This window comes from Vulpes vulpes, chromosome 4, assembly GCF_048418805.1.
Source record: "Vulpes vulpes isolate BD-2025 chromosome 4, VulVul3, whole genome shotgun sequence".
Taxonomy (NCBI): Eukaryota; Metazoa; Chordata; class Mammalia; order Carnivora; family Canidae; genus Vulpes; species Vulpes vulpes.
Window position 1 is genome coordinate 71,419,916 of NC_132783.1, and position 268,517 is coordinate 71,688,432.

The following is a 268,517-nucleotide window of genomic DNA, read 5'->3' on the forward strand; positions in this document are numbered from 1 at the left end:
GGCCTTTGGCCCGGGGCGCGATCCTGGAGACCCGGGATCGAATCCCACATCGGGCTCCCGGTGCATGGAGCCTGCTTCTCCTTCTGCCTATGTCTCTGCCTCTCTCTCTGTGTGTGTGACTATCATAAAAAAAAAAAAAAAAAAAAAAAACACTGTCAACCAGTTGGTACAACCAACAAACTGTCAACCACTTATCTCTTATGGCAAAATTGCCTTATAGCCAATTAGTTATGCCATAAAATGTTTGCAGCAAAGAGGCTTGTGGTTAAAATACCAGATACAGTGGAAATGCTCTTGACATGGGAATTAGGGACCCTACACTCTTTCAGAGCTTAAGGCAGTTTGACTTTTAATAATAATACAACAAAATATAATTTCCTTTAAAACATCAGTATTTGGAATGTCCATCCTTGCCAAATACTTACTGATACTAAAGTATCTTAAAGCAGGCAAGAACAATTTTTCTCATATTTCTCCTGGTTAACTTATATATTATGATCCAACCTTTTTTTTTAACAAATGCGTGGAGGACCTCAATCATATTCATAAAATTTTAGACATCTGTTCAAATAACAAAATGTCCCCAAGCTAGAACCTCAGAACTTCTCTGGTTTCATAGCAGATCTCATTCCTTATATATGCTACTGCCAACCTAGTTGAGCAGACTCTTCCCAACAATTCGTATCCTCCTTAGTCAAAGTAAAACTTGAATTCATTCCAAATAACTGTGTCAATATAAGAACACTTATTAGCTGTATGCCTTGATATAACTACCTCTCAGCAAGAGCATAGTGTGATGAAAATAGCCAAGGAAGCACATACTGACATGTCTTCAGTTTGTTTTTGTCTTTGGCTTATATCTGGACAAACAAGTTATGAGCTTTAAAAATGCCAATCCGTGACTTTATCTTGCAATTAATGTTGCTGTGTCCACATTCTTTTTTTTTTTTTAGGTTTTAATTTAAATTCCAGTTAGTACACAGTGTAATATTAGTTTCAAGTGTGCAATATAGTGACTCAACGCTTCCAACCTGGTGTTCGTCACACCAAGTGCATTCCTTAATCCCCGTCACCTATTTCACCCAACCCCCCATCCACTTCCCCTCTGGTAACCATCAGTTTATTCTCTATAGTTAAGAGTTTGTTTCTTGGTTTGCTTCTCTCTTTTTTTCCCCCTTTGCTCATTTGTTTTGTTTCTTAAATTCCACATGTAAGTGAAATCATATGGTATTTGTTTTACTCTGACTTTTTCACTTAGTTTAATACACTCTAGCTCTATCCATGTTGTTGCAACTGGCAAGATTTCATTCTTTTTATGGCTAAATGATATTCCATGGTATGTATAGAGATAGATGATAGATAGATAGATAGATAACTTATACCACATCTTCTTTATCCATTCATCAATTGATGGATACTTGGGCTGTTGCCATAATTTGGCTATTTTAAGTAATGCTGCAATAAACATTAGGGTGCCTCTATCCCTTTGAATCAGTATTTTCATATACTTGGGGTAAATACCTAGTAGTGCAATTGCTGGATCATAGGGTAGCTCTATTTTTAACTTTTGAGGAACCTCTATGCTGTTTTTCACAGTAGCTATACCAGTTTGCGTTTCCACCAAAGTGCAAGAGGTTTCCCCATTCTCCATATCCTCACCAATATTTGTTGTTTCCCATCTTGTTAATTTTAGCCATTTTGACTGGTGTAAGGTGGTATTTCATTGTAGTTTTGATTTGTGTTTCCCTGATGATGAGTGATGTTGGGCATCTTTTCATGTGTCTGTTGGCCATCTGTATGTCTTCTCTGGAAAAATGTCTATTCATGTCTTCTGCCCATTTTTAATTGGTTATTTATTTTTGGGGTGTTGATTCATTTTATATATTTTGGGTACTTTATAAAATATGTCATTTGCAATATCTTCTCCCATTCTATAGGTGGCCTTTTAGTTTTGTTGATTGTTTCCTTCACGGATACAGAAGCTTTTTTATTTTGATATAGTTCCAATAGTTTATTTTTGCTTTTGTGTTCCTTGCTTCGGGAGACCTATCTAGAAAAAAAGTTGCTACAGAGACGTCAGAGAAAATACTGCATGTGCTTTCTTCAAGGACTTTTACGGTTTCTGGTGCTGTGTTCATGTTCCAATACATATGTGACTGATACTATTTTCTCTCTTGAATGTTGAATCAACTTGTTGCAATGTCAGGGAAAAACATTGCAATGTGGAGGCCCCTATCTCCAATACATCTTGTTTGTGATTTTAAATCAGGTAATTTTTAAAAAGATTTTATTTATTTATTTGAGAGAGAGAAAGAGAGAGAGGGAGGGAGAGTGCACGCAAGCAGGGGGAGCAGCAGAGGGAGAGGGAGAAGTAGGTTCCCTGTTGAGCAGGGAACCCAACATGGGGATCAATCCCAGGACCCCGGAATCACAACCTGAGCTGAAGGTAGACACTTAACCCACTGAGCTACCCAGGCAGCCCCAAGTCAAGTAGGTTTAAAAGAACTTTGGAAAAACATATGGCCATCTTTAGCAAATACAGACAATAAAAAGAGAATCTAGTAGAACTCTCTTTGGATTATTGCTCCAAGAGAATATTTGTATTAAAATAATTTGTGGAATATGTTCTTTAAGGGGTGGCAGGCTTTGAACTTGGGCAAATACCATTTGAAATTTATGAGTAAGAGGTGGTAGTTACGAAGTGATCATTAAATTCTGAAGATCAAAATCAGATTGAAGATTATATAGAATTGTATAAATAGGCAACATTTTAAAGCTATCATCATAAAGGATATCAAACTTTTAAGTCACAATATGGGGTCTGAAGGGTCCGAAACACAATAATAACAACAAATTTTTTTTTTTTGGTGCATTGGTCAAGAATGGGTCTAAAATTTTGAAGGAGCCAATACAAAGAAAAAGCAAATAAATAACTACCCAGATGTTTCCATGCCACCAAGCCTCCAGGTAATTCAGACCTGTTTGAGATTATTACTTCCTCAATACAGGCTTCTTGGGGTTCTCAGCACTGGGACTTTATGGGGGTAAAAGACAGACATAGTTATGTTACTAGAGGAGACATTTATGTGTATAGACATTTCTGGTCATTCTTGTCTAATCTTCTCATCACTGAAATCATCATTCCTCACCCCTCTCCATGTCAAAAATAATAGCTCGGAAATAAATAATAACAGGAGATTGGGTGAAGAAGTAAAGAAATAATTGCCTGACTTTATTTCTTTTTTAAAAATTTAAGTATAGTTGACATACAACGTTACATTACTTTCAGGCGTGTAACATAGTGATTCAAACTCTCTATGCTATGCTATGCTCACCACAAGTGTACCTACTGTCTGTCACCATATGCTATTGCAATACCATTGACTCTATTCCCTATGCTACGTCTTTTATTCCCATGACTTATTCATTCCGTATCATTCCATATCATTCCAAGTCTCTCCCACTTTCCTTCACCTACTTTGCCCAAGACCCCCTTCCCTCCAGCAACCATCAGCTTGTTCTCTCTAGTTATAGATCGGATTCTGCTTTTTGACCATATATTTATTCACTTGGGTTTTTTTTTTTTACATTCCATATAAGAGTGATATCATGTGGTATTTGTCTTTCTCAGTCTGGCTTCTTTCACTTAGCATAATACCCTCTAGATCCAACCATGTTGTTGCAAATGACAAAAATCTCATTCTTTTTATGGGTGTGTAATAGTCCATTGTAAATATACCACATCTTCCTTATCCATCCATCGATTGACACCTGGGAGGCTTCCACATCTTGCCTATTGTAAATAATGCTGCAATAAACATAGGTGCATATATCTTTTCAAATTAGTGTTTTCATTTGCTTTGGGCAATTACCTAGTAGTGCAATTATTAGATCATATAGTATTTCTATTTTTAAGGTTTTGAGGAACCTCCATACTGTTTTCTACAGTGGCTACACCAAGTTATGTTCCCACCTACAGTGCACAACGGTTCCTTTTTCTCCAAACCCTCACCAACACTTGCTATTTCCTGTCTATTTTGCTTTAGCCATTTTGACAGGTGAAAGGTGATATTTTATAATGGTTTTGATATGCATTTCCCTGATTATTAGTGATGTTCAGCATATTTTCATGTGGTGTTGGCTACTTGCACATCTTCTCCAGAAAAATGTCTATTCAGGTGCTCTGCCCATTTTTAAAAATTAGATTTTCTTTTGGAATTGAATTGTATAAGTTCTTTATATATTTTGGATGTCCTGGCTTTGTTTCTTTTCCTGAAGGCCCCACAGTTGGAACTGTGCAGAAATGCCAACAGCTAAGCACAATTACACACACATCAGTGCCCAGATTCATGGTGCTGTCTATAGTATATTTCCCTTTTGCAATCCTTTAGATTTTGGCAAAGCCTTTCTCTTACCATCCCAGCTGTGTTTCACAGGGACTGTGAGAGAAAAGGGAATGGTCAATTTTCTTTCTTTCTTTCTTCTTTCTTTTTTCCTTTTTTTTTTTTTTTTGGAAGGGTCAATTTTCAATGGTGGCCTGGAATTCCAAAAAATGGTTGGAGAATAGAGATGGCAGTGGGAATTGGATATGATCCCAAGAGGGAAATAAACCTTTGGGAAGAGTTGGGGTCATGTGCTCCTGCCACCTCACCCCACTTAAAATATTTATTATCTAATCTTTATAGAAATATTTTGGGGTGCTGGGCTGGCTCAGTCACTAGAGCATACAACTCTTGATCTTGGGGTTGTGAGTTTGAGCCCCATGTTGGGTGTGGAGATTGCTTAAAAATAAAATCTTTAAAAATACATATTTTGCTGCCCCCAGTATAAATAATAAAAATAAGAAAAGAAAAAAATAACCCATTGTTTGTACTGAACTGCTTAAAACTCCTTTCATATATATAGCCCTATTGATCTATCAATATATTCTTTTTGGTTTTCCCACAATAACCCCGAAGGAGGAAAAAGCATGCTTTTTAAAAATATCCAAATAAGAACAGGGCTTTAGTACAATATATGATAATAATCTATTTACTAAAATTTTCACATATTCCATTTGCTAGGAAGAGCAAATGCCAATCATGTTATTAATTCTTGACCTTCTCAGGCCTGTGGTAAAACTAACTGCTAATAATTTAACTAGCAATTCTTCCTCTGATGCGAGGGAAGTGGCAGTGAGAGCTGGAACTAGGACCTTCACACACTGGAGTTGCTAGCCATCTTGTCATCCCCAACCTTTGAGAAAAGACACATGCAGCAGCTGCTTCAGATGGAAATCATCCATGGAAAGAGTTACAGCCTCCTATCAAATATTTTCAATGTCTTGTGCATTGAGACTTCTTTTCTTGAGAAGGCTTAAAATTTTCCTTCTTGGGGCACCTGGGTGGCTCAGTTGATTAAGCATCTGCCTTGAGCTCAGGTCATGATCCAGAGTCCTGAGATCAAGCCCCACATTGGGCTCCCTGCTCAGCAGGGGACCTGCTTCTCCCTCTTTCTCCCTCTGCCTGCTGCTCCCCCCACCTGTTCTCGCTCTGTCAAATAAGTAAATACATTCTTAAAAAAAAAAAAAGAAATTTTTCTTCTTTGAGCTTTTTCATATTTTTCAAATTTTCTAAGATAAACATATATTACCTTTGTAAGCAGGAAAAAAAACTACTTAAATATGAATTATACAAGAGCCCATTGTTTTCATGTGCACTATTTAGATTATGTATATGTCATCCCACAAGGCTACTTTTCTCAAGAAATAGCCATTAAGGGATACCTGGGTGGCTCAGTGGTTGAACATCTGCCTTCAGCTCAGGGCGTGATCCCCGGGTCCTGGGATGGAGTCTCACTTTGGGCTCCCCACAGGGAGCCTGCTTCTTCCTCTGCCTATGTCTCTGCCTCTCTCTGTGTGTCTCTCATGAATAAATAAATAAAATCTTAAAAAATAAAGAAGTAGCCATTAAAAAGTGACCATGTCAGGGTGCCTGGTGGGGCTCAGTGGGTTAGGCATCTGTGTTCAGCTCAGGTCATGATCCCAGGTCCTGGGATTGAGTCCTGCATCAGGCTCTCTGCTCAGTGAGGAACCTGCTTTTCCCTCTCCACTCTCCTCTCATTCTCTATCTCTCTCTCTCATAAATAAATATATTTTTAAAAAGTGACTATGTCACCATGCACAGTGTTCTATGGCCACCAAAGTATGTAGGATCTATTCCAGAGTAGTTGACCCACAACACATCTATAAGATCTAATACAAGATCTCCCAAATCTTGTTGGTTTTTTATTTTATTTTATTTTATTTTTAAGATTTTATTTATTCATTCATAGAGACACACACAGAGAGAGGGGCAGAGACACAGGCAGAGGGAGAAGCAGGCTCCATGCAGGGAGCCTGACGTGGGACTCGATCCCGGGTCTCCAGGATCACGCCCTGGGCCGCAGGTGGCACCAAACCACTGCGCCACTGGGGCTGCCTGGTTTTCTAAAACATAGTTTAATTTTAGAGTAACTTTATATTACAAAAAAAAATTGAGAAGATAATACAAAGTTCTCATATACTCACCCCACATACAGGTTCCTCTACTAACATCTTACATTAGGATGGTTACAGTTGATGGTTATAATTGATAAACCAACACTGATATGTTATTAACTAAAGGTAAAGTATTTCCTTTTTTTTTTTTTTTTTTTTTTAGTTTCCATCTCACGTCTTTTTCCTATTCCAGGATCTCATCCAGGATGTCATATTATATTTAGTCATTATATCTTCTTAGGCTCCCTCTGGCTGTGACAGTGTCTCAGGCTTTCCTTGTTTTGATGACTGGGATAGTCTGGAGTACTAGTCTAGTATATTGTAGGTTGTCCCAATGGGATTTGTCTGATGCTTTTCTTATGATTCCACTAGGATTATGAAATTTTTTTGGAGGAGTATCACAGGGATAAAGTAGCATTTTTTCATCACATTGTATCAAGAGTATATGCTATTAAAATGATATATAACTATTGATGTTGACCTTGATCAATTGGCTAAAGTAGAATTTGGCAGTTTTCTCCATTGTACAGTTAGTCTCTTGTCCTTCTCCCTTTACATTCGGAACTCTTTGGAAGAAAGTCACTGTGTACATCCCACAGTTAAGGAGTGGGATGTTTTGCTTCACCTCACTGAGGGTGGGGTATCTACAGAGATTATTTGGAATCTTTCTGTATAAAACATTTGTCTCTTCTGCCCCATTTATTAATTCATTCAATCATTTATCCATTTAACCATTGGATATTTATCCCATATTTGAGGCTCTATGAGAATGCACTTTTCAGAGAGCTATAAAATAGTGTTCCAGAGGAACATAGGCCCTGCCTGTGCTGCTCAAACAATTGATGCTCTGTATTGGAACAATCTATTTCCAGGTCCAGCTCTGTCCCTCTCGGGATGGTTCTCTGCTATGGAAAATAAAAAGGATTAAAAGTGAAATGCTGAGTGAAAAAAAGTGAAATGCTTTCCCATTCCAGCCACACCTGACTTGTGGCTTCTGCCTGCAACATTCATTTAAAAAGTACTTGCATAATGATTAATCAATGAAAGAGTGAAGCCCTACATCTTTTAAGAGGGCTGTTTGAGTGTCAGAGAATGGAGTAAAGGATATTTTCCCTAAGATGTACTGCATGCAGTCCAGACAGAAGCCTTGACTCTGCATAACATTCCTTCTCTTTTATTTTCCCACATGTAGCCATTGGATTATTGCCTCTTCCAGCAAAGAGGGGGAAGGCACACTTTTGCTCCTGCGATTGAACTTTGATGTTGAACTAAGAGTTTCACATCTTTCATATGAAAATTCATATATGCACATTTGGATTTTTAGTCCATTATCAAAAGACTGGGGTCTCTTGAACTCAGGGGATGGCCTTCCCAGAGAAACAAAGCACTTATCTAAGAGGGGGGTCAGGATTGTGGGCAGAAACAGCACATGCACCCCTAGTGCCCACATACAATAAAGGATAAGTAAATATGTGATGAATTAATGTATTAATTAATTAACTAGGGGAAGGAAATTAGCAGACCCCACCTCCTTGGCCTCTAGTTGGCTATCTGTCCTTGAGAAATCACATCCTTGCTCTGGGTCTCAGTTTTTCTTGGGCAGGGATCAGGAAAGACTATTTGTTCCAACTATTAAAAAGCAAAAGCATTCGATATACTTTGTACGGGAAGTTCTTAGGCTTAAAATATGTTCCAGGAACCCTACTGAGAAAATGCCTTTGCTGGGTGGAAGTAGCCAGATTGATTACAATTGTGTGACAGTCACAAAAAATGTTTAAGGCAGCCACTTCCAGCAGCTTCAACAATTGCTCCTGAGATGAAAAGGGGGATGAGAATAAATAATACAACTACTCTTCATAGCTATTTCTCTAAATTAAGCTGGATTTCAGCAAAATTGAAAATTAAACAGTTTGTGCTTTTTCATTCTCTCTCCTCTATGCGTGTTAAGATTAATAATTTTTAAACGTCTTTTTTTTTAAGATTTTATTTATTTATTCACGAGAGACACACACAGAGAGAGAGGCAGAGACACAGGCAGAGGGAGAAGCAGGCTCCATGAAGGGAGCCCGACGTGGGACTCGATCCCGGGTCTCCAGAATCATGCCCTGGGCTGAAGGCAGGCGCCAAACCACTGAGCCACCCAGGATGCCCCTTAAAAGTTTTTTAAAATAAACTGCTATTGCAGAAACAGGATATATGATAAATGCAAACAAGTAAAATCTATGATTTATTTTTTAATCAACAGTCTCTACATTATCTCTACTAATATCTAGACACTATTCAAATTTTCCCAACTGACCCCAAAATCTCCTTTAGCTTGTTTGTTCAAACTAATATCCAACCCAGGATGGTGATAAAATTGCATTTTTAATTTTTTCCCTTCAGTGTCTTTTAGCCTAGTTCACTGCCCTCCTCTGACTTATGAACTAGGTGGCCCCAAATATCCTGAAGAAGGTTCCACCTTCTGGATTTGGATTTGTTGCTCCCTGAGATCGAGCCCCACATTGGGTTCCCTACTCAACAGGGGTCTGCTTCGCTCTCTCCTCCCTGCTTGTGCTCTCTGTTGTTATTTCTGTCTCTCTCTCTCAAATAAATAAAATAAAATAAAAATAAAGTAAAGGCTTGGTGGGTTCAAGTTGTATCACATTATAATATTGGAATGCTTAGCCTGACCCCTGGCTTAGAGTGATGATGGTCTCATATTATATTGTAGTAGAAAGTGTTCACCTTGCATCTGAGCACATAACTATGTGGTATTATCCTAGCAGTGTAGGGATGTTCAGTCATCCTTCAACTATCTGCCTAATGATCTTTAACATATTAATCATGACTACTTGTGTCAATACTTTCATTGTTGTTTCCAAAATAATATTTCCCTATTTCTTTCCTTCTTTGCACATTAAGTGTCCATTCCCCCTTTGAATATCACAACTGTTCCAGTCACTTGTGGATTCTCAGGGTGCCTCATCAATGGTCCCTATCACCTCCCTGCCATGATGACCATACATGAAAGTACAAGTGTTCATATTTGTTTCATGCTGTTTAGCATGGGAAAGGCTAACCCTGGTCACATCTTCATGAAAATGTGCTTGATGTTTCTCCATTTTATAACAACACTACTTGAAATGACACCCGTGTAAAGGAAGTTGGGGTGGACCATTTCCAAAGTGGGGTCATGAAATAGATCTTGAAAATACACACACTTGAAAAGCAAAGTGCTTTGCTTTTGCATAGGAAGCATTTAAAAGTTGGGGTTTTTTTCCTTATGAGGTTTATCCTCTTCCTCTCCCTCTTCCTCATCACTTACCATCAGGCTCCTCTGTGAATTCCAGTAGGAAGAGGCCAATCCTATCCAAGCCAAGTTCACTTGCCCCCATCAGTTGTCCTGTCTGGCCCCCATGACCTCAGAATACATGACTGTTGTTGGGATGATAGGTTCCTGAAATTCTTAAGCTTTGGATGCTGGAAAGGAACGAACACAGTTTTATTGAGTTCATCTTGTGTACCAGGCACCCCACAAGGAACATAGCTTAAGCTGCTATAACAAATACCACAGTGTGGGTATCTTATAAACAATAAAAACTTATTTCACAATTCTAGAAGCTGGAAGTCTGCAAGCAGGGTGCCAACATGGTTAAGTTCTGGTGAAGGATCTCTTCTAAGCCGCAGACTGCTGACTTCTCACTGTGCCCTCACATGGTGGAAGAAGCAGGAAGCTCTCTGGGGCCTCTTCTGGGGCCTCTTCTGTATGGGCATGAATACCACTCACAAGGGCTTTGTCCTCATGACTTAATCACCTCCCAAAGCACCCTCCCCCCAATACCATCACATTGGGGATTAAGTTTCAACATATGAATTCTGAGGGAACAGAAACATTCTGTGTAGAGCAGAACATAATTCTGAAATGCCAATTTATGTCTAAAGAAACTGAGGATAGATGGGACACCTGGCTGACTCAGCAGTTGAGCATCTGCCTTTGGCTTAGGGCGTGATCCCAGGTCTGGGGTTCGAGTCTCACATCAGGCTCCCTGCATGGAGCCTATTTCTCTCTCTGCCTGTGTCTCTGCCTCTCTCTCTCTCTCTCTCTCTCATGAATAAATAAATAAATCTGAAAGAAAGAGAGAAAGAAAGAAAGAAAAAGAAAAGAAAGGAAGAAAGAAAGAAAGAAACTGAGGATAGAAATATTAAGATTCTTGCCCTGTGTTTCAGACATTTAGTTGCCTATCAGACCACACTGCCCTCACTTCATTGCTGCTGATAGTCTACCCCCATTCCATAGGCTAAAAATGTCACAACTAGGGCATGGGCATGTGACCTATCCAGGCCAGTGATACTCAAGAAGTGTTCAAGGGGCTTCTGAGATTAGTTTTCCTGCCTCATAGAAAGAAACTGCCCCTCTCCACTCTTTTCCCTTTCAGCTATAATCATGAGAGAATACCTGGAGTTACAGTGGCCATCTTGCTACCATAAGAGAATATTCCTGAGACAAAAGCTGGTATACTGATGACGGCAAAGCAGAAAGACAGACAGAACTGAGTACCTGATGGAATCAATTGAGCTACCTTACTAGCCTTGGAACTGCCCCCCGATTCCAACCTCTTGTTACATGAGATAATAAATATCATCTAAATAGCCTATTAATACACCTAGGAAAGCAAAGAGTGAGAGTTTGAAGCCCACTCTGTCTCCTATGAAGATAGAAATTTCAAGTCCCTGGTTCTCCTGGTTTGTTTCTAGGCCCGTGAAATCAGAAGAGACTCACAAACTGCTTCCATGCCAAGTTCTCCCCAGCTGCTTGCCAACATGTGGTGTGACACTCAGCTCTTCACAAGACTCTGGTCTCTTTCTGAACTAGGACTTATTTTCCAATGATTTGGTCTGCAACTTACTGCCACAGTGGGTCCCAAGTCTGCCCCTCCACTGAGGTTTGAACATGCCCTTAGGATCCAGCTCTGAGAAAAGCATCTCAAGCACTAAACCTCTTCATACCTTCAAGGGCAAACAGAGGAACTTTGCTGCTGCCTGCCAAGACAAATAAATGCTGAGCAAATACTTTCAGTCTTAAGTTTATTGGCCATGTAGCTAAGCTTTTTGCTCATAGATTTGCTATCTATTCTCCATGTTATATATATATATATATATATATATATATATGTCACTAATATATATAATTATACATATTTCATATGTGTGTGCGTGAGTGTATTGGCAAGTAAGTGCATACTACTTACCCCCCATCAAAGCTCACCTTTCACAAAGTCCATATAATGTATTTTTATACTAAGGGTTTTTTTGTTTGTTGGTTTTTTTGGTTTGTTGTTGTTTTTCTTTTATACTAAGGTTAAAGTGACAGATAAAAGCTTCAATCTACTCCCTTAGCGGGATTGTACTTTAAGGATTTCCACTGCCTTAACCCAAAGGAGAAAGTCACACAGGAAGCAGAGGTACTGAGGCCACCTGGTGGGAAGAAATTTTTAGTTCTGAGGTTCCTTTCCTGTGCCACTCACCTCCCTCCCACAGACACAGTTGTGACTGGTATGGTAGTCTGCAAGCTTTAGCAAAAAATTAAACAGTGAGCTAAGAACAGGACTCCACAGTGTTGCCTGATTAAGGAGCATTCAAAGTAGGGAGCTGTTTCTATTTTTATTTAGTATCGGAATTGCAAGTGCCATCTGACCCTATTGGATTGGAGGCTGGAGGAATATATTTTGTGGCCCTATTAATTACCACCACCATTGCTTGCCTTGGTCAGAATATGTAATTAGAATCCTATAGGCAGATGTGCGTTTCTCAACATGGAAGGATCTCCACTTGGGGTCATGGGATCCCCAGCTCACTTGTCAGACAGGAAAGGGTCAGCAAGGCACTGCTCAGCCAACTGCCGGGAGTCAGGGAAGCTTGTGTCCAGGACCTGCCGTCAACCCCTTTTTGTCCGCTCTCCTCTCAATTCCAAGCCTGCTATCTATTCAAATCTCTTACATTGTTTTTCTCCCCAGTAGTCCTCATTAAAAGATCCTCTCACCTAAATCCTGGAAAAATGTTAAGACAGGATAAGAGGGATGCCTGGGTGGCTCAGTGGTTAAGTGTCTGCTTTTGGCTTCGGGCGTGATCCTGGAGTCACAGGATCAAGTCCCACATCCTGCTCCCTGCATAGAGCCTGCTTCTCCCTCTGCCTATGTCTCTGCTTCTCTCTCTCTCTCTCTCTCTCTGTGTGTCTCTCATGAAAAAATAAATAAATAAAAAATTTTAAAATAAAATAAGACAGGATAAGAGCTTAATGTGGTGTTCTCCTGAGGTCTTCTCATGCTTATCCTAGGAACAAAGCCCTTAGGGTAAAATCCCAGAAGGTGAGCACAGCAATGATGGGATCAGGGCTGTCCAGCTGCTCCTCAGAATGCCTCCTTGACCCTCTTTTTGACACAATGACATTAACACTCTGAATAATGCTGTTATGGGCTGAAATGTTTGGGTACCCCTCTGCCCACCCAAAATTCATATATTAAATGCTAACGCCATGTGATGGCATTAGGAGGTGTGCCCTTTGGGGGATGATCAGGTCATGAGAGTGGGGCTCCATGATGGGATTAGAGTCCACATAAGAAGAGGAAGAAAGCTAGCTCTCCCTCTCTGCTCTTCCAGCAGAGGATCCAACGAGAAGTCAGCCATCTGTAAACCAGATGGTCTTCACTGGAATCCAACCATTCTGGCACCCTGATCTTGGACTTCCATCCTCCAGAACCATGAAAAATAAATTTCTGTGTTTATAAGCCACTTGGATTATGGTACTTTTGTATAGCAGCCCAAACTGACTAAGGCAAAGGCCATTTCATACCAGCTGCATCATCATCAGCATCAGCATCACCATCAGGGCAAGGATTTCAGGGAGGCCAGGGAGGCACTCATGTCAGGTTCATCTTGAACCTTCACTTAGTCCCAGCACCAATTACTGTCATCAGTAAATACTTAGGTTGCAGGCCTCTGCTTAAGGCCTGTATATGTTATTAATTTAGTGAATTAGAAGAGGAAATGGAGTCACAGAAATGGGATCAATAGACATCCTGTCTGAGCTACACAGCTAATGAAGGGTAAAGCTTAGATTTGAATTGTTGACAATAAACAGGTCCCCTAAGGTTTGTGCTTCCCTCCCCAGCTTTATTGAGATACTGACAAATTCAAGAGTGTGTATATTTAAGATGTCATGTGATGATCTGACAAGCATATGCATCATGAAATGATTACCACAATCAAGCTAAGGTTCTGATGTTGGGAAACCGGGAGCCTCAGGATATTGACTCTATCCAGCACTGACTACAAACATATCTCTGCAAAAATCTGATGACTTATTTTTAATAGGAAATTTGTGGGATGAAGCAATGATTAAGAATGGTAAGTTAATCAATAAAGTTCTCCCAGTGCCTAACAGTATGACCACAAGTGAGTCAATCAGCATTTCTGGACCAGTAAGGAAATTGCAAGCTCACATCTTTCCAACAGAAGCAACGGATAAAGAGATTAAGGAATATGGGTGCGAGATAATAGGGAAGCATGTGAGGTTATGGATATCAGTAAAGCTTCTGCTCTGTCTCCTGGTTTTCTAATGCCACTTATTTTCAACCTACGCTGCCCAAGCCAACATGTCTGCTAGTGAAATTCAGCTGCAGATTGGGTTGCAGACCCACGAAGAGAGTGCAATTTCCAGGGTGTATCGTCCACCGCCAGAAGCTAATTCCTAACTTGGAGTAACTGAAGGCATCAACTCAACATTTTACAGTAACAGCTAATGGAGATGCCAAGCTCTCTAGCTGAGCCAAGTCATCTGTGAAACGTGGACACAATTCAATTCAAATAATAGAACAGTAGCAGCCTGGATTTGTGATTCTGAGTGACTCTCTGCTTCATTCAAATTGGACCCACTACACCGCCCGATTTCTCAGCAGGCAGTTTAGCCTGTAGGAGACATTCCATGCCCAGCAACAAATCTCATTTCCTCTCAGACTGAAGAAGACAGCAAAAGCCAGATGGCCTTTCAAGGCTGTTAATTATGCTCAATGATCCCAAGATGGATGCGGCCTACTTCTGGACTTTTTCCTCCTATACCACAAGGTGGGGCTGAAGCACAGGAAATGCTTCTTAAGCCAGCAGGTGTTGCCAGCTTGGAAAAGGCAAAAAGAGAAGGCAAAGATCCTTTATCTTGGGCAGCTGAATAAGAAAGGAAATCGCAGGCCTAGGAAGGCCCCACAAGGAAGGCCTCAGTGCATAGTGAATTCCTATTTATTCTTAGTAAACCTCACAGATGCCTGAGTGTCTGGAGCTCCAGGCTGCTGGTAAATTAGGTCTGAAAATTCGAAGGAGCTTAAAAAGCAATTAAATCACACTTTGGTTCAGTAATGAAGCCAGCATTAAGCAATGGACCAGTTAATGAATATAATTGAGCTCAGAGCCGAAAAAGCCACCAAGTCTATGTTGTAAATTCTACGCCTGTTAAGGGCTGTGTGTGTTTACAGGTGAGCTAAACAGTGAAGGAACCCCCAGGAAGGCCCTGCAGGAAATTGTAAACAGCTTGTCACCTCCCGAAAACCCAAGGAGCAAAGAGAGAGTAAGGAGGCAGGCTTCCCCACAGTTTCTAGAATGGCATGGTCCACTTGTGGCCATTGGCTACTTCCTGAAGAGAGGTGGGAGGTATGTTTAAAATACACACTGGATTTCAAAACAATGTGATCTCATTAATTATATATTGATTATATGTTGAAATGATAACATTTGGGATCTACTGAGTAAAATAAAATATTAAAAGTAATTTCCCGTTTCTTATTTGGTTCCTAGAAATTCTTTATATATGTGGCTCACATTGTTTTTCTATTGGACATTGCTGTTCTAGGAGCTAGACACTGGCACAACTACATCACTTGTAAAATACTGAAATATTTTGGGGGCATCTGGGTGACTCAGTCTGTTGAGTGTCTGACTTGATTTTGGCTCAGGTCATGAGTTCAGGATCGTGACATGGAGCCCCACCTTGGGCTCCACATTGAGTATAGAACTTGCTTAAGATTCTCTCTCTCCCTCTCCCTTACCCCAAACCCCGCTACCCCAACCACATGCCCATGCATTCTCCTACTCTCTCTAAAAAAATAATAAAATAAAATAATAAAATACTGAGATATTTCCATACCAGCTGGATGATACCACTGCCCTAGTCCCCAAGCCCTTCCTGTATCTTCATTGCTGCTCAGTCCCTCAGCCCTGCAGTGCCCATCACTCCATCATTACTTTGCTCAAATTCTTCCAGGGAATATAAAATGAAAACCTTAGAGTTTCTGGGATACATAGTGGCTCAATCAGTAAGCATCTACCTTCAGCTCAGGTCATGATCTCCTGATCCTGGAATTGCTGAGCAGGGAGTCTGCATTTCTTTCTCTCTCCCTCTTCCCCTCCTCACTGCTCATTCTCTGTCTCCAAAATAAATAAAATCTTAGAAAAACTGGGAGTTTCTTATAACAAAAAAATGCATTTCCAACCTCACAACCCAGCTATTCTAAGTATTTCTCTCAAGAGGAATAAAAACATACACCCACAAAAAGACTTATACAAGAATATCCATAGGGACTTTATTCATAATAACCAAAAACAACCTAAATATCACCAAATTGTGGTACATTCATACTATTGAATACTACTCAGCATTTAAAAAAAAAGAACTATTTTTTTAAAAAGAACTATTAAAAACACGATATGGATCAAAGTTACCAGATTTAGCAAATTAAATATAAATATTGCATGGGACATACTTTTACTAAAAATTATTTGTTGTTTTTCTGAAATTCAGATTTAGCTGAGCATTGTATACTTTATCTGCAAACAACAGGGCTTAATCCAAAAAACATAATGTTAAGTAAATGAAGTCAGATGCAAAACAGTAGATCCTAAATGATTCCTTAAAAAGAAAAACTTTATTTATTCATGAGAGACACAGAGAGAGACAGAAACGGAGGCAGAAAGAGAAGTAGGCTCCCTGTGGGGAGCCCTATGCAGGACTTGATTCCCGGACCTGGGATCATGCCCTGAGTAGAAGGCAGACATTCAATGGCTGAGCCACCCCAGGCATCCCGTAAATGATTCCTTTTATATGAAGTTCACCAACAGGTAAAATTAATATTTGCTGATAGAAATTAGAATAGTGGTTGCCTCTGGGAGGTGGGAGGTGGAGATTAACCAATGGAACCTCTAGAGTACTAGAAATGTTGACTGGGCTAAGTAATTACACTGGTGCATACATTTGACAGAAGTCATCACTTTGCATATACTTCATTTTACCTCAATTAAAAAAACCCCAACAACAACTATCTTCCATGGATTCTCAATACCTAAACTCTTGACAATAGTATACAAGGTCCATCCTTCTCTTGCCATTATTTATCCATTATCCTTCCATTATTCTTCATGAGCCCTACAGGCCAAGTGTGATAAAACCTCTACTCATCATTTCACCTCTGCTTTGGCTCTGTCTCCTAGAAGCTGAAGACTTTCTAAGAGATGTAGACCAAAAGTCTTTTCTGGTACATTATATCTTACAATCTACCTCTATGATACCACTGTCCTGTTGCATTATTGTCACTGTCTACACCACAGTAAACTATAAATTCCTGTAGGGCAGGGACCTTTCTTTCCTCTCTGTATTCATGCAGGACAAAGTAAGTCACTTGGTATCAACCATGAGTGAAGGAACCAATCGTTCAGTCTAACCTCTCTCCTTAGTTCCTTACCCAGAAGCACAATTTTTTTTTCAAATACAACATTAAGCACATATGTATATATAAAAAACATTTGTATGGTCAGAAGAGAATGAAGGGCACAGTTTCCCTAATCAGAAGTAACCACTATGTTTTATTTGAAATCATTCCATAAATGTTCTATGCTAAACAAGTATATATTATTTGTGCGTATATGTACGTAGATTTACATATTCCTCCTGTTTTTACAGGTGGGAGATACTGTGTCACTTATTCCCCCTTTGACACTCCCATTCCCAACCTATTTTATGTCCCATTTTTTGTCCCCTGGAGGTGGCCCATGTATGCCTCATTATCCAGATTTCTTTGCTGGCTGGTTTCCTATTGGGTTTATCCAGTGAGAGACAATGAAGGGGGTTGGAGGGTAGGCGAGAGAAGTCTGAGTATCTCTTCTTCCTTTGCTTTGGCCCCACATCCCTGGTGGTAGCTGCACCCTTCCACATCATACCTCCTACATAAAACACCAACTCCAGGCACCAGCACCTTCAGCCCCCTCAGATCTAGGGATAGACCTTAGACCTAGGTTTCCTGGAAACACACCAAGATGGTGAAGTGAATGCAGATGGCCTATTGAGGAATGCCCTTTAGATACACACCTATAAGGAGAGGAAAGCAGGACTGACCAGAAGGAGAAGCTAACATGAAATGCAGTTCAGTGAGACCTCAGATGGTGCTACAAGGAGCTCTGGAGCTGGGATGGCCCTTCAGAATTGTCCCGAATTGAGAAGAAGGGGCTGGGCTTTTGTATGCCTATGTCATTGGCCATGGCTGCCCCCAAGAGGGAACATAACCTGAATGAGGCTCTCCCCTATAGAGGTTGAGGGCAACCAAGAGAGGAGTCATCTGTGAACCAACCACGGTTCATATTTTCAGCCCCCTGAATTGTGCATCAGCCATGAAAAAGAGACCTGCTTGGAGAACCTCAGTTTCCACTACAGGATGATAATGCCTTCCCACTGGTACTAGTTTCTAGATGCCTCTGCCCACACTTCTGTATAGCACCCACTCATTTGCTCCACATGGACAAATTCTGTTTCCTAATGGTATCCTGACTAACATATATACAACACACACACACACACACACACATATCCTTATACTCACACTTAATATGTTCTGAAACACATTCCATTTCAGTCAGTTACTGTCTAATGGCTGTAGAGTAACTCACTATATCAATATAATAGGATGCAATTATCAAGTTCCCTTGTTAGACACTGAGGTGGTTTCCAGCTTTGTTCTTACAAACAATACTGCATTGAGTATTTGTGTACATCTTTGCATACATCTACAAGATGAAGATAAATTCTTAGTTGTGAAATTGCTGGATCAAAGAGTATGTACATTTTAATTTTGATGAATACTGTCAAATTACCTATGAATATCATGGTGAGAATGTGAGTAAGACTCTATAGGCACTTGTTGACCAGATGCATGTTCACTACTTCCCAAGTAGTCTGTTTGATTCAAGGTCTCCCCAGCATGTGCAGTCCTTTTACCCTTCTCTCTCACCTCTCCCCACCCCACCACACATGCACACATCTCTTTGGATACAAACTTATTGCTGGCCTGGAAGAAGACCTCTCTTAGACTATGTGGCCTTCACCATCTTATTTCCCTCATGGTCTTCAAGAGGTCCTTCATGTAGATGGTCTTATGCTACTTGGCTCTCAGGGCTAACAGTAGCAAGTGTGATTAGTAGAGGATGTTCTTTTTTTTTTTAAGATTTTATTTATTTATTCATGAGAGACACAGAGAGGTAGAGATGCAGGCAGAGGGATAAACAGGCTCCTCACAGGGAGCCCGATGCATGACTTGATCCCCCCATCCAAGATCATGACCTGAACCAAAGGCAGACTCCCAACCGCTGAGCCACTCAGACGACCCAGTGGAGGATGTTCTATCTGTCCTCTCTCCCTCCAGAATTTGAGATGTCCTTAGTAATTCCATTAAGTGTCAAGAACCATAAAACTGGAGGTTAACCTAGAAAAATGAACCCTGTCATATGTGAATTCACCTTACTCTGTAATCAGTAATCAGACCAGTGACCCCCATTCTGCAGACATTCAGACACTCAGTATGTGTTTGCTGGTGGAGGATACTAATGATCTCATCTTGACATCTTTCTTTTTTTTTTTTTTAAGATTTTGCTTATTTATTTGAGAGAGAGAGAGAGCACTAGGGAGAGAGCAGAGAGCACAAGTTGGGGGAGAGAAGAAGGAGCAGAGGGAGAGGAAGAAGCAGATTTCCTGCTGAGCAGGGAGCCTGACATGGGGCTCAATTCCAGGACCCCAAGATCATGACCTGAGATGAAGGCAGACATTTAACTTACTGAACCACCCAGATGCCCCACCTTGACACCTTTTTAAAGCCATTACAATGTCTCAAAGGAGTACCAGCTTTCAGATAAAATTTAGCTTCATCAATTCTATCACCTCAGCTCCAAATTTCCCCTTTAATTTCCTCTCATCCAAGCCTAAAATATAGATAGATTTCATTTGTTTTGACAAAGAACATTAGTATGTGAACTACATTCTCTAAAATTAGTTCTCGAACATTCTTGGAAATGGAAGAGAAGTTATATAATCTCAAGAACACAAAATGAAGGGACACCTGTCCTTTCATCTAATGCTTTAATCTCTTGGTTTTAAAAAGAGCTACATTTGATTTTAATAGAAGTAGAGGTCATCCAGCACAATCTGCTAGGCCTGTCACCTCTCATCAAACTTTGAATCACAACTTGTGAAAAATACTGTCCAAAAGGGCCAGAGGTCAGGCTAGAGTTGACTTCCAGAAACTGAGGCAGACTGTGGTGCCTCAGATTGCAGAAGTGCCATGGTGAGGCCTACATTCTCTCCTTCTTTCCCTTCATATGACCAGGAAGACATGACCCAGGGGCAACAGACCAGCTGCTGCTCACTGAAGCCAAGTGGCAGTAGCATCTGACTGAATAGGAGATACATGGTCAGAAGTTTTAGGTGTCCACCCCAGTTCTATGCCATAAAGCAGTTCCTCAGTCACTGGAATCCTTAATTTCCTCCACTATAAAATGGGGCTAACATCATTTCCTGGCCTAAATAGTGTGGGTGTTATGAGGATCAAATGAGATACTGGATAAAAAAATCACTTTGTAAGCCAAGCAGTGCTATAGAATCAAGGGGAGTTCTTATTTCCCCACTCACTCATAGCACCTGCCATCCTATAGGCCCAATGGGAATGGGTTGTCCCAGTTTGCTCAATGCAGTAAAGATAACTTCCATAGGAAATAAAGCCAGGGAGCAGACATCTCAAGTTGTTCTTCCAGGACTGTGGATAAGCTTGTAATTATCTGTCTACACTCTCTCAGGTCATCCCCAGAAGTGATTATTCTGGATAACCAAAGTCAGGAATTCATTTTTACCCAGGAGACAAAGCAAAACAAACTGACCTTGTATTTAAACCTCACAGAGTAACAGAAGTAGTAATTTTTGGCTAATTAGCACAGCCCCAAGTCAACTAGTCAACAGAGTTAATGATATTTTCATCATACATAAGAATAAAACTGCTTAGGAGTTGTTTGTATTCATGGTTCCCTATCACGTTTCCCCATTCCCTGTTGAACCTAAACAAGACACTCATGTACTGACTGCTCCTCCATCCCACTTACCAAGCACCAGATTGTCTCCACACTGGGGAAACCAACAGTGTTTGTGGCCTTCCCTTTACCGGACCCATCCATCAGATGGTACAGGTGACTATCCCCCTTTCCTGAATCACTTTCTCCACTGGGCTTCAGAGAAGCCATTCTTTTTCCTCCTATTTATCCCCTTGCTTGCTCCTTTTTGGCCTCCTTTGTTGGTTCCATCTTATCTTCCAAATTCCTAAATGGTGGAATGCCCAGACTCAGTCTCTGCCCCTCTTCTCCCCTCTATGTACAATCACCAACAAGTGATCTCACCAGACTTGAGGTTTCACTTTCTATGGGACTAATGACTCCCAAATGCATGGACAGCAACCCTGAACTTCACTTCTGTGCATCCATAGCCTGTTCAATATCACTACTTGAATGTGGAATGAATATTTCAAACTTAACATATCCATGGCAGAACTTTTATTTTACAACCTGCAAAATTGCTCTCATTTCAGCAAATGACAAATCCATCCTTTCAGTTGCTGAAGCCAAAAGCATTGGAACCATCCTTGCCTCTCTCTTTAATACCCAACGTCAAACCTGTCAATGGATCTTCCTGGCTCTACTTACCTTCAAAGTATATCCAGAATCTGGTTACTTTCCCCTGATCAGTTCCAATTCACCCTCATTTACCAACTAAATTACCACAGTAGCTTCCTGCCTTGTTTCTCTGCTTTTTCCCTAGTCTTCCTATAGTCCATTATCACCCCAAACCCAGAATAATCCTCTTAAAACATTAATCAGATCATCCTTCCTTCCTTATTTCCTTTGTTCCTTCTTTCCTTCCTACCATCTTTCCTTCATTCCTCCCTCACTCAGCCTCTCTCCCTCTCTCACCCTCATCACCAGGTACTATCAATCCTATTTAGAGGAAAAGCCAACATCTTTACAATGGTGTATAAAGCCCCATATGAACGCTTATAAGCACCTTCAATCTGATCTCATGTCCTCATTATTCTCTCCACTGCACCCACCAGTGCCAAGCACACTCCTGAAGGGCCTTGGCACTTGCTTCCCCTCCTGGGACTCCCTAGACAGCCACATAGTTCACCCTCTTGTTTGCACCACGCCTCTACACACAAGTCACCTCACCAGCAAAATCTTTCCTAACAATATTTTAAAAATTCCTCATGCCCTCACACTCCCATCCCTCTTAACTGCCTTTCTTCCATTGCATGTATATATGTACACATATGCAGGTACATGTATACACACACACACGTGTGCATGTGCATATACTCATGTACACACATACCTACCCACACATACATACACATGAGCGCACACATGCACACATTTATGTCAATGCATGCATAGACATGCACATGTATGCACATACACACACAGTATATTTGCTTTTATCTCTCATCTTTACTTAAAAATCTTAGCTTCTAAAAAAAAAAAAAATCTTAGCTTCTAAAGAATACTATGTGCCTGGCAGATAGTAGGCATTTGGTTATTTTTATAATAAATAAGATACAAGTATATTTAAGCATTCAATTTTCTTTTTTTTCTTTTTTTTTTTTTTTAATTTTTATTTATTTATGATAGTCACACAGAGAGAGAGAGAGAGGCAGAGACACAGGCAGAGGGAGAAGCAGGCTCCATGCACCGGGAGCCCGACGTGGGATTCGATCCCGAGTCTCCAGGATCGCGCCCTGGGCCAAAGGCAGGCGCCAAACCGCTGCGCCACCCAGGGATCCCGCATTCAATTTTCAAAACAAAAATATGGCTAGCATTTCACATGACTTCTCAGCATAAGACTCATGATTTCTTAGTTATATTCCATATGTTTATCTAGGTTTCAGATGGAGAGAGAAATCACATCTCCAGCTCCCACAGTATGGACTTGGCATGTGTGAGCAATGCAGTTTCAGGTACTATCTCACAGGAGTTTATGTTAGAGTATGAACTCAAAAGACTTGATCAAAAATTCCAATGGGATCAGCAATTTTTTTTCCTTAATGTTTCCTTTTCAAAACTCTCATAAAAGAGCTGATTAAAAAGATAAAGCATTTAATAAATAGGATGTATAGCTTGTTATTTAGGAAAAAATAGTAAGTTTGATCCCTAGCTCACTGCTTATATCAACATAAATTTTAGGTGGATCAAGGATTTATATGTAAAAAAGAAAGAAATTGTAAAACTACCCACTAGTGGTTTCTTCCTTTTTTCTTGCTCACAAAATCCAAATTATGCTCAGATATGTGGTGATCATTTGTTTCAAATCCTTCCCAAGTCCCAGGGATAAATCTTCATTAGTCACTCCTGCTGATTCCATCTCCATGGCCAGGGATTACATTGGAAATGAGTGTAAGACACAGTTGGGACTTGAGATTCACCATGGGACTGCTGAGAATGATTTTCCAGAACCATAAGGAGGTATCTCCAGCGTCTATATCTGTAGTTGTTTGTCTGTGATACCTGCAACAGTGGTGGCCTTCTGAGGCCAGCCTGAGAGGTAAACTGTTATTATAGCAAAATAAAATGATAAAAAGAGCACGTGTCAATTGATGACATTCTCGAGCCACAAAATTAATGAATATTGGGATTTTTGTACCTCTAGATGTTTTTTGCTATACAAAATAATAAATATTCTTAATATAGTCACAACTTTTAGCTTGATATTCTATAGCTTATAATCAAATATATCCTGATGCATTTTTTTTATCTTCTTGGAGTTGTGAAGGCCTTCCTAAATGTGACACAAAAGTCATAAATGAAAGTATTCATGAAGTTCACCCTATAACATTAAAACTTTATATTATGATTACAGGACATTAATACAAGTTTGGGGTACTTGGTTGGCTCAATTAGTTAAGTGTCTGACTTAGGCTCAGGTCATGCTCTCAGGGTCCTGGAATGGAATGCTGCAGGGGGCTCTGTGCTCAGTGGGGAGTCTTTGCCCCCCACCCACTCCCCCCTCACCTCTCACCCGGCTCCAGTTTGTATGTGTGCTCTCTCTCTTTCAAATAAATAAATAAATAAATAAATAAATAAATAAATAAATAAATAAATCCTAAAAAAAGGAAGGTAATACAAGTTTAAAACAGGCACATAGCAAGTATCTAAAATATATAAATTTGTATTTAAAATCATCTTGAAAACATTCAATAAAAAATCTGTCAAATACAAACTAAAAATGTTTCAACATGGCAAAAGAGATCGTAAAGTACAAAGACAAATGACAAACTGGGAAAAATAATTTTAACTTTTAGTACAGGGGCAAATATCCCTAATATATAGAAGTCTCTAAAAGTAGAGAATAAAACATCAATAATTCTATAGAAAAGCAGTTTACAAGGAATAAAATGTCCCTTAAATATATGGAAAGATGTTTAAGCTCACATAATAGAAGAAATACAACTTACAAGGGTCAGGTTGGTGACTTAATTACACAGAGGGGAACTATTTCAAAGGATTAAAATATACTAATCTGAGTGCACATCCTGAATAGATTACCTTAGGATGAAAAGACCTGTAAAGTAGTATTTCAGTAATTGTGTTACCAGTAATAATAGTAATATCATTATTTTGAAAATGTTATACACATGACAGGATAAAGCAAATATTGTCATGCAAATTGGAATTTTCAACATCAAATAGTCTAAATATAAGTATAAACATAAAATCAGTGAAGTTAGGTTTAAAAAAATGTGATCCTCAATTTAAATGAGAATTATCAATATTAGGGTAGCCTGGGTGGCTCAGCGGTTTAGTTCTACCTTCAGCCCAGGGCGTGATCCTGGAGACCCAGGATCGAGTCCCGCATCGGGCTCCCTGCATGGAGCCTGCTTCTCCCTCTGCTCGTGTCTCTGCCTCTCTGCCTCTCTCTCTCTCTTTCTCTCTCTGCATGTCTTTCATGAATAAATGAATAAAATTAAAAAAAAAGAATTATCAATATTAGCACATGCTGCATTTTCTGTTGAAAAAATAAAAATATCTATTTTGTAGAAACAATCCCCAACCCACCAACAATGAGAATCCCAAGTACCTAGATTGTGGTCTAAAAATCATCCCCTTATTCTCCTTAGAGGAATGGCTAACTCCAGATATGGGGTAGAAAATATACAAGATCGGTGAGCCTAAAACATTTTGTCACATCAGGAAGTAAAGAAACTAGCAAAGACAATGATCTTGTGTTATTTGTACTTAAGAGTCAACTTAACAGGAAAATTTGGGCATGTAGTTGTGTTCTGGACCCTGTCTCTTTTCTGGCCTACTTTTCTTCTGTGAGGTCATGGGGTTGGATCAGATCATTTCCAGATGCACATTTACTTCCCCATCACCATAAATAGACAGGAGGGAGTAGGCCTGTGCCTGAGACACTGGCTGGGTGACCTTGGGCACATTGCTTGGCTCATTTGATTCTTTGGTTTCCTCATCTGTCTCATGGTGATGGTGGCTCCCTCAAGCAAAAGTTCTGCCCATGCAGACTACCTTCTGAGCAATAAAATATGCAATGAAGCATAACGCCTCTGAGTAGACATTTGCCCAGAAGCTATGACCAGTAGCACTTGGCAGTAACCTGATCAGAAGTTGTAGCATACTGGGGAGAGAACAGGGGTTGGTTAGCCACAGTGCTTTTATAAAAGGATTGTCATGAGGGCAAATACTGTCTGTGCCCAACTATGCACTGTCTAGAGGCAGTTCCTTAGAGTGACAAAGTTTAAACCAAGCTGTCTCTTCATGATGCTATTAGCACATCACTCAATGAGCTACCATGGCACTGATCCCGGGCACCTCAAATACTTTCCAATTAGTGGTATTTGGCTTCCCGTTGAACTTAAATATATGGAAACGGAGACTACCAGGTGAACTGGAAGGTCCAGTCCTCTTGGTTATTATATTGCTCATACAAATCAGTGATTGGCATTTTGGCTCCTATATATATATATATTCTTTTAGGAATTTTAGCGTGAGTCAGTGGTGACAACTCAATTGGGACAATGTTGAAGGATCATTCCAGCTCCAGAGTTTCCCATAGGAGCTGAGGCTTCTATTGCAACTAGCTCTGAGGCCCTGACATGCTCCAAGAGGACAGGAACCTTGTCTATCTTGCACACAGCTATATCTTTGGTGCCTGCGAGAGTGCCTGAACACACTGTGTGCAGGGCTTTATCCCACTGTATTGAAATTACTGGTGTTTTCTGTCAGGTTTCCTGGTGAAAAACAAACTGTGCAATGCAATTTGCATGGCAGGAAGTTTACTGGGAAGTGCTTTCCAGAAAAGCACCTGTAAAGAGGTAAGGGAAGGAAGATGGGGCAGAGGGAAAAGTTAAGCTATGAATCAATTCCAACAGAGGCCTCGGTTCTAGAGGAAGCTTTCTAGCTGGGATGGCTCTCTGGAGTAGTCCAAGTTTAGTCAAAGAAGCCATTCATCAGCCACTGAGTCTGGGGTCACTAGACACTGTCTTCCTTGAGGAGGTAGTAGGATCCTTCCAGCTGAAGGCAGTTCCCAGAGCAGGACTCCACTGTGAGCCCTCAGTAGCCAATCCCAGTCCCTAGGGAAATGAATGCCCGGGTACTGAAGGGTATCTAGGTGGCACACTATTGCACCTACTATCACAGCAAACATACATGTATACCTTTTCCTCCCCCAGGACAATCTTACAGAGAGAATTGGCCTTAAAGCACAATTACTAATTTGAGTACCATGGGATCTAACTTTTGCTACAAGAAATCATTGTGGGGGCACCTAGGTGGCAGTTGAGCGTCCACCTTCAGCTCAGGACATTATCCCAGGAACCTGGGATGAAGTCCCACATCAGGCTTCCCGCAGAGAGCCTGCTTCTCCCTCTGCCTATGTCTCTGCCTTTCTCTTTGTGTCTCTCATGAATAAATAAACGAAATCTTTAAAAAAAAAAAAAGAAAAGAAATCATTGTGAACAAAAGGACCACATTTGTCTTAACACCATTACCTTAATGCCTGTGTACCTGCCACATGGTGTGTACTAGATAAAAATTTGTTGAATGAATATATAAATTAAAAGCAAATTTTTTAAAAGTGAGTTCTGTATTTATACTTTACTGGATATCAGTTGGTCCTACTGAAACATAAAATTCTTATTTATTTATTTTTTTATTCTTGTATTTCTAGAAGCTAGAATGGCCCCTGCAAGTGATACACTCTCCTCTACCATACCACCACTATGCACACATTGTTTGCTGAATAGTTTGATAATATGCCCACATTACATAGCAGTGAGATAAGAATCCAATCTACCAGATTCACTTTATGGGAGCAGAGGTTAAAAAGGTTTTCTATGTTTTTAGAAACTACTACATACTGGACATTTTGCATCTACTATTTCTAAATCTTCCAACAATATAGTTCACCAATAACAAAAATGAAGCTAAGAGAGTTTAACAAATGAAACTGAGATTACTCACCTAGTAGATGGTAGTTGGAGGAGCTCAGAACTCATGCCTGCTCTGTTGGACTCCAGATCCCATGCTTTTCCCCCTATGCCAGGCTACTTTCTTGTTAGCATCTATCCCGGATGTTCAGCTTACCAGACCCCAGGTAGTTACAACAGCTGTTGTTGCTCCATGGATTTCTTGGGCATGATCCTAGTCACAGAACAATCCCAGCTAAGTAGGCACTAAACTTCTGTCTCCTCCACTGAGAACCCCCATCCCTCCCAAAAATTTGTCAGGGAGGGTCTCTCCCCAGTGGGCAAAGTCGCCTAAGGCAAAGCCAATATCCCACAAAGGAAGTTTATCTCCAACTCCCTGAAGAAGCCCAGCTAAAGGAGACTTCCTGTTACCTAAAAACAACCTGGGGATTTTCAATTTTCAGGTGTTTCTGGAAAGCCTGGGATGCCTCAGGTCTTGAAACAAGGTCTTCTTGAGAAGTTTCATAACTATTGCCTCAGTGGACTGCAGGCTGAAGTAATGAGGAGAATCTCTCTCAAACACCCACAGTTTTACAGCTCTTTCTCTGTCTCTCTCTGTCTCTCTCTCTGTCTCTCTCTCTCTCTTTCTCTCTCTCTCTCTCACACACACACACACACATATGCACACACTTTCAGAGTTCTTTGCAACATCCATTCCCAGTTCCATCAGAGCTGCCAGTGGGGTTTTCTTAATGCTTCTGCTGACACCTTTCCTTGGTTCACACCACTACCCAGGGCTTTGACAACGAACCAGAGAGCCAGCTCTAATCCTCACTTGTGCCTTTCAGCTAGTGACAGCTAAAATGCCACTTGGAAGCTGCAGCTGTGTTCAGTCTTGAGCAGAGGAGGGTCTGCTATGTTATCCCATTTTATCAAACTGACATTCAACAGTTCTGTCCAGGGATGTGAACTCATCCTGACTCTGTGTGCAGCATGGCAGTCTTGTTGGCTTCGGGTGATTTTCCATCAGGCCTTGTTCACACCTCACCTTCAGGGAGAATTTCCTTCAGGAGGGGATCCTGCCTAGGAATTCTCAAAATGCCACTCTCCCAGCAGCCATAGTGACTACATGAAAATGGACTGTTGAACCTGGCCCTTCATCTTTTAGAGGTTAATACAGCCAGTACCATCTGTTCTCCTTGGTTATTATGGTTCTAGAGTCATTTAGGCTATGCTGACAAATGCCCTATTAAAGCAACAGATATGGAGGAGGTTTCATATCTAAGCTGGAGGAATGACAGCTTGCCTTATCACATGAGGCATTTTTCAGGAAGGAAAAGCACTCACATCTCCGGGGCTTTATAGTTTTAAGGTGACCTACAGCAGGGCACACCTTGACCACAGTTAATTATTCATTATAGAAAATATGCTTTGGGGGCACCTGGGTGGCTCAATTAGTTATGTGTTCAACTCTTAATTCGGTTCAGGTTCACAAATCTCAGAGTTGTGAGAGCTCTCACTGGGCTGGGTGTGGAGCCTGCTTGGAATTCTCTCTCTCCTGCTCCCTCTGCCCCTCCCCCACTTAAAAAAAATCTGCTTCAAAAAAAAAAAAAAGAAAATACGCTGTTTGCCAATGTTCATAGACTATCATTTAGAAAAAAAAATAAATTCTAAATATATATTGTTTTTATTTTTGCAAGGAGAGATAATAAAAGTAAATCACTCATTAGGGAAAAGAATATATGTAGTAAGAAGCAACTAATGTGACAGACCTGATAGGAATAGAATCCCAGAAGACCTGGTAAGGAATTACACTCCCCCAAGAGTCAATCTGAAAGATGTCCCAGGAAGGGAGAGGGAGGCAAGAGCCATGAGCTGAAGCCAATTAGTGTTCAATAAACAAATGTGAGCATTTTGCTTTCTGCCTAATTTCAGGCCCACCTTCCTAACAGCTCAGATGATGAGTTCTTAAGGAAATTAAAGTTCAAATTCCCATAGCAATTCAATTTACAAAGTGAATTTTATTCGATTTGTGGAAGAACAGCTTGTGTTTTGTTTTGTGTCAGAGCCTCTCAATGGTAATTCCAGAAAAATGTGCTGAGTCATGAATCCCTAAGGGTAAAAGATTTTGACAAGAACATGCGTGGGGGAGGGCATTAGCTGTGAGAGCTGTACAAGTTTGGCATAACAGAAGACTCATTCTTCCTCTAAATGAGGCCCTTTGAGGCAAACATTTACCCCATACCTGTGCCCAGGAACACTTGACAATCTGCCTTGGATACTGAGAGGCCAACACTAAGGAATAATGATAGCAACAAAAATAATAATAGCTAATATTTACTGAACGGGTGCCAAGAATGTATATGGGTTATGTTATTTAATTCCTCTACCAGCTCTGGGGCAAGTTTGACAGAAGAGGAAACTAAGGCTTTGAGAGGCTCAGTGATATGCTCACATCACCCTAGCACAGGACCTGGGCTAGGATTTGAACCTAGAAATCAGAGCCTTAACAAGTAAGCATACTGCATCTCTGAATATTGTCCATTTATCTCTGTCAATATTGTCCAAATATCTCTGATCATTTTAACTGACTGTAGTTGAACTCCTGACTCAAAGAGGCATTTTATTAACTGGCATCCTTCAGACAATGGACTGTGGAGCAAAAGTTCCCAAGATAGTTATTCATGAAGGAGAAATTTTATGGCACTGCTAATGTAAACTGTGTACTTTATGCGTTTAAAATAATACTCCTAACTAAGAGGGGGGAAAAAGCGAGGCATTTTTTCCTTCAAAAGCGAGCTCCCCTTTATTTCCCGGAACATCTTGAGTTTAGATAATCCTGGATTGATTGCTGGAAGTTGAGGCTTTCTGAGGTCAGGAGACTTTCTGGCCCCACAACACTAGGGAAGACCGTGCGGTCATGACCTCGAAGTGCTGCAACTCCTGGTTCTTGGGAATTGGTCCTCGTGGGGCTTTTAAAAGTTGGTGGCTGAAACTTCTCTCCTGATGACAGAGTCACCCTCGAGAAAATTAGTTCAGCAACTGGCTCCCAGGAGGCTAAATGGAGAGAGAATCAGAGTAAGGCAGAAGGTTGAAGGGAAAGAGGAGAGCTAACAAAATATTCTTACTTCACATCTTTCCCCAGCTCAGCAGAAGGCACTTGGAAGGTCAAAATATACCTTTAGAGTCACAAAAGAAAGATTGTATTCTAATCAATATAATTTCATTAAGTGTGTTTTTAAAATGCTAATTCTTGGGGCATCTGGCGGGCTCAGTAGGAAGAGCAGGGGACTCTGGATCCCAGAGTCATGAGTTTAGCCCCTTTCATAAACAAATGCATAAAGTTAAAAAAATGCTAATTCTTAGGAAATGGGCACCTCTTGAATAATTATTCACATAAACATGACTTATCTATTCAATAAAGGACTGGCTTTATTGCAACCTTCCCACCTAAGCCCCATTTCCTAGCCATGTTATAAACGAAATCAAGGGATTACTAGAAGCTTTTTTCATTTTGCTTTTGGAAGTTACTTATATATGTTGCCCATATCATGACAGCTCCTCGGAAGGCAGCGGTCAAAATAATATGGCAGATCGACTTGAATAAGCTGAGGTCCACTCACCAAATTCTGGGCCTGGAGTGAACATGTGATAATTATTTTTTTTACATTCAAGAGAAATGTCACTGCAATTTGCAGGGGGAGGACGGCTAAGAAGAGAAAAAAGCAACCAAACCAATGCAAAACAAACCAAAGAAATATTTTATTGTAATGAAAAATTCATTCCCTAGACAATGGAAAATGCACACACTGGATGACATTAGTAGACAAAGTGAAGATGCATTTGGACAATTATCAACATTGATGAATGTGGGGATGTCATGAAAGTTAAACTAATTTTTCAGGTTATAGGATGTCCTGAATATAATGTTGGCACAAAGGAACTTTCAACACAAAAATATTTAGTTTAACTTTTTAAAAATGTCACTTCTTTTATTTCTTAACCTTGACAGTCACTAAAGAATGAGGTACAGAAAACATTCCAGAAGTCTGAGTACGGTGTAGAAGTCCAAGGCACTTTGGAGTCCCATTATTGCATTATTGAATAGGGTTAACTCAGTTGTGAAATTGCCCCACACTCCGGGTTTACTGCATAGAAAAGCACTATCTACCTACCTCACTGAGGTGTGGTGGGCCTTCATGCTTATAAAGTGCTTCAGGCGCCTTCCAAGAAAGGCAACATAGAAGTATAAAATCTTACATATTTCAAAAGAAATGAAAAGACAATTTTGGCACAATAAGAAAAGTGCGTCCTATTTAAAGAACCACAGTTGGCTATTTATAAAACCCTCCTCACCTCAATAAACTGCTTTTTTGTTAGTATTTAAGAGAATGATTGTTTTCCCATTGCCAGTCTTATAACTACCATTCTCCACCTGGCTGTGCTGTTAAAATACCTTCAAGAGTTCACTAAAAATACTGTTGCTTGGCCCACAGCCTAGACCTATAGAATTAAAATCTCTATGAGTAGTACTCAGGCAACTATATTTTTTTAAAGGATCCAGAAGATGCCAACATATAGCAAAGTTAAAAAAATATTTCTTTAGAAAAATGTCCATTTATTAAACATTGATTTTCTTCCAAAAAGTTTTTCTTCAGATTGAATAAAGTTGGATCAGGGTATCAGTTTCTTATTGCCATTCCTTATTCTCTTTCTATGTCTCATACAGACTTGGAGTACACACACACACACACACACACACACACACACATTTTAGTTCTGCCCTTGAATTAAAATTTAATAGTGGTAAAATCTGATAGTGGCAAATAAACACTTTGTTGAGAAGTTATGCAAGGATTTGTGACTCATCCCCACTGTGCGCAAAGCAGATGGATGTTTCCCATTTGCCAGAACGGAATGGTTCACACATTTCCAATTTGGAAACAGGTAAAATCAGCACTTTCTGAGAAACATCGGTTGAGTGGATGCTGACAGAAAAGTGAGCATGGTTATGGCAGCCAATCATGAAGCAAGGCTGTGGTGAGTGTTCCTGCTTGGAGACTGCCTCCCTCTCAGCAAACACCTTAGGAACTGAAACAATTTAAACTCAGTGGGTCCAAACATGGGGTGCTGCCTCAAGGTAAATAAAACCAAATAGTGAAAACTAGTGACTGTAATTTAAAATAGCTTTGAAAAAGAAAGATCGGCTTGCTCCACTGGAATTCTTAATGCCATTTTTGTAAATGTTTTCACATACTAGCAGGTCTACTATAGAGAAGAGACGGATTTAGGCCCACAGCGGCCTTCATATGTATCTCATCATGCTGCCTGCATCAGGTTTAAAATAGAAGAGCCCCCTCTGGGTGCCTTGCAGTGGAACTAATGGATCCTACAGAGAAATTATATCTCTTTATACAGAGATAGCCTTCCGAGGTGGGCCAAAATTTTTACGACATCAAGAACTCAGGAGTAATAGCAAAACAGAATAGTCCCACTTCTTGAAAAAAGAAAAAAGGGAAAAATATATATACAGGAAATAGAAGCCATATATACAGTACATAGAGAATAGGATTTGTTAAAAAAAAAAAAATTCATTCAGAATCAGCCACAGCAAAATTTTGCTATGAGAAAACAGTCTGTAGTGCCTTCCAATATTCCTCTAAACATTAGAGGAAACTTTGTACAGAAAGGTTGTTGGAGCTGGCTTAGGCAGCAGCTTGTTGCATGTGTCCCAGGAGGGCAAGGCGGCCAGCAACAGGATGAAGCCTCCCAGCAGGACGCAGAAGCCACTGAAATAAAACGCAGTGTCGTATGTCTGGGTCCAGTCATAAAACCAACCTGAAAAGAGAGTAAGAAAAAAGTGAATTTGATATAAATAGGATGAAGAGGAAGCCCATTCACTAATTCCCTCAATCTTAGAGACAGTAAGGATTAGGATATATATTACCCCATGCACTCTACAGCCAACTACTGGGGGTTAGCAGAGGAGAACCTCCCAAATAATTTGGACAAGGATAAACAGACATTTTGAGTTTCTCTCAAATAAAATAATGAACACAAGTCCTGGAGCAACTATACTGACCTTCTCAACTATATCAAAGTGATTCTGAATAAATCATTACCATGAGACATCTTTGCAGATTTATTTTGTGCTAATATGTGCCACTATTCAATCTGGATTTCTATATCCAGAGATGTTACAAAGAACAGTAAAATAGGTTGGCTTTAAGAAATATCTTACCAACAATTGGTGGTCCAAGGCTATTTCCAAGTCCAGCAAAGAACATTAATATCCCATAAGCATGGGCTAATTTTTCAATTCCCACAGTCTTTGTGGTCACATATGGGAAGATGGACCAATTACCAGTCAGAAACCCTAGAATCCCAGAAAGTATTGCCAATGTGACATAACTTTTGGCAAATGGAATTGCACACAAGGCCAGGCCCATGATTATTAAGGTAGCTACATAAAGATATAAGGTATTAATCCACTTGAAGTCAGCCAGTATTCCTAAAAGGAGTTTACCAACTGCTGTCATAATGCCAATAATGGAAATAAGAGGCATAATAAGCTCTTCTTCTTTCACATTTGAACTTCTTGCCACATCTTCCATAAGTAACGAAGGTGGGAATCCTCCGATGTCAAAAAGAAAGATTGCAATGAAGAGCGCTGAAAATACTTTGTTTTTAAAAAGAGCCACAGTTTCTCCACAGTAGTTTTTATATAATTGCCACTTCCTCTTGGCAAGCTGTTTGCAAAAATAGGTCTGTTCTGCAACTTTTTTTTTGTACGTTTCAGCCTCTTTTGCGTGTGCCATTATTGTTGGGTTTTTATGAAGCAGACTCTCCTGTTTCCGGCCACCACTGGCTAAGATGCTCTTGCATGTTTCCTCCGCACTGTAGCTCTTTCCAAGAATGTTTGCGTTTTCCTCCAGGTCCTTTTCTTTTTCACTGTAAATGGAGTATTGATCTGGTATACTTTCCAGAGCTGTTTTTTCAGGTAAAGGGCAATTAGAAGATTCGAGGGGTCTCATCAGGCTGCCACAGGCTAATATATTTAAAGCTAAGGCACCCACAATCAGCAGGCATCCATCCAGCCCATAGAACTCAATCAGCAACCTCTGCAGAGCAGCATATATAAAAAGTCCAACACTTGAACCTAAAAAGGAAATGGGAGCTGTTTAATCTTAATCTCTTATAATTTGGGACTCTCATAATAACCATTATTAATATAGGTCACAGAAGAATTGTAAAGATTTTTAAGCCAAGGAGCATGGTTATATTCCAATAAACCTTTGTCTATGGACATTGAAATTTTAATTTCACATAATTTTCATATGCTTTGAAATATCCTTATTTCCTTTTTTTAAATTAACTATATAAAAATGTAAAAATCATTCTTAGCTAAGGAGCTCTCCAAAAACAAGCAGTAGACCAGATCTGGCCCACAGACATTAGTTACCAACCCTTCTTCACCAGGGAACAAGATCACTTCCCCAAAACCTTTGTTTCATGCCCATGTTCCTTTTTTCAGTGAGGTCACAATATTTCACATATTTTTATTTTTGGTTTCTTTTCAATTTTTAAAAAATTCTCCTTTGAGTTTTGTTTTGCTTGTCATCTTTCACTGATGGTGGATGCTATAGGTCAAACCCCCATTCATATAGGTCTGTGCCCCCCCCCATTCATATGTTGAAATCTTAACCCCCAATTTGATGGTATTAGGAAGTGAGGCCTTTGGGAGGTGATTAGGTCATGAGTCCATGAAGCACTCATGAGTGGGAGTAGCACCCATATCCAAGAGACCCTGAGAGGTTCCCTCCCCTTCCACCATGTGAGAAAACAGCAAGAATATGGTAATACACAACCTGGAAGAGGTCTATCACAGAATCCAACACACTAGCATCTCAATGTGGGATTTCCAGCTTCCAGAACTGAGAAATAAATTTCTGTTGTAGATTAGCCACCTAGTCTATGGTACTCTGTTACCACAGACCAAAAAGACGAAGCAGATCCATGGTTCTCCTTAATTTTGTCTCCCTTAGCTCCCTGTGAGTTGAAACTAAAAACTCATTAATTCTTCCAAATCTTAACTGTGCAGTCGATCCATTTTTACTTCAGTGTGCCATGGCCAAGGTCCTTATGCCCTCCTTTCTAGACTCAGTGGAAGCATACAGCATACAATTTCTGGCATCTTCAGCACACATAAATTTGGACATTAGGGGAGACTTAGGTCATAATTATAATACTCTGTGCTTTTAGAGCCCTTGGTATGTGCCTTACACATACGCTGCTTTAATATTCCCAATAACCTGATATGATGAGTACTATTATCATCCCCGTTTTATGGTTCAGACAACTGAGGCTTAACTCAACACTTCGCTTAACAGAACAGTTAGATAACTTGTCTGTCACCAGAGAGCAAGTGAGTGATACAGGCAGGATTCAAAACCGGTTAGTGGTCTGGCTCCAGGGTCTGTGCTTGTGGTTACACTACAATGCCTGTACAAAAATATAGTGCAGGGATGCCTCGGTGGCTCAGCGGTTGAGCATCTGCCTTTGGTTCAGGGCATGATCCCAGGGTCCAGGATCAAGTCCCACATCAGGCTCCCTGCGAAGAGCCTGCTTCTCTCTCTGTGTCTCTGTCTCTCTGTGTGTCTCTCATGAATAAATGAATAAAATCTTTAAAAAACAAAATACATGGGCGGCCCGGTGGCGCAGCGACTTAGCGCCGCCTGCAGCCTGAGGTGTGATCCTGGAGACCTGGGATCAAGTCCCATGTCGAGCTCCCTGCATGGAGTCTCCTTCTCCCTCTGTCTGTGTCTCTGCCTCTCTTTCTCTCTGTGTCTCTCATGAATAAATAAATAAAATCTTTAAAAAAAAAAAAAAGAAAATACAGTGCAGGTAAGACCTATTGTCCTTCAAGCTCATGCCTACCCTTCCGCTCCCTCCCACATATGCAGGAGATCCTGGAAGGTTCTTTGAATTGTATCCCAACTGCTTTGGATTCTCTGTCTTCTGCTTTTGCTATTTCTTCTCCCAGTTCTGCTTCAAACTCACCATGTCCTCAGACTCTGGCCCTGTCTCCTCTCAGACCATGATTCACATTTCGCACCTGGCAATGCTTCCTTCAACCACCTTTGGTAAATATCCTGCTCCATTTAATTCAATCTGGAATCACTTTGTCGCCACTGGGTTGGTCTCAGGAATAAAACATTAGTGTGGATTCTGTTGCCAGAAAGATCATTGAACTTATTCAGTTATCTGGAAGTCTGACCTCCCAGGAATACGTGCTTATTAACAAGTGAGTTGCATATATAAACGTACAACTTTTATTAAACTTGGCAACTCTGTCTCCTAAGCAAACTCATAAGATATTGGCTGCAGAAAATTTTGATAAGTTCCCTAAACTGTTTAGGAAAAAAACCCATCTGAAAAGTGCAACCCTACTTTAAAACAGTGGAGGAAAAATAATAATAAAATAAAAATAAAACAGTGGAGGAAGTCCAGAAGGCCTTTATATTTACATTTCCCACCAGTGATCATCTCTTGATTATTAAGGGAAGAACAAGAGTAAACAGCCTGACATTTGGATATGCACACGGCCAGTGAGATGCATTCATAAATCAGTACTTTAGAAAAATTGTACCCTGTGCAGTAAATGGAGACAATGAGAAGTCAGCATCAGGCTTCATGACAGTGCCCACAGCTCCATTTTCCTGGCATTTCTCCTACATCTTTCAAAGAGAAGGTGACTTACATAGTCCACTCTGCTTCTTTGAGTCAAGCCCTCACCAGCTTGTGACTCTCAATTGACTAGGCCTATAAGCTTTTCGTTCCTTTATTATTTTGGTCATTAAATGCCCCAGATTTTTTGTATATGTATCCTAAGATTTTCTGGAAGCTATACCCTTATTTACAGTGGAAAATAAAATTTCCTTCTCAGCCTAGAGTAAAAAAATTGTGCTACCTAAGTGGCAGCCGGGAAGTGGTTGTTTTAGACATATCTCTGTTTGGTAACTGTTTGATTTTAATTAGAAGTCTGGATAGTAACAATGCTAACTTATTTTGAAAAGTACCTGTTGAAATCAGGCCAAGGGCAAGGCCTCGGTGGCTGTCAAAATACTGGCACGTAATGGTCACTGTTGCCGTGTATAGTAAACCACATCCGAGTCCTAAACATAAGAAGACATTACATAAATTAAGACAGACAATATTACTTCGATGCGAAGAAGAAGAAGAAGAAGAAGAAGAAGAAGAAGAAGGAGAAGAAGGAGAAGAAAAAGAGAAGAAGAAGAAGAAGAAGAAGAAGAAGAAGAAGAAGAAGAAGAAGAAGAAGAGAGAAAAATGAATAATTAGGTATCTCTAATAGGTCATTCTGTTACTGACTGGCTAAAACTCTTTAGAGTACGAATTCCCAGATCCTTTAATGTCAGTTGTGCAGCAACAATGAACATGTTTGGGTAGACTCAGTTCTCACTCCACACCCTTCCTAAGGTTGGGCTCCAGTAAAAAAAAAAGTCCAATTTCTGAAGCATGAATGAATACTATAAAATTTAAATCAAGACATTAAGGGCAGATAGAGAAAATGGTTAAGTCACCAAATAGTAAAATTTAATCATATGTGCCCATTCTATCTCTGTTCCATGTCCTTGCCCTCAGCTCAGTGTCCTTCCTCCTCAAACTGCTCTAAACAATCTGAGAAAGTTCCCTTCACCCTTCCAAGCTATTTTGTGAGAGCTTATAGTTTGTACACCCCAGTCTACAAAACAAAAGCGCCCCCTCAGGTTCTCTGGGCTTCGCAGATCATCCCATCACAGCAAAATATATATTCATAAGGTTTTTTTTTCTTTCAGAGATAAAAAACTACCCCATTTAGCAGCAAAAGGTCTTTAACTTAGTTTAAACATATCTTTACAGGGCAGCCCAGGTGGCTCAGCAGTTTAGTGCTGCCTTCAGCCCAGTGCGTGATCCTGGAGACCCAGGATCGAGTCCCACATCGGGCTCCCTGCATGGAGCCTGCTTCTCCCTCTGCCTATGTCTCTGCCTCTCTCTCTCTGTGTCTCTCATGAATAAATAAATAAAATCTTAAAAAAAAATCTTTACAAAAAAACCCAAAAAACAAAAAAAGCAAATACAATAAAATATCAGCAACTATTTAAGTGAAGTGTACTTATTTATTAAACTATTTATTTGAAGTGTACTTATTTAAGTGAAGTGTACTTTAAGTTTGCTCTATGCCTCTCTACTTTTCTGTAGATTTGAAATTCTTTTATAATTAAAAAAATACCTTACTGAATTTTCCTTTCTTGAGACCCAAGGACAATATTCATCTCCAGATTTCTCTAAGCCATTTGTTTATTAGCTTAATCTTTTCTTCTCTATATAGCACCTGATAAACACAGTTTGTTTTTCATAAAATTTTCCTCTGGCTCTTAACTCATGACTTTTTGCCTTTCTTCTGCAACAGCATCTGCTCTTGAGGATCATTCTATAAACAACACATAAGCCCTAGTTTAAAAACCAGATTTAACCATAGCCCATTAAATGAAATAAGATCATTTTCATTACTTTTAATTAGTACCTAAACTATGATTAGAAAGAATACATGGGGGGATCCCTGGGTGGCTTAGCTACCCCATTTAGGAGCAAAACGTCTTTAATTTAGTTTAAAAATCTCTTTACAGGGCAGCCCAGGTGGCTCAGCGGTTTAGCGCCGCCTTGGGCCCAGGGCCTGATCCTGGATTCCTGGGATTGAGTCCCCCTGCTTCTCCCTCTGCCTGTGTCTCTGCCTCTCTCTCTCTGTGGCTCTCATGAATAAATAAATAAAATCTTAAAAAAAAGAAAAAAGAAAGAATACATGGGCTTCACAAATATACTGCAAGTTTTAGGAAATTAACACTTTTAAACAATCTAAGACTCAGAGGATCATCTGTGATCCCATAAAAAGTCTTCTTAAATGAGATAGACTAAAACAATTACACTTTCAAGGAAACCTTTTAGAATAAAGTGCCTTTCTTATATGATTTAAGGGAAAAAATATCTCATCAACTAAAACATGAGTTGCATTGATTATACAGTTACTACATATATATAGGACACTTCAAGATATGAAATAAAACTGTTTCTAAACAATCAATTTCGAAACCAAAAAATGTCACCCTTAACTGAGACTATACTTCAGAAAGCCTTTGGAGGGGGAATGAATTTACTTTTTTTGTGATTTATTTGTCAGGGCTCTGTAAAATGTCAGGCATTAGAGACAAGGGGGAAAAAGGCATTTCTGATTGCTAAATGTCAATGTCAGAAAAGCTGAAACAGCAAATTTTAAACTTTAGCCTGAGACCCAAAAAAAGACATCTTTAAAAACTATTTCAAGGCCATGGATTTCAGTTAAGGTTATTTCACTATTTTTAAATGTAGCAGAAATTTGAAATGCTTTCTTCTTAAGCTTTTCAAAAAGGTAGCATGATGCCTTCCTACATCATATCAGGCCAACCTTAAACTGGAAGTTATTAAAGAGGATCCCTAGAATCTCCAAGATATTTCCTAGAGTGCATAAAGTCAAACTAGTTTCATAACTGGTCTCCTAGTTATGACATTAGTCTCCTGTTATCCACAGTTTTGCTTTCCATGATTTCAGTTACCTGCAGTCAACCATTCCCACAAGCAGATGATCCTCCTGACATGTGGTCAGAAGGTCAGTGGTAGCCAAATGCTATGTCACAGTGCCTACGCCATTCACCTCACTTCCTCTCATCACACAGGCATTTTGTCATCTCACGTCATCACAAGAAGTACAATACAGTACAGTACAATAAGGTATTTTGAGAAAGATACCACTTCACCTAATTTTTATTACAGCATATTGTTATAATTGTTTTATTTTATTATTAGCTATTATTGTTAATCTCTTACTCTACCTTATTTATAAATTAAACTTTATCATAGGTGTATACGTATAGGAGAAAACATAGGGTTTATTACTATTCACGTGTTCAGACATTCATTGATGATCGTGGACCGTATCTCCCATGGATAAGTGGGGACTACTGTAATACTAACATGATCTCTGCTTTTGTTAGTATTACTGGCCATCTCTTTCACTGTGTTTGCATTTACGCTGACCGAGCAAAAGAGACGGTGAGTAAAACCACAAGGGCCCTGGCACAAATCAAGGTTTTGGTACCAAACTTTGGTATCAAAATATGCTGCATAGCCATATACTCACATTAAAAACGAACAAAATTTCTAAAAAATGCTTCCTTTGGATGACAACAATTGTTAAAAGGAAAAGCCCTTAAACAATTGTTTTAGTAGCCAGCTCAAACAGCCTCTCTTCTCCTGTGTAGCCCTGTTCGTATTTGAAAGAATATCTGACAGATAAACTATGGTTACTTAGACTTGGGTATGTGGCAAAAATTTTTTTGAAAACAAACTAAGGGTGACAACTGGCAGTAATTGTTACCAATGATAAAATCCAAACATTCCAGGAAAAAAAATAGAATTTTAGGAAACTTGTATCCATGACCATGAATTTGGACAACTTCCCAATACATAAAGATTTTCTGATGAGTCTGTTGCTGATAGTAACCAAAGCGATTTTTGATGTTGTATAATGAAATTTGTCGACATTTATAAGTTCTGTCATAACTCAGTGAACCAATATTTTTCAAATAACCAATTCACGATAGTACACAATCAGGCTTGAATGACAATCCAAAGTGCAGAATGTGCCATTTGCAACATGTAGATGGAGCTAGAGAGTATTATACAAAGTAAAATAAGTCAGTCAGAGAAAGACAAATACCATATGATCTCACTCATATGTGGAATTTAAGAAAGAAAACAAATGAACATATGGGAAGGGGGAAAAGAAAAAATGGAGATTGGGAAAAAAAGCCCTAAGAGACTCTTAACTATAGAAAACAAACTGAGGATTGACGGAGGGAGGTAGATGGGGGATGGGTTACCTAAGTGATATGTATTAAGGAGGGCATGTGATGAGCACTGGTTGTAGGTAAGTGATGAATCACTGAATTCTACTCCAGAAATCAATATTGTGCCAAATGTGAACTAACTACAATTTAAGTAAAAATTTGAAAAAATAAAGGTTAAGTATTTAAGGAAGAAAGAACAAAAGAAAGAACAAAAGGAAGGAAGGAAGGAAGGAAAAAAAGAAAGAAAGAAAGAAAGAAAGAAAGAAAGAAAGAAAGAAAGAAAGAAAGAGAAAGGAAGAAAGAAAGAAAGAAAGAAAGAAAGAAAGAAAGAAAGAAAGAAAGAAAAGAATAAATAAGTGGGTTTAATATAACAGAATATGAAAAGTATATTGACATGACATCAGGTTCCATATTACAATTAACTTTGGAAAGTCATTACTCATCAAGTTTTGGTACAGCATCAAAGAAGAATATCTATAATTACCCGAAAAGGCTATTAAAAACTACTCCCTACTACATCTTCGTGTGTGATGAGATTTACTTCACACACTTCAATCAAAAAACAGATTGCAATGACTGTGTACAGAGCCAATATGAGAATCCAGAAGTCTTCTAAGAAGCCAAACATTGAAGAGATTTGCAAAACTGTAAAATAATGCAGCTCTATTCACTAACTTCTGTTTTTCCTTTGGAAAATAGAGTTATTTTCATAATAAGTACATTATTTATTTTAATGTGTACTAGGTTTGTTTATTACCTTTAAATGAATTACTAAACAAATATTTTCAAATTTCTCAGCTTTTAATATAGTTAATTTCAACAGAATAAATATCTATAAGTATAATCCATATATTCAAAAGCTCGTTGGGGTCCTACGTAAAGGGAGTGTGAAGGGTCCCAAGACTATGAAGTTTGGAAGCCACTGTTTTAAAGCATCCCTTGGTCTCCAGTCATTTTTGATCAGACTCCTATTCAGTGAAAAAGAATTTTGAGCATCAGCCTGCAGTATAATTTTTATTTATTTTATTTTTTTAAGATATTTTATTTATTTATTCATGAGAGAGAGAGAGGCAGAGACACAGGCAGAGGGAGAAGCAGGCTCCATGCAGGGAGCCCAACGTGGGACTCGATCCTGGGACTCCAGGATCACGCCCTGAGCCAAAGGCAAATGCTCAACCCCTGAGCCACCCAGGCGTCCCATGCAGTATAATTTTTAAACTGAAAACCTGTATTAATAACAATTCAAAGCACAAACATTGGTAAAATATTATTGTTTCCCTTTACTTAAATAGGTAAAAACTAAATGTATTTTCATGTTCTGACATTTCCTTTCCACACCTTACATTCCATTTCACACAGCTCCAGGCAAGACTACCACTTCAGAGGCCTCTTTTCTCTCATCTCCTCCCATCAAACCAGACGCAAGCTCTTTATCACACCCACTAAATTATTTCAACCTCCCTATGTCTCGGCACCACCACTGCCTCCACTCATCTCATCTTTTCTGAGCTGAATTCTGGCTTCCTGATCACTGTCTCAAGCCTCCAGTACTTTTCCCACCAATCTATCTTCCTTTTTCTTCCTTTTCCATCAATCTATCTTCTAAGCTGCTGTCCAACAATTCTCATTCCATCACATTCCTGCAGTAAAGTCCACATAAAAACATTTTGTCATCTTGCCTCTGGTGCATACCATGCTTTGATGTATTTGCACCTCCCCACATGACTTCTGCAGTCCTTCAACAAATACTCTTATCCGCAGTATATCACACTTCTGAGCATCTGAGCTCCTGCAGAGACCTCCTTCTACCCCCTCACTTCTTTTCCAACCCCATGCCCACCTGACCACATCCTACCTGTCTTTCCAGACCCAGCTCAAGCATAAACTTCGGCATGAAGCCGGCTTCAGCACCCCTCTCCCCCACAGGTACATATTACACCAGCACGGAATGTTGGTTTCATTTTATTATTGCACTTATTTTCCTGTGTTACGAGTTGCAAATTTACAAGTTTATTCCCCCAACTAGACAATGAACTGTTTGAGGGCAGGCTGTGTTTTATTCATCCAAGTACCCTGGTTCCAGGTCTGAGCCTGGCACAGAGTTAAGTGTTTTTAAAAGTTTGTTGGATGAACCTTCCCACAGAAGTTAGTCTAGTACCTTTTCCCATAAATCTCATTTGAGTTCTTGCATTTTTCTCTTCCTGTCTGTATCTCTATACATATAACAAATACAAAATATATGTATATATGTGTGTATATACTTTTTAAATAGTATCTTTTTTAATTTTTTTTTAATTTTTACTTATGATAGGCACACAGTGAGAGAGAGAGACAGAGACACAGGCAGAGGGAGAAGCAGGCTCCATGCACCGGGAGCCCAACGTGGGATTCGATCCGGGGTCTCCAGGATCGCCCCCTGGGCCAAAGGCAGGCGCTAAACCACTGCCCCACCCGGGGATCCCCTAAATAGTATCTTTATATATGCTCCTTGCTTCAATGATTCAACTCAATCTTAGCTTAAAAAATATTAAAGAACTTTTTTCTTTCACAGTAATTAATTTACTAGGATAGCATCATTAGAAAGACAATTAGAATTATATGGTTTGAAAATACGATAAAACTAATTTACAACCTCCATGCATTATATAGGATGATGTTTTGGGCAAATCACACTAAACTCCTTCATTTTCCCACTTTTCTCAATTTTTATCTATGAACTAAAAGAAAAAAAGAACCCTAATCAATTAAACTGATAAGCTTATGAGGAGAAAATATAACTGGGGTAAAACACTGATATGATAAAATGCTTCTAATTTGGAATAAATAAAGCAGGCATCTCTAAAGAACTAGCATGTGAATAAAAGCATGCAAAGTGAAAGTCTGGTCTATTTTAGGAAGACAAGCAATAAAACATTTGAAATCATGTACATATTTTTGAAAATGCCTACAAATTTTTTTAAATATCCTTTCATCATATACATATTTTTGTGTGTAACTGAATAGATATCTATCAAGCCCCTACATTTACATATGAAAACTTCTCCCTGAATTATTAATTTTATGAAAAGGAAACATTTTAGTAACCGTGCATTTTAACATGGCAATCTTAAAAAACAATATGAGTGAGCTACAGAATCCAGACACTGTGTGGGGTAGGGGAGAAGAGGCAGTGCCCTGGACATTCCCAGTTTGGCTACTAGAAGTCTCATATCCTGGAAAACCCGTCAGTCCTGGGCAAACCAGGACAGTGGTCACTGTAATGGAGGGACCTGTCTCTTGGTCATTTGAGAGAATTCCCATTCTGTGTGTTTCAAAGCAAGTATTTGAGCCACCTCTTAGAATAGTTGAGACAAGATGATTTACTATCCTGACCAAAGGTTAGGATAGGCAATTGCATGTGGTGTTCCAGAAATATCTACTTCCAGAAATGAAATTGTGGGAAGGTAACTTAGGGCACCATGAAAGATAAATAAGCTTAGTGTATCTAAATGCGGGTACTTTTTTTTAAGATTTTATTTATTCATGAGAGACACAGAGAGAGAGAGAGGCAAAGACACAGGCAGAGGGAGAAGCAGGCTCCATGCAGGGAGCCCGATGCGGGACTTGATCCCACAACTCCGGGATCATGCCCTGTGCCAACAGCAGACGCTCAAGTGCTGAGCCAACCAGGCGTCCCTAAATGCAGGTACTTTTATGTTGCTACCTTCAAACATCTACCTGGAAAGCTTAAAAATGCAAGTGACTGGCTAGCTTTTTTAATAAACTGGCTCTGACTTTTGTAGCTTGAACAGTGTCATGTTCATGAGTACTCTGAACATGACACTGACTAGTTAAGGTCTGGAAATAAGGCAGGCTTGGATTCAAATCCCAGCTCCATCTCTTACTGGCTGGGTGACTCTGGGGACTCTAGAGTTTACTGAAACTCTCTAATTTTAGTTTCTTTATCTTTAAAACAATCTCACAAAATAGCTGTAAAGATTAAAAGACATAAAAAATATAAAATATTTAGTATCTGTGCCTAGAATATAATAAGTACTAAAAATAACCATTGTTTTGGTATGTTTTCACTTTTCACCTGAGTATTATAGCATTATATCACTAATAGCCTTAGACTAATTAGAAAATCATAGTTCCTTATTACAATTGAACATCCATGAGAGAAAAAAAGATTATCTTTAATGATATAACCATTAAAAACTAAACTAAACAAAAAGGCTTATAAAACTCTAACTGCTAAAATGAACGTGAGGAAATGACCTTTATCTCATTTGCCATAATTGAGTAAGAGAATCAGGCTCTCTGTAAACATGGTGTTTTCTTACCCTCCCCAATCTCAAGAAGCTGTGCAGATTCAGTCTACAAGCAGATATTATCATGAAAATGAAGAAAGCGAAAATTGAATTTTTCCAAAAACCAAGAAGGAACAGTAAGAAAACACTAACCAGGTAACTAAATAACAATATACTCAGAAGAAAACAGAATGGAAGACATTGATTTTGAGTTGTGCTTTTCAGAAAAGCAAAAACAAATAACTGGAGAGATGCCTGAGCAACTCATTCAGCACATATTTTCCACCCCTACCCCCATCCTGCACCCCACTTTCTTTTTCCTGATTCAGTGAAGTAATTGAAAAAATAGAAGCCTGAATTACCAGGTTTGGCAGTGTGGCTTACAGTCAATTGACAAAGGGGAAACTGCCATTTTATGTTAGATAGAAAAACTAAACGAGATAACATCATATTTTCATGATGGTACTTTTTAAAACATCAACTAAGTGGCAAAACAGAATTATGCTCATTAGTACAATTTAGTAACCTTTTTGATATTGTGTATTATAATTAAACATACTAAAATGCTTTAATTTCTTTATCTATCTTCTTAATCTATTACGTCAATATTGTTGATTCAACAAAGCTTCCTCAGTAGCAAAACATTGCTGCTGTGGTCTTGAACTAAGTGGTCAGAACGGAATTGAAGGGGAGAGGATGTATGCAACACCTCTTGTGTCTCTGTGTATACATTATTTCACAAATAGGCATAATAGCTCTGTGAAGTCTTTTGATAAAAATAAAAATAGAAGCTCAGAGAGATTCAATAATTTTCCAAGGTCACAAAACTGATAATAATGGTTATGCTAGCTAGTATTTGGTGTTGCCTTACATCTTCAATTCACAAAACCTGAAGGTGGATGTCATTATTACATTCTGTTTTTAAAAAATGAGAAAATAGAAGTTAGGTAACTTGTCTGGAGGCACGCAGCTGGCAAGTGAATAAGATCGGGTTAACCCAGATGGTTAGACCCCAGAGCCTGCCTCTTGGCGCTCGCTCCTTCCCTCCCATATTGTTGCTCGTAAGAGACCATCTAGTTCACTCTAGCAATGAAAATGCTTAGTATAAAATTCTGCACAGAATTGGTGCTCAATGAATATTATCATTAGAATGAACCTTTCTTGTTTTTTCTAAGAAACTCAATACAAAAAGGAAAATGAGTTTAGGCCATAATAATTTCCTGTCACTTCCTTTTCAACTGGATATTCTAAATTGTGATAGAATGTAAGAATCATTGTTCACTATCACCTCATTTATTTATCCCCAAAATATTCAATGAGCCCTGGACTATGTACCTACTGATGAAAAAGAGAAAGAAAGAAAGAAAGAAGAAAGAAGAAAGAAAGAAAGAAAGAAAGAAAGAAAGAAAGAAAGAAGAAAGAAAGAAAGAAAGAAAGAAAGAAAGAAAGAAAGAAGAAAGAAAGAAAGAAAGAAAGAAAGAAAGAAAGACAAAGACATCTACCACAGTAATAAGTATTAATTATCTCTGGCTAGGAGTAGCTCACAGGGCCTCAATAATTACCAGGGGGAGTGATTTTTTATTAATTGAAATCCAACTCAGTTCTTTTATTTGTTTTATTTTTATTTATATTTCACCTGACTTTATTTAGTCCTCACAAAACCTTGTGAGGTGGGTTTCCCAATGTGCCTTCACAGATGAAGGGGGAGCTATTTGTCATCAAGCTTGCTGAGGTTCACAAAATCTCCATCTCCTGACCCTAAGGCCGGCACTCTCTCCACAAGCTTACAATTGCTTCTTAGTTGCAGGGATTAAGAACCTATTCTCACAAATCGAACTTCAATTACATATATATATATATATAATTGAAGTTCGATTTGTTATATTGAACCTATTGTCAAATCAGAGTCTTCAGACCTGAGTCTGTTTCCTGACCCAGAAACATTAAGTGAAGGACAGCCTGGGATTCAAGGAGGAAGGACATGGCAACAAATGCTATGACAAATATAGATAACAGTACCCTAAATACTTCCCCAAAGATAACTATGGTCATTTATTTAGGTAATTGTGCACCAGGGAAAGTGGGATACCCTTTGAGCATTGTTGGACACAGGACATGAGCTGGCAATGTTAACTCGGGGCCTGAAGTATTTACATGGCCTTCCCTTAGAGTGTGGTCATGTGGGGGCCAGGTAATATATAGGATCATGGCCCACTTCTGGCTCACAATGGATTCACTGAGTCCATGGACCCAACCAAATTCCTAATATTTCATTGGCTCACACATTCATGATGGTGGGTATAACCCCCTACATTGTTCCTTGGCCAATGGAGTAAGAGTTATCATAGTGGGGAAAGCCAAGTGGAGGTCCTATAATACTACCAGCAGCCAAAAGTGTCAATCAAGACCAATCTCAGATCCCATTTAATTAATTGATAATCATAGATTCATGGAGGTGGAAGGGCACAGTTAGTTCTCAAAAGGTTTCAACAACATAAGCCAAATAACTTCACATTGCTCCCTCCATTGCTACAGAAATTAAAATTTAGTTATCGGAGTTAGTTAATATTGTCTTTTTCTTTCTGTATATTATTAGATAGTCTTCCAACACAATCAAATGTACATAACTCTTATATATTGCAAGCCAATTTTTAACTCTTAAAAATTCATTTTAATCTATAAGTAATGCATGCTATGGTATCACTCACTGCATCAATTTCTAAGTTGGTAACAACTTTGTATGCCTAGATTAACCTTGAAACCATGTGAAGGAGGAAAATCCCATGAAATTTTAAATGTGTAGTCCAGAGTCTGGGGAAAATGCTCAAATCATATCAATGACATAATAATTCAATTTTCTATGTAAAAAGGGATTTGTCCTAAAAGGAATAATACAATAGTCATGCATAAACACAGATATCTACCTTTTTATTTTAATGGCTTTAGGACAACAATGCAAAATGATTATTCAATGGATACTCTCAAATTTTATGCAAGAGATTAATGTATTTTTACCCACAGTCCAAAACTGTATTAAGCACTATAGGGAATATAAAATACCAAAAATATATTGCATGTTCTCAAAGAACGAACACGGGACTTGCTTATTTAGATTCAGATCTCAGCAATATTAGAGTATGTAGTTAAATTTAAAATAGACTTTAAGTGTTCAAAAAGCACAAAAATAGTTACAAAAATGTGAACGGGGTCAGGATGTGGTGTCAGACTGAATGGATTCAACACCAAATATCCTAGTTATATATCTTCAGTTAGTAATTTCTCTGAGCTTCCCTTTCCCTCTCTGTAATTTGGGTTCTTGTGAAGATTAACTGAGGTCAGATAAAGCATCCAGCACAGAGCCAAGCACAGAGGGAGTATTCAGTGCATATTAGCTGCTATTACTTCTATTATGTTTATTTGGGAAACAGTCGCAAGTAAAAAAAAAGAGGAATATTACTAGTCAACAAAATTAGGTTCCTTCAGACACTAGGAAAAACGTTGACTGCTGGACATCTTTTTCAAGTTCCCTACCAACAGCCTCTAGGAATAGTCTGATGATGCTGAACATTGAATACAATTAGTATAATATAGGGGCGCCTTGGTAGCTCAGTTGGTTAAGCGTCTACGGTCCGCTCAGGTCATAATCTGGGGGTCCTGGGATGGAGCCCCACATCAGGCTCCTTGCTTAGCGGGTTGCCTGCTTCTCCCTCTCCTCCTGCTGCTCCCCCTGCTTGTTTTTTCTCTCTCTCTCTCTAATAAATAAATAAATAAAATATTAATAAAAACAATTAGTAAAATACATCACAAAGGCATCTGCACCAAAACTAACTGCTCTCAGGCTCCGGACCCTCTCCTGTAACCAGGATCATCATCAATTATCCCCACCACTCAGTTTTTCTTCACTTGTGCCTTATCTTTAAAAAACAATAATAATGATGTGTTTTAACATCTACTTTTTATTTCTGCTGTAACTTTGAGTTGTGCACCCTGGAAGGACAGGATGTTTAGAATACAAATAGCTCAGCAGAGCCCTGCTTAACTGGCAAATGTGACAGTGACCATTTCCTAAGTCAGTGGGAAGTGCTGTCAAGCTCACGCTCCCCCCTCTCTTTTTTCCTTTTTTGTGCTTTAGAAACCAGTGCTGAAATGAAAAATCTTGTGCCTTGCAAGAGAACATAATATGCATTGATAAAACATGTTTATCTTTTCAAACATTTTGACTCACTGAGCAGACATGTTACTAAGGCAGTAGCTTTCAGTGATTTGGTGATTGAAAGTAAATTATTTTTGATCATTTTCATGCCTTATTTTAATGGAATAATAAACCTGACATTGATAAAATGATGTTTAACTCTGAAGCTTAGAAAAAATTTAGTGACCAGCTTTCTTACCGACAACAATACCATAGGAAAAAAACAGAAAGTAGAGATTGGGAGCAAAACTGCTCAACATCAAGCCTCCAGCTACCATGAAGCCACTGAAGATTGTCACAGGTCTTGCTCCAAAAGACGAGACACAGAGGCTGCAGACAGGACCTAAAATAATAAATGAAACCTTCACTTATTTGACAATCCCATCATAAATTTAAAATGTTTTTTTCTACCACACAAGAACACTAACAATAAGCATCTACTGTGTATTTACCATATTCCAGACACTCTGCGAGATACTTCCCATAAACAATCACATTTCATTTTAATCTCACTGCAGCCCTGGTAGGTGGATACTACTGTTAACCTCATTTTTTGATAAGGAAATTAGAGTTTCCTGATGGTAAGGCCACATAGTTAAGAAATGGGCATTCTGGAGTCAGACCTTACTCAAATTTGGAGCTCTGCTACTTGCTGGTGATTCAATCTCAGGCAACTTTTTTGATCTCTCTGTGCCTCGGTTTCCACATCTGAAGATTGTATTAAAGTACCACCGCACAGTGTTACAGCAAAGACAAATGAGAGCACAGGTGTCAAACTGATCACAAGGCCTGACATGAGGAAGTCCCCAATCAATGCCAGCTCTTCAGTGATGAGAATGGCAGCAGCAGCCACCAGAGTAGTAACAGGGGAAGAAGTAAAAACACAGGCAGTCTGACTCCTGAGCCCAGCATTTTAACCATCATACTATGTTGAGGATTTTTGCCTCCTGCACATTCCATGCATTTTTCCTACCCTGCAAAAGGGTGGTCATATAATTGATGAGAAAATAAGCTTGATGACTGACTGAACACAACCAATTGTGACCCTGTAGAGAGATGGGGGTGGTGGTGGTTATTTACTCCCTAGAGACTATTCTGGCAGGTGAGGTCAAATGGAAAAGCATCCTACCCATTTGGGTATGAGTCAGTCAGTACCATGGTCCTACATTCTATGTGTGACCTGGAACTTGTGGGAGGAAGTACACCATCGAATGACAGGTAACAGTGACACTACCTGGATCTGTTCTATGGGTAAGTGGGCAACTACTCAAGTAATGGGATTTAAGTGATAGTGAAATTCTTTCCCAATAGCAGGATACCTAAAAGACACCTACAGCTACAGAGCTGAGCGTATCAGAAACGAAAGGACATTAAGGATTATTCAGCCCATTAGTCTCATTTACATGGAAGGAAACTGAAGCTCAGAGAGGTTATCCAAGCCCATGGCAGAAGAAAGAGCCCAGACTTTGAATGCAAGGAGAAATACACCTTAATTAAGTTGCCAACAACCTTTCAGGTACAAATTATCATCCCCAATTTTTAAAAAGCACAATCACCAGGATGACGAAAGGCAGACGATAGTGTTATAAGGATATGAAGCAATCAGAACTCTCATATTGTCTCCTAAAGCTGAACATAGCACATTGTATAGCCCAGAAATTCTGCTCCTATGTACACACTCAATAGAAATACCTGTTTCAGAAGTACATAAATGTTCACAGCAGAACTATTCACAGTAGCCTAAAAACCCAGATGTTCATCAGCAATAGAATGTATAAGTGAATTCTGGTATAGTCATACAATGGACTATTACGTGGCAATGAGAACGAATGATTTATAGATACACATATAGAAGTATCTCATAAATATACGTTGGGTGAAAGATGCTCAACACAAGAAAGTATACGTTGCATAATTGCAATTATAAAAAGTACAAAAACAGGAAAAATTAATCTATGATTAGAAGTCAAGATAACAGTCATCTTTAATAATGGCTAGGGAGTTATAACCAGAAGAGAGCACAGCCCACCTTCCGGGGTACTACCAATGTTCTGTTTCTTGATGTGACTGCGCTTATCACAGGTGTAACTTGGTTTGTAAAAAATTCATCAAGCTATACTCATGATATGCACACTTTTCTGTATATATCTTTCATTTAGTAACCTCAGAGAAATGAGTTTCATTGTTAGTAAGTAAGTGATAGAGCCAGGATCTTACCACTCCAAGTCCAACATTCCTGCCAATACCAGAGAATCTCTCAAGTGCATACTTAAGAACAGGATATGACCACTGAGATAGCACATAGCTCTCTCCACATGTACAGCTCTCCCACATTTCTCCCTGGTCATGAACTGGCCCCTGACATTTCAGGCCTTCTATGTGAGCTGGTATAGAAAAGCAGACTGATATATTTATATGATAAACAAAGGGGAATATTCTGTGCCAGTGTTTTAAAAGGAAAATCCACTTGAAAGACCAAACTTATTATCCAGTAGTTGAGCTGTCTATATAACCAATGGGAAATACTTAGACACTTCAAAAATAGAACTGATTTTAATGGTCAAATTTCATAAAACATCATAAAAGCATGACCCTTCTGTGTTGTTTACCAAACTGCACTGACATCGAGACTCGGTGTCAACAAATTTAACAAGCACAATGGAATTAAAACACAGAGATAATTACTGGCATACCTGAAGAGTTTCAAGTTCCAACCTCAAAAAAGGACTTTAAATGTATGCTCCTTAATGCATGATAACTCCACAAGGAGACGCAAAGTATGGGAAACTAGGGATGTAGATGAAGGGTAATAATTTTCATAGCATGTACACTTACACTAGAACTATTACATGCTAGTAAGTACATAACCATTATCAATTATGGGATAAGTTCATAAATCATTTTGGGCTAACATATGACTTTTGAGAAAAAAATTAAGCTTAGGGGAAAAATGAGCAGAAATTCTTTGATAAAAACAGTAAATTGAGAGCTCTTTTTAAAAAATTATCTACTTTCATACTGCCATCTGCTGCTTACTTAGAGAAAAAAATCTTGATGTCAGAGATTTAAAGCAGATTTTTAGAGCTAAAAGAGGCCTTGAAAAGAGTCCAAACACTTCATTTTTAAAATGATAAAACTGGAATTCAGAATGACCCTGTAATTTGACTAAGAATCCATAGCCAATCAATGACAGGGGTAAAGCCAAAGTCAGCTTAGCATTTTTCCCAACTGAGAAGTATTTCATTTGACATATTAATTATTTCCTAAAAATCAAAATACTAGTAAAGAATGCCAATATACTTTTGTTAATATCTTACAGTTTAAGTAGTTCTGTGAATTGATGGCAGATGAAAATGTAACATTCATGCTCATTTTGGTGTTTAAAATTTCAAAGCAAACTATTTTATTCTCATCTGCAGAACTAAAGTATCTCTAGATTCTATTTACATAGATTTAGACCACATCGGCTTCATATTTCATCAATAACAATTAGGGCAAAGTATAACTGGAATTGACCATTAAGTCACATCTGCAAGACGTAACACATTTACATGCTTATTAGCTCTAGCAATTTCAGGCAACTTTTCCAAGATGAGAAACCATAGAGTACTCCTCAGTACTGGATCAGTTTCAAGAGATAAATTCAATAAAAAGACGACTCTCAGAGGAGATTTCTTATAATGCTTCAGGTCTCGTACTTTGCAGAAGGGGTCTTTGGAACAAGAGTTAGTTAACTCATAATATGAGCCAGTGATTCTACTTCTTGAAAGCTGTGAAATTTTAGACAGAAAGGAAGACAGAAAGCTTCATCTGGTGCCAGTTTTTTTTTTTTTAACAAATAAAGTCTTTTTAAAAATGTAACAACCATCTATTATTGCTGCCATTTCATTCAAGAGGAAGAAGGATTTTAATTAGGAAATAATGAGAAAGATAGGACTTGAGAATAAAATAAATGTAAGATAGTAAGAAGATAATGGGAACCTTGTACACACACACAGAGTATCAGTGCCTTTATAATCATTTTACCTTCAGTGAAAATGTTTCTTGGAACTACAGTTGTATGTATATGGTGTTTGGGAGCCATTATTACCATTACTACATTCTGTTTGGGAGATTAATCCCGAAGATTGGTTGAACTGAAAGTCCTTGGCTACCTGTTAAGTAGCAGAGCTGGCAGTCAGCACAGAAGAATGGTCTAAGGATGGAGATGGCAGTGTGGGGCACTGACAGGTGAACAGCTCTAACCTTCCTCACAAATGAGAGTCAGGGCTCTTAAAGATATTCTATTCTCCTGGCAACATTATTGGCACAATGGAGACACATTCACTCAAAAAAAAGTAAGAGCCCAGGGAGTAGCCCTACAAACCAAAGTCCAGAGCAAAGAAAGAAAGGAAGATAAGGATGGGATTACCTCAATCAGTCTGATTTGCAGATGACTATTAACAAATTGTTTTATATTCTTTGCTTCATTTTGTGCTTATTGAGGTAATTTTCAGCAATGAGGGGAATAAAAAGGGAAATGAAAATGAAAATTCTAACTGAAAAATTGTTTTGTTGTTGTGATCATGGGTGAATTAAGAAAATGAGAAGAATGGGTTGTTATAAGGAAGTCAGAATGATCTCCAAGTAAGTGATGAAATTGTTTGCTTCAGCCCTCAGGGTAATTTAGGAAGAAATAACAGAGCTAAAGTTTTGCTGGCTGTTAAAATTAGCACGGAAGAAGAATCCTCTTCTTAAAATTTAGAAGTATGTTAGTAACATTATATTTAAGTCTGCATCAATCAAACAAAAGACTAAACATTTGACCACTGTCATTCCTTCACTATTTAACAAGTGTCCACTGGAGTAACACTACACATTAGAAATACAAGAAGTCACACATATGAGCCACATATGGAATTCTAAACTACCTAGTAGGCATGTTAGAAAAGTAAAAAGAGGCGAAATTAATTTTAGTAATACATTTTATCTGATCCAATACATCTAAAACATTATCATTTCAGTATCATTAATGAGACATTTATAATCTTTTGTTTTGTGGTAAGCTTTGAAATCCAGTGTGAATTTGTTACACTTATAGCACATCTCAGCCTGAACTAGTCACATTTCAAATGCTCAATAACCACATGTGGCTGGACAGCACAGCACTGGAGTCTCATATTATGATAGAAGACACAGAGAGAAATACACACAATCCAAGACCTAAACCAGAAGACAAAATAAACACACACGAGTTAAATTAAAATCCAAAGTCACAGACAAGAGGCACCCAAAGAAAGGTTTCATATGTTTTGGGATTTCAGAAAAGAGAGAGCACCTTGGGCCAAAAAAACTGAGCCTTGCACTGGGCCATAAAGTATGGTTTTATCAACAAAAGGGATGAAAATGCTAAATGGAGGAAATAGAAACACAATGTGGTTTTCCACTTTCTCATTATTATAAGATAGCTTTGGGAAAGAAATCATGCCCTTTGGGAAATAAATCAACTTCCATGCACTTAGCTTTCCTAAACAGTTTCAGAATCCTAAGAGTGGTAGGATGGCCAGGCCTACAGCACTGAAGCCATAAATAGGCTGACTCATAAATAGAGTGAGAAATAAAATAGAGCAGTAACCATGCTGTATTAACTGAAGCATAGCAAGAATTTTCTAATAGAGCAGATGACTGGGCCATGAGAGACTTATCCCTCTACCCACAATGCAGGCAGCCCAGCAAATTCTTATAGGTTTCTCACCCCTTGTTCCTGCTGAGACCAGAAATTCAAATTCATCTCCCTAAAGGAAAAGAAAGGCACTAAGGAGCCAAACCCAATCAAATCCTTGATCTCGTGCAGAGTGACTGCCTTGCTTATTGATTGGTTTGGTGATATACAGAGAGTACAGAAAGCTAATTCAAAAATCCAGTGTTATTCTCACCAATCCTGGAAATGCCTAGCATACTGGGAACTAGCCAATGCAACAGAATTCTTGTAGGAGGCAGAAATTCAGTCCTACTTGAAGGAGTTAACAGAGCTTGGGAGTAAAATCGTCCAGATAATCCTCAAATGCTACTCTGTCAGCAGTCACAACTCATTCAGCAAGCCCAAATGGCTATACTGACTTACTATATTAATCTGAGGATAGATTTACTGACTCATTATCAATCTGCAGGTCTGTGGAGGAATTAAGAAGAAAAGGGAGGAGAGACTGTTAAATCTGCTTAGAGTACAAAAATACAGAACAAAAGGTCTCCCTGCTGTTTCAGCAACTCTGTTGTCTGAAAAACGGCACCACCCTTCTTAAATTTGAAAAATGACGTCTAACCAAGAAGCACTTTAGCTCATCTGAAACCAATGCAGAGCCATGATCCCCCTTGAGTTAAGTTCATCTCTCCTCCATCAGTCACGTTTCAGGCAGAGAAACAGAACCAGAAGATACATGTTAAGAGAGATTTATTGCAAGGAACTGGCTTATGCAATTGTGAGACCTGGCTGGGCAAGTACGAAACCCCTAGGGCAGGCCATCAGGGAGGACAGGTTGGAACTCTTTGGCAAAGGTGGAAGCTATCATTCGAAGATGGTATTTCTTCTTCTGGAAAAATTCATTTCTGTTCCTAAATCTTTTTAATGGATTGAATCACATTCACCCAAATTATCTAGAATAGTCTCCCTTCCTTAAAGTCAGTTGATTATGGACTTTGAGCACATCTATAGAATACCTTTACAGAAACACACTATTGCTTGAGTAACTGGGGAAATACAGCCTGTTAACCTGGTTAAGGTTAACATTGACCATCACGTCTCCCAATGCACTGCTTCCTTCTGCAACCAGATTTATCCTACCAGAATGCATCAGAGCAGTGCAGGCTCCAAGACTCTGCATAGAGGGAATCCATATGGATGGCTTTCTCCTTCAACGGTCCACCATGTACAGCCCATCCTCCCATCTGGCCCACCTTACAACCAACCCATATAAAACTCCAGACACTGCTTTGCCCTTGCATTTCTGAAGTCTCAAATTAGTAAGCTTTTTTTCTGTCTCCTCCCTGAAACTAAAATCTCTTATAAGCACAAAAAAATGTCTTCTGTCTTGGAATCACGAGCACAGAGGAGACTCTATGGATGTATGTAATGGAAGTGAACTCACTTACTAGGTGTAACCCAAATTCCCAGCACTATTCATCCCAAGGATCACCTGGACAAGCAAATAATTCAGACAAGAGGAAGAAATATTTTCTCCTCAATTATTCAAGTTTCAAAGAGAAGGAATGAAAAATTAAGATTATGAAGAATGTAAAGAAGTACATGTCTTGCATTGTTCTAATATGCTGCTGTGAGCTACTGTCCAAGTCTAATTTTGCCAGAGAAAAGGGGTGGGCCTTAAACTTTGAGATGCTTGGGGACAATCTTACCAAATTCTAGTTCTCCCTTCAGCCCATCGCCCCAGAAATATCTTTGTCTTTCATTCTGAAGGGTCCCTTTCTTTTGCAGATTCCACAGTCTGGTTGGAACTGCTTGGGAAAGTGATTTTACTTTATTTGTGGCTGATTCTTGTTCTCAAATAGCTAATGTTTGTGGAGCATTCACCATATACAAGCACCTCCTCAATTATTCTATACAACAATCATATTAGGCAGTACTTTTATTGTCCCCAATTTAAAAATGAAGAAACAGGCTTAACAGGTTAGAAAAACTGGAGCTTGGCTGTCACTATTCCTCTTAGAGAATGGGCTTTATCTTGGGCTTCATCTTCATGTGGGCATCTTGGCCCCTAAAACTTAAGGACAATAATGCCTACTTCAGAGCATTGTTGGGAGGATCAATTAAGATCAAGTATGTGAAAGTGGCTGGTATTGAGCCAGGCACAGAAGGGGCTCTTAGTGAACTGGAGGGACAAGCAAATGTAAGCTGCTTAGCAGAGGTACTTATTCTTCTGGGTCTGCCTCAGTTATAAAGCCCCAGGAGCTGGATTGTAGAAGAGACCTACTATGTCTTCTCTGGACAAAACTGAGTAAAGAAAATAACTCATGTACTCAGAAATATTATGGCCTACCTGCATCATAATCATCTGGGTAGCTAGTTAAAATGAATACACCCATCCTCACCCCCCATCTCCACCCCACTGCACTGATAGGTAGGAAAGAGCCTTTTTAGACAAACTTGAGTAATTCATAAATACTCCTGAATTTAAGAGTAAATATACACAAACACACATATACACACATACATATATATGTGTGCATATATGTATGTATATATGTAAAGTCCATCTTTATCCCAAAAAAGTATGAATATAACTATATACACACAAATATAAATTATATTTTATCAAAAAACATGCAAAGAAGTCCATTTATGTGTGTTTTTTTCACCAAATCAGAATCAGTTGGCACTATTTTTCATGTTTTACATGGCATATGCACTGCTACAACCAAGCAGAAACCTACAGTAGCTCCCTTTACAAAGAAGTGAAGGCCAATCATACATTAGAGAATTATCGAAAAACTGCAAGATTGAAATCTAAGTTAAGAGGGCTTAAGCCAGTGGTAGTTCCCATCTGAAAATCACTTCTCAGGTTATAAAAATTCACATATGTGGGCCCTATCATAGACTGACTGAATTAGAATGTCTGAGGGTCGACTAAAGGCCTTTATATGCTAAACCATTTCTATAGATGATTCTAGCTACCTCCCTGGTTAGGAACTGCTGATAACCTTTTGGGTCACCAAAATAAGCTATACTTTTCCCATTTTCAAGGTAGTACTAATGTGTTTGTTTCTCTGTACAACAAAGTTGCTAACAAAGGGCTGACATGGTTCACATGCTGTTAGACACCTCTTGCTAATACTTCACTAGCATGGCTTCCAGGCTTGTCCTTTAATTTATGTTATGAAGAGCCAGGGGAGGCCAATATCATGCATGTTCAGTGAATATCAACTAAAGTGCTCACACCTGTGCACATACACACCTATCAGGGGTCGCTCTTCAGCCATTATATTTTTCCTACCACTCCCTCATTCAAAAACACTCTGGTCCCTTTATTCCATGTTCACTTTCAAAGGGTATGACCAGCTGGTCCAAGTGCCTCCTAATCTAGCTGATGACCCTGAGGTGAAGTGAAGTGGGACTTACACAAGGTATCTCAGCTAAGTAGTCTTAGCATCAGGATTTGAACTAGCCATTGACTTCAATCCAATGCTCCCTCCCCGCCCCAATACTTGTTCTCTCCCCTGAACTTTGGAGGGATGCTCTATTTCCACAGCTCCTACAAGCAAGCCTGGCTTTGTAGGCTTAAGCCTACTCTGGCCTCACAGAGCACAGCTCTTAGAAGGGTCATGCACTTGATTTACTGCTCTGCTGTTGCTGTCTTACAATTCTTAACAAGAGGTCTTGCATTTTATCTTGTACTGGAGCCTGCAAATTATGTAGCTGGACCTCCTAAAAGCTAAGGGGCCCACTCATGACCCTTGAAGCAGAGGGAGCTTGGTGAAAGTGTAGAGCTGCAGTTCAGAGTCTCAGCCTGAGTTCTGCCCCACCCATCCCTAAAGAGCTCTCAGCTTCTCTGAACCCTCAACTTCTACCTGGACAGACTTAGTGAAAAAATTTGTTCTCTGAGTGTGTGCTGAGACATCATTTCCATTATCCTTGACCCCTGCTGGAAGACAAAGTAATGACACTTTTGTTTTACTTAGTATTCGGTAATAGAAATGTAACTAATTGGAGAACATCAAAAAATTCTGTCCTCCTCATACCAGATCATTTTCTAGAAATCAATACTTGCAAACCCCTATATTAACATATCACCTATCATCCATTTGTACTTTGACAGCTTTGCAAACAATCCACATTTTGAAAAACTCTTTCAAAAAAATCTTGAGCAAACTCTTCCTGTTTCTCATAAGTTCATAATGATAGTATTATTTTCATTTGTTTAGTTATGTTTAGTTATCTTATCTGGCATGGCCAGATGATCCAGCATTGTTTTTCAAGTCTTGCTTTTACTTTAAACAAGGTAATACATTAGTTGGAAGCAAATCTTTTGTTTTGTTTAAAGAAATTCTCTTTAGTGATATTCAGGAGAAGGTATGGCTAATGCATTTTGTTTTCATGAAATCATTTCAAAGCTGAAAATTACTTTACAAAGCACCACATTCAATGTCCTTATTTTCTCCTTATATACCCACAGAATAGAGATTGTGATTTACTCATGAACCATGTCATAGCACACAGAAAGAGACCCCAGGGCTACTGATCCCAAACCATCTTAGCACACCTGTGCTTAAATAGTTCCAAGTAAATTAGATGACCGCTAAATATTGCTGCAGAGTTCAAACTATTACTTCAGAAACTAAAGTGCCATATGATTTTTATCCTTTAAAGGTAAACAAAAACCCTCTACTGTTCTTTCTAAAGATGACAGGAGTCACTATTATATATAAATATTTATGAAGAACATTACTTTTGGAGACATTATGAGAAGTCTTTTGGAGACAAAATACCTCACATCTGTATCATATATAATACTATATTAAAATTCTGACCAATGTCACCAGTGTGAAATGGGACTTTCTTATGAAGGTGACACAAATGATGTTCATACAATTTGATCACAGTGTACCTAATCTGAGAGGAGTAATTTTGAATCATACAGGAACTGCTTACAGGATTGCCTAACATCATACAGTCCTTTGGTCACCATCATTCACTGGACATGCTTGGATCTGTCTTCATCTCCCTGTGTCATTCTTTCTCATGTGTGTCTTTCACTAAACTGTGAGTCTCTTAAGGACGGAAACAATGTGTTTACTGTTCATCTTTTTTATATCCAGCATCTAGCACACTGCCTGGCACATAATAGCAAAAAAATGAATAAATAAATTAATGAAGATCTCATGGAACTCTGTATTTTCACACAGATTTATTATAGAGAAAGGGACCATGATCTCAACGAAGGCAGGGAAATATACTTTAAAAAATATCCTCCTATGCCTTGCACAACATTAGTTATGCAACAAATCTAATTAAATGATAAAGGGGTGAGAAGAAGCATAAATATATCCACTTACTTGCAAGCAAGCCAACTCCACTTGCAAGGGATCCGACCCAGGCTGTTTTTCCTTTCCCTTCACCAAAGGTGTCCAGCCATTCTATGTACAGGACTCCAACAGCCAATGGTGATCCATAACACAAAAACTGAGTGAAAAAGGAGACAAGCACAATCACCCAGCCCCATCCACCATCAGGTGACTTTTTAAATTCCATCGTAAGGTAAGATCGTGAGGTATTCCTCTATAGGTCCTAAGAAAAAACAAAAAGAAGAAAAGCATATTTAGAGCATGATAGGGCACAGTATTTTGGATTAAAAATATCTCCTCCTAAATTAAATCATGAAAAGCTTCTCTAAAAATACACACAGAAAAGCATTAAATATCACTGACATAACAAGTAACTTTAAAATTTTTACTGATGATTTGAGTAGGGAATACATCCACATGGTTCAAAAAAAAATTTTTTTTAATTATAAAAAGGCACAGAGTGAAAACTGTCCCCACTCACCAAGTTTGGTTTCTTGTCACATGTTGGCTTCCCCAGGAAGCAGACTCTTGTAAGAAGGAGGTTTTTTTATAACAGGCAGGAGAGGAAAAAGGTAAGCTGACATGTAGTGTCAAGAAAGAGAACTTCTGTTTAAGATTTTATTTATTTATTCATGAGAGACACAGATTGAGAGGCAGAGACAAAGGGAGAGGGAGAAGCAGACTCCTGCAGGGAGCTCAATGTGGAACTTGATCCCAGGACTCAAGAATCATGACCTGAGCCAAAAGGCAGACGCTCAACCACTGAGCCATCCAGGTGCACCTAGAAAGGGAACTTCTAAAGCTGAGATGGCCCTTCAGAGTTGCCCTGAGTTAGGCATGGAGAGCTGACCCATCATATCCCCATCATTCACCAGATTCAGGCCATCCAGGAAGAGGGCGTGACCTTAGGTGAGGGGGCTCCCTTCAAAGGAGTCAGTCATTCCCTTAGGGCTGTCAACTGAAGGCACCCTGCTGGCAGTACTCTTAGCAGCTGGGGCAAGGAATATCTCATTCACAGAGGGAGTCTGGAGAGGAATTGGCAGCATATGACAATGTCCACCAATTTGAGTATCCTTCCAGATTTTCTTCATGAATATACAAGGAAAACCAAGCAAATATTCTTAGATTTTCCTCTTTTTCAACAAAAAGTAGCATATTGTACATTCTATTCCAGACCTTGTCGCATGCACGTAACATCCCCAAGATTTTTCCCTATCAATATATAGACAGCATCCTTAGTCTTTTTTTCTTAATAAGCATAAAGTATCTCACCAGATGGCTACACACTTGTTTATTTACCGAATAGGCAAACATTACACAGCCTTTTAGTCTCTTTAGGTGTTTGGCTATTGCTATATGATATATAATATATATATCATAATATATTATATTATCTAGTTTATTAGCTATTATCTAGTTCAAAAATGAAAAAGAAGGCTGAAAGCTATACAGCCCACACCTATCTATTTCCCACCTAACTCCCATATCCTCCTCAGGAAAACAATGCTTCTGGTTTCCTTTACATTCTTCCAGAGTTTGCTTATGCATATATTGCTAACTCAAATATAGATTTCCTCTATTTTTTACACAGAAAAATAGTATGATATACATACATTATATATATATATATACACACACACACACACACACATATTTGTATATGTCTTGCTTTTTTTTCACTTGACAAATATCCTGAAGATCTTTACCATCAATGCACAGGGACCTTCCTTATTTTCTTCTTCATGCTGCACTGTGTTTCAGTATAGGACTTTCTCTTAATTCAACCAGCTCCCTGTGACTTACAATGAAAACACTGCAGTGAATAACCTTACATATACATATGTCTTTCTGCATATATGCATATCTGTTAGGTAAAATCCAAAAGGCATGTACACTGTAATTGTAACCAGCATTATGAAATTGGCTTCAAGGGATTAAACCAATTTATATTATCCCCAGCAATATGGGATGTGTCATAAAACTTTTGGGTTTTTGCTGGTGTGGTAACTGTAAAACAGTATTTGATTATAGATTTATAGTGCATTTTTCAGCATTCCTTGAATCTTGTGTTCCTTTCATAGATGAAAAGTCATTTGTAATTCCTATCTAATTCTCGGGTATATATACATAGGTGTATTTCTGAATTTTCCATTCTGGTCCATTGATCTCTCTATTCACTCACCATTTCCATATTAGTTTAATTACAAATTTAACTGTTCCATGAGTTATATTTGTAAGTGGATTTAAGGCAATTTGATCCTTTTATGATGTTGAGTCTTTCTATCAAAGAACATAGCGTGCCTTTGCATTTGTTTAAGTCTACTATTGCATTCTTAATGTTAAAATTTTCCCTAACATTTCTTTTTAAGTATTCTATTCTTTTTGCTAATATTATAATTGGGGTTATTTCTTTGTGTATGTAAAAGTTATTGATGTCTATATGTTAATTTTGTGTCCCACTACCTTACTAAATTCTCTTGTTTGCTATAGATTTTTTGATGATTCTCTTGAGTATATACAATATATAATACAATAAAGCTACACAATCATCTACAAACAGTGATAGTTTTACATTTTTATTTTGAATTTTTATACTTCAGATTTCCTTCTTTTGCCTTTGCATCAAACAGGGTATAAAGAATAATGTTAAATAATAGGTAAGGTTTATGTCTTTGGTTCCTAACTTAGTTGGAACACTATCAAATGCCAAGGTTCTGTCTCTGGGGCTTAGATCAATTTAATTTCACAAAGTTAAGAAAACATTTATATGTCTCTATTTTTGAGTATTCTTATAAAGAATGCTTACTATATTTTATCAAATGCATTTCTGGTGCAGAAGATGATTAAGATTTTTTTCCATATAACTTTTAATGTAATAAAATCTGTATTTTCTACTATTGAACCATCCTTGAATTATTGCATTAAATCATCCTTGGTTCATGCACTATTTTGATTATCTCAGCCTCTTTGGGGGAAAAGGGAAGGATTTAAATTGATAAGTTATATTTGTCTTTTTTGGTTTTAACTTTTACTAAGTTGTGGTATCAAAATGATATTTTAAAAGAATTTGAAAATACTACTTTCAAAGTTCTAAAACAGTTTACATGGCAATGGATTTGGAGGCCCAAGCCTTGATCTCCCTGCCTCCAACAAGGCTTCCCACTTAATCCATACCTCCTATGTCTCTGCACCATGTTATGTTTACAATTAGTTTCGACAGAGTCTTCTTCGACCACAGATTTTTCTAAGCCATTCCCTTGGCTGTGATTTCATCAGATAATAGCTAACAACAGTGGAAATCAACATCCATCCATTCATGCACATCCCTAATTAGATAATGGAGCATTTGGTTACCTTAAGAGAATACAGTTACACCCATCAATATATCTGGGGTTCAGTGAATTTCTTCACTTGGACATTCAAAACACTAGGCAGAAATCACTTCACCACCTGCCACAGGCCTTTGTATAAATCAACTTTCAGTATTTCATAACTGAAAACTGGAAGATGTTACAATTTGTACATAAAACTGTAGAGTCTAAAAGCCAGTCTCTTAGACCAAAAGATTGTGTTAGTAGACAGAATACTGCAAACTTCCAAATGTCTAAATCCTTTGAAATAATTAGATATGTCCCTTCATCAGAAATTAACTCCCTCTAGTACTTACTGTGCTGTAAAAGCAAGCAATGTAATTCTGGTCCTTCTAATGACAATTTGGTACTTTGTAATTTTTCTTGTTCAAAATCCCTTTTAAAGAAAATATAATCTTGATTTCCTAAACTAAATAATATATGATAGCAATGGCCAAACATCTAAAAAGACTAAAAGGCTGTATAAGAACAAATGCATATGAGACTGTCCTTCATTTAAATCTTCAAATTATAGCACTTCAAGAAAAGCACACAATTACATAGGCAAAGCACCAGAATCATGAAGAAAGTCAGTATTTTCTGGAGGGTGGGGGTTGTGAATGGGTGAGGAGTATCTCCCCTGCCAGTTTGCAGACCTAAGTAGACAGAAATGCCTCTACACATAAAATACCTTGGCCTTGATTTACTTTGCCTTGCCTTGGGTGACATTTCAACACATAGGACAAGAGCCAGAGAATTCTTCTCACAGTAAATATTTGGGAGAACAACCTTTGAAATACAAAGCTCCCGTTAATATCAACTCTGACTAGAAAGACAAGTTTTTATAGAGTTGGCTAACAGCTTCTGACCTTTAATTGTCTCATCGTTTGATATACATGTAGTCTCAACAAAACATGGTGGAAAACACCATTTTGTGATTTCTTGTTTTCTATCAGTATGAGTACCTTTCTCATAGTTTCCTTTATTCCTTACGTGCTATTTCTCTGAGATTATATATGCAAGGTGACTTCACAAATAGACTAATCTTTATTTTTCCTCCTTTTACAATGGTTTCCAGCTTCCCTTGGGGGGACTTGGGTCATCTGGGTAGACATAGGGTCATATGGATAGACAGTTGGTAGGACTATTGATCAAGATTCCTTGATCTTGACCCATAGTGTAGTACTTGACCCACACAAGGTCAGCAGGACCTCTCTCCCAGGATTCTGAATTTTAAGAAAAATGCCATAAGGAATAACAAAATAGATATTTATTGATACCAAAGGTAGTACATTTTGAAGAGACTCTCTGGCAGTTCCTACTACCTTACTACCTAGGGGATACCCAAAATTGGTTTCTCCAGCCTTTCATTTCACTCTAAGAGCAAACCCAATTAGCTGGTTAAGTTAGCTGCTATTTGTTTCTTTTCCTTGGAACAGAATTAACAAATTTGAGTGTGCAGTAATTTAAAGTTGATTATTTTAACTTTCTATACCCCACTTTGTTCCATTTGGGCTAAAGGGTAAATTTAGGATTATAATCTGTGACCACATAATATAAGAAATATAGATATGCCATATTTTTTCTCTGAAATTTCTAATTATCCTTTCTTTGTATCTTATGATCCCAATATGATAAAAAAAATCTCTTCTCTTCCATTCTTTTAAATAAAAAGTTCAAATTAACTGAAATTTCCACTAAGCACACTTATGCTAATATTTACAAAAATACAGTATTATAAAAGTTATCTTTATTCAACAAGTTTTTGGTCACTTTCAAATTAAATTATATTGCACTAGATACCAGGGGAAGTCAAAAGAAGTATAAGACATGGCCTTTGCCCACTAAGACCTTATAATCCAGTGAGGGGTGTAAGATGGCATGGAATCTTTGAGTCCCAAAAAGGTGGCTGGTTTGGGAGTCAGAGGGAAATGAAAGCAGGAATGGAAGGCATTATGAAGAAGTTTGGTCCTAAAGAACAATGGAGAGATTCAAGAAAGCGAGGGTCTGGCAGGAAAAACAACATGAATGTGGGTGTGGAATCAGGATAGGCCTACTAGGTTTGATGGAAAACAAAGAAGGTAGATCTTCGAGGGGGTCACAGAGGAAAACAAAATTAGAAAGGTAGCACTCTCATTTGAAATTTAAGAAGAAAGTGTCTCAAGAAGCTTATACTTGATAGTATTTTTTTTCATATTTACATAATATATGCTGGCACTAATAATCCATTTATGTTATCTAAGTGATGAACTATTTTGTCCTAAAAAATAATAAGATCTATAAATATCAGAGAGTGCTCTTTTATTTGGAATAGTGTTCCATAAGTATATTCATAGTTTGGGGCTCTTATTCATATAACTGTATGAAGATAAGCTTCTATAAAATACATACATTGTAGTATTTTCTAGTACATTCTTTGACAATTTGGAATCTTTTTTAACCAGAGTGTTCACAAATCCAGACTATGAATGACAAGACACCTTATAAAACTCAAAATTACAAGCCATTTTGAGAAGACCATTTGAAGAGCACTGTAATTAGGGGCAGCTTGTTGTACTACAACTTAATGGAACATCACAAAATTAACATTAACTTATACTTTAAGTGTACTTCTTGTTCTTAATTTAAATATTAAATAGGTTCTACATATTATAAACCTTGTTTGGAGTGGAGAAAGAGGGCAGTATGAAATACAACTAACCATAACATGGTATTATTAGATTATCATAGTATAAAGGACAATATATCTCAATGCTAAAATTTGTTTTGTCAAGGAGCAATTATCAGATTATCATAATAAAAGGGACAGTATGTCTCTTAATTCCAGAATTTGTTTTGTCAAGGGGCAAATTCCAAGATACTTTCTTTGGAAAATCAAAGGGACTCTTGATGAAAGTTGACATTTTACTCACGATGATTAAGCTCCAATATCTTAGATTGCATTTAGTTCTATTCAAATAATGCCAGTCCTTTGTTATTTCCTTAAGTCTACACCAGCAGAAAATGTCTGTTCTCCACGTATAGGATCCCAGAACTGCATATTTGACATTTATGAACATTCACTGTTGACACGGAAGTTTTCTATCCCTGAAGTGTGTACATATGTGCTATACTGTTATTCACCAAATTGAGAGTGATTTACAATTGATCTTACTTTCAGTCCATGGTTCCTCTTGCCTTTGTTCCCCTCACAATAAACATTCTCTAATAAGACAATAATCATTCTCTAATAACCCCCTTTTGACTATTACCTATATCTTACTAAAGAGTTCTAGATACATTTTTCACTCAAATCAAAGGATGTAAAAATAACTTTTTAAAAAAACTCCATCACTGCCAAATTAGCTGGTGTTGAAGCATGTTTTTGTTATTTAGTTTATTGATTGATTTTTGGTTTTGTTTTTATTCTAATTAGGAGCCTAAGATCATGTGATACACCCTAGGAAAAGAAGCGGTTGATTCCAGATTGATTTTGTCTTGACCTGGTCATTCATCAGGTGTGTCAAAAGTCTAAATCATCCTGGGCTTTGAGTTCCTTCAGTTACACCGGTGCTACTCTTGTTAAATGAAAGGCTCTAAAACCACAGGCCAAGATGAGACAAACTGAAACCCTGGCATGTCACTGGTGGTGATGAAAACACAGCAGTCACTCTGAAGAACAGTTTGATGGTGGGCATGAGCGCAGACTGTCAAGGGCACAAAGTTTCTTTTTGAAGTAATGAAAATCTTTTTAAATTATTTAAAAATATTTTAAAAGTAGATTATGGTACAGCTTGCACAACTCCTGAATAAAATCCATGGAAATGTACACATTCAGAAGATGAACTTTATCATAGATTAATTATATCTCCACAAAGTGGAGATGTGTTAAACGTGTTACAGCACAACATGTTCGAAAGTTACTGGATCTTATGGCTTCATTCTGACTCCAACGTCGGTAACAAGTTACAAACTACACAGCAGACCTGCTCTGCCAGAAGCAGTTCTAGCATTGATAACTACTCTTTCCTGACCATGACTTTTGGCACTCCAAGCATCCATCATGAATTCTCCACCACCTCAGTTTGGGTCCAGGGATACTGGAAATTAAGAAAAAAAAACTAGAGGGAATTCTAAAAAATATATATATAAACAAATCATTCTTTGGGTGTTTTAACAAAAATTAATATAAGCAAATAATTATTTGGAAATTCTAATAAAATATAGGTTAAAAATATCCTTTAGCATATACTGAGCTTCATAATTCAGATATAAGTTAATTAAATTCCACTTAATGGGAGGCAAGCACAAGAGAAGCAGTTCAGAAGTACAAGTAATTATGCCTGCCACTGGCGCTGGAGTCCGCCTCCACTACAGCCATGATCTCACTTCTACTTTCACTTTCCTATTTCTCAAGTAGCTTCATTCTATAATGTCTGAGAAGTAAAAAGTGCAACATGTGTAGTCATCAATTGCAAAAGAGTCAACATACTGATTTTTGATCATTTGGGAGTAGCACAGGGATTTAAAATAGTGTAAGTTCCCTCTGGGTCAATGATATAAACTTTCAAGTGAAGCTACTCCACTTGGTGATTCTATATTAGTGAACATAGTCACATTAACACCAATGTCAGTCCTTTAAAAGTCACTGAATTAATTTTGTCACTTTCCAATGACATTTCATAATTAGTACAGTTTTGATTTCTCTTCTGAAGTAAAATAAACTTAGTTATAGGTCAAGATCATTTTTAAAAGAAATGTCCTTCTAATAAACTATTAAAACTTTTAAAAATCATATTAAGATATTCTGATTTTATATAAATACACATTTCTATATCTACAATTCTGTAGTATTTTCTACAATATGACATAGCTATAAAAGGAAGTGAACTCCAAATAATAATTTTAGTATGACCATAAGTCCAATTGTGGTGGCCTTAAATGGACTATCTCAGAAGTTAAGAGAGAATTAAGCCATTTCAGACTACTGGTATATTAAATATTGAAGAAAAAGAAGCTAAAATGAGGTTAGAAAGATATCTACTTGAAGTTTACACTTTAAAAATTAATGCTATCAGCCAAAAAAGTGCAAAAACCCAAATTCATCAACTGATGACTGGATGAATAAAATGTAGTCTAGCCACACAATGGAATATTACTCAGCAATAAAAAGGAATGAAGTGCTGCTGGTACATGTTCCAACATGATGAATCTTAAAAACATTATGCTAAACACAAAAGACCAAACACAAAAAAAAGCCAAACACAAAAGACCACATATTACATGATTCTCATTTATATGAAACTTCCAGAATAGGCAATCTACAAAGACAGGAAACAGATCAGTGGTTGCCTAGGGCTAGGAGATTTGAGGAGAAACAGGAAGTGACTGCTGATGAGTATGAGGTTTCTTTCGGGCATGAGGAAAATATTTTAGAATTAATTGTGATGATGGTTGCACAAGTCTGTGAATATACTGAAAACAATCAAACAAACTTTAAACAGATGCATTATAGAGTAGTGAATTATATTTTAATAAAGCTTATTAAGTTAATGTAAACTCCAACTGTATCTATTTGTCAAAATTCGTTATATTATACACTTATAATTATTGAATTTTACTGTATATAAATTATACCTCAATAGAGCTGACTTTACAAAGGGAAAAAAATTAATTCTACAAACACACACACAGTTACAATGACCAGATATGGGGCCTGATCTTACAATCTTTGTATGAGGTCTTTCAGCCATGGGAGGCCCCTCCTCCAGGCCAATAGTACTTCTCCTCAGCCATGTCCACACACACTGCCCCAACACACACGTCCAGACTTTTAACCTAGAAACAAGTTATACTAAGGAAATGAAGTCAGGAGATGATGAGTTGCTTATTTCGATGTGTAACTCCTCAAACAAAGAATTAACAGAAAGCAAAGCTGCTTTCTATTCAGGTGCAGGAATGACCACACATCATAAGAGAAGAATCTAAGCAATGAAAATGAAACATAAATTCAGGATTTCTGAAGTACATCAGTGGTGTTTGGATGTTTTATGTATATACACCAGAAGGACGTAAAAAGAATGATGCGAAGCAAGTTAGCATTTTCAATTGTTTAATAGCTTCTTTTTATCCTTCTTAATTTTACCATAAAGATGGGGTAGAGAGGAAGAGGGAGATTTTTCTAGTAGGTGGTTCCAGAATTTTAGGAGCTTTGTTATAATATAAATAAATAAATAAATAAAATGCATATATATTTTATATATATATATTTAGCTTCCAATTCAGTCTATGCTACTTACCATTTGTTCTTGAGTCAACTACTTAATGTCTCTCAACCACATTTCTTTTGTCTTAAAATGGAACAACAGTGAATTTCAAGTGCAAAGCTCAGTGCCTAGCACACAGTAAAACATTTTAATAAATGTTAGCTATTACTTTAAAAATCATAAAGGATTTCTGGTAACTTGATAGCCTCTTTAAGGAGTAGGTAGTAGTTACTCATGCCAGAGTTTTATAGCAACTAGTTACTGAATCATATTTAAACCTATGGTTTATAAAAGACTTTTTCATCTTTAGTTACTCCTTAATATTTAGAAAATTTAAACCAAGATCTGGTTATTGCCAGATTCCAATTTGGGATAATTCAAAAATCATGTTTACTACCAGATTTGGTTTCCTTTTATTACAGGTTCAAGGCCTAAGAATTTTTAGTGCAATCTCAGAAATTATATTTTTTTTAAAAAATCACCCTGTGATTCTGATGGAGGTCATGCACAGATGCACTCTGAAAACAGCTGCCCAACCACAGTGGTTCTTGACGTTGACAACGCTGGAATCATCTGGGGAACCTAAAATATCCATGATGGAGGTCTCACTCCACACTGCTCTGGGATACAGCCTGACCCTCCTGTCAGTCTAATGTGCAGCCAGGGCTAAGAATCACTGTCCTTTAGGAGCAACAGCCTCTGACCAACTGTCACATCTCTCCCAGTGGAAAAGGGATACAGGCAAACGAGAGAAGGGGTTAAGAGTTGAGGATAAAAAGGGAGACCAGAGCATGTGAAAATTCTTACCTGAACCCATCCACCCCAGCGCAGCAGCCAGAATTTTGCTCTTCTTTTAGCTCAACCCTATTGTCTGTAATATTGTGAAGGACAAAGCTTATTTACCCCCAGATCTCTATTGATCAAAAGTAAAAATTCCTATAGAAGTGATGACCATGATGAAGTTATTTTCTTGATTTTCTATGAAATGTTTGAGAAAATGCAAAAGGAGAATACTATCTCTGATACAAATTTAAAAGATGATTACATCCATTTATCTGAAGATTTGCAAAAGCTTCTTTAATGAAAATAGGAGAAAATAGTGTCAGAAAGTGTATCAACTCAAAAAACTTCCAACATATTAATGCGTCCCAGTGAATTGGAAGGCTATAAACAAGTAAGCATCTCTCTCCAAAGAATCCTAACTTTACAAAACAAGAGAGCAGAATAATTGGACCTTCTCAGGAGAGCACAGCTTTTATTTTTCTAACCACCCCGAAGCACAGAGGGCAAACAAAGGAATGGATGGTTGCCCGCTCTCTCTTCATTTGTGACATTTGGCTCTGTCCCCACTGGTGGTGGCAATGCTATTAACCCCACACTTTGATGTGGCAACTCCCCAAAATCTGTTGGCTGGTTTCCGGCTGGAGAATGAGCAGAGTTCCACCCTTGTGGCTCCAGAGAGAGCAAGTACACATCATTGCCAGCCAGAAAAGAGAAAAGTTTTTCCTCTCTTTCCCTTTGTCCACAATGGCCAAGCCTGGACACGTTACTTCCAGAGAGTCATTCAATCACCCATAATGCTATCCTACTGCTGTACAGGAGCCCAGGAAAAACCTGAGCAGAAGCAGCTCCATAAATCTCCAGGAAGTCAGTGCAAAAATGGTCACCCCACTTCTCTGGGTCCAAGTTACATGCCCCAACAGAGAGTATCTGCAGTCCTCAGCTCTGCAGTCCCCAACAGAGCAAGCACGTTGCGGCAGGTAAAACTCTGAGCAGATTATCATGATGATGATAATGCTGCTGCTGATGGTGATAATTATAATAAAGCTGTCAACATAATGATGGAGTCACTTATTAATTTGTCCAAATTAGCCAAGCAATCTCCCAGTTGGGGAAGGTAGGTGGAAAGAAACTGAGATCTTCTAGTAACGGTGTTATGTGGTCCCAAAAAATGATTAGTAGAATTTCCATGTTTCTGTTATGTCAAAAGCTATAGCTTCATACAAGTACATACACAGATATTTATATATATAAATATGGGAAGACATATATTCTAGAAAATTTAGCATAAGGAATAAGAGTGTGGTCTTGGGTCCTAGCCAATCTGGGTGTACATCTCATGTCTGATACTAGCTAAGAGTGTGACCTTCAGCAAGTTACTGCAATATCTCTGTGCCTCAATTTTTTCATCCCTAAAGGGAAGGAATGATATAGCACTTACATCATCAGACTATTGTGATGATGAAATGAGCTCATTTATGTAGAGCACTTAGCAAAGTGCCTGGCACATTGTAATCTCAATGTAAATTATTATTTTTTTATCCTGTTAAATGCAACTGCTTGTCATAAAAATATTCTTTTTATATCTTGGCAGAGAGCCTCTCAAAATCTGCAAGTACTATCCCTACAAATACAGCTGGCCAGAACATTCATGACTGCTCTCCTTCTGTCACGACAGTGCGCATGTGCACGCATACACGCATACACACACACACACACACACACACACTACCAAATTCCTCTCTGGAAAAAAAGGGATATGGAAATGACATTCTCAACATTTCATATAATTCCTGACAGTAAAAGAAAAGGTCAGCAAATGGGGAGAGGGAAGGTTCAGTGAGGAAAGAACACAAGGACAATGACCGTCTGCTCTTAGGTCACCAACTGTCAAGAAAAGACAAAAACAAAGATGTGCTGAAGTCCAAATGAGGTTTGCTATCATCTCCTTTCTTTTGTTCTCTTTCTCCTTTTCATTTCCTTCCTTCCTTTTCTTCCCACCTCAGGAAGCCACACAGCTTTCCAGCACCTCCCTCCCCCCCCCACACACACAGTTGCGGTACAGTGAATAGGGTATTCGTGGGTAGAGTGGAGGTGAGCATTGACCACCAGAGTTGACGCAGGCTACAAGCAACTTTTATTTATTTGTTTTTTTAGGAACCCATAAACATTTAATAAGGATTAATTAACAGATTCGGATATATATTTTTCAGTATCAGCTCCAGAGTAAGTTAACACATAAACATTGTGAGACATGGTTCTCACCCACTGACCACACCAACCCTAATGACAGAGTTGATGTCTGAAACTAGATCCTGAAATAGAGAGTATTTTCCATTGATAAGATAGATTTAGCAGTGACTCATATTTTACGTCACGCTATCACTTTTGAATTCCTTTTATTTTTTTATTTTTAAAAAAAATTTTTTTTTTAATTTTTATTTATTTATGATAGTCACAGAGAGATTGAGAGAGAGAGAGGCAGAGACACAGGCAGAGGGAGAAGCAGGCTCCATGCACCGGAAGCCGGACGTGGGATTCGATCCCGGGTCTCCAGGATCGCGCCCTGGGCCAAAGGCAGGCGCCAAACCGCTGCGCCACCCAGGGATCTCCTATTTTTTTATTTTTTTAAGTTTTTTTTATAAATTTATTTTTTATTGGTGTTCAATTTGCCAACATACAAGCGACTTTTAAATCAGCTACTTTGTCTCCTAAAGCTACATGAACTCACGCTCGTCTTTGTATTCTTAATGCCCCATTTTTTTAACCTTTCCCCCTTTCTTCTTCCAAAGACTCTTAAGATCTGCCTTTCTAAACCAGTTCTCAAGAAAAGGTGGTAACTCCAATTGCATTGAATGGCAAATGAAGAACCCCATTTTGAGGCTGTATATCCACTTGAGCTTATTTCTAATCATCAAAAGCATCCTAACCTGCTTACTCAGCACATACATACCTAAGCACTTAGCACAGTAAGATGTGCAGGGGATTGCAAACCTGGCTACACCACAGAACCACCCTGGGAGCTTAAGAATGACCAGTGCCTGGGCCCACCCTGGAGCAATGAAAACAGGATCTCTGGAAAGGAGGCTCCAGGTGACTTTATCATGTGGTCACTGAGCTAAAGAAGAGACAAGAGCACTACAGGCCATCTTCAATAATTGCATGTCCTAATGTACAATCATAAAATGAAAGACTTGGCTGCTTTTATTTAAATTTATTTTCTTTCTTTTTTTTACCCATTTCAATCAATCATGGCAAAGGAGAAATATTTGAAATGTCCATTTCTTAGGAATTCCCTCAACAGCGGACTCAAGAAAATTTTCTGAGGTTTAAACGCACTACTACCTAACCGTATCATGGAATAACTTCTAATTACCATTTTCTGGGGCACGTGAGTGGCTCAGTTGGTTAAGCATCTATCTGTCTTCGACTCAGGTCATGATCCCAGTGTCCCAGGATGGAGCCCTGCTCAACGAGATGTCTGCTTCTCCTTCTCCCTCAGCCCCTTCCCTTGCTTATGCTCTGTCTTTCTCGCTCATGCTCTCTATCAAATAAATAAATAAATAAATAAATAAATAAATAAATAAATAATATTTTTTAAATTATCATTTTCTATTAACACTTTCTATTTATCAGACACAGTACCAATGACTTTTGAATGTTATCTTTAAAAAAAAAAAGATTGTATTTATTTGAGAGACAGAATGAGATGAGGCAGGGCTCCTATTCCCTGGCTCAATCCCACAGGACCGGAGCTGAAGGCAGGGCAGATACTTAACCGACTGAACCACCCAGGTTCCCTTTTAATGGGTATACTTTAATATGACTGGGCTTGCTAATATCCTCCAGGGGCTTACATGAACAAACTGATGACTAAATAATAATAGTCTTTTAACCACTTCAGGACCTTTGAGAAAAATATACAGATTATCATGGTCTTCAAATCTCCTTTGGCCTTTATTCTTAAAAGTCTTTACTAAAGACATTTCTATTAATTTCATAAAAGTTTTAATATTATCATAGCACAAAAAAACACTTATCACTACTAGTCAAATTCATATACATTTAGAGCCAGGACTGATCACTCAATGCTCCCATTATATGTTGGGAGCAGCATTCTTTTCTTTTTTTTAATTTTATTTATTTATGATAGGCACACAGTGAGAGAGAGAGAGAGAGGCAGAGACACAGGCAGAGGGAGAAGCAGGCTCCATGCACCAGGAGCCCGACGTGGGATTCGATCCCAAGTCTCCAGGATCGCGCCCTGGGCCAAAGGCAGGCGCCAAACCGCTGCGCCACCCAGGGATCCCCCAGCATTCTTTTCTTATTCCATTCTGGCATGCATTATAGTTAGTCATTTACTCATCTTCTTTCCTTTCTTTTCACTAACAAAAAATTTCCGTTGTCAGGGGACATCTTATATTCTTTACGTTCTTTCTGCATCTATGCGTACAATAGGCACTCAATAAATGTTTGTTGAATGTAACAGGAAAGAGCATTAAGCTATAGTTTGGAAAGGAATGTCAAGCAGTGGGCTAGAGTAGTGTTGTCCAAACCTTGCACTGCATCACGGGTCATGAAATCAACTGTGGATTGTGAGTAGCATGTTCTAGAACTGGAATTTAGAATAGAATAAAATAGGTAAGAATCTAAAATGTAAGAACAGCTCCTACACTGTGGTAAGCGCTCAGTACTAGTCTGTGAAACTGTGCTCCAGGATTTGTGTGTCTGCCTGTGTGTGTTTGTGCAGGGCCAGGCCCACAAACACATCTCACTAAAGGTCGCGGTCGAAACCACAAGTCCATGGGCCAGGACACGGATCCTGGCGTCATTTCTTCTGGGGTCATGGCTGAACTCTGCCATTAAGCATATGACTCTAAGCAAGTTAGTGACTTTCTGTTTCTTCAACTGTAGAATGGAAATAGTTAGAATTCCTTCCTCTTATTTTAGGAGGAATATAGGAAACAATCTCTATGAAACACGAGGCCCAGAGCTTGGCAAAGAGTGAACACTTACACTCCCCCATCAATGAATAACATTATTCAAAACTTATAAATGAAAATGAAAAATTGGTTTTACAAATCCATATTTTGTCCATATATTAGATACTTACATCTTCAAATGCCCAGCAAGTTACTAGATTCCTTTTGTTTTCCTCTAATGATTTGCAACAATCCAGCCCCTCCAGGATGTCCCTTAAACCTGTGGTCCCCAAGCAACTGTCGCAATTCAGCACTTGAGCCACGCTCCTTTCTTCCTCTAGAGAGGGGCCAGATGCATGTCTCCACTTTGCTTCGACAAACTTCTCCTTCTCCTGTCTCCTCCTGCTTGATGCCATCCTGACTCTGCAACAGTCAGCAGTTCCTCCTCTAAGATCTCACACCAGTCTGGGCAACCTTGTTATTATAACATTCATCACAATATATTGTTATGATGTGTTATTATTTTTTAACCTACAAGCCTGGCCAGTATCCCAAGTACTAAGAATTGTATTTGCCTCATACATAGTAAAAGGTCAGTAAATCTTTAGGAAATTAATGAAAGCTAGAAAACCTACTTACCTAACTCTCCTATATATCAAAAGAAGTAATCAAACACCTCTCATTCAACAAAATGAATTAAGTGCATTTAGAAGGTATTGTGCATTTATTCAGAAGAAAATGAAATGAATGCATTTAGAAGGCTCTGTGGAATGAAGACAATGTGTCCCTGCCTCCATGGAGCTTACAGCCTGCTTCTATCACTGCATCTGAAGGACTAGCCAAATACGTGGTAAAAATAAAGAAATTATGCTTTTTCTTAATTTAAATTTTTTACCAATATAACATCAAATGGTATGTCTTTACTGGTCAGAAAGTTACCTGATTCTCTCAGATTTGGTTTTAAATGTTAAACATGCTTGGCACACTCTGAAGTGCAACGGGGGCGTTGACTCATTACTGGAGCCAGGACAAGGACACACTGTGGTTTAGAGCCATCATCCAGAAATGATGTCCGTCCTCTTGAAATTAGCTCAGTCTCAAGAAGATATGTATGTGGCTTCTCTAAACATGCCATTCTTATTTTATTTACTCAAATGCTTCCTTCTTATTGTCAACATCTGCCCTGAACTTTTCAGTTAGAGTCAGATTCTCTTGTTTGTAAGAGAGCTCATTGATATAAAGTGAGGAACACATCTTAGCCAGTCAAATCTTTACAATAAACTGAGCTTTAAAAAAATCTTATATTGAAGAACTTCACTGCAGAGGAACCAGAGTTCTTAAAAATAATTTGCGATTGGAATCATACACAAATCCATTAGTTTCTGTTTTCATTTTTAATTTGAGGTCCATCTAAATATGTTTAAAAAAATAAAAATTTAAACTGCTGTATTAACACAACTCAAAAGCCAAACCTTAATTCTGTCTGCAGTTCAAGAACATTCCAAAATACTTCCAAGTTTAAAGAGAGAGACAGACCACATGGTGAAATTCTGCCAGAGTAAAGATAATGAAGATTTCTTTGAGCACCATAAGTCAGGCTACAAATGCAACTTGCCCAAGTGGGAACCAGGATCAATTTCGCAACTGGTTATTATCTCACATTGGGGTGAGAAGGGAGAGCAGAAAGGAAAATGTTTTAGAGAAATAACCCTGGGCCCTGGAATTAAATCACACTAATTGTCCCCAAAAGGTATAATTAACACAAGTAATTAACTGCTGGAGCCTCTGAGTTATGAAAATAGCATAGCCATCCAAAAAGGACATCCTTTGACTCTGTAAGACCTTATAGATCTATCATCGTTTAGCACTTAGCAAAGAGCTCCTCCAAAGCTAAGTTATCCTCCAAAGCACAACTTATATATGGTGAGTACTGGCCTATGTTTTAGCAAAATGGAAGAAATAGGTTAGAGATAACATGGTCTGAGTGTGGGATCATGGAAGCATAAAGCCAGAAGCCGGGGATCCCTGGGTGGCTCAGTGGTTCAGCGCCTGCCTTCTGCCCAGGGCGTGATCCTGGAGACCAGGGATCGAGTCCCACATCGGGTTCCCAGCATGGGGCCTGCTTCTCCCTCTGCCTCTCTCTCTCTCTGTCTCTCATAAATGAATAAATAAATAAAATCTTTTAAAAATAAATAAATAAAGCCAGAAGCCTTGGGAATCCTCTAGCAAATTGACAGCCCTCAGGCCAGATCTGATCTCTAAATCTCTTAGAGGCATTTTGTTGGCCTGCATAATATATATTTTCTTTTCTTTTTCTTTTTGTCTTATTTTTATTCATTCAGAATTGCCAAAGTTTTAAAACTGGAAAATTTCACGTAAAAATCTGAATTTTTGGATTCTCTTGAAAATCCATCAGAAGATCTGGCAACACTGGGCCCTTGTTCCCACATAACAGTTGGCTGGGACTGAATAGCTTTCACCCTCGTTGAATGAACATGTTCTCTCCAGTTCCTTCCACTCTCTAACATCTCCCTGACACAGGACCAAGGTTGACCTGCTTTTAGAGCTTCACCTGTGCTCTCTCCACTCTCCCTTCCTCATCCGCTTTGTTGGTCTCCTCAGGGTGAACCTTGTGAACTTGCTACCACTGATTTTTATCAACTCCTCAGTTGCCCCTCTGTATGAAGACACAGGTTTAGAGATGTCACGCTATAGGCAAGACCAGTACCTGGGTCCTCACTGACCAATCCAGGGAGCAGTCACCCATTTCCAGTCCTGCTCTCAGGCTCAGAAGAGAAAGTAGCAGAATTTGGAAACCACTTAGAGCCTGAGAAGAAAAGATCTAGATTTAACAGAGTTACAAAAAGGAAAAATGGGGCAGCCCGGGTGACTCAGCGGCTTAGCGCCGTCTTCAGCCCAGGGCATGATACTGGAGACCCAGGATCGAGTCCCACATCAGCCTCCCTGCATGGAGCCTGCTTCTCTCTCCGCCTCTGTCTCTGCCCCTCTCTGTGTCTCTTATGAATAAATAAATAATTTTTTTTAAAAAAAGTAGGCAAAATAAGGTAAGGGCCAGACACTTAAAGACAGTTGTTATAATCATTTCCCTGCATCTGATACTCTTATCATGTTCCCTATGCTACTGGGCTCTTGTTTCAGTTTTTCTCTTTTCCAGTAGATGATAACTACACTGATATGGCTTGTGTGATGATGATATCCACACTGGTGTGTTTTTTGCTTATTGTAGGTTTTGCATAACTTGTACATGACTATGCAGAGTCCAATCTGTTGTCTGAACATGCATTTGACTATGCCACATACAAACTAGTATATCTGCTACGTCACTTTCAGAGTAAAAACTCAAGACACAATGCAACATACACAAGATGCTGAAATACAAAAAGAGCTGGTGCATTTGAGGGGGGAGTTATTGGAAATAATGAGAAGAAGATTTGAAATGGACACTCTCCCTGAGAATCTGGCAGATCCAGTCTTTGTATTCAATGTTGTCACATTCGCTAATGTTTTTGATCTTAGGTTGATAATCTATTAAGGTCAATTATAACTCAATTTAAAAAATAAAATCAGAATGATAGGAATGAAGACGCAAATTTTAAAATAGAGAAACACTTCTATAGGTAGCAGGCTCAATTTCTAATTTCTTTTAACAAGTTATCTTGTACGTGATAGTTCAACAACTTGTCAAAGGATGGGCTTTTGACAGACATTTTTCTTGGCTTCAAATCCTGGTCCCATCATCTACTTAGCTGAATGGCCTTATTAAAATTATCAACCTAAGACCAAAATTATGCCTTCTTCAGTGAAATAAGGTATGTGGCTCACATGATATATCATGTTTAATAAACATTAATAATAATTATCATTATTACTGGCAACTGAAACAGAGAATAGACAATGGCTCTACTCTGCATATTGCCCAGGGAAGTAGAAGTGTCTTTCTATCCAGAGTTTTCATTGAACTAAGAGTTGGTATGCCATAAGACCAGATTTGGGGGAAAAACTTGAAACACATTACTCTTTTACAGTAACGTTTATAGGAAACAAATACCATTGAGATTTCATCCATTTATTTATTTTAGGGTATAAACAAAACTGAACTTCAAGGTATAAACTACAGTTAAGGATGCTAACATTGCTGGTATCAATAATAATAACAATAATGATGATGATGTTCAATAACATTTTTAAATTTCTTTGCATGGCTTGCCATATTCTCCACAGTCTAGCCCCATCCTACCTCCCAGTCTTATCATCTTAAATTTCAGGCTCTAGCCACTAACTACTCTGCTTCCTTTGAATACATTGGACTTCCAGAACTCTGTGCTGTTTGCTTGTTCCAGCAAGGCTCGTTTCAATGGAGGAAATCCTCTTCCTTCTTCAAATCCCAGCTCAAATGCTACACCTGCTATGTAACTTTTTTTAGTTCTTAACCTTGAATGAACCTTTCCTTTTCTCTGCCATTCAATAGCACACTATTGATGTTACTGCCATATGACTCCTTTTATACTATCTTGTATTGTAGATATTTGTAAACATACCCATTTTTCCCACTAGACTAAACTCTTTGAAGGCGGAGACCATGTGTTCTTTGCTTGAACTCAGTTGTAAATTCTAGTTCAATCTCATCATCCACAGGAATACTTTGGTATCTGCAAAGAGCCTGTCAAAGTAAAGGCCAACTGCCTTAAGATATATGCACTCTTGCAATCTTTAATTAAAATTAAAGTCACGGGATGCCCGGGTGGCTCAGTGGTTGGGCACCTGCCTTCGGCTCAGGTCCTGATCCCGGGATCCGGGATCGAGTCCCACATCAGGCTCCCTGCAAGGTGTCTGCTTCTCCCTCTGCCTGTGTCTCTGCCTCTCTTGCTCAGTCTATGTCTCTCATGAATACATAAATAAATCTTTAAAACAAATTAAAATTAAAATTAAATAAATTAAATTAAAGTCACTAGGTGAAATTTTCTTGAAAGCCTAGAGTTATACAAGCAAGACGTTGTGGTTTTTTGCACCTTCCCACTGGCTTTCTATACTCAATATACTGGTGTTCTATAAACTCAAGAGATATCTCACCTGAGTAAAAGATCACAGAAACCGGGGTTTCAAACGATTGAGATGAGGAAATAAAGCTTGAATATCTGACCTCATCTTTTAATTGTCCTCCTCTAGCCCCAGTTTCATGACCAGAACCAACCGAAAGCACCATGGTCTGGTTTGTCCTGGTACAGATTGCAATACCAACCAACATACACCGTCACCTCCATCTCTTCAGTCACAGCCAGAAGCTGGGGGAGATTTCCTAGCATCCTGGTCCACTTCCCGTATTACCTGTCCTCCCCTATATTCACCCCCCACCAGCCTACATACAAAAGGGAAGCAACAGAGGATGTTCTTAACGCTGTTAAAACTAGTTGTCTCAAAATTGCAGGTTGAACTATTTTATCATGCAATTTCCATTTCCTAGGGCCTTAAAAAAAAAAACACCTTATTTCTAGCAATGATATCGATACTAACCCTCTCCTTTTCATTCACACGTTCTTTAAAAGAAAGTGTGATCATGTAATGAATACTGATACTTTCACTGCAGAACCTTCCCCAGCTTCCACAGTCTTCCTCCTGGACCAGCCAGAACAATTTCTCAGAGCTAAAACCAACGTGAATCTTAGAAACTGTCAGGACATACCAAATTAACACAATTTGATGGAACAACTAAATATTCTACTCCGGGGATAGTGGGACCCGTCTGCAATCTAGCTACTGTGCAGATAGTTTAAGTTTGATTAAAAAAAAAAAAAAAAAAAAAAAACACTCAAACTAATTGTGACCCAGGAAATTGGTGATTTTCGTAACTTACTGTGTAAGCATATTATCTAGTGTAAATCCCGCCTCAACAGCCCGGGTGGGTTGACCTGTACTGAACCAGGCCTGGCGACCGCAGGCGCGCGGGTTGGTGTCTGAGCACCAAGTTTCTAAGTGGTCGTCGCAGGTTCGCGCCCGGGGTCCGGGCTGCCGAGGTGCCGCCGCCTCCCGGCCGTCGCCCGGGCTGACCCGGTGGTGCTGAGCCTGGCGCGGCGGCGCGGAGCCCGCCAGCCCCGCGCGCTGCCGCCGTCCCCGCCCCGGGCAGCCCGGCGCCGGGAGACCCTCCCCGGGGCGGCGGCGCGCCCCAGCCCCCCCCCCGGACACGCGGGGACCGCCGAGCCCTCCGCGCCCGCCGCCCGATCCCCGGGAGACCTCACCTGCGCCCGATCCTTCCTCCGAGACCCTCTGTCTGTCCGTCTGTCCGTCTGTCTCCCTCTCTCCCGCCTCCGTGCAAAATGCCTCCCTCGATTGCTGGGGAAGCCCGGCAGCCCGCGGACGCTCCCATCCCGGGGCGCGGTGTCGGGCTGCGCCAGGCGCTCCGAGTCCCACCCCGGTGCCCATCCCAAGGCAGCAGCCCGCCCCGAAGTGCCTGCCCGGGCGACAGCGGCGCCGCCCGCAGCCCCGGCCAGAGGGGCCCCGCTCGCCTCCGGGAGGCGCCCGCCGAGCCTCGGCGCCGTCCCGCCAGCCCCAGCCCTTTACCTGAGAGCGGCCTCGGCCGGGGCTCCGGGGCGCGGCACCGGGCGCAGAGCCCCGGGCGAGCCGGGCCGGGGGTGCGGGGAGGACCGCGGCCGCCGCTCTCCCCTCCGCTCCGGCCCGCCGGGCGCTATTTATCCGGGGGCCCGGCCCGGCCCGGCCCGGCCCCGGCCCCGGCCCCTGCCAGCGTATTGGGCGATCGGTCCGCTACGCGCGGCCCCGGGAGCCGCCGCCCTCCGCCCCCCCGAGCCCCGCGCCGCGGCTGCAGCTTCCCTTCCCGCACCTCCTTCCCGCGAACTTCTTCCCCGCCGGCTCCCCCCGTCTCCCTCCGTTGCGGGGCACCCCGGCCAGTCTGAACCGGTTGTGACTGCGCGGGTGGCGGGGGAAGGAGGCGGCGGAGATGGAGGCGGAGAAGCCGGCGGTAGGGGCGCTGCTCCTGCTCTCGCGGCTCCGGCGCGGGTCCGGCCGGGGGGGGGGCACCCCGAGGCCGCGGTGCTCGGGGCCCCCGAAAGGCCTCGGGAGAGCCGGCGGCGCGGGCCAGGCGCCCCCGCCCCCGCGCCCCGCCCCCGCGCCCCGCGCCCCCGCCCCCGCCCCCGCGCCCCGCGCCCCCGCCCCCGCCCCCGCGCCCCGCGCCCCGCGCCCCGCGCCCCCGCCCCCGCGCCCCCGCCCCCGCCCCCGCGCCCCGCGCCCCCGCCCCGCGCCCCCGCCCCCGCGCCCCCGCCCCCGCCCCCGCCCCCGCGCCCCGCGCCCCCGCCCCCGCGCCCCCGCCCCCGCCCCCGCCCCCGCGCCCCGCGCCCCCGCCCCCGCGCCCCCGCCCCCGCCCCCGCCCCCGCGCCCCGCGCCCCCGCCCCCGCGCCCCCGCCCGCCGCGGCTCCCGGGACCCGGGCCGTCGCGGGGAGCCGGGTCCAGAGGTGAGGGCGAGGCGCCCCCGCTCTCCCGGGCCCCCGGGCCGCCGGGCGCCTTCTGGCCGGAGCTGCATCCCCAGCTGGCAGGGATCCCAGGGAGCCGGGCACCAGAACTTAGTGGAGTCGGTGCTCCTGGGCAGGGAAGAGCGCGGATGCCAAGTGCTGCCCTTTGTGACAGCCCCATGGGAAGGAGGGCGACCCCGCGGCGGCCAGGGCGCGCCGAGAGCCGGTGCGTCCGAGTCCGCCCTCAGCGAGGCGCGCAGGGGGCGCTCTGGCTGGAGGCTCAGGGGCTTGGGAGCCGAGCTGGGGGAGGGCCCCTGCGGCAGCCTGCGGGCAGCCCGTGGGCACTGGGGCTCGCTGCGTGAGGGGACCCCCAAAGTAACACGCACTCTCGGTGTATACACATTTCTGGGAAGGGGCCCCGCTCCTCCTACCAGCTCCTCAAAGAGGCCTAAGGCCACGCCCATCGCTGGGACATCCCTTTATACACTGAAGCCTCCGGTTCTGACCAAGACAAAGACCCCGCACTCCAAAAAGGGTTGTTTTGGGGATTCCCTGGGCCGCTCAGCGGTTTGGCGCCTGCCTTCGGCCCAGGGCCTGATCCTGGAGACCCGGGATCGAGTCCCACGTCGGGCTCCCTGCATGGAGCCCGCTTCTCCCTCTGCCTGTGTCTCTGCCTCTCTATGTCTCTCATAAATAAATAAAATCTTTAAAAAAATAAAATAAAAAAGGTTGTTTTCCGAAGTCCGGACTAAGCTGCCTCCCCTTCCGAGCCTCCGTTTTCTCTCCATGGTGGAGTCTACATGAAATGAGAGCTCCAAAACTCTCGAGGACCCGACCATGCGCGTCAAGTTTTCTTACAGCTAGGAAAGCAGTGGTTCCTCCTTTTGCTCCACACCATTCCTTTGAACCCAATTTACTGACTTTCAGGCTATTGGGAAGAGAATAGCCAGTGCTAGTTGATGTTTTGTGTTTTGTTTTGTCCTAAGAGGGAGAAAGATGGGGGGTTGGTGGCTAGTGGTGAAGTAACAGTAAGAATGATAGGGAGGTGGTCCCAGGAATAGTTTCTGGACAAAAAAATGGAGAGACGATGCTGTCAACACCATCAAAAATGTATGTCTGAGAAAGAGAGAGGATAGAATAGGGGCTTCTCACTATGTTCTATTTTTTAGCTGGTCTGTGGTTACTCGAGTGTGTTCACTTTATTCGAATGCATTGACCTGTACACTGATAGGATGTGTACTTTTCTCTGTATGTTTTGATTAAAGATATTTTAGAAAGCTTTTTCTTTGATTCAAATACCCTCTAACCACCAAAGCCGGTGTCATCTTGATAGTTAGTTGATTGAACAAATACACGTATATAAAAGTATAAAAATATAAGAGAAAACAAGGAAACTGTGTTTGAAAAATACTTGTGCTCACCCCTTGGTTTCTGAAGGTGCTTTGTCCCTGTTCTCATCTCCACCAACTTTTTCCTGGATTTTTTTGGTTGGGGGAGGGGACATTAAAGATTTTTTTTTTTAAGATTTAATTATTTATTTTTAGAGAGAGACTACCAGCAGGAGGAACAGAGGGAGAGGAAGAGAATTCCAAGCAGCCCCTGTGCTGAGCACAGAGCCCAACACCGGCCTCAGTCTCAGGACCCTGAGATCATGACCTGAGCCAAAAGAAAGAGTCGGTGGCTTATTCAGACTGCACCACCCAGGCACCTCTCCCAGATTTCTTTAACAGAGATCAGCACTCCTGTGTCTCCTCAGCCAGCCCACACCTACCAATTAAGAACTGAAAATGAGCTCATTCTTACACACAGGAGCATGTCCCAACTTTAAAGTAAGACTGGATCCCAAGGGGTCAAAAACTCAAATGGCTGGGGATCCAGACTCATATTGTAATGAGTGGTGTGGGCAGAAGCAGCCTGGAGCACTTAGGGAGTCTGGAAGGTGGCTCTGGGAGCAGCAGCCACTGGCTTAGGGAGCCGCAGCCATGTGTGTGAGGAGTACCCTACCCCCTCGTGAAAGTTCCTTGTTCAGTCATATCTCAGTAGAGCAACTAGACATGCGAGAGAACTCTGGAATCTAGCCTACCCCTGACACTTTACCTATGAGTGGAATTTGACCCCGAGAAGCGGGATGTTCTGATCACACCCCCACCCCTAACCACCAGCAGGGCAGAGGGGGGTGGAGAGCAGGTTGGCAGGGATAAAAATAAAACTTTCTCTCTACCATCCAGAATTTTTATCCCCAATGACTGGAAGAAGCAAGATTTGCTAGTGAGGTGGGGGTCAGATAAGTTTCAATAACCATCTAGTGATCCTTCTATAAATTCCATTGCATTCACTCACACTGTAACAGATAAAAGGTTAAAAACTGCTAGAAGTGGATAAGTCATTCTCTCACATACTTACAGAGATTTGTTTAAAAGGACAAATTTTCAAATGTTAAAAAATGACCTTAAAGACATACTTCATCATATTTTTACTTGTAATTCTCCAGAATATTGTTTCATCTTTTTCTTGCCTTTACTTTCATCACATTATTGGGCTCAAATGCTTTTTAATCTTAGGGGAAGGGACAAGAGAGAGAAATGCCATTCTTTGAGCACATGGTAATTGCCAAGAACTATGCGATCTCATGGGATTACATATTGTTATCTTCGTTTTACAGATGAGAAAATTGGAATTCAGAGGTTCACTTACTTGCTTGGTTGGTAAATGATGGAGTAGGACTCAGGCTGTGGTCCGACTGGCTGCTAAGCCTGTGCCCTTTCCACTCTACTTTAGGAAAATGATTAAACGCTCGTAAGAGGAGTGCCAGCTCAGTAAACTCACTACAATCCACAAAAAACCTAAGAAGTAGGTGCTAATATAATCATCCTCATTGGGTGCTAATGAAAATGAACTACAGAGAAGTTTTTGCCCCCAATCGCACAGTTAATTTGCCCCCGATTGCACAGTTAATGACAGACAGGCCAGAATTTTAATCTAGGCATCCAGGCTACAGAGAACCGTGCTCTGAACCACTACTCTATATCCTTATGAAAGTGGAAATCAGGGACATAGAAGTACATAGAATGTGGGTACACATCCTTCTGTGTGTGTGTGTGTGTGTGTGTGTATACATATATACACTTTCCACTTCACATCCTTCTGACTTGCATCGCACAGCCTCAAGGCCATAATAAAAGATAACTAACATTTTATATGTACCAATTCCCAAAGCATCTAACACACATCCACATGTAGGACTCCCAACCCCTATCATGTACTCATTGTTTTCACAGAGAAATTATAAAATCCTGAAAGCAGGTACCTGGTCCGTCCTGTTCATCAGTGCTCCCTAGAGCACAGTGGCAGCAATAGGGTAGCACTTTGCTTTGAACTTTTGTTGAATGAATGAATGGCCAAATGAACAATGAATACATGAATGTGCGCTCAAACTGTTAGTGACTTTTTTGCTGCAAGAGTGGCCTTATTCTGCCAAGCTCTGTTCTATTTTTTTTTAACAGAACAGCAATTGACACATAATATTGTATTAGTTTCAGGTGTACAACATAGTGATTCAGTATTTATACACAGTGTGAAATGGTCACCACACTAAATCTAGTTACCATCTGTCACTATACAAAGTTGTTACGATATTGCAACAACTGTGCTGTACATTACATCCCCATGTCTTACTTACTTACTTACTGGAAGATTGTACCCCTGAATCACCTTCACCTATTTCATCCAGCACCCCTCTCCCCTCTGGCAACCCTCCATTTGTTCTCTGTATCTATGAGTCTCTTGCTGTTTTGTTTTGTCTGCTCTGTTTTTAGACTCCACGTATAAGTAAAGTCAAATGGTATTTGTCTTTTTCTGCACAATTTCTTTCACTTAGCGTAATGCCCTCTGGGTTCCACATTGTCACAAATGGCAAGATCTCATTCTTTTTTATGGGTTGGTAGTGTTCTATTGTGTATATATGCCACATCTTCTTGATCTAGTCATCTATCGATGGACACTTAGGCTGCTTCTTTATCTTGACTATTGTAAATAATACTGTGATGAACACGGGGATTTTTTTTTTCAAATTAGAGTTTCTCCGGCAGCCTGGGTGGCTCAGCGGTTTAGCGCCACCTTCAGCCCAGGGTGTGATCCTAGAGTCCCAGGATGGAGTCCCACATTGGGCTCCCTGCATGGAGCCTGCTTCTCCCTCTGCCTATGTCTCTGCCCCTCTCTCTCTCTCTCTCTCTCTGTGTGTGTGTGTGTGTGTGTGTGTCTTTCATGAAAAATAAATAAAATCTTTTTTTAAAAATTAGAGTTTCCATTTAACAGATGGGAAACTAAGGCCCCATGAGATTCAGTGAGCTGCCCAACATCAGAGGGCAACAAAGCAGAGAAATGGAAGCAGACAGGCAGCATGAGTGCAGAGGTCACGCCTCTGAAACTCAGCTTTCTGCCTTCTCCCTGTCCTCACCCACGGCCTTACCTCAGGACCCGGCACAGAGCTTGCACATATGAGGTTCTCCATCTGTGTATTGAAGAAGGTTAGAACAAAATTCCCAAAATTCCCAAAATTCCCTGAAGGACAGTCTCAGGCCACCTCTCACATCTTAATTCACTCATGGAATTGTGTATGTTACAAATCCAGCTCATATGATCTACGGTGTAATCATGTTGGATAATAGATCACCAGAGAAAGGTTTAATCCCAAAGACAGGCTGTCGGGTTCAAATGTACCAATGAATTCAATTTCTTTTTTTTTTTTTTAATACAGGTAGAATTGATTAATGTTATTTTATTTTTTTAATATTTTATTTATTTATTCATAAAAGACACACACACACACAGAGATAGAAGCAGAGACATAAGCAGAGGGAGAAGCAGGTTCCCTGTGCAAAGCCTGACGCAGAACTCAATCCCAGGACCCCAGGATCAAGACCTGAGCCAAAGGTAGACGCTCAACCATTGAGCCACCCAGATGCCCCTGATTAATGCTATTTTAAAATAAACATAAGACTGTTGAATTGAATCTTTTGTTGAAACAGTGCCAATTTTTATCATGTGCCTCTGCCTGTCGACTTCCATGTGCAGTACATAACAAAGTTTCAGACAGCCCCAAACAACATTTCAGTTCCAAATGTAAAGTTTTAGCCTTCTCTTCTCCACGACATGATGTAGGTGAAAAAGCCTGACCTCTACTCTGTGCACAAGATCTATGCAGTCCAAAATTGTGGACAATTCAAATAGCTTACTGCGTGGTTTCCACAAGCAAACATTCAAGTTTTTTTTTTTCATTTGAAAATATGGTCACCAGAGACTAGGCAACATGCTGCCCCTTTGGCTTGTTGAACCTGTTATTGAACATGGTAGCCCACTTGTGAAAGTAAAAGGTATAAAGAAAAAAAAATGCAGCCTTGAGGGACAAAAGTGTACAGTCAAGCATGTCCTGTAAGAGTTCGGACATGGGTAGAAAATGTGTAGATGGAATCAGCCTAACAGCACACCCCTCATCCCAGACTGTGCTGGCTCCCTCCCACCCCCACACTGTACAGCTTCTTAAACTGCAGGCAAAACAACCATCCATAGAATTGAAATGTGTTTGAAGTCCTCTGCTTTATTTTAAAGATGTACGTGACTCCTGCTTTCTACTCGATAGCCATATGTGTTTTAAGATCATAACAATATCTAATATATATAATTACCTACTTTATTTTCCATTAATGGTATTTAATATTAATTTTTAAGTTTAGTAAATAAACATTTAATATTAATAAATATAATAAGAGCTTACATTTTTAAGCCATTTATATATACGGTGGATTAGTCAAGGTCCAGACAGGAAACAGAATACATCCCAGTGAGTCAAGGGAAGGAATCTAAAGGGAAAAAGTAATTATAGCACTGTGGGCAGAGTTAAAGGAATAAACAAGAGGCACCTGAAGACCAGACAATGGGAAGTGATTGGTGCTGCTGGATCCTAAGTAACAAAGAGAAGACCTAGCATTACCAGTACCGATGAAAGCAGAACTTGAAAAGGAGGGACCATCCAAAGGGAGCTGGAATTGGGAATAGATGCAGTTTGAGTCAAAGACAAATGCCAAAATGAGTGAAGAGAGAAAACCTCTGCCTCTTTCTTTGTTCTCAAGTCTCTTGATGGTGCTTATCATTGGCCAAGGTACCGAGGGAGCCCAAGAGGTGCTGTCCACAAGTAGTCAGCGTACTGGGCCCAGAGCAGGACAAAGAAGTGCAGAAATGGAGTTGAGTGGGAGAGAGTGGCAAACGGAGACGACCAGACCCACTAGACGTTGTACTAAGCACTTAAGAAGTAGGTACTATTTCCTCCATTTTACAGATGAAAAAACAGAGATATGAATTTTAAACCAAGGTTGTCTGATTCTGGAGTCTCTGCTCTTAATTACTACACTATTTAACCAAGCTGTATTGAAAATAGTTTTTTTTTTTTTTTTAATGAAAATAGTTTTAAAATTACTTACCTACTTGGGTTTCTTGGGTGGCTCAGTTAGTGTGGCGGCAGCCTTCAGCTCAGGTCACGATCCAGAGGTCCTGGCATGGAGCCCCACATCAGCCTCCCTGTTCAGTGGTGAGCCTGCTTCTCCCTCTCACTCTGCCCCTGCTCATATGTTCTCTCTCTCTTGCTCACTCTCTCTCTCAAGTAAATAAATAAAATCTTTAAAAAAAAATTACCTAGTCTAAAAAAAAAAAAAAAAAAAAACTTTAGTAAAACAAATGCTATGTCTGTCTTTGTTACAAGATTTAGTGATCATGACCACCCTTATTCTGATAAATATGCCTTAATCTCATCGGCAATTTACCTTACGGTTAGTCTCATGCAATTTATATTGATTCTATGATCTACAACTTGCAACCCATTTTCTGAAATCTGTGTTGTCTATAACCCAAGTCTCCGTGCATGAACTACAAAATATACTTCCAGTTCTTATTCTTTTTTACTCATTCATCAAATAATTCTTAATCATATACTTTGTGCCAGGCATTATGAAAACAAAGGGCCTTGCAATCTAGGAGGGAATACTGATAGATAGTTACTAGAATGTGCTTAAGTACCTCAGTCAAGGTACTCATACTGCATTAAGGGAACACGGAAACATAAACACAGCTTGGATTGAGAGGGAGGCATCCCAAGACAGAGAGGAAAGAACATTTGCCAAGTCTAAATGGCACAAAAATCTCTTATGTTAGGGACTACATTGAGGACTACAATGGATAACTACAAAGGATTAAAGATAAGAGTATTTGTGGGAAGTAGAAGGTAAACAGGAGCTTTTGATTGCAAACAACAGTTCCCATCTCTTGGTAGGATTGCATAAATGGAGAACCCAAGAGGACGTAAGTCTACTTAGAGATCTAGCTGGCATGGACTCACAGTCTCATCAGCAAATGAATGGGCTCTGACCATTTGCTCCATCCTTGCAAGATTTCATTCAAAATTCAGAGTCCCAGAGGAAAGAGTGTTACTGACCTCGCTTGGGCAACATAACCATCTCTCAACTAGGGAAAAATGGAGCACTTTGAGAATACTCATTGGAGAAGAGGTAGTTCTCCAAAAGCAAATTGGATTGCTGACTAACCAAAACACAATAAATGTCTTCTCCAATGGGCTAGACCATGTGAGTTCTGGCCTCCATATGAAAGCTTTATCCGGGCAGCAAAGAGGAAGCCTTGAAGGATTCTAAACAGAGGGGTGACATGGTTAGATTTGTGTTTCAAAATGATCAACCTTCAAAAACACATTGGAGGACAGACTGAGAGGAAGACTAGTTAGGAGGCTGATTAAACAGCCAAGGAAAAAACTTATAAAAATGTAAAGCCTATGCAATTATAAAAAGACAAGGGAACCAATTTGAGAGATTAAGAAGTACCATACAAGAATTGGGAAAAAAGAAAGGTTTGTGATGGCTTCCAGGTTTCCCATAAGAGCTTTATAGGAAATTGTTGGAAAATCCGGGAAGTGAACTTCATACTGCAGGATCCTCCACAATAGTCCAAATTTCAAATATTATAACCATTGTTCCAATAAAACATAAAAAAATTTCCCCAAAACTCCAAATCTAAGATATATCTCCAAGATTTATTTTGCAATTTGAAATGTACAAAATTCTTTTGTCAGATTCAAGTTTCTAATTCTTGGTTTGGTTAATGTGGTCATAGTTGGGTGAGCATAAGCAACAGAGACAGAAAGTGAGAAGCCTATTCAGAACCAGTATGGTGAGTAGTGGTGAGTAGTGGTACCCACAGAGAAAACGCTAAAGTTTCATTAGAAATATGCATCACTTGAATAAGAAGAATCAGGGTTGATTGTTTGGCTAGAGACCCAAGAGGAAAACCAGATCCTTTGGCAGGAACAAGCAAACATCAATCAAATCCCAGATGTACAGCTGGCTCAGGCAGAGGCATGCTAACAGTCCTATGACCCACAAATCCAGCACCCTGTACTTGGAGGAAAATCATTACGTCTCTAAACCTAAAGTGCTATGACTCACACTATAAATACCCGGATTGATCACACAGACTTTGCCACCAAGGAAAAGCTGAATTAGTTCTCAAGATTATGCACAATGATAATTATGGGCATTTCCTTCCATTGAACCTGGTCCCCCAAACATCCTTGGAGGTTTAAAGAGGCTGCTCCTGAATATTTTAACATTACCAGGATACTTTGTGACTTGATTATTTCTCTTAGTCACACATGATCATAAATATGCCTTTTGAGACTGCTGGCTCTGAACTGGAGTCTCAGAACTGGAACAGGCCTTGGAGATTTGCCGTACAACTTCACACTCAATAATCTACTAGTTATTCAGATGAAGAAACAGAAGCTCCAAGGGGTTGAATAATAAGAGGCAAAGGGAATAGAGAACAGGAGCAGAAGCCAAGATTCCATTAGCTTTGTAACCTTGATGAGGTTCCTTATCCTTCCTGTTGCCTGTTTCCTCATCTGTAAAACGAGGAGAGTAATCTCATATGGTATTGTGAAGATTCAGTGAATGAAATCAAATAAAATGCTTAGAATAAGCCCAACACATAGTAACTGCTATGTAAGTGCTTTTTCTCATGTGTACACTGAAGAAACCCAGCGAGGGTTCTGATCTTACCTCTCCTGTACATCGTTAGAAGAGGGAACTTCTATCCATTGACAAATTTACAATGATTATGAATGGTTGTCATGTATAATATCTTTTCAGAATGCCTTATCAAAACCTGTGTCTGAGCTCTTGAAATTCATTTAATAAGAGTTTCCATAATGGCAGTCAAGCATGATAATGAGTCCAGGAAATCAACAAAGTCCAGCAACAAAGTCTGAAAATTAGTCTTTTAACCAAGACTTTGAATCATTCCTCAGAGGTCATCTTGGATCCAATCTCTGTCAACCATGGTCTTCATGAACTCAAGGGTTGAATTCTGGCTTAGATGTAATTCTTGGAAAGGCTGTTAGTTCAACTTTTCTTTGGCTGGTCAAGATTATTTTCCAACAGATTCTTTAGCCAGTAGTGTTACAATATACCACCAGATAAATCAAGAAATGAATATTGCTGCAGGGCAGATAAAGAAACACCTATTGGAACTCTTGTCATACTGACAAGATAATCTGTAACAAATTTGACTCACTATGTGCAGCCTGAATACTATACATTACAGGAAATACGCAGCTAATGTATACCAAGAGCCAAAAATTCAATCTGCAAACGGTCTGCTGATGGAAAATGAACTACAGAATCATTTGTGAGGCACCTTGGTGGTTCAGTCAGTTAAGCATCTGCCTTCAGCTCAAGTCATAATCCTGGGGTCCTGGGACTGAACCCCACATTGTTGGGGTCCCAGCTCAGTGAGGAAATTGCTTCTTCTCCCTCTCCCTCTGCCCTTCCTCTCCACTTGTGCTCATGGTCTTCTTGTACACTCTCTCTCAAATAAATAAATAAAATCTTTTTTTTAAAAAAAAGAATAATTTGTACTACACAGTATTCCTCCAACCATGTAACTAATAAAGTGAACCTTCTGAAGTAGAAAGCAGAGAGGAAAATATCCAGCATCCTGAACATGCTTGGCTTAGAGTAGGTATCCAATGAATGGTAATCAAATAAATCTAACCTCCGTCAATGAAAAAGTATCTCATGTTAATTTGGATTTTTTTTTTAATCAGACCTAAAGTACTTGAAGGAAATGTCGGGAATTTTTTACATAATTAACTTTTTGAACTGAAATGGGTAATAAGGAACACAAATAATAGCTTGTGATTGCTAGATAGCATAAAATAGAGATTTAAAAAAAAATAATTGGGAAGGGGAGGCGGGTGGGGGGTGGGGGTGAATGGGTGATGGGCACTGAGGGGGGCACTTGACGGGATGAGCACTGGATGTTATTCTGTATGTTGGCAAATTGAACACCAATAAAAAATATATTATTTAAAAAATATTAAAAAAATAATAATATAATAATTGAAGGTTTTAAAGCTCAGATCTAGAGGAAGGGGCAGAGCTTTCATCTTTAGCCTTTATTTCATAATCTACCTATTTAAAATTTAAAATCCTGAGGATTATTGCCTGTGTCTCTGCCTCTGTGTGTGTGTGTGTCTCTCATGAATAAATAAAATATTTAAAAATAAAATAAAATAAAATAAAATCCTGAGGATTATCAAGGTGACAAAAATGTTCTCTAGGGGCACCCAGGTGGCTCAGATGGTTAAACCTCTGACTCTTGAATTTGGCTCAGGTCCTGATCTCAAAGTCATGAGAGTGAGCCCCACGTGGGGTTCCACACTGAGCATTGAAGCCTGCTTGGAATTCTCTCCCTTTGCCCCTCCCCCACTCATACTCTTGCTCTCTCTCAAATAAAATAATATAATACATAATATATAAATATATATAATATAATATATAATATATATAAATAATATGTATATAAATAATATATGTATATATAATGTTCTCTCTCCCCCTAGAAATCAAGAGAAAACCTTTTCAAAAACTACAGGTGTGGATGCCTGGGTGGCTCAGCAGGTGAGCATCTGCCTTTGGCCCAGGGCATGATCCCGGAGTCCCGGGATTGAGTCCCACATCTGGCTCCCTGCGGGAAGCCTGCTTCTCCCTCTGCTTATGTCTCTGCCTCTCTCTGTGTCTTTCATGAATAAATAAATAAAATCTTTTAAAAAAAACTATAGATGTGGGCAGCTGCTTTCGTAAAATAGTCTGGCAGCTCCTCAAAAGTTTAAAAGAAAAAAAAAGAAAATGTTTAAAAGTAGAGTTATCATATTACCCCATATGTATAACCCCATATATAGAGTTATCGTATGACCCAATATAACCTCCCTCTACTAACCGGTTAAGTATCCAAAATAAATGAAAAAATATGCTTTCACAAAAAATGTACACATGAGTGTTCCTAAAAACACTATTCATAACCAAAAAGTGGCAACAATCCAAATGTCCATCAGCTGAAGAGCAGATAACTAAACTGTGATGTATCCATATAATGGAATATTATTTGGTCATAAAGAAGCCAAATGCAAAATGTTATCTGGTGCATGATTCTACATATATTAAATGCCCAGATCTATAGAGACAGAGAGAGAGAGTCAGTAGTCACCCAGGGCTACTGGGGGAGGGGTCACTGGGAGCAGATAGGAATAACTGCTGATGGGTACTAATTGGGGTTCTCCTTAGAGTGGTGAAAATGTCCTAAAATTAATTGTGCTGAAGGTTGCACAACTTGGTAAATATACTAAAAATCATACAAAATATACTAAAATAATTGTATACTTTATTGATGAATGGTATGGTATATAAATCATAATAATAAAGCTATTATTTTAAAAACTACAGCAGATACAATTTTTGCTCTGCTTGTGGTTTTTATTTTTTTAATTTTTAAAAAATATTTATTTATTTATTTATTTATTTATTTATTTATTTATTCATGATAGACATAGAGAGAGAGAGAGGCAGAGACACAGGAGGAGGCAGAAGCAGGCTCCATGCTGGGAGCCCGACGTGGAACTTGATCCCAGGACTCCAGGATAGCGCCCTGGGCCAAAGGCAGGCACTAAACCTCTGAGCCACCCAGGGATCCTCTGCTTGTGGTTTTTAAAATGCTGTCCTAAAAACACAACTTTTAAAATTAATGAGTAGAGCAATGAAGCTGCCTCACACTGCAACAAGTTAGGAGCCAGATACAACCAGCCTAGAATAACCATGGAAAAATCACAGTCCCCAGAGAGGATTCATTGTCTGTGGGGTGTGTGCCAGTGCAAAGGACACAGAACGTGAGATCTGCTCACATTCTTTCTACAGTTTGCCATGAGAAAGTTTCACCCTGCTAGAAGGTGAAACATCCTGTTCTATTTTAATACAGGGGGAACTATCCAGGTGGTGCAACAAATATTCAATAAGTCATATAGAAGCTGATTTTTATCAATCCCATAAAACTAACTCTCTACTTGTTCACTAAGTTATAGTCACACTGGCTTTCCTAATGTTTTGCTGACCTCTACCTGCCTACCTCAGGGCCTTTGTACCTACTATTCTCTTTACCTGAAGTCTTTACCAACAGGCCTCCATTTTAACCCCACATAAACTCTCTCTTTCTCATTGCTTTGTTTTCCTTTTTTCACAGCATTTAGAACTATCTGAAATTCTCATGAGTTTATCAGTTTGTTGTCTGCTTTACCCACCAGAAAGCAAGCTCCATGAGGACAGGGCCCACAGTCTTTCCCTAGGCCTGCAGCACTACCAGATAGGCAATACGTGCTTGCCAAATATTTATTGAGCAGATGAGCTCCATAGTGCAAGTCATAATGAGCTTCGTAAACAACACCCAAAGGTCAGTCCAGTACCTTGAGATCACACCAGTCCAGGGACACTGACCATCCAGAAAACAGTCTGTAGCCAGCTCCTGGCTGAAAGGGCAAATGGTTCAGGCTAGAAACCCAGTTGGCCATCAAGGACTTCCCGTGCTCTCTCACTAATCTCTCCCCATCATCCCGAGTCAGAAGGCAGAGCACAGTCAAGGGGCCCTTCCTGCAGGTTTATAAATAAGTCTGGGCTCACTGTTGATCCCAGACTGGCCTACATGGCAACTTGCCCTCAGCTTGCCCAGTTAGTAGGACCGCTCCCAGTAAGGTTAGCAAATAGCCATCATGCAGACAGCAACCTGGAACAAAACCTGTTCTACATGGTCACAAAAACACCACACCTTAAAGATTCTCTTTCAAACCTCGACCCCTGTCTCCACAGAAGCACTTCTTCCCAGTCCTACCCCAGAGTTAGCAACCGTCCATTCCAATTCCAAATGGCTATCTGGCTTTTTTTTTTTTTTTTGATAAGTCATTTCATTCAAGTGAATGCTGAATTACTGCATAAACTATAGAGTCCTTGTCGCCCGAAAGATGTTATATTAATTAAGCCCAAGCAATCACCACATCTACCAAAATGTCATTTGTGAATTCTTTGGGAACAAATTGCTCAAAATGGCATTTGAGATTTTGCAATTATAGAAAAATTGACATTACATGATTTTATGGACACGGCTCATATTTCTTTGTATATTAAGTGCAGCACAATCATCCAAGATTTCCTTTTTATAGACTGTCTACAAATTGGATACCATGAAACAATGGGACTCGATGACTAGAGGGTTCATACGCCATTTTATTACAGATGGAAGCCTTAGAAAAGACAGATGCCGATACAGGAGATAGGCAATACATTACAAGATTTCACAATAGGTTATATGCAACAGGTTGCATTTTCCTTGGTAAATGCCGAGCATAGGATTAGGATGCTTCATTTAGCACAAACTTCTAGCTCTGCCAAGTGAAGAGCCAGTGAGATGATTAACCTGCCTGGTTTGACATGAAGATAACTGAACGGTTGAGGCAGATTGTTTTGAGTCCAAGGTCTTGGTTTTCTCATTTTCAGCTGTGTCACCACAGCTTCAGGTACTGCCATTTATGAATTACGAGGTTTCTAGCAGGCAGCTTCTGACCTCTCTTCTGAAAGTCTTCATGGACCACAGAACTAGGAAGTATGCAAGGCCACTTGGATTGATACCAAGATTATGAAATTAAGAGCATGTAGACAGTGAGCTCAGGCATGGCCAAACAATTTATATGTATTAGTCACAAGTTCGAAAACACCATCCAGTTCAGTCAGTGGGTTGATTGATTATAACAGTGCTTGTGGACATTAAGTTCTATGAAATTCCACAGAAATTCATCCAAGAAAACACATTACCTAATCCAGGCTGCAGATACACATCCATGCAGTGGATATTGTTGCCATTTAGGAAAACAATTATTTTCTAGTTCTCCTAAAGGGAATTTCAGATCCCTTACCTCCCAGAGTCACTCCTGTGTTCTTGATGTTTATAACTTCTTAGATTTACATAACTATTTTCTGTTATGCATTTCTATGTGTTTCAGTTCAGTTCATTTAAAATTCACAATATATCTATGTGATATGCAAAGCATAAAGCCATTTTTTGGTTTTTCTTCATTCTGTTCTATTTTAATGCAGGAGGGGTATGAGACCCAGAGAGGTTAAGCAACTTGCCCAGAGGTCACATATCTGTCCACTAACCAGACAGTAGGAATTCTTAATCCAGTGAGCTTCCTTCCACATAAACGTGTTTCTCAAACTGTAGCATGCATATGAATCACTGGGGATCTGATTACAGGGCAGCTTCTGAATTCAGTAGGTCAGAATTCAGAAGGGGAACTAGGTTCTGCAATGTCTAATAGGATCCCAAGACTTGCTGCTTCTGGCAGTACCCAGAACATCCTCCACCACACCCTCCAGAACATCCCTGGTGTGTCCTGCCTACTACTTTACCCAACTGCAATTGCACCACTTGGGTATCCATTCATTCCCTCCTCACACACTGGACTGTGAACTCCCTGAGAGCAGGAACCACATTTTGCTCAATCCTTTACCTGGCTGTTTAGCACCATGCCTGTCAAAAAGAAATTGAATGAATATTTTTGAACAGTGAAAAAAAAAGCAATATATTTCTAATTACATAGCCAAGACTCTGATTACTTATTGCAAAAAGATATTTATCAATTTTCCTTTGTTGTCTCAAGCCACATTGTATCTAGTCATAATTGCCAGGTCCCAAACTAACATAATCAAAAGTCAGCCCTGCAGTGTCAACCCATTTAGATCTACACTTTGCCCAGAATTATGCTAGTGGCAAACAATCACATTCTCAGGCCAAGGGAATGGGTTAATATGAGGTCATTCTAAGGGCACAGGAGAAGCATAGAACAGCAGGTGACTGAGATCCGCTACCATTCAGCTTAAAGGAAGCCAAGTCACTTGTGTTCCCACTGAGGATGCCAATAACACGTATCTATCACGGTTTCAGGTTTTTCATCCTCTGAGAACTGTGCTAAGTGCTTTGCACTAGTCATCTCATTTCATCCTCTCTACAAACCTATGATACAGGCACATGTCTTAAAGGGAAGGAAAGGGAGACATGGGGTTCTTAAAGTGTAAGAGGTGAAGCCAAGATTTGGATTCAGGCAGTCTGACTTCAGAGTCAATGCTTCTAACCACATTGTCTACTGCCTGGAAGCACACAGTGGGGGGAAAAAACAATTTTCAGAAGACAGAGTGACTTACTCTCTTGTCAGTAGCCTGGTACTAGGCTCCAACAAACTCCAAATCAGAGGACCGGGGAGAAACACATTGCATCAACAGTATATGACCCTTATATCCAAAAGGAAGGCTGTGAATATATAGCGTAGAAGAAGTAGGATTTTCTATGACAGCAAATGTTCAAATAGTTTGCCTCTATTTGGCTTATGGTTAAATATACAACACCACTGAAAGGTTAAGTAAGAGTCAGTTCAGTAATAAGTCTCAAAGGTCCTAGATTCCTTTCACACTTCATTAGGCCTCTTATGAAATCTTGCATTAATGATTGGGCCAAATCTGAGAAAATGGGCACCACATGAAAAAATCACTTTTGTGAAGCAGGTGTGTTCAATGTAAAAAGTCAGAGAATTTAAAGGACAGAGTGACCTTTGCTTTTCAGAATCTTAAAAAGCAGGAGTTCAACAGTTATATATTAACACTGTCAGAAAAGGAGGTTATCAAGAAAACAAGTAAAGAGGATTCGTTGTCAAGCAGGGTAAACGATCTCTCTTTTTCACGAAAGATTTTTAAATGTGGAAGTTCTGTTTTCTTAAAAGATTTCTTTACAGTATTTTATTCCTAACTCTATGTTTTTGTTGTTAGAAACATAAAATTCTCCAGGGTTCAGAAAAACATATCCACTTCCACACAGATAGGTGTATAAGAAAATGAAGTAAACTACTGGCATATTGTATGGAAAGATTATCATATGTTAAGCTTGATGTGTTAAAAATAGAACCATATAAAATTTCATGTAGGTATGCATCCTGAAAAAAATCACCCATAATTATACCTATAAATTTTAGTCAATCTATCAAATTACAATCATGTTTAAAAGTCAAGAAGTTTTAGGACTCAGTTGTGTAGATTTATGGGGAAAAAAATGTCAATTTTTATGGTGTTTTATAAACCCTAAGGTACTAAGCAATGAATGATATTGTTTTTATTGAAATGTCATTTTAGCTTCTAGAATAAGTGGAGATCAGAATAATATCACTCAACAAATTAAACTACAAATTTTTATTCAGCAGAATTAATGTGAAATTCACATGTAAAGCAAGAGAATTCTGCTCTTTAGGAAGTTACAATGACATACATAATAGACATAAAGTCAACAAAGATAACAAACAAAATTTTTAGAAGTCTTCCAACAATTTCATCTTCTGGACTTGTGGGAATCGTAGTAGATATTAATATCCAGTTTTTACACATCATATCCAACATGCTCTTGCTTCCTGGGGAAAAAAAAAAAAGAACAAGAAAAGTACCCTGAAATAAACATGTTTATAATCTTGATTATTTAAACTCAATGGAATATTTGCACTGTAAAGAAATAGTGATGAGGGAACATCTATACACACCTGTAACCCATCAATAAAGTAAAATACTTTCCCCTCTAATGAATTAAATTATTTCCCACCTACTCATTTTGACCACTTTATGTCATAATCATACATTTTTCTACATGTCAAATATGCTTGCTTTCTGAAGAGAAACAACTCAAGGAACTATCAAAACGACTGTTCTCTTGTCATTATCAGTAATTGCTTATCAAATCTTATCTGCAAAGTCCTTTACCATTTCTGTTGGCATCAGTGAAATTGCCATTCTTCCAACCTGTATCGGCAACATCACCAGGAAATGTGAATTTGAAGACACAGAAGAAGGCAGGTGATAAAATATTTTTTTAATTAAACAAACAAAAGGTCTTTTTCTTGATCTTTCCTCGGGATCCCCTCTCATTAGTTTGGTCACTTAATAAGATATCAAACATTTAATTTCCTCCACATTTCTGTGTTAAACAGTTTTTTAAATAACAGGAATTTCAAAAAGTGTTATGTATTAATGTGAGCTCTGTTTAGCACACTGTTGGAACATTTTACCGAATGCCTGTCAGGTAGGGGGTTTAGAACCATTCTGAACTCCTTTTTCAGGAATTCAAGGTCAAATAAATCAAGTAATTTTCAAAGACTTGCATCAAAGTTCCTTTAATACAGTCAAGTTAAAGGGACCGTCAATACTTTTAAAAAGAAGCAATATTGGGGTAGAAGAATATTTTTTGCTACTTTCACCCAGAAACCAAAAAGGCAGGTTGAGTTGTAAGAGGGGAACAGATGAGCTTTATACAGTGTTGTCTTCTCCCATTTAAGCAATCTTCGTTAATTTCTGTAATAAGTAGCCCCGTTCCTGGAGAAGGGAATGGTATGCCCCAAATTACACAGCAGGCACTGGCACAGTAAACACCTAGAATTTCCCGGACTTTCAACAATTCCTTTGGCCTATGTTTCAGAAACAAGGAGTGAGAATAATTCATGGGTTTGCAAAGTGATTCTCCTTTGCTGTGATGGCCATGGCCTCCAGTTTATGTTTGTTTAATCTGTGCCCTGAGGGGCACCTCTACTTTCCTCCAACAACAGAAAGAGACCAAAATAGGAAGTTCGGGAGAGACCAGGGAGCTGGCAAGGACTGATGAGTGAGCAGAAACCCATTTCTCACCTGCCTTAATCCCAGGTAGCGGTAGATAACCCTGCTCCTTGGTTTTCTCTCGGTAAACTCTAAGCTCTTGCTAGGACAAAGGGCATTCAGCACCGGTGGTCTCTTAGCAACCTTGGTCCCTGTGTCAAAGCACATTAAAAGGTTTTACTGGAAAGTGAGGTAGTGTACGAAGTGGAGCAGCAGAGAGCCTGCTTGGAGAAACTCTAAAACTACTTCCAACGAAGTCAGGAAGATGTCAAAAAGTGGACTTTGGAAAGAAAGTATGACAGTTTAATTTTAATTTATCACAGATTTGTACAGCTAAACACTGAACCTTTAACAGAAACATTAAGCTGGATTCTAGAGTTTTCCTGGCAAGGCAAACATTCACCATGTCTTTAAAACAACATTTCTCAGGGGTGGGAGAAGAGGAGAAATGTTTAAAGACACATACTTGAAACTAGTAAGTTCTAAAGACCCAATACACAGTACAGTGGTTATAGACAAAACTATTATAAACATTAGACTTGCTAAGAGATTAGATTTTAATTGTTTTCAACACAAGAAGAAATGATAATTATGTGGTGTTATAGAGGTGTTAGCTAATACTCCTATGGCAATCATACTGCAATATAAATGTATCACATCAATGTGTCCTATACCTTACACTTATGCAATGCTGTAGGTCAAACACAACTCAATCAAAAAACTTCCTTAAAAATTATTTAGAATATAGGGGATCCCTGGGTGGCGCAGCGGCTTAGCGCCTGCCTTTGGCTCAGGGCGCGATCCTGGAGACCCGGGATCGAATCCCACGTCGGGCTCCCAGTGCATGGAGCCTGCTTCTCCCTCTGCCTATGTCTCTGCCTCTCTCTCTCTCTCTGTGACTATCATAAATAAATAAAAATAAAAAAAAATTATTTAGAATATATTTGCTTGAATATCTTCTAGGACAACAAACAAAACTTCTCTGTCTACATAAGACCATAGTTCATGTGATCGTATGTCTGCTATAAATTCTATAAATTTTAAGATTTTGTATCACTTTTATGAACAAATTAGAAAGTGGAGGAGTAAATTTTTTCTAATTTTTTAAAATTTATTTATTCATGAGAGACACAGAGAAAGAGGCAGACAGAGGCAGAGGGAGAAGCAGGCTCCATGCAGGGAGCCCAATGTGGGACTCGATCCCAGAACTCCAGGATCACACCCTGAGCCAAAAGCAGACGCTCAACCACTGAGCCACCCAGGCGTCCAAAGGAGTAAATTCATTACAAAAGACCAGGCTATAATATTTGGTCACAAATGGAAATTATTTATTCAATATAATGATGGTGATTACAACTCTGAAATAATAAAAATGCTACTTAGAAAATTATGTTTAAATATTCAAATATGATTAAAACCCATACCTTATGATCACCCATTACACTCCTAAGTATACACCTGATGCAGGGATATCTGCACCAGGACACACATTGTTCATAATATTCTCCACTTAGAAGCTACCCAGGTGCCCAAGATAAATAGATAAATTCATACATATAGTGGAATATTACACAGTAATGAAAATTAAGCTACAGCTCCATACAAAAGCAGGGATAAATTTTACAATCATAATATTGAACTTTTAAAAGGCAAGGCACAAAAGAGGTGCTTGGGTGGCGCAGTTGGCTAAAGCGTCCAACTCTTGATTTCAGCTCAGGTCATGATCTCAGGGTTATGATATTGAGCCCCACCTCAGGCTCTGTGCTTTGTATGGAGTCTTCTTGAGATTCTCTTCCTCTCACTCTGCCCCTCTCCCCACATTTTCTCTCTCTAAAACAGATAAAATAAATCTTTTTTTAAAAAGTGTGAAGTTTGGGGTGCATATGTGGATGGCAACAGTGTAGAAGGTAAATTTATCAAGGAAAGCAAGGGATTGGCTACCATACATCAGGAGGGGGTGACTTCAGTGAGGGTAAGGGAAGGGATAGTCAGTTTGAGGCACTCCCAGCAGTTTTATTCCTTGCTCTGGGTGGTGGTTACACTGGCAATCAGTTTTTAAGCACTTATTAAACTGTATATATAAGTTTTATGTGCTTTTCTACGTGTATATTAACCTTCACAACTGAAATACAAAAAGAAAACTAAGAAATATCTGCAAATGATCACAGAGGCCAAGTTTGGAAGGAAAGACTATATGTGTTTTTTTTTTTTTTATTCTTGCTGTTTCTATTTCTCACATTTTCACTTAAAAGGATATTACTTGCTTATATAATTTTAGAAAATAAGGAAAGTAGTTTCAAAACTGCCAGGCCTCTTCCTTCTCCATATATTGAAAAGTAACATATACTGATTTTATTTTGCCAAACCAATCATTTAAACAAATATGAACTTGGGAAAAATTAAATTTATCCTTGAAACATTTTAACGAAAATATGTAGCTTTTGTGAAAAAGTATAAATTACATTATTTCAATTAAAAAGTTTCATTAATAAAATTAACTTTCCTTGAGTTCATTTTAAATTTCTTTTGCTAAAGAACATGTTCTTGTCTCATTCGAAATGCTCATGATCAACAGGAATATGGGTGGTTCTTGTTTGATTCTTCTACTTGATGATAGATCTGCTTCTAGATGTAATCCTTGGAAGGACACAGACTTGTATCACCACAAGCTTACTAACATGCTCAGATTTTACTGTGGATTACAATTATGAGTGTCATTACACTTTGATTTACATTTTGATTAGTTCTTACTTAACTAGAAGCTTTGTAATCAGGTGTTTTTTCTTTGGGATTGGACTGACATTCTTTTTTGGGGAAAAGCTATTTAACACCAGCAATTTTTAGGGGGGAAATGATTCCTAGTGTCTTTTTTATTGGATACAACATGTACCAAGAATATAAATTTCAAACAAAGTAGGACACTTCTAAGAGTATGCTAGAACATATTGAGTGTGACTGTCTCAAGACCATGATCTTATCTTGAACTAGTATTTAAAAGTCATAATTAAAATAACCTCCAATTTCTGATATAAGACATCCCAGATTACTTTGGGCTTAATAATACTTCATGTTGAAATTTCAGATGACTGTAAATAATTTATCATCTCATTTGCAATGTTTCTACCTATATTTCTTTTCCCTATTTCCAGGAGGCACTGGGAACCAATTTATTATTTTATCGAATGTTGTGCTGTCTTATCTAGTTGTTTTTTTTAATTTGTACTTATTTTATCTTTTGACACCAGGAAAAGCCCAAATAATCTAATTCAAAGTGATCTGTTCCTTGTTTCTTGAGTGGTTGAAAAGCGGTATCTCAGAAAGTAAGTTGGACAAATGGAAAGTAGTCTCTGGGCGCTGAATTTCACTGTATTCCATCTTCTTCCTCCTGCCATTATCTTGTAGGCTCTTGCCTTTAAAACCTTTACAATCTTGTTTTTTTTTTTTTTTTATGTAAAATGGGGCTTCTCAAATCAACTCTGACTTCTGCAACCATAAGAGTGGATTTGCTAAATGGCTTGGCCCCCCAGTAAGACTTCACCAATTTTTTCAATTTCTTTCCCTCTACTATTTCCCCTTATTAGGTGTGGATTCTTGGTCAAGACAAAGAACAGAACATACTTTGTAAAGTCTCTTTTTTAATCAAAAGAAAACACTTTTCATTGGATTCAAGTTTATAGTCTTAATCTCTTGGGTCATACTTCAAAAATATTTTCTTTTTTGACAAGAATGTGCTAATCCTACTCCTGTTTCCATCAGTATCTAACAGTCAAGATAATATTGAGCAAAGTTCCCTAGGACATAAGTTGGAAATGAAACAAAATTGAAATCTGTCAATTTTTACTTAATAGGTCACTTAATTAAAGTACAATAATTACCATTTATTGAGGGTCTAGCAGGTGTTAGGCTGTGGTTATATGCTATTAAAACATAGAGCAACTATCCACAGCCACTAAGTATTCTGTGCTGGATCTTGGATTCTACTAACCCAGAATTCCAGATGGCACCATCTTTCAACTACATATATTTATTAATATTTTCAAACAAGAAGTTACTTTTGAAAAGATCTATATTAAGGTAGAAATTGACCATACTGAAATGCAAATATCCACATGTAATTATTAATGACCGCTCTTCCTTTGGTCCTGGCTCCTTTGTGCATTATGTGAACTACTGGTCAATAATGCAACGGACAGTCTTGCAATTACCCTTCTGGGCGAGATAACCCTGAATTTGCCAAGATAGCTATACAACAACCAGCTGTTCATTTACCCAAATCGAAATAATCTGTAATGGGACATTCACAGACCACCAATGTGAGCTTACTATCTAGCAACTAGGTTTGCTGAAAGTAGAAGTTTTTAAAATCCTACTAGCTTTTTTATTTGCAATTTTATTCCTGTTTATCATTACTTATCTATCCAGTGATCAACCTTTGACACATTTCTCCCCCTTGATCTCCTAATGTTCGCTGGACGAAAAAATAACAAGAATGTTTTCAGGACATGGTGGTTGAGCGGTGAGTCTGGAATCAGACTGATGGTATTTCACTCAGATCTGCTATTTCCATGAGAACTTGGACAAGTTACATCAACTCTCTGTGCCTTAGTTAGCACTTCTACAAAATGGGGATGAAAATAATAGTACCTATGTCTTAGGACAGTATGAAAATTAAATGAGATGATACTTGTGCCTAGCAAGTACCTGTATTAAGCACTGGTAAATATTACCGTAACCAATCTAGTGTATTACCTCCTAGATGGTATTCTTGAATGAATCATTCTTGGGTTCTCTTTAAACACCTGAACACAAAACTGTCACACACCTTTGAAATGCAATTACCTCCTCAGTGATTCATCCTGACTTTCTCAGGCAAAATTAAAGCCAGCTTGTCTATAATATTTCCACTCACTACACTGTATTATGTTTATCTGCATAGAACACCCCATAGACTGCTGTTATTTTACTAGAAAGTAAGGATGGCTTTATCCACCCTGGCTGCCAGTACTTCACAGTATCTGACACCAATTCATTTCCAACAAATATTGATTTAACAACTGCTCTTAAAGTAAGAGCTTTTTCGGAAGACTGAAAGTTCATTTTGTTTACATGATAATTACAGCAGGAAAAAAACACATATATTAAGTCAACCTTTTCCAGCAAATATTTAAAAAGTAAAATCCCAAAGTTGGGTGCTTTCTCTTTGTCTCTATACAGAAAATGTCTCTTTCCTATAAAGTTTATGTTCGATAAAATTATCTTTTAGAAACTTGAGAAATCATATGGGTGTTATGTTGTGTTGATGTCTTTGCTTCTGTATTGGTTTTTTCCTTGTAATTAGGGAACCATGTCAAGTTGTTGGAAGGCAACAAAAATTTGGCATCAGCAATATGGGATTTTAGGATAGGAATGTCCTGTTAGGATGGCTACTGTTTCTATGGCATAATGGAGATTTGTCCCCTTAGGACTCCAGAAATGGATGCTGGTGTGGCTGAGCAGGAGACTCTTCAAATTTGAGTCATTCAGAAGTTAACTAAAAACTCAAGTCTATTCAATGATAAATGGGTTTTGTGTGTTATGTAAGTTTCTAAAATTTGAGTTCAAATTACATTTTTTGAACTAGTGATGGCTCCATTAGACTCAGCTCAAAGCTGAATTATGTGAGAAAGGAAATTTAACACACATCTGAGAAATTAATTCATCAATGGTATGTGTCTTGTGTGAGAGAAAGCTTGTTGAATGAGAATCATAATAAATGGCATATGGCTTTACACTTAAATGACTGCCAGCATGATTGTTGTACCTTGTTTCCTGCTTAAGATATGATTTCAAAGAGATTTTTCTCTTTCCAGCTAAGAAAAACAATAGTAGTAAAAGGTCTGAAATACGACACGAATGTTGGCACTAGAAAAGATATTTGCAATTTTGTAAACTTCCCATTGGACAAACGAGGCCCAGAGAAATACAGGAAGTACAGCAACTTGTCTGAGGTTCCACAGCTACTTTTTTTCACAACTACCATCATAATTGCCTCAGCAAATTTTTGACATTTGAGATAAATGGGATTCTGCATTTCGCTTGGCTATTTGGAGATATGCTACCTTCATCACCTCCCAGTTTCTTTGATTCGGGCCAGGGTCAGACCAGAGAGTCCAAAATAAAGTAAGTCACAAGTGAAAATTGAAACACTTGGCAGGCCAGAACTTGACAAAGTGGACTTCGACTGAAAACAAAAACATATGCTTTGTCACAGATGGTCAGTCAGCAAAGCGGAGCAAGGAGAGAGCTTTGGCTTTAGAGCTGGATGGAACTGGTTTTAGATCCTGGTTCTAGTCGGTGTTACTTGTAGCTTTAGACCTGGCACTTAACCTCACCTGCCACCCAAAGATAATGCCTGTCTTGCAGGAAATGGAAAGGATTTTATTCATGGGACACCTGGGTGGCCAGCTTCACGGTTGAGCATCTGCCTTTGTCTCAGGGTGTGATCCCAGAGTCCCCAGATGAAGTCCCACAACGGGCTCTTTGAGTGGAGCTTGCTTCTCTCTCTGCCTGTGTCTCTGCCTCTCTTTCTCTGTGTGTCATGAATGAACAAATAAAATCTTAAAAAAAAAAAAAAAGAAAGGATTTTATTCATAACTATCATTAGGAAAGGCCTACAAACGCTTTGATTGTAATCTCCTATAATCTTATACGGTGAGTAATTATCGCTCCTATTTCCTTGGTTGGAGAAACTGAGGAGCAGAGAGGTTAAATCAACTATTCAAGGTCACACACCAGGGATAACCAGGGACTTGAGTGAAGGGCTTCTGGCTCCACAGCCTGAGGCACTACAGTGTCTCAGGACTGGTAAGGAGGTAAGCTGAGGGCCCAGCAAGCTGCCTGGAGCTTGATGGGGCTGTGGGTGTTACAGTGAGGCTGGGGGCTCAGAAGGATGGCCCCTTCGCCACAGCCCAGCCATGGGGAGAAGAGGCTGATGAGGAAACAAATGGACCTGGAGGTGGAAAGCCCTGGAAGTGGAGGCAGGCATGCAGGCATGTGGGCTGGTTTGTCTGGCAGCACTCCGGAGGGTCCACCCAGCCCGCCAGGGGGATGGAGGGGTCCCCAGACGTGCGTGGATCTACTCTACTTCTCTTCAACTCTACCTCTGACGCTCTGTTTCTATGTCAAGGCCTCTGCGCTGTGAGCCTCCCCTGGCCACCACTGACCCTGCCTCGAAAGGTTTAAGTAAATATCTTGGCCTTAAAATGAACTATTTTTTCTACACATAAACATCTCCTCTTAATCATCCATTACCAAGACTTCTGAAGGTTGAGATTTCCCATTGGCACATTCGTGCCCCAGATAGGAGATTGTGCGCTACCCCCAAGAAGATATAAATCGCCCAGTTTATAGGCACTTAACATTAGGAAATCTTCTGGCACCAAAATAATCAAAATGTTATCAAGCTTCTCCCTGTCAAGTTCCCCAGCCCTCTCCATGAATCACAGCTGTAGTGCGCTCACCCAAGGCCAGATGAACTGCCCTGAGCCTGGCCAGGGATCAACTGCAAGGTTTCAGGAGAAGCCGGGACACGTGTTCGTGCCCCTGTGGTGTGAGGTAGTGGGAGTGAGACTGAGGGAGTTTGTTAGTTAGTTTTTTGTTTTTTTTTTTTTATCTGCAGAATTCATATAGTGGCCAACGGACTGCCACTCCAGGCTGGGGGCTGGTGAGTGGAGGAGAGTGGGGAATGTCTGGGCCCTTTGGAGTTCTAAAAAGCATCTGGCAAAATCTTTCGATCTATTTTCTGCAACACACACTCTGCATACATTCACCAAGGGCAAGTTTTGATTCATGAAGGTGCAGATTTGATTTCTGAAACCAGTTAAGTATTTGTTTGGAGTCAAGTTTAACTTGAGAAGGTAGATGGCTGGGTGGGAGAACAGAATTTCAAGTTAAATGAACGTCTGTGACCTTTTTAAAGGCAGAAATATATTTCCAGCATTTAGCACAGGACTTAGAACAAAATAGTGCTCAATAATAAGTAATGGCGGGGGGTGTGCCTGGGTGGTTCAGTAGGTTAAGTGACTGACTTCAGCTCAGGTCATGATCCCAGGTCCTGAGATACCACGTCAGGCTCCCCTTTCAGTTGAGATCTGCTTGTCCCTCTCCCTCCTCCTCTGCCCCTCCTCCTGCTCATGTGTGTGCATGTGCTCTCTCTCTCTCTCTCAAATAAAATCTTTTTTAAAAAAGGGGGGGGGGATTGGGATCCCTGGGTGGCGCAGCGGTTTAGCGCCTGCCTTTGGCCCAGGGCGCGATCCTGGAGACCCAGGATCGAATCCCACGTCGGGCTACCCGTGAATGGAGCCTGCTTCTCCCTCTGCCTATGTCTCTGCCTCTCTCTCTCTCTCTGTGACTATCATAAATAAATAAAAATTAAAAAAAAAGGGGGGGGATTGAGGAGGGGGGTAGAAAGGTGAGGATGAGATGCAGCCTTGGGACGCCTGGTGGCTCAGCAGTTGGGCGCCTGCCTTTGGTTCAGGTCTGATCCCAGGATGCGGGATCGAGTCCCACATCGGAGTCCCCGAGAGGAGCCTGCTTCTCCCTCTGCCTGTGTCTCTGCCTTTCTCTCTCAGTCTGTGTCTATCATGAATAAATAAATAAATCTTTAAAAAAAAAAGAGAGAGATGCAGCCTTTAGGTGCTGTTCTTCTATGCCTCACCAGCTCATTACTCAAAAAAGGACCAAAGGAGGAACCCTGAAAATCTCTGAACTATTTTCCAAGAATTTATAGCCTTCCAAGGGGAAGCCTAATCAAAAATGCCTGTTTTTGGTGAATCAGTCTTGGGTGTGAAGACCCTGTGAAATCTGGGCCCTGTCTGTACTTCTCACGTACCATGGAACAAGCCCATTATGACTTGTATCAGAGTTACTCATGAACTGACTTCTTTCTCCTACTATATTCAGAGGTTTTTTAAAAAAAGATTTTATTTATTTATTAATGAGAGGCACATACACAGAGAGAGGCAGAGACACAGGCAGAGGGAGAAGCAGGCTCCATGCAGGGAGCCTGACATGGGACTCGATCCTGGGTCTCCAGGATCACGCCCTGGGCTGAAGGTGGCGCTAAACCACTGAGCCACTCGAGCTGCCCTATTCAGAGCTTATTGATGTCTTGCTCACCCAGCACTATGTCTTGCACATAGTAAGAGTTAAATAAATGTGTGCATAGTGAAAGCTTGTAGAGCAAAGCAAAAATCCCATCTCCTGAATGATAGGGGAACACTTTGGGAAGCAGGAACTCTCATCTAGGCATGAGCCCAGTCAGCAATGGGGAGGAACCAGTCCCTTCTAGCCACAGAAGCAGACAACCAAAAGGAAAATTTTAGAATACTGGCAAAACAGGCCAGTTTATGAAAATACTAGCTTACACTTTGAAATTGTTTTGGGAGGTTTGCCAACTTCATTGATCTTAGCTAGAGCCCAATGTCCCGAACTGCTAGGTATGCCATCCTCCAGTGCCTATCCTCACCACCCACACAGCTTGCTCAGCCTAAAGATGAAACCAATTATTGTTGCTACCATTTGCTTTTTTTTTCTTCTTTCTTTTTTTCCCCAAGATTTTATTTAAATTTAAGTTAGTTAACATATAGCATAGTCTTGGTTTCAGGCGTAGAATTTAGTGATTTATCACTTCCATATAACGGCCCAGTGCTCATCACAATACGTGCCCTCCCTCATGCCCTTTAGCATTTTGCCCATCCCCCACACTTCCCTCCATTGTCTCTACCATTTAGATTATTATTTTCCATCAAAGACCACACTGGGGGCTCTAGATTTGAATCTGAAACAAACAAGAGGCAATTAAGAAGATTCAGGGGACACCTGGGTGGCTCAGCAGTTGCGCCTCTGCCTTTGGCCCAGGGCCTGATCCTGGAGTCCTGGGATCGAGTCCCACATCGGGCTTCCTGCATGGAGCCTGCTTCTTCCTCTGCCTCTGTCTCTCCCTCTCTATCTGTGTCACTCATGAATAAATAAATAAAATCTTTTTTTAAAAAAATAGAAGATTAAAGACAAATTCCAGTGAGGGATTTCATAAATAATGTTACTATACTTGGCTACTTATACACATTATGAGTTCAACCCAATCCCTTCTAAAAGAGCTTATGACTCTCATTTTACAAATGAGGAAACTGAGGCTCAGAGAGGTACTTGCTTAAACTCACACAATTTGTTAGTGCTCCAAGCCAGGGCTCAACACCAGGATAGCATCTACCTCATTCCTGTTTGTGGTAACACCTCCCTTCCACATTCTGTTGAGAAGTGTGATGCACCTGTTCAGGAGCAATGAATATACGTAACCAAAGCAGGAAGCTGCATTAGTCCCTGGTCCTGAAGAATGATTGGATTGTCTGGTTTCAGCTGAGCTCACAAGGACGGAGCAGGGCATTGGCCTTTCTGAGCTTCAAGGTCCTCCTTTTCCAGACAGAAAACACAGTGACCTACTTTTCAGGACTCTCAGAAGCAACCATTATAAAGGAGGCTGCAAAGACAAAGCCTTCAGCTGGAAGAAAACAAGAAGGCAATGAATCACTGGAACAAGACAGGTGCCGTGTCTGAACCAAAGCTCAAACATGGTAGAAAGACCAGACCCACACCTCCTGTGTAGCTCCCCATGAATATACCTGCCCTGTGTGAGATTTCCCTTTGCAATCACTGCAGTGACAGGCATACCAAGCCTACCACCAGGCGTGGCCGAGTAATTTAGGAATTATGAATCCTAGCTTCTTCTCCTACCTTCATTTAGCCAGAAGGAAATGAGAGGAATAGAATTCCAACTCATTAATCTGTTGTGCAACCAGCCTCGTACAAATTGGAGGGATGTTGAAACCCAGTGAGGGGAAATTGGCTGCATGCGTCTAAGTTTTAGCTTACTATATTCTCCCCCTACCACAGGCAAACAGGAGTTATACTAAACTTTCCTCCCACATCAACATTTTTAAATGTCACATATTTTAAAAACCGAAACTTACTGTTCAGGGGCTCAATAAGCGAAGTCCAAAGTCAAGGAGAAGATCTCTCTTTTGTGAAAAACACCATATGCTCTAGGTGGATCAGGAGACTCGCTGGGCTGTTATTAATAACTGGCTGAGAGCTTGATGAAGAAACATGAGCCAGACTGTCACGGGAGGAGGCAAGTGGAAAGGAACTGACGGGCACAGGTGGGATAAATTATAACAAAAATATCCTTAGGCCCATACAAGAGCTCAAACAACTAGCTCCCCCGCCCCAGCAATCAATAGACCCTTATGTCAAATGTTCTGAGAATTAAACAATAACTAACATAAATGTCATCTGACTCTCTTGGAAAACACCATGACTCATTTAATGTTATACCATCCTTTGTTCTTCTGAGCAATTATTTTTTTTAAGATTTTATTTACTTATTCAATGAGAGACACACAGAGAGAGAGGCAGAGACACAGGCAGAGGGAGAAGCAGGCTCCCCGCAGGGAGTCCGATGCGGGACTGGATCCCAGGATCCCGGGATCACACCCTGAGCTGAAGGCAGACGCTCAACCACTGAGCCACCCGGCGTCCCACTTCTGAGCAATTCTTTTCCGTGGATATCTGAATATCTTTTCAAATTTATACATTTCGCTTTGTTTACTTTGACTTCTCTCTGTTTTTAAAATATATAAGCAAATGGATTTTCAAAGGCACATTATCATTTTGCGATCTGTTTACCTGTGAGCAAATCAGTCTCTCCCCCCTTAAGGAACCCAAAACAATCCCATGAAAAGTGTATAAGCGAAGTGTATGTGTGGGCAGGGAGGGGATGGGGAACAGATCTCAGAATAGTATCATAAAAGGGAACCAGTAGACTTAAGGTCTGAAGAATTGACAGCGCATCACAACCTGGCTGCTGGTTTTGAAAAATTATATGTCAAAAAAGCCCCAAAACAATATACCTCCCTTGTCCCCAACAATTGATGGTAAGTGTTTGGGTCATGAACAGTATGCTTTCAGACCTAAATTATATTAAACACAGGGTCTGCCTGTCTGAAACGTTAAAAGGAAACTGATCATTAGACAGTTATGGAAATACAGAAGGATACAAATTTAAGTGAAAAAATCTTGTCAAATCACCACATTCTTAAAAGTCTAGCTCCCTGTCACCTTGGCTCAAGCCTGGTAACTGCCTTTTTTTCCAAACTAAAGCCTTTTTCACCAAACCCTGGGGATGGGGAGATCAAAACACCTCACTAGAGACAGTGGAGTGCTATTTTGCCAGGGCAACTGTTAAAAAGAAAAAGTAATACACCAGTGACCGCCAGTTTAATAGATTGTTGAGAAGGAGTGGCATTGAGAACAGGGCCTAAAACTGTTTAATTGCCCACTGACCATTTACAATTCTTGCGTACCCACTGAATATACGTAGCTTTATAGAACACAACAGGGATCCCTGGGTGGCACAGCGGTTTGGTGCCTGCCTTTGGCCCAGGGCGCGATCCTGGAGACCCGGGATCAAATCCCACATCGGGCTCCCGGTGCATGGAGCCTGCTTCTCCCTCTGCCTATGTCTCTGCCCCTCTCTCTCTCTGTGTGACTATCATAAATTAAAAAAAAAAAAAAAAAAGATTTAGAACACAACATGCATGTACTACTGTAAATACATTATGTACATCATAAAACATGAGTGGAAACTTTTATTTATTTTTTATTTTTTTTTTAGTGGAAACTTTTAAAAGATGAAATTTTAAAATGGACATTCTAACAGTTTTTTAAAAGATTTTATTTATTTATGAGAGACACAGAGAAAGAGGCAGAGACACAGGCAGAGGGAGAGGCAAGCTCCCTGCGGGGAGCGCAATGCAGGACTAGACCCCAGGACCCCAGGATCACTACTTGAACCAAAGGCAGATGCTCAACCACTGAGCCACCCAGGTGCCCCCCTAATAGTGTCTTAACACTCCTCAAGGGTCATTTGTAAAGGTCCCTGGGGGCACAAAGATCCCACTCTGCAGATATCTGGGGATGCTTCAGAGCCCTAGCTTACTAAGTACTGTGGGTTGGATCGTATCCCTCAAAAGGATACATTCAAGTTCCAACCCCCAGTACCTGTGAATGTGGCTTTATTTGGAAATAGGACCTTGCTCATGTAATCAATTTAAGATGAGCTCTTACTGGATGAAGATTGGTATACTAGGCCCTGACCCAATGGCTGGTGTCCTTAGGAGAGAGGGAAATTCGGACACAGAGAGACACACGGCAAGAACACCATGTGATAGAGGAAACAGACACTGGAATGGCACGTCTACAAGCCAGGGAACACCACGCACTGCTGGCAGCCACCAGAAGTGACGAGAGAACAAGGAAGAATCTTCCCTTAGTGACTTCAGAGACAGGATGGCCTTGTGGACACCTGGATTTGGGGCTTTTAGCTTCCAAAATGGAGACAATAGATTTCTGTTGTTTTAAGCCACCAAGTTTGTGGTCACTTTTACTGCAGCCCTAGAAAGAGAATATATTCATTCTGTGACATTAGCAACGTGATGTTAGTAATGCTATTTACTCTCCTTGTGCCTCAGTTTCTTCATCTGTAAAATGGCATTTGAAAGCTCTGCTGATGTAATCAGGTTGTTTTGAGAAATAAGTGACATAAGGCATGCCGTGTCCTCAGCATGGCACCGGGAACATGCTAACAATAGCATGTTACACTTATGGAAGCTTTATGAGTGAGGACGGGGGCTCGCCAACTTTGGTGGAGCAGTCACTCACCACTCAGAAACTTGTGTCTCAGGAGGAGGGAGAGCAGTTGCAGGGGCGTGAGATAGTCTCTAGATCTTCTGGGAATCTAAAGCTTATGCTTGATTACCCAGATCATTCTTAACAAGATAAAACATTGAAATACTAATTATTAAGCATAATTTTAAGACTTTCTATATTTTGGTCTGAATGTGTTGATTTTTGCTCACATTGAGAAGCTGTACTGTAAGGATGTATATGGCTATAAAAGGTTAGGAGAGGGGCAGCCCGGGTGGCTCAGCGGTTTAGCCCAGGGCATGATTCTAGAGTCCCAGGATCGAGTCCCACGTCAGGCTCCCTGCATGGAGCCTGCTTCTCCCTGTACCTATGTCTCTGCCTCTCTCTCCTCTCTGTGTATTCTCATGAATAAATAAATAAAATCTTTAAAAAAAAAAAAGGTTAGGAGATAGATGTTCATAAGCTTTGCTACAAAATGTTGATGTAGAACAGTTCACGATTATGTACCTCACAGTTATCTCCGGGAAATAGAACTTACTGTGGTTGACAGTTAAGATCAATACATGTGAATGAGGCTCTCTGGGAGAAACAATTGCAAAGAGAATACAAGGTGTCCAGGATGTACACTTGTTATGGGAAGGAGAGTAGATTTGTCCTAAAGTAATGACTGGGTGTTTAAGAAGGAGGAAGAGGAATGTGTAGGGCAAAATCTGAATGGATACAGAAAGTTGTATCCAGAAAGAAAGAACTTTCTGTGTACAGAAAGTTTCACGGAGAGGGAATTGTATTTGTCGTGGTCAATGTTGGCCAAAGTTTTGATGGTCTTATTTGTAAGTTTTTCTTTAAAAGAGCTTTAGTATCAGATATTATACTAATGCAAAACTAAACTTCTGTCTCTGTTAAATGCATGAAATTGTCCTACTTGGGGAAATAGCTAAAGTTCTTTATGATCATGTTATTTCCTTTTTAAAAATTAATTAATTAATTATTCATTTAGTTTTAGAGAGAGAGAGAGAGAGAATCTTAAGCTGGCTCCATGCCCAGCGCAGAGCCCTACTCGGGGTTTGATTTCATGACACTGAGATCATGACCTGAGCCGAAATCAAGAGTTGGACATTTAACTGACTGAGCCACACGGGTGCCCCATAAACCTTTTATTTTTTAATCTTTTTTTGTCATTTTAATTTTAGATTGATCTTATTTTATTTTCCCTGCCACAGGAACAAACACATTTCATTGCCAATTGCATTATTTTTTTTTAATGAACTCTAATCAAATCTCTCACTTTTGAAAATTATCATTAGTAAACTAATCACAACCATTTTAAGGCTTTTGTGTTCTACAGATGGTTGGTTCTATTCTAATGCTTTCCTTAACACATTTGCAAACCAGCTACAAGCCAGAATGCTCTGACCCTGACAAAGGATGGTCTCAGAGCCACAAGGGAAAGGGCTCAGCCAAGTACCCTTGAGCACAGATTTCTAATGTCATCGCTTAAACAATTTGGAGACCATACCACTGAACTGGATCAGGATTTCAGCACTAACAAGGAAATTAATGGGTTCATGAGATTGCTAATCCAAGATGAAGCGGAACAAGCATTACCCAGACCTGAGTGAGCTGATGAGGGATGATTTTGTTTTGTTTTGTTTTGAAATTTACTAGTCCTTTAATATTTTGTTTTCTGGACATAAGGAACTCCTTTTTCTTTTCTCTTAACCAGCTATAAAAATTTTGAAGTCTGTGTTTTTGAAAACATAGAAATGAAACATATCTTTCTCTCTCTTGTCTGATTCCTCCAGAATTTGGAAACTCTTACTGAGTATTCTTATTTTCATGGCAACAGAACTATTTGCATAGGTTTAATAAGAATCTGACCTCTTTATTGATAGGATATAATAGGAAACATTGGTTATAAAACCAAGGTTTTGTCCAGAATGTTACATTTGAGAATTAATTAGGTGTAAGCAGTTGTTAGTTTTAAAGAAATAAGGTTGAGTTCTTAGAGCCAATGTTTATGAAACCCTTTTGCGAAAACCAGCACATTTCCTGGCTTACAGTGTTCCCAGACTTACAGAGGAGTACTATGTTCTCTTCCTGACAAGCTCAGGATATGAGCTGACGGACCTTGAGAAGAGAGGAATTCACTCAAATCTATGTAATGCAGGTGAAATCTGATGGTGAGTTCTTGGCGTGGCATTCAAGCCTCGAGAAGCTTTGAGAAGTCCATTCTGGGGGATGCCTGGGTGGCTCAGAGGTTGAGCGCTTATCTTTGACTCAGGGCATGATCCTGGAGTCCCGGGATTGAGTCCCTCATTGGACTTTTCACAGGGAGCCTGCTTCTCCCTCTGCCTGTGTCTTTGCCTCTCTCTGTGTCTCTCATGAATAAATAAATAAAATCTTTAAAAAAAAAAAAAGTCCATTCTGAGATTTCTTATGAAAACTTCCAGCAACACAAATTGGATTTTAAAACGCCATTCTTGCTGCACCTCTGTAAATAATCAGGTCATATATAATGAGACTAGCTTTATTTTATGATCCAGAATAATCTCTCCTTGTGATTATCTTTGATCAAAAGAGGGATAATTCTGGAGAGAATTTTTGTTTTTCAGTGGAAAACAGTAGCACATCCTGTGGGTTACCAGATTTTGGCCCTTTTCATTGTTTTTAAGCTGGTTTGAGTCTCTTTGTAGATAACTGATGGATATAAACTCCTGCAAACTGAACTAGGTCCTATCAGCTTTTACACATTGTCAAACCTTATTAAATTTCTGATTCTTTTATTTTTCTTCAGGATCTATCTACAACCATTTGAACTAACATTTCTAATTTATCTCTTTCTCTCTTCTCTTGGCATTGCCAAGAACTAAAATATGACTGACTAGATCCTCCTTGGAACTTTAGGTTGCCTTGTCATTGGCTTTTACCCCCAGCATCTGAGGAAGTACTGCAATCTAAAGCTTCTGTAGACCTCAGAAGACTCATCCCTGCAGCAGCCCATGCACAGGCCAGATTCCCCCTGGAAAAGGTACTGTCTGGGCTACCAAAGAAGTCTGGTAAAATGCTCAGGTCATGTGTGCCTGCATATAAATACAAGGCAACCAAGACCATGGACAGCATTTCCAAGAGCATTGACAGCTTCAATAAATTCAATGAGCAGTGCTGGATTACCTCCTGCCTCTTGGAATCTTCTTGGAATAGACACCCCCAGGGTGCAACTCCTGGCTCTTTACCTAAAATAACTATATATATTAATATTTCTCTATTTCACTCTAGTCATCCTTAAAAAGCCTGATCAGTAGGATTCTACATCAACTGATCTTAGCCACTACCTCTCAGTAGATGATTTAACTGATTTTGCAGAAGTAACACCAATGAGAGTCTTCAGGAGACTATTTTTTTAGATGATTTTTCCACTCAGGAGATTTAAGAGTACCTCTGAGTTGTTCAGTGATAAATGATATTTATTCATCTTGAACAAAAGAAGGGACTGACAGGTGGCTGGGTGGCTCAGTCAGTTAAATGTCTGCCTTTGGCTCAGGTCCTGATTCCAGGGTCCTGGGATCAAGTCCCTGTTGGGCTCCCTGCTCAGTGGCAAGCCTGCTTCTCCCTTTGCCTCTGCCCCTTCTCCCCACCCCCAAATAAATAAAACCTTTTCTTAAAAAAGAAGTTATTTAAAAAAAAAGAAGGCACTGACAATGTTGAATATTTTTAAAATTTTGATTCTAGTAAAAGGCACACATCATTAAATATACCATCTTATTCATTTTTAGGAGTACAGTTCAGTTTTGTTAAGTGCATACCCACTGTTGTACAACCAGTCTCCACAACTTTTTTTGTCTTGCATTCTTGAATCTTTATACCCATTTGAAAACAACTTCCCACTCTTCCTCTCTTTTCTCTGGTAACCATTGTGCTACTTTCCATTTCTATGATTTTGACTAGTCTAGATACCTCATGTAAGTGGACTCATACAGTATTTATCTTTTTGCCACTGGCTTATTTTACCTAGCACAATGTCCTAAATATTCTATTAAATGCATTAATCATGTGTTGTTTATCCACTCATCCATCAGCAGATGATAATGTTGAAATTTACCTGAGCCCTATGTTCCTAGGAAACAGTAGTCAAGAAATCCCCCTACACTTTTGTGCTTCAAAATGGCTTTCTGCAAAGAACCAGTTTATGTGACTTAGATATGACCCATGGATGCCCGTCTGTTTGCCTAAGACAAGAGCAGACACAGACTCTCCAACTTGCCCTTCCTTGTCTCATCAGATGATTAGCTGAATTGTCTGTCCCCACCAACCGATCTGGATGAAATAATGACTAATGTGACTCAACCAAACTTTAGTCAGGCTTCTCCCCTACCTATAGCCTCTGGACTCTGACCCTCAGGTCAGAATACAGAACAGCCTTTCCTGACTGCACCAGTCTGCAGTAACTTTTGAGACTCTTGCAGATCTTCTGTTCAGAATGTTCTCCCCATTGCAATAGTCTTTTCAAATAAAATCTCTCCATATCTTAGTCTGGATTTGTTCTTATTTGATTGGGGTTAGTGGGAAAGTGCTGAGAGGTGTACCACTAGATGCAAACTTTGAGGACCATGGCTGCAGTCCCAGCCTTGACGCGGATAATAATTTCTTAATCCCATTTTATAGGTAAGGAGGTGGAGCTAGAAGGTGAGGACGTGCTGGCAGTCACAGCATCATGACGGAGTGGGAATCCGTGCTCTGATCGCAGACAAAACAGTGCCCTTTCCAGCACAAACGTGCCTAATCTTGGTCAGTGTTTGCAGATGATGAAAACATTCTCCAATATTCCAAGGAAAGGGAAATGAATCCAAGAGTGAAAAAAATAAACAGGATACCCAGAGTTCAAAAGAATCTCTTTCAGTCTGTGGAAATGAATGAAAACCATCCAGATGAGAACAAGCAAAGGCTGTTTATTCAGAGGTTGTTCTAGGGAGGGAGTAGGCCACGATCACTTACATTTGGCAGAGACTTAAAGGCAGGCAGAAGACTGGCAAGGGTTTATAGTGGATAAAAAGAAGGCTTCAAATGTGCCCTGACTGGGAGGCCTGGGGAAGCTGTAGGTAGGCTAACTAGAAGTGGGGAGTCCTATGTGACTGCTTAGGGATTGTATGGCTTTCTCTTGCTGGTCCTAAATTGAAGTGGATGCAAACACTAGGGAAGCTGTCAGTTACTGAGTCTTGGCTGTTTGGGGCTGTTTGCCACAGGGGTTATGGGTTGGCTTTCTGGACTGGTTACTGCTGCGAGCAGGTTGGCTTCCTGGGCGGATTGCAGCAGGTTGTGGGTCAGGGTTCTGTTTTTATGTATAGTCTGATCTCTGTATATTCATTCTGTCCATCTCTCAGGGACTCTACATTCATAAGAGGCCTTCGCACCAGCCCTGCAGATGATCCCACACTCAGGCCAAGGAGGGCGGCAAGAGGCTTTCCGCTTGCGTAGGAGAAAGGCATGTAGTGGCTAAGTTCGCTTCAACTACCTTCCCCCACATTGTCTCTTTTTAAAATAAAAGTTGAAAAGCAGGGCCTGAGCATCATCTTTGGCTTTCCAGGGCTCACAGACAATTCACAGATGAAGACCCTCCTACTTAGTTTCTATTTCTTATGTGGTTCACAGAATCTCAGAAAATCCAAAGGACTTCAGCAGTCTCCTCGCATGGCCCTTATATGTAACAGATGGGGAGAGAGAGGCCCAGAGATCACAGTGTTTAGGTCTAATTCTGTTGAGGCCTCCTTGAGGCAGTAGAGGGACAGGATGTCCTTAAGGAGCTCAGCCAGTGGGTGACATGAGTACATAAACACACTACTCATTTCCCGGGCCTACCATGCACTGCCTCAGCTCTGAGCTCATAAATGCTGTTCCTTCTAAAGTCCCTTTCCTTTCCCTAATTCCTCTCTGTGAATTCCCTTTCACCCCTCAGTTCCTAGTTGCAGCATTACCTCCAGGAAGACCTTCCACACACGCCATCCTCCTCAACACACATATGTCCCCAGAGAGTGCCCTGTGCCCCCCTTCCAGGGCTGAGCGTACTGTTCTGTGCCAGGGTCGTTTGCCTCTTTTCCTCAAGTAATCAAAAGACCCTGAGGACCACTCCTAGATCTAGTCTCTGTTGTCTTGTTCCTAACCGAAAGCAGCCCCCCTGACATTTGGAGATGTGCCACTCAGAGGGGAAAGACTTGGCCAATGGGGGGGTGGGGGCAAGTCCCAAAGGAGAAGTGAACTTGCCAATGAGTCAACGGGGAAGGGTGTTTGAGGCAGAGCTCTGGAGAGGAGCAGAAGCTTGGGAACAACTGGGAGTGGGTATGGGGAGGGAGCAATGGCTGGCAGCTTGCTTCTTTGAAGGATATGGGACAAGGCAGAGGCGGCCAGACCTGAAAGTGACACTTGAGGGCTCAGGAGCTGGGCACATGAGGTGAAGGGGTGTGGGAGGAGGGGTTGGGGGATCAGGACGGGAGGCCAGAAAAGCAGCTGGGAAACCATTTCTTACAACAGCCCCGTGGACACTCAAGACAGATCTGACCTGGGGCGGGAGTGGAAAGGAGAAGCATGCTTGAGTCGCATGCAGCAGGTATACGGTTGGCCAGATGTAGGGCCTGGCTAGAATTGGGTGGGGAGAGACTGTAGGAAGTCCAGGACACCAGATTCCTGGTTTAGGCAGCTGGGTGAGTAAGATATAAAAATTCAAGGAGTTGATGAGTCTTTCCTATGTATCAGACCCAGAGCTAGATTTTGATGCCAAAGATTCTGAGGAATTGGTCCTGGGACACAAGGAGCCAGCCAGTGGCCAAAGGAGACTTGAAGTTCTTTCAGGTTATGTACTTTCCAACACTACCCTATGCAATCTGAGACATGGGTCCTTCCCAGGGATACAATTTCTGACCCACACATCACAGCTCTTAATCCTGCAGGACCAACGAGGAAGGTTCAGACACAGAGGGAGTAGGGAGGGGGCACTGCAGAGCTGCCAGGGGGGGTCCACACCAAGACAGGGAAAGCGGCTTACCTCCAGCCACCTCCCACTGGCGAATCTCTCTTACTCCATGCATTTTGATGCAAAGATGTTACATAAACCTTGCCTCTAATTCCCATTTTTATCGTTGCGGACAGATCTCTAATGTTTCTTTTCTAAATTTTAAAAAGGGTTGTGGTTTAAAACTGAAATAATGAAAATAAATGCGGGGGCATCTGAGTAGCTCAGTGGTTGGGCATCTGCCTTCCGCTCAGGTGGTGATCCCAGGGTCCTGGGATTGAGTCTCCTATAGGGCTCCCTTCTTCTCCCCCTGCCAATGTCTCTCTCTGTGTATCTCTCATGAATAAATACATAGAATCTGAAAAAAAAAAAAAAAAAGAGGATGGGTACTGGGTGTTATGCTATGTCGGCAAATTGAACTCCAATAAAAAAATAAATTTAAAAAAAGAAAAAAGAAAAGAAATCCTATTGGAATTATGTATTTGAGCTGTTTTTCAAGTACTTTTCCCCAATTTTATCTCAAGAAGTTATTTGGGTTTTTGTTATTAAGGAGAGAACCTGGCTTGAGAAACATATCTTGAAGGAAGGAGTCAGTGCAGTTAGTAAGAAAACTAAGCAAATCTTGCAGCAGTACCTTTCGAGAACCAGCACGACCCTCCCCACAAGCCCCTGGCCCCGGGGGTGGGGGGGTTCGGAGCCCCGGAAGGGGGTGCTCCTCAGGCTGCAGGTTCCCAACCCCCGGGGCCGCGCTGGTGTCCTCATGCAGCAGGACGCACAGGGGCCCGCGCTGAGGGAGGGGCCTCTTGCAGGAAGCTTCATGTGGGTGCAGGTAACTGGCAACACGCAACTGCCCGCACGTCCTTGATAACATTTGCCAGGAAGCTCACTTCCTGTCCTTAATGAGCCCCGCGTTTCCTAAAGCACGGAGACCGCCTGGGCACGGTGGGGGGCCGCGGGGAGGAAGTGACAGCCATCAAAAGCTTTGCCCATGGTCCCTGCCCTTTGCAGCACCGCGTGGCCCAGTTTCCGTTTCTGGGCACGTCGGGGAAGTTAGGTGGCGGGTGCAGCAGCGAGTGGGGGGCGGGGGTCTGCTCCGGGCCTGGAACTGCTGCACCACGTTCTGAAGGCGGTGAGGGCCTAAGAATCCAGCACCTACCGGATTCCTTAAGAAAGCACAGCGCTCCAGAGTTTATAAATGACTCAGAAGGATCCTGAATCTTACATATTTTGGACGTAGCATTCACACAGCGCCACTGCCAACAGAAAGTAAGTGGCTTTGGAAGACAGCAGCTGCCTTTTTTTAATTGCATGTGCAGAAAAGAAAAACTTAGAGATACGGCAAGCTAAATGGACATCCACCCTCAGCACGCAGTATCATGACAATCCTGCAGTGATGAAGCCACAGGATGGAGGAATCACAGCAGCAGTTCTCATATCTTGAGGGCTTGTATTGGCCTAAGTTCCAAGTCCCTGTTCTGAGAGCTTCACATAGAGGAACATAACTGTCCCACACAATCTATGAGGGAATATAAGGAAATGGATGCAGAGTGCTTATGCAATTCATCCAGGGATCCTTTTTTAAAAAAGATTTTTTAAAATTTATTCATCTGAGAGAGAGACCGAGAGAGCACAAGCAGGGGCAGAGGGAGGAGAAGCAGGCTCCCGGCTGAGCAGGGAGCCCAACATGGGGCTCGATCCCAGGACCTCAGGATCATGAGCTGAGCCGAAGGCAGACGCCCAACCATCTGAGCCGCTCAGATGCTCCAGAATTTCATCCAGTGTCTGACATCAGGCACTCAGATCCCAGTGCCCATCGATGTTCTCACCTATGTTTTCAAGATATACATGAGTAGCTAAAACAAAAACACATTCTGATGCAAAACAAAGAAAAGAAAAAAAGTGAAAAAAAGGAGCCACCTCTCATATCAACTGAATTGTTTAATCTGTCTCCCTGTTGCCAGGTTGGACAAGCCAGTAAATCCTGGAGAAGGAAAATGCTCAGAAACGGACTAACCTGGAGAGGTTGAGATGGATGAGTTGCTAGCGCCCTCTTTCAGGTAGGCTCGGCTTTCCTTCAGAAACATAAACGGGCTGATCCAAGCTTATAGGTAATTCCATTTATCATGCAAAAGCAAACATGAGTGCAACCCAGGGTATGGGTTCATGGATATTTCAGGTCAAGCTGGCTCAGGGTTTGAAAGGTAAGTATTTTCCCTGTAACCCTTGGAGGGATTCTCAATGCATAAAAAAGGACAAAAACATGAGTTATCTGTGCTTTGTCTGAATGGTAGTAATATCTATCTAACAAGTGAACATCTTGAGGCCAATTTAAGGCGCTTGTTTTCCTAAAGCACACAGAGAATAAATAACATAAAAAAAGAACCTGGTTTTAAATGCCTTACAAATAAAACCGCTCCTCTCTTCCTCCAAGCTGCTATAATTCCCATCTCAGTGATGCAGCTCTGGATCACTGAGCCAAACTGGTCTCTGAAGGATATTCTTTAGGACCAAGGAAACCTCGGACCTCTTCAGATGACGGGATGCACCTCGAAGACAGGGTTCCTCACATTAGGAAAGTGACTGGAAGTCTGAGTATCAGTAGAATCTAATCCAACTTCTGTGCTTCGTGGCTCAGTGGTCACTGTCCGAGACTCCAACCCAGTCAAATCAACAAATTATACCCTTGTGGAGAAGTTAGGAGAGTAGAGAATATTAGAGGTTTCCTCCACCCCACATTTCTTTATATTTAGTTTTAGTAAACCATTTGATTTCACAGCCAAGACAAAATAGGTGATGATCCCTTTAGAGAAGGAGCCCAGAGAATCAGAAATGGGCTGCCCACATCCATGTGGCCATTGAAAATTCTTTCAAATTACTATTCTTAAGCACTGACCTAGGGCTAGTGAGACAAGCAAATTAGAAGCTTCTGCAAAGCTCTGAAGTTGTTAAACTGGGTATGAAGCCCACCTGAGAGCCAGGCACTCAGAGAATTTGGCAGGTCACCTTCATTTCTGCCCCGTCGAGCTATCCACCTGGGGTTATACGTGCATAATCTGAAGGGCTCATCCAGTGAGTCACAGACACTCACCACAGAGAAAAGCCAGCGATTTTAAAAGCACCCGAAAGTTTAGCTTCATATTTCCACAAGGATTGAAAAGCAAAAGTGAAATAAAGCCCAGTGATTTCCTCTCTGTCGTGTCATTCTTGAACCTAGGTCGACTGCTGGGGGTCTCTCGATACGTGACCAAGTATAGACTGGTTCTTTAGAAACCTCGTTCCTGATGTATGTTGGTCAGGACTCCCAGGCCAGTTATGGTCCCAGAGCTCCATAAGGTCATCCTAAGACATGACAACATCACATCCCGACTAAAAATTTGAACACCCTTGGACAACTGCAAGCAGTGGCCTTTTCCAAGCAAAGGGAAGCCCCCACCACGTGAGCCCAATTATCAGTGGAAACGTGTCCATGGGAACAAAAATGTGAATAAAGGAGAGAACATGCCAGGTGTCTAACTTTACCAGGATGTCAAGTCACTTGCTCAGAGTCCACAGTTCACAAAGCCATACACTTGTTTTCCGGACAGAGAACTTCTTGCCACGGTTTGCGTTTTGGGGAGTGATGCATGAAACACTTTCACTTTCTTGCAAATATTAGAGTTTCCTGTGGTGGCCACTCTAGCACTGTCTCAAAACTCCCTTTATCCTGTCCAGCCTTAAAAATCTCTGGATCTCTTCCCTTCTGTTTTTGAAAAATTTATTGTGAAAAATCTTACACATACCAAAGTAGAGAATACAGTCATCTGTCATGTAATTTAGACAATCAGCATGCTGCCCATCTTGTTTTATCTACACTCACATGCCCCTCCTCGTCCTCCCCCCAAAAGTTATTTTAAGGAAAACCAAAATATCCTATCATTGCATTTTTAAATATTTTATTTATGGACTTCAATAAGATGTAGGTCTTTCAGAAATATCTATTTCTGGATAAGAAATAGGCTGAATGTATTTTATACATCAATGAGAAGTAGGAAAACATAACAAAGCAAGACTGAAGAGATCTAGAAACTCCCATTAAGTCATGAGTCAGGCAAGAGTTAGTCCACCTCAAAACCACATCTTCTGTTGCTTCAAGCTCTGCCCTTTCCAGCCGCACTCTGTGACGTCTCTGGCAACCTGTCACTGCCCGGATGGCTCTGCTGAGTAAGCCTTTGGACTCAGATTTAAGGCGAAAGCTCTGCTCAGCACATAATCTGTCTAAGGCCCTGGAGAAAGGTCTCATGGTCAACCCAGAATCTTGCCCAGAGGGGTTTCTGTTTCTGTGGCCGTCCCTGGCACCTTCATTCCAGGGTCCTGACACTTCTCAGGGATCTGGGGCCCAAGTTCTCAGGGAAATAGCTACTGACTAGGACAAAAACAAAAAAAAAAAAAAAGAAAAAAAGAAAGAAGAGAAAAGAAAGGGAAGGGAAGGGAGAGGAAAGAAAGGGAAGGGAAGGGAAAGAGAAGAAAAAAGAAAATAGCCATGATACCATCATCATAGCCAGAAGAACAATTAACAGTTCATCTTTCATAGCAACTAACCGGGGAGAGTTAACCCATTTCCCCTTCCATCCGAGCATTTGGTCCCTCAGATGCTGGATGCAGCCTGGAGACAGACAGGCGGCCTTGCTTGGAGAGCACAGTCCCCAGACACACAGACACACAGACAGTCAGGGACCTCACCAAAGGCAGTTCACAGCTTCCTCTTCCCTCCAGTCTGAATCTCCACCTTTTTTGCTGCTCTTTCTCCAACAGCTCCCCAAGGATTCTGTGGCAGTGGCCAAGGTCCAGGCTCTGGAATTCCTCATCTGCGAGGCATGGCTCACAATGATGAGTTCACTTTGTCTCCATATTTCTTTTCCATCAAGAGATCCCACATTCTAGAGCCCGATGACTTGGGCCTTGCCGCTTGACTTGGGCCTTGCCCAAGGTCATTAAACGTGTGTCGGTTTATAGTCCAACAATAGGGAGATGCTGGGCAGCCTGTATGTTCTAGACCGGCTCCCAAGCAGGAAGAACGCGAGTTCCCGGCAGGACCCCACTTGGCCTCCCTTTCGATGCATCTACTTCTGAGGGGTAAAGTCCCGGCCCTTGTCTAGGCTGCAGATGGGGGGGGGGGGGTGGTGTCAAGGTGGAGTTGGTAGAAAATTCATGCTGAGGGATCCCTGGGTGGCGCAGCGGTTTGGCGCCTGCCTTTGGCCCAGGGCGTGATCCTGGAGACCCGGGATCGAATCCCACGTCGGGCTCCCGGTGCATGGAGCCTGCTTCTCCCTCTGCCTGTGTCTCTGCCTCTCTCTATCTCTCTGTGACTATCATAAATAAATAAAAATTAAAAAAAAATATTAAAAAAAATACACAAGAAAAAAAAAAAAAAAAAAAAAAGAAAATTCATGCTGAGAACCTGCCCACCAGGCTCCTGAGGTGAGCGCACCAGGTCTGAGCAAAGGTCGTGCACTTGACACATGGGATCCTTGCCATGAGAGTAAGGGCAGCTGCCTCACGGTGAGGAAGTCTCACCCACCTCCTGTCCTCTGCTGAGTCCAGACCCAAGCCTACTCTCAGCCTGCAGCTGGGCTCTAGGTTTGAGGTCTCTCAAATAAAAGACTTTCCCCATTGTCACCATGTCCTTTGCAACAGGACGCAGACACAGCAGAGGCCTTCTGATAGGAGAGCCTCTTGCAGCCTCCCCCACTCCCACCCCACCCTGCTCCCAGCCAGAGGCACAGGGAACAGGATCAACAGGCTCCCAAGAGCTTACAGTTAAATTTTCCAGGAATTGTGTCAGCTGGCTGCTAAACACAGACACTATTAAAAATTAAATTATATAAATTTGTAATTGAAAAGATTAAAAACAGCTAATAAATACTGAAAACACTATATATCCTAATTTACCACATTTTACTATTATTATGCTTTTAAGGTCATTTACAACTAACATGTCTCCATGGTGAAAATACTATGTGAATGGCGCACAACAGCATATCTCGCCACAGCTCAGTGACTTCACAGGGGGCTTGAAATCACATTGCTGGGGAGTATGTACCCCACAAAAATCGACAAGCAAAAGAAATAAGGGTTTAGTCTCAAGATAGCAGAATGTTGACCACTTACCAACACACCTCTATCTGACTCAGCTCTAGGACTCCAGACTCCATCCTCAGCTCAGCTTGCTTGAAACCCACATTTCAAGTGTGTGCTGTGTGTTGACTTTCAAGACAGCCAGGGACAAACTAGATAGAGCCACAGCTAAGAGAAGTCGGGAACCCAATCTTGGCCAACTCTCCCTAGGAGACTTACAAGAAAGACTGATTGACCACAGTCAATCTTGGGTGTCCAGACCCCACCTTTAATAATCAGCCAGATTTGTACCAGGAACTTCCGGTGGAGGCCTCTCTCCAAAGTGGGTTTCAGTGCTCGCCTCCCACTCCCCTACTCCCTGCCCTTCTCTCTTCTGCACAGACACAGCTCTAGCCAGATCAGACTTCTTTCACTCCTTAAATACTCTATACCCTGGGTCTACAAATCCAGAAGCCCGCAGGGACCACAGCGTAATGACTTGTATGACAAGCAAGGGGACCCCAGAGCCCTCAAAGAAGGCCAGGTGTTCCCTGCTGCCTGACACAGCCACTGCTCAGGCCGATCTGCTTGTGCAGTGGAGGGACGAGGCCCTGCTGTAATCTTTTTTTTTTTTTTTTTTAATTTTATTTATTCATGAGAGACACACAGAGAGAGGCAGAGACACAGGCAGAGGGAGAAGCAGGCTCCATGCAGGGAACCGGTGTGGGACTCAATCCTCGGACCCCGGGATCATGCCCTGAGCCGAAGGCAGACGCTCAACGCTGAGCCACTCAGGTGTCCCAATGTGATCTTATTTTTCAAGAGAAATTAGGAATATGGGTCTTTGTAAAATAAAAAATTCCCTCATTTCAAGTTAAAAAGGATTTCACATTTTCATAAATTGTAACTGTGTGAGGTGGACACAACTAACCTATACCTTACTGTGGCAATCATCGCACAACATACATCCATATATCCAATCACTACGTTGTGCATGTTCACCTTACACATTGTCGTATGTTGACTTCTCTATAAAGCTGGAGGGAAAAAAAAGGGTAAATAAAACAGATGGCATTTTTCAACTCCTGTGGGGTAAAACCCTTTATTTCATGAGTACTCCAGGCTAGAACAACGGAGGGTGAGTGGTATTTAGGTCCTAGGCCACCAAGACAAGGCCTCACACCCTCTCAGCCAGCCTGATTTCCCCACAAACACTCGTGCACCTTGCCGGCATCCCTCATTAAACAGGAGAGGTCACTCTTGCCTTGCTGCCTCAGGCATTTGAGAAAGCCTCAATCCCAGAAAATTCAAAGGAGGAGGTGGTTCTCCCCAGGTCAGACAGCCAACAGGTGAAAGGAGTTGGTGAATCCAAGTCCCCCATTCCTACTCTCTGGTGGGACAATTCTGAGGCAATTCTAAATGATTCCTCAGGGATCCCCCCCCCCTCCCCATAGGGTGCAACTCCAGGTGCCCACCAGGCTGAAAAGCTCATCCGCACACCCTTCAGTGGTTTCTACTTTCTTGAGGTCTTCCACGCCCTGGAGTCACCCCCAAGCAAGATTCCTGCACCCAAGTCCTCTACTCGGTTTGCTTTCAGGGAACCCAAACCCTAACCACACGGGTGGATGCTCTAACTCCAGATTTTCACACATGTTGCTTCCTCTGTCCTGAGCACTCTTGAATGGTTCTTCAAAAATTTGGTTCAAGGGGCACCTGGGTGGCTCAGTGGTTGAGTCTGCCTTTGGTTCGGGGCATGATCTCGGGGTACTGGGATCGAGTCCCGCATCGAGCTCTTCCCCCTTCTCCCTCTGCCTATCTCTCATGAATAAATAAACAAAATCTTAAAAAATATATAAAAAGAATCTACTTCAATATCAGTTCCTCTGGAAGTCTTTCCTGACCCTTATCTCTTCCAATGCTGGGGGATCCCACCTTGCTGGCTCCCGTACTTGCAAACCTACTTGCAAACCATTAAGAAGCTATCATACAAAGAACCTGATACTCTCTGAAGTTTCAACATGTTCATTGGGTCCTATTGACCCCCTTCCCATCCGTGTATTATAGGTGAGGAGACTCCAGCTCAGGAAACCCGACAGAGGCTGGACTTGAACTCACAGGACATCTCCCAGGCACTGGCTGCTTTCAACTTGAAGCTTCGTGCCCAACATTACAGTGACTAATAGTATTTAGCTCCCAGGGATGAGGATTTGCCAGCAATGGCTCAGCAGCACCCGGGCAGAGCAAACCCCAGGGGGAGAGGGGGAAAGATTGGTCAACTGGCCTGACCTCCAACTCCAGGAGTTGCCTTTTAGAAGAATAAAGAGCACAGAAACCCACAAAAGATGTAAGTAGCACATTTTCCTTGTTTTACATTTCAGACACTTCATTTTTTTGTCTCTAGAGGTTCATTTTGGGTCTATTTTATATTTTCCATTTTTCTCATCATGCTCACACTTTCTTCTGCCTTCTTGAATGCACAGAGAATGTTTTCACGTCCCTGTCTACTAATTCTATCATCCATTTCACTTCTGAGTCTGGCTTTTCCTCTTTAAGATGAAAAAAAATTTAAGTAATTACTAAAATCTCTTTTGGGGCTAATTAGTAATCTTGAAAGTTGCACTAAATCATTCATAGGGTATCAGAAAATATCATCTTCAGAAAAAGCTCTAAATATATGTAGTTCAACAGCATTCAATGTAATACAGAATTAGGGATGGTATCAGAAAATTTTCAAGGAGGGAATCCAATCTCTCATGTCAACATCAAAATTAGAGACAAAACATAACTTACTGCACACTGACTTCTTCCTTTATTTCTAGAGAGAATGTTAAAAAGTTTGGGCCTGGATTAGATACTGGTGACTGAATAGGACTGCATTTCCACGAGTCTTTAGATAGCAAAACATTAAAACAAAGACCCAGATTTATTAGAGTTTTATTTACATAAACACAAAATTTCCATCAACTGTTTCAACTGTTTCAATTTTAGGCGCACCAGGTGGACACACTGCCTCTAAAAGGTATTAGAAGAAAAAAAGGGGTACACTCGTCGCTTAAACCTTGTTGTTAAAGCACTTTATTTAAAAATCCTGTTTTCATTACACTCTGCCTGAAATCAGAATGGCTATTCTCACTATACAGGTTAGAAAACTGAGGCTGGAAAATGAAACCAAGACTTCAATTCAGTTTGCAATGCAATTTCTTGGGCAACATTTTCCGTTAAAACCTAGGGGCCAGGACTAGAGAGGCCTTTAACAAAGGGCTAGCCACATTAAAAACTCATTAACTAATAGTGAACATGGAATCTGGCTTAAGCCAGAGTGAGGTCAAGAGTCACTCAAAATCCATTTAGTACTTTTTATGCAGAAAAGGGCCTGGATTCAAAGTCTGCCCCCGTAAGATTGTAACACAGTCTTCTTGAAGATTGTGCTCCAAACACAGGATCCTGCTCAGTACCACGCTTTTCCCCACCAGACGCTAGGGGCTTACTAATACGCAGCTGACAAAGACACAGTCCCTGAACGTGTATAACCCATCATCCCAAATGCCCATTCTGAGTGTCTTCCCAAAGACATGCATGTAGGACTGTGTGCATCTTCCTCTGTGAAGGGCTGCACTGGAGGGTCTCATCCCCTAGGTTCTCATTTTAGCAAGGGAGATAACGTGTCTCGCAGGGAAGGAACAGGACCTCCAGGCAGGCTAAGAAACCTCCAGGCAGTGAAAGAACTGTTACTCAAACCTCGGAGTGATCCTGGAGTCATGCTTCCTACAGAGTAGAAGGGGAAACCAACAAATCTGGACTTAAGAGTAAGCCGGCAAAGAGACTGGACGCCATAGCCAAAGCCTAAGTGTGTGTGTGTGCGTGCAGACGTGTGCGCCCACATGTATGTACACATAGGCATATACTTATATGTAACAATTTCGGGAATGGGTGTCACTTTTGTTCTCGTACTAGGCCTACTAGGTCTGTGCTTTTAAGTTGAAATCCGACACAGATTTGAAACACTGCACAAATCAAAGCATACAGCTAGATGAATTTCCAAAAATTCAATACATCCAGGTAACTGGCACCCTACTTAAGAAGCAAAAATGGTACTAGCCCTTCTGTGTCCTGTCCTTAAGTTTACCTTCTAAGGCAGCCTTTAGGATTTAAAATCAAAGTCAGATGTACAGCAGAAAAATGAGGAAACAATGTTCACTTTCTGACTCAAAGACCAGAAACAAAGAGATAGGTTTTAAGGCTCAAGAGGTGCATTTTAAAAAATTATCTTTATTTAGGTTTCAGATTCAGCACATGTATCAAAGACTAATCAACATAAAGAAGTAAATAAGACATTAATTGGAAGTCTTACATCTCTCTAAACTCTGACCAATGTCAAGATTGCCACTATTACCAGAACTCCAACATAGTCAAGTTGTAAACAAGCTATCATGAACAACACACAGTGTGCACGGAGATGCAGAGGCAAAAGACATGCTAGCACTGGGCTCTCCTCTCTTCCTTGCTGATGTCTTCCCATTTGACGGTCCACTTTTGCTTTCCATGCTAAGTCCCAAATAAAGTCCAAAGGCTCAAGGTCAACCTGACCAAAACTCTTCCAGAGGAATGCATTCTTAAACTGTTGTGCCTGCAACCTTGTTTTTGCCAGGATGAAGTTCAGATCAAGATGTACAATACAATCTCGATGACGGTGCAGACCGAGTCGAGAACTGAAGTTGAGCAGTAACCCGAGTTAAGGCATGAATGCACACACACACGTGCACACACACAGCGCCCGCGCTATCACGAACGTAGGATTCCTTCTACCGCCTCCCGAGAGGCAACTAGGGCTTGGCAGTAAACCACGACTGCTGAGCATTCTGGAAAATGCTCCCCATAATGTCATGCTAACAGCTGTGTGTGTATGTAAAAAAAAAAAAAAAAAAAAAAAAGTAGAAAAAAAAACAACCACCCAGAAACGAAAACCTAAAAACCCCTTAATCTCTTACAATGGCTCTTGAGCATGGAACTCATGTAGCAGCGTCAATGGCTGGCTCTTTAATAAATTTGGAAATAAAAGATTCTTTTACTATGTATTTCTTTGGTAGTTACCACTACAAAGTTGTCAGTGTTGGTTACCTACAAGACAAGTACTGGACAGAAGATCAAGTTACACAGAAATGATTCTTCTGTACTGGTAAGAGAAAAATATTGCGCTCTTGAAGCACAAGTTACGATGCTTGTTCTCGCCTTATTGGGCATCCTCTATAAGCAAGGCTTCGTGCAGGAAAAGTTCATGTCTACCTAACAAAGGGCGATACATAGTCTATTTTCCTACAATTGAACAGTTAACAAAAATTCACATTATCAATGATCTCTGGTCAAATCAGTTAGAAGCCAATTACAAAGGAGCGGCAGCACTTGGTGTCAAAGCCACATTCTGGTCGCGCATTCATCCCACGGTTGTGGTATCTCAGGAGCTCAGAATTTAAAACTCCCTTCAGTTAACAAAGGAGTAAGTTGAATTACATCTTAAATACTTCCATCATCTGCCAAATTTCTAGAATTCTGTCCAGAAATGCCAGCATGCTTGAGAGAAAGCAATTCAGAGCCCAGAGAGGTGTCAGGTATTAGATAAGTTAATTTGGTTTTGTATAAAAGGCATGGTAATCTGGCAACAGAGTACTTATCCTATTAGCAGCACAGTGGTAGCCAAGGGTCTCTGTCAGCAAGACAGGGAAAGGAAGCTACTGTTGCTCCCGCCTGCCCTCGGGACAGCTCCTGATCTTAGAGGCCTTCCTTCGGGAAGTCGGTCCAGGGTGACCCTGAGCACGTGGGCCGCAGGAATGGCAGTAACCATAGTCGGCCCCCGTGAGAAGAGCCCGAGGTAAGTCAGCTTCCCATGGATGAAGGGGCTCTTGCCTCCAAGGGCTCGGGGTCGGGATTTTATGGGTCCCTGGTGGCTAAACCATCACCAAGAACGGCCCTGGCAGGTATCCTGCCCATGTGTGACAGGCTCCACACAGGGTCAGAAACCACTTTAGAAGGGCATGAAACAGCACAGACTCAAAATAGTAGTGTTTGTTCTATCAATTCTGAATGTCGGCAGGGAGAGGCAACTAGATTTATGTTGAAAAAGTGCTGTTTGAAGGAGCTGTGTTTTATTTTAAAATGAAATGACTAGGGGAACCAGCACTACATTTCTGCAAAGTCTGAAAGTCAAGAACCTATTTCTAGAAGGCATTTATCAGGAACGGTTTGCTCACGCCAAGTGCTTTTTCATTCACCATATGGCAATGTTTTGACTTTTGTGCTTTCGGGAGGTAACTCAATTGACAGGAAGCAGAGGGAAGCTCATTACATTATGGACTTTCTCATTTGAGTGCAAGCCACTATCCCAACAGCATTGAATTCTATCATCTCGCGAAAGATTCTTGTAAACATAGACCATATTTCTCCTATGAGAGAAACCAAGAACTGTACCATGAAGGCAAAATTTGTTTGCCTCCTCTCAGAATTCCTCGGAATGGCAATGTACCAGGAGGGACGGCAGGCTGTTGATGAGATCCCTGGGTTTGCTAAGACCCCGTCCGATCGAATTAAAAATCTAAAGCCTCAATAATTAAATGCCAAACTTGTTCCCCATATCTGAGAACTGTACTATGATTATGTATATTACATACACATTATAAATAAAATTTATATAGACCAATTGAGGAGTGAAGTTCAGGGGTGAAAGCAGGAAGAGGTGAAAAATCCTATTGTTGCTTTTACTCTCGAGTTCTTAAAATGCTAGTCAAACACTATTATCCAACAAGACTTGTTTCATTCTGTAATTCTTAAATATGCATTCGAAGGCAAAAATGGAAGTTTCTATACTGTACACTATTAAATATCTACAATGTCACGGTTCCTTATTTTTAGGAGTGTGTTCAATAAAGAGCTAGCTATTAGAGATGGGTGTCACAAAACATGGACTCTTAAAAATTACCGATAAATTAATTTTCAGTTCTCTGATTATATCCAACAGATACACATTCTCATCATAAAATATACATTCTCTAGTAAGTTATTTTCGTCCACAGCATATATAAATATGCAAACACAGGTGGTAAAAATCACTTTACTACCAAAGTACAAAACAGTAACTGCTGAAAAGCAAAAATAAAGATGTTGCAAGTATTAAGAAAAGAGTGACTCACAGTGTTCCACTTCCAAGTGAAACCAAATGATTTATTTGTGCTAAATGAATGGAAATAATGTATTCAGAGTATACTTGTTTGTACACTGCACTTGCTTATACTGGGCAACACAAGTGCTCATCGATGTTCATGTGCTACCGTCTTCTCACCTCTTTTCTTTTCTGCCAAGCAATAAAGTATTCTGAGGCCGCTATGCCAAGATATTCCTATAATGTTCATTTCAAATAGTACTTTCTAATAGTATTTTGCACCTTTAAAATATTTGTTCAAACTCTATTTTAGGGGAACACGAAGAACGGGAAAGGGAAGATAGCTGTTTTTGTTACAATCACGTTGCCTTCTGCAGCAGAAATCAAAGAGCGTGTGTTCTAATTGGCCATCAGAACCACTGGTGGGCAGGACAGCATTTATGGACTGGTGTTAGAGGGGCCGGGTTGGGGAGATTACCACTAAAGATAAGGAAAGAATCACACCTGAATACACATCAGTTGTCCACCCCACGTGGACGTGGAAAAGGTAGAGCCACGCGGTCCATGACTTAGGCTGTCTTGTTTCACAGGAGGCGTGGATGTTGACACTGAAAATAACCTACACAAAGTGTATCTGTAGAAAGCTCTAGGCCAGAGCACACTGTCTCGGGCACTGATCCATCTAGCTTTCCATTCTACACGGAAGGCTAGATTTTCAAAGGTCGGAACTGTAGTGCTGAATTACGGGTTACGTTTGGTAAACACCATTATAATGGGGGCGGGGGGCAAGGGGGAGGATCAGCTCAGTAATTTTCTGCAAATTCATGAAAAAAAAATATAAAAAAGATATCCCTTTTTATTTTACAAACCTAAAAGCCAGGAAAATGAAGCTCTGGGGCCAAGCAAAAATTGCACGCTGCTGCTGAATTACCAAATATCGAATAGCAAATGTTCCAGCCAGGGAATGGACGTACACGTAGATTCAAGTAGAACACTGATGGAAAAAAGTCGTCTGTGTAGTGTCGTAGACACACAACACTGGCTGCGTTTCCGACAAACACTTACAACACAATTAATAGTGAAGCCTAGATAACGTCAGTGCAAATAAGTCAGATCCAGAACTGCCAGGGAAGGAAGCCTTTGGCGTTGAGCAGGCGGCTCCACTGTCCGAGTCCCCACGTGAGCTGCAGACCAAGCACATGCATTAAGGCTGGGAGGGGGGGTGCGCCGGCTGCGGCGAGGGGGCGGGCGGCGCGCCGGCCGCGGGGGGGGCCGCCGGCTGCATGGGGGGCGGCGGCGGCGGCGGCGGCGGCTGCACGGGGCTCTGTGTGTTGGGAGACGGAGGCGGCGTGGGCCGTTTGAATTTGTCAGGGCTGTTGCTTCTCCGCGGTGAAGGCCTCTGCAGAGAGGACAGAAGGGCAGGTCAGTCCGGGGCGGCCCGCTCCTTTTTAACCGCCTGACAAGTGGGGGCTGGTGAAGGGGGTTGGGGGGCCGCAGAGACCAGAGGCTAGCGAGTTCCTGGCCTGCCCCTCCCGCTCCCTCGAGCGGGGACGTAAACTCCTTGGGGTCTGCACCGACACCCGTGAAAAAGCCACACAGAGTGACTATGAAACTTGCACTGACCAAATTACTGGACTCGGGCCCTTCCACGGGGCAGTCCTAGAATCAAAAACAGCGCCACATCCCCCAACTGGGTCTCCTCTGTCCCTTGTATGTCACCGAGTTGCTTCCATTGCTCTACTCAGTTATCAACATCCCAAAAGCTGCAGCTCAACCAGGTGTTTCCCAACAAACCAATAAAAACAGCTTCAGAAATACCTTACCGCTTTTGTAGGATAAGAGTCTTCTTTTGAAGGTTTCCTTATTGGAACCAGTACCCTCCCTTCTTCACTATTCTCAAACTCCTGTGTGCTACGTTTTCAACTGTTCTATTAGTCAACTTAATAAGCAGCTCTCAAGGAAAAACTCCGAGTGAAGTCTGAACAAAAAGCATTTAAGACTCCTTCTGATTCCAGGAGAGAAAATTCTGAGTGAAACCAGAAATAAGGCTAATTTCAAGAAGAATACTGAAGATAAGTGAACTGTGACGATGCCAACAATAAATATTTTAGACATTGTGGCAACCAGCAATGACTCGTTATAGCAAAGAGCTGGCCAGAGTTTAATTACGGCCTTGGCCAGAGTTCAAATTACATTTCACAAAGGATAATTTTTCACAGAAAGTGAAGCTGAAGTTTTGTCTCCTGGGAAGGATTTTAGTTTCAACACCAGAATTTGGTATCAAACTGCTGGGAAGTCTCTATAGATTGAAGGTGAACTGATGGTGGGAGGGAGAAAAAAAGTAAATGTCTAACAGCATCACCCCTGTTCTCCTAAGAAGAAGCCGTTGCTACCACCATCAGGAGTCAGTGTGGCTTCCTCCCCTGTGGATACTTACTGTGATACCATGGGAGGCTCCCATATGCTGCACATGAAGCCCCGGGGAATTGTAGTAAGACATTCCGGCTCTTGTCAGTGAAGTCGGTGGCGTGAAGCCAACTGTGTGACTTGCATATGATAGACCTGAAATATAACAACAAGTATTATTTCAGATTCCATTATCTAGTGTCTTCAACCACCGAGAAGAATTTAAAATGCAAAAGTTTTCAGTCACCAAAAAAAATGAACACACATGAAAAGTGTGGTGGGCTCATCAAATGGCCTGCTGGGTAAAAGGGGATATAAAAGTCAAGTCCTGGAATAGAACAGAGAGCCCAGAAATAGGTCCACACATAAACAATCGAAAGGTGCAAGAATACATAATGGGGAAAGGGTAGCCTCTTCAACAAATGGTACTGAGAAAACTGGATATCCACATGCAAAGGAATGCAACTGGACCCTTACCTTATACCATTCACAAAAATCAATTCAAAATGATTGGATTAAAGGACTCAGGCATAAGACCTACAACTATAAACTCTTAGAAGAAAACACAGAGGGAAGGTTTCATGATATTGATCTTAGCAATGTCTCAGATGTGACACCAAAAGCACAACCACAAAAGCAGAAAATAGACAAGTGGGACTATATCAAACTCAAAAGCTTCCACAGCAAAAGAAATAATCAACAGAAAAGCAAACTATGGATATGAGGAAATATTTAAAAACCATGTATCAGATAAAGGATTAGTATTCAAAATATATAAGGAACTCCTACAGTTCAATAACAAATAACCCAATTAAAAAATGGGCAAAGGACTTGAACAGACATCTCTCCAAAGACATCTCTTTGCCTAGAAATAGGCAACAGGCATATGAAAAGATGCTCAACATCATGCAACATTATCCACAAGAGTCAAGATGTATAAACCATCTAAATCAAACTCAACACCCAAAAAACAAAAAAATCCAATCAAGAAATGGGCAGAAGACATGAACAGACATTTCTCAAAAGAAGGCATACAAATGGCCAACAGATACATGAAAAAATGCTTTGCATCACTGGGTATCAGGAAATACAAATCAAAACTACAATGAGATACCACCTTACATCAGTCAGAATGGCTAAAATTAACTCAGGAAACAACAGGTGTTGGTGAGGATGGAGAGAAAGGGGAACCCTCTTACACTGTTGGCAGGAATTACAAACTGGTACAGCTACTCTGGAAAACAGTGTGGAGGTTCCTCAAAAAATTAAAAATAGAGCTACCCTATGACCCAGCAATTGCACTAGCAGGTATTTATCCAAGGGATACAAATATGGTGATCCAAAGGGGCAATTGCACCACAATATTTAGAGCAGCAATGTCTATAATAGCCAAACTGTGGAAAGAGCCCAGGTGCCCATGAACCGATAAGTGGAGAAAGAAGATATGGTATATCTATATACACAATGGAATACTACTCAGCCATCAAAAAGAATGAAATCTTGCCATTTGCAATGACATGGATGGAACTAGAGGGTATTATGCTAAGCGAAATAAGTCTGTCAGAGAAAGACAAATACCATATGATTTCACTCATGTGAAATTTAAGAAACAAAGCAGGTGAATATAGGGGAAAGGAAGGAAAAATAAAATAAGACGAAAACAGAAGGAGACAAACCATAAGAGAAAACTATGGGAAACTGGGGGTTGCTGGAGGAAGAGAGGGGGGGTTGGGTAACTGGGTGATGGGCATTAAGAAGAGCACTTGAAGTAATAAGCACTGGGTGTTGCATGCAACTGATGAATCACTAAATTCTACCTCTGAAACTATGCACACAAACTCCACCTGAATGTCCATCAACAAAGTAGTAAAGAAAACATGATATATACACACAAGGGAATATTATTCAGCCATTAAAAATTATTTTTAAGGAGAACATAGAGGACATCATGCTGATCTAAGCCAGTCACAGAAGGGCAAATACTGCATGATACAATTAGGAGGCATATAAGTCAACTCATAGGAACAGAGAATGCAGTGGTAGTTGCTAAGAGTTAGGGGTAGGAAGAAATGGGGAGAATTACTGTTTGACGGGCATAAAGTTTCAATTATACAAGAGTAGGTTCTAGAGATCTTCTGTACAACATTGTGCCTCTAGTTGGAGTTAACGTTTTGTTAAGAGGGTAGATCTTATGTCAAATGTTCTTATCCCAATTAAAAAAACAAAATCAGGGCAGCCCGGGTGGCTCAGTGGTTTAGTGCTGCCTTCAGCCTGGGATGTGATCCTGGAGACCCAGGATCGAGTCCCACGTCAGGCTCCCTCTGGGGAGCCTGCTTCTCCCTCTCCCTGTTTCTCTGCCTCTCTTTCTTATGCTCTGTGTCTCTCATGAATAAATATATAATATTTAAAAAGAGGAGATTTCCCCCTATTAAAAAACAAAACAAAATCAGACCTTTCCAGGAGTCCAACTGAGATACAGAGTAGTAAAAAGACATGAGAAGAAATGAGTCATGTAGAAAAAATTAGAGCAAAGGGATCAACATCAGATGCAAGACAAGTGTCAAAAGAGACACTAACAATAATGAGACAAAACCACTGTGTGTATTGTGTGTGTGTATGTATACCTGTCATAAAGGCAAACAAAAATCACTACTGATAATTTTGCAACTTCTGGTTACTCAACGAAGAAAACAGAAGCCCTATATATGCCACTGTTTCCAAAAAGAAACTGGTATTTAAGGAAGAAACAACCCCAAGCCCACTGTAATGATCTATACAGTCTTCATCTAGGACCAAAGAATCACCTCCAAAGTGTTTTTAAAATACTCAAGCCCAGACTTTCCTTTCTATTAGATAGGTCTGGGTTGGGCTTCAAATAGTTGTATTTTTCAAACAGTCTAACATGTTCAAGCTAAGCTGCCCTGGTCTTTGCAAGTTACATGCTGCTGGTCCAGTGGTATGGAGCGATGCTTATTTATCACTGAATAAATACAGTGATCTTTATATCTTTGAGTTCCCAGCATCTACCAGGGCATCTATCACAGAGAAGTTCCATGTGAATGAATGGAATGAAAATGGAAACACAGGAGCAAGTTGAGGAGTTTGGATAGAACTATGTATTTTCAATCACTCTGGTTTTATTGTTGTGGTTTTAATTACCACACAGTTAACATACAGTGTTATATTAGTTTCAGATGTAACAGATTCAACGCTTATACACAATACCCCTTATACACAATACCCCATGCTCATCACAGCAAGTGCCCTCCTCAATCCCATCATCTACCTATTTCCTCCATCCTCCTCCCACCTCCCCTCTGGTAACCCTCAGTTCATTCTCTGTAGTTAAGTCTTTCTGTTTCTTCTCTCTCCTTATTTCCTTTGCTCATCTGTTTTGTTTTTTAAATTCCACATGAATGAAATCACTTAGTATTTGTCTTTCCCTGACTTATTTCCCTTAGTACTATATTCTCTAGTTCCATCTATGTCATTGAAGATGGCAAGATTTCATTTTTTATGGCTGAATAATATTCTATTATACATATCTATCTATCTATACCCATCTGCTTTATCCATTCATCAATCAATGGACACTTGGGCTGCTTCCCTATGTTGGCTATTGTAAATAACGCTGCACATAGGAGTGCATGTATCACTTTGAATTAGTGGGTTTTTTTGTTTGTTTGTTTTTGTTTTTTTGTTTGTTTGTTGTTTGGTAAATACCTAGTAGTATGATTACTGCATCTTACGGTAGTTCTACTTTTAACTTCTTGAGTAACTTCCATATTGCTTTCCACAGTGGGTACAGCAGTTTACATGCCCACCAATAGTGCAAAAGAGTTCCTTTTGTCTGCATCCTTCCCGAACCCGTTGTTTCTTATGTTATTGATTTTAGCCTTTCCGACAGATGTGAGGTGATACCTCATTGTACTTTTGATTTGCAATTGATTTGTATCCCTGATGATGAGTAGTGTTGAGCATCTTTTCACGTGTCTGTTGGCAATTTGTATGTCTTCTTTGGAGAAACATCTGTTCATGTCTTTTGCCCATTTTTTAATTGGATTACTTGTTTTTTATATATGTATTTTGGATACTATACCTTTATCAGATATGTCATTTACTAATATCTTCCCCTATTCCAGAGGATTGCCTCTCAACTCTGTTGTTCACTGTGTAGAAACTTATTTTGATGAAGTCCCAAAAGTTTATTTTTGCTTTCGTTTCCCTTGCCTCAGGACATCTATCTAGAAAGAAGTTGCTATGGCCTATGTCAGAGATACTATCTATGCTCTCATCTACAATTTTTATGGTATCAGGTTTCACTTTTAGGTCTTTAATCCATTTTGAATTTATTTTTGTGTACAGTGTAAGAAAGTGGTCTAGTTGCATTCTTTTTCATGTTGCTGTCCTGTTTTCCCAGCACCATCTGTTGAAGAGACTGTCTTTTTCCCATTGGATATTCTTTCCTGCTTTGTTGAAGATTAATTGACCATTGTGGATTTACTTCTAGGTTTTCTCATCTGTTCCATTGATCAATGAGTCTATTTCTGTGCCAGTACCATATTGTTTTGATTGCTACATCTTTGTAACTTGAGTCTAGAATTTGGTACCACCAGCTTTGTTTTCTTTTGTCAAATTTGCTTTGGTTAAAAAAATATGGAATGCTTCATGAATTTGCATGTCATCTTTGTGCAGGGGCCATGCTAATCTTGGTATTATTCCAATTTTAGTGTATGTTCTGCTGAAATGAGTGCAATTTTCAACCACTTTGAATCTAAGATCAGCTATTAGATGCCAAGCAATATGAACTCCACTTGAACTCTTTTCTGAATACAATAAAAATAAGAAGCTGTTATTTTCTTTTGGCTTCCATGGCTGAGACTTGCAGCCTCCAAGCCTACCTTTAGTTGTCTTGTCCCAGAATTTGTGTCCTCAACATCAAAAGTCAAGGGTTTATTTTAGTTCTTGATTTGACTGTCAATTAATGCTTTCTATTTGGCACGTTTCCATTCCAATTGTGGATCTGGGGTTCACATTTACAAAATGGAGGTCTGGAGTAAAGTCTTTGGAAACTAAGTGGCCATGTTTATTTTTACCACAAGGACTTCGTTCAGCTGGAGGAGGAAAGAAGAGGTTTTATTTAAATAGTTCTGAGGAATACAACCCTAATTCTGTTTCTTATGAAAGTGATGAAATTTAAGAGAAAGGCTATGAAAGTGGATCCTTATCCAAAGACTCTTATAAAGGCCTCTGTCCTTGGCTCCAACCTATCTCTTAATGTTGTGGGTCAGCAATTCTCAACAGAGTATCAAAGCCCTCACTCAGGCCCAAACCAGATGAAATCAGAACCTATGGAAGCAGGGCCCCAGGGCGGCCAGTGTACAAACCACAGTGACCTTATCACTCTCACTCTGACCTCCACTGCTCAGTTCCCAGCATGTCCTGGGCTTCTCTCTACCTTCTTCCCTGGCCATGAGGGCCCTCGACTAGCCTTTGAAGGCAGACAGACGAGCCCCTAGAGCTGAATGCCACATTAGCTCCAACTCTAGTTCTGCCACTTGGCACTGAGTGACAGGGGACTTCAGATCCGTCAACTGTAAAATGAGATTACTGTAGTGGCCTCACAAGGTTGCTGTGGGGATGAAATGAGTAACTGTCACAAAGTGCTGGGAGAGTGCCTGGCCACCGATGGCCTCATTAAGCTTCAGCTCATGAAGTTCCTTTAAGGCCAATCTCAAAAGTGCTCTATGCATAGCTCTCTCTTTTTCGAATCTCTTCTTAAAACTATTTCAATTTTTTACAATTATAACCTTTTATTCTGAAACCGTTTACCACTCACATGAAGCTGCAAACACATGACAGAGTTCTACTGGACGCTGCAGGCAGCCTCCACCAACAAGCTTTTCCATAAGCACAGCAGTGTCAACCCCAGAAACTGACACAGGTCGCCTCCTAGTGACGAAGACCCAGACTTGCATTGGACTTCCTCAGGGTTTACTGCACTGCACTCTTCCTGTGTCCACATGTGTATACAGCTCAAAGTCATTTTATCACATGTATAGACTCAAGTTAACAGTCATCACAACTGGTCTGTCACCACAAAGAAACTCCCTTGTGTCAGTCCTTTCACTAATCACACCTTTCCACTCATCCTATGCCCCAGCAATGACTGATCTATTCTCTCACTGTAATGTTGTCACTTTGAGAGAGTCCTATAAATGAAATCGTACAGCATAAAACCCTCCAAGGAGTGGATGTCCAACAGTTTAGCTACTTCACCTTCTGCATAAAATTCATTATGCTTGGCCTTGTAAAGTTTCTTATAAAGATGGGACGCCTGGGTGGCTCAGCAGTTGGGTGCCTCCCTTTGGCCCAGGGTGTGATCCTGAGTCCCAGGATCGAGTCCCACATTGGGCTCCCTGCATGAAGCCTGCTTCTCCCTGTGTCTCTGCCTCTCTCTGTGTCTCTCAGGAATAAATTTTAAAAAAGTTTCTTGTAAAGAGTTTTGCTTCTTGTATTTCTCTCCTACACCTCCCCCAGCCTTGTTGTTGATGATGAGCTCTTAAGAGGCCACAGACTCTGTCTTAGTGCTTTTTGTTTTCCCTTAAGTTATCATCATGCACCAGACCTTCTGGAGCACAAATACAATACAGGATGAGAAACCAAAAATACCTAGGTTGAAAATGCCAAACCCCAAACACCAGTCTATTAATAAATCAAATACTATGGCTTTTCAAAGCTATTGCTACAATAAATTTCTCTTGCTCTCATATAGTTAATGTATTAACTACAATAAAAATGAGACTTATTTCACCATCCACAAGCTCAAGGCAAAATGAAGTAAGTACAAATGTGTATCATCTGTATGAACCCAACTATCTAAAAGAACACTGGGGTGGGGGAGACCTCAGAAAACAGTAACCTTTTTTTTTTTATTATTAAGATTTTATTCATGAGAGACACAGAGAGAGGCAGAGACATAGGCAGAGGGAGAAGTAGGCTCCCTGTGGAGTCTGATACAGGACTCAATCACAGGACCCTGGGATCATGACCTGAGCCAAAGAAGCTCAACCATTCAGCCACCAAGGTGCCCCTGAAAACACTAACATTTTAACACCACTTCTGGATAGAAAGATTCAGGATGACTTTATTTCTGCCTATCCCCTTCTGACTGTCCCCAAATTTTCTTTAGTATCTTTTTGCTAATGAAAAAAAAAAAATGTAGAACCAAACTAAAGGCAGATACCTTTGCTTCCTTTTAAGATTATTTTAAATTATGATTTTATGATAATTATATAAGTTACACGTAAGACCACTGTCTTCGCAAAAAAGTCAAATATAGACACAATTTCCTCTTGAAATCTCCCTTATCTGTTTCCGTCCCCATCACTCCATCAAGACTGCTCTTGCAAAGTCAGCGGTGTTTCCATGCTGCCAGCTGCAACAACCATTCTCCACTCTTCACTGTACTTGACCCTGGAGGCCGTGTGACAAAGCTGACCACCCTCTTCTTGGTGAAAGGCTTTGTATGAGATCATATTCCAATTTTCCTTCCACTCCCCTGAGAGCCATTTCCCAATCTTGTTCGCTAGGTTTTCCTCCTGTATTTGACTTCTAAATATCGCAGCTGCATCAGGATCAGACAGGAGGGCTTTTCTCTGCTCCCTTTATCTACTATGACTTGGTGAGATCTCTACTTCTGTGGCTTTCTTTAAAAATAAACTTTTAATTTTAGAATACTTTAAGGTTTACAGAAAAGTGGCAAAAGTAATACAGAGAGTTCCAGGATGGCCACACTCAGAATCCCCTATTATTAACATCTTATGCTAGTATAACACATTTGTCACAACTAATAAACTGATACTGACACATTATTATTAACTCATGTTCCAACTTGTCTGGATTTCCTGAAGTTTTACCTAATGTCTCTTTTTTGTTCCAGGATCCCATATAGGATACCAGTTTAGTATTTAACTGTCAGGTCTCCTGAGGTGCCTCTTGGCTGCGGCAGTTCCTCAATTTTCGTTGTTTTTGAAGAGCTTGTCCCATTGGGGGTGTATTGATCAGATATTCTGCAGACAGACTATCCCTGAACTGGGGTCTGTCTGATGTTTTCCACGTGGTTAGACTAGGGTTATGGGTTTTTTGGGAGAAGTCTACAGATGTGAAGTGCCATTTTCGTTGTATGTAGGGTAAGATACAGCTCACCACTGTCAACGCGGACCCTGATGGCCTGGCTGAGGCCACGTTCATCAAGTTTCTCCACTGTAACGTTACTCTTTTTTTTCCCCCCTTTTCCACACATTCTTTGAAAGGAAGACACTATGTCCTCCCACATTTAAAGAGTAAAGAGTTATTTCCACTTCCTTGAGAGCAGAGCAGCTACATAAATTATTTGGAATTCTTTCATAGGAGAGATCGGTTTCTCCTCCCTTGTTTTTTACTCAGTCATTTATTTATACTAGTATAAATTCATGGATATTTATTTTATGTTTGGGTTATAACCTAACACTTTTTTTCTTTCGCTGCTCAGATTGTTTCAGCTTTGGCTTTTGGGAGCATTTTTGGTGGGCTCCTGTGTCTCTTTCACATACCTTCATCTTGCTGTTTTTTGAGCACCTCCTTCCTTTGCAGCATTACTAGATTTTCTGGGTTCGTCCTGTAGGTTCCCTGCTCCAAACCCTCCAACATCCATTTCTCCAAGGAGTTCACAGCTCTTTTCACTGGAGAATGGAATTAAAAACCCAGATCTGGGGACACCTGGGTGGTGTAGCGGTTGACCATCTGCCTTTGGCTCAGATAGTGATCTCAGGGTCTGGGGATTGAGTTCTGCATCAGGGTCCCCCCAGGGAGCCTGTTTCTCCCTTTGCCTATGTCTCTGCCTCTCTCTGTGTCTCTCATTGAATAAATAAATAAAATCTTAAAAAAAAAAAAAAAAGAAAAGAAAAGAAAAGAAAAACAAAACACCCAGATCTGGGCAGTGGGTATGCTTGTTGCTAGTGGGGTAGTGGGGTGTAGACACTTTTTCAAACTTTGTTATACCCCATCTATGATTTAGGCACATCAAAATATGCTAATTGGGAGTGTCTTGTTGTTAGGCTGCCTAAAATAACGGACAACCTGAAATCAGCAACCTTATTGCTGATAAGTAATATTCTCCCCAAATATGATCTGCATATGTAAGTCAATACATTTTTTTTTAAGATTTTTTTAAAGATCCCCCAGGATCCCGTGATCACAACCTGAGCCAAAGGCAGACGTTCAACCACCCAGCCACGCAGGTGCCCCATGTCGATACATTATTAAGAAAAGGATCCTTCAAAAGTTCTAGGAAATAGAACTTTCAAACTGAAAGAGGAAGTATTTCAACAACTTGATGAAATACAAGACTGTCAATGTTAATCAGAAATGGTAAGGGAACAAATAAGCACTCACCATGCTTAAAATGGAAATAAAAGCTACACACACACACACACACAACATAATTCCACTAAGAAAGTGATTAGATATTCTTAATACCAAGAACCACAACTTCTTCCAATAAAAACTAAATTGAAAGGCAAACTTGAAAATTCAGGTTTTGCTGATATACTATGTATAGAACTGCAAGGGACTAGATAAGGAGTAATTCTCTGGCCAAATATGAGATAAAATCTACTTTAATGATATTACACAACTTTAAAATAAGACACAAAGGTTCTTCTCACTTAGGCTGGCTGAAAGAAAAAAAAAAAAATCTAGGTGTTACTTATTACTTAGTCCAAGGGAAAAGCAAATGGCTCATCTCTACAGGAAAGTCCCCCATACAGGGATAGGTGCAGTGAAAGTCAAAATTACGTACACAGAATAAGATCTTCTGATTGAGTATCTATTACAACATAAGTTGATATTCCCAACTAAGGTCTGATTTTTGCTTTTGCTTTATTCAAAGTCCACAACATTACACTTAATGTATTGGAAAATACATGCCTCTAAGGATTTCTTTAGGTTTAAATAAATCAAACAGAAGGCTAAATTATACTAAATATGAATCAGCATCACCATCAACTATAAAAACTATCTTCCATATTGCTCCTTCCTGAAGCATGCCTTCCTTTTATGTCAATAAGTTAGAAGGCAAAGAAGGACTTTATCGTGGTAATGAAACTGAAGTGCTGTTTGGGGAAAATGGAGAGGCAGCAAGAAAGAGGGAGCTTTTGGAGAGATTTAAAGGCCACCAGAGAACAGGAGAAACAGATTCCAGAACATCCTCTGGGAAAGAACAAGGGGAGATGGTCATGCACTGCTCCATGACACGAAGCCCTTTGGTTTGTGAACAACTCCTCTTTACCCTGCCTGAACTGGACAAAAGTTGCTATGCTTTGTGCCGGATGTTCTTTTGATTTCTCCTCTTGAAAATAAAAGAAAGAAAGGAAGGTCCCAGCAGCAGAGCACTGGGAAGGATCTAACCTCAGCATGTGCGGAATGTGCATTACTGCGGCCTTTCCCCTCATCCACCTGAAGGTCCACCTGAAGGGCATTCCCTGTTGTCCATTGTCACAATTGTCACAACATACAAAGTCATAGAACCCCTAACACACAGCTGTTTTACTTTCCAAACCCACAAAGCCTCTTCCTGCCGCCATCCTTCTAAAAGCAGGCGCTCACTTTATTCTGCTGTGAAACTCCACTCCCCCACACACATACTTTCTCCCCAGCTCTGTTTAAAATCTGTTTACCAGCAAGCACAAGAAACTCAGACTTGTCCCTTTAGTCACAAGATGCGATCCCTTGGCTGCCTACCTTTTCTTCCCTCCCTCCACTCCCCTGGCAGGTCCCTGGCCCCCTGCTTCCTCTTTCATCCTTGCTGGATCATTGACTTGCCCTCCTGGCCTGAGAGCCCCACGCTGTGCTGGTTCTGAGCCAGAGACCGGGAGGGAGGCCTGGGGGGCTGGTTTTTGGGGTCAGATGAAGACAAGCACGCCTTTGAGGGAAAGGCTTTTGAGGAGCAAAGCCAGATGCAGAAGCAAAGCCAAAAGCAAGGCCAGTTTCTTCATGCAGGGCCTGCCTGTTGGGGCCCAGTCACACTACACGGGTCAGCTCACCAGTTGGCTCACTAGTCAGTTCACTGACCAGTTGGCTCAACCACCAGTCGGCTACCCGGTCAGCTCACCAGTCCTATTCACCAGGCAGCTCTCCAGTCTGCTCACTAGTCCAGCTTACCAGCTGGCTGACCAGCTCACCGGCTGGCTGACCAGCTCACCATCAGTCAGCTCACCCACCAGTCGGCTCACCAGTCAGCTCCCCAGCCACCAGTAATCTCAGGAGGCAGTTTAGTGCTCCAAAGGACAAAGGCTTTGGGAAGCAAGACCTTCCCCGCCTTGCCACCTCCTGGACCTGTGACCAACAGCCACTGTACTTTTAAATCACTGCTTCAATTTTAACATGGGAAAATGATGCCTATATTAATTATTCTGAGAGTAGAAATGAGATATAATGTATGTAAAATAAAATAATAGAAGCCCCAGGAGGTGTGCTATGCTCCATCTTAGACATCTATGCAAGGCTCTGTCAATCCACTGGCACTTAAAAATCAAAGACAGTCTTTTAAAAAAGGATTTTTGGATTAAAATTCCTTTTCAACAACAACAAAAAAATGAAAAAACACCAGCTGGCACTGTAACATTTATGCTTAAAAATTTCAGGCTAAAACTCTGTCTTGATAGTGATTTGTTTTTCATGTTTCTGAAAAACACATGACTGTTCTCCCTCTGTTTACAAGATTTTTATATGCTAGAGGGGAGCATATTTGGGGATGCCTATGAAACATACCAGAAATCATCCACAGAAGTAGCTGAGAATGTGTACTCACCGGGTGATATAGGCCTGCTTGAACTTGGCGAAGGTGTGTAAGGGATCGGGCTGGACACAGTGCGAGGTCTTAATCCTTGTGCAGACATCTCGTTAAAATACCTAAAGGAGAGGGGGGGAAAGTATCAGAACTGCATGCATTATTTTTTTTTTTTTAAGATTTTATAAATTTGAGAGCAAGAGCAAGAGAGAGGGTGTTCACAAGCATGAGCAGGAGGAGGGGCAGAGTTGTAGAAGCAGACTCCCCACTGAGAAGGGAGCCCATGCAGGGTTCAATCCCTTGAAATCACCAACTGAAGACAAATGCTTAACTGACTGAGCCACCCAGGCGCCCTGTGAATTGCATGCATTTCAGTAGTTCTTAAGAGAACTCCTAAGAGACAAGGTTTGGGGTTCCTATCTTGAGGTCAAACTGGGTATTGAGAGAGTGATGCTATAGCTAAGAGACATGCATAAAGCAGACTCAGGTGTCACAAAGCTCCACTGCTTAGTAAACACCCCTCTCCCTAGGGGTACAGGGTAGGGAAATATGGAACACTGTAGCTCCAGGTGGAGGCCTACTAACAGCTGTGCCATTCAACAGAGAGGACTGGGCTTTTCTTCATCAGATAATAAAAGCTATGTAGAAATCTACCTCCACTGTCCCAAGGATTATTGGCACATCCATGTTTTGATGGCTACACTTAAATTGTTACTTGAAACTCAAACTCAAGCAAGCCCTGCAAGATGTATGTCATCAAATTAATGCTTAAAGTTAACAGGTATTCCTGTGAATTGAATATTTAAAGCTTAAAGGTAATGGTATTCCTGTGAAGTGGGTATCAATCATTTACAAGGTAAGCCTTGCTTAATAAACAGCCACATACTAGAATGTAGCAAAGACATAGCACCGTGCACCTACTGTGGTCCACCTGGCCACACCATGCCAGCTCGGACTTCATCCCAGATGTGGAAGTCACATTGGACCTGAGAATACTCAGGCCTGATCATCAGGAATGTCAGCCTTCACTATGTGAACAAGCACAGAATGCTGACAAGGAGAAATTTCTGCTTGAGAGACTTCCCAACAAGCTAACCTTTGGCCACATGTGCAGGCCTCTTTATCCCGGGGAAGATCTCAGCCCTGACTGCCAATCAGTTCACGACAAGAACGTTAACACGGCCATTTCCACACTAGTTCATTTGACTCAAAGAAAACTGGGCTCCCAAATCTGACGTGCATCTCTCAACTAGAGCCCCATTCCTAACTCTGCCCGCCTTTGAGGGCAGCCTGCCAAGGTGGCACCAAGTTGCATTTATTGTAACCTACATCCACCAGGCAGCAAAACTGCCTCTTGGTCTTTAAGGAATAAACACACCTGTAGACACCTTAAGTTTCCAACTATTTTCTTTCTCCCCAATGTGACATCATCATTTATAACAGGGAGAGGAGTCTTTATTGAGCCACTGTATTCTAGCTGGGATAATGTGACCTATGAAAAGATAAGGCAAACATCTGGAGTAAATACCAGTTCTGGAAAAAAAAAAAATATCTGGAAGCCTAAAGTAGCTTCAGTATTTTCACCACGGTGGAAAGATGCTGCCCCTCAGAGTGTGCTGCACTCAAAATCAGGTACAGGGCACCATGTGGTGTTAATACAAGATCTGCTCTATGTCTTAAGATAGTTTATAAAATAGTTTAGTATTCTAGCTGATGGTTTTAGTCAAATGGCTTTCAGAGGACAAGGATTTTTAGTGAGAGGGGAACACTGTTGGAAAGAAATCAGTGAAATTCAAGGCTAAAAAAAAGTTTATGATATAAACTTCTGAGAAAAAATATTTATTCTTTTCAAATGAGGAAGCATATACACAGACATTTTAAATATGATAAGCCATTGTAAGTTTTTTTATTATAAAAATATAGACCTCCGTTATAGAAAACCTCAGATTTTTCTTAAAATGATAATACCACTGAACACAGGAAATTGATCAAAAGCTTTGTTAATAACCCTCTGGATCTATCCAGTCACGGAAAGAGAAAGGAAGTGATTATGAAGTGCTCTGGTGTTGACAGTCAACATGATTCATCGTGATCATTAGGAGATCCTGGTCTCCGACACTGACTGCCCAATCCTGTTGGAGGAGATGCCCAAGGGAGCTCGGTCTGACCCCTCACACTAAGATACCAACACATAAGGCCAGGGCAACCCTGATCCAGAACACAGAATTTCCTTGCAGAAATGATCTGGTTCAAAGAAAGCCCAATTTCCCAAATGCTGGGTTTCTCTGTTGATTGCAATTTTTTTAAGTTGGATTTGTTGCTGTTGCTTATCCTGACAATCACCTCACTCCCAAGCGGGGGTGTCGCGGGGGGTGGTGGTGTGGGAATGGGTGGATTCTGGACAACTGGATAAGAGAGAAATGCTGGGGCCATTGCCTCTACTTATTAACCACAGATGACTCTCATTTCAGCCCATTTCTCGGTGGGATAATGAGAGGGTTAGTCATAGACACTTCAGCAGTTAAAGGCACTGCACTGGTTTTATTTTTTTAAAGTAGCTGCAATAAGGCTCAGCAGTTTCCAAGTTGTTAAGATAAGACCTCTGCCTTTCAGCACCCTCCACCTGTCTCCTGATGATCCTTCCAACCCAGACCCACATGGAGCTTGCTCATCCACATCTAGGACTTAAGATGCTCCCATACTTTGAACAGACACAGTGCAGGACAAGAGAAACTCAACAACTCTGCAAACTCTGTCTCTCTATACATAACCCTCCATTTCTCTCTTGACCAAGTAATTTTAGAAAGGCAATTTATTCTTGGTCTTTTGTGTTTATAGAAAATGGTCAATCTTCTGTATTCCCCATGCTCAGTATCTACTCTGATGTGGTGGTGGTTGTCATCACCACAAGCAAATGTAGGAGCCATCTCCTTCCACATCGAGCCAGATGTGAGAGGAGAACTCTTGGAGCCTGGTCTGATTTGGTTTTCTCACAAGGCTCATAAGACATGCACACACCTTTCATCATCCATTTCCAGGCTGGACTCGCTCTCGGACAGCTGTCGACAGAGTGCTTCCCTTCTCTCCATCTCTCTCTGCAGCTTCCTCTGCAGCCGCAGGTTCTCCTCCCGCATGTGACGCTCCTCCTCCAGATACTGTGCCATTTTCTCAGAATCTGAAAGGCCAGAATCCTCCATTAAACCATGTTTCATGCAATCATACTCCAATGTGAACTAAGAAGACAGCAGTCTGGCTCCTATGCTACAAAGAATGTGGTCGTTCTCCCACGCATGAGGAGATCTGGATTTAAAGTTTACCCCATGTACCAAAGTTTACCAACAATTTGCATTTAGAAAAAAAAATACAGAAAGCAGCTTTGCGAGGTTAGCTATCTTCACTCCCACTGACGTGCCTTCTGAAGTGCCATATGTGGAGGAGGAAATGAATGGTGGAGCCATAGCAAAGTCAGGACTTAGCAGCCACCAGAGCTCTCTACGCTGCTAGAGCAGAGAGGTGGGAGCCCAGCTGCGGTGAATGATTCGGCCCGAGGTGTCCCTCAAGGAGGGACCAATCCTGCTGCCCTCAGCTCTAGGCACAAAGGGGGCTGTCATACCTGTGCACCGGTGCACTACAACACAGTTGGAAAGTTAGAATCTGTTTATGAAAATAAAAACTGACACAGTAAACAACTTCAGATGCATAGGTCAAGTCTAACTTTTGGTGTGTCTATAAGACTCTATTTCTGCCTCGCGCACAGCCTCCCTGAGTCAAGATGGCAGGTGAAGACCCCTATGCAGCTGGGCTCCAGGGATGGAGTCTTGCTGATGACAAATACTGTTCTTCAGGGGCTGCCCCATATAACGAGGCTTCTGCTACAATTACTGGTTTCCTAGGCCAGAGCCGAACAGCCTCAGAGCTCAACACTGGAGCTGGCTGAGCCCATCAGATTCTCTCTTCAGGAATCTGAAATGTGGGACTGACAATTTCATGAGGCTCTAGGATCTCCTTGCACTGAGTTCCCTAGAGCTTTCACAATCTCTGCCTTTCTGATGTTACTCTGTGCAGGATTGCGGGGTACCTTCTGGCACCACTCCAATGAACAATAAAACATGGCCCTCTCCGACCCCTTTGCTGGTTTACTTCTGACAGAATATGTTGTCACCAAAATAATACTAATATAAAATTCAGTATCTGCCCATCTTCTTGCTTCCTTCCTTTTTCTGCTCTCTCAGCCAATGAACTTGGAAAAAGTAAAATCTCCATGTACTTCTCTTTTCTGAAAAACAGCTACAAAGTGTGAGTGGTCATGATCATATCTAAGGGGGAGTCCTACAGGTTACTGCTCCATATTATTAGCCCACTCCAAATTTAAGAATGAAGGAAGGAGTGGAATTCCACACTGACCCATTCTTTCCCACAAAGTGACCTTATTCCAACTCCTAATCCATCCAATTAGTTTGTTTTAAGACCTTTTTATGAAGGTCTGATGTTTTAGCAAATAATGATTTCTGATGATAAATATTCAATGATTTCCCAGACAGCATCATTATAGAATATATAAAAGCTTCTTGAACATCCTTATTTTAGAAATTCAAATAAAAATACCAAAAACACTAAGTTATTAAACACTATTATGTGCACTAAACACTAAATCCTTCAGTTGTTTTAATAGAACCAGAAACCCTGCTGTCTAATCCAGATGCAAAAATCTCTTTAATTGAAGGCATGCTGGGAAAATATTTACAAAGTACACTTTTAATATAAGCGATTTAAATTATTTCACCCCAAATATGCAAACCTGCAGAATTTTTCACTAGCTCAACAGGAAGCACTAGATTGGCCCCTTGGAGTATTATTGTTTCTAGAACAAGAGGGGCGGCTGTTGGAGCAAGCTGCCTTTCTTTTCTATAAATAGGAAAGCTTCAGAGAATTGAGGATTCATGAGGCTTCCAGAACAATCATTTAAGAGAAAACACTGTCTTTGAGATGCAATCCTTTAGCATCTGGGGAAATCAGCAGGGGACTCCTTAAACAATAATCTATACACAAGAACATCAGTCAGCAGGAGTGATGACTGGAGGACTTGCCTGGCATCTGGACAATTAACCCAGAAGCTAGAGGACAGAGAAGGCACCAGGCCAACACCTCTGGGTGTGACAGACCAGCCACAGATGGCTGACACCGCGGTATTCCTTGGGTGCCCTCTGCTGGCACATCCCCACACTTGATTTCAAGACTGGATTTACTCTCATCAGTCACCTGATGTGACTGTGACTTATGATGTAAGAAAGGGTCACTCTATCACCCTCTCTTACACAGAGCTCTCTAAGACTTAGGGCCACAGCTGATGCTTCCCCCAGCCATCTCAGTCAAAAACCACATCGACAGAGGGGGACTTCTGGACAGACTCCAAACAGGTGGGTCTCATATGATCTGAATGATTTTGCATTCTTTTAAGCATACGGTTAGAAAATGCTGATGCCCAGAACCCAGCCCAAACCAGAATCCTGAGGATGAGGCCTTTTCATCAGTATACTGGAAAGTCCCCGAGTGATTCTTACATTTAACCCAAGGTGGGAACTATTGGGAAACAGGTTCGAGTGCTGATTCAGACAGACCTGGAGAGTGAGGAGCCAAGCACCCAACAACAGCCTGGGGGGCAGGCTACCTGACTCGGGAGGAGGAAGCAAAGTCACTAACTCATCCTCTAAACCAGTGCAGACCTGTAGTGAGCCAGCTGGGCACCACATGTCCCTTCTGCCAGTCAGCCTTCTCTGCCCTCACAAAATGGCACTTATGGATGCTTCTGTTCACATCTGCAGTCTCTCCCAAGACCAAACAGTGCCACAGGACAAGAGTAACTAGAATAAAAAATTTTCCCTCCATTTCTTCTAACAACTGTATCTAAGGCACAAGAAAAGTATACAAAGTAATACGTGAACCGACAGCTCTGAAAGGCACTTAGACAGCTCTGAAAGGCACTTAAAGACCTATCTGTCCGGCACACCAAAAACTCAAAAAATATCCTAACATTATCTAGTATTTGAGAACTCACTGATTTGTTTTCATAACATGTATGTGACGGCCCTCAACCTGAGGTACACATCAGAAGCCCTTGTATTTAAAAAAAAAAAAAAAAAAAATGGAGAACCATTACTCCCAGAGTAAGCCCAGAATCCTGTTTCAGGTTTGAGAGAACAACAGGCCCCCGAAGATGTCCACATCCTAATCTCTGAGGCCTGTGATGAAGTTTCCTTACGTGGCCAAAGGACTTTCCAGATGTGAAGTAGTTAAGGACCATGGAATGGGAATTTACCTTGGATTATGTGACTTGCAAATATAATCACAGGGTCTTGTAGGAAGGAAGCAGGGGGTCAGAGTGGAACGATGCGCACATTGATGCAGGCAGGAATGCTGCCAAAGCAGGGAAGGGACTATGAGCCAAAATGGGTAGGCAGCCTCTAAAAGCTGGACAAAACCAGGAAACAGAGCCTCTCTTAGAGCCTTCTACAAGAAACCAGCCGTGCTGACACCTTGATGTTAGCCCAAGGAGACCTATTGTGGACCTCAGACCTCCAGAACTGTACTTTAATACACTTGTGTTACTTTAAGTGACTAAGTGGTCACTTAGTGACTGTGTGGTCATTTGTTACTGCAACAACAGGAAACTAACACTATTTCTTATAGGTTCAGGTTCCCAGGATGATCTTGAGTCACCATCCCAGATGTACTACTGGACTAGAACTTGCAATATACTTTAGAGAGGAAAACATAAAGGTAAAAATCATTGAAATTTTAAATGCACAGTCACTTGACTCAACAAATCCACTTCTGGAGTTTATCCTGAAGATGTTCTTCCTCAGGTGTCAAATGTGAGGACAAAGATGTTTATTGTGGTTTATTGTGGTTGCATCACAACCAAAACGGGTCGGTCCACTGGTATGGGACTAGTTAAATAAATTCTGGTATACAGCACTGACGGGCGATACGTTCTAAGATCCTTGGTGGATGCCTGACACTGAGGATGACCCCAAACCCTGTATATACTGGTTTTTTCCTAAATATACACCCTATGATTCAGTTTAATTTCTAAATTAGGCACAGTAAGTGGTTAACAAAGTAATATTAAAAGAGAACAATTATAACAATATAGTGTAATAAAGTTCTATTAAGTGGTCCCTGTCTCCCTTGCAGGGGCCCAGGGTAGGCCACTCCAAGATGAGCCACTTTGGCATGAACAGTATTTTGAGGTAAAAGCTTTCCACACCCAGCAGATTCAGAAAGAGCTCTTTACCTCCCCTTCAACTGCCTGCCCATATCAGGAAGAGACCTATGACAGAGATTCCTCTTTATCTAGAAAACTTATCTACGTAAGAGGACAAGCTTTGTTTTTCAAACATCTCTTCTCACCTTCCCGCTAAGGTCCATCTCCTTTTGTATCCTCAGACCCCTACCTTTTTCCCTTGCTCATATAAACTTTCTGGTGCCTGGCTGTTCTTGCAATTTCCACGTCTGTGTGGATTCTCTGTACATATGCTATTAAATTTGGTTTTCTCCTGTTAATCTGTCTCATGTCAATTTGTTTCTTAGTCTGGCCAGAAGGTCCTTGAAGGGCAAGGGAAATTATTCCTCCCCAACATTCTCAAAACATCTTACTGTGCTGTACTCACCCTCCTTGTGATGAGGTGACATGATAAAATGCCTATGTAAGGAGATGAAGTGAGGGGAACGGCACAGTCGTTGGTGACATATCATCACTACTGACCCTCTGACGGTAGGTCAGGAGGATCACCAGTCTCCCACTGCAGGTGACCACAGGTAACTGACACTGTTGAAAGTGAAACTGTGGGTAAGAGGTATCCATACAACCTAATACTAAGCAGCTTTTAAAAAGGGAATCAGACAGCTCTCTGTATGTTATTGGTAAGGAAAAACGGACAAGATATAGAAAGTAAAAACAGAAAAATACAGAGGAGTGTGTTCATTCTGCTGCTTTTTGTATAAAATAAGTTTACGTAGACACATATGTGTACCTGGGAGAATAGATTTTAAAAAAACGTGTAACTGTGAAAAATGGGTGGTTGGGGGTCAGGGGTGAGAGGGAGAACCCCACTTCCCCTGCACTATCTATTCAAATGCATCTGAGCAGCCTAGAAGCAAGAACAGGAAAAACCCAAGTAAATGCACAGTGACCTAATCAAGCGTTTAGAAATCTAGTTCCTTTGATTCCCAACTCCACATCTTGACATTTACCCAAACAATAAGCATACATTTTAAAAGCATTTCTTCTTCAAGTGTGATGAACAAAGGTCAGCTGATGCTAAAATTTAGTAGTAAGAACGATAAACACTCTATTCTCTGCCTTAATTCCCTGAAAGCATATTTGTTCCTACAATCTTAGAGATAAACACAGGGAGAATATAGTACCCGATTCTGAACCCTCCTGAAATTATCTGCTTTTCTAGAAGTATTCTAAACTATTTGCTTGTCCTACTATATAATACTTTCAAAAATAATTGATTCCAGGATGATAGAAAGATGCCTATACATATGTACTGGTAATGAAGTACAGTATGGATCTGATTTATGCAAGTTCAATGGTAAATACTAGTAAACCCTGCGCTTGGTAAACAGATTAATTCTGTACACAGAAGACCAGTGAAACCAGAGGCTACATACGCTGTAGCTGAGCGGCTCTCAGCTGCTTCTTCAGCCTCTCCACTTCATTCTTTAAGAACCTGATGTGGCGCATCATGTTTTCTGGAGAGTCTATCTCCATGGAGATGTCTCTAGGCGACGGAGGAGCAGAGACCGGCTGGTCTAACTTCTCCTGCAGGATTCTTCCGTGGAAAGAAAAATTCCAACAATGAAACACAGTTTGCCTTAGAAGACAAAACCACATACTAGCAGGAGAGTTTGTTTTAATAGCAAGCTCCTGTGAATCACCGGAATTCATGGGGCTGTCAAATTCAGACTCTGCCTATTTTATACGTACTTCTGGTCTCCCTTTCCTGGTATCCAGGTCTAGGGCAGAGGGCAAAGCCCAAGGATCCACCCTCTTCTTTTTCTTTTAAATGACCACTGGTAATTAAGCATTAGTGAAAAAGTCTCCAATATTTGCTTCCGATTACTATGCCTGGCATACAGTAGGCGCTCAGAATTATCTGCTGACTAAATGCTCGCTACGTTGTTTGCGGGAACAGATACTTAAGAAATTTCACTCTTGACATTTTCTGGTCAAACTTCCAAATTAGGGCAACGCCTGTGGCGCAGCGGTTTAGTGCCGCCTGCAGCCTGGGGTGTGATCCTGGAGGCCCGGGATCAAGTCCCACGTCGGGCTCCCTGCATGGAGCCTGCTTCTCCCTCTGCCTGTGTCTCTGCCTCTCTCTCTCTCTCCCTCTCTCTCTCTCTCTGTCTCTCTGTGCCTCTATGAATAAATAAAAATCTTAAAAAAAAAAACAAAAACTTCCAAATTATGTACTAGGATCTCCCCTTGGAAGGTGACACCATATAGACTCCACTTCTAAAATTCCCTCCTGAAAAACCAATCCTGAAGGCACGGCAAACCAGGCTGAAGGCCCTATGCTTATGGCCACAGCACAGGTAAAAAGAAGACAAAACAAAATCATAATCACTGGGTTAGTAATCGGTGGTCCCACTTCTCTGCCAATTATTTTTAGTTTGGAGCACAAGGAATGTGAATATTCAACAGCTTTTCACCGACTGAATGATTATTTCATATCATTTACCACAATACTTTGATACTTACACATATAAAAACTCCAGCTGTGTTCTGCAAAGGAAGACAAACTGGCTATGGACCTCTATGTCTCTTTTTATAAGCCGCTAGGGTCTTGGTTTGGTTTGGCTTTTAACTCTTTACCTTTAAGTCTGCACAAATGCAAGTTGTGAATTACCTTCAAGCCTGCCTTTGTTGAGAAAATTGGTTGTTAAATATTGTAATGGTCCCTGCCTTTATTAAATAACTTTTCATAATTCAATTTATTAGTACCACTACATAATGCAAAACATACCCGACTCAACTACATACAGCTTGAATATTTCCCTAGAGATAAAGCTCTAATTTTCACTTTTCTTAAAGCCTGTGATATGACTATATTTTGCAAATTTAGAGATGAACTCAAAATAACTTACGGATGTTCATCCAAACCAAATACTGATGGCAAAAGGACTCTGGTTAGCAAACAAAAGATCCCAGTGAAGTAGATTAATGAACGTTTTTAAAAATTCCCTTTCTACACCCACACGCACACATCCTACATACAGAATCCTACGTTCTTCAAGTCCTGCTTCATCATCCCCAATATATGTAGTACTTAAAAATTAGGTTCCAGAAATGTTTGCTGTTGAATGACATTTCACATCCATGTACATATATTTAGTACGATTCCTAACCTTAACTATGGACAGCTATTTACAGTAAGTTTTAAAGTTAACAGATTTTCCTATTAAAATCTCAGCCTTCTCAATGAAGTACATTTTAGAGATGTGTCATATTAACTGTACACAGTACACATCTAAGCACGTGAGAAGACTGGGGAAGCCAGTTCAGTAAGGTAAAAAGTTAAGTTGCAGTTATCTTTCCCGAACATTTTAAAGGTGAACAACAGCATCTTGACTAATTTCCCCATAGCTTTCACCCCAAATGAAAGGAAATTGTACTGGGACTTTAAGAGAGAATTATAAAGAGGTAACCAACATGAGACGAGGTCAAAAGCTTTCCACTTTTTTTTTGGTTTGGCAAATTACCCAAGGAATTAAAACACCCCTTTCTTATTCATCAGCCACACCCAGAGAAAAACCCCAGAAGTGCACGCGCCCCACACTGAACAGGAAGACTAAACAAACCGCTTCTCAGCTTCAAGTTTGTCCATCCTTTTCCAGAGACGATTAACTAGTGCTTCTTGTTCTTGTTCCAAAGTATTTTCAAGGTCGATCTTCTCTCGTCTCAACTAAAGGAAGGAAAAAAGTTTTACTGAGAATAGCAAGCCATTTAAACTTTGTTAATGAGATTTTTTTGATTGGACCGTTAGGACCCCCTTACTGGAGAAAACTGCAAAGAAATGGCCAATTTCCTGGCAGACACATTAAGTGCATCTAGTTCTTAAACTTTAATTGAGAAAACCGAGACAGGTTCATTCTTTGATGTTAAAGCTTAATTGCTGTCTGGTACATGAATCACACTGCTTGTTTCAGCATTTATTCAAGGCACATGCAAAGTCTTCCTTAAAGAGTGTTTGGGGGAACTCGGCTTACCACTCATACCAGGACTTTTCTGGGTTTGTGCCCTGACCCCAGTCCTGCATGGAGTTCATGTTAAACCAGAAAGCTTATATTACCATTTATATAAATAACTCAATACCTGAAGACAATTCTACATATTGATTAATGGATGCACAATACTAGTTACCCGTGAGGAGGTAGGGAAAAGGAAGGTTTGATGGGGCGGGAGGGGGAGTATGCAGTTGTAAAGTAAGCCCCCAAAATGCACTCTACTTCATGAAGAGCAGAAGCAATGGGAAACTTCATTAAATCAATCAATATTGGGCAATACGCAAATACTGTGAACAATGCCAGCCACTGGCTAAATAGGGGTGTAGCAGGGAAACAGGTCAGAATTTTCTACCCTTATGACACATTTTAGTGGGGTTCAAGACAGTAAATGAAATAAATTACATACTTTGGTAGAGAGTGAAAGAGATATGAAGAAAAAGAAAAAAATTTCACAGCAACATGCAGAGGAAATGTGTTACGTCATTCTTGATACTTCTCTGCATGTCTGAGATATTAAATAATTTTAACAGAATTTTTCTTTTTTTTTTTTTTTAAGAAAGAAAGGCTATGGTACTGCCCCTATGCTGTCTCTTATAATAGCAACTCACCTTTTCAATCACTGAGTCAACAAATTATTTTTGATTGCACAGCTATTTTGACTTTCTCAGCAGGTCATAGAGGCAAGCTTCCCACTGACCAAAGATCCCTGTATGGGGTGCCTGTGTAGCTCAGTTAAGTGGCTGGCTCTTGATTTCCACTCAGGTCACAATCTCAGGGTCCTGGGATCATGCCCCACATCAGGCTCCTTGCTCAGCAGGGAGTCTGCTTCTCCCTCCCTCTCCCTCTGCCCCTTCCCTGTTTTCTAAGATAAATAAATAAATCTTTAAAAAGAAAAATCTCTGCATATACAGTAAGATGAGACCACTACTACGTATAAACTGTAGTCTTATAAGGCAACCAAAGCAGACCTTCCTAACAGTGAATATGCCAAGATCACATGGTCAAATGAAAATACAGCTTGGCAATATTTCCCTGCATAGAGGTGGGGACAATGGTAGGGGGTGGGGACAGTGGTGGGGACGATGCCAGGACTCAGAACAAGTCAGAAGCATGTTGTGCAGTGAAGCTAGGAGCACACTAATGGCACAAATGCTTTTTGCAGTATCAGACACCTCCTACCTGTAACAAGGAGGAGAAACTCTGGAGCAGCTTTCAGAACTCTGAGTAAACCTCTGAGCTCAGTAAGGCACATATCTGTAGAGCCTGGAGCAGCAAGAGAGCCACTGAAGCCCAGGCTTTCATTTTAGGGCTGAGATAACACCGGCCTGGGACATGGTGTGATTCTGGCAAAGTGATACCACCAAGATGGGAGTGCGATCAGTCACTGTAATGGCTGAAAGAGCTGGGTCCTATCCAACCAGCAAGTACATGGATCTTGAGGAAAAAGTAGGATTTGGGGTAAATTATGCTGCGGTTTGTAGGCCAATAATTCCTGGGAGCAGCAGAGCAGGGAGCGGGTGGCTTAGAGAGTCTGAGACATTGCCAACACAGGTAAAGGAGCAGGAAAACAGGCTGTAAACATACATGAATCCCAGGTTCTTTGTGGCACCATTGGTAGAGCTACAAGCTATCAATTTGCTGCCAGATTCAGTGAACCAAGGCTTCCTGTGGCACCACTGCTGTATCAATGCTTACTAACTAATTTCCATGAAGCCATCAACACAGGAGACCCTAGCTCAACAGCTCAGATGTGGGGGTTTCACTACACGGGCTGGCATTGCCATAGGAGTCCATTTAATCGTTAGCCTTAGAAAGAATGGGGCTTGCTGTCTTGATTTTTCAGTTTCAAAAATCTTGACTTTTGGGAAGCCCAGGTGGCTCAGCGGTTTAAGCGCCTGCCTTCCGCCCAGGGCGTGATCCTGGAGTCCGAGGATCGAGTCCCACGTCAGACTCCCTGCATGGAGCCTGCTCCTCCCTCTGCCTGTGTCTCTGCCTCGCTCTCTCTCTCTCTCTCTCTGTGTCTATCATGAATAAAATAAATAAAATCTTTAAAAAAAATCTTGACTTTTCTAAAAATAAATACATACTAAAACAATGAAAAATCCCAACTTTTCTGCATCACTGAGGATTTCTCATGGACACTGAAGGGCAAAAAGCTGGAAAAAATGGCATTGGGACTATGATCAATTATGATTAGGATTAATTCCCCCTTGAGTTCTTTATCAGAGCTGCCCCTGCATCACGTGCCTGCCTAATGCCACAACCTCTATATTTAGAGCCAAAGCATACACATTAGCTCTGCCGACTCAGACAGAAGTAGATTTTCCATGCTTACACTATCCTGGTATCAGACAATCCTCAAATCTGACAGTGTTATGTTGAGTTTACAGAGCAGTAAGTAAGACAACTTTTGCCAATGGAAAATTCAGTCCAGTGACACAGGACTTTCATCATGTTGGTCTCTGTCATCCTCTCCTCATTCCTTCCTAATAATATCTAATGGCTCTTCTCATTCAGTGTTCGTGCAACAGGCACCCACACACCTATCACCAACGTCACATTCTCAGGCAAACCCAAACCCCTTCTTTTTTTCCCCAAAGATTTTATTTATTTATTTGAGAGAGCGAGAGAGGCCATGCGCCAACAGGTGGAGGGGAGGAGGGGGAAGGAGAAAAACAAGCAGACTCCACAGTGACTGCAGAGCCCAACTTGAGGCTTGAGTTGGACACTCAACCAACTGAGCCACCCAGGTACCCAAATCCCTTCCAGCTGCTTATTCTACAAGCACACAGCACCAATGGATATTGCTGATTTGTGTAGTATTCATTTGAAAGCCTGCTTTATAATTAAGTCAGTTCAATGGACTGCCAAATTCTTTTTTTCTTCTCTTCAGTAGCTCTTCTTCCCATTGCAAGTTAATTAATGTCAGACCAGGAGTTCTTATGTTCCCAAAATAAATGCAGAAACTTCGGTAGATAAACTTAGTGCATAAAAACTAGCTGGTTCATTTGACTTCACAGCCCATCCTAGCTCTATCTTCTCAGTGGACAGATAGATACTGACCCATCACCAAAAAAGCAAAAGGTGGGAGGCGGCTGAGAGGTCACTCCCAACACCACTACACTTCTTTCTGCCTGTAGCATTTTCCTGTCTAAAGAGAACTGAGACACTGGGGTGGAGGCAGAGGTGTGAGAAAGAAATGGCTGACCAAAAAACCCTGACAACAACTTCAGCCTAACCACTGTGCTCAACCATGGAATTTTGGAAAGTTTTAGTAGATATTTTCAACCTACATTGAAAGGTTTTAGTCTAGCCATATTGTTTCCAATGGTAACATATATATACATCTATATATACACAGACATACGTATACATACATACACTATGTATATCTTGTGTGTATGTGTGTGTGTGTGTATTTAAAAAAAAAAAAGAGAGATTTACTTATTGGGACGCCTGGGTGGCTCAGTGGTTGAGCCCCTGCCTTCAGCACAGGGCATGATCCTGAAGTCCAGGGATTGAGTCCCACATCTGGCTCCCTGCATGGAGCCTGCTTCTCTCTCTGCCTCTCTCTCTCTCTGTCTCTCATAAATAAATAAAATCTTTAAAAAAAATAAATAAATAAAAGATTTACCATTTATTTTAGAGAGAGAGAGAGACTGTATGTGTGTGTGAGCAAGGGGAGGGGCAGAGAGAGAGAATCCTCAAGCAGACTCCCCACTGAGTGCAGAGCCTGATGAAAGGCTCAATCCCAGGACCTTGAGACCATGACCTGAGCTGAAATCAAGAGTTGGGAGCTTAACTGACTGAGCCACTCTGAAGCTCTGCTTCTATAGGAAAATATATTTTGAACCCCAGACCTCTGACTTAAAAAGTTTTGGTAGGCAGCCCCTTACAATTAATCCAAGATAATATAAGAGAGGGAAAAACCCATGAAATAAGGGCTACCATAAAAACAGAATACAGAAACAAAGTTTGTTATGACACACAGTAGAGAGCATTTAAGATGGTGATGATGCAAGGACAGCAACCGATGCTTAAAAAAGAAATTAGAGTCCTCAAAGACCTATATTAACCAAACTCTTAGTTCACTAGATTTTTTTTTCTCCCTAAGAGAATAGCATAAATCCTAAGAAAACAAGTGAGTGCTGGGGATTAACATGACAATCACCCAAATCACCCTTCCAGGTTAGGTAGTATCTGAAGACTATCAATAATTTAGTCCCCCCCCCCCAAAAAAAAATCCCTATGTTGAAGCCCTAACCCCTAGAGTGATGGAATTTAGAGATGTAGCCTTTGGGAGGTGATTAGGTTTAGCTGATGTCATGAGGTCAGCATCCCTTGTGGTGATGGGACTCAGGTCCTTAGAATTTCTAAGAGTCATGACAGACCTTGTAGCTTATGGCTTTCTGCTCTCCCCCACACAGGACACAAGGAGAAGTCAGCAGTCTGCAGCCTGGAGGAGAGTCCTCAGCAGAGCTCCATCACATTGGCACCCAGATCTTAGAATTCCAACCTCCAGAACCATGAGAAATGAAAAATAAATCTCTATTGCTTATAAGCCAATCTATATTGTTCCAGCAGCCCAAATGGGATAAGACAATTTTTGTTTCTACTACAAGAGTAGAGCCAATAAAAGATCTTACCTCATCCCATCCTACTTTGCCAACATATCTTGAGTTAATTATGGTTTTATATATCCATAGGAAAGAACAGGATTCATGAGGGGGCTATTAAAATAGATCATGAGCAACTGACATGAAAAGAGCTGAGCACAATGCATCATAGTCCTTATGGTAAAGTCTTATTCACAAATTAAAGAAACAAAGACAGGGGCACCTGGGTGGCTCAGTAGTTAGCATCTGCCTTTGGCTCAGGTCATCATCCAGAGGTGAGGTTCTGGGATCAAGTCCACATCAGGCTCCCTGTGGGAAGTCTGCTTCTCCCTCTGCCTAACTCTCTGCCTCTCTCTCATTGTCTCTTATGAATAAATAAATAAAATCTTTAAAAAAAAAAAAAAAAGCAACAGAGACAGAAGCTGCTTGGTCAAAAGTCGGTGCCTCTGTCGGTGTCTCTTCAGGCACAATGGAATTTTGCTCAGCCCTGACAATTCTCCTCCTAGGCTGGAAAATATCTGACCCTTGCCTTCTGGAAAAAAAAAATTTTTTTTTAAAGAAATCAAACAGCCAATTTGTGTTACAGACGAGTTGAGACAGGTGTTCACAGACCGCAGAGGCCCTGAGGTACCTATCTGATTAACCAAGCTGCAGCTGGTTTCAAAACTAAAACCAAGTTCTAGGTCATCACTGCTCATGCAATACTGAGCACAGAAGGAGCCAACGAAGTTTGTCAGTGAAGAGCAAGAGAAAAGAGAAGGGGAACTTTACTATCACTCAATAAAAATAAAATAAATAAAATAAAATAAAATAAAATAAAATAAAATAAAATAAAATAAAATAAAATAAAATAAAATAAAATAAAATAAAATAAAATAAAATAAAATAAAATAAAATAAAATAAAATAATAAAATAAAATAAAATATAAAATAAAATAAAATAAAATAAAATAAATAAAGTAAAATAAGAGAAGGGATGCTCACTTTCAAGTCTAAGAAGTAAAAAATTATCAAAAAATTTATCTATGTGTATCAGAGATATACTGATAGAGGAAAAAAGGAAAAAGATACTAAAAAAAATCATAAAGAACTATATAGCAAGCTAATTAGGGTTCCCCCTTGGGTGAAAGGAATATTGGTAATAACTGATCCTCCTGCCCTTTCCTTCCCCCACCCAATTTTCTAATGAACATTTACTATTTTTGTAACAAAAAATTTAAAGATATCTAATTTTAAAAACTATTTCCCAATACAATTTACCAGTACCTCCATTAATTTAGGAGGTTAATTTACACATACAAAATCCAGAATAAGCCAACAAATTCTCAGAGGATAAAGTATTAGGTATTTGAAATACTCAGAATTTTGCAGATAACCCAGAGTCAACCTTCTTTACCATAGTTTCCATATTTTTTCTCAGACTGTGCTCCTATAAAACTTAGACTTGTTCTTTGAAATGAACATAATTTCAGGACAATATTAATATCCCATCGATATTAACATGTGTAAATGACATTATTTCATCATTTACCACTTCAAAAAATTTTACTTTTGTTCAATGATGTTGAGAAATTAAGGCCTTTTATGTAAAAAACAAAAACAAAAACAAAAAAAACATACTCAGATTTACATGGTTTCTTTTCTGGAGTTAAGTTTTCATCACTTAACATTGGCCTAATACTATAAATATTTGCATAGTGGGTTTATAATTCTAAGGGACTTTTACAAAATATGTACCATCAATGGAACTGAGTGCACATTCTTTTGCTACATCAAGGCCACTATGGAGAAGTCCATAGAAAAGAAGTCCTATCAAAGTGTATGTTGCAGTTACACTATCACACTAGTGGGTTTCCACCAATCCATTATCTAAAATAAGCTTCTTTAAGAAAATAACATTAGGGACACTTCTCTTGATACGCTTTCTCCAAAATGAAGTCTCCGTGATAAATCATTACCACATCCATCCCACTTCCTTACACGGAGATGTTGGGTTTACTTGGCCATTCATTCATTAGCTGTGCATATTTAGCTAAGGAGGAAAAAGTTCTTTCTTAAGTCATCAACCAAATTATTGTTCTAGTCATGAAACAGATTTCATGCATTTTAAAATCACAAGCAACTAGAAAGTCTGAGTACAGTATCTCTGGATTTTACTGCCCTATTGTAGGCAAAATCTTTACCTCCAGTGCATGACCAGAAATGTACACTGTTGAACTGTGATGAGGGGTCTCTTTTGTTACACAGGAAACACATTTTGGATGTTTTCCCTGTAACATTATCTGCACCAATTGATCCACATGGCAAGTGCTATCTGATGCTTCAAAATAAAGTCTGACAAGATGGAACACAGTGAGATTTTCTACTTAATTGAAATGAGATCTAGTGAAGGAATTCTGAGGGATTTTTCCCCCCACATCCTGTAGAGAGACTTACTTATCTGTGTCCCTGAAAGAGCTCAGTATACTTTCCCAGGTCTGGAGTCAGGACCTCTCAAGTTGGCTTCATGACATCCTGACAGCTTATGGATTACAAAACAATCAACTGAAAAGAGAGCCTGCTAAAGCTTCCTTTGAATGCTGAGGATCGTCCCTAGCTTGCCTACTTCCAAGGCACAAAATCCCACTCATGTTTCCACTATGCTCTGAGGCTTTTTCCCACCTTTCCCAAATAAGCAGTAGGTAAGATGCTTGTACTCAAGCTTCTTAAGCAACCCAAACATGCTCAAGGATTTGCTACAATCAAATCGCCACCGAGCTGACTCTAGGATCTACTATGATCATTATGTCTGGCTGTGCCCTGATGCAGTTTGCCTCAATGTGGAGGTATAGGTTACGATGTTTTCTTTTAAAAAAAAAAATTAAGAGCAGGGCAGCAAATTATAATACCCATTAATATGGCTAAAAAAAGGCAGTGGAAGAAAGAGGAAAAGGCGAAAGATGAAGAAAAAATATGAATAGCAGTTGTTTAGGGGGTGGATTGTAGTCTAGGTTTTTTTTTTTTCATTTTTGTACTTCTGTTTTCCAATTTTTCTTGCAAGAGCAATGGATCACGTTTATAATACAAACTCCCAAGATTTCCATAATTTGAGATTAGCATTTGAAATAAAATTTCAAAGTATGCAGTGGTCACTAAATTTCATCTCCTTAATAGAAGTGGGCCCTCAAGTAATATGGTTGTTGTCTTCTGGGAAAAACGGCACACAGCCACCAGCAGGGACTCCCCAGAACCCCTGCAGCAGATTCCACCCACGCCAAGAATCTGCCAAGGGTGGCTGGTAGCATGAATGGAATTGTAACAAACCCAGGAGGTCCACTCTTCCCCTTTAAAGGGGAACTTTAAAAATACCTTGTTCCACAGCATTTAAAAAGACCAACCAAAGATGTGAAACAAGTTTGTATTTTGAACAAATTACCTGGCACACAGGTAAGGCAGAAAGGCCTTCTTATACGCTTAACTAAGAACCATTGTTCTAAGATCTAGAAACCTAAAACTTTCTTTTCTTTTAATAGCCCTTAAAATATACTAAATGTTTCCTTGTTTCACTAAAAAAAATAAAGTACAAAAAAAAAAAAAAAACACACACAAACTCAGAGTTCACATCACTCTGAATCCCAGCCTTGTGAGTTGTAACAGTCACAGATGGTGAGAGACCCCAGGATAAGTGGGTGTCACCTCTGCAATGCTCCTGAAGCTGAGGTCTTGTCAAGCGTCTGCCGTCAGCTGATATTGGCAGGAGGCTTAAGGGAAGCACCTAGCACCAGTTAGCACTGAGGTCTCTATGAGCCCTAATACAGCCACGTGGCTGCCTTTGGCAAAATGCTGCCTGTACAGACCAGCTTACACCCTCAAAAGCACCATGGATGTAGACCGCCATAACCTTTCTCTTTCCTTGCCCAGGAACAAAGAGGACGGGTTCAATTTCACACCTTCTTGGCCAGCTCTGTTCTGTTTACAGCATCTCTGCTCCATGTGGTGCCTGCACCCACTTTTCCCCCCAGGTCTTCTTTCCCATATCCCTGCTTCCCTGCAACAAGGCTGGACTTAGATCTATCCAACCATGTGTATCAAGCAACAAATACTTAAACCTTAGGTGCCAGGAAGCTTCAAGGAATCTTCTGTGGCTGGGGGGTTGGGGAGTTGGGGGGAAGTTACTGCAGAGGTGTCACTGGTCCCCTGCACCACAGCCACACACACAGCATAGCATCCCTCCTCACTGTCCACAGATTCACTGGTCTCCCTGGACCAGGAGACCAGGCTCCATGAGGCCAAGGACCTAACATCATCTTTCTTAGCAGAGTTTGTGCAGATAGCAGGCACATAACAAACTGAATGGATACAGGGTATGTGCCATACAAATGCACTGTGGCGTGAGCACAGAAGAAAGCTAAAAGGGCTGGGTGACAGATGACATCTGAGCACATACTGATTCATAAATTGAGGAGACCAGGTCAAGGAAGCTGGGAGACACTGTTGGCTCAGAGTATGCATGCTCACTTTCCTGGAAAATGGGTAGGGCAAAGTACCGCAGAAATTAAGTGGAAACTTCCATTATTAAAGGCAGCAGCTACAATTTCTGGAGGGCTTGCTAGATGTGAGTCAGAGGGACATGGTGGTAAGGTCGACATTGTGCCTTTCCTCCTTTAACTTATTAGAAAATTTATAGGGAAGAAACATTTTGTTTAATTGTTTGCTAACTGCTGTTTGTGTACCCAGTAACACAGGAGAAGTACTGGTCATCCTGTAACTACTTGATGGCACACATCCCTAACTGTCGGAGAAACACGTCCAAGGAGATCTCAGGGCAGAAAAGCACTACCCACAGCAGAGCATGGTTTTCCAACTGCAGGTCATGGACCATTACTGGGACTGCAAAATCAGTCCGCTGTAACCTACATTTTGTTAAAAAATGAAAACAAAATTCAACAGAAAATCAGTGCAAAGCACAAGAAGCATTGTTTTAGGAAACCCGTGCCTGTCACAGACACAGTTACAAAAACATCAGTGTCCTGGGTTGCCATGTTAACATCTCTCTTGCTGTGCAGTCCACACTGGAACAGTTCTGAGTGGAAGGATGAAAGAACATGGCTATGTGTGAAGTGTGAGGAGAGGCAGGGTGCAAGAGTAAGCCTCCCAACAAAGCTACAAATTAGGTATTGGTGTCTATGTCTACTACACAAAAGAGCTCAAATTGCTTGCCTGATGCCATACAGGTTATTCAGATGGAAGGAAGATTTGAACCCAAGGAAGAAATTTCCTTAACTATGTGGGCTAAAACTGTCGTTATAAATCGATGCTAATGAATGAAATTACCATCCAATTCTGAATCCAATTTTAGACAAGGGGATCTCAGCTTTTGGGGAGTCAGGGATATCTCAGCTAAAAGATGACACCCCCATTCCAAACATAAGAGAAAACCACATTTGCTGGGCCAGCTAGACAACAGAGAAAGGACGTCAATATGTGGCAGGTGATCCTGTTCGTGATGCAAGTGTTAGCTAAATTATGGGACTAATTCTCCATTAATTCATTTCACTTGCTTGTACTTCCTCTAGTCCACCTGCTTATGGCCACTGTTTCCTCCTTTCCCACAGTTTTCTATGCCAAGTGTACAGAGGGCCCTCCACAGAGCTGACTTGAACTTCACTTAATAAATAAGCTAATGCTGCCTGCTTTTTAATACTAGTTATCCTTCTCCAGAGAAAGAAGAAAAATCCTTCCTGGTTGGCAGAAAACATTTAAGGTCAAGATTTCCTGACACTAAGAGAATATTCCAAGTTCTAAATGTTCTTACTGTCACCTCAGAAAATGTGAATACCAAAAAGAGACTAACAATGACCATGTTTGAACAAAAATTTTCAAACAAGGGTTTTGCAAGAAGTGACCACCAGTTGAAAAAAAAAAAAAAAAAAAAGCTCATAACAACACAAAAGTCAAGATGACTAAACTAATCCTAGTCTACAGTGGGAGCCTCCTGGCATGTGAGTTGCAAATGATATATCTGCTATGGGAACTGCCATCTAGAATATATAAGGAACTCTTACAATTCAGTAAGAATATGATCTTTAATAGACATTTGTACGAAAGATACAAAAATGGCCAAGTAGTACCTAAAAGATTCTCAAAATCATTAGTCATCAGGAAAATACAAAACTACAATGAGATACCACTCCACATTTACCAGGATGGCTATAATCAATATGGTGTAGCCACTTTGAAAAACAGTCTAGGGGTGCCTGGGTGGCTCAGTCAGTTAAGCATCTGACTCATGGTTTCAGCTCAGGTCATGGGCTTAGGGCCTTGGGATTGAGCCTCACAGTGAGCTCCATGCTCAGCATGGAGTCAGCTTTTCTCCCTCTGCCCCTCCCCCAGCTCACACTTGGGCACACTCTCCAAACTAAGTAAATCAATCTTTAAAAAGGAAAAAAGAAAAACAGTCTAGCAATCTCCCCAAAACGTAAACATGGAGTTACCATAAAATCCAGCAAATTTACTCCAAGATATGTGCCCAAGAAAAATGAAAACATATAGCCACATGAAAAACTGAACCTAAGGGTGACCTGAGTGACTCAATCAGTTAAGCATCTGACTCTTGGTTTCAGCTCAGGTCATGATCTCCGGGTCATGAGATCAAGTCCCACAATGGGCCCCACACTCAGCCTGCAGTCTGCTTTTGCTCTCTCTCTGTGCCCTTTCCCCAACACAGCTTATGATCTTTCCCTAAACCTTTTTATAAAAATGTACATGAATGTTCAGAGCAGCACTATTTGTAAAATCCAAAAGTTTAAAACACCCAAATGTCCATCAAATAATGAATGGATTCACAAAATATGGTATACCCATGCAGTGAAACATTATTCAGTCAGGAAAAGAAGTACTGATACATACTACATACTACAACATGGATAAAACCCTTATACCAAGTGAAAGAAATCATTCACAAAAGATGACATACTATAGGATCCCAATTTTATGAAGTATCCAGAATGGGCAAATACAGAAACAGGAAGTAGAACAGTGGCTGCTTAAAGGGAATGAGAAATTCAGAGTGGCAGCTGACAGATATAAGGTATCTTTTTTTTTTTTTTTAAGATTTTATTTATTTAAATAAGAGAGATACAGAGAGAGAGGCAGAGACACAGGCAGAGGGATAAGCAGGCTCCATGAAGGAAGCCTGATGTGAAACTCAATCCCGGGACTCCAGGATCATGCCCCGGGCGGAAGGCAGACCCTAAACCACTGAGCCACCCAGGGATCCCCAAGGTATCTTTTTTGAGGTGATGAAAACGCTCTAAAATTGATGGTGCTTATGGTTACACAATTCGTAATATACTAAAAATCAATAAACTGTGCATTTTATTTATTTATTTATTTATTTTTTATTTTTTATTTTTTATTTTTTTTATTTTTTTAATTAATTTTTATTGGTGTTCAATTTACCAACATACAGAAAAACACCCAGTGCTCATCCCGTCAAGTGTCCACTTTAAATGGATAATTTTTGTGGTATGTGAATTTATCTCAATAAAGCTACTACCTCCACCATCAAAAAAAAAGTGACTTAGAGTATTAAGCAGAGGAACCAGGTTCACATCCAGTTCCTTTGGAATCCAGTGCTCAATCCCTAAACACTACACCGTACATCCTTCCAAAACACAAATGACCACTCTCCAGTTACCTGGCCAAATCTACACTTAAACTCTTCCAACAAAGCAGTGGTATACTGTAAGACACGTGAGATAATTAACTTCAAATGGCTTACAGTTTAAAAAATAGGTTTATTGTCAGATAAATGAGCATAGGCATGTACTACATACAAATCATTATAATACATAATGTACTACATGCCTTTGGTCTTGATAATGATCTATAATAAAGGATATATTCTGTAACATGGACTGTATCATACAGCATATCACATGGATGATAATCACGAGATGACCAGAAGAGAGGATCAGACCACATTCATGGAAACACAGAAGAGATTTGGTTCTACTGGGAGGAAAAAACAAAAACAAACATTCCCCCAAAGCACTTACTAAAATTATTTATAGTTAAACAAAATACAGAATAAGGTCCCCAACATTCAATCACCCTGGACATATCTAAAACAAAGGGTGAGGGTGAAGGGAGTTTCAGGATGATGATAAATTTATCCATCTTAATTAAAATAGGAACTTCATACCCCAGATCTGAGGTTTATTTCCAGAATAGAGCTTTACAGTGCATAGATTCCACTGTGGAAATCCATTGCTTAATGGGCTGAGGTCTGAAATAACCCTGAGAGTGCACTCTGTCATTAACCTGGTGAGAATGTATGCCTTGGACATCATTTTAAAGGGTTTCAGTTACTAAAGTCCCCAAGGAGTCTTAAGATGGTACAACAACCCACTTCCTCTCCCCCATGGACTCTGAGATCAGACCATCCTCTCTCAGACGCCAGGCCACTACCTCCACCTTGTGGCCACAGCCCCAGTCCCAGGATCCCCTTCGGAGCTTCTGAACAAATGCAAGAGAGAAGCTGTGTCAATTACTGACAGCCATCACCAGGAAGGCCATGACCAAGTGAAGTTCTCACACCAACCACCATGAACATCTGACTTGGTCACTTGGTTAGCTCTTGATTAAGAAATACCAATAACAAATACTTGATGTGTCAGGAGCTTAAACAAGAATCTTCAAAGTTTTAACTTGAATGGAACTGGTTATTGTCTATCTTAGGAATTAAGCAGGTGAACTTTGGAACAAAATGTTTTTAAACTGTGTATGGTAGGAGTTTTCTTAATTTAGATACTGCATCTGAATTTCGAAGATAAATGGTAAGTATAGATTACTCTGGATATGTATAAAATAGCCAACCTTTGGGATGCCTGGGTGGCTCAGTTAAGCATCTGTTTTTGGTTCAGGTCATGATCCTAGGGTCCTGGGATGAGTCCTGTATCCAGCTCCCTGCTCAATGCGGAGTCTGTATCTGCCTCTCCCTCTCCCCCTCACTCATATTCTCTCTCTTTCAAATAAATAAATAAAATCTTAAAAAAAAAAGTCAACCTTTGTAAATGGAACTTTCTTTTACCTGGAAGGGATAGAGAAATGTTTTTAGGACCATTATTCACAGTCTTAGAGAACTCAGTGACATTCCTTTCTTTGATACACGGAGATTCAAGAAAAACATGGAAAACAGAAGTCAGGTTAAAACCAACCCTGACCTCCTCTCAAACCTGACATTTACATCATTTCATTCTCAGGAACAATAATGAAACAGCCTTGGGAGTGATTTCCCAACCAGTCAGCACGGACTGAGACATACAGAAAGACTCTCACGTTGAGATAAATCAGACCACTTTACATCAAAGGTAGCCAAACCATCGAATTGGCAATCAGGGTCAAACTTACAAAGAGCTAGATCTTCATCAATACACTGAATTTTACACGGAAGCCAGATCACAGTACATGATGGTCAGCTTCTTATAATTTATCTTAGGGAAAGTAAAAAAGCATTTGGGAGGGGCAGGAGGGAAAGCATTAGGGAGGAGAAAAAAGCATTAGGGAGTACCTAGGCTAGGGATAACAAGTACTTTTGTCTGACATACCGACTTAGATGGGCTTATGGTGGCTGCCCACAGTTCTGTGTGTGTCGAAGGAGCACAAGGACCAGTCTGGAGTCTCCAGGCAAGGCCCATGCTCAAACACAAATGTCTGCCAAGGACAACAGACATAGGGACGGATGGACATTATTAATCTCCACCTTTTAGAGAGCTTCCCATGACTGATTTGTTTGTCCTTCTCTGTTTACAAATGGAAAACTTGGGTCCAGAGAAGTTAATGCAAGGTCATACAACTAATTAGTGGCTGAACCAGGATAAGCAATCAGGTCTATGACTCCACATCCATATCAACAAATCGAAAAGATATGGTTCAAATAATACTGGTAATAATTGCTAATAATACTGCTAAAAATTCAAAGAAAAACGTGAATTGTTTGTTCTGAAGAACTCCTGAGAAAGGTTTTAGTCCACGCCAACACTGTCTCAGGAACCTTCACAGAACCCATCCTGGGTTGCATACACACTGTTCGCCCTTTGTAAAGGGAACCTGACATTTCCTGCCTGTGAATCAGTACATCACAACATATCTCCAGAAACTTTATTAATTGGGATTAAAAACAGAGAAAGTGTGTGAGAGAGAGCAGGTGCTCTGCAGATCAGTTGACGCTTACTTTAGAAATGAAGTTTCCAACTATGGGAAGAAACAGCTGGAAGGTATTTTTCACTTATATTCCTCAGGCTGTCTGAAGACCTAAAAGAACATGTTGATTATAGGAGAAAAAAGTATATGGAGAGAACTAGAGATTCTTACCTGTTCTAATGTAAGCTGCTTAGAAATGGTATCATTCTCCAGTTTTTTTATTTTCTTCATCAGTTTGTTGACCTGGAATTCCTGCTCCTGTTCCAGATGCTGTTCTAGCTCAGCTTTCTCATGCTGCAACTGGAAGATGGAAAAAAAACACACACGTGAAAATCTAGATACTCACAAGCCAGGGAAACACAGGCTCTAAGAGCTGGTTACACTGAGTAAGAGGTATCAACACAGAAGTTACAATCCTTGTTTCTGCTGATTGCCAAGTGTAACTGTGAGGAACCTGTTCCTCGGTTCCTCTAACTTAAAACCAAAAATTATAGCACACACACACAGGCACCTTTGACCTGAGCCAAAAGGCTGAAAATGGCAGGGCAGACAAACCTCAGCATCAAACCATGATGAAACACAAATTTCTGTTTTTAAAAACTCGTAAGAGGGATGCTTGGGTGGCTCAGTGGTTAAAGCGTCTGCCTTCGGCTCAGGGTGTGATTCTGGGGTCCCGGGATCAAGTCCCACATCGGGTTCCCTGCATGGAGCCTGCTTCTCCCTCTGCCTGTGTCTCTGCCTCTCTCTCTCTTTCTCATAAATAGGTAGATAAAATCTTAAAAAAAAAAACTCATAAGAAGTTGCCTCTGTAGGGAGGAAATGGGAAGGTAGGGAATGAGGTAAGGAAGGAAGCTTGCTTTTCAATATACACACACACATACACCATATGCACATACATACACATCTATACATACATCTATATACATACACATACATATATACACACACACACACACACACACATACATACCAACATATATATACACATACCCTGTGGTACTTCTCAAATTTTATATACTATCATAAAAATTAAATTAAAAATAGAAATTTTACAGTTAGTTTTTACTAAATGAATTCATTTACTCAGATTTATATAATGTGTGTGTAAAAAAGGAAGAGATGTCACAATCACAAAGTATACTTAGTAAATTATTCTGAATGCTATTTCCCAATATACTAACAAGCATCCTTTGGCAAAAATCAGTATAATTAATTATCTTTCTATAATGAAACCATACATCACACCTCCTACATCTTTCCTAAAAATCAAGGTGGGGGGGAGGAGACTTCTTATTTATACAAGTAAAAGACAGAGTTATGGTGTCATTGAAAAGTTTTTTTAAAAACGTACTCCAACCATTGAAATCAAAAAAGGAATAAAGGAATTCCATCAGACATATGACAACTGGGGTTCTCAATAAGAACTATGCATTATTTCTAACATTCTCAATTGGGAGGTTGTGTTGATCCATAGCAGAGGTTGGACAGAATGATACCAACAGGGTCCAATATTTTCAAAATCAAGGGGAGGGTAAGTAAAAGCTATTATAAACAAGGAATCACAGTTTTATGTAGGGGTCTAAGCTGACACTGCTCCCTAATTTTACCTTCAAAACCATTTCTTCAGGGAAACACTGTGTACCACAATCTTCATATGCATTAGGCAGGCATGGTCACCCCCATTTTATATGTGACAAAACAAGTGACTGGACCAAGATAATTCAGCTGGAAGGCAGCAGAGTCTAGGACCCACCTCCTACTCTGAACACCAAGCCAGGGTTCTCCACTGGATCCTGAGCAAACCTAAGAGGAATCAAGTTCAGACTCCTCCAGTGGTCACTGCATCCTTGGTGTTTAAAATGATCAACCAGAAACCAGTAAGCCATGCATGCTCGCCTGGAGGATGCTGTTTCTTTGTAAATCCTGTATATGGTATGATGGGCAACAGAAAGATTAGCTGGCCCTGAGCAACCTCAAAAAGCTGCACCGAAACCTCTCCACACTGGACACAATTCCAATGCTCTGTAAGCACATACTTGGTTAAAAAAAAATTTTTTTTTAATCTGACATAGTCTTCTAACACTGGAAACGTTGACTAAACAGATGCTTGTTTTCCTCCAACTGTTTCTCATGTGCAACTCCAAAAAAAGCTGGTCAACCTTGCAGGGACCCAGGAAAAAAGCAGATGCGAGGTGGTGCTTACAGTGACAAGTCTATTTTTAGCTGGCTCTTTAAAACTCAGGTTCTGCAAGATCAAGCAGTAATTAAAAGAAATAAGAGAAATGGATAGAGAACAAGAAGAGATCTTGGCATTTTAGACAAAAGACCCCAATGGGACAAATATCACTCATGGGGGAAAAAACAGCAAAGCGTACAAGTCTCCACCTTTTTATTCTATGAACATGACTTGTGTGTCTTCTCTCTATAGGTCCCACCTTAGACATAGGTGACATCACTAGTGAAGACATTATCCTTGCCCTAAAACAGTTTATGGACACTAAGCTTAAATGTTATCTATTGGTTTTAGAAAAATGAACTCTAGTCTTGAAACCTTTAAATTCTTTGCCAAGTTTTTTAAAAAAAATATTAGCTGTTTTCCTCCAATATGTTTTCAATTGCTGCCATTTTATTTGAAAAAACACCCCCCTTTTTGTTTTTTTAGCATTATTCTTCTGCCCTGAAGTAAATGAAAACAATAAAGGATTCAATCTAACGCTGAAAAATGTCTGGCCCATGAAGCCGCATTTGTCACAGAATATTAATCTGAGAAAAGGTAAGGCTGTCATTGGTTTACAGGAAAATATTCCTATTTAGACAGATGGTCTATATTGTCAATATCTGATTAGGTACTTCCTTTAGAATACAGATTAAACTAATAATAAAAGCCATAAAAGCTCTCGATTTTAAGAGGCTTTTTCCTCTCAAGAGCTATACCCTAAGGAGAATTTGATGGTAAATCTGTTGTTACCATAACTCAAGTAAGGTCCCTGGGTTACACTAACCCATTTGGAAAAGATCAAGCCATCCTGAGACTGTTTGCCGAAGATTCAGTGTTCGCCATCCCCAAAAGACAGAGTGGGAACAAACAGCTCTGCTGCCTGCTTTGTTCTGACATCCCTCAGGTGACAGGCAATTTCAGAGCAGAGCATGGAGTTTCTGAGCAGAAAACAGGGTTCTTCCTTGGAACAAAGAAACCACAATACAAAGAGAACCACAGATATACAGAAACATCCCTCCCTTCAAAATCATGAGAGAATTAAGATGAGCGATAAGCAGGTAGCAGAGCAAGGGAGGGATCCTGAGTAACTCACCGACCACAGAATTTACCCAACAAAAATCCAGAAATTGTTTGTTTTAAACAGATACCATGTAAATTCAAGCCATTCAGCTCCAACAGGGCTTGAGATGACCTCCTGAATCCACCTGCCCATGTTAAACCCATAGTTCATGACACCACAAACACTCTAAATGGAGCCTGGCTTATAGGCCGACACAAAACCTGCTATCAGAAAAAAACTCCAGTTTCAGTGGCATCTTCAAGGTGGGCATAAAACTCAAGGCATGATTTTAAAGTTCTAATCAAAGGTCTTAACACTTTACGAGCAATTTTAAATCTTCCAAGGTCAGTGATTTTGAACTAGAACAAAAAAAATCATTCACACTGAAAAGTAAATAGACAAGCAAATTTTATTAATACATTTGAAATACATTCATGTGTTTGCCTTAAATATATCCAAAGCAAAATTATTAGGTAGATTAAAAATTTTTTAATCAGATTTTTCTATAAATATACTTTATAAAGTCAATCACAAAGATTATGAAACAGTTTTATAACTCCTACTCTTGCAATATATTAACATTAAAAAAAAACCCTGTAGAATGGAAACTATGTTATATAACAGATAATCAGCAGCAAATGGAATTAGGGTTATATGAATAAAGGCTTGCTCCTTAGGATTCAGTATTAATAAAAAAAAAATCAACATAACTGAGAAAGCCATTAGCAAAGATACAAACTGTAAATCTATAAAATTCTTTTTTTTTTAAAAGATTTTATTATTTATTTATTCCTGAGAGTCACAGAGAGAGAGAGGCAGAGACACAGGCAGAGGGAGAAGCAGACTCCCTGCAAGGAGCCTGATGTGGGACTTGATCCCAGATCCCGGGATCACACCCTGTGCCGAAGACAGATGCTCACCCACTGGGCCACCTAGGCTTCCCGAACCTCTAAAATTCTAAGGACTTAAACTTGAGCATTTTGTTACTATATCTACTCATTATATACTGAGCCCAAAAGCAAAGGTCCAGCCCATTAAAAAATACAAGTATAACATTATTTTGACCTAAAACAGGCTAGGCTTAAGCATAATTCAATCACACATAAATGCCATCTTTTTTATAATTTACAAAGGCTTTCTGGAGCCACTTCTGTGAACCATGCCTCCTATATAAGAGATTCAAGAACTCCTTACTTATGGCTCAGTGGTTGAGCGTCTGCCTTTGGCTCAGGGCGTGATCCTAGGGTCCTGGGATCAGGTCCCGCATCAGGCTCCCTAATGCCTATGTCTCTGCCTCTAAGTCTCTCAGGAATAAATAAATAAAATCTTTAAAATAAAAATAAAATAAAATAAAATAAAAAAGAACTCCTCACTGAATGCCTTTTATTCTGGGCAAAATCCTCTCTAGCAGGTAGAGAGCCTGAAAACTGTTCACCTGAGAAAACCACCACAGGTGCACGGGTAGGCTGGCTGTTGAGCCAGGTTCCCACCCAGAATGCAGCAGGTTTGCCAAATTCCAGTCTGGATGAAGTGTGTGTGCAAGCCTGGGTTTGTTGTCATCTAGCCAATGCCAAGTGAGGCAAGCCTCCCAGCCACTAGCCCCGGGACCCAGCTTTTAATGCAACTTCTGAGTAAGCCCAAGATGCTCCCTCCCCGGTTCTCACCAATCCATGCTAAATATTTCTCTCTGTGTACTTACTACCCAGTCCTGCAACCAACATCCTGGGTTTACTGACAGCCACCAAGCACTAGAACTATCTGCACCAGACTAAGTAGAGAGCACCATAGGGCAGTAACTACACTGAGTCAGTAGGTTGTCAAAAACAATTTATCATGTTATCCTTATAAGCTTTGTAAAAAAGTTCAAAACTATCTCTCACAGCATTGAGTCTTTTATGAACCAAGTTTTCAACCACTCTACTGAGCAGCCTGAGCAGAAAGTCAGCCTCCTACTTCAAATGCATTATGTCACCACTAAATGCCTCTTGGGCCCACACTTATTTCCACCTCCAAACCCCTTCTGTTACTGGAACCATCATTCTCAATCAACACCTCACATCTCATCAGTTACCAATTGGCATTAAATCAGCCTCCCTAACAGCTGTCAAACCACCCTCTTCTTCCTGTGCTCACGGCCCCAATCTAGTTCAAGTCTTTCATTCTTCTTCCCTGGGCCACTGCCAAAACATCTCCTCAGATCCAATGTAGATCATCCACAAACCCTAATACCTCAGTAAGCCACTCAAAACCCTTCAATGACTCCCTATTCCCTGAAAAGGTACAACATCACTGGCATAACATTCCAGTCCTTCCATGATTCAGTCCCTATGCAAGTTTCCCATGCTCTCCTCATGATATTTCACACTCTGCTGAAAGTGATAGTCTAAGGTTTGCAAACATAAATTCCTTCAGGGTCCAGACATCTAGCAAAGAAGGGATGGGCCTAGGTACAGGGAGTGGCTGGAACTGTGGTTAGAGTCCAAGTTCATGTCTTCCTCTAAAGACTCTTTCCCTAAAAAATAAATTTAAAAAACTGAAACCCATCATGCGAGGCAAACACCTGTGGAGACCACTCTGGCCCAGGGCCTTACATGGCAAGCTTTGCCAGTCACATGGGAACACTGTAGCACAAGTAGCTGCACACCCCCACCCCCACCACCCTGGTCAGGCTGTACCCTCTGGTACAGTGCTGGAATCCCTCCCTCCAACCTACTGAAGGTGTGGGGAGGGCTGGGAAAACATCTTTCACAGCGCCTTCCCACATGCCCTCCTCCCTTTAAGCTGTGATAAGCACACTGTACTTTCCGTGCATTATAATGTCTAGTTCATGGTGTTTCATATTCTATCATCACTTACTTCCAAAAGCAGCTAACACTTCAAGGCACTAGTTACTATGTACCAAGCATTTTACCTCCATAACTCTGTGGCAGATACTACCATCTGCCTTTTGCAAAAAATAAAACCATAGCTTAGAAAGTCAAGTACCTGCTCCAAGTCACACAGCTGAGGAGGGGTAGAGCTAGGATAAAAACTCAGGTCTCTGCCTTTGTCTTTCCCCCGGATGTGAGCAACTGTGTACATTCTCGATCACCCTTACAGGATTATAAGTTCCATGAACAGCAGTGCCTAGGATGTACTGAATTCCACTCCAGATGATGTAGAAAATGTCTTGTCTGGGCAAATACTGACTGGAAAGATGATAAAAGCCTCACTTCCTTCATACTGTTTCCTAGATTAAAAGTCTCAGGATAAAACGAAACAACTAGGCAAGTATAAAGGGTCCCATTACTACATACGTAGTACCCTCAGGAGACCAGCACCCAATCAAGAAACAGAACATTGCCTGCTCCCCCGAAGCCTGGTGTGTCCCTTCCAGATCACAGCCCTCCATCCCTGAGAGGTAATCGCTCTCCTGATTCTTACTTACAGTAAGAATTCTTTGCATTCTTTCTTTTAAAATAAACTGTTCCTTGCCTATATATTTCTAAACGTTAGTTTTGCATTTTTTTTTGCCTTTTATTTAGCACCCTCTGCTAAATTAACTTGTGATTTCATTCACCCACATTACTGAGTCTAACAATATTTTTATTGCCTTATAATATCCCACTGGATGAGCACAATACAATTTATTCACTCTATGGACAATGGGTATTTTGGTCATTTGGGGTTTTTTTGTTTTTGTTTTTTTACTATTACGAACAATGTCACAAAAAACATTCTTCAATACATCTGGTGCACATGTGCACCCACTGTGAAATCAATCCAGGAGTGGAAGTGCTGAGTCACAGACAGTGAATATTTCCAGTATCATTAGGTAATGCCAAATTGTTCTAAGCAATTGCAACCATTTCTATTTTCTGACAGCATAGAGAAGACTTGTGGTTTATTTTGCCTTTCAATGTGTACTTGTTCATTTGTTTATTGCTCATTTGGCTATCTGTTTATGTGAAGAGTCTGGTCAAGTCTCTATCCATTTTTCTTTGGGACTGTCCACTTTTCTTACTGATTTGTAGTTTTGTATTGGTTATATAGGTTACAAATATCTTTTCCTACCCTGTAGCTTGTCCTTGCATTTTCTTTATGTGATTTACAATGATACGTACTTGCTCTTCTCTAGGCATTAATTAAGGACAACTCTCCCGAAAGTCTCGTTTGGGAGAATTTCTATCCTGCTGCCTATCTGTAATTTCCATGTGGATGTCTAGACATCTCAACTGAACTTCTGAGCTTCTCACTGCAAATCTATCTGACTTATTACCTTTCCCATCTTACATGATGGTAACTATTCTAGTCATTGAAACCAAAACCTCAAAGTCTTTCTTGATCCTCTCTTTGGCTCAAACCTACTTCTAATTCATCCTTAAATCCTAAAAGGATATTCCTTCAAAATGCACCTAGGATCCAATGGTCACCATCTTCACTACTACATCCTAGAACAACCCACTCCATTTCTTTGTGTGGACTATGGAATAGCCTTCTAATAGACCATCTAGAACCCACCGTGGCCTCCACTTCATAATCTCTTCTTGACATAGCAATCAAAGCAAGATCACTTCATTAATTTGCTCAAATCCCTTTCTTGCCTGCCACCCCCCTCCTGTGGCTCCCATCTCAGAGTGAAAGTCAAACTCCTGACCATGGCTCAAAGACTCTACATGATCTGCATGCTGGCCACCAAACCCCCAGACCCATTACCTCCCAATCTCATCTCTTATTCCTCTTCCTCCAGCACTCCATTCCAACCACATTGACCTCTCTGCTGGTCCCCCAGCATGGAAGCATGATCCCACTAGGTACCTTCTTGTCCTCTCTGGTTTCAGTGCTTCTCCCTCAGAAATCTACTTATAGGGTGGGGTTTTTTTCCCCAATAAACACAGTACACTACTGTAAAGGTATTTTCTCACATTTTCTTAATAAGCATTTTCTTTTCTCTAGCACAGGAAGCTTGAAAGCCTTTGCCCTTGCTCTGACATTTTTGGGAGCCCGTACTGGTACATCCAATCCAGCCCTAATGTCAACACACATACGCACACTTGGAAGAAAACTCCGTGATTTCTGAAGACTCAACAACTGCATCAAGTTTATTGTGTTTTCTAATCATAATGCAAATTAGGTTGGACAGAGATTTTTGGCAGGCTACTAAACAGGAAAATTCTGGCTCATAATTTGGCCTCCGGAGGCTGTATCATTTAAAATGCATTAAAAACATCCCACGAGCCCCCTGATGTATTGGGAACACAATGTATAAGCCCCTTGCTCCATGAAAAGAAACAAAGAACAAAGCAGAGGTGCAGATAATTTGTAATAAAAACAACACACTCACATACATACCCTCTAACCCAACTGTTTTGTAAGCTATAGGTAATAGCAAATTTTTCAGACCAGCATTAATAGCCCTTAAAAAAGGCCACTGCTCTGGCTACCTTAATGAACATACTTCAAGGTGTCTTCTCCTCTGTCACAGGAGGGCAGAAACAGTTTTCATCTGAATGGATGCAATAGCATCTTAGCCTAGGTGCCTTTAAAATTAACTAGAGAATTTCATACATATTTATTGCTGGGACATGTGATGTTGCTGCCTGCACAAACAAAATCATTGCATGGCCTCCCCGGGACTGAGCAAAGTCAGGGTCAAAGGCAGCCTCAGATTCTGGTGCACATGCTTGAGAACAGGGGACCTGACACTCTATGCTCACTTCTTATGTCTGCAGGCATGCCTACTACCCAGAGACACAGCCCTTCTGGGGTTGGGGCAGCACCCACTCCAGAAAGCCATATCCATTAAAATGGAACTGGAAGGAGAAACTACTCCAGAATTGAGGGGAGGAGAAGGAAAGGGTAAATGAAGCAGGATACCTTTGTCTAGATGAATAGACAGATTCAAGGACTTACTCAAAATCTACCTCTCGGTTTTATTCCTGTGCCAACAGAGGGGGAAGAATAATGCCATTGCACGAACGTCCTCCTACACTACGTGGCTGTAAGTCATTTGGTAGTGACAGCTTCCACAGTGGCATCTGCCCTTAACTTCCTTCCTGCCCTCTCTGTTCATCACCTTTCCCTGGATGCAAGGAAACATCAACTATGTGCATTCCAGAACACATTCTAATCTCAGGGACCAAGTCAATAACAATAAAACCCTGGCACTACACAAGATATCCAGAAGATGACTTTTATTCTTAGATATTTTGAATCACCAATAAGAATGTGCCCTCCCATAAGGACATAACAATTTCTATTATAGCTATTGTGGTATTATATTCTGAGGATCAGATCCAGTTTCAAATGTGAATCAAAGTACAAAACTATTGACCTATTTTTTATTTTAAGGTCTAAAATTTAAAAGTTGGATTAGATTGAAAAGATTCAGACATATATGTAATACTCAATACCCTTATCTCAGTCCTGTTCCAGGGCTTTAAAAAAAGAAAAAGTATTCATTAACTCTTGGCAGCAGTATTGGCTGAGAGAAGATTGCAGACAAGAACAGGACTTCCCAAAGAGCAGGAAGTAAACTTGATGCATCAGGCTTACATAAAAGCCAAGTGAAAAAAATCCACAATTGCTAAAACCACTATCAATCTCAGTGATGTCAGGTCTTTCAGTTGGCACTAATGATTGGTAATGAACAGAGGAGTTAGCCATTATTTAAAAAAAAAAAAAAAAATTTAAGACTGAGGACCAGTGGAATAAATCATATCAAGACTGACAAGACAGGTAAGCTAGTTATTAGAGCCTTCTGATACTACTTAATGATCTGAGCATTCCAGTATCTTCTATCACCTACAAATGCGTCCAAGTCTGTAGTGGGCTTCTGTGCACGGAGGTCGATGACAAACAGCAGAACCGGGGGTAAGGCGCGTGGCAACGAGTATCAGCCGAGCAACATCAAACGCGAGCACAAACACGGCTGGATCCGGCGCCTGAGCACGCCAGCCGCGTCCAGGTCGTCCAGGTCATCCCTCGCCGCATGCACAAAGGCCGCTGAGCCGCTGAGCCGCTGAGCGAAGCTGGAAGCTGCCGGCGGGACCCTACCCCGCCCCCACGGCCCCGCCCTATTGGAGCATTTCTCCTTCCTGGAACCTCTCCTGCTCTTGTTTTTGTGGGGAGCTGGGACAACTGAGACATGAGCGCTCCTCGAACTGGGAGAAGTCTAGGGTTGTACCGAAAGTAGAAGCAGGAGCTCAGACCTTGCCGAGTCTCTTTCTACGATACTGATACTGAATTAGGAAGAATTCCGGACAGATAGTAGGGGTCACCAGTGAACCCCGTGGATTCTGTTCACGGCTCTCACCACCAGTTACCCACAACCCACCTGCGCCCTCCTGTGTTATTTGAGAGCAGAACTCAGACAGTGGGTTATTTCTTAAGTATTTCAGAATGCATCTCTCCAAGAAAAGGGCTCTTAAAGACATAATCACAAAACTTTACACACCTAAAGAAAGTGGTTAAGAATTCCTTAATATCATTGCCTAATAAATGTTGAAATTAAAAAAAAAACTATGATACAACTATGATAGTAGAATCTATGTTCCAAAAGACAGGGACACAGAAGGTTTCAAAAGGTAAGGACAAAACAGGTATTAGAATTTTTTAAAATTTCCTTTTTAGAAAATAAGACACTATCCAATTACAAAAGCAATGCATGTTTCTTTTACCAAAGGAAAGGGATATTAGAAAATTAACATACCCATAAACTTAGCACCCAAGTATAACTACAACGAATGTTTTGGAAAATAGTCTTTTAAACATATTACCTAACGTAGATGTTATATATCAAAAATTGATTAAGAGGGTGCCTGGGTGGCTCAGTGGTTGAGACTCTGGTCATGATCCCCAGGTCCTGGGATGGAGTTTTACATCAGGCTCCCCACAGGTTGCCTACTTCTCCTTCTGCCTGTGTCTCTGCCTCTCTGTGTCTCTCATCAATAAATAAATTTTAAAATCTTAACAAAAAAAGCTGATTAAGACTTTGCTTACAAAATATTTCTTGTAAGTTTTAATTATAAATTATGGTTAAATACAACTTCTCTGAGGCATTCTGGAGCTGAATTTAGCTCTGATGCAGGCTTGTGCTGGACTTACAAAAGTACTAGAAGGTTCTTTTTAAGACAGTTGTTAATCAGATAATCAAGCCCATGGCTCAAAAGGATGCAGATTTTTCAGAGAAGTTTTCATAAAACGAAAGTATACTTTTCTGGCTACCTAATATATATTTATGTGTGTGTGTGTATATATATATATATATATATATATATATATACACACACACAAAAAAAAAGCAAGAGAGAAAGCATGCTTTTTGTGTTTCAGTGCTGATTAACATATTTGAAAATATTTGAGCTACTTCCCAAACAGGATCTTCTAAGACAAAAGGACTTCCTTTCATCCACACTTAAATAAACTTCTCTTTTTAAAGGTATTAGATACCAGTTCTGTCATGGCAGATGGGATAGGAAATGTTTCCTCCACAGCAATAATCTTAATTTGTTCTCGGACCCAAAGAATTCCTTTGAAATGCACATAAAAGCATTGTCCAATCACTATGAGAGACAACAGTGAAAGTGTGGTGACAAAACCAAAATTGTTCCACATGTAGCCTCCCAGTGGCCTTTGGGTGAAAGATGCTAACCAAACATTTTCATGGTGAGCGGTCAATTCACTCATTTGTCTATCAGGGACACCTGCATGAGGTTTCTCTTCGATCTAGAAGCACCATCCTAGAGAGCCATATTAAAGTGATTACACAATTAGAAAAGTCTATTGGTACCAATTACTCTAAAAGTCTCCAGATGGAGATCCATTCTTCCACACTGGGTGGCAGAAAACATGAGCCTTCCACAAAGGACTGGTTGAAATCCTTAAGGCAAGCCTAGGGGGTGAGTACCACAGGGTGGTGGCAGCCCTTCTTCCTCGCAGCTGTCCCAGCTCTCCAACCAGCCCAAAACACAGGAGGGCTGCCAGGGTATTCTGCACAGAAGGGCATGTTGTGACACCTGATGTCTGAAGTGAAAGACCACCTATCATACCACAGAACAGATGTAGCTCTAGAACTTGCCAGAGATCTCAGCCTCAAACTCCCTGACATCATCTCCTTTCAAGAGCCTAAGAACCAGGAGGGGGGATGAGTGACTGTTTAATGGGGACAGACTTTGGTTTTCAAGAAGTCCTGGGATGAATGCGTGGTGGTGGTTGCACATCAGTATGCTTTATGTCACTGAATTACACACTTAAAACTGGCTGGAAGGGAAAATTTTATGTATATTTTGCTACAACGTATGCATGTATATGTGTATGTCTGTATAAATATATACAGCTGGGATTTGTAAGAGGTTGTCTCAGAGACATCCTAACCATTCATTTGTCCAGATTCTGCACGTCAGACCATGAATGAGCTGGCCTCACCAAGAGCTCTCCCAACAGCACAATCACCCCTTAATATGATATCCTTTGTTTTCACAGAGGGCAAACCTAGGACTTGGCTGCGTGGACACCATTCCTACATATTATATACTACTTTTGGCAAAAACAATTTATTGCATTGTTCACTTCGTACCTTCTTCAATCTCTTAAGAAAAATCCAACATGTCCTTCGGTTTTTAATATATGAAAATTTTTCCTCCTGACGAAGTAAAACTATTATTTTTTTTAGATATAACAATTATGAAAAAAATCACTATATTTCTCTAGGTTACAGCTTTATTTATAGGATGTTCAGAACTAAAATTTTTAAGTTCAAACATTCTTATGTCATGTATTATTGTAATTCACTTCCTTTTCTATTGCACATGGCTCTTATGTTATTTAGTGTCTTATTTTAAAGGACATCAGTGTCTTTGGGGAAAGGTGGGTTATAATAATAAAACTATGCGACCACTCACAATGAAGATGAGTCTTTATAGAGAAAAGGAGCATGATCTAGCTAGCTAGCATGATCTAGCTTGGGCAGCTTTTATAAATAATTTGGTAAAAGATTCTAAATACTAACAACCATTTAAGCAGAAAACAAACAATGTTTCTTGCAGGGCTAAAAATTATACCACCTGATTACACTCTGAACCCAGAAAAACAAACCATAACTGCATCCCTATAGTTCTAGAAGCAGCATGCAGAATAAGCAGTCTGGTACTGCCAAAGTGAGAGAGACCCAAAGGTCAAACTAACCTTCTCCCCTTTTTTCCCTCTAAATCAGAACGCACATGAGTCAAAAAAGCATTTCCGCACAAAAATTCTACCATAAATCTCTGCTGGACAATAATGCCTGGCTACCTCTATTCTTCACATTTCAACAGCCACCAACTAAATCAAATTTTCTGCAAGAGAGGAATAGTATCTTTATTTGGTAATTAGTTAGGAAAATGAGGATGAAAAAAAGATGGGATCCCAGTTGTCTGGACTACTGTATGGTTTTAACCCTAAAGTTTCTATCCCAGAGCTTCTGGCCTTCTCTTAAGGACTGTCTATGTTGGAAGATAAGAAAAGGATTTAGAAAGTTTTTTTTGTTTTTTTTTTAAATCTCAAGTATCCTTTTATTATAACCTCACTAAAATGTATTCTTCAGTCAAATCAATGAATGGGATGGTTAGTGATGTCCCTGAACGGAAGAGAAGAGGAAAACACATCTACTTTTCTTAGTCACCAGATGAAGTGGAATCACTCGTCCTCCTCCTGGCATAATTCTATACCTGCCCATGATCTCGGACAAGCTGTGGCATATAATGAAAACTTAATATCCTACTTATTCTAAAGTTCATATTACATGACCCACAAAGTATTGGCCCTAAAACGAATTCTAATTTTTGTAATTTACTAGTAAGCTTTGAGGGGAAAAAAAGGAGCCTCTGAATTAGAAAAATCAAACCTTCCTATATGTTTTGCATTGTGTGTTCTATGAACTATTAAGTGATTAACATTAAGCTGTAATAGCTACTTGACGGGATGAGCACTGGGTGTTATTCTGTATGTTGGCAAATTGAACACCAATAAAAAAATAAATTTATTATTAAAAAAGCTGTAATAGCTGTCTGATATTTGTTTAGGAACATATTACTCCACTTATCTGAGCACACCATATTGGATGTAATTTTAACGACAGATCATAGATACCTACTATTTTCATCCCAAATTGACATTTCACTTTATATCCTCATACTTTAGTGCAAAGGACCCAATTCTGCTGCAAAAATGTTTATGCGTTCATTATAGATTCAATGTAGAAGAAGGAAGAAGTACCACATTTAGTGTTAATCCTCATATTTCCAAAACACTACATACAGCAATTACTCCTGTGCTAAGGCTTCAGGCTCATCAGCAACTTGGTGAGGTGCTCACAGTATAAAATATCTTCCCTTATCTAAGCAGATGAGTCTCAGAGCCAGTCTTTAGTATTACATCACTGCCATCTTTACCTGGTATTTTTAATCTTCAAAGGACTTTAGCTACAACCTCATCAGCAAATGTTTCAAGCAAAGTGCTCTATCAAAGTCATTTTTTCCTAAAGAGGAAAACAGGCAGGGAAGATGTAAGGGAAGAAAAGATAAATTTACCTGCATCAATTTTCTGGAGAGCTCATTAGTGAGGAACTCTTCTTCCTTCTCATAATTTACAGCAAGGGTTTCTTTCTCCTTCTGCAAAGCCTGGATTTTCTTGAATAAAGTATTACTGATGAATTCTTCCTCTTGCTCAGCCCTGGCTTGCTGTTTAAGGGGAAAAAAATAAAGAGAGGAACAAAAACAGCAACAATATGTTAAAGAAACAGGAAATTTACAATTGAAATAGTTCTTATTTACAGAGAGGGCACCCATTTTAATGAGATTTCTATTTTTAACTGTGAACCAATGCACACTAAGATACATAAACCAGAGGGACTGAATAGCAACCCTAAAAGCAAATCTGGCTTTTTCCCCAAAGGGCCCCTGTACTACATATGGCTCCTCTTCTTAAAGTGATGCTTCAAAGATATTAATAAAGATTGTTTTACAATTTTTTTAATCAATCCCAAGTCAATCACTAGACTACAGAGACCCTTCATATGGCAGACAGGTCCAATTCTGGGATATGGTCATCAATTCATTGTAACTCTCTGCAAGTCACTATATCCCAAAGGTTTATAGTTAAAATATATGGACAACATGTTTTACTGAAGCAGAGAAAGTAAAATCATGTCACCTCTTTAGGATGTTACTGAAAGGGTTTGAATATGCAATTTTAAAATCAATGCAGATATACAGGAATTCGTTTCCATGCTCAATGAATAGTCATTGTAAGGAAATATACCAGGCAGCTAAAAAGAATTGAGGTAGCAGGAATCCAACCAGTGAAAAGTAAGGGTGGATGAAAAGGCTTATTTTTTTTATTAACTTCCCACTGGGAATCTTTTGGAGGTGAGGGCAAGGACAGCCATTACTGAATTTTAAAAACAGAAGAAAAGAGGGTCAGGATAATTCAATGGAGATGAAAATATTCTTCTGTAGCTTCCCCCACCAACCTACGTTTTAACAGAATAAACAGAAAAATCTAACCATCCTTGAAGGAAATTAATCTTTTTAAGAAAGAGGAAACTTGTTTCAACTCTACTCAAAGCACTTTTTAAACTGCATCATTTTGATGCACTCATCCCAAGTAATGCACTCCTGTTTTATCAGCCACGCTGAGGCAGAAAGAGCTCCATCAATTCCAAGCCTCTAGCACCTGTCACTTATAATAATAATACTAAAGCCAGAGGGCAGGAGACAAAAGGGCACCAGCACTAAATAATTACCACCTTGCTGTAAAACCTCTGACCAGCATTCCCAAGTCCAGAGGTTTAGATTTCTGTACCTAACTCTCTAGCTCCCCAGGGCCCGCACCCTCACAGCCATGGTTTCTGGGGAGTCCGTCCTCTGTGCTCTCTACCTCTGTGGCCAGAAGGAAGGACACCAGTCCTCAGAACTGCTTGTCAAGCAATTCTACAAAAGAGAGCCATGTATAGTACTTGGGAGTGGCAGAGGCAGAAGCAGAGGCCCCCACCCCAGCTGAGGAGGGAGCCCGATGCTAGACTCAATCCCAGGACCCCAGGATCATGACCTGAGGCCAAGGCAGACACTTAACCACTGAACCATCCAGGCCCCCACCCCCATGTATTACTTCAATTGAAAAACAGAGCTACAAAAGGTAGAAACTTTGGGAGAAGATCCAGCACTCCCATTCTTTAAGAAACCATTTGGGATAAGCAAGGAGAACTGAGCACGTAGGAACACCTCTCAGCAAATAAACTTGTATTTCCATGCAAGAGCACCCAGGGAGAGGTCCCTAGGCTTCAGTGGCTCCCTCACACATGAGATTTTGTTAGCCCTTCCTAGTGCTGAACTCCCCCCCGGGGTCCAGATAACCTGCTGAGGGGCAGTGCTTCCCCTCCCCACTGTCAAAGAATCCACGGCTGCCCTTTAAAACCCACAGACTTCCAGGTGTCATACTAGTGCAATGGGCAGGAATCCAAAGTATTTACGGAGGCACACTTGACACATATATCCAAGCCCGCAATCTGTTCGAGCTACTTGTTTTTCTGGTTTTGACTGACAACGTCCTACATGATTTGATTTCTGATTATTCTAAAAGTTACAGAACAGAAAGGTAGAGAGGGGCTGTAATGCTTCTGCCAGTGATTCTGCACTTAATTATTCAAAGGGGTGATTGCCATAAATTATTTTCATTGTCCAGCCAGACTCAACTTCTTTCACATTGCCTCACACTCAGAATTTTAGACAAGTTGTATATTTGATCACAAGCAGTCAAGAAAGCCAGACTCAGGCTCAGCAGAATACCCTCCCCTTTGCACTGGGGTGTGGAAGCAAGAAGCTGGAAATAAGGGATAAGCCCTAAGTGTTTGTTCATGTTTGTTCACCCCTGCCTCCCCCTTCATCGAACCATTAAGTTACAGGGACAACAGATTTCAGTGTAATATAAAACAGAACTCTGCGATAAAAAGTAGATTTGTGGTTGCCAGGGGCTGAGGGGGGGGTGGTGAGTGGGGGAAGGGGGAGTGTGAGAGATGGGGACTGACTGCTAATGAGTCCAGGATTTCTTTTTGGGGTGATAAAAATGTTCTGAAATTAGTGCTAACGGTTTACACAACCTTGTGCATATACTAAAAATCAATGAGGTGTACACTTTAAAAGGGCGGATTTTATCATATGTGAATTATACGATTAAGAAAAAGCACTTTGATAATTAGCAGGGTTTGTATTTCGCGGAGCACCTGGTTTCCTTTGCAATTCTTCCCAGAGAAAACAAGAAAAATTTTAAAAGGATGGGGGCGGGGAGGCGCTGAAGAGCACCAGATCTGCTCTGAAGTGCCTTCCCAAGTAAGTGACACATCACTGCTTGTGAGAGGCTGAGGCTTTAGCTAACAAAATTATTCACCATTTTAGAATAGCCACTTAATTCTAGGCAAAGCCCATTAATGGAAAATGCCGCTCTCAGGACCCCTGAATAACACGCGGAACTGCTCTGTGGAAGCTTGTCAAAGCCTCTCTAACTTCAGCAGGGGTGAACAGGCCCTCACACAGGCTTCATAAAAGGCCTCCTTTAGCTGAAGTTTTTGCCACTTTTTAGTTTGAACCCGGGGCTGTTTGTTATTCTGCCTCCAGCGGAATGTGACATTCAGAGGAAAACCACTGGGAGGACAAAATTCCAGGTCCCCAAAATGTAAAACCTAGTTCACCCTTTTGCTAACTGGTCACAGATCATTGTAGGAATTAGCACACAAATGAGGACAAAAGATAAGATTCTGCATCCAATATAGCCTCAGAGAAAATTTCCTAAAAGATTAGACAGAGTGTACTGACAACCAGGGCTAAACTTGATTATCAAACTCTGAACTGAGCGCCACACAAAGCTATTCCCCTCATCCGGCCCCCCACAGCTTTCTCCCAGGCCATGTGCATCACGGGCCCAATTTCAGTCTTAGTCCTGGCCTTTTTTCCCCTAACTCTAAGACAAGTCTTTTATTTAAGCTGTAAGCAAATTATCATTCCAATTTATCCTCCCCACCCCACCCCCGCCCCAAAAGAAGCCAAGAGCCAGGTCGACAGTGGGCCTAGGAGCAAAGAAGCCAGCCCCAGGCACCATTTGCCAGCACTGGCACTTAGAAAAACAAGTGGACAGAGCAAAGATGAAACAAGCTATCATTTAAAAATCTCATCAGTTTGATCAATCTAGTTCCCTTTTTATCTGAAATGCTTGAAAATTTCAGCACACCTAAACACATCCAAACTCAAAAATAAAATTATATCAAAAGCTAAATAAATGAATCATGGTTCACTGTAACTTGAAAATGTGAAAAAATTAGGAATGCTTTGAAAAAGGAAAACTTGTGTTCTGCCTATGTCTGTAGAGCTGAAGATTGGTAAATCTGGGGAAGATTTTTTTAAATATCCATAATTATATTTGCATATTCAATATGTTCTAGATGCTGTGTTCAGAAATTCAGTGACTCTGGTTTAACCGTACTCACCTAGTAGTATCAGCTATTTTTGCCCCTCCCCTAGCAGAAATCGTCTGAGGTCTATAAATACGAGGACTAGAGCAAAAAGCATCTCTCCATCACTCCACATCCTATCAAAAATCCAACATTAAAAAAAGGGGGGGAGGGGACAGTAATAGGAATAGGACAGGAGAAATTTACCAAGTACTCCGGCAAAAATAAACACCAGCCAAATTCTTAGAAAAATTATTGTTTCCTGAGTCACCACATATTTAGGCAACCATATTCTAACTGAGCACAATTTTCTGTGAATAAAGACAACACAGCTCACTCTGACCCACTGCTATGATGACCAGGGCACAAATTTGACAGGATATTCCAATGTGAATCCAGCAGTATTTTGAAGATCAGTGGGTGGAGAAAGAAGAATTCAAAAACTCTCAACAGCAGCACTCACTGCTGATGAGAAAATTCAAGTGCCAAAACCAAAATCATATAGGATGATGCAATTCATGATCTGTCAAGCATAAGGAAAAAACAGTTTTCCAGAGCAGGCAATATTTGATAGCAGCCATAGGTAAAAAATATAATCAAGAGAAGATACGAGTGACCACCAAGATAACACACTGGCATTTGTTTTTAAAAATTAGTTTTGATTGCTGACTTGTTTTAATAACAAAAAAAATCATAAAAGATTACCTTGAAGCTCTAATGCTTAAGAGTTCAGGCAAGCTCTATTTATTATTTTAATTATTTACATTTAGGAATGTTTTTAAATATATTATTTAAATTCACTATTATGTTGCCTAGTCACTTACAATCCATATTCTAATGATTTCAACATTTCAGTTTGAAATAGCATTAGAAACCAAATTGTTACAGTAGCAGGAACCACCTAACACGAAACCAGGCAAGTGAATGAAACTCCGCGCTTTCTCCACTGTCACTGACTAGGTTCACCACAGCATATGTGCACTGGCCACGGAGATGCTCAGAGTTCAACAGAACCCATGCCTGATGGCTGGTGCCTCTTGGGGGAAGTCTCCTGATCATCAGTCATACCAATGGGTTTATGAACACAAACCACTGCCCACTATGGTCCTGCATGGTCTGTTTAACATTTAAGTACCAATACTACAGGGGTGGGCAGCAGCTGACACAGAAGATAAGCCCGTTAAGTACCTTCATTTCTTTAATTAGAAGAACTAGAGACATGATTTCAATTACATGCATGAGAATCAGAATTTTCCATGTAGTCTGTCGAAGCGCTAGGTTATTTTGTGTTTCTTCCACATACTGCACACTAGGCTTATGGCAAAAACAATAATCAGTAAATTAAAGCACTTATTTATTCCATTCCAGTACTGCCAGCAAATTACTGAGTGTGAGTATACAGGGATCAGAAGAGAATCATTGTGAGCCCTTGCAACTGTGCTATTCTGCCCCAGATACTACACCTAGGCCATTTGCAGGACTGCAGGGCAAGAGAGAAACAGCCAGAAAGCGTAACTTGTAGGGCCAGAAGAGCTCAGAGAATCTCAAGGTTAAGACTAACTCCAACAGCTACCAAGTTTCATCAATCTGCTGTACCTGTCAAACCAGCTTCAGTGAAAGACAGGTCTTTACCACTCTGGTGTCAGACTGCCTCCTTCACAAGATGCCCACCTCCAGCAGTGTGACCCCGACAAGCGATGTGACCTCTCTGAATCACTGCCTTCTCCTCTGTAAAGTGAAAGTAATGGTACCTCCCTCTGGATTGGAGTGAAAATAAACCCACATAATTCACAGAAAGCTGAGCATAGTATCTTGCATAAGGAAGCACTCAAAAGATGGTTGCCAAAAGGCCTGGGAAGAAGCATGTAAAGGCGGATTAATGAGAAAACAGCGAAGTCTTATGGAGCCTCCCCTCATTTAACTAAAAGTTGAAAAGGACATAATTATGGTACATCCATAGAAACACACAGTAGAACCATCAAAAAACATATATATATGGTTTGCATTTACTCTCATGAAAAGATATCCAACAACAAATGATTAACTGAAATACCAAAACTGAATGTTTATATCAAAAGTAGAAGGATCCTATGCCGGGTTTCCACAGAAAAATCACACACCAAGGACACAATGCCATATGAATAAATGAACAGAAACAATCTACTTACAATTCCACACATACACACTAACTACCCCACCTTCAGGACCAGCAAAGGCTTCAGATATTCAAATTCTGATTAACTCTAAAAGAATTTTATCTGAAACATTACAAAGAAATAAAACATGGTGAATGAGCAACAAGAAAATAGATCAGGCAGGTTTGAAAAAGAAAACAGAACTTCTTGAAAGAAATGTTTAAATTCATCACGCATTTTGTATTTCAATAGCAAATTTGACACAGCTGAATAGCAAAGACTGAAAGAAAGAAGAATTAATCCAGAATGTAGACCAAAGAAACAAGAAAATGGAAAATGGGAAGGATATCAATAGAGACAGGAAGGAAATGAAAAATTTGACATACATCTCACTAAAGATTAAGAGGAAGAAAACATTTGAAGATGATGGCTTCAAATGGAAATGGTGTATCTCAGAAATACCATCTGAGAATTTCCCAGAATCTAATGAAAGATGTGAATCTATAGATACAAAAAGCAACCAAGAATTGGTACCTGGACACATTTTAACCCAACTGTATGTCATTAAGACAAAATCTTAAAAATAGTCTAAAGAAAAAACAGATGATCCATAAAGAAACAAACAGACTGACAATCACTTCCCAACATCAACAAGGAAAGGAGACAACAGAATATTCTCAAAATGCTAAGACAAAACAACTGGCAAACTATACTAGGATATCAAGAAAAACTGTCTTTGAAGAAAGAAAGACCACATTTCTAACATAAACCAAAACTGAGTTTATCACCAATAGACCTACACTAAGAAGGTGTCTACAGGATGGATTATTCCAGAAGAAATGTCTACAATGCACAAAAAACTGATGAGCAAACAAACTGATAAAAATGAAGGATAATCTCAACAAAGAGAACATCTAGTCTGTGAGATGAAAATGTCAGTGAGCCCTCTTGCTCAACAACAGACCCCAATCCTTAAAACCAGAAAGAGACAAGCCCACTTAACTCATGCTCTAAGAATGAGTGTTTATTTATCACACTTTCTTTAGGCACTAAAGATGTTCTGTAGTGTGTGAACATTCCAACCTCCAGACTAGAAATGTATACCTAGAAGACCACACCCCACCAAATTTCCTTCCTTGCCCAGGTTCATGGGTTGCACCAATACCAACCCCCACCTATGACCATGTGTTCCCTGGCGGCTCTCTTGAGGACCCCTCTGAACCCCTCCAATTAAACTCCAGGAGTCTACCTTGCGTGAGGTCAGTTGTTAAGGCTTGTTGATCCTGCCACCTCACCACCGCTGCCAGCACCCAAAATAAATTTCTCCCTTTCTGTTTTCCAAATCCCTCTTGAGTTACTGGCTTCTCTGGCAACAAGTTTATCCAGTAACAGTGTTGGCAAACCCAGCCAGGGCCCCCTTGGGACTGCCTGGGTGGAGCAGGTGGCCACCGCAAGATGCCAGGACTCACTTGCTCTTTCCTGAGCTGGTGGCTGCGCTAGATCATCCAGAAACAAAAATACTGAACTAGCACTAAAATACTAAGTAGTAATAGTGTCAGTCAAAGGGGATGGTGAGAATTAAAACATTTTACGGTCCTCATATTTTAAATGTGCAAGGTAAAATTTCAAGGATAACTAGTAAATGAATAGAAATGGAGAAATTCTAAACCAGTAGAAAAAATACTTAAAAAGGTCCAAAAGAAAGAAAAATATGGTAGAAAGAAGGAAACTATATCAGTAAATCATAATAAACACAAGTAGACTAACCTAGACAGATTGTGAGATTGGGGAGAGGGTGGAGAAGCAACGCCTAAAACATATTAGATATAAAAGTTTTAAGTACAGAGGTGAAAAAAGATACACCATACAAACAATAACCCATCCCCCAAACTGGGGGACTACAAGGCTATATTAATATCTGTCTTAAACAGATTTTGTAACAAAACACATTTTTAGGAAGTTCTAGCAAGCACAGAAAAAATAGATAAAAATTCAAAGTATGATAATTGGTAAAGAGAAAACAAAACTATCATTATTGGCAGCATTATTTAAAAACTATAAAACTCGGGGCATCTGGGTGGCTCAGTCGGTTAAGCATCTGACTCCTGATTTCAGCTCACATCATGATCTCAGGGTCCTGGCATCCAGCCCCGCATCAGGCTCCATGCACAGCAGGGAGTCTACTTGAGGATCTTCCCTTTCCCCTTGCCCCTCCTCCTGCTCCTACACATCCTCTCTCTCTCAAATAAATAAATAATCTTAAAAAAAAAGAAAAAAAGAAACTATAAAACTCTCCTGGAAATTGAAGTAATTAAAAGAAAGATAAAGACCATGGATTTTGTATGTACCAGCCATAAACAGAACACACATTTCAAAAAGATATTATTTAATACAGTCATGAAAATTTTAAGGCACCTAAGAATACATCAGCCAAAAGATATCAAAGGTCTCTATGAAGAAAAGAAGTCTGGACTGAAATATACTCAATGAAGAAAAAATACATGAATAGATATACAAAATTTACTTCTGTAGAGATGTCAATTCTTTCCTAATCGCCCATAAATTCAATGCAATTTAATTAAAATATCAACGGGGTTTTTTGAGAAACCTGACAAGCTGATTCTAAAATTTGTCTTAAAGCACAAGGGCCGAAAAGAGGCAGACCTCCTGAAGAATATCAGGAAGAAACCTGCCCTACACAGAAAGAGACTCACTATAAACCTCGAGCTATTCCCTCATACACTGCTGTGGGAGTGCAGAATGCTCCTATCATTTACAACACAGTCTGGATGATTCCCAAAGGGGAACCTCAAGTCACCATACTACTCAAACCACTCCTAGGTAAATACCCAAGAAAACCGAAAACTTTTCTTCATGCAAAACCTCGTATACAAATGTCCCAAGAAGCATTATCATTAGGCCTAAAAGTGGCACTAACCCAAATGTTCGTCAGCTGATGAACAGAAACAAAATGTGGTCTGGCCATACAAAAATAAAGTCCTGACAGTACGGCATGGATGAACTTTGAAAATATCCTTCCTAGTAAAAGAAACCAGACAAAAAAGGCCACAGAATGTATGATTCCATTTACATGGAATGTCCAAATTAGGCAAATCCGAAGGGATGGAAAGTACATTAGTGGATGATGAGGGCTGAATGTGGGGGAAATAAGAAATGACCACTAAAAGTATGACCTTTCTTTCTGGGGTGATAAAAATGCTCTGTAATTAAACTGTGGTGATTGTTACCTCATTTTACTAAAAAATAACTGAATTATATATTTTAAAAGAGTGAATGTTCTGGTATGTGAATTAGATCTCAATTTTAAAAGGGAGCTGGGTGGCTTACGCCACTCGGGGAGATACAACAAACCCTTCAGTCTCCAGGGCCCAGGCTTCAAGAGGAGGGCAGACGCCAAACCAGCACTGGTCTGTGTGTGTGTGACCCCAGAGGCCGGACAGGGGTCCTTCCCCCAGGACTCAAGCAAAGATCCACAGCCTCTGGGGAAAGGGCGGGAAACTCTGTCCTGAAGACCCACAGAAGAGATTCAAGTCAGAGAACATGGTGTCTCTATGGCCCAGGCACACAAACCGAAGACTAGACCAGATGAATGAGAGAACCACCTTCCTCTACAAGGAGCCTGGGAATGAGCAACAATCATGGTGATCTAGGCTCAATCAAGAAAGGGCAAAGGCATGAAGATTATGGTAGCCCAGGCCCTGGAACTTGCTAAAAGCCGAGAAGGCAGAGCAAGAACATAAGGAAAATGGAGTGCCACAGGCCCCACTCTATATATAAGGTAGTGGAGGGATTTGAAGCTTGTGGAAAAATGATAAACCACCACCAACAAAACCCAAATCCAGTTCAAAGACTGATTAGACGGACTCAGTCTCACATTGATGGCCCAACAGAAGAGACATACTCATTTCTGGTCATAGTATTATTCATCTCAATCTTCGTTATACAATGTCTGTAGTCAGTCAAAAGTAAAAGAAAAATGAGGGGGTGCCTGGCTGGCTCAATTGGGAGAGTGTAGGACTCTTGATCTCAGGGTTCTAAGTTCAAACCCCATGCTGGGTGTAGAGATTCCTTTAAAAATAATAAAAGCAAAAACATCCTATTTGAGTAGGATAAAGGAGGTTTCTTTCCCCCTTCTTTAGTATGGAGTCAATTCAAGGCATAGTTTTCACAAGTTTCTTTGGTATTTCCTCATCTTCCCTCACAGAATTATTTATCTCCTTACCAAATTGGTAGTACACTCAAAGTACTCTAAAGGCCCTACCCCAGTATAGCAAAATACCCAAACAATCCTTTCCCCAAAAGCAATCACGCCTACCTTCTTTTCCTTATAAAACAAAGTTATGAGCACCTAGCAGCCCTTTCAACTGGCAATTGAAAAGCAATCAGACTGACCTAAATTATACTAAAATGTGAAAGACTATTTTCCCAAGCCTGATGATTTATGAGGACAGGAGGGCATAATAGGATCCCTGGCTGAGTGTCTTCATTCTATTGGTTATCTATCACTATGTAACAAACCACCCCAAAATGTAATGTCCATAAATAACAATGAACTATTTGACCTCATTCTACAGGCATTCCCTCGGCTAGTTTCACTGAGCTCCCTCATACTGCTTCATTCAGCTGGAAGTTCAGTTGAGCTTGTATGATCCAAGATCAAGGGAGTAGGAAAAAGTTTTCATTTCTTAATGAGAGAAGCAGTAAAATGCTACTCAATCAGGATACTTCTCTTTTTCAAAGTTTCTTCCCTTCTTGTGAAGACACACATTTCCTAAAATCTCTGTAAATGATGAGCATGAGAGAGGAACAACTCTAGAATTTGATTAATACTTTAGGTCAGTGTGAGGAGGAAGACCACCTGCATTGTTAATGAAAATGAACCTATTAACTATGGTCAGAAGCTTTTTTCTTTTTTTTTTTTTTTTTGGATCATACGATGAGCAATTCCTACCACTAAAACTCATTTCCTCACCTATTGACAGCACTAGATGTAGAGTCTCACAGTGGAAATAACAATGTTTCCCAACTATAAACACAGGCATTGGTCCTGCGATATCATGAAAGGTAACCTCCTCGGATCTATATGCAATATATAAAAAGAGATCAGACAACAACTGTGCCTAAGAGTCTCAAGGCACACACATCTGTAAGAACTGTCATAAACTGGATAGACTAAAGACATAAAGAGAGAAATGAGCACATCAGTGTTCTGTGTTTGTGATTCTCATCACTCATTAACTTAAATGCATCATCTTCTTCACCTTGATGATATTACTACCTCCAGGGTACATCTCAGCTCAGAAGCCATGGGGAAAGTTAAATATCCATTGCTCTTGGAAGATGAGCTCTTAAAACAGAAGCCTCTAGGGGCGCCTGGCTGGCTCTGTCAGTAAGGCATGTGACTCTCAATCTCGGGGTTATAAATTCAAGCCCCACGCTGGGTACAGTGATTACTTTTTAAAAATGCCTTAAAAAAAAAAAAAAAAAAACTGGGCAGCCCAGGTGGCTCAGTGGTTTAGCGCCGCCTTCTTTCCCGGCCTGATCTTGGAGACCTGGGATTGAGTCCCGCGTTGGGCTCCCTGCATGGAGCCTGCTTCTCCCTCTGCCTGTGTCTCTGCGTCTCTGTGTGTCTCTCATGAATAAATAAATAAAATCTAAAAAAAAAAAACCAAAAAACTGAGGCCTCTACCATTTTTTCACAAGAAAACCACTAATGCCTTACCTATCCCCAAACACCTTGAAGTTTCCAGACTTGGTGCTGGGACACTAACTGAGATCAGGAAAACAGGAATATGAAATCTCTACAGCTCGACAAGATTGGAAAATGAGCATTACTACTCCGTTGCCTACTGTGCAGAGCAAAGGAATCCAGCAAGCATGGACTACTCCAAATGATCAATAGGGGGAGCTGTGGTACAGTGACCCCAGTGAAACAGGAAGGCAGGCCAGACAGAAAAGACATGAATCCTCCTCCCCAAAAGGTACTTTGATGACAGAAGCATCATGAAGAAAATTAGGAATGACAAAACCAAAACTCGAGGAAATATTTAATAATCTCACTGGTCATTTTCACCCTAGAGGAAGAGTTGACGACAAACAATTATTATTCCAGATTGAATGCTGGTCAGGCACCATTCACAATGTGCCTAACTCATAACTTCCCTAACCAGGAACCCTGCATTATTAACCATGTCCCCACTATTTCTGACGTGGGCAGGGGTGCATCTCAGCACTACACCCAGGAGGCATCCCTTGTCAATACTAGGCTTCCCCCTCAATAAGTTCCCAACCAGAAGAGCTGACAAGTAGAAGCAGCAACTACAGTGATTAGATCTTTTAAATGTAACTTAATACATATGACAGAGAACCTCCTACATGGCAAGCACTATGCGGATATGGCAGTGAATATCACTGACATTGCTCCTGCCCTGAAGGGGTATATAATCCTCCTAGCAATTAAAGGAAAGTAACATCATTAATCTGTACACCTAGCTGTTAGCCTTGGAGTGATCTTGGCTGCATAAAACAGCCTGAAGAATCAAGGGATTTAAAAGGAGATTAAGTGGCACAGAAGAAAAAGGTAAGTATTTTATCCACCACAGTAACAGAAGAAATGGCCCAGCACACAAGCACTCAAACAACTGCTGAATAATATAAACATAAACAAATATACAACTGTTATAGTATATACAAATATACATATGTGTGTTTTTATAAAAGAATCATTAACTCTACGGACTCTATTTCCAAACTATATGATAAAAGTATTGATTTTATTTCTGGCACAGTAGGAGGCTCCTTCCACACATCTCATTTGATCAATATATGGGCTTCACACATTTCAGCCACACATAAAAAAAAGAGCTGAGGGCAGCCCAGGTGGCTCAAGGGTTTAGCGCTGCCTTCAGCCCAGGGTGTGATCCTGGAGACCTGGGATGGAGTCCCATGTCGGGCTCCCTGCATGGAGCCTGCTTCTCCCTCTGCCTGTGTCTCTGCCTCTCTCTGTGTGTCTCTCATGAATAAATGAATAAAATCTTTAAAAAAAAAAAAAAAAGAGCTGAGAGAGGTCAAGCAACTTGCCCAAGGACCCAAGCTACTAAGTATCAGGGCTGCAATTCAAACCTAAGCTCTGGACTAGCTCCAAAGTTCCTAAGTCCTTTTATGGCCTACTCCACCATTCCAAATAACAAGGTCTTCCCCTAGTGTGAGGGATGTAGCATGATGCTCCAGAAAGAAGCCAAATCCACTAGCTCACCTTAAAGCTACCAGGTACTGTGGCACAGTGCCTGAGCATGGCAAAGCAGCTCATCTGCCAGAGGGGATACCCTATAATTTCTTTTCCCGAACAAAGTAACTAACTGTTGGATGACTGACAGGTAATCTTTAAGAACTGCACAAGAGCCACTTTTTTGCTATCACTACTACCACTGCTCCAAATGGGAGACCACCTATTTCCTGATGGTGTGCGACACTGTTGTTCCCAGGCATCCTGACAGCACACTCTGGCAAATCAGCTTTACTCCACATGCTCTTCTCTCCTGCTCTTGCAGAGTGAATAAAGGTGTATCTGTCAGGTTGAGGGGAGAAAGTTCAAAGAAACCATGAGAGCAGGTCTGACACAAGCAAGCCAGTCAAGATTTGGATTCAAGTCCATCAGGAAACTGCAGGATAAGGAAGTTACATTCTCTTGTGTGTAAAAGAGCTAACGTATAGTAGGCCTAACCACTTTCTTTGAAAGGCTGCTTACAAAGCTTAGTCCTTGACTGGGAATCTGAATATGGGAAAGGTTCCCACCACCCTGATTAAAGGGGCTCATTGCGTCAAAACTTTACAAACAAAATGTTCTCCTTTGGGAGTCTAGGATTTTGGTACATGCTAAGCAGAGGGTGGCTTCGTGGTCAGTCCCAGTGAAACCATGGGTGCTCTCTACTGAGCTTCCCTGATGGACAACATTTCACATGTGTTGTCATCACAACCTGTTGCCAGGGGGAAGAAAGTACATCCTGTAGGACTAGTGTAAGAGAACTCTTATAAGCTCATGCTCCCTCCAGACTTCGTGCTGGGTACCTTTGCTCTGTGTTGATTTTGCTTTGTAGCCTCTGGCTATAATAAATCTCAGCCATGATCATCACCACATATGGATGATGTGAGGTCTCCAGGGGGTGGTCTTGGTGACCCTTGACTCACCCTGTATCCAGCAAGAATGCCCTTTCATCTAGCTTTCAAAAACCATGAGAGCCAAAGAAAGGAGCACACTTCACACCCATCACATCCTAATGATTTCAGTGTAGGGGTATAAGGTATAACCCAAAGTCTGAATTTAAGTGGCACCCTAAGAGGCCATGAGACTACTAAGCCAGAAAAATCTCCCTAGATCTCCAGGTTCTTAACCAACTACCTACTCACCAGCTTCAACTGGAGATCATGAAGGAGCCTCAAACATAACCAACATCAAACACATCTTGAGTAAACCTTTGTTTTTCTTTGCCTTGCAGCCTTGTGCCCATTCGAGCCATTGGAACACCTTGTCTTTAACTGAAATAGATCTAGAATGTTTCTTTCAATTCTTCTCCTTGCCTCTGTTCTAGCCACCAACATTTTATATCCAGCTGACAACCACTACCCAGACAGCCCTGATTTTTCCCCTCTTGCTCTCATACAATCTATGAGATGCTCCCTTCTGCATCCAAAAGTGACTTTAGAGGCAGAAAACTAACCACTTCACTGTCCTACATCAAGCCCTCCAGTGCCTTAGATACTCAGAAATGCTGACTCCTTCCTGCTATCTACCAACCCTTCATGATGGAGTCTCTGCCTGCCTCTGCCTCTTTCCGCCGTGCTCATGGCATGCCAGCTACACCAGCACATCTACCCCCACACATGCCAAACACATAATTCCTGTGTGGGACCTGGGCACTAGCTAGACCTTCCACTGCATGGCAGTCTGGCTACCTGGGTCCTGCCACCAAGTCTACAGGCAGCCCTCAGTCATCCATCCCATGGCTTCCCTTCCATCAGAGGACACATTCCCCCTCGAATGTTTCTGTGGGGTTGTTTTTACTTCTCTGTCTCCCTATCATTCCTCACCAGCACGTGGATTTAGGAAGTAGAGCAGATCTGCTGGTGGCTGTTGCGGCTTCGGAGTCTAGAACCGTGCCTGGCATATGGCAAGAACTCAAATACTAGCTAGACACACAGGCACTCTCTGAGAGGCAAGGAAAGCCTTCCCTTAATCTCTGAGCCTTTCCCACTTTGCTCTTCTGCTGGTTAGCTGATGGTCAAAGCACTGTGTCAGGTTCTTGTGACAGAAAAATGAGTAAAGTTCTGTCACTGTCCTTGGCACAGCTAGTCCAGGACTTCCAGATCCACCACAGCCTCTCCCACCCTATGTCAGCTTCCACGGATGCCAGCAATATCACAACACAGCCCTATCTATACTTGGTAGCTCTGACTTCCATTCTTTCTTCCTATCACCAATGCCACAAAATGCTCACAAGTAGCCAAGGAAAGTGACTCAGCTCTAGCCTGAACCTTCTTTCTCCTTCTCCTGTCCACAACAGGATCCCCTCATGCTCTATCTGGACTCATGACCACCCAGTTGGACTGCATTTCCCTACCTCCTTGCCAGCGAGGTGACCCTTGAGATCAGTATCTGGTCTAGAGGAGGTGAACAGAAGAAAGAAGCAGTGTGAGACTCTGTGGAGTCACATCTTTTAAAAGGAAGCATCAGGGGTGCCTGGGTGGTTCAGTTGGTTAAGTGTCTGCCTTCAGCTCAGGTCATGATCCCAGGGGTCCTGGGACAGAGCCCCACATCGGGGTTCCTGCTCAGCAGGGAGCCTGCCTCTCCCTCTACCTCTGGCTGCTGCTCCCCCTGCTTGTGCTCTTCTGTCAAATAAATAAATAAGGGATCCCTGGGTGGCTCAGCGGTTTAGCGCTTGCCTTCAGCCCAGGGCATGATCCCAGAATCCCGGGATCGAGTCCCGCATTAGGTTCCCTACATGGAGCATGCTTCTCCCTCTGACTGTGTCTCTGCCCACCCCCTCTGTGTATGTGTCTCTCATGAATAAATAAAATCTTTAAAAATAAATAAATTTTTAAAATAAAATCTTAAAAAAAAAAAGGAAGCATCGTCACCCATGTTCCTCCTGACTGACAGCTGGCAATTATGAAGCATAGAGGCAGCTAACCCCACAACAAGATGGTATAGCTGTGAGATGCAAGATCCTAGGCCAGCGAACATCACAGAGCCTGGAACTGGTGAGAGATAGTGAAAGACTCAGAGCCACCATATTTTGGGTCTCCCTTTCAGCAGTTTAGCTTCTGTCCTAGTACAATTCCTGAGATGAAAATTCATCAGTATAAGAAAGGCAGAAATAAGTTTAGAAATTAAAAGCTCCCCCAAGATACAGTAAATTAAAATTGCAAAAGGCAAGAAGAGTATGTGTATTACAATCCCATTAGTAAAGTTTTATTAATAAGGATAAATGCATTCATCTAGTAATAAATTAAAATTACGTTTATTATATTGTATAAATGTATATAAGGATCATGCATATAAATCCCTGTAAATATTTTAAAAATTAATAGAACTGCACCCAAGAAATGTTAATAGTGCCTCTGAAGTTAAGGGCTAATTTGTCACAAAACATCCACGATGTTGAGAACACTGCCTTGTGCATACTAAGTTTTGTAAATATGAATATTCGCTTTGCATCTGTGTGTGTAGACGCGCGTGCGCGCACACACACACACAACACGCACACTCCCCTGAGGACTGCCTTGCCTACAAACCCACAATCAAGATTACATTAGCATCACCTAATATTCATTTTTTAAAAAAAAGTTAAAAAGGTAAATGCCCAATGCCAGGCCCCCCTCTCGACACAACAGGGCAGCTCTGGGGTGTGGGGCCCAAGGCTTCTGACCAGGCCAGCTGGTGAGCCAGAAAACCAGTGCGCTAGCACTCAGGAGGCTGGGGCTCTGGTCCTGGTTATGCTGTGAACTCCTTGGCAAGCTTCCCTCTGCCCTAAGCCCACATTTCTTTCTCTATACAATGTGAGATAATCCAAAGTCCCTTACGATGACACAAAAATCAGCTACGTTATCCAGAACTCTAGGGAAAACCTTTTGTCATCAGAGGACACTGAGGCTAGTCCATGGGAAGTGGGAAAGAGAACCCAAATATCGCTATGCCCCATTCAGTGCTCTTCCTACATCCTCCTCCTCCTGCCTCCAGAGGCAGTGGGGTCTTACATGCTTTGTATAGCAACAAAGGATCCTCCAAACTCAGTGGACAACTAGCAGCAGAAAGGCACAGGACTCTGATTAAATATAAGGGGATACAATTCTCCCCCCAAAAGTAAAAGGCCCCTGGGTCAAGGGACTTAGGGGAGAGAAAGGCTAGGGGGTGGGGAGTGGGGGTGAAAAAAGAAACATTACAAAAGAGTAGAAGACTCCCAGGAAAATAAGTAGTCTATTAGGCAAAACATTGCTAACACTGTTATCTATGCCTTCCAGAGTCGGCCTATACATTTGAGAAAACTGGTTCATATTATAGGCACACTGTATCCCTCTACCCCACTTACTATATCCTAAGTATTGTCTATAATTCAATTTCCTCCAATGATTTTTGATATCAGAAATATCCTATCTCGCTGATGTGCCCAATCTCCCTGACGCTCCAGATGTTTCCAATACTTCCACTGTAAGAACTGTTACAGAGAACATGCTTGAACAGTATCTGGATACTACACTAGCTGGACACTCCTTCCAGCAGATTCTGCAACGCTGGGTTTCAGTATGGAGTTAAGATATTGGCATTTAAAGCAAACAGCTTTTGACATTCTTCAAAGCTACAAAGCTTTTTCTGCCTCCCATGCAGCTGCAGATGAGAAAGTGGTAGCCAATTTACTCCGCCATTCATCATCTGCTTGGTGGTACAAATGTATTTGGGGGTTTGGCTTCCACACGGACTTTCTATGGAGGCCAACTCCTCTTAAGAGCAGAAAGGCATGATACTTTGGCTACAATGGAAGACTGGCTTTGTGATTTGTGGGCTGATGTACGAAAGTTCTGTTTTTCTGTGAGGGAGGAGAAAGAGACAGTTTAACTGCTAGCAAGGGTTTACTGTTCAACATAAAATTTCTATTTCGGTTGCACATAGGGTTACAGTGGTCAAACTACATTACCTCCTTGATATCCAGGTCTAAGTCTGTTTTGTTGGGCCAAAGATGTAACTTTTGAGTAGCACACAAGTAGTAACTTTCCCCAGACAGAACTTCTAAGAAAGCTCACTAACCTGCTGTTAGGAATGAAGGTGAAAACCCAGCATAGGTCCTCGATCTTTTAAACAGAACTCCAAAATCCACAAGAGCCTGCAAACCAAAAGCTGCAACCATTGGGCAGGAAGCCCAGCAGCCTGAACTGCATTGGCCTGGTGGCAAAGCCTGATTTAAAATGACACAAGGCAGTGTGCGGCTTTATCATCGCACTCAGTGTGATGGAACACACGTTCTGCCGATGTGTTTGCTGATGGACTGTTGTTCCAACCCATTCAGAGGCGTTACATGTGGCATGTGTCCAGCACTGCCTTTCCATACCCCACCCCATCATGAGCTGAATTGTGCCCTCCCTGCCCCCCCCTCCCCCCCCCCCCCCCCCCCCCCCCCCCCCCCGCCAAAGTTGTGTTGAAGTCCTTTCTCCAAAGTACCTGTGAATGTGACCTTATTTGGAAATAGGGTCTTTGCAGTTAAAATCAGATTAAGAGGAGGTCATTAGGGTGGGCCCTAATCCAATAGGACTGGCGTCCTTATAAGAAGGGAAAACACAGACAGAACAAGGATGTGACTGCAGAGGCAGAGACTGAAACATAACACCTGAAGCCAAGGAACACCTGGAACCCCCAGAAGCTTCCAGAAGCTGGCAGAGGCAGGGCAGGCCCCTCTCCTGCAGGCTTTCCATAGAGCACAGCCCTACAAAATCTTAGCTTCAGACTTTCAGCCTCTAGAATGTGAGAGAATAAATTTCTGTTGTTTTAAGCAACCAAGTTGGTAGTGCTTTGTTACAGCAGCCTTAGGAAACAAATACACCTCTGTCGTCACCACCAAAACAATCTTAATTCTGAAACACATCTGGCTCCATGGACAAGAGACTGGGGGACTGTATTTTAAGGTGCCATTTTATTCTGCTCATTTCAAAATAACTCTAGGTTTCACTCACTGTTTCTGGCAACTGGGATTTATATAAATATGTGAAGATTTTGTAATAAACTTTTTTGTATTAGAAGGGGGAGAGGAAGAAGCAGAAACAGAATACATAGGACACGTATTTAGCCTTCAAAATTAGGAAGACAGAACAGTTAAAAGCATCCAAATGTATCTTAAATGCTTTTTGCAAAAATAAATGTTTCCGATTTCAGTGCTATTGAGGCAGTATTACATTTAAACACAAAACAGCTGTCAACATCCAAAATGCTGCAAAATTAACCATGGTTACTAATTCAGACAGAGAACTATTGATATTTAATACTGGAAAAAAGGTAAAAGAAGAGTTACAGTAAAGTGTATGTACATGAATGTGTGTGTGTGATAAGTGTATATACTCATTTCCTTTACTCATTTATCTAGCAAATATATGCCAATAAATGTGTATGACATGTGCCAGAAGGCACAGGGAATGTAAAGCTATAATGAGAGACAGAACCTTACACTCTAGAAGGAATGCAACAAAGGAACAAATTGGTCTCCTCCCAGTTCTGAAAATTTGTCTTTGGCTCTAAACCTAAACTTGCCTTCTGTTCTCCTACCACTCAAGACTGGAAAATTCAGTAATTTGATAATTTCTGTCAAACATATTCAAACAATCGCTTTGAGATACTCCATTTACAGAAAGGTGTTCCACAGATCACCCGGAGATATACAGAGGTTAATATGCAGAGGCGTTCACTGAGTCGTCATCCATATGAATGCAAACAACCAATTCACAATTCATCAACAACAGGAGAATAGCATGGGCAGAAAAATGCCCTCTAAATCCAAGAACCTGTGCCTATATTACTTACATGACAAAAGAGATGGAATTCAGGTTGCTAACCAACTAACTGAACATAAGCAGTTCTGGGATATCTGGGTGGGCTCAAGGTCCTCACAGGGGTCCTTTAAAATGTTAAGAGGAGGCAGAGAGGCGGGCAGAGTGGGATCACCTAGGACTCATCTGCCATCAATGGCTTTAAAGATGGAAGAAGGGACCAACAGCCAAGAAGTACCGGTGACCTCTAGACACTGGACTAGGCAAGGGAACAGATTCTCTACAGCCTCCAGAATGGAAGGCAGCTCTGCCACACCTTGACTTTAGGCCAGTGAGACCTGTGATGGACTTCTAACCTAGGCAAAAGGAAGATAATATATCTATGCTGTTTCAAGTCTCTTAGTAATATGTGGTGATCTGTTACAGCAGAAACAGGAAATACAGGCACTGATAAATGGTAGTTCATCCTAACAATGGAATAATTATGCTGCCATAATTAAGAACAAGGGACGATTGTCATGATACAGTGTTCAACAAGAAAGAACAGGCTGGGAGCCACAACATGACCCCAATTTTGCTTAAAAAATTCACACCAACCCTCAGATGCATTAGAAAGAACCAGAAGTACAAGCAATTGAAGTGGTTCTGAGGAATGGCACTGGCTAAATTGGTAGAGTGAACCTGTTTTTCATAGTTTCTGCAATAAATAGTTATTTGTCATCAGAAAAAAATACTTCAAGTCTGGCAGAGATCTGCTCAACACAGGCAGCTGTGACCAGCTCCTTGGTGACTGAACCAGAGGAAGCCTGGGATGGACAAACAGGAGTAAGGAGGAACAGGCAGAGGGTCAAAGAGCACAGTACAAAGATTTCTTATCCAGGTGAACTTCGGGAGCAAAGACCTTTACTGAATGTTTCCAAGTCCCAGGCACATAGCAGGTGCTTCAAACACTGCTAGTACATCTGGAAGTTGCTGACATGCTCAACACAACTCCCCACGTCCACACTCTATCTCCCAAGGTACAAAAAACTGTTTGGGTAGTTCTCAAGTGGGTGGTCTGCCCCAATGCTACTGCTCCCTCAAGCCTTCATATTTTCAGTGATTTTCCACAAGGCAAAGTTTTTCAGGAACACATTTATCATGTTAGTGCAGAAACCCCTGTACTCAATGTGATGTTTTAAGACCTACATAAGGCACCAAACTGGCTGAAACAGTGAAACAGACCAAGCCAAAAGCTCTGGCCATTCCATGCCTGCTACATGGCATTGTGTTTAATGATATTATGCAAAGAACACCGATATTTGGGCATAATTGCATACTCTGTATTCCTACCAAAATACTAAAAGAACATTCTGTGATCCTGAAAACGCAATGGTCACTAAAAACTCCCAAGGAGCAGTCTCACAATCCCAAGCATGTGTGTGAGCAACGTGCATGGACTCAGAGACACAAATGTGTATGCATACCTGTCATTTTTTTCAAAGCATCATCACTGATGTGTGACGTGCTCAGCTGCCTCACAAAATAGGTTACTTGCCACCACTATTCTCCCAGTAGGAAAGCTTCTGACATTTTTTTTTAAAAGCCTCTCCCACCTACAAAGGATACCAGCCCCAGATGTTTTCCATAGGCAAGTCCCACCACACTTTTGAGATGAAGGTAACTGCCATGTTATACAAACTAAGCCTACTTAAAAAAAATTTTTTTAAAAAGGATCTAATATACTCAAAAATGACCCTGCTTCCAAAACTGTACAACAGAAAGCTAAACACCACTTTTATGTAATACAGATGCAGAAATCTTAAGTAAAATATTAGCAAAATGAATAAGAATACAGTAATGTATTAAAATTAAAAAATTACTAGTAGGGTTTATCTCAGGAATGAGAGGCTAGTTCAACATTAGATGATGTATTATTGTATTTCGTTACATGAAGATTTTTTAAATATCATCACAACAGATACAAAACATTTGACAAAACTCCATTCACTCATGAGAACAAACAAAACAAAGCAAACATCCTGTGTCTAAGCTTCTACCAAAAGCTTTCATCAAACAACATATTTAAGGCTAAAGCACAAGAAGCATTCCCATTAAAGTTGGGAACAAGAAAAGGATGCCTGCAATCATCAATATTATTCAAGGTTGTACAGAATGTCCTAGCTAATGCAATAAACAGAAAGGAAATACAGCCGAGGTGCTTCTTCTTACATTAGGGTTAGTTTCCAAGGCCAGCATGCAAGTGGGAAATGGCATAAAGTCAGTTTTCCTTTGATTATGATATGGCCAGGGTGGGTCTAGGGAACCCTGTTCTATTGAAAAAACAAAACAAAAAAAGCCCCACAAAACATGCAGCAGTGGAAAGGTACAAGGAAAGATCTGTAGCCAACTGGTGGAAGGAGAGACTGACCAGGACCCAGAAACACTCACAGCGTAAGAGCGAAGAAGCCAACACTGTTTAAATTAGTACTCTTGTCTGTTTACCAGGTATAAATAGCCAAACACGTTAATCTGAATGTGAGTATAACCTGATTCTCTGGTAAGAGATTAGATGCTAGAAAAGGAGAGAACAGAATCTCTCATTCCAGATATCATCCACCTAGAAAGTGCAAGAAAACCAACCGGTAACTGGCTGGTAATCAGAGGCCAAGAACACATGAAAAACACAAAGCAAAATCATTCCTAAATATGAGAAAGTCAAATAGAAAAAGTCCTGCTCACAATGGCAAGAATAAGGGTATCTATGAAAAAAACACTGAGCCTGGAAATGCTAAATGATGTATTTTTAAAAGCCTCGCCAGGGGGTTAAAATAAAGAAATGCAAACCTTAACAACTGGATAAACAGGAGATTTATAAGATATAAATTCTCTCCAACCTAAAATCCCCACAGGATTTAAGGGACGTGACATGTGGGAGGAAAACCATAATGGCCAGGCAGTATTGAAAACAATGTGTCAGAACTTGCCATATGGCAGAGTAAAACCTACTATAAAGTTGTAATAATCAAAATAGAGTTATTAACACAGGACTATAGAGATTAAGGAATCAGAAAAGAGTGTTCATAACTAAATCTGGGTATTTATGGAATTTGGATGCCATTTCAAAGCATTTCAACGGGATAAATGGTCATATATTTAGACAAAAATTATATAGTACCCCAAAATATGCACAAAAAGTACTACACTTGACAGCAAAAATACCTACTTTCTAGCTCCTATCATTTTTTTTCACCTACTTGCATTGGTTTGAAGCTCTTATTCAATTAATCCAAACACTACTCCTCATCTTTTTCCCTTCCTTTTCTTGATTATTGTCAGGCTGAATGTTGCAAGGTAAAACTCACCATTCTCACTAGCCAGTTTCACATTCTGTTCCATGAAACCGGATGAGCATTCACACACAGCTGCAGCTCACAGATAAGGCTACGTTTATACGCATTCAAGTAGCAAAAGAGAAGGTGCCAGAAATCACAAGTTTAAATGCTCTGTTAGACAAGAAAATGAGAAAAGCATGTGCTAGTTAAGTCCTATTCCTAGCCCATATGACAGGATCAGAAGTCTAAGGTGACCCAAAATGTGAACCCAAGCCCCTTACTCTTCATAACCAGAATGCTGGGCTCACCAAAGTGCAAGTCTTCTGCTCAAACACTGCTTTAAAAAGCAATCACAATGAGACACTGCAATATCTACAGAGTATCCTTGATGATGTTTTCTTAGATGAAGACAATCCCCCCTGCAGAAAAATTTTTTGTGGGAAAGGAAAGAAGATGTGGCTGCAACACCCAGCAGAAAAAAGACACATCATCTTGGCCACCTCAAATCCTTTTCAGAAGCAGGTATTGTATAAACTAGATACCGTCTCATGGTAAGATCAAACTATTACATCACAAGGGGCCATTAAGAAATTTGGGTCACTGTTATAATTACCCTCACTCAACAGGTAAGGAAAGAAGGGTCAAGTGTGATTAAGCAATTGCCAAAGGGCCATGTGACTTCACAAGGATTACCTAAAACCTCTAAAAACCAGTCCACACAGGGCAACCCTAGAACCTAAGAAGCCTGAAAACAAGGTTCTACAGGGTAATGTTCTAAATATACTTTCTGTTGAGAATTCATATTCAGTATTTTAAGGAGTCAGTATCTGAAGGTCAATCCTATTTTAAGAGCGTCCATATTATAAAGTGTAGATTTATGAAAAACAAACAAAAAATTTAAAAACTTTCCTTAAGGGGAAAAAAAAAAAAAAAAACCCAGCAGCCTCTGATATCCAGGAGCTGATGTGATACTCAAAGCTAAACCTCAAGATTATTACATACTCATCGGACGCTTGCAGCGAGGTCATGTTATTCTGGAGGGCATAAACAATCTCACAGAACATCCACTTCAAATAAGGTCACTCTGTGACCATGACAAAATGAGAGAAAACAAGATCCTCGTGAAACCCACAAAATACCAAACATCCCCCCTCAAAAAAATGAGTGACTGCAGCTTTTATTACCAATAACAGCTTTCAACACTCCAATCTGCCCTCTCTATAGGTAAGATTCATGGAGATTCCCAATCATAGAACTGCCCCCGCTTTCTGAAAACACCTAATCTAGAGAAAACCTGTGCTTTTCTAGATACCCCCCAAGATTACCCAGCCAAAGAAATATGTTCTTTCTAACACCCTCTTACTGCCCTGGCAGTGCTCTCCCTCACTGCAGTGAGTAATGTACTCAACTTGTCCCCTGACAGGTATTCCTGCTGGTCTTTGGCTAAAGGGCACAGATATCACTTTGCAAATTTTCAGTTTCTTTCCCCATTGAGATCCCACATATGCTTACATTTTGGTAAAACCAAATTTAACTTCATTAACAAACTTTTCAGAATCCTAGCTACTGCATAAAAGCACATCTATAAGACAAAATGTCTCTGGCAGAAACTCTAAATGCATCAAGATTTTTGCTCCATTCTTTTAAAAATATGGAAATGCATTTCACTATTAATACAGAGAATCCTTTACACCAAGGACTGAAAATTCAGACAGCTTTTTCTCAAGTTCAAAGCAAGGCAAGCTGTAAGGACACCTCATAGACTACATTTTCCAAATTTGCAAGTTTTGAAAAAACCCACTGAACACTCAGGAGACTTTATAGCCCTGGAGTTTAAATGGTTTTTCTAGACACTGTAGATCCTGAGATTCAATTTCAAGAAGGAAAAGGATCAACAACACAGATGCATCTCACACAGAAAGGAGTCAAACACTAAGGAGTACATACTGTACGAGTCCAGCTAAACAGAGTTCAAACTCAGGACAGGAGTTACTCTTGTAGGGTTGGTGACCACTGGGGGCAAAGCAGGGTCCAGAGTGTTAGTAACATTCCATTTCTTGGTCTGGGTACAAGTTATATGTCTTCAACCTCTGAAAATTCACCAAGCTGTACATCTAGCATATATGCATATTAAAGAAGTTACGCTTCAAAAAGAGTTTTCAAAAAAAGGGAAGGATGAAGTATCAGCATGTCACAGAGTGGCACCCATTTGACTGAGATTCTGGAGACAGCACATGTCCACCATTTAGGCCAGTTTCTCAACTTCTCTGAGCCTCTCTGTCCAGCTGTAAATGAGGTTAACTGCTTATTCTCCACAGGGTTCTTCTAAGGGTTGCTGGAGATAAAGCTTGTACATGGTCTGATGCCTGATACACAAAACATGGAGTCCTGCCTACCAGTCTCTGCCCAATGTCATCTCTATACAACTTGAGGAGGAGTGGTCACCTCTGACACAGCCTGAGGAAATGGCAGACAGCAGATCAATGTCCAGCTGACCCCTTCCACACTCCCTCTATCTCCTCCTTCTCCATCCTTAGCCTCCTAGCCCCATTCAGGTCTCACAGACTCTTCCTGCCACTCATGCCTTCCGACACTCTCAGCAACATCTACTGTTTCAGAGACCCATTTCCATTCTCAACACTCCAGTAGCACTATACCATTCAGTCAATTCCTTTCTACTGCCTGCATTTTGTTCTCACAGATGCAACCATGCAAGGGCTGCTCACTTCCCTGGCAATGTCACTGGCCCCTGGTACCCAAAGTCACACAGGTCACAGCAGGCAAAGATGCCTAAGAGAAGGTGAGGCCAGGGCCCTCTGTGAGGTGTAGGCGTACACTGGAGTACAACATGGCCATAAGACTTAAGATGACATGCTTTGGAGATGAGTATCAAGGCAGCATATTCAAAAGAAAAAGGAAAGTATTGGGGCTTTAGGGAGGGGAATTTCCACTTGCTTTGTCTGGGTGTCCCAGAAGGGCATAACAAGGTCAGACAACTCTGGCCCATTCTTCCCCCCGTAGGGTCCACTGAGGGCTTACTGCAATTACAGATTCACTTTGAGTTCGTTTTTATAGACCGATTCATTCTAAAATTTACTAGGGTTCTTTGCATAAATATATATCAGATTTTAAAAGGGAAGGAAGTGTGGATGGCCAGAGGGGAAAAAGAAAATGTCTAACAGCCAAGTAAAACTAAAAGTTATATAGATGTGAGCCAACAGGTCCTATACATTTTGAAATTTTAGTTCTGAGTGTCCTGGCAGCCTAGGAGTTTTTGTTGCCCAAAAACCTGAACAGCTTTACTTGGTATTAAAACCTAAGAAAACAATTTCTTCTGTGAGTCCTCATAAAAGAGACACAGTGTGATAGAGTAGATGGCCATCAAAAATATTCTCACTCCTATGTCCCTGTTCCTGAGATACACACTGAACACTTAGGAATTGACTGACCTGATATGTGAACCCAACTTTCAGATGGTTGGGCAAAAGGGCAGAGAGAGAGAGGAAGGGAGGAGGGGAGAGGGGAGAGGAGAAAGGAGGAAAGAGGAAGGAGGGGGGAGATGTGTACGATGTGGAGTCATATGATGCTAAGAATTGGTGAATTTGGTGAGGGGTATGAGGGTGTTCACGGATCTGTCTACATTTTAACCAAAAATAAATAAATAAATAAATAAATATATACACACATATACACACACGCATATGAATATATATGTATATGTGTGTGTGTATATATATATATAATTTATATCAGAGGGAAAAAAAGAGGAGGGATATACTGTTACCCCCAAAGCACAGTAAATAGGGATTCTGAAGGGTCCCATCCACTTAAGTAACCGGCTGGGTTTACTGCCCACTGGGACCTCTCCCATTTCCTTCCTCTGTACCAGCAGCAGCCCTAAGCTTCAGTCTTTGAGTTAAACACCATGTGTCTTTGTAACAAACAATGTATCAGTTCTGCAAAAGACTAAACTATAGGGAGTCCAAAGTGATACTGGAAGTTGGGGGACAAGGAACTGGAAACAGAAATAAACTCTCCCCTTTGTGGCTTCAAGCAAGACAGATGATGGCATCAATACCTTGTGAAGGATGAAAGGGTCAAACAGTAAGATGTACTCAGACGCAGCAGACGACTCCACTGATCCCACTAACAGGGTCAAGACTAAAGGCAGCACCAGCCTTGCTACGAGCTTGGCTCCCCACCAAGGCTCTGTATTTGCAAACCCAAGCTCCTCTATATCTTCTCTTTGCTCTTCCCTATTCTATCAACTGAATCCATGTAATAAGCACAGGTGAATGATAGAAAAAACATAACTAATTAGTACATTTTATTGTAAGGTTGCTCAAATTATAAATCCTATTCAACAGGACCATAATATTAAAAGCTTGTGTTCCTTTTACTAGTTCCACTTACATAAACTGGAGTGAATTCAATTGATCATGTGTTTCATGAGGAAAGCCACTTTTCTCTTAAATTCCCAAAATATATTTGAGAACATGGGCTAGGACTCCTGTCATGTGAACCGATGGTGTTGGGAGAAGAGCCTGTCTTAAGAAACTGGATCTATAGATTCTGAACACAGTATATGCCAGAAACAGTTTCATGTGCTTTTGTCAGAGTTCGAAACCCTCAACACAGAACCCCAAACTTTGAACAAACATATAACACTTGCTAGCATTTTACAAAGACCATCACCCTCTTATGTGACCCAAGAGAGTGATCCACGCTAGCCAAAGACACGGCATTAGTGCTACTCCAAAAGCAGTTCTGAACTCCCAATATCTACCAATTTGCAGATTCTACTCAAAAGGAGATATTTAGTAATAAAAGCCATGTATCTTCGTTCTCTCAGGGACTTCTAAGTTATTTAGGCAGAAAGAAGAGTTTGCAATGCTAATAAAGTTGATTAAGTTCCAGGAAAAATAGACATATAAGCAACATGGCAATTATTTCTAAGGAAAGTCAATCCCTTCAAAACTCAAGAATGAAGGCATTTCATTAAGTGAAAAAGGCAAGAGAAATCTGCAATGTGGTCCCATTTCTGTGTATTTTCTTAAGGGCACAATATAGACCCACACATGTATCTGCATAAAATACATGCAGAAAAACTCTTAAGAAAAGGACTAAGAAACCAGTAACAGCAGTTATGTCTATGAAGACAACCCAAAGTCAAGGATAAGAGACTATCTTTCATTTTTATTGTGGCTTGAATTCCAAATGCACCAATTACATAATTATTTAAACCTACCTTTCCTAAAAATATAACAGCATGTCTTTTAGTTTTAACATGGAGCCTACGCATTTTGTATTGGTTGAATAGGAGTCTCAGATGATCTTCACAAAGAGAAGAAAGTTGAGGGTTCAGTGGCCAGGGACAAAAGATGAGCAGTTAATAATATTAGTGACTGAATAGGGTAAAGAAAAAATACAGAATGCATTTTGGGAAACATGCCAATAGGATATTCTTGCTTGTCTTCATCTACAGACTTAAACCCACCAATGTGCAGAGACATAACAGCCTTGGGCGGGAAGCACAAAAAACTCTCTACCTTACAAACTTGTTCTGTCAGCAAGCCGAGTGGGGTGGGGTTCCTGGTGCCCTCTGCTGATCCAGTCCACACCCTAGATAACCTAGTTCTCCATTCACCTCCCTAGGTATGTGATCCATGTATAAGGATATTTTCCTACATCTAACCCTTGCCAAGACCCTAGTATGAACTGATTCTCCCCATTCACCTTAACCTTCCCTCTGGCCCCAGCTTCTGGTCTACCTCATTAGTAGTACCAGTAAAGCCACCTTTTTAATCCAGGCTCCCTTTCCATCCCCAACATAGAGTCAAGATCTGAAACATGCGTGACATTTTGGAGAGAGCCATAAAACAAAGATGCACAGGCTCCAATAAAGGAATGTCTGAAGCCTCTGACTCACTCAAAGTGTAGGTTAAACTGCTCCTCTCCACAACACACCACTAAGACGTCAATAAATCCCACTAAGGACATGTAAAGAGTCTACCACCTAAGTATCTAAAACTCTAGTAAGTGTGAGAAAAACATATCCTCTTACCATCTTCCTCTTTTCTCTTGTACAAAGAAAATACAGAACAGGCTACTCACCTTTTAACTAGAATGAGCACAGAACTATTGAGAGGGGGGATCCATTCTGGATACACGTACTCCTATATCTACAGACATCTTCATTCCTTCTCCAATCTCCCAACCAAATCAGAAAGTTTGCGTAACAATCAAATCTTTTTGCCACATTTGGATTTTAAATTATGAAGATTACTGGCAAAAACACATCCTAATGAAAAACCAAAAAAGAATGGATTAAAATTCTTGTTTGCAGACCAAATTTATTCATCTAAAGAAAGTTCTGGAATGACAAAGTCACTGGAATAAAAACTACTCCTAATTTAAAAAGCACAAATAAAAGCCAGTACTGCTCCTTGAAGTAGATGCTCTAGATACTAAAAGTTGTACTGAGGCTGTAGGATTAGAAGCATGGACACGGCCTTGGCAAAGTCAACATTCTTGAAGACAATCTCCTCTTTTGTGTGATATTTTTAATAAATATTACTCAACAAAATTCTTAAGTGATTTGATTTTTTATACCTTCATAAGATTTCTCGTACAAATCAGGATAATACCTCACATCAGAACACATTTCAATTTTTAGTCAGAATGCAAGTTTCTCAGGAAAGAGAAAGTGCAGAGTACAAAGAATAGTTTATTCACCAAGAGACATGGGTTCAAGTTCTGACACTACTTCTGGGCATCAGTGTGGATTTGGGTAAGTCATTCCCCTGGTCTATCATTTGTAAAAACAAGTATATTAGACTAGCAATAAATGACACTTAGGGTATCCTCAGCTCTAGAATTTGAAGATACCATGAAATAAAGCTAAACAGTCTCCTCCCTTCAAATGCATGTCTTATATATTTCACCACTGGTTCAGGTTTTATTCACAGTAGCCATCAGAAGACAGACTAGAACCCAGTCAAACCTGGCCCCACCTATTTCCAGATCCTTCCTCAGGCAACATCCAGTTCACACTCTAACCACACTCATCTCTCAGTTCCTCAAACTTACTATGCTTCTGTTGCTTTCAGGATTTTTGCATGGCCTGTTCCCTTGGCCCAGAACATGTTTTTAACCAATCTCCTCCATGGCTGACTTTCCTTTACCATTCAGATGATGGCAGCCTACATGAATGTCACTTCAGGAAAGCTCTCCTTGGCTGCCCCAAACTGAATTCCTGATTGGTCCCCTGAAAACCATATGCATATTTTCAGAGCATCTATCACAATCTTTAAAAAAAAGAAAAACGATTTTATTTATTTATGTGAGAGAGAGGGTGTGTGTGTGAGTAGGGGAGGGGCAGAGGAAGAGGGAGAGGGAGAAGCAGACTCCCCCACTGAGCACAGAGCCTGATGTGGGGCTGCATCCCAGGACCCGGAGATCATGACTTGAGTGGATGTCAGATGCTTAACTGAGCCACCCAGCAGCCCCCTATCTATCACAATCTTAACTCTACAACCTGATAGCTATTGCCCTCTCCCCCCCGCTATAATTTAAGCTCTAAGAGGCAGAATGTCCCTTAGACCCTACCACAGTACCTGGCACACAGAATGTCCTTAAAAATACTTAGGAGACGAATGGAGATGACTAGCTAAGTGGTCAACATGGAAGGTTAAACTTAATTTAAGGTTCAGAGCTTTAAGTCTATCTTTAAGTCTATTTTCCAGGAAATGGAAAATACTGCAGAGTAAAATAAAACTACCAGATAAAAGAGACTGAAACTAACCAGAAGAAAGAAATAATGCCAATCAAATGTAAGCCCATTTAAGAAGGTTCTAGAGACAGGAAAAGGTTACACTAATAGTATCCAAGATACATACAACTCAGTAATTTATCTATTCATCACAGATTTATTCTAATTCAGGATTGTATATGAAATAGCATAAAAAGTGATAGCATAAAAAAAGATGAGGGAGAAAAAGGAACCAGGAGATGTGCCTCTAATATTAAGCCATGAATTGAAATCATTTAATGCAATTTAAGAGAATATCTAGCATCACTGCTTCTATGATTTCTTCTGAATCTCTCTTAAATGCACTGTATATCATTTCAACAAAAACACAATAGCAGCCATCCTACATTTTTTTTTCCAAAGGAGTAAATACACAGTTTTACCAAACATCGTATTATTTCCTGGTACTATAAATGACATAAGAAAGCCTCAAGAAAATTCACTGTGGCTAAAAAACAACAACAACAAAATAAAGATAATTGACAGTGGGAAATTTTTTTCCAACTCAAAATTAGAAAAAAGGGCAAGTCTCTGAAATATACAAAGTGAATGGCTAAGAGAAAGACCAACATCCCAACAGACAATCAAGAAAGACTGTGAAGTGGGCATTTGCTGAAAAGGAAACACAAATGCTCTTACAAGTAAGGGAGAAAATGCTTGCCAATCCCCTTGAGAAAAGTGTAGCCCACACCAAGATGCCACTTCTTATCTACCAGATTGGCAAAATCCAAGTTGGATAAAAGTGTGGTAGGGGGCCACCATACTATCTCTCATATCCCCCTAATGGAAATGTAAATTAGTGCCAGCCCTGTTGACAGCAATTAGGCAACATCTATCCAAATTACACATACATAATGCATCTGACCCGGCAATGTCACTTTTGGGGATATACCCAGAAATGGAGTGTTTCAAAGTAATGTCTCTGGAGCCAACCTGTCCAGGAGTGAATTCTGGCTCTTCCCCTCTCTGTGGTGTGACTTTGGGCAAGTCACCCAATCCTTGGTGAGTCTCCGTTTCCTTATCTGCAAAATGGAGATAATACTGGCTACCTCACAGGCCTGATGTGAAGATTGAACCAAATATATGGAAAAGGTTTAAGAGGGTGGCCTGTACATAGTATGCACTAGATAAGCATTAGCAAATGTAATGGGTCCTCTTAGATATATTCACCTACATCCAAAATGATCCATGCTCAAGGTCACTGTAACAATGTGAGTTCAAAGACAGAAAACAAACTGGATGCCCAGTGGTAAGAGACAGCCATACAACAGATTACTACACAACTGTAAAACAGAATGAGGAAGCAATAAATGTACTGTTATGGAAAATTTTCCAACATATAATTAAGTGGAAGAGAAAAAAGTCACAGAACAAGGAATCATCTACGCTACCTTTCGTGTAATAGGGAAGGGGAGGTGCAGATCATGAGATGCTTTTCTATTCAAAATATGCCAATTAAAAAATCAGTATTTTTTCGATAATTATGTGACTTGATGCAGGTGTTAGCTAACGTCATGGTGCTAATCATTTCACAATACATAAGACTATCAAATCAACATGGATACCTTAAACTTACACAGTGCAACACATCAATTATAGTTCAAGAAAGATGGAAAAATTTAATGGGGAAACAAAAACCACATTTTTAACAGCAGCATCTTTTTCAAGCTTCAGGTGAAATTAATATATACTCACAAACATATAGACCAGTGGTTCCCAAACTTTGTTGCTGGTAATTTTGGAATTACGTGGGAATCTTTTAAAATACTAATGCAGGGACTCCCATCCTCAGACCCTGAAGGATTATCCCCAGGTTTCATGACTTTTCAAGTTCGCCAGGTGATTCAGATGGCCAGGAAAGTCAACGACCCAAAAACTGAAAGGTGAGGGGTCTCTAGCTATAGAGGTTGAATTAATCCCAACAAAGAGCAACTGCTCTGAAAATAAACCAAATCCAAAGCCCCCAGACAGCAGCCCACTTTAAACACTAGCTGACTTAGGCAAATGAAAGCAAAGTAACATGGTCTAGACCAAGGTTTCCCACATTTCTTTTCCTAGGCTCAGGGCTTGGCAATCCTGCACCAGCCCCCACTGAGGCTTCCTTACTACATGGACAGGACCCTCTTGCAGAGGTCCAGCAAGGATTCGGGTAACTCCTGGTAAAAGCAATCTTGCCACTTTCTACCCCACTTTAGCCAAGGAGTTGACAGAGTGGAAGGAACCCTGGCCATCTGCCTTGCAGTCCCACCTGTCCCACTGATCAGCACTATCCATGGCCAATAACTTAGCATTTCACTGGATCCTGGATCCTTTCTTTTTCAGTGGAGACTCCCACTACCCGCCCTGCAGACTTTCTGTGAGACCCAAATGAAATAACCAAGTTGAAACCATTCTGTATCTATCTGCTGCACAAGCTACAGATTTCAGAGCTGCAGATTCTGGGCAAAGATGCTCAGTTTTCTACCTGTCCAGAAGACATCCGTCTGCACACACTGCCCACAGCTTCCTGTCTGGTGCTCTCCAGCTCTGCATGGCTTCACATACAACACCATGTCAGACTTTCTAGAAGCCCCTAGATGCCAGCCCATCTTCCTAAGGCATGATTCCTCCAGAATGCTCATCAGACATTTCCCAGCTAAATGGGATTCCAGGGAAGGCTGCAAAGGATGCCTCACTTCAGGTTTCTTTGCAGCAGAGCTGCAGAAGCCAAGATTCTTGCCCCATGTGCACAAGACAGTGACCTGAGAGCCATACCACTATACATCATGAGGGCTGGGAAACCAGACTGCCTACCCTCCAGAGTGACTAGGATGCTTGGGGGACTAGTACCAGGAAACAGAGCAGCAGGTAAAAGGTCCCAATACCAGCTGCCGACACACCAAGCAGGAAGAGATTCAGATCCGAGGCCAGAAGCCTCAAGGCACAGGGGTAAAGGCTTAAAGCAGAGAAGCAAGGAGAACACATTTGATCCCAGAGGAGTTGCTCCTGTTTACCTTTCAAATGCAAATTTACTACAAGAAATAGTACTTTTTTAAAAAAAGTGATATGTAACGGTATGTGGTTATAAATCCTTATCAGTGATGCAAACTGAACTATTTATAGGTGAAACAATTTTGAGAATGACCACATGTTGATAATTGGTCAAGCTGGGTGGTTTATAAATTCACTTTCCTTTTTGTGTATGCTAAAAATTTTCCATAATAAAAGAGTTTAAACAAAATCCTCTAACATCATAAAAACAAATTTCACAGTAGGAGAATGTGAGAAATGTATTCTAACAGCATGATCAAGTGCCAGACATTCTGCTAGGAGACAAGGCCACTAAGCCACTAACTTGAGCAGCGAATTTTCCTCTCAAGACATCAACATCCTCAGAGCCCTGGGTCCGTGACGGGACACAGGCTCCAAAAGGAAATGGCACCATCAGCCATGAAGTCCTCCCTGGCACTGGGGCGGCACCCTGAGCTGCCTGCCACTATTAAATGCCGCATGCTCTCGGTCAGAAGCGGCCAGTCCCAAGGGTATTTGGGGTGTTGAGCTCCCCAACTGGCTCTCCCCTGTGAGCAAATTCATGTCAGCCAGAAATGACAACATGGACACACCAGAGAGCATTCTATGAAAGGGGCTTCTGGGGCTGAAGAAAGACCTCCAGTATCCATTCAGCTGTTCGGAGCTGCATGCGCTTGCGCTGCTCCAAGCGGAGCCTGCGGCTTCAAGCTGCCATGCCTTTGTCCATGTGAATCCTTCTCCCTGGAATGCCCTTCACTCACATCCTCCTGGGGAAACACAAACCTACAAGTCTGCCAACATTCTGTCATCTGTGAAGTGTTCAACGCTGCCCAGGCCAAACAGAGCCATTCCATTTTCATTTCTTCCTGAGCCAGTCCCAGGTCTGTCTGGTCCACGATCCTCCATAGCCTTTCTCCTGCTCTGCAAGGGAGGGGTGACCTCTGAAGGCTGCAACTCCCAGGTGCCTGAAGCCAGCTCATTTGCACTAGATTCAGCCAGTAAGACATACTGGCAAGAGACTGAAGGGTGGGAGAAGGCTGAACCAGGGTGTTTCTCCCCTTTCTTCTCCAGCCTGGGCAGCAGTCCTGTCTCTAGGCCCACCTAGTTCCAGCCTTCTCTGGGTGACCCCTGCCCCGGGGCTCTGATGACACCTCCTCCCATCGTCCTCCAGGAGGATGGGAATGAGGTCCTGCTATTCCAAACCCCCGTTTCACTGCATCTCTAAGGAGTCAGCTTCTTAGCAACTCTCCCACTGGGGTAACCATTAGTCGCTGGATTAAATCTGCTTCCTTTCATTCTGCACAGTTTTCTTTTTCCTGTGTCAGTACCTGAATGGTCAATTCACCATCTTCTTTCAGCCATGGCATGGTCACTGCTTTCTCATCTGTCCCTCCTGCCAGCCTCTGAGCTCCTTCCCAGCAGACCAAGGTCTGCTTGGGCTCTCAATGCCCTTAGCCCAAGGCAGGCGGCACACAGTTATTCTTCATACCCTGCCTTGCTCCTAAAAGGACATCTCAAGGATGGACCTGGCACTTGGTAGGTATCCAAAAACTACTGAGTTAAATAAACACTAAGGATACCTCATAATCTTTTAAAAGTTAGAAGAAAGGGGAGCCTGGGTAGCTCAGCCAGTTGAGCATCCATCTGACTTTTGGGTTCAACCCAGGTGGTGAACTCAGGGCAATGATCGAGCCGCATCAGGCTCTGCACTCAGCACGGAGTCTGCCAGAGATTCTCTCTTCCTCTCCTTCTGCCCCTCCCCACCATGCATGCTCTCTCTAAAATGAATAAATCTTTAAATAAAAATAAATAAAAGAAGGCCACAGGAAGAGAAAAACTCTTGGAAACATCTTTAAGGGACAGAAGAAAGAGGCTTTTGGGGGGAAACTGATTCTACGGATTCACCCCGCCCCCCCCCCCCCATGAATTATAGCAATTTCCCAGGGTGAGGATTTAGATTACAAATTAAAAAAAAAAAAAAAAAAAAAAAAAGCAAACAAGGGGCACCTGGGTGGCTCCAGTGGTTGAACGTCCGCTCTCTGCTCAGGTCATGATCCTGGGGTCCTGGAATTGAGACCCGCATTGGTCTCCCCATGGGAAGCCTGCTCTGCTTCTCCTTTCCTTCTGCCTATGTCTCTGCCTCTCTCTCTCTCTCTCTCTCTCTGTCTCTCATGAATAATAAAGACAAATCTTTTTTAAAAATAAAAATAAAAAAGCAAACAAAACTGTGCTAGATTTCTAGCTCCTACAAGGAACTCCATAGACCCTTCCGGCTGCAGGAAGATGACACAGTAGTCATGGACAGGGCCTCAACGGGCAGGCTGCCCAATCCTGGCCCCCCCACCTACCAGCCAAAAGACCCTGGCACATTAACTTTCCCGTACCTAGGCTCTCTCAGTCCGTAAAGTCACAACAACCGTGCCCTATGGCTTGGTTTCAAGAGCTAATTCGCACAGTGCAGCCTGGCACTGTTAGTCTTTATCTGTAGCACAGTTCCAGGGGTCTCAAATTCAACTGCCATCAGAACAGGAAGGAAAAAAGCATGTGCAGCTGCAGGCATGAGAAGCATAGGGACGGCTCCCAAGACAAACCAGAAACTCCGAGGCCAACCCAGTTGCTATGGGCCAAATGCAGGCTGCCAGTTGCTACCCCGATCTCTGAACAGGTCCTCCCAACGAACAGAGGAGAACACAGAAGCCCCAACATAATCTGTGATTGCCACCTGGCCCCACCAACAGTGAGAGGCCATCTCAGGCTCGAAGGAAAGGAGAAATGAAACAAGAGGGTGGGTGACATGTGGCCAAATAGAAAGGGACACCTGAGGCATATATTCAGAGACAGCTTTCAGGGAGGAAATAAAGGAGTTGGGGGGAGAGGGGTAGGAAAAGTGAAAGCAAGCTGACAGCAACTTGAGGAAGAGGAGCTGAGGTCCTGAAGACCCAGAAGAGTCACACTCAGGAAGGGACTCTGAGTTGGCTTCCCGAGGGAGAGAAAAAGAAGATGGGCAAATCCATTATTACTGGACAAAGAGGGAGAAGGCAGACAGGTGCTGTGTCCTGAGGGCTGTCATAAATTACATTATGCATCCCTCAACCCGAGAGCTCACACACCGTGACTCAGGTTAGAGAAGACATGGTGTCTTAGGGGTCAGATAAACGGCCATACGATCACACACTACAAAGCAGCAGAACTGAGGTACTTGTTTTTAAGTCCTATGGGACTTAAGATTGCCACATAAAATACAGGATGCCCATTACATTTCCATTTCAGATAACTTCTTAGTATACGTATGTCCCATGCAACATTTAGAACATACATATATACTAAAAAGATTATTCATTGTTTATCTGAACTTTAAATATGGCTCCTTGTCCTGTTTTTATTTGCTAAATCTGGCAATACTATCTGGTTTCCACATCTCTCTCCATCATACCAAGTTCATTCAAAGAATCCTGGGGTAGAAAAACAGAAAGGAGCAAATGAATAAAACTGAAAGGGGGGATAATTCACACAGATGGCCTAATGGAGAATGCTAATATGCAACTCATAAAATTAAGGGCATAAAAACAAAGAAGGTGAGCAGTGGAACCCACAGGAATGTGAGAACTAGAGAAAAAATACACTGTACTCATGAAAAGCAGCAAAGCCTAATGGTTTTCATTTGTGGGCTAACAAGTAAATTCCAATTGCCTTTTCACATCACCCAACAGAGATTCCAATGACCCAGAGATGTGAGGCTCTGGGCCAAGTAAGAACCAACCAAATAAGGGATTAAAGTCATTAGTGCTAATCTCCCTTACCTGAAAAAGAATGGGAAGGCATTCAAAGTAGTTTAAGAGGCGGAGTGAAAAGAGACCAGAAGGCTCCAGAGGTCCTGGCTTCCAGCCACACCTCCTCAGCCAAGAGCTAAGGGCTTTCCTGGGCTCAGGAAGGCTTACTTGAACCTACAACACCAGCTGAGTCCCTGAATCATGGAGTGTCCTCCTTGCCCCTTCCATCACACGAAAAGCCTTCATACCAGGACAATAAAACCACAATTGTCCCCTGTGAAAAGTGTGTTCCTTCAAACTTCAAAAAGTCCCAAGGCTACCACTCCTGTTGCTAGAGATCCAGAGGCAAGAGAAAGAAAACAGGTCTTCTGAGAGGAGGCCCCGGCAAACAGAACTACTGGCCCCCTGTATACCTGTCCCTGGCTCATAGGCCTGGCTGTCCTTCATTCATCAGGTACTGCAAACCTGCAAAGTCCATTCCAAAGACATTCATGTTTTGGCCTCTGTTCTTCAGACAGGAGTGGCACTCTCATCTCGGCCATCAAAGCCCATCCTCCAGAATCCATACTCTCTCGAAACAGGGTCAAAAGTTGCAAGACAGACAAAGCAGGCTTTGACTGTCCACTGCCCACCGTGCTAAAGACAGAAAAACTGGGGAAAGGCACATGTTGGCTCTTCTTTCAGGAAAAAATGGAAAGAGCCCTACAACCAACCTACAAGAAAAAAATGGATCTTTCAGAAAACATGTCTGCCTCTTGCTCTGTTACTTTGACACCACCACACAGGCCGGCTTAATCCTAACTCACCAAACTCCAGGGAATCGGCCAGGTTCCCAGGCATCCTCAAGTGTCAGAGAACCCTAGGCCTTAGGAAGCCAGGAGGCACAGCTCCCCAGGCTCAGGTCTCCAAAGAGCTCAGAGCTCGCTGCCTCAACTTCCTTCAGCTTTCCAGACATCATTTTGATACTATCACCTCACAGAATTATCAACAACAGTTTTGATTTGGAAATACATTTTGGAAAACGAAAATGTATGGGGTGGATACTAATTATCTTAAATACCATTTTCCACAGGAATAATAATTCAAAAACTACCAAGACAACTTGATGTGTATTATCTCATTTCACCCTTATAACAACAGTGGGATGGAAGCAACACTGGTATTAACCCTAAAGACTGTGGTTTTAACGGGTAAGTCCACCAAGGTTCAAAGGCTCTGAATGCAATATAACTTATCTAGTAAAGTAGCTAATTAGAACCCCTGTCCCATAGGGCCTTGTATCCTCTGGGGTGCCACGCGCCTTTCACACAATCCTAAAGCCCAGAGATCAAGGAGGAGGGCTGGGGGGGAGGGAGGGCAGTACCCGGAGGGCAGGCCCAACCCCCCCCCCCATCCACAGATATGCAAATGCTGGAATTCTGCACAGCAGCTAAAATACCTACCTCTACATGTAGCTACATACTGTTTAATATTAGTAAATATATGAACTAGGCTAACAGAATCCAGCACACAAATACCTTCTGTATAAAACCTTTTATATGAAGTTTAAAAATAAGCAAAACACATTTACAGTGACAGAAGTCAGTAGTACAAGGTGACTTTCTGGGGCGTGATGACCGGAACAGAGTATAGGGGAGCTTGGCAGAGGAAATGCTGATAATAGCATGTATCTTGAGCAGGGTGACGATTACACTGGTGAATTCATTTGTAAGTTCATTCAGCATAAATCTGTGCATTCAAATCTTGACACTTCACTGTAAGCATGTCATATTCCATTAGTTTATAAGAAATAAACCTGGGCATCCCCCCCCCAAAAAAAATACAAATTTCACAAAGTTTACTGAGCATCTACTACAGCATCGTGGAAAGATGCAAACCGCAGAGTTTTTTACGCACCAGTCACCATGCAAGGTACCCTCAGACTGCCTGTGTTCAAATCCCTATTCTACCACTTACTGTGACCTCCAAGAGCTTGCTGACACTCCCACACTTCATTTCTTCACCCAGAACAAAGAGATGGCAGAGGGTTGCAAGGAGCCCCTAAGCAAAGTGTTTTGAACTGTACCAGACACACAGTAAGACTGCACCGTGCAGCTACCATTATCACAGAATAAGTCAGATCACCTCATAGGTGCCTTCAAATAGTTAAGAAGGAAAACCCAAATGTCTCTGAGCAGATGATGAAAACACAGAAATGCTCCTATTGTTCCCCTGCCCCTCCATCACCTCCCCCTCCTACAGCCAGTCCCTATATGGAACCCAGGACCTGAGCTCCCAGACTTGCCCAGCAGGGTCCTGCTCTCTTCCCGGATTTGCCTTCTTTCCCCACATTCAGGTTCTGATCAAGGAGGCATGCCTCTCCTGCCATCACCCCTGCCCCCATCTTCCTCTAGATTAACTTCCATTTATCCTTCAGGTTTTAGCTTTAAAAATCACCTCCCGAGAGAGAAAGCCCTCCTTGACTATGGTTCCCACTTCCAGATGGAGTCAGGGGCACTTCACCAACTTCCCATGTGCTGTCTCATCCCAGTTGTTATATATGGAACATTGCCTGGTATACAGCAGGTGATCAATACGTTAAAAAAGAAAATCCACTATGACTGTGCTAGTCAGACTATTTTTAAGTAGAAGTCACAAAAGAAGTGCACAGAGATGGACTCCAGACTGGGACAGGAGCAAAGGAAGGGAGGAGGGAAGAGCCCAGATGGCTCTGCTATAAGCAGAGGGGCAACCTACTGGGGAACACTGGACAGGGAACAGGGGTGGACAGACTAAGCCCCAATACCAGAGGGTGACCAAGCCGGAAAGGGCTGCAGACTGCCCCCCATGACCAGACGTACCTTCTATCACTGCTTCTTTTTTGAGGCAGGGACTTTGCTACCCTGGAGACACTCCCTTAGGCCTGGCATCCTGGGAATTTGCTGTGGTAATGTGGTAGCCCTAACCAGTCTTGCTGAAGGAATAGAGGAGCATAAAAACAAGAAGGAGCAAAATGTCCACGACAAAATTAAGATAAAACTTATCATACAGGGCAGCCTGGGTGGCTCAGCGGTTTAAGCGCCTGCCTTCCACCCAGGGCGTGCGTGATCCTGGAGTCCCGGGATGGAGACCCACGTCGGACTCCCTGCATGGAGCCTGCTCCTCCCTCTGCCTGTGTCTCTGCCTCTGCCTCTCTCTCTCTCTATCATGAATAATAAAATCTTTAAAAAAAAAAAAAAACTTATCATACACTGATTTATACATCACTGTCTTATGGACTGTGCAGCCTGGCGCTGAAGCTCTGAGAACAGGCCTGCATTCAAATTCTCACCTACCTGGTGATCTGGCCCAGCCCGCAAGTTACATGAACTGGGGCTAAACGTGCACGTGCGGAGCTGTGCCAGACAGCAGCACCGATCCCACAGGCTGGTGGCCAGGGTTCAAGCAGCAGCTATAAGCAAACCTCTCCCAGCAGTGCCTACCCCACAGTCCGCACCACTACATAAACATCAGCAGTTACCACAGTGACACAATAGGATTTGGAAACAGAGCAATGCTGGTAGATAAGAATTGTTACTCATTTCTTCAACCTTTTGTTTTCTTCAAATGTTCTTAAACCATGGTTTATTTGAAATGCTATCAAGGGGATCCCTGGGTGGCGCAGCGGTTTGGCGCCTGCCTTTGGCCCAGGGCGCGATCCTGGAGACCCCGGATCGAATCCCACATCAGGCTCCCGGTGCATGGAGCCTGCTTCTTCCTCCGCCTGTGTCTCTGCCTCTCTCTCTCTCTCTCTCTCTCTGTGACTATCATAAATTAAAAAAAAAAAAAAAAAAGAAAAGAAATGCTATCAAGGAAATAAAAAGTTTACAAAACATTTAAAAGGATGCCTGGTTGGCTCATTAGATGGGGAGTATGAGACTTCTGATCTCTGGGTTGTGGGTGTAGAGCCCCATTTTGGGTGTAGAGATTATCTGTTCATTGAATTATAGAAACAGGAAAGAACCAGAGGGGAATAAAAACTGAAGATGGAGCAAGGTATCAACAGCACTTTAAATAAAATGTTTTGAAGTCCAGGGGTGACTGGGACTCAATGGCTGGTTTTGGCTCCGGTTATAACCTTGGGATCCTGGGATGGAGCCCTGCCTTAAGCTCTGAGCTCAGTGGGCAGGGCAGTCTGCTTCAGGATTCTCTCTCTCTCCCTTTGCCCTCCCCAACTCATGCTCACTCACTCTCTAAAATAAATAAATCTTTTCTTAAAAAATATGTTTTTAGGGATCCCTGGGTGGCGAAGCGGTTTGGCGCCTGCCTTTGGCCCAGGGCGCGATCCTGGAGACCCGGGATCGAGTCCCACGTCGGGCTCCCAGTGCATGGAGCCTGCTTCTCCCTCTGCCTATGTCTCTGCCTCTCTCTCTCTCTCTCTCTCTCTCTGTGTGTGTGTGACTATCATAAATAAATAAATAAATAAATAAATAAATAAATAAATAAATAAATAAATAAATAAAATTTTTAAAAAAATGTTTTTAGATCCAAATGCCTAACTTCAACACCATGACCATAAAAAAACAGCTAGCTGCTTTTGTAGATCAGAGTACATTTTTTTCCTTAAAAAAATAGGTTTTAAGTCACTAAGAATACAGGTTATCAGGGGCTGGAGGTAAAAATTGTTTTTTTTTTAAGATTTATTTATTTATTCATTCAGAGAGAGAGAGAGGCAGAGACACAGGCAGAGGGAGAAGCAGGCTCCATGCAGGAAGCCCAACGCCGGACTCAATCCCGAGTCTCCAGAATCACACCCTGGGCTGTAGGCAGCACTAAACCGCTGCGCCACCGGGGCTGCCCTAAAAATTGTTTAATAACCATCCAGAGACAGTTCCTGTTTGGGATTATAAAAAAGTTCTAGAGATGGTTGGTGGTGATGGCTGTACAACACTGTGAATGTACTTAATGCCACTCAACTGTCCACTTAAAAATGGTTAAACTGGTAACAATGTTGTGTATATTTTACTGTATTTTTTTTTGTATTTTTTTTTTAAATCATACCAAAAAAGTCACTGGCCCTCTTCACTGGGTACATAAGGTATTTCCCAATAATAACACTATAGGGGTGCCTGGGTGGCTCAGTTGGTTGGGCATCTGTCTTCTGTTTAGGTCATAATCTAAGAGTCCTGGGATTGAGCCCCAGGTAGGGCTCCTTGCTCAGCGGGGAGTAGGCTTCTCCTTCTGCCTCTGCTCCTCCCTCTGCTCATGCACAGGCACGCAATCTCTCTCTCTCTCTCTCTCTCTCTCTCTCTCATATAAATCTTAAAAAAAAACTACATGCATTCCAGATTCAGAATGATGTGAAATAATTAATATACTTTACAAAGAAATGGCACCTTAGCTCTTAGTGCTCTGTACCAGAAGTCCAAACCTCTACTTTATGGTATATATATATATATCTAAATTGTACTCTTTATTTAAAAAAAAAAAAATGTTAAAATCATCTGGCCAATTTTTTCCCCCTCAAATTTTAGTGTTTCTATAATCAAGAGCTACTAAATGAAGCAGAGACACAATGTTTTGACTCTCAGCAAATGTCTTTGTTTAGATAAATTAAGGCCTGTCTAGTGAAGACCCAAAAAAAAAAAAAAAACCCTCAATAGAATAAAAGTTATTATTTGGTTGGTATATTAGGGTAACAGAAAAAAAAAAAACAAAACACCACTTCCATGCAAATAATGTCACAAGTCGAGAAGCTCTTTCTATAATTAAACACCAAATAAATTATTTTTCTCAAGACCATTTTAGCCTTTCTAACTCAATCTCAAAGAGAAGACTCTACTTAGGAGAGCAACGCATGACGTGTTTAATCTAGTGCAGGTACTAGATTTCTAAGAACTTTCTTTAGCTCATGCATACTCCATGTTTTCATTCTTTCACTTTCCTCTTTCCTTCTATGGAAAAGTTTTTTGAATCATGACCAATGTCTGGCTGAATATCCTAGCTCCGCTCCTCAGTACCAAGTGGCCTCATTTGATCTGAAATGCCCTGAGATGCCCTGGAGGGTATTAACCAGATCACTATGGACATACACCTGGCACCCACAGGAGGCTGGTCTGATCTGGAACAGATGCGTGGAAGATTATCCCGTCAATCAACACTGCTTTAAAAGAAAAAAAAACAACTGGAATTTGGAACTGCCCATAAACTACTATCTCTAATTAACTATAACATATGAAGTCTTTACTTTCACATAGTTTTGGATTAAAGACAGGAAATTCGATCCATCCAACAAAATTCCATGAAAGGAACATGGTTGAGCCTCAGAGTGTACCAGGAATAGAGGCAAAACCACCTAGATAATTTCAATCTACAGGCAGATGCAAATTACAAAATTAAAACATCAATGACATTTCTTTTCAATCATCACCACATAAAGGAAATTAAAAACAAACAGAAAGCCTCCTGGTGCCATCTCGACACAGACAAATTGAGCAACAGCTCTCCCCATCTCTCTGCCTTACAAAATAAACTACAGGCTAATTAAACTGTGAGTGAATATGACACATCGTTTCTCTTAAAAGTACTCAACAAAACAGAGAGGGTAACATAGCCTTCCCTGAAACCCCTGCAAGAGTGCACTGAACTTCCTTTCTTGCTTCCACCTACATGTTGGTTATCTCTGCATTCCCCAGATCTCTGGACTGCAAAGTGCTGGAGAGAGAAGGACCACTCCCTCTGCTCTGAATTCCCTAAAGCAGCAAGCCAGGGCCAAGCTGGATGAAAGTCAAGTGCAATACTTGGTAGGCTGCTAAAGAAGCCTTTGCATTCCTTCTGGATATTTCAGAGTACTGGCACACAGTAGGCTGTTCATAAAGGACTTGCAAGCTGAATGGTGCCTATTTCAGGCTGTATTTATCACCCGTCATTTTGGGCCTTATAAAAATAAAAAAAAATTATTTTTGAGGCGGCAAAGGGGGAAAGAAATCACAGAAATTCCCATCACTGAACAAGTATAAAACTGAGCACCTGGCTCAGTCAGTTAAATATCTGCCTTCAGCTCAGGTCATGGTCCCAGGGTCCTGAAATCAGCCCCATGTGGAGCTCCATGATCAGCAGGGAGTCCACTTCTCCCTTGCCCCTCCCTCCGCTCATACACTCTCAAGCACTCTCTCAAATAAATAAAACCTTAAAAAAAAAAAAGCATTATAATGAATTTTAATCACTAAACTGCACCCCAGACATCAGATCTAGGGACCAATAAATAAGAGGATGAGTTCTTTCTAAACCATTAAGTCAAACTATTAACCCTTTTGAGCATTCTTTTCCCTAAAAAAGAAGGCTTCCACAAAGATTTGTAATTTGGTAGAGTAAAATTCTTAGCTGTGAGCTTGACAGCCATAAAAGATAAGAAAATTTGACAGTACTGGGGAAGAAGGAAGAGTCTGCAAGCTAACACCCCTAGGAGATCCTGCCGATTAGAACCATTTTCCAGAGCATTAGTTTCCCTGTCAAGAAAATTTCAACCACCACCAAGCAAGAACACACTGAACCTGTGAACATTTACTTCACCAGCTTTGACAATAATTCAATCTATCGAAAAGCAGCTACACTGTGATTCAAAACAAAAAGCAACTCCTACCCACTGAAGGAAGAAGTACAGGAGGGAAAGAGGAAGAGGACTGTTACTCTTTGTTCAGTCCGGCTGTGGTTTAAAAAGTCAGATTAGCATTTCTGGGTATAAATGCAATGATCTCTGCATGATTTAAGAAAAACCGAATGCAAGTACACTGTGTGTGACACTATCATTAACCCCATGAAATTCCACTCTGTAAGCCACACATGAGCATCCACAAGGATTCAGCAAGTCTCCCAATCCTATTTGCAGATACTTCTCCAATAAGAGCTTCAGGTTACTGGTACCTGCAGAGATGTAGGAAAGCCCAGAGTTGTTTCCAGAGGAAGCTGTGGGGTATTTCAACAAGAACCAAAGTTATAGGAAATACTGCAGTGATCTCACCATCACCACAACTGAGGTGGTAAACCTGAACACTTTCACCTAAAAGCCTGGCTCAAAAACCCTTGGAAAGGCAAACCTAAAGACACTTTGTCCCCTTTCAGAGGTGAATGTATCATGAGCATCTAGATATAGGCTACAAGGTAGCCTACAACATCCCTCTGGTTAGGAGGTGGGAGCTCCAGACACAGGTTGATGGTGGTAGCTCCCCAAAGTATACAGTGTATCCATCCATCCATCTAGTCTGTTTAACCATCCAGAGTGAAGATCTTGTTTGCTGCTATTCCAGACCCATGCAGGAAGAGTGGCCTATTTTAGTCCATGGTCAGGAGACAGTATGGGCACCCTACCCCAATTAAAAGCAAAAAGCTCCACCACCTAATGCCTCCAGAGTCAAGCCAACATGTCCTTCAGTATCCACCACATGCCAGGCCCCCAAAAATGGGGGAAAACAAAGTAAATTCTGCCCCTAAAAGGAATTTAGGCATCTGAGGTGGGGGGCGGGGGGGGGGGGAGCGGGGAACACCCATGTGACGGGGAGGTGGAAAGAGTGACAGATGGGTCCTGTGGGAGCACACAAATGGGAGTGTAACCCACTGTGTGGTTGGCAAAGAAGCAATGCCAGCAAACACTGCAGTGGGGGGTGGAAAAGGCAGTATAGTCTACTAGGATTTACAAGGTAGAAGGGAAGGGAGGAGGAAGGAATAAGATTAAGGGCAGGAAGGACATCCTAGAGGAGTCAGAGAAACCTATTAAAATTCCAGAAATTAGCAGTTCAGCCAAGTGAGAGCCTCAAGAATACAAGGGGTATGAGCACAAGGGGTACAACTGCAAGGCACGCAGGGGCCAGACCAAGCAGAGCCTGGCAAACCACCAGGAAGTCCACCCGGATCCAGAGGGGAATGGGGAGCCACTGAAGGTTTTTAAATAAGCAATGACTGTTTCAGATTTTTGTTGTAGGCCAATCTCTCTGGTCTTGGACAACAGTCACCACAAACAGGTACTGGTGATTCTCTGAACTATTCCTCAGCCCCAGCAAAACAAATAAGGATAACACTGCTAAAAAGACGGTCATAATCTCCTCTAATGTTTTGTGTTTTTTTAATCAAACACAAATAAATACATTACATGAAACACACAGAAGGGACCTATGAACATGAAGAACTTTTAAATGTAGAAGAAATCGAATAATACAGCCTTTTTAAGAAGTCTGAACTTGCATATAATTAGACCTAACTGAGATCATACATTTTCTCAAAGTTGTGTCTCAGGTTGGGTGCTTCCATTAAAGAATCTAAGGGGAGGGGAGCCTGGGTAGTTCAGTGGGTTAACCGGCAGCCCTTGGCTCAGGTCAGGATCCCAGGGTCCTGGAATTGAGCCCTGTATCAGGCTCCCTGCTCAGCAGGGAATCTGCTTCTCCTTCTCCCTTTGCCTGCTGCTCCCCCTACTCGTGCTCTCTCTCTCTCTCTCTCAAATAAATAAATAAAATCTTTAAGGGAAAAAAAAGGGACACCTGGTTGGCTCAGCGGTTAAGCGTCAGCCTTCGGGTCAGGCAGGATAGAGTTCACATCAGGCTCCCTTCATGGAGCCTGCTTCTTCCTCTGCCTAGGTCTCTGCCTCTCTCTTTCTGTCTTTCATGAATGAATGAATGAATGAATGTGATCAATCCTTTAAAAAAAAAATAGAATCTAAGGGGGAAAAAATTTTAACAGGAAAAAAAAAAGGACACATACCACACCTCTTTACAAGGGCAATGTCAATCTGACAGTTTCAGTCTGCCAAAATGAAGTCTTAAAAATGGAAAATAGTGTATTATACTTCCAGAGTAAATAATCCCAAATCCACATTTATTATATGGTGGCTTTTACTGGTTAATGAAACCATTACACTGTTGATGTTTGAAATAGCCAGGTTAAAAAAAAAAAATAGAAAGAAAGAAAGAAATAGCCAGGTTTTCTCTAATCATGCCATAACAACCTGGTTTGGTTTTTTTTTTGCTATAACCTCAAAATGCCTCTTTATTATAGAAGTTTAGGGAAATAGATAAACAAAGGACTAATTTTATAGTTAGACACTTAAACACTAGTGGCTTATAATAGACTTTATTTTCAAACTAGACATGCTGAAGGTCTGAACTGGTCTAGACACCTTAGAGAGCTAGCCATGTCAGGTGTGAAGCTCTGCTTATACACGGAGAATTCCACAACTAGTCTACAACTATGAAGCCATCCAATGACTGCCCACTATTACATTTCTTCACCCGCTCAGAGACCAGTAGCTCTGGACACCTCTCACTACAATCAATCACATAATCCCCAATTATATTTTCACCCACAATATAAGCCAGATAGACCTAACATCTAAAAGCTAATCAACAGAGTTACTGAGCATTTGCTTTTTATGGTCTTCACTCCAATGAAGAAATTATGATCTATAATCAGCAAGCCTCAAGTAAAACACCCAAGCTTGTAACTCCTAGATGTACCAGGGACTTGGACACATGGATGAAGGGCCTCATACAGTGGATTCTTCCCTGTAGATAATGCCTACATCTATCATGCAGATGCTGAGAATACAAACCCACAAAATCAGTCCTTTATTAAATGGATAGCCTTTTCCAAATAAGCACTTATATATCAAAACAGACAGAAATGAACACCAGGTAAGAGTTTTATCAGCCTTTGGACTGATTTTTTAAAAAGGGCACAAGAGGGGCACCTGGGTGGCTCAATCAGTTAAGCAGCCAACAGTTGATTTCAGCTCAAGTCACAATCTCAGGGTCCTGGGATCAAGACCCACATAGGGCTCCACACTCAATAGGAAGTCTGCTTGAGGATTGGCGCACTCTTTCTCTCCCTCTGCCCCTCCCCCCACTTACACTCTCTAAAATAAAATCAATCTTAAAAAAAAAAAAGAATCACAACACTTAGGTATCACTGTCCACCTATCAGAATGGCCAAAATCCAAAAGACTGCCACCACCACATGCTGGCAAGGATGTGGAGCAACAGGAATTTTCATTCATTGGTGGCAGGAATGCAAACCAGTACAGCCACTTTGGAAGACAGCTTGGCAGTTTCTTAATAAAATTAAAAATACTCTTACCATACAATCCAGTAACTGCACTCCTTGGTATTGACCCAAAGAAGTAGAAATCATTTGTCCACACAATACCCTGCACATAGATGTTTGCTGCAGCTCTATTAAAAAATGCCAAAAGTTGGAAATAACCAAGTCCTTCGATGGGTTAATGGATAACCAAGAAGACAGTAAAAAAGATCAGTGGTTGCCAGGTTAGGGAGGGATGAAAAGGCAGAGCATAGAGGATTTTTAAGGCACTTGGTCTACTCTGTATGATGCTATAATGGTAGATATGTATGATTACACATTTGTCCAAACCCATAGAATGTACAAACACCAAGAGTGAGCCCTAATGTAAGCTATGGACTTTAGGGGATTATGATTTGTCAAAGTCGGTTCATCAGCTGTAACAAATGTACCACTCTGGAAGGGAATGTTGATAATGGGGGAGGCAAAGAACAGGAAGTATATGAGAAATCTCTGCACCTTCCCTTTAATTTTGCTGCAAACCTAAAACTGCCCTAAAAAAATAAACTTTAAAAAGAGAAAGAGAGAGAGAGACTGAGAGGGTCTCTCTCCTCCAGGGTATAGTCGAGCAATATATCTTTCTAACATGCTCAGGGGAAAGGAAAGACATCTATAATTATCTTCAGTGCTCAAGAACATGAATGCTAGTATTAGATGTAGAGGAAATAATACAAGGCAGGAAGGCAAGTAATAGGATTATGGCACCATTTCTCTTCAAATTAACTAAAACAGTGAAAAATCTAACAAGGCCTTCGTTTAATTGAATATAAGCCTTATCACAAACTTTCTAGCCAGCTATTAACAAGGGCTAAGTTTAAGTTAGGGTTGTCATGGGTTGTGCAGCTTAACCTTGACGTAAACCACAGTACAGTGTTGTACTATGGACCCTTTACACCCACAGACCCATTTCATGTGGTCACACACATTTCTCCTTCCAAATTACATACGTGAGGTCAATACCACTTCAACACAATCTGGGCCCCAGACCAGTTAACAAAACTCTCAAAAGTTTAATGGAATCTCTTCTCTCTTAAAGGAATCTCTTCTCTGAGTTTGTTTTAGTACCACCTGCCAAGTCTTAAGGAATCAGGTAAACCACAGGCATTTTTATTTGTCTCCCTGAATATATGAATCAGAGATTAAAGAACAACTGAGCGGCTTTTGGTACTTGTAGACTGTCATCTAAAACAACTTTAAAACTCGACTCAGTAAGGCCACAGAACATTTCAGAAAGTATATTTGGTCGGACGTCAGTTTTAGCTGAGGGTAAGTGCTAAGAAATAAAGCCACGACCTTAAACACTCTTCAAGTGTTCAGAAGGCCTCTCATCTTATACACCAGGAATGAACGTGTTTGTCTGTGCAAAGCCAACGTGTCTGTGTACAATTTACAGGCCTACTTATAATATGGTCAAGTGTCAAAGAGATACCCTTTCATAGTACCTCCACCCCCTAATCCTCTCCCAAACAAAAACAGCCTGAATTGCTCACTGTATGCAAGAGGCTAGAGATTCTGCTTCATATAAGTTTTACTACTTTCCATGGTTCACATTCTCCAAGAGACTAACCCTCTCATTTACTAACTCAAACCTTAAATAAACTGCTTCCACCAACTTCCCCTCTTCTCAAACCCCCACTCAGCAGAGAAGTCTCTCTCGGCCAAGAAAGCTACAGAGGAGGCTTGGAAGTGGCTGCCTCTGCAAATTCCTCCCCCTTCCAACCAAAAGGGCACTTCAAGAACTTGACAGTCTGGAAACGTGTGCATGTTGCTCCAATTGCATTCACCAGGACTGGATCTGAGCATGCAAAGTATCTTTCTACAATCAATTTCTATTTAGGCTGCCAATTACACTGAAACTTTGGTGGAAATCTGCTTCCTAAGCAAAATCAGAATGCCATCCAGGTCCCACGTATGAGCTAACACTGGGGCGGCATACACCCACTAACACATACACACTCAGTCCTCCGCTGAAGACTTTTTCTGGCACAGGGGCATCCTAAACTCGCCCCATTTCATTTCCAGACTATCATCTTTGATCCATTCCCAAATTCATGCTTTTTTCTCCATCTGAAGGTTCAGTCTCATCAGCTATTGTGCAGCAACTACGGTAATTTACCCCCTTGATTTCTTGACATTTTCTTCCCTGCTCCAGGCTGGGAAACTGTTTTGATCTGAATAGAGTTGTCTGTGTGGGGATTCTGCACGTTAGTGATGTGGCTAGCTGGCAGGGATATTAGGTGAGAGCACACGGCGTACTTTTTGCCAGTTTTGCTGCACCTCATCACGGCTGTAGTGGCCTTTCTAATCGCCTGCTATACACTAGGAGAGTACAACACCTAAACTAACCCTCTTCAGGGGAGCCTCGGGGCCTAGGTGGAAACAGAACAGACATCAAGTATCTGGGCTGTGAGGCGAAACACCCCTAGACGTAACACCACCGATGAGGCAGACGCAGGTACAGATGTTCCCTTGACCCCGTCCCCGGCAAGGGAAAAGGAGTCAGTCGATGCCCTTTCACCGTGGTTTGAGCCTGTCCACGCTTCATAGCCTTCACCCTGCCCAGGCTGGTGTAAGATGCTGCATGGCCCGACTGTGTACTGCCGCTGCCACCCACCCCCCCACACCCCAATCCCGACCGTGCTAAGGACTTCCAACGGAGGTGGGAGCACTCGCTCCGGCAGCCGCCCTTCCCTCTCAATCCTGGCCAGAAAACTCCACTTCCCGGATTCCCGGCCACTCTCTCCCGCCCCCTCCCAGGGCGATCAAGCTAGCGCCGTCCAGATGCCAGCGAAGTGCCCAGCCCAGCTACGCACCCCCCAGCACCCCAAGCCAGGCCCCTGGACCTGACTCCGGCTCCCTCCGTCTCCCACAGCCTAGGGATCCCCAGATCCTCGGCAGGCTAGGACTGCCCTAGCCTGACTCCGGCCCACCCCGCCCCCCCAGCCACGCCACCAGCCTCCAGCACCGCCCGGGAGGGGCCTCCTCCCAGGAGGCGAAAAGGGAACGTGCGTGGTGGTCCAGCAGCTTTGAGCGGCCGGACCCCCAGGGGGAGGCCAGACTCGCGGGGCCCCGAGGGGACCCCTCCCTCTCCCCCCCCCTCCGGGGGCCAGCAGCTGTCGGCAGCGGGTGCGCCTGCTGCGGGCTCCCGGGAGCCTCGGGGAGTTCGGGGGCTGCCCCGTCCAGGTGCAGCCTCTCCCGGCGGCGGGCGGAGGTCGGCGCCGCGGCGCGCCCCCGGGGGCACTCACGATGGTCACGCTGGCTTTGCGCAGGTCGCGGTTCTCCTCCTGCAGCGCCTTGCACTTGAGTTTGTAGGTCTCCAGCTCGATCTTCAGCACCTTGTTCTCCTGCTGCAGCGAGGCCAGGCGGTTGGTGAGCTCCTCCAGGCGGAACGGCGAGATGACAATGCCCCCCGACTTCCCCCCGCCGCCGCCTCCCCCGCCGCCGCCTCCCCCGCCGCCGCCGCCGCCCGAGGTCGACGAGCAGGACGACTGCATGGCGGCCGAGCTGCTGCTGTTGCCCCCCGCCCCGTCCGTGTCGCTCTCGCTGGCGCTGTCCGCCATGGCCGCGGCGGGCTGGGGAGAGGAGGAGGAGGAGCAGGGAGGCGGCGGCGGCGGCGGCGAAGGCTGGGCTGCGAATGAGTGGGCGCCGGGCGAGCACAGGGGAGCGCCGAGCTGGGCGCCTGGCAGCAGGGCGCAGACTCCGAGCGGCGGCGAGAGAAAGAGAGGGAGCTTCCCGCTGCCAAGGGACCTCCTCTGCCGGAGAACAGAGACCCCGCCCGGGCTCGGGCAGTACTGCACTGGGGCTCGCTCCAGCCGGGCCTGGCGCGCTCGCTAGGCCGCCCGACAAAGCTGGCCCGGAGCTCCGGGGCCCGCCCGCCGCCGCCGCCGCCGCCGCCGCCGCCGCCGCCGCCGCCGCCGCCGCCGCCGCCGCGGCCCGCCTCCCTCCCGCCTCCCGCCGCCCGCCTCCCCGCGCGGGCTCCGACCCGCGGCCCCGGGACGCGCGGCCACCGCCGGCGCGGGAAGGCCAGGCCAGCCTCCGCACCAGCTGCGCGCCGACCGCACGTGTTCCGAGGGGGGGCCTCCCGGCCTCCCGGCCTCCGGGCCCCCAGACCCGGCCCCCCGCCCCGGCCTCTTCCGGGCCCGCGCCGGCTCCCGCGGAAAGGAAGCCTCGCGCCCTGCTGGCCTCGCAGGTGCCGGGGACACGTGGAAAGGTCACTCCGTGGAGCTCCCCACCCGGCCCTGGCCGAGCTGTGCCCCGGCCCTCCGCCGACTGCGTGTGCTCCTGTCTCCCTCTGTCTGCCTCTAACACACACGCAGCCCTTTCGGTTGTATCGTCTCGGTGAGCTTCGCCGGGAAGCCCAGGAGAGCGAGCGCCAAGGGGGCGGGGGACGGCAGCAGCCACAGGTTCACCTCGTTAAGAAAGAATTTGCGGAAGAGACACGCCGCTCTCTTTACCCCCCTCCTAACAATCTCGCAAACCAAACCGCGCTCGATTGTTTAAACAAGGTGCAACTCTTTTCTGTCTCTCTCTGCATCCTGAGAACAAGTGCCAAGACGTGTCACGCAATAGGATCAAGACACTAACACTTCGCTAATCCAAAGAGAGACACTTTCTGTGGGTTAGAACCCGTCTCTTTAAGTGCCAGTTTTCCAAAGTAACTGCAGACCTAGCATTATGCTGTACAAATGATGATGAGTAAGTGGGAATGCGGGATGACCGTCACCCTTATTTACTGTCCTTTTGCCCACTCCTAGAAAACTTTAATAGGTCAAAAATAATACATTAATGACTCTAACGTGATCTAATTCAGGGTTCTGGTTTTGAAGCCTAAGATGGAAAACTTTTATTCCCCCTCTTCCCTCCCAAAGAAAGGGCCTGCACGAAACCCGCCCAGCAGGTGACATCTCTAAACTGTTGACACAAAACAGCTTTCACTTATGTATAAAAATTGGAAAGTGAAACCGACCAGACTAGTTATTATCTGAGCTTAGTCAAGGAAAGAACAAACACTTGGAAACAGAAAATGGGGGGGGAAAAAAGAAGTGTGAAAATTGTCTATTGCTTTGAACTTTTTGGAAATGTTTACAATGCGTCAGGAAGGCTAAAGAGGTGGATTTAGTGACTTTTATTCCCACTCCTCTGCTATCTTTGAACCTAAGTTTGATCTTATGATTAAGCTTTCAGCGGCGAATGGAAACTGGCACCTCGGAATAAACTCAAACCCCAAGGGTTCCGATGACATCATCTTTCACCAAGATGGCTGCTTCCAGCCGACAGCTGAGAAACGCCAACTGCAATTCACCCCCAAATCTTTTTTTTATTTTTTATTTATTCATGATAGTCACACAGAGAGAGAGAGGGGGGCAGAGACACAGGCAGAGGGAGAAGCAGGCTCGATGCACCGGGAGCCCGACGCGGGATTCGATCCCGGGTCTCCAGGATCGCGCCCTGGGCCAGAGGCAGGCGCCAAGCCGCTGCGCCACCCAGGGATCCCCACCCCCAAATTTCTCCGAGTTATTTTTTAGTGCTAAAGGACTTTTGAACTTAGGCACTGTTGGGGTGGCAGGGGGGAAAAAAAAGGATTGGCTTTGCTCTTCAGAAACATATGGCCAATGTAAATTGTGAGAAGTGATCCAGAGTGATTTTCATTGAAAACTTTTTTTTTTTTTTGCGGGGGGGGGGGGCGGGGGGGTTGGGATCTGGTGCATGAGACAAGCAGCTCGTTCAAGTAGAAAACGGCTTCTGGAAAACTCACTCGCCGGGCGAAACGGACGAGGAGTGAAGCCCGCAAGGAGCGGCGGACGGGCCGAACTCGGATCGAGCCGCAGTCCTCCCGCTCGGTTCAGCGCCGTGATAGCATCTCCCAGCCGGCCTGGCTTCCATACTTCACAAGTTTCCTATTGTTCCCTATCCCGTCGTATCTTAAAGCTTCCACTTTTAGAGCTTATTGCGACAGAAACATTCCTTCCAGGCAGGGCAAGGAGCAAGCTGGCTCCCAGCGCTTATCGCCAGCCACCTCGGAAAGACCGACGGACTCCCCCACGGCGGCCCGGGGGCGGGGCCTAACGCGCCCGACTTCCTTAAAGGGCCCACGCTTCAGAGGAAGCTTGACAATGTGTTGGTCTTGCACAGAATCTGGAGGAAAACTGTATTTTGACACGGCGTGTGTAGGCAGTAATTGTGTTTACAAGACTTTGGGGGGTCGGGGGGGGGGAAGCCATCTTCTAAAGCTTCCCTGCTGATACAGATGGGAATAAACTGGGGAATATATATTTTTTTTTCCACTGTGGTTTTTATTGTTATTGCAAAGCAGAAGCGTGTCTAATTTTCTAGTTCTTGTAAAAGTGATTCCCCTTATAAACAGACCATTTATCACAACATTGGCTCGGTAATAGCATTACAATGGGAACACTAGTTACAAAACCAATAATATCGTTTTAAAACTCCTTCTCAGCTTTCTAGGGGAAATGAATCAGAAGAATAGGTGGCAGGCAGTGTGTGCTGCCTGGAGGAAGAAGAGGCACATTTAGATAATCACTCCCATTGGAGAAATAATGAAATTTACCTTTGCCCTAAATTCAAGCTGCAAAATATAACAACAAAGGAAAAGAATACCTTATAATCTAATTACAAGGCACAACATCACAATCTTTCTTTGTCTAATGCCATCTGTGCAGCTGATTTGCTCCATGGCCTTGAACCTTCCAATAGTGAGATTAAGCTAATGCCATAGATCATAGGGAAATTTTGTTTAATTTTTTATGGCTACAAATAAATTGCTGTACATACCTAGTTATATTAATGTCACATACTAGTGATTTCATTCAAACTCTGAATGGTTTCAGTGGGTGGTTGCAGGACTCATTGTTACAGTTTTGGAAAGGCTTAGAATGAGCCAATATGAGCCAGCTGTCAGAGTGCCAGAATTCGGATAGCATCATAAAAGAATGGGGCACTCTGGTGTCATTTCTTGAAAAGTAGAAGATCTTGAAAGATATCTTGCTTGTTGAAATATATCCACACTTCCTACTATTGCTTATCTTCAACCACCCCATTTCTTTAACATGTTTTTTTCAACATTTTACATTTATTGATGTCAAACTACTCTTGCATATCCAGCATCCCACCCTGGCAAAAGATCATGACTACATTGCTTATCTTCAACCACCCCATTTATAATTATATATCTCATCTCTTTCCTCCTGTTTATGTGCACTCATTAAAGGTTCAAAGGAAGCAAAACCATCTCTACGAACGGCACACAAAAGAAATATGTCATCAGCTAAAGTAAATTGGATGAGAATCAAGTAAGAATTTCAAAAATAAAAAACAAAAAATGAAACGTATGACATATATCTGGAGATTTGGCAACCTATGTGTCTTGACACATATCCTACTGAATTGCTGACCTAGAAATGCTTTTCTTAAATGGTACTAAATACACAGCAGAACTGGAAAGAAAGTAAAGGGAAATACCAGTCTCCAAAGCAAAGAGAAAAACTAGAAACAATCTATAAGTCCACCTATAATATAACTCCTGTTATATTCATGCAATAGAATAATATACAGCAATGTGAACGTGCAAACTACGGCTACATGAAGCAACATGAGTGAACCTCACAAACATATTAATAAGCAAAGGAAGGCAGACACAAAAGAGTATATGCTGTATGATTGCATTTGTATAGGGTTCAAAGATAGGCAAAATTAATCTATGAGGTTAGACATCAGAATAATGATGCTTTTTGGGAGGAGATAGTGTTTGGAAAGGATACTAGAAGATTTCTAATAATGTTCTTTTTCTTTATCCAGGTACTTGTTATGTTGGTATGTTCACTTGTGAAACGATATTGAGCTGTATATTTATGATCTATGTACTTTACTATATGTATCTTGCACTTCAACAAAATGTATGAATCCAAAAAGGGGAGGAGTAAGGTACTACAAACCAGAGTGGCAACCTAGCAACTGAAACTGAAAGAGAAGCATTGTGGGGTTTGTTAATCATAAGTTTAATTATTGCCCATCAGGGACAGAATTTGAGGACTTGGGCCATTCAAGGCAGGAAGATGTAACCAAGGAATGTACAAAATGCCAGATAAGCTACACCACACTGAAAGTCTTCCTATCCACAAACAGGAAGACAACTAAGAGGCTTATTTGCCTTAAATTGGATTCAGAGTTTAAAAAAAAAAAATCTCTTTGGAAAAATTATCATCTAAACCTAAGCCTCAAGGAGCTAGGAATTTCACATATATGCTTCATACTACCTACATGGTCCAAAAATCCCCAAGCCGACATAGTATCTTACAGGTTGAGTTGGCCTGGGGAATTTCTGAGTGATGGAAATGTTCTATACTTTCACTGTGGTAGTGGTTACACAAATGTATACATTTATCAAATCTCATCAAACATACTGAAAAAGGCTGTTTGTACTCTATGTAAAATTCAAGCAAGAAAATAAACTGGCAAAAAATATTTGGCATAAAGATGGTAGTATTTCTAGTGTACCTGACAGGAACAGGCCAACTTCACTCTGGAAGCAGTCTCAAAATAAAAATGGGATTACAATTGGAAATTATAAAACACACAGAAATAATCCCTTTCAAATAAAAATTAGCAAATGATAAAAATAGGAAGGATGCTATTCCTAAAATTTCAGTTAAGACAAGTGTTGGAGAAAGTTGGATAAAATTAATTATATTTAAAATAAAATCCATAAAAGAAGGAATAGAAAGCATAAGATAGAAAAACACAGACTTAAAAACAGAACAATCCAAATTACAAAAGAATTAAAGAAAATATTTAGAACTTAAAATATGTAGTAGGCTAAAATCAATTAACCAAACAAGAACACATCTGCAGCCAAAGTACTAGCTTTATCTAGCTTGCTGCAATAAAGGAGAATGTACACCATAAAAGTTGTAGGAAGGGGTTTATTATAGGATTGGTGCTTGACTGTTGGGGATTTACCCCAAAGATTCAGATGCAATGAAACGTCGGGACACCTGCACCCCGATGTTTCTATCAACAATGGCCACAATAGCCAAACTGTGGAAGGAGCCTCGGTGTCCATCGAAAGATGAATGGATAAAGAAGATGTGGTTTATGTATACAATGGAATATTACTCAGCAATTAGAAACGACAAATACCCACCATTTGCTTCAACGTGGATGGAACTGGAGGATATTATGCTGAGTGAAATAAGTCAATCGGAGAAGGACAAACAGTGCATGTTCTCATTCATTTGGGGAATATAATAGTGAAAGGGAATATAAAGGAAGGGAAAAGAAATGTTGGGAAATATCAGGAAGGGAGACAGAACATAAAGACTCCTAACTCGGGGAAACGAACTAGGGGCGGTGGAAGGGGAGGAGGGCGGGTGTTGGAGGGGAATGGGTGACGGGCACTGAGGTGGACACTTGACGGGATGAGCACTGGGTGTTTTTCTGTATGTTGGTAAATTGAACACCAATAAAAATTAATTAAAAAAAAAAAGGATTGGTGCTTGAATTGGGTGATTCTAAGCAAGGTTTAAGAAAGCAAGGGTCAGTTCTGAATTAGATATTATCAAAAAGGGATCCCTGGGTGGCGCAGTGGTTTGGCGCCTGCCTTTGGCCCAGGGTGCGATCCTGGAGACCCAGGATCGAATCCCACATCGGGCTCCCGGTGCATGGAGCCTGCTTCTCCCTCTGATTGTGTCTCTGCCTCTCTCTCTCTCTCTGTGACTATCATAAATTTTAAAAAAAAGTAAAAAAAATATTATCAAAAAGTAGAGGAAATTTGGTGATTGAGTATATTGATAATTTTTATCTAAGAAGCAGGAGTATGAAGGCAGGGCTAGTGTTATCATTTGGAAAGAAGCAGGAGTAAGTCATATTACTCAAGAGTGGGATAAAAGTGATTAATTAGTTAGTTTTATGGCTGCAGAGTATCTTTTTTCCTGTTCTCTTCCAACACCAACATAGGAGGGCCTTATCTGATCATTGCTTTAATTCTATTAGCATTGTCTTCTTTCAATTAGGAACACCCAAACTGCAACCTGAGCAGCTATTTATTTCATTGAGTGAATAATTATAAAAATCCTCAGGGAGTAAATTAATTAGCAGATTGGACACAGCTGAAGAGAGAATTAGCAAAGTAGAAGATAGACCTGAGGAAATTCAAATGCAGCAGAGAGACATACAGAGATATAAGAGAGAGGATCCAAGAGCAAGGCCCAACATACATCTAACAGGTATTCAGAAATTAGAGAACAAAGTGGAGGAATGGAGGCAATATTTAAAGCGATAATGGCTAAGAACTTTCTGTAATTGATAGAAAAATACAAATGATTATATTCAAGAGGTAAAATAAGAATGGAGTAGGATAGCAGCACCAGGCTGGCTCAGTTGGTAGAGTGTGCAGCTCTTGATCTTGCTATCATGAGTTCAAGCCCTGCATTGGGCATGGAGCCTACTTAAAAACAAACAAAAAAAGAATGGAATAGGATAAATAAAAATAGAGCTATATCTAGAGAAATTCAGACATATGCTAATAAAAACTCTGAAGAACAAGGCAAAAAAAAATTAAAATAATTCTATATAAAACCAGAGAGAAAGACAAAAATAGAGACAACCTCAAAGGACAATTATCTACAATTAGAGTGTCAACAGATTTCTTAATGGCAACAATAGAAGCCAGAAGACAATAAAATTATAACATCAAAGTGCTAAGAGAAAAATGACACTATTAGGAATCTAAGCTCAGCTATGATACTCTTTAAGAATAAGACTAAAGACATTTTCAGACAAATATCTTCCCACTAACAGTCCAGCTCAGAGAATTTCTAAATGTTCTTCTAGAAGCAGCAAGATACAAGAAAGAACCATAAACAAAGAAACCTGAAGAAAGTGTCTAAATTTAAACAAATACTGACCACACAAATATAAAAAAATATGAAAAATGATGATGAATAATAGAATTTAAAAGCCAATAATAAAAATAATTACTATTTTAGGGAGAAGTAAAACACTGGAAAACAACAAATAGGCAGAGAGGAATTGGAGTTAAGGTATTCTAAAGACTTGGTGATGTTCAAAAGGAGAGAAGAGATAATGATTCACTTATGTTTTTGTTGAATAATGCATGTTAAAATTTTAAAGTAAACCACTAAAGGAATAGAATGGAATATTTAACTTTAAAATTAGTTAAAGGAATAAAAGAGCACAGCAAATACTTATTCAATCCACTAGGAAGTTTTAAAAAAAGAAAAGAAGAGAACCAGAAAAAATTAGAATAAATAGAAATCACACAGAAAGATTATAGAAATTTGTACATATTTTTCAGGAAGCATAAAAACTGTAAATGAGCCTACCTAAAGGAAGGACACAGAGATAATCAGAATGGGGGAAAAATCCAGCCATATTTCTTACAAGCCTGTCAGACATTGAAAAATTTAAAAGAATGAAAGAAGATATACAAATACCTACCAAAAGAAACCAAAGAAGCCACCTTAAAATAAGCCTCTCAAAGAAATCAAAAGTGCTGCAAGATATAAAAGAAAGTAAGCATATAATAATTAAAGGAACAAATAACCATGAAAATAAAACAAAATATGTACTCAGTAGTAATACAGCCTCAAATATATGTATTAAAAATTAACAGAATCATGTGGATAAATGGACAAATCCACAATCATCATAGGTGATCATAGCACATCTCTCCATTGAAAGATAAAGCAAATGAAAAAATAAGAGGAATGTATAAGATATGCACACAATTAAAAGGCTTGATCAAATGTGTGTTTGTGTGTATGAGTGCATATGTGTATGTGTGTATCCCCATAACCAATAATTATAAAACAAACACTCTATTCAGGCACACAATTTACCAAAAGTGATAGTGCACTAGGGCACACACAGCACGCAAAATCTCAATACACAAAATCCCATGTTTCCTAGGTGCTTACCCTGTGCTAGGTGCTGGCTAAATGCTTTAGTGTTTCACATGCATTAATTTGTTTAATCCTCAGAACAAGCCTACTTGAGTAGGTACTATTCTTATCCCCGTTTCTGAGATGAGGAAATGCAGGCTAAAAAGAAAAAAATTTGAAAATTGCCCCAGCTCATAAAATGAAAACTGGAGTTCAAACAAATACATTCTGTAGACATGCACTTTTCTCCCCTTTAGAGAGAAAATTTTATAACATACACACAGGCACACATTCTCAACACCCCAAATTACTAAATTTTGCCATTTGGTCATATTTCTTTTATCATTTTCCTTTTTTTTAAAAGACACACTGTACTAAACGGTTAGTCTCCTCCATCAACAACTCCATTTGTGATAATTGGGTGGCTTGGTCAGTTAAGCATCTGACCCTTGATCTCAGCTGAGGCTTTCATCTCAGGGTCTTCATCTCAGGAAGTTCAGGTCATGAGTTCAAACCCTGCCATTGGGCTCCATGCTGGGTATGGAGCCAACTTGAAAAAATAAGAAAAAATAAAAACAACAGCAACTCAGTTTGATTCCATGCCTCTTTTCCATGATAGATATGCTTCCTTCCCATTTGTATTTTACACATTTATGACCGCCAATACTTGTGGCATTAAAAATGTTATGTTTTGTGAGGATGTATATGCAAATGTGCTCATATACATGGGACTCAATTTTAATAGTTATTTGGAGAAGGAAGGAAAGGTCATTTTGATGCGGGGAAAAATAGCTGATTGATGGCAATAAACCAAAAAGTGAAACATTTAGTGAGACCAGAATGTGAGCTGTAAGAGAGCAAGTGACTAACAATATAAATTATGACCAGATTTGAAGCACTTTTTTATGCCACAGGGATGAATTTGGATTTTCTGTAAGAAATAAATCAGTTGTCTTTTTCTTTCTGAGGAGAGTGGTATGTTTAGATATTCTAAAGTGAAATAGAGACATCACAATGTCTCCCTCCAAAAAAATTTTCCTGCATGACCATAATACAATTATTATGACCAATAAAATAATAATAATTCCCTTACTATAACATAGTACCCTATTTTTTTGAGTAAGCTCTGTGCCCAACGTGGGGCTCAAACCGACTACCCCAAGATCAAGAGTCACATGCTCTACTGCCTGAGCCAATCAGGCCACCCCTCGTATTGTACTGATATCATAATTTTCCTGATTGTCCCCAGCATGCCTTTTACAACTGGCTTATTAAAACCAAGATCTAATCAAAGACCACACATCATCGCACTACGTTTTTCTTCATCTCTTTAGTCTTTTATTTTAATAAAGCCCCTTTCATCACTTTTCATCATTAGAATGCTGAAGACCCTTATGCAATATCCTACTCCTAGATTTGCCCAATTCTTTCTTTTGATATTGTTTTAACTTTTCCTTCTGCCCTTTGTGTTTTCTTTAAACACAAAAAATTTAGGTCTACAACTTGTTTAGATCCATTAAACATTCTTAGCAAGAATATTTCATAGGTGATGCTGTATGCTTCACATTGCAACAGAAAGCACATAATTGTCTGGGTATTGACTAAAAATGGATTCTAAAATTAATCCCTGAGTTAAAGTGGTAACATCCAGTTTTCACTATTGCAATGCTATGGTTTACATTTTCTTCCAACAAATAACGGACTAGGTGAGCAAGGTGACATCTTGGCAATGGATACATTGTCATCTTGCTCCTATCATCACCTGACCTAGTAATTTCAATATCCATGGATGATCCTGGTTTCAACCAGGGATTTCTTATATCAGCTGTCATTCTTTTGTAGAGTCTTTTCTCAGTAGCTAGGATTATGTGGTTGCCCTGATAATTCCTACTGAAAAGGGAGGATAGATGTTTAATTATAGAACATATACTTTTTTTTTTAAGGATTTTATTTATTTATTCGTGAGAGATACACAGAGAGAGAGGCAGAGACACAGGCAGAGGGAGAAGCAGGCTCCATGCAGGTAGCCCAATGTGGGACTCAATCCCGGGTCCCCAGGATCATGCCCTGGGCTGAAGGCGGCACTAAACCGCTGAGCCACCCAGGCTGCCCTAGAACATATACTCTTAACAAACATGATTTCTTGCCTTATCAAAGAATCAGAATCAAGCTTTCTGATCATAATGCAATTAAATGATAAATTGTTAATAAGATATAACTAAAATAAAATATGTATTATGTGTCTTAAGGAATTTAAAAGTTTCTAAATAAATTGTGAATCAGACGTGAATTAAATATGAAAATTATTAACAGACGTTTATAACAAAGGTAATTTAAAATCTACTTATCAAACATAAGGGATGCTGCTAAAGTAGCAAAATACCAGATAAACAAATAGTGAGATATAGCAAGGAAAAAAAGATAAGGGGCAAGTATCTGTATGCAATTTTAAGGTAAGAAATAAAGAATGTAGTCAAAATGTACAATTTTTGTAGGAAAAAAAGAACTTGCCAAGAACAAATAGAAAACCTTAATGTAACCATTGAACAAATTGAAGCAGAGGTTAAAAACGTTCCTCCGAAAAATATGCTCCTCTGAGGTCTGAAAGATTTATAAGAGAGTGCTACCAAACAATCAGAGAACAAATAATCCCTGTCTTATACAAACTGTTCCAGAGAATAGAAAACAAGGAAATAACTCACAACTGTTTTATGAGGATAATAAGTCTGATCCTAAAACTAGAAAAGGGCAGTGTAAAAAGAAAAAAGAAAGAAAGAAAGTTAAAGGCTATTAGATTGCTAAGTATTCACCAAAACTGTTCTCTGCTTTTTTTAGGCATTTAATCAGACAAGACCTCCCAACCGCACTTGCACTTGGGCATGGGCATATGATAGTGTCCCCCAGAGTAGAATATAAATGGAAGTGATGTATGCCACTGCCACAGATGAAGAATAAAACATTTTAAGCTAGCCCTCCTTGCTCTTTTCCTTTATGACTAACTGTAATGGTAACCTCGGGGCCACCATAGGGAGCACAAATTCAAGATGGTACAACCCGGTCAGCCTGGACCCCTATGAGACTACGTATAGCAAGTAAGATATTTGCCTCTCACATAACTGACAAAGTATTAGCATTCAGAATACATAAACAACTCCTACTTGTGAATAAGAAAGAAAACCCAATCCATTAAGGAAAAAAAAAAAAGGCAAAGGATATTGATCAGACAATTCGACAGAAGCAGAAAACTAAATTGCCAAGAAACAACTGACAAAATGCTTACTCTTATTACAAGTGGAATCCAAATTAATACCACGATGAAATATTCTTACATAGCCTTCAAATTGGCAATAAAGTTTATTTATTTAAAAGATTTTATTCATTTATTTGACATAGAGAGAGAGAGAGCACAAGCAGGGAGAGCGGGAGCAGGAGAAGCAGACCCCTATGTGGGACTCAATCCCAGGATCCTGAGATCATGACCCAAGGCAAAGGCAGACACAACCAATTGAGCCACCCAGGTGTCCCAAATTCACAACAAAATTGAAATCTAACAATAGCAAATGGTTGGTGGGAACAAGAAGCAATGAGAACCCTCTTTTGTTATTCATTGAAGATAGAATAGTAAACTAGAGAACAATTTAGTAATATCTAATAAAGGTGAAAATGCATGTTTCTTACAGTCCAGCAATTCCTTAGTATGCATTCTGGAAAACAGTCACACATACACAGGAGACATTAACAAGAATCTTTGCAAATTGTGTAAAACAGCAAAATCTAGGAACAAATAAATGTTCATCAGCAGGAGAGTAGATAGATAAACTTATGCTATATAGCAAGAAAAATAAATTCTCTTGAGTGATATTGTATCCACACAAATAATTCTCAAAACATGTTAAGGGAAAACAAAACAAATTGCAGAAACATAGTGTGCATAATGCGATTTGAAAGTAGGCAAAACAATAATCATTTGTGAGTACTTACATATACAGTGTATGTAAGAAGGCATGTATACCAATAAACTCCAATTTCAAGATCATGGTTGCCTCTAGAAAGGAGGAGAAGATTACAGAGGGCTTCAATTGTGTCTGTAATGTTTTATTTCTTTGAAAAAGAAGTCTGTATAAAATTGGATGCCAATGTAACAAAATGTTAAGATTTGACAAGACTAGATTGTACATGGCAGGCTGTTTTTAAACTTTTCTGTGTGTTTCAAATACAATTGATCATTATTATTTGTGAATTCCATATTTGTGAATTTGCCCACTCCCTAAAATACATTTGTAACTCCCAAATCAATACATATAGTACTGCTGTGGTATTTCGCAGACATGTGCGGTGTTGAAAAATCTGAGTCACCTGGTACACATGTTCTCAACTAGGTAGAGCAAAGGAACACTCCACTACCTTTTTGTTTCAGCTTTAATGCTATAAAAAGTGTTCCTTTCATGGTCTATCCGGTACCTCATGTTTTGCATTTTTGTGCTTTTTTGTTGATAATTTCACAGTTTAAAATGGCCCTCAAGTGCAGTGCTAGGTACTATCTACTGTTCCTAAGCTCCATAAGGCTGTGATGTGCCTTAGAAAGAAGATAGCATTTGTTGCCGAAGCTGCTTTCAGGCATGAGTTGCAGTGCTATTGGCCATGAGCTCACTGTTAACGAATGAACAATATATATTAAATAAGGAGTCATTACAGAAATACATACATAAAACAAGATTATATATTGAGGGTAGACTAAAACTTTGTGTTCTCATAGGAACCTAAATCTGTATTTCTCCTAGAAGCAACAGCTCCCACTTCAGTGTTTGCTAATTCACTAATTTAGTGTTTGCAGAGACAGTACAGACAACAGCTATCATGAATAATAAGAATCAACTGTATTTAACTGAAAATATATACATTTAAGAAAGATGCAGTATCTCCCTAATAAATTTGAAAAGAAAAAATGTCAATATGAGAAAGAAGACAGCTTTCAAAAAGATGGAGCTAATTTAACTACAGAATGACGTGGACTATATTTCCTTGTTCTTGTTCTAAGATATGTTTTTATATTGCACTTTTTACACTTTCGAAGCTGGGATGCACTCTATAATCTGTGTGTTTGTTTAATGTGGAATTGTTCTTTTTATTCCTCTCAAAATGTCATAAACTGGTGGTAGGTTGTACTATTGATGATGTTTTATAGTATAGTAAATATGGTGCACTTAAGTAATTGTGATAAGCTTTATTGATATCCAGTGATTTCAAGGAGAGGTGGGTGTGTGGTCAGTGATTAGGGACACACCCTGGATATTCCATCTGAAGCCTCTGCCAGCCTTTGCCCTACTTAGCCGGTGGTGTCATTAAGCTTTATCATTGTATTTCCCCCTCTCCTGATGGAGGACCTGGGAGGAAAGATGGAACAGCCTCTGAAGAATAATTATCTCAGGTAAGAAAGGTTGAGGGTTGTAACAGCAATGGGGAGTGTCAGCAGATTAGAGGAAGGAGGAGTTATTAAAGGGAAGAAAAAAACAGGAAGGTGAGCTTGTATGAAAGCCAAATTTTGCAATGTACCTGGTTATATGATTTTTTATTTAGGAAACATGTAAATGCTTTGCATAACTAAAAACAAAGCAAAATGTTTTAATTTTTTTAAAAAGAGTTCCTAAAAATAAAAAACTAATTCACACAAAGGAATACAGGAATCCTCTGTACTCTCTCTATAACTCTTCTAAAATTATTTTGAAACAAAACGTTAAAAAAAAATTAACTGTGAGGTGCTTGGGTGGCTCAGTCAGTTAAGTGTCTGCCTTCTGCTCAGGTCATGATTGACCCTTGCATCAAGCTCTCTGCTCAGTGGAGGGCCTGCTTTTCCCTCACTCTCTGCCCCTCCTCCCTGCTTATGTTCTCTCTCTCTTTCTCAAATACATGAATAAAATCTTTTTAAAAAATTAACCAAGGGGCGCCTAGGTAGCTCAGTCCATTAAGCATCTGCCTTCAGCTCAGGTCACCAACTCCAGGTCCTGGGATGGAGCCCCAGTGTCGAGCTCCCTGCTCAGCAGCGAGTCTGCTTCTCCCTTTCCCTCTGCCCCTTCCTCCTATTCCTGCTCTCTCTCTCTCTCCTTCTCTCTCAAATAAATATATAAAACCTTAAAAAAAAAAAAAAAAACTTAGCCAAATAAATAGTCTTAATTATAGGCACAATGATAGGAGACTTTTCAAATGTCTACCTGTGATAGGCGGAACAACAGTCCCTAAAAGATGTCTTCACTCTAATATCCAAAACTTTGAAGACGTTACATTAAAATGGCAAAAGAAACTTTGCAGGTGCGATGAAGATTATGGACTTTATGATAGGGAAATTATCCTGGATTATCTGGTCAGTCCAGTCAACTCACACAAACCCTTAAAAGCAGAGAACTTTCTGTGCTGGAAACAGAAGAGCTGGAGCAGGGAGTGCTGTCAGAGAGACTGCAAGCATGACAAGGATTGGACATGCTTTTGCTGGCATTGACACAGAAAGACACATGTGCCCAAATTAAGTAGAGGCTTCCAGAAGCTAACAGTGGCCACATGCCCACAGCCAACAAAGAAACGGGGCCCTCAATCTTATATTCACAAGGAACCAATTTGTGCAATAACCTGGATGAAGGTGGAAGTGGATTCTTGCTCCTCAGAGCCCCCCAGATCAGAGCTCAGGCCAGCCAACATCTCGATTTTGGCTTTGTGAAACCTAAAGCAGAGAAAGCAGCTGAACCAAACTGGACTTCTGACCTACAGGACTTTGAGATGAGAAATGTGCATCATTTTAAGCTGCTAAATTTGTGGTGATATGTTATGGCAGTAATAGAAAAGTAATGCAGTGTAAACCGCTATATTTTGGGTGTATATTTCTGGAGGGCTATGTGGTCAGGACAAAAAAAGTACAATGAACTTCAGACTGAGTAGTCCTATTCTGAGACATTACATTGACATTATTAGCTGGAAACTGTTAACAGATGTATCAGTCGTGGTTCTGGCATTGGGATAATTTGAGGAGAGCTCCTTAACAACCCTATGGAAATGCGGGCAGATTATAAGGAAGCACACAAAGACTAGAGCACAAACTTGTCAGCTCTAGACCTGAGGGTGCAAGAGAGTCATTCCTGGAACCTGGAGGGGAGAGCTGTGAAGGAAGTTACCTGATGAAAGCAGTAAATATGTGTTGAATGAATGAATAAACTGATTTCATGAATTAGTAGGTCCGGGGGAACAAACTGCCTGCGTGAAATATATAAGCAGAAAAATAGAACTCTATGGATCTAATGCATTTTTCTCTAACCTGTCCCTGACTCCATCTGTATGCCCAGATTTTTAAAAATTGGGCCTATTGTTCCAGGTTTTCATTCCCCTCTAATAAAAATATACATTTGCCTCCTTTCCACTTACCTCTGCAATGTCCTCTCCCCATGAGCAGAATGTACTTACTATCCCATGGATAAGAGCAAAGGCTTTAAAGGTGTTTTCATGGTATGGGCTTAGTATCTTGCATAGAGACTTGGTGATTCACCAATCTCTGGTAGCTGCAGGTTCAAAGAGAATGTGGAGACATATGAAATAGACCTAAACTCGCATTCCGGAGTCTGGAGCCTCTACAAAATGTTAAGAGATAGCTAAGCCCCACTGAATCCAACTGAACACAGACAAGCACAACTAAACTAAAGCCTGAAACAGAGCATCCCAGTCAACCCACAGGCTCACTCACACTGACTCAGAAACATTGTACCAGAAGGTCTCGCCAGAGCAATTAGGCAAGAAGAAGCAATAAAAGGCATCTGGATGGAAAGAAAGAAATAAAAACGTGTTTATCCACAGATAAACACAGTCTTTTATATGGAAAATTCTAAGGTGTCCATTGATAAATCATCAGAACTAATAAGTCCAGTAAATTTGCAGAATTCTACATCAATACATAAAAATCAAGTATATTTTATACACTAGTAATGAGCAATCCAAAAATGAAACTAATAAAACAACTCCATTTACAACAGCATCAAAAAGAATAAATAGGAATAAATGTTAAAAAAGAAGCACAAGACTTATACGTTAAAAACTTAAAGACATTATTGAATAAAATTAGAGAAGACTTAATTAAATGGAAAGACATCAATCTATTAGAAGACAATGTTGGGCAATATTCCCCAAATTGATCTACACATTCAATGTGATGCCTAGCAAAATCCCAACTATCTTTTCCGTAGATATTGTCCAGGGAATCATAAAATTATTATGGAAATGCAAGGGATCCAGAATACCAAAGCAATCTTGAAAAGAAAAACAAATTTCGAGGAGCTATATTTTCCAGTTTCAAAACTTATTGCAAAACTACATTAATCAAGGCAAGATGATACTGCCATAAAAACAGACCTATAAATTCACAAAACAGAATTATGGCTCCAAAAATAAACACTAAACACATGTATAGTAGCTGGCTTTCAACAAGGGTGCCAAGACAAGTCAATATGGAAAAAAATAGTCTTTTCTACAAATAGTGCTGAGACAACTGGATATCCACAGGTAAAAGAATGAACTTGAGGGACGTCTGGGTGGCTCAGCACTTGAGCATCTGAATTCAGCTCAGGGTATGATCCTGGATCCCCGGGTCAAGTCGCGCATTGGGCTCCCTGGGTGGAGCCTGCTTTTCCCTCTGCCTGTGTCTCTGCCTCTCTCTCTCTCTGTGTGTGTGTCTCTCATGAATAAATAAAATCTTAAAAAAAAAAAAAGAATGAACTTGAAACCCTACTTCACACCACATAGAAAAATTAACTCAAAAAGGGTCACAGATCTAAATGTAAGCGTTAAAACTATAGCCCTCTTTGAAGGGAACACCTTCATGAATTTGGATTAGGTATTGGTTTCTCAGACATGACAGCAAAAGCACAAGTGACATAAAAAATAGAAAAGCTGAAATTCATTAAAATTAAAACTTTCATTCCTTAAAGGACACCATCAAAAAGTTCAAGCTACAAGGAGAGAAAATATTTGCAAATTATATATCTGATAATGGAATACATCTAGAATATGCAAAGGACTCTCACTACTCAATAATAAAAAGGAATTACTGAATTCAAAATGAGCAAAAGGAAGAAGGGAAGAGCAGCAACAAGGTGGTGCGAGAGCTGGTGACCCTCTGGATGCAGAGTGGAAAGACCTCTCTGGGCTTAGCAAATTGGCCCTACTAGGAGAAGCTGATTCCTGAGCAGCTGCAATTAATGCAGCAGTTGCAGCTCGCCTAGTGGCAGGGGACTGCCACAGAGGCAGACTGGAACACCATGACCTGTGTGGGCACTGGGTCCTGGTGTTAACTACTTAGGTTTACACCTTTTATTCCATGTCTCAGGAGTGTTTTCCAAGATGAGGTGGAGTGAGGCCAAAGTTGCCGAAGCCCACGCCCTGGTGAGGGCATCAGGACCCTGAACCAGATGGGCCCTGTGCATCTCTAACCTGCTAGAGTCTGTCATGTCCTGGATGATGCCCCATGATCCTGTGGAAATTGAAGCCTTCACACAGCATTGCTGGCCTCAACCTTGGACAATGATTGAGCCCGAGAAGCCAGGGATTTAGGCATTTGACTATGTCACACTCACTGTGTCCAGTCAATGAGCCCTTCTTATAGTTTGTCTCCTTGTTTGAGAATGGTACAGCCTTGGCTTTTCACAGACAGACCTTCTAACTTTGTGGTTTACCCCCTTCACCTCTAAGGGGCTTGGCTGTTATGGGGAGAGAGTGGGAGGGGGCAGCTCTGTGTAGTGTTGGAGCCTAAAGGGAAAGATGGGGTCAGGTTGAAAATGATAAACTGAGTCACTCCTCTTGGAAAAAAAAAGGGGGCAAAAGATTTGAACAGATATATCCCCAAAGAACATATACAAATCTCTAATAGCACATGAAAAGATACTGGATATCATTAGTCATTAGGGAATTGCAAATCAAAATTGTGAGATAATACTTTATGTCACTAAGAAAGAAATAAACAAAAACAGATATTATCAAGTGTTGTCGAGGCAGTGGAGAAATTGGAACTTTCATACATTGCTGGTTGGACTGTAAAATTGGCAGCCACTTTGGAAAACAGGTTGGAAGTTTCTCAAAATGTTAAAATAGAATTACTATGTCACCCAGCAATTTCATTTCTAGGGATATATCCAAGAGAATTGAGAACATCTGTCCATATAGAAACTTGGATGCAAATGTTCATAGCAGCATTATCCATGATTGCCAAAAAGTGGAGATAACCCAAATGTCAATGAACTCATGAATGGATAAATAAATGTGGTATGTCCATATAATGATTGTTATTCAGCCATCAAGGAATTAAATACTTAGACGTGCTACAACATGGATGAAACTTGAAAACATTTTGCTAGCTAAAAAAAGCCAGACGTAAAAGGCACACATTGTATGATTCCAATTCTATGAAATGTCCAGAATAGAGATATCCATAGAGACAGAAGGTAAATTAGTGGTTTCCAAGAATTTAGGAGAGAGAAATAGGGTTGAATGTACTGCATATTGTTTAAGGGCATATGAAGCCTTCACAGTTTGTCTCTTAAATGCACATTCTCATAGAACGAACCAAAGTTCGCAAAGCAGGCTCCATTGAGCTTGAGTGGCATCTCATCCAGGTTTATTACTCTATCTTCCCTCCCTCCTTCTTTCCATCCTCCCTTCGTTCCCTCCCTTCTTTTACTTTGAACTTTTCACTATGGATGTATTAAAAACGTTTTAAAATAGGCGTGCCTGGGTGACTCAGTCCATTAAGCATCTGCCTTCAGCTCAGATCATGATCCTGGGGTCCTGGGATCAAGCCCCATGTAGGGCTCCCTGCTCAATGGGGAGCCTGCTTCTCCCTCTGTCTCTGCCCCTCCCCCACCCTGCTCCTGCTCTCTCTTTCAAATAAATAAAATCTTTAGAAAAAGATTTAAAATAGGTGTAAAATGGAGTTCCTGTTTGTTTGACAGTGCAGTGTATAGTCAGATATACCTGTCACCTACCTTCAACAATTATCAATACATGGGCATTTTTTTTTTTTCATCTATAGCCCCATTGATCCACTGGGTTATGTTTGGTACTCAGAGAAGTAAATGTGAAGATAGGATAAGATGGACAAGAGATTTACTGGGGAAAATAGCTCTGAGGGAAGGGAGATAGAGGAGGCTAGGAGAACTGTCAGACTGCAATGCAAGGTCTAGCCTCAATGGAGAAGAGAAAGGAGGAAGGAAGTTTGGGTAGGAAAAGTTTTAGACCTCAGTGCGGTTTTAATAAACTTTCAGCAAAGCTGATGGAGAATTCTTGAGCTAAGGTAACATGTTAAACGAATCCCCAATCTCCTAGGAATGGGCCCAGTTTCGATCTCTACTGCACTTAGTCACTGGCTGGCAGTACTGCACAGGAACCATGGCATCCATGTAAACCGGTGATGGATCCTATCAGAGCTCATTGCAGCTGGGTGCAGTTTTCTTTTTAAAAAAATTTTAAAAAAGATTTTATTTATTTATTCATAGAGATGCAGAGAGAGAGAGAGAGGCAGAGACACAGGCAGAGGGAGAAGCAGGCTCCATGCAGAGAGTTTGACGTGGGACTCGATCCCGAGTCTCCAGGATCATGCACTGGGCTGAAGGCGGCGCTAAACCACTGAGCAACCCGGTCTGCCCCAACTCTCCAGATTTTTAAAAGCAATTCTCATGCTCTCCCATTTTCTTCTCCATGTTAAACAGCTGTGGCCCCAGGGCCCCTGGGTGCAGTTTTCTGCATTTGCTTAGTATTTTCACAGACAAAACTGCACATAAGCAAACATAAAATTTAATTTTGCTCAAATCATTCTCTAATAACTCAATTGCACTGGAATAAATTCTTATTTTCAAAACAAGCATTCTAGAAGAACTGACAGGATAGCAAAGGAAAACTGCACCTCCCCTGCAAGTAGCAGTGAAAAACTAGATTGTGAAACTCTGGAAGCTGGGTGGATCGTATGACTCACTCCCTACACCAGGAAAGGTTCTGTGCTATGGATGTTCCTGGGCTGGAGTTCAAGGATATGAATTTCTTTGATGGATATGAATTGATCAAATTCTACAAGTTTGAAAGAATGATGTATTTCTTTGATGGATATGAATTGATCAAATTCTACAAGTTTGAAAGAATGATGTAGAATCAAACATGTCTTTGATATTAATTTTATGTGATCAACACTGAAAGAGAATTCTCTAGAAGTCTATGCCATCTGAAGAATTGCCTTTTCCTTTTGATTTTTCTGGTTGTTCACTGTGTTATTTATTTATTTTCTTGCTCTTTCCCCCAAAGATATCAATTTTGAAAGAAATTCTACGAAGTTTCTCAGGAATGGCTAACCATTTAGAAATACATTTCTTTTGTCCTTGACAGCTTTGCATTCCCTATTTCCCCATGGGACAATAAAAATGATCGAACATATATAATGTTGGCAATATCAGTGCAGTAGTTTGCTAGTATAGCAATGCTATAAAGAAAGTTTCTTCATATTTCTGTAATTTGGGAAGGAATGGGGCAGTACAAGAAACCATGCCAAATGGACATAGGAGATTCGGTTATGCAGGTTTTGTTTTTATTTTATTTATTTTTTAAAATTCTATTTATTTATTCATGAGAGAGAGAGAGAGAGAGAGAGAGAGAGAGAGGCAGAGACACTGGCAGAGGGAGAAGCAGGCTCCACGCAGGGAGCCCGACGTAGGACTCAATCCTGGGTCTCCAGGATCACACCCTGGGCCGAAGGCGATGCTAAACTGCTAAGCCACCTGGGCTGCCCTGTTTTTATTTTTTGTGATTTTAGGTCTTATGACATTCTCTGGAATGAATGCCTATTGGAGCCAATTCCAAAATAAATTTTAGAGACTGTAGATGCTTCTGCACTAAAATTTTAATTTTTTAAAAGATTTTATGTATTTATTCTTGAGAGACACAAAGAGAAAGGCAGAGGGAGAACAGGTTCCCTGCTGGGAGCCTGATGCTGAACTTGATCCCAGGACCCTGAGATCTGAACCCAAGGCAGATGCTCAACCACTGAGCTACCCAGGTGCTCCTAGAAATTTAAAATTTTTAACTCTATGAGGTGATCAGTTATTTAAGAAAAATTAATTCACTTTTTAATCTTCATTTATGTATTTTATTTTCCTTCACAACCCCTTGTGATTTGGCTTTTTAAGTATGACTTTACCAGGCTATAAAAGGACAATATATGTAATATAATTTTATGGGTAATAATCTCACATTTTTGCAAATAAACCTTCATTTATTACAATTGGTTATTCATTCCTTTAATGAAGGTTATTTTAACATGGTTCTTTATGTTTGCAGCAGTTATATATGATAATTAATTATTAGTCAGTTAATTATTGCTTTTTGAAACTGTTGTTGAAGATGGTGAATTTTCAGTTTAATTCCTATGTAATGACATAATAATTACAAAAATAAGTTGCACTTTGTACACGGTAATTAAAATTCTGTTTTTCTCTTCTTTCACTGAAAATATTAGAAACAGTTTCTTGCGTTTAGTTTTGACAATTTTTACTCAATATCAAAGAGTAGGAACTGTCTTCTTGATAGAAAACATTTAAAAATCCTCATTTTGGGATGCTTGGGTGGCTTAGTTAAGTGTCTGCTTTGGCTCAGGTCTTGGTTCTAGGGTTCTGGGACTGAGCCCCGCATTGGGCTCCCTGCTCAGTGGGAAGCCTGCTTCTCTCTCTTCCTCTGTAGCTTCCCCTGCTTGTACTCTCTCTTGCTCTCTCTTGGTCAAATAAATAAATAAAATATTTTTTAAAACCCTCAGTTTTTTTAATTAAAGGGAAAGAATTAAGCATTTATTATATCTTTTTAGAAGGAAATGTGGTTCAGGCCTAGTTAACGAGGACAAATGCTCCTTTACATAAGAATATTTGCTAATAAATGTAGAAGAGATAATATACTTAGAAAGTCAGAATTCTTTGTCCCCCTGTTACATGAGATAATTGATGTAGACAAGGGTCATCAATAGTTACTAAATAATTGGGTGAAAAGTTTTTTTAAAAAGAATACTCTCATGATGCCAAAACTTTCCCCCCAGATAGATGGAAAATGTACCTTTACTGTGAAGCAACTAGACACTCATCACCTTAACCCAGTCGTCAAATTTAGAAATATGAATAGTAGGAAGTCTATTAATAAGATGCAATATGACATACACAGTGCCATCTATGAAATATATATGCCACAAATGTTTAACCCGAATTGGACAAAGTCTTTAGATCTAATTTCCGGTTTATAAATACAAGTGACAGAGGATCAAGTTGAACACAGTGTAAGAAAACAATAGATCAAATCTGGAAGGTAGGACATTCTATAACCCAACTGCCTGATTTCATAAAATACTCAACATCATCAAATATGAGTTGAAATAATGTTCTATACTAAAAATATGTAAAAGAAATAACAGCTAAATGCACTAGATAGACTTGATTGGATCCTCGTTTGAGAAAACCAACTATGGAAGATTTTATAGAATTGTCAGAGAAATCTGAATTTTGACTGGATATTGGATGATCTTAGAGATTTGGTGTTAATTTTTTACATATGATACTGGCATTGTGGTTATGTAGGATTTTTAAAATTTTATTTATAAGAGATACACATTGCCATATTTAGAGGTAAACTGATAGGCTGTCTGCAACTTCTTTTCAAATGGTTTAGCCAAAAGAAATACACGTATATATAAACATACACGTAAAATATATTTTTAAAAGATAAAATGTTTAAAAAAAATTGGAATATAAATGATTGGTATATGGATGATTATTGTACTATTCTTTTTTTTCCTTTTTTTGGGGGGGGGTGTGTGTGTGCCAGTAAGGGCTTGGGGGGCGCGAGAAGGGGAAGGGCAGAGGGAAAGGGAGAGAATCACAAGCAGACTCTGTACTGAACATGGAGGCCAATCTCATGACCCTGAGATCACAATCTGAGCTGACATCAAGAGTCAGACACTTAACTGACTGAACCACCCAAGCACCCCTGTACTATTCCTTCAACTTCCTACATTTAATTTTTTTTCATAATAAAAACATAAGTGAGATACATAAAGCTTCAAATTTTGTTAGGTGGTCACTATTTTCTACAACTTATAAAGCCATATCAGAGACTTAATAATATGTAGGAACTTAGCAGCCTAGAGAAAAAGTGGAAAGGAGATAAAATTTTTAGTCTCTTAGCATCACACAGCCTATGTTCCAATCTCCTCTCATAGAAGCAGAAGTCTTCTCTGAACTGAGGTAGTTTGTAGAATGCTATCTTAGGGCAGTTGCCCATGAAAGGAAAAAAAAACTTCACTGTGCTAAAATTACCCAAGAATATAACTATAAACAGCCTCAAGACTGAGATGCCACCCTCAAATTGATCCTATTGTCATGGCTCTTGCTCATAATTAAGCAAGATAAATACCGAGAATCCTGGCCGGTTCTGAGCTGAGAGAACCCATAGACAACATTGTAGCTTGCTGAATCCTAGACCAAAGAGATTTTTTTTTTTTTTTTTAAGTAGGCTTCTGTACTGTGGAACCCGGTGGGGGGCTTGAACTCATGACCTTGAGATCAAGACCTGAGCTGAGACCAAGCATCAGATGCTTAATGAACTGAGCCACTCAAGTGCCCCATAGTGAAGAGATCTTTAAAACATTAGTTTGAATCCTATGAAATTGCTGATATGTGGCCATTTCTGAGCAAGAAAAATAGAAATTTGATGTGGTGGAACTTATTACTTGACTCTTCTCTATGTCGACAGAGAGTCACCCAGTCTTTTCACAACAGAAAGATTAGGGAAGCCCATTTCATTTTCAAACAACTTTCTTAGGATGGTCTTTCTTTTATCCAGAAGAAATATGCCACTGTGTAAGTACCACCCCTCTCCATGATCCAGCATGGCCTTTGACTCTCCAGATTTTTATTTATTTATGAGAACACACAGAGAGGAGAGAGAGGCAGAGACACAGGCAGAGGGAGAAGCAGGCTCCATTCAGGGAGCCCGACGTTGGGACTCGATCCCAGGTCTCCAGGATCAGGCCCTCGGCCTAAGGCAGCGCTAAACCGCTGGGCCACCGGGCTGCCCCAACTCTCCAGATTTTTTAAAGCAATTTTCATGCTCTCCCATTTTCTTCTCCATGTTAAACAGCTGTGGCCCCAGGGCCATTCTCCATGTACATATATATATATATATATTTTTATTATCTTTGAATTTCCTCTGAAGCAGCTTTTGCCTCTTCAGTGGCCCAGAGTTCACCAATCTTGGAACCATTGACATTTGGAATCAGGTAATTCTTTACTGTTGGGGGACTGTCCTGTCCACTGTAGGCAGTTTAGCAGCATCCTTGGTCTTTATGAACTAGATCCCAGTTACACCCTCATCCCCTCCCCCATCACCAATTGTGATACACAAAATTGTCTATATATGTCCCTTGGGGACAAAATTGCCCTTGGCTGAGAACTACTCGTTTATTTTACTTTATTTTATTTTATTTTATTTTATTTTATTTTATTTTATTATTTTATTTTATTTTATTTTATTTTATTTTATTTTATTTTATTTTATTTAAAAGATTTTATTTATTTATTCCTGAGAGACACAAAGAGAGGCAGAGACACAGGCAGAGGAAGGAGAAGCTGGCTTCCATGCAGGAGCCCAACGCAGGACTCG

At 40.9% G+C, this 268,517-nt stretch overlaps 3 protein-coding genes and 1 non-coding gene across 17 annotated transcripts; all 4 read right to left on the minus strand.

Annotated features, from left to right (window-relative positions):
- Nucleotides 1–31,053: 31,053 nt before the first annotated feature.
- SLC16A9 (solute carrier family 16 member 9) lies at nt 31,054–90,200 on the minus strand. 12 transcript variants are annotated; one of them, XM_072756049.1, is made up of 6 exons: nt 90,040–90,200; nt 60,780–61,011; nt 49,936–50,079; nt 37,395–37,490; nt 33,557–34,474; nt 31,054–33,153 (listed from the first exon to the last, which is right to left on the minus strand). In XM_072756049.1, exons 2-6 carry the CDS (start codon nt 60,973–60,975, stop codon nt 32,975–32,977), a joined length of 1,533 nt encoding a protein of 510 aa, XP_072612150.1. In that variant the 5' UTR covers nt 60,976–61,011; nt 90,040–90,200; the 3' UTR covers nt 31,054–32,974. The 12 variants fall into 12 exon arrangements, with proteins under 12 accessions (XP_072612150.1, XP_072612149.1, XP_072612151.1 ...); XM_072756048.1 differs by lacking the exon at nt 90,040–90,200 and adding an exon at nt 82,939–83,213; XM_072756050.1 differs by lacking the exon at nt 90,040–90,200 and adding an exon at nt 82,662–82,773.
- A 10,021-nt stretch (nt 90,201–100,221) lies between these two features.
- Nucleotides 100,222–127,263, minus strand: MRLN (myoregulin). Of its 3 annotated transcripts, none has more exons than XM_072755117.1 (3): nt 127,139–127,263; nt 101,713–101,831; nt 100,222–100,451 (listed from the first exon to the last, which is right to left on the minus strand). In XM_072755117.1, the coding sequence occupies exon 3, from the start codon at nt 100,438–100,440 to the stop codon at nt 100,291–100,293; it is 150 nt and encodes a 49-aa protein (XP_072611218.1). In that variant the 5' UTR covers nt 100,441–100,451; nt 101,713–101,831; nt 127,139–127,263; the 3' UTR covers nt 100,222–100,290. The 3 variants fall into 3 exon arrangements, with proteins under 3 accessions (XP_072611218.1, XP_025869369.1, XP_025869370.1); XM_026013584.2 differs by lacking the exon at nt 127,139–127,263 and adding an exon at nt 112,686–112,804; XM_026013585.2 differs by lacking the exons at nt 101,713–101,831; nt 127,139–127,263 and adding an exon at nt 112,686–112,804.
- Nucleotides 127,264–136,500: 9,237 nt separating this feature from the next.
- Nucleotides 136,501–243,591, minus strand: CCDC6 (coiled-coil domain containing 6). Its single transcript, XM_026013579.2, has 9 exons — nt 243,141–243,591; nt 190,819–190,968; nt 176,166–176,294; nt 160,768–160,871; nt 158,578–158,738; nt 152,917–153,073; nt 149,920–150,020; nt 138,100–138,224; nt 136,501–137,061 (listed from the first exon to the last, which is right to left on the minus strand). Exons 1-9 carry the CDS (start codon nt 243,453–243,455, stop codon nt 136,867–136,869), a joined length of 1,437 nt encoding a protein of 478 aa, XP_025869364.2. The 5' UTR covers nt 243,456–243,591; the 3' UTR covers nt 136,501–136,866.
- On the minus strand, nt 142,719–142,822 carry LOC112931091 (U6 spliceosomal RNA). Its single transcript, XR_003237265.1, has one exon. It is a non-coding gene; the product is annotated as a U6 spliceosomal RNA (small nuclear RNA).
- Nucleotides 243,592–268,517: the final 24,926 nt, after the last annotated feature.

Bases quoted from the DNA above. Each gene is read 5' to 3' on its own strand.
- SLC16A9 (XM_072756049.1), bottom strand. From the start codon at position 60,975: ATGGAATTTAAAAAGTCACCTGATGGTGGATGGGGCTGGGTGATTGTG. The intron at 50,080-60,779 runs GTAAGTGGATAT...TTATTATTTTAG, and splicing joins TGGAGTTGGCTTGCTTGCAA to GTCCTGTCTGCAGCCTCTGT. The intron at 33,154-33,556 runs GTAAGATATTTC...CTCTCTTTTCAG, and splicing joins CCTTGGACCACCAATTGTTG to GTTGGTTTTATGACTGGACC.
- MRLN (XM_072755117.1), bottom strand. From the start codon at position 100,440: ATGTTGGATATGATGTGTAAAAACTGGATATTAATATCTACTACGATT.
- CCDC6 (XM_026013579.2), bottom strand. From the start codon at position 243,455: ATGGCGGACAGCGCCAGCGAGAGCGACACGGACGGGGCGGGGGGCAAC. The intron at 176,295-190,818 runs GTAAATTTATCT...TCCATCTTCCAG, and splicing joins TCTCCAGAAAATTGATGCAG to TTGCAGCATGAGAAAGCTGA. The intron at 160,872-176,165 runs GTAAGAATCTCT...TCCTTCCTTTAG, and splicing joins AGCAGCTTACATTAGAACAG to TTGAGACGAGAGAAGATCGA.